The sequence below is a fragment of the Coturnix japonica genome, chromosome Z (genome assembly GCF_054131305.1).
Source record: "Coturnix japonica strain WE chromosome Z, WE-NBRP24, whole genome shotgun sequence".
Lineage (NCBI taxonomy): Eukaryota > Metazoa > Chordata > Aves > Galliformes > Phasianidae > Coturnix > Coturnix japonica.
The window spans coordinates 26468946-26686619 of record NC_140702.1 but is presented as its reverse complement, the minus strand read 5'-3'; the positions used below and the strand labels follow the sequence as shown (position 1 = coordinate 26686619).

Sequence of the window (217674 nt, the reverse complement as noted above, 5' to 3'; positions counted from 1 at the left end):
ATAGTATTTAGCCCATGTGTTAGAATGCATACAATTATTTGCTGTCACCTGAGTTAGCACTGCCCTGCATGTTCCCTGTGTCCTGGTTCCAGCCCAGGCAGTGGCAATTGCACACCTTGGTTTGGTTGTTGTGTGCAATGGGTGCATGCCCAGGATGGGGACAGGTGACTTTGTGGCAAAATTGCCACCTTGATGGTGAGCAGCAGTGGATGGCTGCATTAAAAGCTGGGCTGGACTGCATACCTGCTCTAGAGGAACAGTATCAGGCTACCATGGAAATCTTCAAGAGGTGTCACCTTTTATACTTAGAAGACAAAGGCGTCTGCCCTGTCCTGTCCTCCACCTCTCCACCTGCCCCTTCTTCCCTAGGGGTTTCCACCTGCTGTCCATGGGCAAGGTAGCCAAGGTGGGCTGCTGGGCTGCTGTGTAGGCAGATGTGCTATGAGATGGTTTAGTGGCTTGTGGTAGCAACAGTAATGGAAGGACGGTTGGACAAGGTGATCTTGTAGGTCATTTCCAACCTTGTGATTCTGTGACCTCCCTGCCCACATCTGGTGGCACAAGGCTGAGCAGGCCACAAAGGTGTGCTGTTTTTTAGCACTAATACGAGGTTGATTCTCTGAGAAAGAATTGTAGCTTTAAGTGTTAATTACCCACTGTGTTAAACTATTAAATATTAAATACATGGACAACTACAGAAGAAGAAATGGAATATTTAAGAGCATTCTCCCTTAGTCAGCAAGATATATTGTAAATTTCCTCTTTAAGGAATAAAAATGTGATTTCCATTCTGTGCCTGCCTGTTTTGTGTTCAAAGTGCTTTAACTTCTTCCTTCTTATCATTCAATTTAATTCACCATCTGTTCACCCAGAACACTGCATTTTCAGCTGAGATATCAAAAGGAAGACCACATTAATCAAACATTTGTACTTCTGAAGCAAGTAGGATCTAGAAGAAACAGACAAATAAATCATGAAGTTTAATTACATATCACATATTTCCTTAACTGTGCCTGTAGGAATGTTTGAGCTTCAGAGGTTGCTGTATTATCCTGAAGTTTGAGGACTCAGGCTGCAGAGATAGGTCCATTAGATTTTATTCATGACATTAAGAGGACTCAGGTGTAAGTCCTGCTTACAGCTAAGGAGCTGTAACCAGAAACTATGCTGTGCTGGCACATTTGCAGCAGATTAAAATGAGGTTAATAAATACACACAGAGAATGGCTGAATAAGGTAAGGTCAGAGATCATATAATTAAAAGTCAAGCTGTCAAACCACGAAATGGTTGCTTGCCAAAGCGTTTAGGCAACAGAGCCAGTTGTTGTCTAAAAACATATAAGAGAAAATCAATAGCCATGAATACGAAAAGATTTAGAAAAGTTAAACCACAGTTAAATGAGGGAGATGAATGACTCACCAGTGTCACTTAACCCAAGCATAATTTCTCCGATCTCTATTTTTCAGTAGTCACTAAGCAGTTCAAATATTTTCCTGCAAGTTATTAAAGGATAGAACTTTTAACATGTAGTTTTCTTCTGATTTATCCAACACATTCTCTATTTTATTTTATTTTATTTTATTTTATTTTATTTTATTTTATTTTATTTTATTTTATTTTATTTTTTTGAGTTTTCATTTAAATTTAATGTAATTTCTCTTGCTCTTATTTTACCATTTTTGAAGATATTTCTCCCTGTTCTGGGGCAGTTTCAGCCTTTCCTGCTGAGGTGTCTGCTCTTAATACTGCAACCAGTTTGATGCTTATCCTACAGAACCAGAATCACCTATCTGAAGGACTTTGTGAAGGATCACAGAGACAGCAAATAAAATCTCCTGCCCAACAGGCAGAGTTATGCTGCATACTTAAGTTCCTTTCTTAGCTGTTTTAGGAGCTCCATAATAGATTAGGATTGAGGCATAAAGAGAAGTTATGTTGTACTTAAGATATTGTGAAGAAAGAGACCGTAAAAAGAAGGTATCACCTGTGGTCTGGCCTTTCCCTGTGTATACTGGAACAGATTTGAATTTCTGAAAAGTTGCAGCATTACTTACCATTACACAGGTGTCAACATCTGCCTGACAGCCTTGAGAGAAGCTGCTTATGCTGTTCACCACATTCTGAGTGCCCTTCATGCCCTGCATCTGATTCTGCTAAGTTGTTCCTGAAGCATGTTCAGTGAAGGACAATGAAGATGGTGAGAGGCCTTATGAGGAGCAGCTGAGGGAACTGGGGCTGTTCAGTCTGGAGAACAGGAGGCTCCAAGAGATCTTATCACTCTCTACAATTTCCTGTAGTTGTGATGAGGTGGGAGTCAGCCTCTTTTCCCATGTAACTGGCCTCAAGTTGCACCAAGGGAGAATCAGGTCGGATGTTAGGAAATAATTCTTCTCAGAGAGAGAGGCACTAGAATGGGCTGCCCAGGGAGGTGGAGGGGCTCATGGCTCCCTCATGGCTCCCCAGATATTTGCCTTTTATTATCAGAAATTGTATACATATGTTTTTTTTTTTCTACTGACCTCATAGCTGCCAAACAAACTGTGCTTTTGATGACAATTTCAAGGGTATGTCATGTATACAAAATTCTGAGGATATCTCATGGCAATATTACTTTGTCAACACATTGAAAATTTTCACTGGTGAATGCAAACAGAAGTGTAAATGACATACAGTTGTTTTCTTGTATGAGAACCCCAATCTCCTGAACCAATGCTGAGCTGTATAGAAACATGTAGAAACCTCATGAAGAGGTTTGTTCAGACTGAAACTCTTTGCAGCATGACACAATGCAGTGTGACAGGTTCATTTTTAATGGGAAATGTTGGCTGCGAGGGAAGATGTGTAATAATTTTGTGCCTTCAAAAGCCAAGCAAAGGCCATTTGAAATGGAAGAGAAGGAAAAATAAAAGGCTTTTGTTTAGATGCAGTTGGGAACATTCCTACTCAGCCATTCGTGTAGCTCCAAATCTCACGGAGCAGTTATGCATTTGACACTCAAAAAGGGGTTAATTTATCATGAAAAAAAGACTCTAGCTTGTTGCTAGGTAACAGTGTAGTACCCTCCAGCTTGCGATCAGCAAATGGGTCTTTTTGATGAGATACTGCTGGTAACTGTTTATCTTGCTGCTAAAACCTTTGTAAAGGAGAACTTTTTCTGTGACTCCTCAACAATCAGTTTATCTGTAGTTGCCTACTTTACACATGCAATTTTATTTGACCTAAATGTAATTTGGATTATTAATGAAAAGCTTGCTTTCATAACTTACTCTGCATGCAAATACAGTTTTTCTACTACTGCATTTTAAAATAAACACCTGCAGTTTTAAATAATAATTGCTGCAACAGCAGAAGCTATAAATTTCTCCAACTCCTGTTTGTTAAATTTATATGGAAAGTCAGGTCAGTGTGCTCTGCAATTGGCTTTTAACTTACAGAAGTAAAGCAAATAAGGAAGAAGATTAAAAGGAAAATTGAGAATTAAGGACGGAGACCATAGCTGTAGTCCATATTTTACTTTATTTGTAGTAGACATTGCACATGAATGTGGGGCTTCATTTTAGAGCTCTTTTTTCTTAACTGGTGTGAAATAGTTTTTCACTGTGGTCTAAGGACCTCCACTGAATGTGCTTAAGCCCATCCTCAAGTATGTTTGAGTAAGGCAAGCTCTGTGGCCATCTGTAAAAGCAGAAAGCAAAATTCTTTATCACATTTTCTAATTGTATGGAACTTGGAATATTTCATCCAGTTGGTTTTTACAATATCCTTCTTTTATATCTTCTTATTCCCATAATTCATACTATTGGCCATTCTCTGAAGTAAAGTGAAATACTGGATTTTCAGCCCATCCATATATTTTCAGCTGCTGCCCTGACTATATTGAGACAAGCTTCCTGTCCCACAAGACTTGGTTGCATTGTCTAGTATTATGCAAATCTGTGAATTCCCACTGAGTCACTGAATATATTCTCCTATGAAAAAAGCACACACAAACCACTAGTCCAAAATAGTAAAAGCAGTTCAATTGAAAGCTAGTGATATGCAGAATCCTTACTATTGTGTGTATAGTTACCACAAACCAATGCTTCATGCGAGACAAGGTGCGCGAACTGCTTCTTTATGAATTATCACCTTGAACTGACGCCCCTAAGAAAAGCTGCCATCAATTAAAACTAAATATTTTTCCTTTGAACAGGTACTGTTTGAGAAACAGTGGGTTACCGTAGTACTGTTAAGGACAGGTTGGAGCCATTTTAGGAGTAGTTTGAGACTTTCAAGCAGTCAAGACTGTCTGCTAATGTAAGGTTATTCTGTTCAGTACAGAATGCTATGGCTCTTTGGCTCTGTACGTGTGCAGTTGGATTACAGTTACAGAATGGATGAAGGGGAAAAATGCACTTTGTTTTGACTCTGCACAGGAGACTCTCTTGAGATTAGAATTTCAGTTAAAGGATATTCTGCAAGGCTATCCTATAATGTGCTTCAACATGGATCATGACAGCAGTGGAGTAATTCATCTTATAAAGAATTTGTATCCAACAAAGGAGAGAAATGATTCTTACAAGAGAGGGGGTGTACCCAAATTTCTTTTATTAGTTTGAGTGAAGAAAGGAACATTTTTCTCAAAGAGAAGATGCCTGAATTTATTTTAACCCAGAAAGACATATGGAATAGAAGAAAAAAAAAACAAAAAAACTCCAAAAGCTATTCAACATTAATAGCATTAAAAAGGCTTTTAAATGAAACACTGTATTAGGTAGTTATTAGCTGTGCAAGATCGAGGTCATACTGCAATAATTATTCTACCAGCAAGAAGTTTTCCTGGTAACCTGATTTGAGATTAAACTGGCAATAAACCTCAGTAGATCAGTAGAATTCCTCAAAGGAGAATGCCGACCATCCACAAAGCCAAATAATTAACCCAATTCCTTAGATCTGTGGAAAATAAATGGCAAGAGACACTACATGATAAAGTATGAAGACCAGAGGTGACTGGAGGAACGACTCCTATGAGTATTTTATCTAATGAAAAATACTCCTTTGTTGTTAGGATTTAATGGCAGTCATGTCACTCCATGCTCTCAGATAAACAGGTTGTCAAAGGCCTTTTTAATGTAGAACTTTTCAGTGGAAACTGAAGACTTTTACTTAAAGGCTGTTTTCAAACTATAGCATTTGTTCTGTGGGAATTTCACCCTTTGAAAATTCAGTCTCATCTCAACTGATTGAAGTCCAGCCTTTTATGTTTTTTATGAAGAATTTTTATACAATCCTTTCAAAAGAAGCAAACACACAAATGTACAAACAAACCTGAACGAAAGAAACTGGAATGTTTTAAGACAAGCACAATATTTTGTTCTGTTCAATTTACTTTTGACTTTTTCCATTTTATGTTTCTGAGCTTAATTTGGGATGTTTGTAGATAAGTGTTTTTTGCAGAGAAATTACATTCACTGACTTCTGAAGTAACTGATTATCTAAATTTGAAGTAACTGATTATCTAATAAATGCTACTTTTACATTACCTGTGAAATACACTCTGACAGCTCTCTTTCTTTTTCCTGTCAGCTGTTGCTCTGGCTGATTCATCCCAAGTACAAAAGGCTGGGTCAGGAGGTAACAGCAAGGAATTGGCAGATGTTCAACAAATCACTTTTTCTTTATGAAATTCCTTGTGATTTTTCTTATCACAACAGATCACTTACGGCATTCTGTCATTCTAATGAAAAAGAAGAAAAAACAACTGTTACTAAAGACATTCACTTACATAATTTTTCTAGACTAGTTCATCTTTCTCTAATCACAGCCTTTTAATCTTCCATTTCATTTTCTAGTTCACGTTGCTTATAGGTAGGATTTTTTTGTGTGTTTAAAATGTTTAAAAATTAAAGTACGTTGTCTTCCTGATGAGCTGAATTTGACAGAAAGACAGAGTATGATGTGGTTCATGTGCTCTAGCACCTTAATATCACTTGTGTTGATATGGCAGATATTACTGCTGTGAGTACCTTAAGATATAGTACATTAATAAGAAGTATGGTGACCTTTTGCTACAGAGCTCTTTAATCTGATGTTGTCTGTCAGATCAACCTCAACATATATACCTGTTTCTTCCTAAAAGAGTCTTCTCCAGGGATATCTTATTTTACTTGCCTAAGAATTCTCCCTCAGTTTTTCCAGCTGTATTTTAATTTGAACCCTTTGACGCAGCTTCCTCTATTTGCTTATCTGACCAATGATATGTGATTCCTAGTGCTAAGAACAGCATGTTTGGATGCAAAGGTTTTCACTGCAGGAACACTGCTTGGAGTTTGTTCCTGGCTAGGTAAGAGCTACATGTCTGGTAACTGCATGTTGCCTTTGGGAAATTAATTGGACAATCTCAGTCACACAGTGGACTTCAGCTTCTGCTGTTTTACATTCTTAAAACTGGCACTGTTGTGAGGCTGGCAGTTTTAAGTCCAGAAGCTGTGGTCCAGAAAGCCCTAGTAATACAGGGAGAGAATATTTGCTACTCCCAGCAATATCCTCTTGCCTGAAATTGCCCATACTTTGCTGATACCATAGCTGGTTCTGTGTCAATTGCAGCTGAACCTATGCTAGATTATATTTCACAAAGATACAAAAGACATAGTAAAAACTGATTCAAAATAAAGACTATGCAGTGACTCAGATCATGACCGCTAGTGGTAATTTTGGAAATCATATGGCAATACTGAAAGTGCGGAGTACTGAAGTAAGGAGTATCTGGCAGTTGGTGAATGAGGAATTTCCTGAACTGGTCACAGAATCACAGAATCACAGAATTGTAGGGGTTGGAAGGAACCTCTAGAGATCATCGAGTCCAACCCCCCTGCCAAAGCAGGCTCCCTACACCACATCACACAGGTAGGCGTCCAGGCGGGTCTTAAATATCTCCAGAGAAGGAGACTCCACCACCTCCCTGGGCAGCCTGTTTCAGTGCTCCGTCACCCGCACTCTAAAGAAGTTCTTCCGCACATTCGTGCGGAACTTCCCATGCTGTACTTTCATCCCATTACCCCTAGTCCTATCCCCACGCACTACAGAAAAGAGACCAGCCTCACCACTATGGCTCCCACACCTCAGGTCTTTATAAACCTGGATCAAGTCCCCTCTCAGCCTTCTTTTCTCAAGGCTAAACAGACCCAGTTCACGTAGTCTCTCCTCACAGGGGAGATGCTCCAGGCCCTTCACCATCTTAGTGGCCCTCCGCTGGACTCTTTCCAAGAGATCCCTGTCTTTTTTTGTACTGGGGAGCCCAGAACTGGACACAATATTCCAGATGAGGCCTCACCAGGGCAGAGTAGATGGGGAGGATCACCTCCTTCGACCTGCTGGACATGCTCTTTTTAATACACCCCAGTATGCCATTGGCTTTTTTGGCTACAAGGGCACACTGCTGGCTCATGGTCAATCTGTTGTCCACCAGGACGCCCAGGTCCCTCTCAGCAGAGCTCCTCTCGAACTGGTGTCTGAATCCTATTCATTGTGTTTAACTGCCACCCTTGAATGTTTCTTCTGTGACTATTTTTGATCCCATTCCTGTTCCAACTACTTTTTGTCTGAGGATCATTATTTCCCTGATTTAACTAGATTATGTTTTTTTTTACTTACTTTAAGGTCAGTGGCTGATAAACTCATGGCATGCCCCATGTTCCCGAACATAGAATGTTATCCAATTTGTCCTCCATTCCTCTCCTACCACTCCCTAGCTTCTTATCCTATAACATTCTGTGTGCTTTGTAATCACAACTAAATGCTGTGTGGTCATTTTCTGAAAACAGTGACTCCAGTTTCTCTTCCACCGTTATGTTGGTCACTGGAGCCTGTCACTAGGTGTTTTTAGTCAGATTTTCTTTTCCCAGGACATTTGGTTGCCATTCATTAGTTATAAATTTAACTTAACATTGTATCACTGTGTTGCTCAGTAGTATTGTCCTGAATAGATTAGTATTGTCAGCAAATTTTCTTTTGGTGTTCTCTCATGTATAAAAAGGCATGTTCTTATGACTGCAATATAATTAAACAAAACTGTACCTTTTTTTTTTTTTAAGTTTTTTTTTAATGAATTCTTGAAGAGCTTTAACTGAGAAATCTCAAGACAAAATAAAGTTGATACAGTTGACTTCACATTGCTTCAAGGACTGAAAAAGCAATCTCTCAAATTAATACATTAAATTAAAGAAGGTAGTCTAATATAGCGAGCTGAACTCTCTTTATAACTTTATTCTCCTAAGATGAGGCTTTTGATGATGATGTCTTTTAGCATGCTCTCATCTTTAGAAGTGCTGAGATGTTGTAACTCTCTGTAAGTCAGTGGTGGGTAACAAAGGCTTTTTTGCCTAATTTGCCCTCATAAGCAGCCAGTACAACACAACCACTCATGTATGCTGCTTAAGAGAAATTTGTTTATAGTATTTTCAGAAAAGACACTGAGTTGAGTTTTCCAGCTGGTCCAGATAAGGCCAGGGCTTTTCTTGTTCAACAAGCATTGTGAAGAAATGTCAGGTAATAGGATCAGCTGTTCTTTGCTGTAACACCACTGAATTGCTGTGCAGAAGAACTGCCAAGTACCAACAAGGCTTTAAGTCTGTAGGATGTTTTTCATGGAGAACATATCCCAGTGCCGTAATTAATTGGGAACAGATACTGTAAGTCCAAGAAATTTGAGGTAAATCTTAATGCTGATCTCCTTGTCCTGTTCTTTACATCTCAGAATTTGTTTTTTTTTAAATTTATATATATATCTCAAAACATAACTGCATGGACTTTTTAATAAAGAGTTCTAAACTTAATCTCACTTGAGTCAAACTTAGAGACCTACACTCTTAAAATTAAGACATCTATGTTATACAATTCGAGTAGTTATGAAAATTTCACCAGTGTTCTTTTTAAATACTCTTTTTTTGTGTTGTTGTTGTTCATCTGACAGTAGTTCACACATAGAATCCAACTTGAGAATCTGTCCACTGGGAATGCCACAGACACACATACACACACACATAAAGACAACATTTTCTATACGTTTGATAAACTAAATAAGGGTAGTAACAGAATAGACTCTAATCTAACCGAAGACAGTCATTAGGACATTGAGTGAGATCCCTTGGAAAGCTGTCTTAGGGACCAAGTAACAGAGCAGAGCTGGCACTTTAGGATTGCATTTCTGAGAGCATGAGAGCTTTCCATCCCCCAGCATAAGAAATCAGGCAGGGAAAGCCAGATATGTGTACATATGAGGAACAGCCTGCTGTCCAAACCAAGGGAAAAGAAGGCAATTAAAGCAGGAAAGATTGCCCTAGGAAGGATACAAGGATGCTGTCCAGGTATGCAGGGATGGGATCAAGAAAGCCAAGGCGCAGACAAAACTGAACTTGGTAAGGGCTGTGAAAAGTAACAGGAAGGGGTTCTTTAGGTACATTGGTTAGAAGAGAAAGGCCAAGGAGAATGTACTGTCTCTGGTAAATATGAAAGGAGAAATGCCAACAGTGAGAAGGCCAAGATACTCAACAAGTTATTTGCTTCTGTCTTTACTGACAGTTGGTCTTCCCAGGTCTTCAGTGTCCCTGAACCTCTGGGCAGAGGGAGAGCAAAATCTCTCCTGGCAAAAGAGAAAGTTTGAAACCACCTGATGAGACTAAATTTGTGTAAGTCATAGGGATGAAACACATGCAGCCTGAGGTCCTGAAGGAACTGGCTGATATGATTGCCACATCTTCATCATATTTGAAAAATCATGGCTGTCAGGTGTAGTCCCTGGTGACTGGAAAAAGGAAAACATCACTCTTGCAGCTTCGTCAAGGGCAGATTGTGCCTTACAAATCTCTTGGCCTCCTAGGACAGAGTGACCGCATCAGTGGACCATAGGAAGAGTAACAGATACTGTTTACATGGAATTCTGCAAAGTCTTAGACAAGCTATTACATTATATTCTTATCTCTAGTTTGGAGAGAGAGATTTGAAGACCTGACTATTCAGTGGGTAAGGAATTGGTTGGGCAGTTGCATCCAGAGGTTTGTTGTCAACAGCTCTACATCCAGGCAGAGGCTAGTGATCAGTGGTGTCCACTAAGGGTCCATCATGGGACTGGAGCTTACAGATAGTAAGAGAATCTTTGATACATCTGCAAATCAAATAAGCTATGGAAGCTGGTACTTCACAAGAAATCTGAGGAGACTACTACAGATTTTTGAACAGCAGGTGACTAAGAAATTCTGGTAAGATGATAACCATCTGATATGACTAACAACATACAGCCATTTGGATTCAAAGTGTATTGTAAATTTTGATTTATAATAAAAAAGAGGTTGGGCAAAATTTAGTGTTGTGTTGCTCAAAGACTGTCTTTCTCAGTCTCAGTTGCTAGCAGAAGCAAAATAAAAAGGCCCAAACAAACAGCTGACAAATTTGGTCTTTAACACAGTTTAGCAGTGTATCTAAAGTTAAAAGAAGCCCCAATGAGCTACGTAATAGGAATATAAGATGGTTTAATTTGCAGTGACATGAAGATGGAAAAAACGGTGAGTATATTGGAGGGTGCACTTAAAAGTAATTTTGGTGAATAGAAAAAATTAGGGTAGCATTTGGAAGAAACATGGGAAAGGTAGGTAGATATACGTTATCACTGATCAGAACTGGAGAAAGATGATAAGGCAGCACTCCTTCAAATAGGAAATTGGAGAAGGAATGCTTTTGCTAGAAAGATATTTAAAGATATATACATGGAAAGACTTTGCAGATATATGCATGAGAATTGAAACAGGTGATAAATACATTCATTTGATCGGCCAGCAACTGAGATGGAGTCTCTCCTCTAGCACCCAAATATTATGGATACAGACTCAAATGTGCAGACTCAGCTGTGGGCCACAGAGCCCAATGTCCTGGTTGTCTGGAGAGGGCATACATTAGAGATCCATCTCAGTTAGATTAATAACTCTTTAATGCGTTCACGTTTTTTTTGCTGTTACTTTGTAATTTTCCAGTTTCTAATTTGTGTTTGTTATTGCCTGTACTTGCCTCAGCTGTTTCTTCATCCCAAGTCAGCTGATATATTCCTTTCCATATCATGCCAAGGACACTTTCTACAACCTCCCTTATCTGAGTTCTGCTTATGTTGCAGATTCTGCTCTCATTAATGGGAACTCTGTCACCAGATACAACTGCTAGCTGTTGCCTGTGGCAACTATGGATTTTTTGGCCTATAATAGTGCATTCATCTGTCTAGTCAGCTTAGCTTTAGTCAATCTGAAGTCTGTTCCGGGTTTTGTTATTGGTCTTAAGAAAGATGTAAGTAATTGGAGACAGTCTAGAGAAGGTAGTGAAAATGATCCAAGATGACTAGTAAAGAAAGACCAGAGGATTTTGTTTTCTTTCTCATAATGAAGAGTGATGGGGCACAAGATAATAATCTTCAAATGAATAAAAGACTACCAGAAGATCAAATACTCTGCTACCTTTACAAAGTAGGAATTATAAAAAATATTGAACTTGAATCACAGCAAGAAAAATGTAACTAGGTTTTAGAAAGATTTTGGCTACATATTGGGGTAGTGAAGTAATGGAGGGGAGAAAGCAGAGAGATACTGGAGGTCATTCGGAGTAGTGTGTAAAGGGAATTATTGCAGGAATGACAAAGGATGAGATGATCTTTCAAGGTCCCTTCCAATTGTTTGTTTTGTTTTGTTTTTATTCTGTAACTACTACTTTTATTTCTCTCCTTATTTTACTTTAGTATATTTACCTGTATTTTAGTGTTTTGGGAGATTTCTTTTAACCATGCATATATATTTGTCAGGATAAACAGGAAAGGTATTTTCCTATGGTCAGTCTTTGGTGACACCTTTAAATGAAGGAGACACCTGCTCTCACTGCACATTCCTTGCTGAAAAGTAGGCTGTGTGATACCACAGAGGGTGGCTGAAAGAAGGCTAAGTGCTAGGGATGAACACAGGGCTTGTACATGAGGCTAATCTGCTGCCTTTAGTGGCAAATGTGAACTGGAAAGGAGAAAAGAAGTAACTGGGAATGTAGCTGATACTTTCTAGGCAAGACTGTTGCGAGATATTTAAACTGGCAAGAAGCATCTGGAGAAGTACGACAAGGAAAGGCAGACAGAAAGAAGATTGGGATCAGAAGTCAGGGTAGTGAAGATGAGTACTAAGATGGAGACAAAACAGGAGCAGTACAAGGAGTTCAAGGAGCAAACTGGTTTAGGAATATGACTGAACATAATATTAGACACAAAGCAGGAGAACTTAAGCCTGAGGGACTGCAAACAGAAGAACCTGTGTTGATGGCCCCTGTATGGCTTGGACTGTATAGTTCCATCTGGGACTTGTGATCTTTTTCTGACTGACAGTATAATAGGACATGCACCTCTGGTAACAATGCTAGCTTGGGTTCCAGATGAACAGCAGCCACCTTCATGCAGTGATGCTCCTGGGCTGATAAATCCTGTGTTACTGCAGTTGCTCGTGCAACTTGTCTGTCTCTGTATTGTGTTGGACAGCATGTAACCTCCCTGAATTTCCTTATTCTTTTACAACCAGCTATGGCACGTGAAAGTCAAAGGCAAAACATATCTTTCATTCTTTCCTCGATGATGCATTTCATTAGTTTCTGCAGAAAGGATGGCATCCTAGTATTGAATCAGTTATTACTGCATCAGCTCCAGTAGCAGAGCTTTGTATAATGGACAGTTCCAGAATTGCTTCTGAGCTCTGGGGTTTATCACCAGGATGCCACCCATATTTGAGTGCCTTTATCAGATTATTAGTATTTGTGAAGTGGTTGGATAATGTTGGGAGGAGTGTTGTCCAAAGCCCATAATGATTCACTTGAAGGACAGGCTTCTACTGTTTGTAGAAAAACACCCTAAGGTCCTAACCTGAGCTGATGACTGAGGTGAATACCTGGTAATTTATTGAATGCTGCCTAATTTGTTCAGTGAGTCAGGCATAGGTTCCACAGAAGAAATGAGCTGAGCAGATTAAATTAAAGGCTGTGTCAGACTGCATATACATAACAACATTAATTCCAGCATCTTCTGACATTCAAAAATTTGCTGCCTCAATAATATACAGGGAAGGCTTAATAAAAGAGTCATCAAGCAAAACAGATAGCCAGGAGAAACAAAATTGCCTTGCCTTTCCTGTCTGTGCCACGGATCAGGAAAACGAAGCAGCCTATTATGTTGCTGCTGCTGAGGAAGACGTAGCGTGCAGCAGCACCTCCCCCAGCTCAAAGCCGGCTGCAGCAGCAACCACCATCTTGGCCCATTTCCTAGCTGGCAGGGGAGCAGCAGGTCTGGTTGCATGGTTCCTGCCTCCCTCCTGCTTACCATGTCAGGCACAGGAGAGGTCTACACACCCTCTCGGTTTTGCCTACAGAAGTGGGCAAACTGAGGGATGCAGCAAGTCAGCCATCATATCCAGCACCATCTAATCTTTCCCACTACTTAGAAATAGCCAAAGCCCAGACATGCTTAAGTATCTGAACATGGTCATGCTTGAAATGCAGAGGCTGAAGAAAACAAACTCTTTTTCTGCCTCCCAGCTGCAGAAGCACAGTGCAACCACCTGCAACTGCTACCATGGCTCAGGGGTTATCAGTGCAGCTGCTTGCTCGGCCTCCCCCTTTCCCCCCTGACACAATTAATCAGAAGATTTGCATGTTCAGGCTTATTTGACTCCCAGTGAAAATCTTGCATAAGAGCCAGGCCATGTGGAATGTGGGAGGACAAAAGGAGAGACTAAAGAGCAAAGGGAACTCACATAGCAAGGAAATAAGCCTAAGTGAAGAGAGGTTAAGCTTGTAAGAAAGCAAGAGGATAGAGGGTTTCTATCCATTGCTAGACCAAAAGAATACAGTAAAGAATAATCTCAGAAATAGACATATTAAGTGGCCTTTTCTGAGTCAGGTAACATGTAAATTGAGTCCTGTAGGCCTGTAAGAACAGCTCTGGATTTCCTTATACCATACAACTTGAACAGTAACTTCTCAGCAACTTGTGCACACAGTGGCCCTCAGAACCTCTTCTGTGAATTATACCTGAAACACCTGGGAATACACAGAGCAAGATGCAGTGAGGGTGATGTGTTTTCAAGCTATAATTTTCTGCCATGCAGCAGGTATGAAGGCTGTACCTGCACCCTCAGCCTTGAATTGCTCTTGTAGAATGATCTCATAATTTAAACAAATCTTGATTAAGCAATTGTAAGCTTTTTTTATTCACTTCAATATTCAATCTGTGGTAAGATTCCGCATGACTCAGTAGCAATAAGATAGCAGGTCCCATGAGATCTATTACAGGTAGTTAATCTAGTCTAGCACTTAAAATACACTTATAAGGAAATAGTAAAGGTTTTCAATTTAGATTAAAGAAGAAGAAAAAGAAGAACTAAGATTGGGTTTCTGTGCATTGTATGATGCTCTTCTCAAAGTATTTCAGTGAGTTTTTGTTTGCTACTTGAGTTCCATTCCAGCTAACCCATTTGAAGTGAAAAGACATCATAATTTACTGCCCACGTTCCTTTCATAGAAAGGAAATGTAAACTAAGTGTAGCACTCAAATATTGTTGTATGTGGCTCTGTAGCTAATGAAGAAAAGTGAGAAAAATGGTGCGTTAGAAAAGCCACTGTGTTGCATTCTCTTATACTGAATTTTTTGTTTATACTTTTTCAATTTTTTCAGTATTTCAAAAGGTTCACTTGGAAAAGTATCTGCAAATGAAATTTCATAGTGTTATGGATATTTTGTCCATCCTTTATTGTATTGTAATGAACTTCTCACAGTCTTTCAAATATATAATACAATAAAAACTGTGTGTATTGATTTCTGTGGCGGAGGCATGACAGTGAAGTCAGACATAACATGGGAAGCCTTGAGCCACTGTAATTGAAAAGTTTGCTAGCGACTTCTGTCTTTCATGTGGCAGAAGATTCTAAGCAAGAAGACAGATTCCTGCTTCTTTTCTGACTGAAACTTTGTCTATATTTGATTTTCCTACAAATCCAGGGAGTGATGTGTTCCTAGCAATACACAACTCCATTCTTTTCAGCTCCTAACAATCTTTACCTCTTTGCCATCAGTTAAGACTGCTTTGAACAATGTAAAAACATAAAGACCACCATCATATCTCCATTATTCTTCAGAAACACGTGCTTATCACAGAACAAGTGAATGTTCCAAGTTGGAAGGGACCCACAAGGATTGTTGAGTCCAGCTCCTGGTGCCACACAGTACCACTCAAAATTCAAACCCAGTGTCTGAGTGCTTTGTCCAAATGCTCCAGAACTCCCAGTACTTGGGGGCTGTGCCCGCTGCCCTGGGCAGCCTGTTCCATGCATACTGCCCTATGGAACCTTCCCCTAATATCCTCCCTGCCCCTCTCCAGGCACAGCTCCATGCTGTTCCCTCAGGCCCTGTTGCTGTCACACAGAGCAGAGCTCATCTCCCTTTGAAGAGCTGTAGCCACCATGAGGCCTCTCATCAACTCCTCTGCCAGCCAGAGCGCCCAGATCCCTTTCTGTGGGGCTGCTCTCCTACTTCTCATCCCAGAGTCTGTATATATAGTTGGGATTGCCCCATCCCAGGTGCAGAATGCAATTCTTCCTTTATGAAAATTAATGTGTTTGCTGATTTCTCCTGATTTGTGAAATGCTCTGTAAGGTCTCTCTGCCTTCTGGGGAATCAGTAGCTCCTCACAATGTAGTGTTGTCTGCAAACTTAGGTAGTAATCTTCAAGTTAAAACTTTAAATAGAACTGGTCCTAAAATTGAGCCCTGCAGAGCCCCAGAAGTGACTGAATGCCAGCCTGATGTAACCCCGTTTAATATCACCCTTTGAATCCAACTCATCCACCAGTTGCTCACCCATCACATTATGTTTCTTTCCAGTTGTATGATGAAGATTTTCTCCAGGACACTGTGGGGAACAATATCAAAGGTTCGCTGAAATTTTAAAAAAACCCTACATCTTCTGACCTTCTTGTTCAATAGGTGGGTAACCTTTTCATAAAAGGAGATTAATTTTGTTCAGTAGTACTCCCCCATTGTGACTGTGTGTTGGCTTAGTCCAATGCCTGCATTATCTTTCAAATGTTTTTCAATAACTCTCAAAAATAATTTCCATAACTTTTCCAGATGCCAACGTGAGACTGGCAGGCCCGTAATTACCTGTATCTGCTTCTGCTTCCTTGCCCTTCTTGAAAACTGGGACATTTGCCAGCTTCCAGTCAACTGATACCTCTCCAGATTCACAAGGCAGTTAAGAAACAGTTGAGAGGGGTCTTAGAGTGTAGTCATTTAACCTTTTGAGTACCCTGGGATAAATCTCACTGGGTCCCATTGACTTATATAAATCTGGCTGCATTACTACAGTCATAGTGCTTCAACTCAGGGCACTAGGGGTCCCAGAACCTATAATTGCTGATAAGCACAGTTGGAGAGAAGGCATTGTGTCTGCCTTGTCTGCATTTGTATTTCTGGTGGCCATCCCCATTTAGTAATGGACTGATGTTATGTGTGGTCCCCCTTTAGTTGTTAACAAATTTTTAAGATCTTCTTCTTGTTGTTCCCCATAGTACTGGACAGCATCAACTCCAACTGAGCTTTGGTGCATGAGTCTTTCCCTGCAGTGATGAACAGCATCTTTGTAGTCCTTCCACATCACCCATCCTCACCTTCTGTAGTCATACACTCTTGCTTTAGAAGAAGATTACTATTCTGCCTCATCTACATGAATTCCAGCATTTTGAAACTGCCTATTCCTGAGCTCTTAAGAGGCAATACTTAAAAGGTAACCAGCGCTGCTGGACCCCAAGGCCTTCAAAAGGTCCCATAGGACTTTACTAGCTAACTCCTTGAGCAACCTGAAGCCTGCTCATCCTATATCTAGGGCTGAAATATTGCTGGCAGTTTTTTTGATATTCTAAACTCAAGTACTTCATGGCAACTACTGCCAAGATGGCACTCATGAGACCCTCTCTGTTTGAGCTACAGTTTTGGGAGGGCGTTTCTCCCAATTGGCTCCCTCAAAACCAATACCAAGAAGTTAATATGGAGGTGTTTTAGGAGTCTTCTGGACCTGTTTGTATCATCTGAACCAACATCTGTCAAGTAGAAGTCACTCATAAAGACAAGAGCAGCTTATCTAGAAGTACCTCTCAATTTCTTTAACAATACTGTTTCTTGTGCTCTATTTTGTTTGGGCTTTGGGGATAATGACATTTTATTCATGTTCTCTGATTACTCTATTGGGTACTGCTATAATTATGTGACTTCTGTTTCCATATGTTATTGTCTCTGTTGGCCTGTCTGATTCTCCAGATGTCTTCGAGCATTCTCTGACTGCCAGTTTTTTGGTTTTTGTTTTTTATCATGATTACTTATTTGCTTTGCTCTCCTCAAGAGCTTGTAGTACAAGTGTTTCATTACTTGCTCCCTGCAAAACATAATAAAGCATAGTTTACAGTCAGCTTTTCATTGCATCACTATTTTTTCTTCTAAAAATATCTCCTAATATTTGTTGATTGACAAAAATTTCATTATCTACTGAAGATCCCTGGTGGTCCTGGAAAAGTGTTGAGTTTCTATTTTGTTTACAGTTGTTTCCAATATATTATTGGCTTGTTGTTCCATTATTCTAACACTACTACAGTGTAAGGGTTGTACTGTAATCAGTGACATACAAAATCTTAATTGATCTCACAGGTTCTGAGTTAGAAGTAAGATCCTCTTGCTCATCCACATTTTCTTTGCTAAAGCTGAATTCAAGACACTATTGGTCTTGAATAAGTGGTAACAAAGGGAGGAGTGCCCTTCTGTTTTCACTAGGACACTACTAGATCTTTTAAAGAAATGCACAAAGGGAGCATCGAGCTTCCTTTGAACTATCTCTGACCAACACTTTCAGGCATGTTGTCATAAACTGAAAATATTAGTAAGCATATGTGTCTGTATTTATATGTATGTGAACCTGAAGAAGAGAAACAGAATTTTAAAAGCCATGCTCTCCTCTCCTTCACAATTCCTCTTTTCTACTGTACTGTGGTCATTCTTCAGCTATGTAACTTCAGTGCTTCTCTGTTTCATGATCCCCCTTAGACGCCAGTTTCATTATTTAAGCATTTATCGAATAAAAACACAACGATCTTCTAGGCACATCATATCTTCTTTTAATTTATTGCTAACGACTTTCATGACATTCGGACAGTACCGTGTTGGCATTTACGGGTTGCGCTTTGACTGCCATCTAGTGGTATGACGATTTATATAGCTTCGGCAGTTCTAATGGGGAAGTCGGCATTTCTCACGCGGTCCGTTGCGGTGAAAAACAAATAACCACGTTGTGATTAACCTCTAGTGTTGATAGAAGGAGGACAATTGGCGCTGAGAAGAATAGGAATTAAACTTGGTGCCATTGTTTCTTATGGAGATCTTACATGTATTCCAGAGACTTCTCGGAAAGGGTAGTCAGGCACCGGAATGCACTGCCCAGGGAGATGGTGGAGTCACCAACCATGGGAGTGTTCAAGAAACGTTTGGATGTTGTGTTGGTGAATATGATTTAGCTGGGAAGTATTGGTAATGGTTGGACTAGATGATCTTCTAGGTCTTTTCCAACCTTGATAATTTTCTGTGTGATTCTGTGTGACTGCAGGAATATGAGAGATCATTGCATTTTGTTACGATCATTTGTGGAAATTCCATGAGCATTTCTCTCTTCTACCTTTACAGAGCACAGACCTTATCCACTTCTCTTTCATACATCTGCAAAATATAATAGTTCACAAAAAATAAAATTCAAAAATAAAATGGAGCAAATCATGAGTACTTGCATAGTTTTATTTACCACCAGCAAAACAGTACAAGTGATTTGCTTAGCTGCAAGTAACAGCTTGCTCTCTACTTCATCTCCTTCATCTTTTGCTCTGGTTTTTCACTTTGGGCTAGCAAGACAAACCAGAGCGTGGCAGGACAGAGTCTTCAAGATAAAAATTAAAAAAAATGATAATTGTGCATTGTTCTTCTAATGTAACTTATTTCCTAAAATTAAACACCCTTTCCTGTTTGTGATGCATTTACTAGCTGCATGGGAGCAGAGCCAAACCCCCCTCTTTGTGACAACCTCCATCCCGATGGTTGTAGAGAGTGATGCTATGAAACTCATCAGCGTGCTTTATCAAGTGAGTTTAGGATTACACACTGAAACAGAACAAATGACAGGAAAACTCAAACCAGAAAATACCATATTTTCAGTGACACAGTGTGGTGTTAACATGACAAGCAAAGGAAAATTCACTTTCCAGATCAGATTTTTATCTTGCTAATGTCCCTTTAGCTGGGAGGGCTGTGGGAAAGACAGGCTCCCTGGCTTTTGGCAAGAAACTCAGCTGAGACAAATCATCTTGACTTCACCCTGAAATTTGGCTGCAATGACCAATATTCATCAACTTCAGAATAATGCCTCTTTGTCTATCACTAAACAAATAGCACCAGTAGTTGGAGCTATCGCTTGTCTGAGTAGCTTTGCACATAATGATTTTCAACAAGCAATGAATGCAATTGAGATGAGAGTGCATGGAAAACTTAAAGAATTTGGTCTCATACTTCAATAGGTGACCCACTCTCACCATCCATCCAAAAAGCGTAGGCATTAAATATCAATTTATGTATTCATTTGAAGCCATATTCTAGTTTTCATGGAAAAAGAGGACAGAACGTAAGTCCTAGGGTTCTTCCTTTTCTTTCTTTCTTTCTTTCTTTCCTTTCTTTCTTTCTTTCTTTCTTTCTTTCTTTCTTTCTTTCTTTCTTTCTTTCTTTCTTTCTTTCTTTCTTTCTTTCTTTCTTTCTTTCTTTCTTTCTTTCTTTCTTTCTTTCTTTCTTTCTTTCTTTCTTTCTCTTTCTTTCTTTCTCTCTCTCTTTCTCTCTCTCTTTCTCTCTCTCTTTCTCTCTCTCTTTCTCTCTCTCTCTTTCTCTCTCTCTCTCTTTCTCTCTCTCTCTCTTTCTCTCTCTCTCTCTTTCTCTCTCTCTTTCTCTCTCTCTTTCTTTCTCTCTCTCTTTCTTTCTCTCTCTCTTTCTTTCTCTCTCTCTTTCTTTCTCTCTCTTTCTCTCTCTCTTTCTTTCTCTCTCTCTTTCTTTCTCTCTCTCTTTCTTTCTCTCTCTCTTTCTTTCTCTCTCTCTTTCTTTCTCTCTCTCTTTCTTTCTCTCTCTCTTTCTTCCTTCCTTTCTTTCTTTCTTCCTTTCTTTCTTCCTTTCTTTCTTCCTTTCTTTCTTCCTTTCTTTCTTCCTCTTCTTCCTTCCTTCCTTCCTTCCTTCCTTCCTTCCTTCCTTCCTTCCTTCCTTCCTTCCTTCCTTCCTTCCTTCCTTCCTTCCTTCCTTCCTTCCTTCCTTCCTTCCTTCCTTCCTTCCTTCCTTCCTTCCTTCCTTCCTTCCTTCCTTCCTTCCTTCCTTCCTTCCTTCCTTCCTTCCTTCCTTCCTTCCTTCCTTCCTTCCTTCCTTCCTTCCTTCCTTCCTTCCTTCCTTCCTTCCTTCCTTCCTTCCTTCCTTCCTTCCTTCCTTCCTTCCTTCCTTCCTTCCTTCCTTCCTTCCTTCCTTCCTTCCTTCCTTCCTTCCTTCCTTCCTTCCTTCCTTCCTTCCTTCCTTCCTTCCTTCCTTCCTTCCTTCCTTCCTTCCTTCCTCCCTCCCTCCCTCCCTCCCTCCCTCCCTCCCTCCCTTCCTCCCTTCCTCCCTTCCATCCATCCATGTGCAACAGCATAAAGTGTGGTGGCAAGATTTTATTTTTATTACAGTGATATAGTTATTTTATTTTTATTACAGTGATATAGTTCAGTGGAAAAAACAAAATTGTGAAGTGTAGGAAAGTAGGAAATTTAAAAACTGCTTTTTTAGAAGCAGCTTAAGGTAACTATCCTGTACTTCTGGAGTTGTCAGCATGACAATTCTACTCCTCAAAAATTATGAGTTGCCCTGTTTACCGGCATTTTAATCACAGAGATTTTTGATGAAGAAGACGAGGAGAAACAGTCTGTCAATGGACAACAAGTAATTTACTTACACAAAAGATATAAGGATTTGGGACGTAATCCCACTTTTCCATGACTTAGCATAATTCCCTGGTGAAATTACTTAGCTTATCTGTACTTCAGTTTACTTGGTGGTAGAAAATGCTTAGCGACCCCTGCCCATCTCATCTGCTCTTCCTTGTGATGATCAATCTATTTTGGTGCTTTCACAGTGCTCTAAAATACTGAAGCTCATGTTTTTCCCCTAAGGATTGATTTTTTTTTTTTTTTAAATATTTGTTATTGTTACAAGTACACAGTAGAGTTTTCCATCATAGGGGATCAGATTTTGATCTTTTTTTTTTTTTTTTTTTTCCCCCCCAGTTAATATTAAATTGGAAATAGTGGATATTCAAGGAAAAAACGCTTGAAAACAAATGAGTGCTCAGCTGATGCTGTATGTAGCAGTTACAGAAGAAAATGGTCCTGTGGGAAGCTCAGTCTGTGAGGAAGACAACTCTTTTATGGGTCATGGCTCAAGTACTTTGCAGGGCAAATCAATCGGTTAATCACTATTTTAACTAGTCACACAAGTTATTGGAGAGTGAAGAATAGGAACCTTGCTGCTCTTATGGTCCTTTCTGTCAGCTGATTAATGACTCAGAAGAAAACTGAGTCTCTTTTCCAAACAGCATTTGAAGAACCAAACCTCGTGATTCTCCTTCTAGGCTGCTGCTGAATAAACAGCCTCAGGAGACTGCTGAGAAAGAATTTGGAAATCATGTTTGTTTGGAACTAATTTTTACTTCCAGTTAAACCAAAGCAAAATACAGGAAGATGACCTGAAGGACTAAATCTACCCTGGGGAGAAGAGTTAGCCGCACTCAACACCCTTACATGTTTTACTAGGAGGAAGAAGTGTAGGAATAGAAATGATCATTCCTATTTTGCTGTTCAATTACTGACATTGTATCTTATCATACTCCCTGTTAAGTAATAAACTGTTGTCTTAACTAATGTTAGGTTTGAGCTCACAGTGCCCTTTAGAAAACCAAGTAATGAAATATCAGGAAGTATAAAACAAGAGTCCATGCAAAATTAGCTCCAGGCACCAAAGATGACTTTAGATGTTGCTAACCAGAAATGTCATTTTGCAGCTAAAGGATCATCTGCTTCTCTGGTTGTGAGATTAAATCCTGAACTCATTATACTTGGATTTGATGAGTGGCTAAGAGCTCTTAACAAAGAGCAAAACCAAAATGACTCTTCTTTAAAGCAAGCTGTTCTGACAAAGCTGATACTTTGTTTGGAGTGTTTGGAGACATCATGGGAAAAGAAAAGAAAACAAAACACAAATGTTCAGGGAGAAATTTTTCTAATTGTTGTTCCCATTAAGTTAGGGAGCCTGACTAACAAGAACTCAAATTTTAACAAGACTAGTAATTTAATTATAGCTGAATAATGTGTAAGGATTATTTTACCAGGTATGTCTCTGTATATGAAGAAATATATAGGATAATACCACAAATGCTGTGCATTGTGGCTAGCTCTGTGGGTGTCTGAAAAATCTCAAAACACAGCAGTGGCTTAGTTGCTCAGATTTCCTCCATGAACTGGAAGCTCAGGCTTCCTTAGAAGGTAAAATGGAAGCTGAAACTGTTAATAAATTATCCTTGTGATTATGGTTAAATTATTAATCTTATATGAGGTTTGTCTAAAAGGCATCAGTCGTACTTCTGCCTCTGGAAGAGGACAGAGTATCCTGGCATGTTCAAACACTCAGGCAAAATGACATGTTGCTTGATTTGGTGTCTCTCTCGAGTATGTTTGTACAGATGCAAACAGTGTTCTGCCTGATGGCTGTCATTTACTTGTGTGGGAGTACAAAGCTGTGTAGTTGCTGCTCTTGGAGGTTTTCAAAACCAGACTGAACAAAGGCCTGAGGCAGCCTTGTCTGGCCTCACAGCTGATCCTGCTGTAAGCAGGAGCTTGAATTAAACACTGCCTGAGACAGCTTTCAAGCTGAGTAACCTTGTGATACCATGATTCTGGGACTTCAACATTTGATGAAATATCATCAGTTTGATGCTAGGTCAACTTTCACTAACTATCAGACCACCATGCAGATGTCCTCTTCCACACTGAATCATAAAGAGGAGCTGGGGAATTGGAGTTACAGTGCTACATGCTGTACCCTTCTCACAGCTTTTCTCTGCTGCAGTGCATACCCCTCCCACAGACTTGAGTCCCTCATCAGTTCATTCAGTTGAATCCTTCAGAAACAGGCTGGTCCAGAATGATTCTCTGCTTCCAATCAGAAAACCTGCACCTGCATAGGCTGCTCTCCACAGGCTGTATGTAGTTCCTGTTACGGATCTGCTACAGATCTGCTACACACTGGGCTTCTCCATGGCTTTGTGGGGAAATCTGCCCTGAGCCTGGAGAGAGACATCCTAATCCTCATTAGGCCTCTCCTGAGCTGCAGAGAGCTTCTGCTCCTTCCCTGAAGCACCTCCTGCCCTTCTCCTGCACTGATCTTGGTGCCTGCAAGGCAGCGTCCCTCCCATTTTCTCAAAACTGCTGCACTACATTTTTTTACCCTTTCTTAAACATACAATCATAGGGTCATAGAATGTTTTGTGTTGGAAGGGACCCTTAAGATCATCTAGTTCCTACCACCCTGCGATAGGCAAGGACATCTCTCATTGGACCGCATCACTCAACGCTCCATCGAGCCTGGCTCTGAATGTTTCCAGGGAGTGGGCATCCACAGCCTCTCTGGGAAACCTGTTCCAGTGTCTCACCACCCTCACAGTAAATAATTGCTTCCTAATATCTAGTCTAAATCTACCCTCTTCCAGTTTAAAGCCATTATCCCTTGCCCCAGTGTTACATGTTTTAAAAAGTCCCTCCCCAGCTTTTCTGTGGGTAAATACCTTCCTTCAGGTAATGGAGGGCCTCTACAAGGTCCCTTTGGAGCCTTCTCTTTTCCAGGCTGAAAAGCCCTATCTCTCTCAGCCTGTCCTCATAGGGCAGGTGCTCCATCTCTGATCATCTTGGTGGTCCTCCTCTGGACCTGCTCCAAAAGATCAAAGAAGTCCTTCTTGTGTTGTGGGCTCCAGAACTGGACGTGGTACTCCAGGCAATGTCTCACAAGGGAGAGCAGGATCCTCTCCCTTGAACAGCATGGGGCAGCCCTAGCCTTGCCTTGTAGAGAAGGCTGATAACCCCTGACCAGCACCAGGTCACCCACATTCAGTACAACTTCTGCTCAGTGGTCTACTACGCCTGGCTGCTCAGAGTCCAGAAGGATTATATGGGAAAGAACTAAAACTAAGTCAACTTTGTACGTTTGTTCCTGAGTCTGGAAGCTTCAGCCTGATACCAAGAGGAGTAATGTCATTCTTTCTGTCAAACCTTGCAAGTTCCAGATGAAATTATCAGTTTCAAAGACTTAAATAATTGGAAAATGTAAAAATTAACTAGCCTAGCACAGTGCCACTCCTCACGCATATAAAAGACTTTTACTGAGTTTTTAAAGATTTATTAATAGATTTTTGATAGTACAGACAGAAGCAGACAGCTGTACAACTTAATTAGCCCTAAATTTTAATTGATAAACTAGGCAACATTAGAGTTTGTGCAAGCACGTCTCATAAAATATGCAAGGAATTAGGTAGAGCTGGGTTATAAGCATTGGTTGGCTTAACAGTCTTAAAGGTAAGAATAAAAAAACAATCCAAAATGGTATTTCAGGTATGCTGTTCTGGCAAAGAAATAAGATGCCAGGAATATAGTATCCATAACAGCAGCATAAAATGATTTAAAATGCATGTGCAAGCAAATCAGGAGTTCATTCTGATCTCATGCTAGCATCATTGGATGTGTTATGAATGAACTTGATATTAATATTAAAAATATTAAAAATTTCAGGTAGTAAAGAATAAGTTTTTTTGCAAAAGTATTAGTAGGGAAGGAAGATTTTAACCTCATGAACTCTCTCTTTGTCAGTGCTGTGCCAAATCTTCTTACAACTTTAGGGGATTTTTGTATCAGTTCTTGGCAATCTACACCATTCTACAATGTGATGAATTTAAAAATATTCATATATTAGTATAACAATATAATTTACAAGTTGTGTTAACTGAGAAACAATTGTATTTGTGTCCTAGAAGATATAAAAATGACCCTGATGTAACCAACATGTATATGTATATGTATATACATTGTCCTATACCTGGAGGTGAACACTTTAACACTGAGACAGTCAGGATCTCCTATCAGTGTCCAGTATAGGATGCCTTTTTCTCCAATATTGTGATGGAAGCAATTTTTGCTTTCAAGGAATAGAAACATGTTTTATCAGCAGTCACAAGAGTGACATAGTGCAGCGCTATAGGCTTGGAGCAGAGTGGCTGGATGACTGTGAGGAGGAAAGAGACCTGGGGGTGTTGGTCAATGCTTGGATGACCATGAGCTGACAGTGTGCCCAGGTGGCCAAGAGGGCCAATAGCATCCTGGCCTGTATAAGAAATAGTGTGTCCAGCAGAAGCAGAGAAGTAATCATCCCACTGTACTCAGCTCTGGTAAGGCTGCATCTTGAGTATTGTGTTCAGTTTTGGGCTCCTGACTACAATAAAGACATTGAGGCCCTGGAACATGTCCAGAGAAGGGCAACGAAACTGGTGAGGGGTCTGGAGCACAAATCTGATTAGGAGCGGCTCAGGGAGCTGGATTGTTTAGCCTGGAGAAGAGGGGGCTCAGGGGAGACCTCACTGCACTCTACAACTTCCTGAAGGGAGGTTGTGATGAGGAGAGGTTTGGCCTCTTCTCCCAGGCAACAAACAGGACCCAAGGAAATGGCAGCAATTTGTACCAGAAGAGGTTTAGATTAGACACTTATGTCTAAGGAACTTTTTCTCTCAGAGAGTGGTCAGGCACTGGAATGGCTGCCCAGGGAGGTGGTGGAGTCACCATTCCTGGCAGAGTTCAAGAGGTGTCTGGATGAGGAGCTATGAGAGATGGTCTAGTAGTTTGTTGTAACTATGGTAATGGGAGGACGGTTGGACTAGACGATCTTGTAGGTCCTTTCCAACTTTGTGATTCTATGATCCTATGAAATATCAGAAGCCTATATTTAAAAACTCTATGAAGTAAAATGCTGTAAGAGAAAGGCAGTTTGGTCCTGTGAGAAGCAGAGGGGAGCTGTGGAATCAGATACTGCAGAGGAACAGTCAAGGTGCTAGACCACACTCCAGTTGCCTTCAAGGCAAGATGCTTCATTTTAGAGAAGCTGCTGTGCTGGGAGTATTTGCATTCCATCAGAGCTGTTTACATTTACATGACCTAGCCTGATCCTGTCTTTCTATTTCTGGTTACCAGACCCAGCTCCTTCGAAAACATCTCCTGCTTAAAGTCTTTTTAGAAGACTGCCATCCTTGTACTGTTTTACAGTTTATATGATTTTTTCCCTCCACTTCATTTTTTTCTCTCTTCTCTGATGTGCCTTTTGCTGCTTATTTTGTTTTCCTTGTTTACACATTTCTCCCACATGCTTACATTGCAGTTCTTGTCATCCCAACAACAAATAGATGTTTCTTATTCCTCCTCACTTTCTCTTACCCTCTACTTTTATTTTCCTTTCTCCTCTCCCATGATGGAAAGTTAGATAGTTTCTTTCCAGTCTTGAGAAGGTTGGTTTGAGCAAGTACCTTGAGAGCAAAAGTGGAATGGTAGAAAGTAGACTGTTAGCTATACGGAATAATGCGGATCAGTAAGCAAAAGCAAAAGCAAAGCCAAGTCCTGAAGTGTGGTGAAATTTACACCATGACAATATGAAATGTTTCAGTATCAGAACTTGAAAAATGATTTATTTTTTTAACATTATTCAGTATCTTAAAGTAGGGCTAAAAAAATGTTTTTGAAGGCAGGATAAGTTGTTTAACTTATTTGGTTTATTAAGGGACTTTATTCCTGTCCCATGCAGTTCTCATTTACTTTTTTGTTGTTGTTGTAAAGAAGGAATCAAAGACTAACAAATGGTGTGCACACAAACATGTCAGTCAGGTGTAACCACTCTTACAAATAAACTCCCAGAAAAGAGGTAAACTGTCCAGATCTTCTTGTTGTTCAGCTTGACTTCTTTTTTCCAGAAGTTTCTGAATTCCTGGGCTCTGCAGCAAGAAATGATGCCATGTGCTGGGGAAGCTGGTAAATGGGAAATCAGTTTGATGGCACAGTGGCTCAGCTCTTTGAACTGCAGAAATCTCTGAAATGAGATGCAGTGACTGATTTAGGAGATTAAGCCCATCCTCTGTCTACAGAAAGGAAACCCGAAGTCACAGCAGGCTGCGTGGCATGCTCCAACCAAGCGTCCGAATCCACAAGATGAACTGCTTATTTCCTTGATCTGTTGAAGGGAGCTGCTGATATCCCATTGCTTATGAATCACCATGGGTATGTGTAGTCAATGAATAAAAGATACTTTCTGATTACCTACAGCATCCTATCACCGTAGCTCACCACAGGGGACATTCTCCAGACAAATACTACATCTGTGTCAGTTTAACTGTCTCCTTACTTGTTGCCTTCCTGATCAGGGTTACAGTTCTTTCTGCAAGAATCTGCTCAGCCTGTGTTTGGCTTGCTTAAGTAATTGCTTAGGTTTATTGTGCGCCAAACTTCATTTGCAGCATATGTATATGTCTAATGTAATCATATAACCCTCTGGGAAACAGAACTGAGGATTCCTTGGCAAAAATGCCCCAAAACTCTTGCACTCACTGTGTTTGGGAGAGGAAAAGAAGAGATGATTGTTACAGACAAACAGTTCAAACAACACCAGACTGACTGATGACCTGAGTCCCCTGTAATCTGACAACCCGCACGGACAGCCTACGGTTGCATATAAGATGCTTCAGAATAATTTATAAGCCTTTTAGACAAACACTGAAGATCATCTACTACTTTGGTACACATACCTGTAGCTCCCTGAGCATTAAGTTCATCACCCCTCACTGACTTACTACTGATATATTTCTGGAGCTCCTCTAATGTGGTAGGACAGACTCCACAGGCTGAAGTCAGTAATAATTTCTGTTCTTCTGCATGGATCTGCTCAGTCCTGTCTGACTGAGAAAGGTGGCAGTTTATCCTTTGGACAGTATGGTTTGGAAAACTATTTTCTCCACCTTCTATGTGTAAACAGATCTCTGTAGCTTCTACTTTTTTACTGACTGATGCTACAACATAACAATTGAAAGCATCAGAACATCAATTTGGGTCTGGGGGAGAATATATATATATTCTTTCTTTTGGTAAGTTAGATGATTATATTTTGCCTCTCAACTATTGTTACTATTAAAATACATTCAGGTTTGGCCAAGGAAGTTCAGCATAAGCAAAACAAAACAGGATCATCTGGTTCTTCTTTGCATAAGGGTAGCTTGTCAGAATCTTAACAGAGACTCTGTAAAATCACATCACAGCAAAATTAGGTTGAATAAACAGTAGCTAATTCCTTTTCTTTCTTATGGTAGGATTTTTTTTTTAATTAGGTTTTTTTTTTTTTTTTTTTTCTCTGTGATGGAAACATACAAATTCTGCAGTTTCTAATTTTAGCTCTACCATTTGAAATAAAAATTCTAAAAACTTCATAATTTTCATTGGAGAAATTACTTTTAACAGTACGTTCTTTTTGTTAAAAAAAAAAATCAGAAAATGAGATATTTGTATGATTTGCTTAATCATTCAGCATGTGTTTGCAGTGCTGCAATCCCCTGGGGTTTTGCTAAGCAAACAATTAAAGAGAAAAAAATAGATTTTAACTCGGTGGTATATCAATTCAGAGCTCCCCAAGGTGTTCATTGCTGTAGAAATCCTGTAAATATAATCAGCTGTTCAAGAGTAATTTGAGACATTTGAAGTTTTGGTTTTTTTTTCCACTCCTGATTATTGCTGCTTTATAGATCTAGATATTCTTAATTCAGCATCTATCATATTTATTTATCATAAATGATATGTCTTACTGTAAGGGCTCCATAAGTGTACTAAGTAAAGAAATGCTCTCTGTGTTAAATAATGTCAAATCCCAATTCACTATGGGCTGATACTACCCAGTGGATGCATACTTATCACATGTAGTAATGCATAGTTTGATGTGAGAAATGTGCATTCATGTGCATTTGGGGGGAAGGGCCAGAAAAAAAAATACAGTAGCATGTCAAACATCTGAAGAACCTCTTTTAAAAGGACTGAAAATGATTGGGGCAGTTATAAGGCAATGATGTGTGGGCAGGTGGACACATATAGAGCCAGAGTGGTGCAGTGCAGCTGAAAGACTTGTGTTTTATGGCTCCTGTGACAAACCTAGTCCCTGCCAGAAAATGCCTGTTGAACAGTACTCCTGTTAGGAATTTCTTCTTTAATGGAAGAAGCATTTGGGGTTGTATATTTAGAGCTTATGCTGTTTTCTGTTTCCATCTTGCACTTGTTTCGTTAGACCTCAATGCTTTGCTCTGTTCTGTGTGTGAGCAGGGAGCTGAATCCAGGAAGCTTGGTCTTCATGAGAGAAAGAAGGTGGAGATGTTACTCTGTAGTTGGTGTTAACTTTCCACCAGTCTTCCAGATGCCACATGGATGAGATACAGGAATTCCTTTGCTACAGGCTGACAAATAAGAATGACTGTGTCAGTGGCTGAGAAAAGCTCAGCATGTCTCTTGCTACGTGCTCATTAGTGAGAAAGCAGGCATTCTGAACCCTCCTTCAGGCTGTTAGTGTTACTGCTGATATGCTAGAATATGGATGTAGGTCACTTCATGTATAGAAGTCAATGCGGCTCTCAAGTGTCTCGTTCATATGACCACATTAAAAATACTTAGTTAAAGCAAAACTGATAATGATTCTTAAGACATACTGGATAATAGCAACTGCAGTGAATTGCACTGGGTTCCTCAGAAAGATGATGGACAAAAAAATGCCCTTATGACCTGGTCCTGTACTCACATGCCTGAGTTAAACGTGTGCATAAGTGTTTGTGCGATGAGATTTTATGTCAGCAAGTTTTCCTTTGGTGTGCTTGCCCTGTGTTTCTTCTTGCTGAGAGAAGAAAAACTAGCTCAGTTTACTGATGGATTTGGAAAACAGACGACTGTCTCATGTTTCTCACAATTTGTGAACCGGCCTGATACTTGAAATAAATAGGCAGTGCTGGTGTTAATGTAGTGTAAAGCTCTGAGCAAGCCTTGGGTCCTGCATTTTTGCCCCTCCTAATCAGTTGTTTTGCTTTCACGATCTCCTTGAGTCACACTGATCCTTCACAGAGATTCCATCCTCTCTTCTTATGCTGTCCTAGAGATTTTCCCACTTCTTTAGTCCAGGACTCCTTTCAAGGTCCTTACCCCAGATGGTAGGTTCTGATAGTGCTGGCAAACCAGCTGCCAGCTATGCTCTGGGGCAGTAGTTGTGTAGGAGGCAATTTTACATTAATAGCTCTGTGCTACAAACACTGGCATCAGCTGAATGTGAGTGCGTATTTGATATAGTCCCAGTGGAGCAATCATCTGATGTGTAGTAGCTTGAAAAGAATCTTCAAAACAGAGGACACTGAGTCATTCACTTGGACTGCCTATAACCTTGATTTAAACTGCTCAGGTGCAGGACTGAGCAATGTGATCTGTTTTTAAGTTGCAGTTAAAGGTTTTAAAACAGATTCTGAGTTCACTGAGCCCTCCCCCTCACTTGATTATCAGTGATTTATACATACATAATGACTTTAACTGACTGAGGGGGTAATTTATGTCATGACATGCATGATATATAGATCTAAATAGACTAAATAGGGAGGAAAATGAACCATCTGCTCCCTAGGAAACTGTCTGTTGTCAGAAGGATTCAAGAACTGTTTGAAAAATATGGCAGGAAAAGCAGGAATAAATTTATCTGAAGTTCTTATAATGTCTAGACGACATGTTCACTGGGCATACACAATCCAACAAACACGATTAGGACCTTGAGTTTTTAAGCTTTTGCAATACTTTGCATTCTGTTTTTATGAACATATATAATGCCAATTATACAAGTCTGACATATTTGCCTTTTGCCCTGATGGTCACAATGCCCATGGAAAACACTGACTGGCTGGTTTGTACGTCTACAGTGTGGATAAAGAGATCCCAAGACCTTGCTGTTCAGGTTTGCACACAGCCTGCACTGAAAAAGAGAAAGGGAAAACAGGCTTCTATTTAGGGCAGCATTTAAATGCAGAAGTGTTGTTCTCTATACCACACACCTACACGGCTGCGAGGCTCTGCCAGGGGGAAAATCTCCTTATGCCCTTGTCTTGCACAATGTGAGCAAACCAAGTGTAAGAAGAACACTTAACATGTACTCTTACACGTAGACATGTAAATGTGTCTAATCTCCAGCTGGACAGCTTGTGCAAGCAGAGAGCAGGCTTAACTTCTGATCGAAGGGGAAAAAAAAAAGCATACAGTATTGGTAGCATTTGGTAGCAATAATACACAGGTGGACAACTGAGTGGTCCAGAAATTATACAGAGACAACTGCAACTTCTTTTACATCCTATTTTCTTTTCACAGGACCGATAGTTTTTAAATGCATTTGCATCAAGTTCACCATTTAGACGAGCAGGCACTTTAAAGGAGGCTTTAAAGCCATCCTTTCCCGGACCCTCCCGCCCTTCTCTCCAACACTCCCCCACCTCGCGCCGAGAAAACCCATCAATCGTCCCCGACCCTCCGCCCGCAGGAGCCCGTCCCTCGCGGGGCCCAGCAGGGGTCACTGCTGCCGCGGCGCGGGGCGCGGCCGGGCGGGGCGGCGGCGGGCAGGGCAGCTCCGTGTCTGGCTGCAGCCGGGGCGGTCGCTCCGCCGGGCAGCGCTGGGTGCACAGGTGCCGTCTGCGGCCTCCGTGCCGGACCCGCGGCTCCGCTATAGCAGGGTCGGCGGGCGTGAGCCGCGGCGTTGCCTCGGCGGCCGCTCCATCGCACAAAGAGGCAGCGAGGGAACGTGCGCGCACGGGGGGGTGGGCGGCTCGGCACCTCCCCGGGGCGGCGGAGCGCCGTGACAGCGAGGGCCGTGCCCGGCTCCTTCCTCCGTAGCTCCGTGCCGGTCTCTCCGCGGGGAGCTGCCCGCAGCCCCGTCCGAGCGCTCCCGCGGGATGGCCGCGGTGGAGGGTGGTCCCACGGGGCCGGGCGCTGAACTATAGCGGCCCCGGCCTGCAGCCGACACGGCCCTGCCCGGCTGCGGCTCAGCCCTAATCGGCTCCTGGCGCCCGGCAGGCATGGGCTGCTTCTGCGCCGTCCCGGAGGAATTCTACTGCGAAGTTTTGTTCCTGGACGAGTCCAAGCTGACCCTCACCACGCAGCAGCAGGGCATCAAGGTGAGGGCGGGCGGCGGCGCTGCCTCGTGTCTCGTCGTGTGGCCGGGAGGGGTCCCAGGGATCCCGCGGGGGGGGGGCGGAAAAATGAATGGGGTGTCTTTGGTTGTGGTCTGGTGAGGGACAGATGGCCCGGGAAGATGCGTGCCTTGGAGAGCTGTAGGATTTCAGTCAGCAGGTGCCGGGCAGCGCGGAACACTCCGGATACTCCACGCAAGTGTTTTCCTCTACGTGCTGCAGAAAAGAAGAAATAGAAGAGTGCGCTGTACGATCCCCCTGAGCTGCCGCTCCCGGCGGTGCCTCCCCAAGCCCCGGGTAGCAGCGGCCCTCTTTGGCGGTGGGTAGGGGATCCTCAGCCCGGCCGTGGGCTGCGGTTGTCTGCCTCGCGCTGCTGAGCCCCGGCAGTGAGTGCGAGCCGAGGTTTTGCTGGAGGCCTTTGACTTGGTCGGGTTCGGGTAAGTTAGGAAAGAGCAAATGGTGCGTCTCGGACACTTGAAGCTCAGCACGAGGTCTTGCAATTGTTAGCAAAATGATAATGTGCTTGAATCAGGAAATCAATCAAACAACAATAAAAATAACTGAACTGTAAGTTTTTATGACTTGATTCTGGAAAACGGATGAAACATTTAAAGGATATGCTGGGATAGCTTGCATGTGTCACCTCCAGTAACTGGAGCAACCAGGGAGAAGAAAGGAAAGGGAGAACAGAGAGCCTGCAATTAATAATATCAATATAACCATAATCTTTGGCACTACCAACTCTGCGTGTACTGAGAATTTTCAAGCTCTGCAGAACCAACAACCTGCAGATAGCTCAAAATGAAGCTTAGTGCAGATGGGTGAGCAAATTGCTGTGTTACTGGAATTCATTACCTACGTACCTAAGGTCTTTCAGGTGTGAGCTTTGACACATCTGAAAAACTTGTCTTTGTAGTCACAGAAGAACATTTGAAGAATAGTCTGCAGAAATAGTCCTGTAGTGAGCTTCACAAATCCAAGACCTGAAAGGTGGTGGCTGTGTGCAGTGTTTGACAGAGTCGTCCCATGTGAAGGAAAGGGTCTAATAGAGGTACAACTCCACTTTAAGAATCTGAGACCTGAAGTGCTGGGAATGGTCTTGTTTCAGATCAGGGTGTGGTTTCCTGCCATTGTTGCTGAGACCTGACTGTGGTGTGATGCTGAAGATTTGATCCCTTCCACCTGCTCCTTCCCAGTGTTGAATTCCCATTCTCTGAACTGCTGAATTCCCTTTCCCATTGAGCAGTTGTGGAGTGAGTTGTAACAGTTTGTGGATCTGACAGAAAAGTAATAGTTGGCTAATATTGTGCAGTCAGCACTGGGATTACACCCTAGGGAACTTTGGGGAAAGGAGAATCTCTATATTTCTGTTTATTTATTTTGGTAGCAGCCTTTTTGTTAGTTTCAATTTTGTTTTAATTTGTATCATGTGAAACCACGCCCCAGTGCTGCAGCTTCCAGGAGCAGAACAGAGCTGTGCAGCTCCCTGACCTCGCCAGTGGTTTCCACCTTTGTGTTCTTTCTCCCTTGTGTTTGCACAGCTGTGTGTGAAGAGCAGTGCGCGTCTAGCTGAAGAGGAGCCACCACTTCTCCTCTTTCTGGGTTAGTCCTCAGTTGGATCCTGGTCCTCCTTAGAGCAGAGGACAGAAGCAAGTCCTGTTTTATGACACTTTAAATCACTTTTTTTTTTTTTTTTTTCTGTGGTTTTCCACTGAATCTACATGATTATTTAATCATTATTTATATTAAAAAAAAAACCTTAGAATTTGTCATATCCTGGCAAATTCGATGTTTTAACCATGAGATAAAACAGTTGTATAACTTTGTTGCATGTTTTGTTTGTTTTACCTCTAAAAATGTATTCTTAATGAATTTGTTTCCATAGTATTTCAGCTTTGGCACAAGGTACAGACTATTTACTGTCAAGTATGTGTGTGATTGCAGTGGATTTAGTGGAGATGTTTGCTGTGAAGGGTGAGAGGCTGAGCTCTGTCTCCAGAAGCGCTCAGTAACTTTGTTGTTTTGGTCAATCTGAAATAAAGGGGCAAAGCCCTGGGAGTCTGAAAAATGCTTTGCTTAGTTTGCATGACACTTACTTCTGTCTTGATGTATTTGACAACATCTATATGTAGTAAAACACTACATTTTTTGAGTTATGATCTCTGTTAATACACTCTTGATAAAGAAGAGTAATGTGTGCACTTTATTAAATCACTGCATAGTGCTGGTGGAGGAGGAAGGCTCTCAGAGCCACCCCTCCTCTGTGGATTTCTGTGGGCTCCTCATGGAAAGGAGAAGTCTGCTTTTCCTGCATGCAGACAGATAAGGTGCAAGGAGATCCAGCAACTCTCCAGGGTCTTGCAGCAGGTGGGTCAGTATCTAGCCCTGCACAAGGCCACTGGAACCTGCAGGACACAGTTACCTGCCTGCCTGGGCCTCACTGCTGGCAGTGCTCAGGCAGCCTCTTCTGTGGCTCTGAATGGCTTTTGCTCCTCATGGTTTTCCATGTTTTTTTCACTGCTGGCCATGCTGTCTTGCTGTTCTCCCTTTTTATCTTTGCAGCATAAGGTAAGGGTGCTTTTGTGTGGAAAGGTGCAAACTGGTTCTCCAGCTGTCAGGTTTACGGTAGGCTGATAACAGCTAGAAAATCAGGAAATCAGATATCACACAGCAATTTTTATGTTTCCCTGTATCCCATTGGCTGAGGGAGGTATTTTGGAGAGCAAGTGTTTTGAGACAAAAAAGGCAATGGCAGCTCTTAGTCCAGACAGTTTTGGATTTGAGAGAGTGTATTTGCTGTGTTCTGGTACTGCGTGCCTGATGGAGGCATATGGTACAAAGTGTGGCATCTGTTCAGGCTCGTGGATGGAGCTCTGACAGTGGTGTTCATGACACCAGTTAAGAGATTTTAATGAAACTTATTGCTAATAAAAATTAGCTGATAATAGGAACACATTTTTTGCTTTTATTTTAAGGCGTCATCATACAGATCGAACAGTAAGTTAGGCAGCTTTATGCAAAGGTGTTACCTTTGGGTAGGCACTTTTTATTCAGTGGAGTTGCAGGGCATGTCAGAAGTATTCTGATATGATGTCTGACTGTGAATGGGTTATGTGAGTCACATACATTAGTTCTATTAGGAATTAGAGTAATTGTCACTGAAAGAGATTGGTGTGCCTTATTGCACCATTTGTATTTTTGTGTGTTGAGGAAACTCTGTATGGACTTGGAAGATTCTGCTTTGACTTGTGATAAGCTTTATCAGAAGGATTAACTGGAGTTTTTCACTCCCTTTTGGAAATTTCTTTTTCTTTTTACATCTGAGCAGCTTAAAATGTTCCAGAGTTCATGCTTGCAAAATAAAACACAAAAAAATGCGGATGCATCTTTAGCATAAGCTAATTTAGGTCTAGTGGACTCCAGTAAATATGAGAATGGTAGGCACCTCTATTTCTCCTGATATAAACACTTACTGAATACACATGCCAGCAGAACATAGATCCCTATGACTGAAAACATCTCATTGTTTGCTAATGATTCAAGTTGAGAGTCAGCATTGAAAATCAAATTGGCAGTCATTTGCTATGTGAATATGGGATGTGTTCCTTGTGATAGTAATTTCTGTTGTATTGTTTCTGCATCTTTCAAAAAGCATGTTTCTGTCATAAATTTTCTCCCTTATGCAGGCACACTATTTCAGAAAGCCCAAAAATCTCTTTAATGGTAGAATGCAGCTGCTTTGGACCTGTAGAAATTTTGGTCTGTGCTACTAAACTGCAGGATAAAAACTCAAGTGCGTTACATCTGGGTATTCTTTCCTTTGCTATGGTTCAGATGGATTAAGAGATACTTTCAGTGTGGATTCTTCTAGATGTTCAGCATGTTGTGAAAGAATGTTCAGCATTCCTGTGAAAATAATAGTTAATAAAAGTTAAACCTTCACTATCACAGTATTTAAAGAATGGAATTTTGAAATCTTGTTATTTTTAAGCTGAAATGGCATTTAGAAAAAAAATTTCCAAGTCTTGCTTCAAACCATGTGGTTTCTTGTCTATAAAAGCTGCAGGATTCTGTCAGTTGTGCATATTCTGCTTGGCAGTGGGGGAGCTAAACAAATAGGCTAATCAGACTCTAAGTGTGTGTAAGTACACGTTCTTCTTCAGTGATGCGGTATCACTAAAGATTGTTTCTAATAAAAGCTACAAAAATATTTTAAGAAAACTGTGATTTATATCCAGTAGGAGGGATAAATAATTAAACTTCCACATTAGAAGAATTCTGAATTTTTATCTTTTTATTATGGATATAAAAAAGGATGAGGAGATCTGATTGTGCACTGTATGCAAGGTGGCACGTGTGGAATTGTGCAGTGTGTTGGTACTTTAATTGGAGAGAAGTGAAAGGAACAAAAGGATTCGCATACCTTGCTATCTAGTGCTTCTAAAAATCACTGTCACATGTTTGAAATAGATTACTAATTTTACTGAAGTCTTTGCAGATGAGACCAGGAAGATACTCTGGGGAGTAACCAGAAAATAAATGAACACTGAGATACTGTTTTCCCTAGGTGCACTTAACTAAATTAATGAAACTAGCATGACAGCAAGAAGGAAAGCCATTGACTTTTAAATGAAGTTACCTCTTAGTCACCTTGAGATTTGAGCATTAATGTTGTCAGAGGATTCTGTTTGCTGGCTTCAATGAGCAATGATTTCTTAATATAATCAGAACATATCTAACATTGTGGGGTGGTCTTTATATTAAACTGCCTTTTGGATTTTGGTAAATGGGAATCAGCATTTCTTGTATTGGGCTATTTAGTGTAGTAAAATACCATCTGTTGATATGTTATGTTTTACTTTGTTCGGTTCTAAAACCAAATTTACTTGTAGAATTGCTACCCTTCCTCTTCGACTCTGGAAAGAAAATCCTTGGGAGCTGGAACCACTTCATATCAAAGATACCACTTTTGGAGAGACTAAATAATTGGGATGGCGCTTCAGAAAGATAATTTAATAAGTTGCAGGTTTTGTTGTTGTTATTTCACATTGTATATATATGTTAACAAGGTGCTATTGAAAATGTGTGAAAAGTGAGAATTAACATATTGATTGTGCTGCACCGTTAATACCAGTATTTTTGATATACAGATGGCAGAATAAGTGATTTTTTTTTCCCCTTTCTTGTTTCTTGAGCTCTTTTTTTTTTTTTTTTAATAGTGTTTTCCACAAGATAATTTTTATAGTTCTTTTTTTTTTTTTGGTAGTGATATTACAGGTTTATTTGCTGTATTTTCATGACAAGTGAAGTCTTTACAGTCAAGTGACATTACAAAACCTGAGTAGAATGTGGTAGACTGCATTTCAGTACATTTCAGGTTCTTGTGCTTGCTGTGTATCCATTCAATTTCCTAACTTGAAATCAAGATTGTAATTTCTGTATTGATTATGCTTTTGTTCCTGCTTCTTCCTGTCCATTCTCTCTTAGCGGTAGTTGAACCCTGCAGGCACTGAGGTCAAAGGGGCATGCCTGGGGTTGCCACATGCTATTACTTAGAAGTGGAAAGACAGCAGAGGCATTGCAGAATGAGAGCTGGGCTCTTTTGGTCTTGCACTGCCCTTCTAATCTCTGCTGGAAGGTTGTATTCCTTGGTTTGTGTCCATAAGTACTGTGAGGTTGTTAATTTTTTAAAAAGCTAAAATTTAAATTGTGGTATTTAGAGATTTATGTCACTGTAGGACAGGCACACCTTGTCTTGTTTGCTGTGCCATTGGCTACGAGTTGGCCATCCTCAGTGAACCCTGGGGAGGTAGGTGCTCACCTGCAAGAAGAAGGTCTTGAGAGGACCAGTCTGAAGAACTGCATGGTTTATTTGACAGAAAGAAAGGACAAGTCCAGTAATGGAGAGGTCAGAATTAGGAGTTAAGTGTGGTTGGGAGTATCAGTAAGAGAGGAAAAGAAATGTGGTGATAAGGGAAGAAACTTTTCGATGAAAGGTAATTCCAGTAGATCCTTTCCAAAGCAGGAAATGAGAAGCCTCAGTGATGTCTCTGAATTGGCAGTATAAGCTGCTGTTACTGAAAAGAACAAGGAAAATGTAAAATATACAAGTAGTGGTTTTTGTATCATTCTATGCAGAAATCTTTAGGGACTGGAAGTCATTGTCAACATACAGAAAAAGGGTCCTGTTTTGAAGTTTGTTTTTTAAAATTCTCATAGAGTTTTGAAAGGGTTGATCTTAAACAGTTCCTTCTTTCTCTTTGCCTCTGGTGATATTTTGGTTGTTCTGTCATGGTGCAATGTGAGGGAGGAGCATTGGACCATCCCAGCAGTCAGGTATTGATATTGTGTTTAATAAGGGTAACCGTTACATTCTATGAAAACTAACTACATTCAAAATATGTAGTAAATATATTGTTTCATAGCCATGGATAATTACTAATGTTGAGGGGGAAGTGGGCTATATTTTTGTACTTTGTGGGGTTTTGTTTTGCTTTTGTTTATTTGTTTGTTTGGTCCACATTTAGTCCTTATACTTGTCAGGGCTACAGACAGTTCTTTGTAACGCAAACAAGAAAATGCTCTTTATTTGTCCAGTTCTAGTTAATGAATTTTCAGATAGGTGGGTGACTGTATGTGGCTGAGCGTGAGTTTGATAATAAGTGGCTCTGTGGTTTGGTATCTTTACTGTGTTCTCAGGAAAATGTGAGGTAAGCCAAAGAATTAATCCTTCAGTACCATGTGAGACAAAGCACCTTTTAGCAAGGGAAAAGGAGCATCTTTTATCTCTAAGTTGCATGAAAAGTGTTCTGAATACAGAAAATGGCAGTTTTCCCATGTAATTAGTGGTAAAATTTGGCATGATTACTGATGTGTGTAAGCACACATTTTAGTGCTTTGCAGAACAAAAGGCAATTGGCTGTCTTGCAGGGTTAAGCCAGGTAATTATCACTGGACCTGGCTCTTGTTTTCCACATAACTGTGTTTTTCAGGGTAACTTTTCATTTATAACAGAGCCATCTTTATGAGGGGTATCCTGAGAACTGCAAGGGTGAGTCAGTTTTAGTTTAAGGTGTGTGAATTGGTGAAGCTGACTACTCAGAATTCCAAAAGGAGGAAAAACACTTATGTGACAACAACCACTTTTTCAGATTTAATATGTGTTAAGAAACTTTTATATTTTCAAGTTTTCTGAGTCCATGCTTTTACTATCTGTGAAGACAGAGTTATGGAGTACAAGGAGCCCCGGGCATCGTGGACTCAGTGTTATGAGATGGGCGTATCTGATATGTGTTTTACATAGACCAGACATTCCCATTGGATTTTTATTTGAAGTTTGCTTGATGCTGGGAGACAACCTATCTTTTGCATAAATGATTTATTCTGACATATAAAATGAATAAAAGAAGGAGCTGAGTTTCTGGCTGTCATAGTTCTGGTTTTCAGTGTGAGTGGGGAATAAGTGGTATGTACCAGGTGCTTTGAAGGTAGGTAATGTGGAAGACTGCCTGGTACAGCTGAAACTATTCTCTTTATATTGAGGACCATACAGCAAATAGTCCTGACAACTGTGCATGGACCTTCCTTCACAGTGAGTTAGGATGCTTCAGCATGGATCATGGGAGAAAAAAGGTAGCTTTAGTTCAGTACTGGTGGTCAGGAGACAAAGGCCTCGGGCAAATGAGGGGGAGATGCAAATTGAATGTGTGGTTATACTGGCAAAACACTCTTTCCAGGTTGATGTTTCCTCTGAGAAAGGAGAGAAAGCTACAAAACCTTGTAATGGAACCGTTTGAAGAACTGCTTGAATGTCCTGACTTGCCCTCAGCTTTTTAGGTTTCATTTGCATCAACTGCTTTGGGTAGGGTTGACTTGAAGGTGTTTTTAATATATTTTTTGAAGGATTGAATATTTATCCTGATGCTCAAAAGATCAAATCTTTTGCTTCTTTTTTAAGTGATTCTTCAGTCATATTCTTCCTCCCATTTTTTTTTTTTTTCTATATAAAAATGTCTCAGCATGGCCTTTTCGTTTTGTGTGCAACATTTGAGTTGCATGAATGCTTCAGTTTACTTCTCAGTGTGTACTTTCAATGTATAGGATCACATTTAGAAACGAAAGCTTCTGATATCCTTCAAAGACACAGCATTTATTTTGGGTTACTACAAATAGTCTTTGTTTTTCTGTATTAAGACCTGACAGCTCTACACTCCCCACAATCACTTCTGCAAACCATTTTCTCCTTAAAAGTGGGGTTTGTTTTTCCCCTCTCCCAGTGCTGTGAATAGACATGGACAAGTTTTATTACAAAGAAAATGTTCTTGGCCTTCTGATTCCTTCAGTAATTCATTGTCCGTGGGGTATTCTGGCAAAAGGTAGTACTCTTCCTTGGGCAGTAATTTGGTAGTAACATTTCTTTATCTTGTCAAAGCAGTAGTGAGTTACTAGAGCTTTTCTCTGATTTGAGAACAAACTGAGAATCTGCTTTCAATACTAGTGACAGCAAAAGATGTTTTAGCATACTTCAGTACTGACTTCAAGCAGAGCCAAATTGGACCCTATTTTTTTTACAAGCAGACTCAATAAATGATGACTCTTGAAAATAAAACATGTTAGATCGTGTTCAAAGATGTTACATTATTATTCACATAAAAGAGACACACACACTTCTAATGAAAAGTTAAACTTTTTCTTAGCCATCCTTGGCCTTTCTTTGGCATTCAGGTCTTAGGTCTGACAGTTTAGAGCATGAAAGCTGTGCTTACTGCTCTCAGGATTCGCCTTTATTCCATGATCCTGGAGCTGCTTTTTCTCTTTTCCTGCTTTCCTGAATGAATTCTGCAAGAGAAGCAATTTTTTGTGAGCTGATTCCTAAAGACTTTTCTTAAGGATGATCTTAAGTGAAAATCATGTTTGTTTACAAACTCTGCTTTGTTGAACAAATGCAAGTGAACAAAAGTCAGCCTGGTGTGTCAGAAAAAAACATCTTTTTGACATTGTGTGTATATCTGTGTAAAAGTTAGAGCGGTTCTTTGTGGAAGGGTGATGTTTAGGAGCTGGAATCTATAATGTCAAAAGAAGAGAAGAATCTCAAATTTTCTTTTGTTGTCTTTCTTTGCATTAATTTGAATTGTCAGTGTTTTTGTAACAACCTCATATATGTGTGTGTGTGTGTGTATATATATATATATATATATATATATATATATTCTTATTTTTTTCCCTGTAGTCTGCAGAAGCTCTGTAAGAAGGCAAAAGTACCAAGTACGAAGTTCTTAAACCAGATGGGTCCACTGAATATGAACAAAAACTAGCTTTTTATTCTAGATGTCGGTTTTTTTTTTTTTTTTTGCCCTTCTATGTATTCTGTACCTTTATTTATTACTCAAGAGAATTACATAGGTCAGGGTTGAGGCTTTGCAGTAGGGCAGCCTGAGTAAACCTCCCTACAAAATAATTAATCCAGAACTTTTCACGAGCAAATAATGCGCTTAGAGAAACTCCTAAATCAAAAGGGTAAGTGGAATTTCCTTCAGTTTTATTTTATCCTAATAAGTGCCTTCTCTTGATGATTCAAAACACTTCTTTTTTTTTTCTTTTTTCATTTTTTTTTTTTTAAATATGCCTGCTCTACTGTTTAAGCATGTTTAAGCATGCACTTGAGAAGTCACAAAAGTACAAGCCAGTGTTCATTGCTGTACTCAACTGTCTTCTGAAGTTTTATGAATGTGTGCAGTGCCCACCTCCTTGCTGTAACAGAGATTATTCTTCGTTTGTGTAAAATCCACCAGATGGCTGATCTCATTCTGTGGAACATGGTGCGAGTTTCTTCTGCCTTTGCTAACAGTGAATTTAGTTATTCGTTTTTTCTACGCTTGACATAAATTTCAGCACAGGGAGCAGATAGACACAGTGTCCTTACTGAAAAGAAAGGTACTTAACAGGTTGCTACTTTTTACATAGTTTCTCATGCTTGTTCTGATTTTTGTGTTGTGCATACTGAAGAAATATAGGATAAGAAAATTAACTCGAACTGTAGCAATTGAATTTTAAACGTTGATTTCTGAGGGAACAAAAAACCAAGTAAGGCAATGTGCTTGACCTTCCTCTCATTAAAGCATGCCAAACTGGAAGCATGTTCTTCTGTACAGGAGCTAGCAAGGAGTATGTTGCTTGTAAGAAGCAGGTGTTTGCTGTGGGTTCACCATGCATGCAGATGTGCTTGCAGTTTGAAATCAGTTTAGACAATTACTGGGCAGAGTTATGGGGAGAAGGAAACCTGATCTGGCTGATAGGCGCTTTCAAAACAGCACAGCCTTGCAAAGAGGAAAAAAGGTCACGATGCAGGGAAAAGCACGATTCTTCTTAGCTCTTCCAAGTCTGAAGCTGGAGCAGGGAACCAGGCAAACTGTTTAAAAGAAGTTGCAGTAGCAATTGTTTAAAGCATACACAAAGGAAGTCTTGTGTTCTGTCAAGAGCTAGCCATTTTCTATCTGGAAGAAGGGACCAAACATTTAATTAAACAATGCATTGACTATTAGTTTATTATGCTTTAGCATAATATGATAAATGAAAGCTGTTGCTCATGTATATATCTGTTTCCTCCCGTACATGTTAGCGCTTGAGTTTTTGTAGAATGATGATTGTTTTAGTTGTGACTGCATGTGAGCAGACTGAAAAAACAACAAAGTCCACTGCAAACCGTGAGCACAAAGGCAGGCCCTGCCCCAAAGATCCATAGTCTAGGGCTGAAGCAATATGCAGCGAGTGAACTGACAGGTGTGTAAGAGGATCTGATTAGAATGGAGGAGAAAAGAGGGCATGTTGTCAGTTGATGGACTATTATCTCTTTGCTGTAGGATGGCTGATTAATTTTGGGCTGTTCTTTTAACAGTATAAATTTTGTGGGTAAATAGCACTAGGCATTCATTCCAAATAATAAACATGTAGGATGGATGGATTGCTAAGAACTGACCTGTATCCACTTGCTGAAGGTATGCCATAGTTTCAGGTAAGGATGTTTTGTTTTTACTACAGAACGTTCATGAAGATAAAAAGCTGTGAAAAGAATCTGTACTGAAGCAAGTAATTTTGTCCTTTCCTTAAGTGGGAAAGGTAATAGGTTAGCATTACCAGATTGACAGACTTTCCCTGGAGTGGGCTGGCAGGGAGGTATGCTGTGACTCCAGGAGCAGCCTGAATGTTTGCAGGTGAGCCTGAATATTTTAAGCATCTTCTGCACAAAGCTGCAAAGATAGCTCGTCTGCTCAAGGTCTAGGGGGTGATTCCACAGCACATGCTAACCTTACCAAAACATAAAACCCACAGTCTGTCAAACTCTTGGATCAATTCTGTCAGCTCATCATACCCTAAAGTCTCCAACAGTTAGGCCTGCATGCAGAAATGGTTTTTCTGACTAACTGGATGTGCAGAGCTGCAGCCTCTGATAGACTGTTTTGTTAAAGATTATGAGAGCATTCATGATAGTGTAGGCTACTTACTGGGCAAGGAGTGTAGCTTGAAGCACCTTGAAACATCTCTGTCTAGAAGGAGACATGTCTGTCTCTCTCTATCTCTATTCTATAGGGTAAGGATTAAGCAGAAAAGTATTTTGGTGGAATTACTGGCTTGCTTGAACCTGAATGGAACAGATGACTTTTGTTTCAATTTAATTCATTTAGCTAGAAGTCTGGATTTACATGTCCATTTTTTATTTTGCACAGAAGTTTGTTCTCTCTGGGGTTCTTTCTTCAACTGAGCATTGTAATCTCAAGGGATTAAACAGGGAATCCAGACTGATTAAGACTGAATGAATAAAGTCAGTGGTTTGGTTTTGGTCAGCTTACACATGTTTAGATGTAGGAGAAAGAAATAATGTTGTCCTTTGTCAAATTCAAATGATCTCAAACAACATCCAAACAATAGTGAATAATAATAAAAAAAAAGGTGACAAAACAACAAAAATGATACATATAAAAAGAAGAAATTGCATGGATCTGGTCTTAGCAAGGATGATCCTGCTGATGTCTGTTGTATCAAGTAATCATAGGCAGGACAGGCATGATATTTATTTTCAAAAGCATTTTGACACTGTATAAGTCTTTCCAGAGCTCATATTTCTAAAAGTTGTGTCTGGCACTAAGATAGTTCTGGAAATCTGTCTTAAGACCTGAATTAACAGTTAAAAAGTAACTATCAATATAGTATCTCTTACATAAAGTTTTCCTTACTGTGCCTGGTCTTATGAGTATTAGACCCATGAGCTAAAAGTGGAAAGCAGTGTCTGAGCATTATGAATTGGCATTTTCTAATTCAGTGCTAGAAGCAGAAGTTACAAGGTTTTATGCTGTTAAATTAGTATCATAAAAAGCAAACCTTCAGCCCCTCTTCCCCTCAAAAAAAGAACAACCAAAAGAACAAGCCAAAACCACACCACCACCACCAGAAAAAAGAACAAAACCAAATTCCACATAATTAAATGTGGATTTAACAGTTTTAAGGAACTGACACAAAGAAATGCTTGCCTCTAAGCAATACTGTAATTTTTCACATGTGAACATATTAAAACGGTTTCATAAGGAAGGTTTGGCTAGTGCAGGGTCATTTATGTAGTGATATGCAGTTGAAAATTGTCTGATTCAGGTGTTACTCTGTCTGTATTTAAGTGCTTCAGTAAGAATATAGCATCTAAACCTCTCGTGTAGTACTTCTGAGTTCTGCTCATTCTAGAAGTTTCTACCTGAAGGTCTGGCTGTATGATCAAAATAACCAGTGTCAGCTGTGATAGCAATTATTGCAAATGTTTTCTAAGTAAATTTAGTTTCATTACTTCTCATTTGTCTGTGCAGTTTGTAATAGATGTAGTTTTCTTCTTTTTAAAGGTGTTTGAGTTGTTTGGAAACCTTCAGATCTGCAGTGTTGCAGTTGGATTCCTATACTAAATTTCCCCTTGTTTGGTGTTTTCTTCAGTACCAAGTCTTGGAATGTCTTTCCTACTCTCATTTGAAATAATTAAAACTTTCTGTTGTCATGGTTGCAGTGAGGCACTTAATAGCGCAAACCCTGCTGACTCTTAAAACCAGTAAGCCTGCATATTTGTATGAGGAAGCATGAAAGTGAAACAAGTATTATGATTGCAAGATTTATTTTTTTCCCCTTGAAGCTGAAATAATTATTTCTCAGTGGCTGGGATTGCTTCTGTTGAGCAGTAAGAGTAGAAGGGAATTGGATGAGAAGGATGTTTGATCAATTTATTATAAATTGCATTAGATGAAGACATCACAGATATGTGGTTTGTTCTTTACAGTATTTTTTTCTTGTCTGATGTATTCTTGAAAATCTCTACTAAAGAGGTTCTGCAGCCTCCCAAGAGCTCGGCTGCAGTCCTTTGTTATCCTTCCAGTTAGAAAGCATTCCCTAACATCTAGCCAGGGTCACTTTTGTTTTCAGTTAAGCTACTTTCATTTTTTTCTAACTCTAGCAAGCCTGTGCATAGAGTACATTCAGTCCTTAACCTTTTATTATGTGCTATTTTACAGTATGTTGGGAGACCTGATTCAAGGAAATGCTGGACAGGTTTGATCCTGGGTTGGGACTGGCGCTCCTGACAATGGCCCACCACCCAAGATGATGGAGGATGTGTTTATGGGGATTATAAAGCTGTGTTTAGATCTTCTTCACTGCCATTGTCGTACTAATATAATGCAAAATATGCACATTCCTGTATGGGTACTCTAATTTGAGAGGTAGAGTAGCAGTGTTGTTAAGCTGCTGCAACTGTGGGTTATTGTGCTGCCCTGTTTTTCTGAGAGACCCCAGGCAGAGAAGACTTAATCTGGTGGCTCTATAAAAGCTTTGGCAACTTCTCCCTCTAAACCACAGCACTCTTTTCAGATGTGTAATGTTGTCATTGTGCCTTATGTTGGAAATCCCTGGAGCTATTTGCAAACATCCTGCGTTCCAAGGCAGTTTTAGAGTGAACAGGGCTGGGATCCAGAAGAAGTCTAAAATATGTGATGTGAAATAGCATCCTGGGTCAGATAATGGGGAGACTAAAGACTTGGTCTACTGGCTGAAGCTTGAGATGGCTATAGTGACTGAGGTGTCTGCCTCCTGTCAGTCTAGTCCTATTGCATATGTCCATATTTATGTCCTGGCACTGCAGAAACAATTTCCTTTTTTTTTTTTTTTTTCCCCATTATTTTGGCAGTTATGTTTGAGAAGTTAAGGACTATTAGATGTATTGTTTACAGTCTTTGTGGAAGTCTCCTTGGTCTGCTTCCCTGTAAGTAAGGATAATGATAGAAGAGCAAACGAGGCAGGTGAAGGCTAATAAGTAGTGTGGTGTGAAAAAATTACTTTATATTTTAATTAAAAATGACCTTATCAGTTGTCACAAAGTTATCTAGATTGATCTGTGTCCATGGCAGGGGCAGCAGGCCTGCAGGCTCACTGGCCCAAAAGGGGAAAGGGAAAAGAGGTGAGAAAAAGAGGGAACTGGGCCCAAATACAGAACAGCAGCAACGATCTGAGGAGGGAAGTTACTTTTACTAAATGTGATATCAGAATGCAAGATAACACCATATAATACAGTATAATTGGAATTGAGGCTAATAAATCAAGTATGAGAGACTGTGTCCGAAACTGAAGGCCTTACTTTGAACTGAAGGCAAAACAGCTGGGGAGTGCACACACACACTGCCAGGCAGTGAGAGTCCCATGACTTGCCAGCTTTATCTTCCCCTCTGAATGAAAAGTCCTCTGGGCATGTAGTTCTTCTCTTGAGAGAGCCATGTATTTGGGAAATTGTCAGTCTGTGGAAGTGGGGCATTAACTCTGTAACTCCCAGTGCTTTACATGATGTTGTAATGTGGAATACAGATAACAGTAAATCATGAAACTGTGACACCAGGTGTAAATCCTCCTACTGTACAGTTCTTTTTTAGAAGTTTTCAGGGGACCTTGAAGACTCTACATATTTTTAAGCAAAGATCTGAGGTTTTATTTAACCTCAAAGATGAGGGGCTGACTTGAAAAGAAAACAAGCTCACAGACCAGAAGCATAGTGAAAAATGGGTGAATCAGCCTCATCACTACCTCTGTTACCTTCCTGACCCCTCTTCCTTTGAAAAAATGAAATGAATGCCTTCAGCCGTAGGCAGATCAGTTTCTATCTGCAGGCTTAGTTTTTAAGTTTGTAGCGTTGATTTTTGCCTGCTGCTTTTCTAACATCTCCCTGATATAGCTGCATCAAGTGCCCATTCCGATTCTCAAGTTACTATGAATGCACTTCCGAAAGAATTTTAGAAAGATTATAGAAAACGCATGGTTGCTCGAAGAGCTATGTTCAGGAATTTTGCTTCTGTGAACTTGTGTCATCTACAGGCAAAGCTGCATGCAGTTTGGGCTCAGGCTATGAAGAGCCTCCATTTGTAACAGATTCTCATTAGGTGGTTCTCTTTTTTCACGTTTAAAGTGTTCTCTGGTGTTGTGGTGTCATGTTGTTTCCTTTCTTATTAACTGCTATCTGAAATTACAGAAAGCAGAAAAGGGTTTTGGACCAATATTTTTCAGTGTTGTTCCAGTTTGGATGCAATTAAACTGAAATTCCATAGAAATGAAAAATAAATGTTGGTCTTTGTCTCCAAACAGATGCTTGGCTTGCTGAAACACTTGTATTTAGGGATAGCTTGCTTCATGTTACCTGTCCAATGAGTTCCCCATGGAAAGTGTATGTTTCTTAGCACTGGCATTGCAATTGGGCTCTTCTGATCTGTCTCCCCTTTGGATCCAAAAATCCCAAGTGCAGTAGAAATACAAATGACATGTTAGAGATTATATTCCCTTCTATTCATGCCTCGTCTTGCCTAAGCTTGTTGGTATTTGTGTCTGTAGCTGGATAGATGGAAAGGAGAGGAGGGATACAACAAAGACCTTTTTAAAACTATTGATATTTGACTGAATTAAGAGGGAAAATGTTTTTGATTAAGAGTGAATGTGTTTTTTGATCTCTTTCCTAATTATAGCTGCGTGTTTCTCCACTTCTGACTTGGCCCAGCCCTATCTAGGGTAGCCTGAGGACTGCTTTAATGTACTCCAGTTGGCTGTGATTCACGGGGAGCTGTGTGCCACCTGCTTGTGGTTGGAACAGGGCTTATCCAAGCCGCTCCCTCTCCCCACCCTCAAAAGGATCTGTGGGAAGTAATGTGTGGGAGCTGGATGTCTTGAGGAGCAGCTTGCTGGAGTCCACCAAGATGGGGAGTCCCCAGCAGGAGACCTGCTGAAAGCTTCCACTTCAAGCTAATTAAGCTGCAGAGAAAGACAGAACTTCTGCAGTCTTCCTTTAAATACTTTCATGTCCCCCTGATGAAAGGTCTGAGTGCTACTATCAAAAGCCCTACAATTTTAAGGATGGCCATTATGATTTCACGCAGGAGTTTGTGTGTTTTCTCAAGCACCTAGTCTACTTAAAATAATCTTTTAAAACACTTCAGTTTGTAAGTCAACAGTGCAAATATTTTGTGACTGGAACCTTTTCAAAAATGTTAGTTACATAAGCGAAAGAATGGTATTGCAAAGAGATGTTAGTTGCCTTGGTTAACTTACAAGGGGTGAGTTTACTGTTCCTGTTGCTGAAGAGATTTTTTTTTGGTCATGCTGTTTCACTTAAATGAGTGATTATTAATTACAGTAAGTAATTACAGAATATATTATATGATAATTTTTTCAGGTCATACTTCGTTCAACTCATTAAGTGATGTGGTTTTGTTATTTTTTTCTGCTCTGCGTCAGAAGTGCTTTAATAAATATTGTTGAGTCTACTTTTCTTCCTACATGCCCTTTAAAATGACTGTGTTATGGGGGTCTGTAGTACAAATGCTTGTGATGTTATGCTTTGTTGATGGTACAACTAATGCAGTCATGCTTAGATTATAATAGGAATTGAGTTGCCATTGTTAGAGTGTAGAAAATAAACTTATTCCAATGCATTGTACTTGCGCTAACGTAGGTATTAGTACATGGGGAATTGCCTTCTGAGTAAACTCATCTTTCTAGAAGATTCATTTTAAAATATGTGATACTCTTTTGCCAAATGCTAATTCACATGCAGAACAAAGTATGTTTTATTCTTTATCCCATCTTAACCTTTTCTTTTAATCCAGTTTCATGTTGCAGAAGGCTGTTGCCAGCAATGGAAAAAAATCACTTTGCAGTTCAGAAGATTAATTAGTGGTGAAAAAATCATCAGCTGTCTGGTTCATAGAATTTGGGCTGGTTTAAGATTATATTGAACTATGATTTTTTTTAAGGCGTGTAACAGAAAATCTGAAACAGTGTAAGTATTGATTGTAAAAAAGCAGTTTTCAGGATTTTTGAGGATCTGAATGAGATCTGTGCAGATTACCTAATGAGTTTTGTGACTGGTTTGGTTTTTCTGGGTAGTTATTGAAAGTACCACCCTGAAATTGAGCAGAAGACACTGTTAAAATTCCTTGTATAAGCTTTTCCTTAATTTTTACTGGTGGGGGATGCGGTGATGATGTAACAACAACAACAATAACAAAAGCATGAAAATGTCAACTAGTCATCAGCGAAACCTGCTGCATGACATTTTTTACTGCATTTCTGTTTGATTCAGCTTGCTTACAAAGTTGTTTTATGTTCTTTCCGCAAAACTTTACTTTTCAGTTCTAAGTTTGGTATAGGTTAGTAGTATAATGCTAGAATGGAGAAACTATACCAATGTGTTTTTTTTGGCATGGTAAAATAATTTTGTTAAGAGGTAATATATTGAATCTGTACGCTCAGCTGTGTTTTATTTGAGGAACAAAATCTAAAATGAATATTTCTTTTGTTTGTGAAGTTTCTGAGCTTTCGAACAAAACAGGTATTTTATAGTCATGCATAAAATTACTGAATTGTGAGTGTCTGTTTTTTTAATGTTGCTTCCTTTGCTCAGACAAGTTCAGAAGCTTGTGTGGTGGGCAATTTAAAACTGTTTATCTTACAGTTTACACTGTAACAATGGTAACACACTGGCCTTCTGTAGTTAAGGTTAAGCTTAATGGTGTCAGTTTAGTTATATTAGATATTTTTTTCCCCCCTCATTTTACACCCAGAGGAATGAATTAGTGTCCCACATGTCTGGTTCTAGTTATGGATAACAATACTCCCAAGGCAGAAGTATTAATATGGATGGGTAAACAGTGGAGCACAAATAAATACATGTGCGTGCATTCGTGTGTGTGCATATGCTGTGCATAAATGTGCATATGTGGGTGTATATTTGTAAGTAATTTAAAAGTCAGAGCTGTTTATTGGAGGATGAGTGGCTGAGGTATGTGGTGTGGTGAAGATCTGTTGAACTACTGTAGGTCAATCAATGTCATTGATTGTTCTTACGAAGATTTTGTAAATGTGAAGCACCGGAATCGCAGGATCATGGGGATTGGAAGACACCACTGCAGATGATCTAGTCCCACTCCTTGCTAAAGCAGGTTCCCTTTGGCAGTTTACACAGGAAAGTGTCCAGGTCAGTATTGAATGTCTCAAAAGAAGGAGACTGCACAACCACTCTAGGCAACCTGTGCCAGTGCTGTCACACTCACAGTGAAGTTTTTTTGTATGGAACTTCCTGTGCTCCAGTTCATGCTGGTTGATCCTTGTCCTGTTGCTGGGCAGTGCCCAAAAGAGCATGGCTCCATTCTCTTGAATAGTATTTCTATATGTACTTTAGTTAAATGTGGCACTTGGCACTGTGACAATAAAGGGAATTACTTGCATTACTTCTGGCTTTATTTCCTATTTCTCTGTTGTGTGTGTGAGAGCTCTCAGCCCATTTTCCCCTTGTATATTCAGCGATCTAGGTAGATGCACAGCCTTTGTCAATGAAAATTTTCCCACTTACTTCAAAAGACCAAGGTTCATCCCATTTCCACTTCCTCCTTTGTTGAGGAAGACCTTTGATAACCTCCACAAAGGTGTGGAAGAAAAGGGGCATAGCGTTGGGGTTAATTTTCTTGAAAGAAATTTTAAAACCTCTGTTCACATAATTTAAGTGTTGTGCCAGATGGATTAGAATAGGTTGAAAAAGCTTCAAAATATTCTCTGGGACCTTTTGATTTTAGCCACAATTGTGTACGGCCACATACCATACAGATTACTTAATGTAGTAATTATCTTTGTAAACAGACTAGTACCAACAGTATTTGAATTGAAAAGCAAATTTTAATACAATATTGTGTAACTGCATGAAGTCACGTTTTCAGACACTGGAATCTTTAATACATTGTCAGAAAATATAATGAAAGGATTTTCAGGAATGCTTTTCCATTGTTAATGATACAGTTGTATAGTGCAACCTATGGAATTTATAAATGGTCCAGAGCAGAGCTTTTGTATGATTCATGTTGTTTGTATTTTCTATATGGTTTACGTACCTTTTTTTCTTCACTGGTTTTTCTCCAGCGATTACTCCTTGGATTCCATCTTTTCTACTGACTGTTTTAAAATGTGATCGCTCAGGCTCTTTTCTGGCATTGGATATTACAGATAATTCCAGCTTTGTAATATTGGACTTAAGATTAATTTCCATGTACTTCTGCCGACAATAAGGTAAAAAAGTTATCAGGGAAATCAGGTCAGTGGAGATAAAGCTGCTTACCTCAGTGGCAAAATCCTCACAATTGTAGGGAGTATGAAATCTCCCTGAAAGAAAAAAGCTTGGTGTTTTTTTTTTTTTGTTTTATGAACAGTGTTTACAGTGGACTGTTTCAGTAGCCCAGGTGTGTCTTTATGCATGATTTCTGTGTGGGAGCATGCTGTGAGTAAAACTGAGCTCAGAGTGGGAAGTTTCTGACAGAATCTGAATATTCCCAAGATTTACATTATTATAGCATTCATCAGTGGGTGTATAGATATTATCTGGATTTCACATAGTTTTGGAGCTTGTGAAGAAAATATTGCTGTTACAGTTCCTGGCTTGTGATAGGTTTTGTGGAGCATCACTATGGAAGTAATCTGTCTTGACATGACTGCAGGGAGCCAGTCTTAGCTTGGTAAAGTTAGGTATGCTTCTGTTGGTGTCACAAATGATCGTGTCCTTGGCCAGTGTTAAAAATGCATTAACAACCGTTCTCAACAGTCTGAGTCTGTTTCATAGGGCTTTGTTATGCTGCTGGTTACCAACATGTTAGTAACCCCATAGGAGGGAATTTTTTTGTTTTATTTCTGACATCTTAGGTAAACAGGAGAGGCCAGGAAAGCCTCTGATTCTGGTCACTTAAAAACTACTTTGTCCCATATTCTTTGTGTGAAATGTTGAACCAGCTAAACCTTCTACCTGTGTAAAAGCAACAAACATTGGAGAAGACAGATTCTGGAGATGGCAAAGGATTCTTGCCTTGCAGACTGTGAATTAGTGCGGTGGGAATATAAAGCCAATTCAGGCTGTGTGTACTTCACATGAATGGGAGTGTTCTGTAATTAGACTTACGTGCTGTACCTAAGGGGAAGTGAAAACTAAGCTTTTAAAACCAGCTATGGATAAATGGCACAATAAATGGGTGCCTGACAGGCTCTTTTCTATGCTATTTCTTGTGCATTGCATGTTAGTTGCTGTTTTGTTCCTGTTTAACTCCCACTGTCTTCTTACCTTCTGCATTTTTCTTCTATTTTTATTTGCCATTGTGACCGTATTAGTCAAATGGCTTTGCTGAGAATAAATCCTGAACATTGCTAAAGGGATGTAGTATATTGGTAATACTCTTCATTCTGTGTTTTCAAAGTAGGAGAGACGGGCTGAAGTGGCCTACTGTATTTACTGAGTAGTCACCCATCATCTCGGTGTGAAATTATGTAGTATAGCTCTGACATAAAACACAATGTTTAGAATATGTTTACTGTAAAATTTAGCGTACCCACAGAAATTTCTGCAGGTGGTTCTGCTTTTTAATGCAGTGAGAACATAAATGCATCACAAGATTTGCTGAGGAACCATATTGGGAAGTGCTTAGATCCAGAGGAAGTAGAGTTTTTGTAGTTGGTAACACTTTTAACTCCTCCACTAAATAAGTCTGTGGCTTTACTGTTGCATCCTTCCCTCCTCTCCTGATAAATAATTTGTTCCCTCACTTTCATTGTTAATGTCCCTCTGGGTGCTTGGTGTTGCTATTCAGAACCATGGAGAGTCTGAGCCTCACCAGAGCTACCTTCTAGGAAGCGGGGAAATAGAAGTTAGTAGTGATATAGGATGTCAGTGATCACGTGTGTGAAATGGAGCTTAATCCAGAAGAAACAGAATAGCTGAGTTCTGTTTTGGCTAATGATTTGTTTAGGAGAGCATGTTGTGTGTATTTTTCCCCTTCCCTCTGCCAGTTTTACTTGACTTTTTCCTGGCATGGCCTTGTGCTTCCATGAGCACATACAACATGAAGTGAATGTTTAAAATTTGAGCACAGCTCAGAAGAAGTGGGCATGGATTGGTGAGTGGCACTGAGTGGGAGAATGGCATATGAGTGGGTTCTGCTGTGCTGTGGACACTGAAGAAAGAGTGTGCAGAAAAAGTAGAGGAGCGCAGGAATGTGAGTGATGTGAAGGAGGAGGACCTTAATATGCAGGGGAAGTGGTGAGTGGTGGAAGTCATCTGTCTTGGTATGAGAAGAGCATAAAATCCATGGGTGGATGGCGTACTCTGGGAAATGCTCTCACAGAAGTAAGCTGTGCAGCTTGGTGTGGTTTTGGTGTCTGTGAGCAGGGCAGGAATTCAAGAGATTTCTTGTTACTGCTGCTGGCAACTGGTTAGGCAGAGAAATGCAGGTGGCAGTGGTCTACAGAAACTGGAAATGTGTTAAATATCCAGTCTTGGGAATGTATATACTTGTAATGTATTCAGAGCTAGCCATTTATCCTCTGCTGGAAGTGCAGGAGAGGCTTCATTTTAGGATGACATGCTGTTGGCAGTGTTGTCTTCATTACTCAGGGATAACTGAAATAAAAGTGGTACTGCTTGTCCTATGGTTTCTGCTCAGTTTTTTAAGAAGTCACTGATGAAAATTTAAGACTTCAAATTAAGGATCATCACATCACCAACAATTTTTTTTTTTTATATCTTCACTGTGAATTATTGTTTAATGTAAATTTGTATAGGTCTCTTTTGCTTATTTGACCTTGCGCTGTCATTTGTTGTTGAACAGTCATCTTTCAGATGCATTCCTTGTGTTGAGACTTGGAGGTGTTAACTAAATAACTGCTTTAGACACTTTTCAACACAGTGAATACAGTGAATATTTCACTTTTTTTTTTTTTTGTTGCTTCCAAATGACAAGACTTCCATTTTTCACCACATCTTGAATTATGATTGCAAGAGCTAGATGTGCTTCTTCAGCTCAACCTCCTGATTTTGAGTGTGTGGGGGAAAAAACAGACCAATTCTAATGCCCATTTATTTTATACAAAGTAAGTAATGGATCGATTATTTATTTATTTATTTTCCCTGACTATGGTTAATTATAATGGGAAAGGAAATGGTATATATGAAATTTCTGGAACTAGAGCTGAATGTTATGAAATCTCTAAGCACAGCTGTTCTCCCACAGTCACATCATTGTTTTACTGTATTGTTATGCTCCCAATGCCATATTCTGTTCTTTGTTTGTAAAACTGTACTTTGTTTACACGGCAAGGTGCTGTCAGCCAGGGACTGCCATGGTGGGCTCTGTGGGAAGAGGCCAGGGGCTACCCTATGTCATTTGCTGCAAGGGTCTCAGCACTGGCCATGGCTGGGTGCTCATGTAGATGGGTTTAGGGAAGGGCGGAAATACTGCCTGGCAATTATAAGGCAGAGTAGTAGTGGGGGCAGGGAAGAGAGATGCAGCCATGCATGCACCAGGGTCAGGGCAGGAGGAGGGCAGGCGGTGCCCCAGACACAGAGCAGAAACTCCCTGCAGCCCAGGAGATGCCCAGGGTGGACCGGGATAGAGCAACAGTAAGTTGTACCCCCCATTCCCTCTTACCTGCACTGCCTGTAAGGAGGTGGAGGAGTGATGGAAGTGTGAAATTGAGCCTGGGGTGAAAGCTTGGAGGTCTGAGGGAACAAGTTTTAGGTTTGTTTTTATTTCCCAGCATACTACTCTATTTTTAGTTGGCAGTAAGTTTTACCCATGACAGCAGTCGGTGAGTGATCTCCCTATCCTTACCTGACCCATGAGCTTTTCATCTTCTTTCTTCCTCCTGTCCTGTTGAGAAGGAGGAGTGAGAGAGCGGGTGGGTGGGCACCTGGCTGGCAGCCAGATGAGCTCAACCCACCAAAAGGTAAAGTTTTTCATAAAGAAACATGTCTTGTTACCTTGATCTGGAAAGGTAATATTTTAAATTGCTCATATCCATAAATAGCAATAAATGGAAATTAAAATTCTCCTACTGTTTGTAATTCTAAAATGCTTTGAAATGTTTTAAAAATGATCTTTTTTTGGTTGTTGTTTCTAATGCATTTTCAAATACAAATCACCTTATTCTAGCTGCAGAAGAAATAGCTTTTTGACACTGTTTTGATCATACAATTTTTTTTAGGAATCTGTATGTCACTATAAGCAGTGTAAAATGACTACTCTTTTATGCTTCCAGGTATTGATGAGGTATAACAGTGTTCCTAATAGATGAGAGGAGGAAAAAAAGTGCCAATATTTATTATTCAGAAAAGATATTTATCATTGTTTCCTACTGCAAACTTCAGTCAGTGGATTTCAGAAAGAGTATGAGAAATTAATGGTGATAGTGAATTACTGATAGTCATATTTCAAAATAAACTTACAAGAAAGCTTTTTTTTTTAAAGGCTTTTGATACTGTCCCCCATGATATCCTTATAACAAAGCTGAGGAAGTATGGGATAGATGAGTGGACAGTGAAGTGGGTCGAGAATTGGCTGAATGGCAGAGTGCAGAGGGTTGTCGTTGGCGGTGCGGTGTCTGGCTGGAGGCCTGTAACAAGCGGCGTCCCCCAGGGGTCTGTACTGGCTCCGGTCTTGTTCAACATCTTCATCAACGACCTTGATGAGGGGATAGTGACCACCCTCAGCAAGTTTGCCGATGACACGAAGTTGGGAGGATTGGCTGACACGCCTGAAGGCTGTGCTGCCATTCAGCGAGACCTGGACAGGCTGGAGAGCTGGGCAGTAAGAAACTGGATGAGGTTTCACAAAAGCAAGTGTAGAGTCTTGCACCTGGGTAGAAATAATTGCATGCACCAGTACAGGCTGTGGGAAGACCTGCTGGAGAGGAGCTCTGCTGAGAGGGACCTGGGCGTCCTGGTGGACGACGGATTGACCATGAGCCAGCAGTGTGCCCTTGTAGCCAAAAAAGCCAATGGCATACTGGGGTGCATTAAAAAGAGCATGTCCAGTAGGTCAAGGGAGGTGATCCTCCCCCTCTACTTTGCCCTGGTGAGGCCTCATCTGGAATACTGTGTCCAGTTCTGGGCTCCCCAGTACAAAAAAGACAGGGATCTCTTGGAAAGAGTCCAGCGGAGGGCCACTAAGATGGTGAAGGGCCTGGAGCATCTCCCCTGTGAGGAGAGACTTAGGGAACTGGGTCTGTTTAGCCTTGAGAAAAGAAGGCTGAGCGGGGACTTGATCCAGGTTTATAAATACCTGAGGTGTGGGAGCCATAGTGGTGAGGCTGGTCTCTTTTCAGTAGTGCGTGGGGATAGGACTAGGGGTAATGGGATGAAAGTACAGCATAGGAAGTTCCGCACGAATGTGCGGAAGAACTTCTTTAGAGTGAGGGTGACAGAGCACTGGAACAGGCTGCCCAGGGAGGTGGTGGATTCTCCTTCTCTGGAGATATTCAAAACCCGCCTGGATGCTTACCTGTGCGACCTGGTATAGGGAGCCTGCTTTGGCAGGTGGGTTGGACTCGATGATCTCTAGAGGTCCCTTCCAACCCCTACAATTCTGTGAAAAAGTTTTAAAATTTTAGAGCGTGGGATCATTAATTAGTGAATGGAGACTTTTTCAGTTCCTTGTAAATATGCATTATACTTGTTTCTAAGTATTGATTTATCTGCCCTACTACATTCTGAATTTTTACTTTATTCTCCATTTTCATGAAGTTGATAGACTTCGTTCTTCATTATAATGGTATTTACCATATTAAAGTAAGAGACACTATCTCGGAGTGGAGGTTGCATTTTGAAATGAATTCCAGGGATTAGCTGAATAAGGGTTGACACATGTTTGGCTCCTTACTCAGTGAAGATTTTGTTTCTGCTTAAAGCTTTTAAAGACGGCCTAGAATTTGTTTTCTTAAACCTTCTGGATGGATGGTGCAAGCACTGCTTTAAGTCAAACTTATAAATGTTGGACGTTAATTCTGAGATTTGCTGCTTCCCTGCTTGCAATGGAATCTTCCACTGGGCTGTTGGCATCCCCACTTGTTACCAGCTTCAGTTTCCCGGGCCAGGGGCAACTGGCTCCTCATGCACATGCCAGGTTTTGTGTGTATTCCTCAGCCTCAGGGCAGTTCTAAGACCTGGTAGTATCACTGAGTCTGAGTGGAAGATGTAGAGGATTCATGCTTCTTGAGGTGTTGCTGGCAAGGCGCTTGTCTCATAGACCTCCTTAGCTGGGTTTCTAGGTCTTTGGGAGGTCTGAATGAGACAATGGCATTGGAATAGTTAAGGTAGTTACTGCATGGCTGAGTGAGCCAACAGTGCTAATGGTCACTGTTAATGGTAGTTTTCTGTATTCTTAAACTGGGTCATTTGAAACATTGGGAAACAAGTTCTCACATTTAAAACGTGTTCCTTTTGTGGAACCCGTCTGTGGAAAATGGTATGATTTCATCTAACACATAGTCTTTGCATCCACACTGTAATTTGTCAATTGAGACCTGAATCAGTTCTCTGGTTTTATAAAGAGATTGGACCAGAGCCTAATGCAACAGCTTTAAATCAAGATTTGCTGGTGTATATGTGTGGGGTCCCAATTATCTCTGTTCCTTTCCAAAGCAGTGCCTGGGGCTGTGCTACCACAGATTCAGGCTGAAATTTTGGCTTATTTTTCTCTGAACAACTTTATATATAGAAACAAGTGAATGAAGGACCAATAAAATATTTTTTTTCATACCTTATTAACATAAATGTCTTAAATGCTAATTGATTGCACCTGTTTAAAGCAGTATACAGGTGTAACTGAAGACATCAGCATAGGTTATAAAAGCAATATTATTTCATGCTTAGAGATTAGCATCATACTTGGGTGTTGAAGTTATGAAAGCTTGGAAGAATTTTCGTACATTTTTTCTGCATAAAATGTTGTAATAAAAAGTATTGGAAATGTTTCCTGAAAATCCGGAAATATAAAGCTGTAAGGGTCACTCTGTCTTAAAAGAAACATTGCTTTTAAATGCTAAATTTAAACAATTGTTACCTAGCACATATCCACGTAGCCAGGTCTCTAAAATTGCCTTGTTTGTTAGAACTCAGTGAAAAACCCTTCCCTTGGACCAACCAGGTTTAAAGAAAAAAAAAAAAGTTATTGGGAGAATAAAATAAAATGATTAAATTACTTCTAATAGTTGTTTTGCAGATGTGATCATAGAATCATAGAATGACTTGGGTTGGAAGGGAACTCAAGCATCATGAAGCTCCAACCCCCTTGCACAGACAGGGCCACCAACCTCCGTATCCAGTACTAGACCAGGCTGCCCAGGGCCCCATGCCACCTGGTCTTGAACACCTCCAGGGATGAGGCTTCCACAACTGGGCAGCCTGTTGCAGCACCTCACCACTCTCATAGTAGAGAACTTCCCCTGGACATCCAACCTAAATCTTCCCTTATTCAACTTAAAACCATTTTCCCTTGTCCTGCTATTATCTACCCTTTCAAAGAGTTGATCCCCCCCCTCCCCCCTTTAGGTGCTGAATGGCTGCAATGAGGTCACCCTGCAGCCTTCTCTTGTTCAGGCTGAACAAGCCCAGCTTATTCAGCCTTTCTTCATAGGGGAGGTGCTCTAGCCTCTGTGGCTTTCTCTGGACCCTCTCCAGCAGCTCCCTGTCTTTCATGTATTGGGAACCCTGGGCCTGGAGACAGTACTCCAGATGGGGCCTCACAAGGGCAGACCAGAGAGGGACAGTCACCTCCCTGTCCCTGCTGGCCACCGTTCTCTTGTTAGAATCCAGGATACCATTTGCTTTCCAAGCTGCTAGAGCACACTGCTGGTGCGTGATGCATCACACTGTGATGATGCTATATTTATTATCTGCCTTAGTATTGCTATTCAACTTAGTGTTTTTCAAATACTCCCTTTCTTATTTCCATATATAAGTGAGATATGAAGAAGAATCTTAGCTTCAAGGGAAGTTGATGTATCCTCAGATTTGGCAGTGAAATGTGTGAGCTACAAAGCTGTGATAAGAAGTCTGTCTTTCAACAAAAGGTGTAACTGAGGGAGGTCTGTTTCATCATCCATACTATGATGATCCACAGGTTCCAAAACAGCAAATTTGGATCTACCATAGGGGCCATAAATTACACGATTAGCAGCAGCTGATCAGTACTAAATCCTAACATATTTCCTGTATATAATAACAAAGTTGTTTTTTATTATTTATTTATTTATTTATTTATTTATTTTAATTGCTATTATTTTGCCAATCCTTAAGCAATGATTGCCGAGAGTGAAAGAGTGATTTCTGTTTTCTGTTGGGACCGGTTTGCTTTCCTCAGCAAGTTACTAAATTTAAGCAAATTCAGCATGGCATTGCCTTTCCCAAAGGAAAGTCAAAGCTTTGTTCTTTCACAATAGGGGTGGTTACAGCTAGGCCTATTTAAGCTGTCCAAACAGTTTTCTGTTTTGAATAGTAATAGTTCATGGTTGTATGTATAGCTAAATTGGTTTGAATAAAAACACGAAATGCAGAAGTAAATGTAAGAATTATAGAGTCAGTCATCTGTGTTATAATTAATGCCAAGCTATCAGATTGTATTGTCCTTAAAAAGGCTTCTGTGCGGGTCATTGTGATTCTGGTGACATTGTTTCAAAGCAGATCTGTTGAAGGCATAGTAATTTATTGAAAGGGGGCTGCTTGAACTAAGCAACTTCTGTTAATAATTATTTAAAGGGATGCATGACAAGGATTACTAGCCCAGACCTTTCTGACTGTTCTCTTCAACAACTCCTCAGAGGTAACATTTCTGGAAATGGTGCTAAAGGTGAACAGAGATTAATGCTGTAACCAACTTTATGTATAACCTATCTTTTGAGGTGTTTGCTCTTCAACAGTCTTGCTGGTTAACAATAGAAAATGTTACTGAAGTTTAGATATAACTTAATTTGCTTTGATTAACTTTCTTGAACTCCTGCTTTCCTTTTTTTTTTTTTTTTGGTTTGAGTTTTACACCTCCATTGTAACTAGTACTGTGTGAAAATGGTCTACTAAAGTATTGATCAGACTCTCATAGCCTAACATTCTCATTTGAGAAGGCTGCAATTTATCATTTCTTCAGCACAAGGAGTATGGGGAAGTTGTGCCACCTGTTTGAGATGTAGCTAGATTTGTTAAAACTGCCGTATTCAGTAAGACTTACATTTGAGCACATTCATTTTGTGGGCATTTCATATTGTGTGATTGTTTTCTGGGGCTGAGGCACAGTAGTACACACTGATGGCTTGGAAACAGAACCCATCAGGAATGGTGCTGGGATAAATCCTTACTGTGGTGTAAGTGGATATTGAGCTGGTGTGGATTGCTGCATCCTGCTGAAGAGCAGGTTCTTTGCTGCTTTTTGTTTTTTCTTTTTTTTTTCTTGGCCTTTGTATTTCAGTATGAATAGGATCAAGTAAAAGTCACACAGTAAGCTGTATTTAACGTAAACAGAAGTAAGGCTGTCAGAAGTCATGTATTCAGCATGTATGTGAATAACCTTGTTGGCTCCAAAAAAGAAAGAGAACCTCGTACAATTCAAGCAAACTGAAACCAAAAGCAGTGATTTTCTTTCTGAAATGTAACAGTCTTGTCCGCAGAACATAGTGTAATTTGCTTGCAGTGAAAGAATTACACTGGGCATTTCCAGTACTTTTGAGTCGCTTACTGTAAAGCACAATCATTTGAGGTTTGCCTAATGCTCACTGGCAGAATGCAACTGCAGCAGCACTAGAGATATGCTGATGTACAGTCCTGACTGTACACTAGTGGCCTACCTGCAAGCTTATGGATTAAACTGAAAAGGTTTTTCCATCAGTCTTTGGTTTCATAATTTATTTTGCTTTAATTAAACTCCAGTTGTGTTACATTCCTAAATGTTTGGAAGGAAGATGGAAGTTTTTTTGTTCAAACAGAGGTGATTGAGCTCATGAGTCAGTCAGCTCCATTGTTAGCAGTTAATGGCCTTCGGCAGATTTGAGGCCGAAGCTTGACTTCTTTTGTCCTAAGCACTGTAGTGTAAGTAGTAGAAATCGTATTCATAACATTAAAGTTATCTTCCCTGAAATCAGTGATAAAATTCCTAGTGATTTAAACAGGATAAGGTTTTTGTGCTAATTCTTAAAAATTCCTACAAGTGAAAAAGCTCACAAAGTTATTTTTGCATGATTGGTAAATTCTAAACACATTTTTTTTATTTTTTCTTCTGGTTTAATAAGTAGTTTTTTTCCTAATTTAAAATTTATTTGTAGTTTAATTACTGTATGTATTCAAATAGCTGGTTTTAAAACCTTTCTGAAGTGAGATGTATGAGCACTCATGGTGTTCTACAAATAATCATGCCCATTAGCAAAGGATAGCATGCCTGAGGCATTTTATTAGTTAACCTCTTGGGTCTGATAATGAAGGTGCTGGATGGATGCATTTTTCCTTAGTCACAAAACGTAGGCTGTAGGCATTGGAGGATTAACTGCTTACATCTCTATGAACATTTTGCTAATGAATAGGCATATTCTCTAGTGTTACACTAGGTGTAAAGAAAGGTTTGTTTCTGTAAATTTGGCAAATTATTATTCTCTGCATTATTAATATACTTGTGTTATTGATAGTGTGTCAAAAGGAAAGAAATGTATCTGCTATTGCAGATATATATGTATGTATGTATGTATGATGTTTGTACTCTCTTCCATGGGGATGTATTGCATTAGCTCTGATTAAGCGTGGGTTTGTTTTTCCTTTTTTTCTTCAATATGTGGAATATTTATGCTAATTCAAGTAGGCAGCTACCATAGATATCTAAGATATTCAATTTCTACATTCCAAATCAAAACAAAAAACATTACTTAGAAATAGATTTCAAAGCCAAGTTAAAACAGATCTAATGATAACGATACAGAGATATTTCAGAAGGCAATCTGTGGTGTTGTATGCTGTAAACTTCCAACATGGATTTTGTATTAATAGCCAAACTACCTTGACTGGTTGAACACTGACCTACAATTGCTTGTACATTAGCATTCAGATTTGTGTTCTTATGTATATACAACGTTCTGGGAGCATATAAAGATGCTTCAAAATATATCAAGTTTTAAGGAACAGATGAAGACTAGGCATTGAGAAGGTAGTTTCCATATCTGCATAACTGGAATTATGATCATGTTACCATTTGAAAAGTTTAATTCCTAAAAGGGAAAAGGAATGGATGACACAGGGGAACAAGGCTGCCTAAAATGTGCTGTAGCTTCCCTTCATAGTGGGTAGAATATATTATTCTGCTGTTTTTTAGTGGTAAAATACTGCATATGAAAGCTGGGTTGTCACTAGTGCTCCACACTCAAAAACTCATCCAGTACAATCCTGAGGAAATACCTGTTAAGTTCAGTCTGAGAATCTTGGGGGATCTTTCTGAATGAAAGTTATTAGTGAGAAGTTTGCAAGCAATTATTTCTGACATTGCTTGATCTACTTGTTGGTAAACATGCCACCAAGTTTTGAATTCTGTTGTTTTACAAAGCTTCATTCAAAACCGTTTCCAAGAGAGAGGCAATGAAAAAATCATTTGGCTGTCAAAGCAACTTGCTTCTGCTACTGGTCCCACAGAACAGCACTATGGAAAAATATCCTGACCTGATCCTTGTGGGGGCATCTTAATATGCAGAGCTGAAATCTGCAGTGAATCAGGAATTGAATGACATCTGAGTGAGGCGCCCTTGCTGTGAGGGGCAAGGAGTCTCCTCTGGCAGTAAAGAGCATCGAGCGGCTGTGCCACCAGGTGTGGCATTTACATTCTGCTGCATTCGCAGGACTGTCGGAGTCTTTCCTTTCCCATGGAGCGGTTTTGTTTTGTTTTGCTTTGTTTCAGTCAAGGTTGTTAAAGTTGAATGCAGCCCAGTACCGCTGAAATGGTAATATGACCTTGTGCAGCATGTGTCCGTGGATAGTAACTGTTCGGCACAACTGGCAATTCGAGAAGGGGCAACAGAGAATGAATGAGTGTAGAGTTACTCCATTAGCAGCCATTACATTCTGCTAATGAATAAATTATTCTTATCCTGATGCAAACACGGTTGTTATTTATTTCTCTATTTTGTTGTCTGAATTTGCTTCTAAACATAGATAGAAATCCACTTCCAGAGGAAGAAGTCTTCCACTGTATTCAGAAGAATAGTGATTTTAGAAAAAGTTATCTTAAATTTCATTCTTCATTTTTCAAACAAATTTCCATTTTGTGACAGATTTCAAGAAGAGTTAACTCTAATTAGAGCCGGATCAATCTGACAGGAAGCATTTTAGCAGTTGAATTACAAAAGCTTTATAGAAAAGTCATGTACTCTTTTAGGATAATAAATGTAACCATCAACCTTCTATTAATATTGCAGTAGCAAGTAAATTACTAGTATTCTTTGAAATGAGAAGTTCAGCAGCATTTGACAGATTTATTTCAAATTTCAAACATGGTTTCTCATTAATTGTCTTGAGGTGATATCTACAAAATGTTTTTCCATTCATTGAAACTTTTCCTGTAAGCGTAGTGTTTTGGTTTTTGTGCAATTTGTTGCTTACTTTGTCTTGCATTGCAGTGAATGTATTTTGAAGCACTTTCATTTTCGATTTGATCCTTTTCCTTTTATCCTTGTTTGGATTGTTTCTTTTACTTTTTCTGTTTTACCTGAACTTAGGCTGACTGTATTGGTATACACAGAAAATAAAAATTGGGGATTTAATGCAAATATTGTAGTTAAATTTGCTGTTCTTGGTATGTGTGGTTCTGTTCCACATCTGAAAATGTTTGTGATTTTTTTGCGCTGGGGCCCAGGGAGAGCACCTCAGGTACCAAAGCCTCACTTTTAACATTGCTCACTTTTTCACATGGACATCACTGTAAAAGGTTCTGTTAAATCAGGTGTTGTACAGAGAACATTAAGCTTGTTATACATTGCAGTTTTAAAGTACCAGAATGAACAGTTTAAACATGTCACTTACTTTGATTAACTGCTTGAAGTGTAAGACTGTCAAGAGGGAATGCTGGTAAATACTGAAAAGCTTTCTGGAAAAAAAAAAAAAAAAAAAAAAGGTGTTAAAAACTAGAGAGGAGGTGCTCATTCTCCCAGAGTTCCACCTCTTTAGTTTCTAAACAGAGCAGTCCTGCATTTGCTTTCAAGTTATAAGCAAGTTGGCTAAGACTGTTTGAATTGCTTTGTTGCTGCTGTTCTGTCATCTTTTTCTTAGAAGCCAGAAGAATGGGGGAAAAGATCAGCATACATCTTGTTAATCTTCTGTTTTGGCAATTCTTTCATTTAGTATGAATAGCTGTACTGTCAGAGCATAGCATACCTTTGGGAGCTTGTTTGTACAAAGCACAAGACTGACCAAAAAGCAAGGCACCCTCTCACTCTTTCTTACCCTAAGCAAAGTCCGAACTTGGTATTCTCGCCTTCATCAGCCCTGCTGCCTGTGTTGATCTCTTAACTGTTTTCATGCAGTGACTTGTAAGTGTAAATTACCTCTTTCTCGGTCCCTTGGAATAATTATTTCTGCTACTCTCTGGCTTGCACTTCTGTTAATCCACACTGATTTTTGTGTGTTTCCCTGCATTGTGCACTCTCTTTGTCTAAGTCTTTTCTATGCTCAGATCACAAGATCAGGAACTGAATGATGGCAATTACCAAATAAATTATAGGATTATAGAATTCTCAGAGATGGAAGGAACCTCTGTGGTCCATCTGGTCCAGCACCCTTCCAGTGAACAGGGACACCTCAGCGAGATCAGGTTGCCCAGGGCCTTATCCTGCCTCACCTTGAAAGTATTCAGTGATAGGGCATCAACCACATCACTAGGCAGTCTGTTCTTGAGCCTTACCACTGTGCTTGTAAAAGACTTTTTCCTTATATTTAACCTAAATCTACTGTCTTTGAGACTGAAACCATTTCACCTTGTTCTCTTGCCACAGACCTGCTAAAGAGTCTGTCTTCTTTTCTGTAGCTTCCCCTCAGATGCTGTAAGACTGCTATCAGATCACCTTAGAACCTTCTCTTCACCACACCAAAGAGCCTAAGCTCTCTCAACCTGTCCTTGTAGGAGAGGTGTTCTGTCCCTTGGATTATTTTTGTGGTCCTGCTCTGGTCCTGGAGTACCAGGTCTATGTCTCTCCTATGCTTGCCTGTCTCCTGAAAGAAAGTCAACTGATCTGAAGTAGTTTCCTATTACCCAATAGTTTGGTAAATATTTATTTAAACCTTTTGTGGGTATTTTTTCATAATGAACTAAGTCAGTTTATACTTATCTGTAACCAGGCATCTGAGTGCATTGTAGGCAATAGTTAAGGGGGAAAGACTTAACCATTTTGAGATTCTACCACTTGGAACTTTCACTTCTGTTAAGGGATAGATACTAAAACAGATTTTGTGAGGTATCTGTAAATTTGGGATATGAAAAACTGTCACAGAAAGGGCAAGGAAGATGTAGCTTTGGACATTTTTCTAGAAAGGCCTGTCATAAGTGGAGTCAATTAGATCACTATTAGTAAAAACAACACCATGCCGGCATCTTATAAATCAGTGCCTCAGATAACATTTCAGAACTGGTGCAGGCGCTGTATCAGGTTCCTAGGAGCACAGATGGGGAAATCTATCCATGCATCTATAAACTTCTGAGGTATTCTCAGGAAATACAAGCTGAATACAGGTTGATTTGTCTGCTGTCAGTAAAAGAGGAGGTGGAAATAGATTTTTCTAATTCAGGTGGTACATTTGTATGATGTGTACTTAGGACAGACGGTGTTATTGCACTTGCGTGTGTTAGATCCTCAGCTTCTGCAGTGTTTACTTATGTGATATTTTTGGGAGAGAATGCACATAGATAATAACACTAATTTAAAATTTTCTTCGTTTGAACATGCATACTGCAAATTGAGGTCAAGCTGTTTCATCCACTTGAATATTTGTAAATATTAAAAATTGTTAATTTAAATGCCTTCTCTGCTCGAACATGCATTGTACAAACTGAGGCCCGGTGGTTTATTGCTCTGGGGAGGTGGGGTCCTTATTCAATGCTGGTGACCACCAGGAACTTGGATTCTAGAGCCCTATGCCTTGCCTTCTATAGATGGAAGGTGATGGCAGACTGGTGTTGTTTGGTCTTTTTTTAACTTGAGGTACAGGGGAAAATATACCTGAATGAGCAAGAACAGTGCTCTCCAAGTTATGCTTGTTTCCTTGACATGTGTACTTTGAGCAGTAGGGGCCTTACTCTTCCTAAGGTGCATGATCATAGGCTGCTTTTATACAACATTTGAATTTCTTCTTAGAAACCTTCAATTTGTGCGAACTACTACATTTTGTTCTGTGTGTCCCAGTGTTGCCCTGTGCTTTACTTGTCTCCATGCTTGCAAGCACAGGGTGTACAGCATGGGCAGCAGCTGCTCCCCAGTCCATGGTGTAGCTCACATGCACTTCCTGCGCAGAAGTCTCATTGACTGTGTGACCTGTGTGGCCATGCCAGTAGGGAAGCCTGGGGATGGTTCATTGGTGTTTTTGAATCTCCCAATGCAATTGAGGATCGTGCTTCATAGCTACCTCCCTGCACTCATAACCTTCCTCGTTCCTCATGAGAAACCTTCTCCTCTATTCTTATCCTGCGCCAGTATATAAGCAGAGTAATTAATTTGGCATCAGCTGTGGCTTTCCAACAGACTTAATAGTGGTGGGGAAAGGTAGACACATCAGAGAACAACAGCTGTGTAAAACTGAAATTTTAAGCTTTCTTGTAAGGACTTGAGCTCATCTGCATCTTTCCTAGCATTTATGAGGATAAGAGTTAGACTCCATGGGTTGAATTACTTTTAGGAGAAAGGTTTAAGTGGGTGCTCGAACTAATAAAGATGATGTTACAATGTTGTGCTTTATTTTGTTTTTAGTAAATGAAGGCTTCAGGGCCTACATTGCTTTCCTCTGGGACAGACACTGATGTGCATCTTGCTTTCTCTTTAAATTCATCTAATGTTGAGTATGGATCTGATTTGGCTTGCAGTGCTACAACACAAGTGAGTACAAAGAGTACAATACAGAGGAAAAAATTACAAACAAACACACAAAAACCCCAAATATAAAGCAGAAAAAATTATGGGGGATTTAAAACAAGGAACAGTATGGAAAAGAATAATTCCTGCTGACTACATACATATAATGTGAATAAGTTTAAATATAGCACTACACCATTTTTAAAGAAGCTGTTTCTTTTTGATGGAAATAATACAACTAAATTAGACCTCTCCTTTATGTTGTGCCTGTCATCTTCTTTAGCCAGTAGAAACCTGCCTTTCTGGTTTAATGAAGCCACAGTGCTAGCATGTAGAGCAAGATGTTATGACTCATTTGAACAATTCTTTGTTCTCTCTTGCAAGCATTGCTGATGAAATTTTCAAACATACTTGGGTTTACCCCTCAGAATGCAAGCCTGTTGCAAGTCTGAGCTTAATACAAGTTGGATTATGTAGTTTTTGCAGTGCCATATGCTGTGAATGAAATGCTCAGTGCTGGGAAAATATGAGATTAAGTCAGGTGAGGATAGGATGAGGGCCAAGGGATGGCCCTTCCCTCTGCAGTCGTCTGGCTCACATGACAGGATATGAAAGGCATTGCAGGGGAGGGCTGTGGAAGTGGTGGCACCCAGCATGGTTGGCTGAGGACAGCCAACATCTTGCCATAGATGTAGGGAATTGCCTGCTGCACCAGATGTGATGGTTCTGCGCAGCATTTTGCCTCAGCTGGATTGCCTGTCTCTGCAGAAGTACAGCCATGGGGATGATAACTGAGCTGTGTGGAGAGAATAAATGAAGCATTTATATTCTTCCTCAGCCAAGAAGTTGAAGTAAAATGCACGAAAAAAAAGATTTTTACACATTCATCTCTGAACAGAAAGAAGGGAGTCTTGAATTTCATCAGAATCAGGTGTGAAACTTGTGGTTTTTTTTTTCAGGGACAGAAGCTAGCAATTAGCCACCAGAGGAGCAAAACTTTCCAAAGGCTTTAGCAGAGTCCATGTCATTCCTAAGCTGGCTGAAAAACTGCCAGCCAAGAAGGCTAGCTGAATCCCGAATAGGGTAATAGTGGAGAATTGAATAGCTTTGACTACTATGACAACAGAATCACAAGGTATCAGGGATTGGAAGGGACCTTGAAAGAGCACCTAGTAAAATCCCCCAAGTTTTGTGTTATTTTAGTGTCTGATTGCTTCCAGAAGCATTTGTTGTTATTTTAACTTGTTTGACTGGAAAACTGACTGTTCCATTTTTGCCACTGGATTATTGTCTTTTAGATCTGCTAATAAAATGATTTGTTGAAGTCATTTGATTCCTGATGAAGGATGATTCTTGCCTTATGTTGTTCTTAGAACCAAATTCAGTTTGTTGTTAAAGAATCTGTTAATAAAACCATTATTTTGCTATGCTTTCTTCAACATCCTAAAAGTGTTTAGAGAATATCTGTTTACCTTTGTTATGTCTTTCTCTAATTTATGTTCTGTTTGGGGGACAATTAAGTCTCACACTACATGCTGGAGCTGTATCTGATTCTAGTTGCTTGGAAGGATACATTGCAACAGAAGTTTGCCTTGTCATTGCTGTCTTAAATTGTAATTGGTCATCTGACACTTTGTACTGAGCTTGCCCTTGTGGCTGGGCACAGATACTCACCAAGTGCACCTGCTGGAAAGGGATTGTTGTGTTTTCCTTGTCATTTTGTGATTGAAAGTTCACTAGCAAAGCTTGCCAGTGTGGGCATTTTTTTGTCCTTATAGTTAATATTTGCCATTTTATTTTTGAAATTATTTGTTCATAGCCTAAAAAGTAAAATGATACAAACAGTATCTCACAGTCTCCACTTCCTGCTTTACCTGTCTCATGTTTTTATTACAATATAGAGGATTAATGAGGATGCAAATTAGTTTATGAAATTTACTGCAAATTGGCTACTGGCATTGTGTCTTTCAACTGTCTTTGACAGGCAGTTAACCAATACCTAATTATGAGTTATTTCCATATTTTCATGAGGAATTTAGGACTGTAGTAGTGAAAGGCTCAAACTGATTCTGAGGAGTGGTCAGTCTGTGTAATTATTCTCATCTTCCTGGCCTGTTAGTTGTGTTGGCTGCCATGCAAAAAACAAGTATGAGGCTTTCAGGTGGAGGTGAACACACTATATTATGTTATTAACAGTAGAACACTGTATGTAGAATTGTCCCCAGCATTGTTTGCTAATTCTGGAATATATCTTCAGGTTAATTACTATTCAAGAAAACAGTGGCGTTATTTCAATTCAGGATATAGGACTGCTCCTACTTCTATCAAAAACAAAATAAATGAAAACACATGCCGTGTAATCTGCTTAACAAACAGCAGTAACAGAGTAGCTAATTATGCATGGCTGTAAGTCTTAAAAACAATTCAGCTTCCTGATCTACACTGTCGAATTATGTGTGACTGGCCCATATTTAAAGGAAGTATATGATTTTAGAACTGACATATGTCACGAGGTTTAGTATTTTGATCAGAGAACAGGAATTTGCAGGAAAAAAGAACATAATATGATGCTTGAGTGGTTTTTTATTGTTGTTGTTGTTTATTATACATTTTCTATCTGTTCACCTGCCAGCTACCTGAAGATATTTACAGAATGCTTGCTTAAACGTGTACCAGAACAAAACAGTTCTGCATAGCTGAAATTTTGATAAGAGGCACAGCGAACTGCCTCTTGTTTTCAGACAAAGCTGACAATGCATGAATGCCACTGCACATAGCTGACATCAGTAGAGAATCTTTGTGAAAAGGCTCTGTAAATTCTTTCCCACAGAAGTCAACGAAAGGGTCGGTTGTCCTGGGCTACGTATTTCGTCACTTAAACCTAGTGGAGATAGATTACTTCGGACTGCGCTACTGTGACCGAAATCATCAAACGGTGAGTAAAAGACAAACCAAATGGGGTTTTACAATTGTAAAATTTACCCTGTTTGTGATGTGTGCCTACAGACCATTAGATTGTATTTTCACCGACTTTCACTTGGTTTAGTTTTCCAGTAGTAGTTTCTTTTCATTTGTTTTTACTGGAATGGCCATTAGTAGGAACAGAATCATCTGCTAAATTCTGCATGGGGGAGAAAGCATAAGTAGTATAAACTGTGATATGAGAGTAGGATTTTTTGTTTCTTTGTTTTAATGCTTTGCCTGAAGGCAGTGCTCAGTGGGTGATGATTCCCTGGTTGTGAGTTCTCTGTGAGATAGATCATCAGCATCTTGCTCTTGCTTTGCCTGTGGCTGTTGTGCCTAGGTAGGAGGATCCCCAAGTATGTCATGGATTGATTCACTTGGGCTTATTGCTGAGCAGCTGTTTTGGAGTGTAGTCCTTGGCCATTGATGTATTATATCCTAACATGTCCTTTGTGTTTGCTGGTGGAGAAGTCAAGAAAGAGATCGTGACCTCAGGACTCTCCTTGAAATTGGCTGTATCCTTGAGCCCATACTCTGAAGAAGGAGTTCCTCTTGAGAAGGACCCACCAGAAAGAGAAGGCTTATTTCAGCAGGAGATTATAGCTCTTAGTAGGCAAGAAAATTGAAACTCATCTGGGGTGCATTGGCCAAAGCAGGCTGTGAGATGGGGCAGTGCCACTGCAAAGCATTTCAGCAGAGTTGTTGAACTGACTAAATATTTGCCATCTTCTTCACTTTAGCTGAAGTGGAAATGTAGATACCGACGCCAGTACAGTATTAGGAAAAGAATGCTGAATGCTGTTGATATATATGGCAGCTGTGCTTGATAAATCTTTATTTCTATGCCACAGCCTAGATGTTTGTAAATTCAGTTCATTGATAAACTTCTAGCTACATTTCATTCAGTGTGGAAAAAGTCAGACTGAACTGTGAACCTTGATGGTGTTTTTGATTTCATAAGGAAACAAAGGTATGGTTATAGAGCTGATACCCTTCTTTTAAAAAGGTTTTTTTCTGGCTCTCTGAAGTGCTTTTTTTTTTTTTTTTTTTTTTTTTTTCCCTGCAGAGACAAATAAAATAGAAATGGCCATTATTAGGATCATTTCCAGAGGCAGGCATACAGTATATTTAATGTTGTTCAGAGTATTATGAAAATCAGAGAAGATTACATCTCTTCTGTGAAAGATTTAATGCACAAATGCACATTTTTGGATGCATCTAGGTAATAAAACAGCTAATTTGATTGTGTGATATCAGTGCACTTTGTATTATGATAGTGTGCATGAGCTGGAGGGCATAGCCCCTTAATATAGCTTCTTCAAATAGAATTAGAGCCTTTTTTGCCATTTTCTACATGATGCTCTAACAGTGTAAACCTAACAGTAGCTTTGTCCTGATTTTCTGGCTGGCTACCCATCACGAAGCTGCCATGCTTCTTGTTTTCTCCAGGGATTATAGAATCCTAGAATGATGTAGGTTAGAAAAACCATTAACCTGACCTACTAAGTGCCATCATTCTTCAGTAACACATTAATACATTTCTTGTATGCCTCCAGCAATGAGTATTCACCACGTCCCTGGGGAGCCCATTTCAGTGCTTTCAATGCCATACTTTTGATTAAAAAGTTTCTTAATATCCAATCTAGCCCACCTGTGGTGCAACTTGAGTCCGTTTCTTCTTGTCCTATCATTTGTCACCTGAGGAGAGAAACTTGCACCCTCTGCACTGCAGGATCTTTTCAGGTAGTTCAAGTAGACAGTGATGAGGTCTCCCTTCAGTCTCCTATTTTCCAGGAGAGAGAACAAGTAGAAAAAAGGAGAAACAACCCCAGCTCCACCTTAACTCCTTAGATGTCTTTGATTTTCCTAGTCTTGTCACCAGCTTCATTGCTATTCTCTGAGCACGCTTAGCAACTCAGTGTCCTCTTAGCAAGGGGCGCAAAACAGAACCAACGTTTGAGAGCTGTATGCTCCCCTACCCACAGATTTTCACTGCAGGGGAGTCCTAGATGTAAGGGAGAGTGGTGCCCACATCAGCTTTGTTCTGACACAAAGCTAGGAAGGCTGCCAGGAGGCAGAATTGGAGATGACAGCTGCAGTCCTTGGCAGGGAATGCATCTGCCTACCATGTAGGTGCTGCCTAAGTGACTAGCTGAGGTTGTGCTGCGGGCTTTGCAACTGGGCTGTGTTATGGCAAATGCTATGAGAGTGCCTACCTGCTCTTGTTTGTCTGTTTATAGGTAATTAAAACTTGGAGGTTTTTGTCTGGGAAGTACATAAATGAGTAAATATATTCAGTTTTACATGTCCTATGGCAGTTGTAGCATCTTAAGAATGACCAGTGAAAAGGAAAGGTTCCATGAAATAAATTCTACCTTGCACTTCAGCCATAAACATGTATTCAGTTGTACACTGGGTATTGCTAAAACATTCCACTCTGCTGGAATTAGCCCTGTACTGACTGGCAAGAAACCCATTGTGAATTTTGGAGTGGGTATGTTCTGTTTTGGCCAGAGCAGATTTCCTGGGGGAGAGGAGAAAAAGATCAGCTTGTTAATTAGTTTTAAAACTACACCTCTGAGTTAGTCTCAGACTGAAAAAGTGGTTTGGCCACCTATTAATACATTGCTCATTGTGGGAATATTTTATTATTTACTCTCTCCATTTTTTTGGTGATATTAAATGTTTAGCTCAATGATGGATGAATTAGAGTGAACAAAGCTATGAATTTTAAAGAACATAACACAGCTACAAAATGTATTTATGTGTTTTATTAAAGGTTTGAAATAACTTATTTGGCCATTTTCCCTGTTGTTTTTGCATGCTTCTGCACTCCCAGGTGGTCTTTTTAGTGCTGTATTTGTGAGCTACTTCTTAGGTGGGTGGTATCATAATTATTTTAGTAGTACCAGGGGCTCTAACGAGGGAACAGGGTTTCACTATGTTGTGTAGTGTAAGAATGCATGACACAAAAATGACCTATCCCTGAACAGTTAATAAACTAATTAGCAAGTGAGAAAACAGGTGCTGGCAAAAAAAAAAAAAAAAGCTGATTGATGGAACCGGATGACTCTAGAAGGGTCATGAGCAGTGGATAAAGCATAAGTTGGATGACACTGTTGCTAGGGTATTGTTAGACACATTTCTCTTTATTCACATTCTAGGCTCCCCTAAACTTTCCATGTTAAGAGAACAGTATATAATTTGCAAATTAAATGCATGAATGTTTGGAATTGCCAGAATACTTCATCCAAGAAATGCTCAAGGTGTCTACTTGTGCTCTGAGTAAGAAAGAAATATCTTGTACCAATTAGTTAATATGTAGTATTCAGTAATTTATTCTAAAACATATAAAAGTGTGTCAGTACCAACAGAGGGGTTCAGCTAATGCTGCAGGTTGTCTGTAGTGTTTCCTAAGCACTTCTGCTCCTGCCTTTGTGGCATTCCCAATGTGCCTCAGGGCAGGTAGTTGGGCTAATTGCTGCTGTGGCAGGAGGCCAATATTTTCTTGAGACACTTCCTTAGAAGAGAATGGAAATGGCAATTTTTACACATATCTCAGGAAAAGCTGAGCAGTTTTTGATGAGGTAAAGGGTACTTTCGAATCCCCAAGCTATTTCCTTGTCTAATCACAAAAGGATGTGGAAAAGTCATCCTTCTAGAGTTTCTTTCACAGAAAAAAAGATTTTGTGCTTACCTTATTGCAGAAATAATCTGAGCTGTTACATTCATAGTGTACAGGGCACTAGCATTCTCTTAAGGCTTCACACAGAGAAATACAAATACAGTATCACTGTGTTAATTCGACATCATATACAAGCTGATTTCCCCTGCCCCAGTTAGTTGAGTGCAGTGTTATGCTAACCTGCATGTCCTGCTCAAACAAACATGAGATAGCAGTGCTGTATGTGCCATTGTTATAGATGTCTATTGTAGATTATTTTATTTGTAACTCTGAAACAGATCTTTCTGCTGTGAGCTGCGTGTTGCAGTCAGACCAGCTGAGGCAAAGCTGAGCACAGCAAACAGCAAACTCATCCCTGCTGTGCCACCTCACAGCTGAAGGATTTCCAGATCCATCTTGCATGATTAATAAAGTAATTATAAATAAAATAAGGTCATTGCAGTATGCTGTGGTTGCCAAGCTGCTATTCCTGATTGGAAAGGATAACAGTGCATAGGCTATATCTAACTCAACTATAGGAAAAAAGCACACAATGTTAATAAAATGCTTGTTTACAGTTGAAAATGCCTGTTCTGTTGGATGTTACTGTCACATCATGTACTTTATGTTTTGATCTCAAGAACTTAGAAAAACATGTACTGTGACTAGCTCATTGTGTTTTTGTGTGGGTTTGATGTGTGCCCATAAAGTTGGTGCGTTAAATGATACAGAAAGGAAGAGGGCTTTGTAAATATGGGCTGCATAGTAGTTAAAAGAAAATGGAAACTGATAATATTGATCAGGAACTAACAATTGCAGAAGATACGTAGTGGACTGAAACAATTTAGATGAAGCTGGTAGTTAGCTGAGATAAAGGCAGTTGCACTTAAGGAGTGAGCTTTGATCAATGCAGAACTCGCGCTGGTATTGATCTAATACTAAGCATAGTCATTATAATTCCAGTTTCTGATAAAACAAACAAGCATTCCACTCTTTGTATTTTGTATGTAGGAAAGGATTAATGATTTAGATATTTTGTATTATATAAGGAGCACTTTCAGTTTTCAGACTTCCTAGTGAGGTTACCCAGATGTCTTCAGTTTACCAGCTTGTGGTTACATGCACAGAACACTTGCAGAAAAAACTGCTGAAATAATTCTGGTTGTTAGTGTTGCCTTAAATTGTGGAACAATCTTGATAATTTCAGATTATAATGAAAAAGATCTGTTTTTGTTTTTTGTTTAAAATGTGAGCAAAAGTGACTGTCATGTGTGACGTAAGTACAGCTTGGTAAGAATCTAATTAAGACAGTGCAGGATGCAGTCTGAAGTAGATAAATATCTCCACCAGACATTTCATTGATTGATACCACAGCAAACATTTCAGCCTAGTTAATATTTTGTTTCAAGCCTGTTGGTGGAATTTGACCCTGCTTTAACCCTCTGCAGTTTCAAGAATTAATTACTGTAGTAGATTCATGAAAAAATGCTTGCATCCATTTAAAAAGGGCTATTATGAAATACTGCATTGTGCATGGATACGATAATCTTCAGATGTTTTCCCAGTTTGGGAGTGAAAAGCACAAATGGTGTTGCTGACCATGCATTCTTAGATATACTGTGCTTTTATAAATACATTTTTTATTTTATTTTATTTTTTTACATTTCTACCTAAAAATGTGAAATACTTTTCTCTTTGATATCATTGTATATTTATCATCAATCTTAGTAAATAAAAATTTCTTACATTATGCTGATATTAGGTGTTTTTTTGTAAATAACAATTAGTAAATTAGTACCCATCAATTTAATAAATGGGTAGTTTCATGGTTTGAAATTTAATATCTAAGAATATTACTTTTTTTTTGCTTTTTTTTTTTTTTTTTTTTTTTTCCCCCTGTGAATATTGATTTCTTCTTTCAGGCTCACAGAATGTAATGCCTGCAACTGGATGGGTGAATGCTGGACCCTCTAGCTATTTGCAGTAGTTAGGGGCCTGCTTGTAAGTCAGATAACCTGCCTGTGCAGGAGAGATACAGGTGGTAAATTGCTGTGAATGGTAAAAAAGATAAAAAACACAGGGCTTCATATTGAAGCCAGTTTAGCATTCACAAACAAGGAGTTTGTTGTCAGCTCCTCCTGTGCAAGTGTGTTGCGTTTCTTTAATCCATTTCTCTATTCACTTTAAACACTGAGCTCTAAACTGTGCCCAGCACTATTTCTGTGTATATGCAAACCTTTAATGTGTATCAGATACACATTATTATGTATGCACACATGCATATCTGTATGTAGAGTACTCTGTTGTAGGGGTTTTTGTTTTTTTCAGTGTTCTCATCCTTATTGTCTAATATGGGCTTCAAAAACGCCTTTCCATTACCCCCTGAAATTCCCTTCATCTTTGGCTTACAAATGAATAATTAGAAATCTGCATCCTTCCACCACCATTCTGGAAAATGTTGGCAGCCTTTAAAATAAAGAGTATCTATGCAGCAATTCTAAGTATGGCTTTCTGGCATTACCAGAGATATGACAAGATAGATTAGATTCTTGCCTCTTCCCCACTGCTTTCTGTTCTAGCAGTAAACTCATCTGAGTTGAGCTGCTTAACCTCACCTATGCAGCACATGGATCTAGAGGGCCACAGCTTCCTCACAAGACCTTTTTTCCTTATGACAGCTGATTCTGTGCTTCCATAGCATGGGTAGCAGCAGCCTGTCTCACCATGATGAGGGCTCAAGATGCAGTCCTCATGCTGAGTTAGTCTGGAAAAAGGAAAGGAAGTGATTGCCAATATGAGCTACCAGATTTGTTTCCTCTCTGCTCTTCAGATTCCTTCTGCATCTGAATTCTGAGATTTTCCTCTGAATTCCATTACAAAGAATATACTTCATGTTCCAGATCAAGTGCAGCATGTTGAAAATCAAGATATCTAATTAGGATGCAACTTTAAATTGTCTGTATTTCCTGCATGTGTCCATACAGTCCATACAGAAGTTAGTTGTGTGGCTGAATCCCGTCTTATCACAGCCAGTGTGCCAGATGGGTACAAGAGACAATGGAGTTCAGATTATGGGGACAACCAGAAATGTATAGCTGTTCTGTGCTTTACTTGGAGTCTTGAGTGATGATCCATACATAAAATTTTTTCCCCCCACAAATTACCTATCTATGCAAGTAAAGATAAAATGCAAAGATGTCTGTAAGACAGTGCATCTTGAGGCTAATTTTGGTTCACTTATGGAATACTTTTAATGAAGGAGTTACTCTGTCATATTTTTATCTGATTTTGAAACAGGATAGTTCTAGTCTCGCAATGTAGTGTAAGGTTGTCAGTGATAAGCAGCCTGGCTTTACAATGTGTTTTTCATACTGCGAAGACAGTTCTGGGAAGAGGGATGTTCTGTGGTCAGAATGTGCACTACAAACGTCTTTTTTATTTTTTTTCTATCTCTTGACTTTGAAATCTCTTTATCAGGCGACTCTGCTAGCTCAGATAATTTCTGAGAAGTATTTTTAATATGATATTTGAACAAGTGTGACAAGTTTTTCTTTCCATCCCACATTCTTTTGAGATTAAGAAGGTTTCTGCTGGAATAGTTAGTGGATGTAGTCAACATGTGTATTGAATATTTTTCCCTTCACAATTTTGAACATTTGAAGTGTTTGCTTCTCAAACCATATATCTTTGTGAAGCTGTCACTCCTGACTGCTGAGCAAATGTGTAGGGATAAGAACTGAAAGTAAGATCTCCTTCATTTGTGAAGTACCACCCTAATTATTTTATTTTCAGATTCGTCTTGACAAATGAGTGGATGATGGTTTTTACAATTTTAGTTTATGGTGGTTCTTTAGAAACACTTTTGGATTTGTAATGGCAATATTTTTTTTTCCATTAGACCAAGAACAAAGCATACAGCTGTTCAAATCCTTCAGAGCATTATTCCTTGTCCTCCCTATGTTGCTGCTTCTGACAGATAAATTCTGTAGCCCAAAGAGTTCTGTATATAGAAAAAGAAGGGTTTTTAAATTAATCATTTAATTCATATTCTCTGGTTAGGTTGGGGGCAGGCATGGAGTTTCTTATAAACAACTAAATAAAATGTGCTGTAATGTGCTTTTCTAACGGCTGTGTTCTGCAGCCTTTCTTTTTCTAGTATTTGAGAAGGTATGCCAGTTCTTGCTGGTCCAAAAGGTTTGTGTGAGGGAAAAAAGTGATGACAAGAATGGTCTTGTCTTCTACACTTTCTTCCGGTAACTGAATCATAGAAGTGCTAAGCTAAATAATAAATAGGTAACTGGAATTATTACAAGAGCAGAATGTTCATCATGCTGGTGCCATGTAAAGCTACAAGAAGTCTGCAGGTGCTCTGCTGTTCTGTGACTGCAAAGATTTTAGTAAGGGTTTAATAAAGTTGAGTCAGAGTAATCGCTGAGAAATTACACTTCTGTTTCTCAAATGTGGTGTGGGAACCCTTGTAGCAGTCCATCCCTCTGTGGTATGCGTAACATACCTTGATCATCTTAAATGCAACTATTGTAAGCCTTCAGGTGGATGGGCCTCTGTAACTTTCCTCATGGGTGCCAATTTCCAGCGATCACCTTTGCCTGCTACTGGAAGCAGTACTGAACGTGGAAACTAGTTTTTCTTTGCTTCTAGTCAAGCATGTATCTTTGCATTCTGTGGACTTGAAGAAAAATTAATTACTACATTGTTGCAGTAATTTCTTAGTCATTGTAGGAGTGCTGTAACGCCTGTCATTCTCCCTACAATCCTTAGTTTTTCAGAAATCAAACATAGCACTTTCTTTCTTTCCTTGTAGGTTTTATCTTACATGCATTGCTGATGCTGTTATTTCAGAATTATTCTGTTTAGGTTTATCCCCTACAAAGAAAATGGCAAGGTTGTGAGTAGGTATACTAGCTGCAATAGATAAGGTAGGCAGCAAAATTACATTGTGTGATATTTCCATAGAGCCGGCTTGGTCAGGAGCCTGAGATGTGGTGCCGATTACCAAAAGATTTTCTTTCAGGAAAACTGCTGCCCCTAAAGAATATGCAGAGCATTGCACTTGTACACACAAATGTGTTTCTTTTATCAGAAATGGCTCTGCTGGTGCAGATTTGTCATTAAGAGACTGAAGTGCGTCAGGCAGGCATTCTGTAAACCTTCACAATCTTGTAATCTGGGCTGAGTTTCTATAGTCCCATGAGAAAATAAATAAATTTGTACTGATTCTCTAGGGAAAATTATCAATATATGAATAAGTGTAGAACTGCAATAATTCTGTATTAATTTTCTGTGCTAAGTGACTAATTTTCATAATTATCTGTCTTACAGTACTGGTTGGATCCTGCAAAGACCCTTGCTGAGCATAAAGAATTGATAAACAGTATGTATTTGATCTGAATTTAAAGAAGTTATCGGATGTTGAAGTAACAGAAGCAGTATTCCAGGCAGTATTTAGCCGTACAACATTTGTTTTCTAGACTCAACAAATTGGTAGTTCTTAAGATATTGTATTACTAGAGTTTGTAATTACATCAAAATTCCACACAAAGATTGAACGTGCTGTCATTTAACAGTAGTTTGTATAACTAAGATTTCTTTGTGATTAAATTTTACTTTATAATAAATTATACCATTTGTCATTTGCATAGTTAATTTTTCCCTTCCCTTCCCGGGACATGTGTATAGTTGTCTGAAGGTGGTTAACTGTTTTTTTTGGTGGCTTTTAAGTTTTGTGAAATACAAAGATAGACTGATGGCCATTTTGTCATCAACTGCTAACAATTCTCAATAACTGTAAGTTCATAACAATCAATTTTTACACCCATTTCTTTTTCTTGCAGCTGGACCACCATACACTCTGTATTTTGGCATTAAATTCTATGCAGAGGACCCATGTAAACTTAAAGAAGAGATAACAAGGTGGAGTATTCAGATGAAAATATGGTTTTGCTGTTCTTTAGGGTAGTGGTATGTTCAGATGCACATTGTAGTCTGACAGGGTTCCTTTTTGCTTAAACATCAGGACATCTTTCCTTGAATGTGTATCGAGAGTTATGACTAGCCTCACAGAGTGTCGTTTGAAAGATCAGGACGAGAAGATGCTCTCTGGTACATCAGAAAACAGAGGGGCCTAGTTTGCTTTGTCAGTGCATGTACTGAGATTAGAGTTTAGTTGGGTATCTGAATGTAAATACAAGGAATATTTGTCTTTATTCTTACAATTTAAATTCCAGAACTACTTTTCAAGACGATCTCTCTCAGTCTTTGTAAAAATATGTGAAGGAAACTGAAGAGCTGCATACTTTTGATTCTTTTAGCTAAGCTCAGCCTCTACAAAATATGATGCAGTAATGGATACATGCAGACACGTATTTGCCTGAGTTCTCACGCAGGATTTTCTGTTTGCCTTTTATTGTGAAAGATCTTAGAAAATTAGTCTCAGGTTTGAAAGTTATTTAGGTAGGCAGACAAAATTAGTGTGCTGACTTGGATTAATATTTCTTTTAATGTACTAGGTGTATGACGCAGGAGAACTCATTAGAATACGTGGGTTTTACTTTTTCTTAATCAGAGGTGGCAGTCAGTGCAGCGTGGGCTGAATCATTTTCTTGTATCAGGATGAGAAATACTTTCTTTTTTTTCCAGAATGCCACTGTTGGAACAGAGTTCTCCTATATAACAGGTCTGATACTAGCTTGGTAAAAACAGATAGTGAGACTTCAGTGCTCAAAAAGGAAGAGATGGCTGCAGTGTTAAATCTCCTCTACCATGAAAGTTCAGTGTCATGTTTCTGTGCTTTTTCAGAAACTCTTTCAACCCTTCCTGCAGGGGAAGAAAGATCACCCTGGAGTCAAAGAATCTGTTGCAATTGGTACTCAAAGTGCGTCTGGATTTCTGACTGTAAACTGAAAGGATAACTTTTCAAAAACTCTTCTTGTTTTCCTTGTCATAATCTTAGTCATTGATTTGCAATGCTAATTGGATGTGCAAATCTAGTCAAGAAATTATTTGGTGTAACTGACAGGCTTCCATTCGTGTCTGCGCAGTGTTTGGTTATGAAAATTTGCTCCAGAGAAGGCATAGAGGGAAGATATAAGAAAGTACTACATTTGTGTTTGTACTCCAAGAAAACGAACTGAAAAACAGCCAAATGCCATCATAATTTCAAGCATTTATCTCCATAGACTTTTGAATATTGGAAAGAAGACATACCATTTCAGGAAAAAAAATACAGTAAAAAATACAGTAAAAGCACACCATTTACTTAGGAGGGATTAAAGGCTTTCTTTCTTTCTCTCCCTTTTTATTTTTTTTTTTTTTTTTGGTGCGTGTGTGAAAGCAATTTTCTGCCTAAGCATGTAAATTCCAGTGATGTGCTAACCATGTTTCTTTGGAGTGCATGTTTTGTTATTTAAATGGATATGAGAGTGGAGTCTGTAGTTATTAGATGTTAATGATCTGTGGCATTACATGATTACTATTTGCAAATAATAAAAAACTGTCAAATTTGTAATTACTTCCCAGCAAAATCTAATTCTGGCTTGTAGGCAAAAGCTAATGCAGAGGTTATTCCTATTAACATTTACTGGATGAGTCTGCTGGAAAGAACTAGTGCTTAGGCACAATTATGCATATGTAACAAACTTGAGTCAAGTTTAGCAACAAGTTTGGACAAAAGGCCTGGTTCTGTGAGGAGCTTCACTAGGAAGTGAGTGGGAATTCACTTCGTCTAAACCAGACAAGCAAGAACAGTTCTTGACTTGGATTGCTTTTTCTTTTTTCTTTCTTCTTTTTCTGTAATTCTTACTCAATTTTACTTTAACACAACGTGGTGAAAACACAGGACTATAGATATAAAAGACATTGATAGCATCATCTGTTCTGTACTGTACAGCTGCAGGAGTGCTAACAGATAGAAGGGTGTAGATGCGAACTACATTTAATGTTAAAAGGAGAACGTTTCGTGCTCCCAGTCATCATCATCCCCATAGCCACCACTGTCAAGCATAGAGTGATGATTTGTCTAGATGAGACTGCCAAGCATTAGCTGTAGGAAGTGCTGAGGTATTCCATAGACAGACGAATCACTGAATGTATGTACTTTTTGTTGCCTACTGATATTTTAAAAAAATTTGTGCAGAACTCTGGCCCTTAAAGATGGTAAATATTCACTGTTCTTGTCGATAATGATCATTGCTTCTGTAACGTGTGGCACAGCACAAGTTGTGGGGGATCATTAGCCAGAAAGAAACTAATGGAAATTCAGCTTGGCTGATAAAGTCCAGTCATTTTGATTGGATCTTAAATGATTTGTGAATCAGCTATCACATAATCTCCAGATTTCAGACTTCCTTGAGATCAGGATAGCTGCTCTTTGAACTTAGGGAGGATTCCTAAAGTCTAATACAAAGTAAATTTATTACACTTTAGCTAGATGTAGATAAAGCTGAATTAGTGAACAGTGTGAAAGCCAGATGCATGTAGGGATAAGTGTTATTTACTTAAGAAGTTAGCTTTTCACTGTTACTTTTGTATGAATTTGCTGCAAGATACTCATTTAAGATGATGTCACACTCTCTGTAAAGCTACTGAGGTAAGAACAGACTAAACATAAATGGGGTTTAAAAGAATATCCTGTATTGAATATAGGGAGTTCTAAAACAAAGCAGATCCTTTGTATGTTAGCATGTTTTCTTCTTCAGTGCTTTTCCTTCTGTTTTGTTCGTATGGTTTCCCTGTAAATTCAGCACTGAAAAACAGGAGAATGTAAAACAGCATTTGTATTTGTCAAATACAGATACTTGTGTTCAAAATGACTTAAGACTGTCTGGGGAAAAGGGGGCTGAGGGGAGACCTTACTGCTCTCTTCCAATATCTGAGAGGTGCTTACAGGGAAACTGGGGCTGGTCTCTTCTCACCAGTGACAGGACTAGGGGAGTTGGCTTCAAGTTGTGCCAGGGTAAGTTTAGGTTGGATATGAACTTCTTTACAGAAAGGGTAGTTAAGCACTGGATCACTGGATTAAGCAATGAGATCTGCTTCCTGCTTTAGACTTGATACTCTGATATTTGGAGGTGAAACCATTGAGTCAGCATTTCTTCCTCATGGTGATCTGCTAATCAGGTCTGGTATATTTTTTCTGGTTCTTAGCCATCTTCCCCACTTCCTAGCTTCTTTAATAAAGTTAGGAAGACTTCTTCTCTACCCAGGTTTTTTCAATAGATTAATCTTAGTTGTGGTTTAAAAGTCAAAAGAAGAAAAGTTATTCAAACAAATATTTGTAGTTATGCTATGTGTTGTGTTGTCAGTAATGGGAATATCATGAAGCACTACTTGGTGCATCATACCCAATACTGAAGTAATAGTTTTATGTTCTTTCTTTGTTTTAGGTATCAATTTTTCTTGCAAGTCAAACAGGACATCTTACAGGGCCGCTTACCTTGTCCAGTCAACACTGCTGCACAGCTGGGAGCGTATGTAATTCAGTGTAAGTTCTGCTGGGTGACTGCAAGCTGATATATGTCATATCCTGTCCTTTGCACATAGATAATTTTCCTTCTTCCATAGTCAAAGACTGCATTACTGTTAAAATGTAGAAATTGGCACCTATGGCAGAACTTGCAGGATATACAAGATACAGTTTTTATTCAGTTTTTTTTTTTTTTTTTTTCCTATTTATGATGCTGAAGCATTTGCTCTTGTAATAAGCCTGTTCTGCATTGCTTTAAGGAGATATTTTGAGAAACACTCAACATTTCTACTGAGCATATAATTTTCTTGACCTATGAACTATTAAAATATTGGAAGAAATATAAGTTACTTGATGTCTTTTTCTTTGGAGCTCTTCTAGCCACCTTTTTGACCTCAGTGGTGATTGGATAGAGACCAGTTGGAATGGTTTCTTAGATTAGCCCAATTCATGTTGCTTTTATGAAACAGTAACTTTAACAGAGTTTCACAGAGAATAGTTAAGGTTATTGCATAATTAATGACTTCATGTTCAAAAAGTACATTGATATTTTACTGAAGACTGAAGTCTGGTGTTTTCTCACAAGAAATTGTGTTATAATCCTTAGAAGAGCCTGCTTTCAGACACCTCCATACCCATTCCCACACTGACATCTCTGTTTCTGAGTCCCAGAAGTTGTATAGGTCTCTTCTGCTTGTAATGTTGCAGCATACCCAGAGGGGGTAGATACTTAAAAAACGTATCTGTCTATTATAAATACTAGTATAGTGGTCTAGTATGGACAGTTCTATATGTAAACTGAATATTACCATCTTTCCTTCTAAAAAATATAGGCTTTGGAATTTTTAACTGATAGCGTAGTCAATTTTCAGTCACTTGGAAAGAGGTGTATTGGCACAAATAGTTGAATTATGTAATGGTATTTTTTTTTTTGTTTGTTAACATAAAACACTGAATTTGTCTAACTTTTTTTTCTCATCTTCTTTACTGCAGCTGAGCTGGGGGACTATGACCCATATAAGCACACGGCAGGTTACGTCTCAGAGTACCGCTTTGTTCCTGACCAGAAAGAAGAGCTGGAAGATGCCATAGAACGGATACACAAAACACTAATGTAAGAATTCAATACTTTTGAGAGCTTTGTGGATAGAACTGAATTCAGAAATGCTTGGCAGGTAGAATAGGAAGCACCCTGTAGTGCAGAGTGGAGGTATGCAGCTCTAGAAAAGATCACAGGGTGGTAAGCCTCAGGGATAGAATAAGTCCTATGTAGATGGAGTTTTCTTTGAGAAACCAAAAGAAAAACTGATTGGAAATCAGTCCAGCCTTGGTGATGGTTTTTCTAAGCGAGAACTTGCAATAGTACTCCAATTTCCTCTTTGTAGTTCAAAGAATGAAATAAAAATCTTCTGGCATCTGAGTTTAGTTCTCTGTTCAGTGCAGTTTTCCTGTGCAATTTGGGGAAGTTGTTTTCTATGCACATGCCTCAGTTTGCTGTCTGTAAAGTGGGTATAATAACATTTCTTTTCTTAGTACTGCCCTGTATATTCAAATAATGAACTGTTAGGAAAAAACAACATCTAATGTGGCAAGGTAAAGTACTTAGTACAGTGAAGCCTCTATTTTCTTGCCAGATCCTTAGCTAGGGTAATGAAGGAGCGCTTGTAGCAACCTGCATGAATCTTTGCGGTAGCAGCTCACATGGGAGGAGGTACTAGTGAGGCAGCCTGTATGCCCACAGTTTAAGAGATGAACTCAACTGCAACATTTGCATGAACTAAAAAGTTTGGTTTTTTTTTTGTTTTAACAAGTGTGCAGTCATTTCATTTTATCATTAACTAAGATATCTTATGTAAAAAGTACTGGCAGTTGTCATTGTAATGAATTCCACAATAAGATAGTTAGGATTCAAAAGAAAAAAAAAACAAACAGCACCTAGAAATAGCCACCGGGTAGCAGTGCATTACTTTATTTAGGTCATTTGAAATACTGTTTTCGTGACAAAAAGCAAACAAGCTAAAAACTTCACAGTAAATCTCAATGCACTGGAAGAAGAGGTTAGACTTAACCTCATAGACTTAACCACTCACTATAGAAGATTGCAGTCATCAAAAATGTACCTGAAACATTTCTTTCATATAAAAAAGAGCTGAGTAGGCAGAAATATGCTCGAGTTTTGATATTTGGCAAGAGCAATTATTGAAGAGATTGCAGGAGTAGAATATTATGAGTAATGTACAGGACAAAGGAGAACTGAAGAAATCTGAAATAGGAATATCAGCAGACTCAAGAGATTAATGCAAACCCAAGTTATGCTCGGAAAATACTGGAGAGATTCATTGAAATAAAGAGACTGCAAAGCTTAATTTCTCTGTCATCCAGGTACTAGAATGATAATCACATTGATCACAAAAAAATTTAAGAACAGTATGCTGTGTGAATATGGCTTAAATAGTCAATGCTGTTGTGGCCAGTGTTCCTAAGGAAAAAGTCTAACTTTACACTATTACTAAAGGCACAAAAAAGATTAAAAAAAAAAGTTAAAACTCCAGTAAAACAGAATTCAGAGACACTTTCTGTCCCACTTATTCATTTTCAGAAACAGCCTTTTATCTATGAAAGGCTTTCAGTGAGTTTAGTTTTAGGCTCAAGTATTCTTGGTGTAGAGTGACAGAGCCAGAGCCAGCAGTCATTATGTGAAAGCACTGTAAGTCAGTGCTTTGGCTTCCCAACCTGCCTGTATAAGACCACAGTGCCATCAAAGTTCAAAATGTAAGACTGGTTTTGAAAATTAAATATAGGAAAGAAGTTCAACTGTACATGAAGCCAAAGCAAACATTTACTTGCTTATCTCCAAATTCATGTTCCTGGTAATTCTAAAGAAGCTTGTTCTAACAAGTCCTAGTAAGGTGCAATTGTGATATAACCATTTATTAGCATGAGAACAGTAAGAAACCTTTTATGATCATACCCTTTGACAAAGTCATGTAAAGATAATCAGAACTACCCATCTTGTATGTAGATCTAGATTTCTTCATTTTCTTACTACAATAACGCCACTGTCTGGATAAAAGTTAATTTATTTCTTGCCTTTAATTTTGTATGTTAGTGTTATTTGTGTATTGTTTGATGATAGTAGCTATTAACACAGAGACACAGCTGTTCGCTTTGAAAGATCCTCATGTAATTGGAGTCTGTACCAATTGCCACATTGACCTGAGTTTTCCCTTTAAAACAAGAAAGCCTCATGTTCACTAATTATTTCTGTATGGTTGCCTATCTGCTTTTTAGTAATTGATGCATTACAGAGAACCTTAATACAGATCTTCTTATGAAGTAGAAAAGTAGTGGGTTTTTTTGTTTGTTTTTGTTTTTTGTTTTTTTCTGGAGGGAAACTGAGGCACAGAGAGTTTGGTTGAAGATCACAAAGGCTGTATTTGAGAACTGAAAGTTGAGATGAATTCCTAGGTACATACCAGATCACTTCATTCATAGAATCGTAGAATGGCTTGGATTGGAAGGGATCTCAAGGATCATCAAGCTCCAACCCCCCTGCTGCAATTCATTATTTGCTCTTAAGTTTCTCTGTTCCTTAGCATAGGAACAGTGCTGCCAGTGCTGACTTTTGTGTGATGATGAGAGCTCTTTGGTTGTGAATTTTGAAGATTGAATAGGCTGAGAGCAATCCCCAATTGTCTTGCCTATCGGAGACATCATAGGGATGGGTTGATGAGGATTGTTAGATTGCCTTCTCCAACATTAATTGCAAATAGTGTTTTACATTTGAGGTTTATTGGCAAGATGTGTGGTGCTGAGGAGTGCAAATGTTTTCCTATGTGGCAAAAATTATACAATTTCCCTCTGCTGTGATGGGAATTATTTCAGTTGCAGACCATTCTGTCTACCCTTAACATTCTGTCTTTTCAGTCTCCATTTGGGAGGATATATCCATTCTTTTCTTTAGAAACTTCAGCTCATTTCTTCACTTCCTTTAATATTTTTTTTGCAAACGCACATTCTAATAATTTATATATAATTTTGAAAATATTTATATATGTGCACAGAGTTACTTAACAGCTGAGCCTTTTGGTACATTCAGAGACAGATGAAAATAGTGTGAAAAGTGAGGACACACTAGCAGAGATATTTAAATTACTGTTGGATTCTAGCACTAATTCATCGATAGGTGAGTTCACATCACTCAGTGCTGATGACCTTCCAGGGAACTCAGTAGGACAATAGTTATTCAGTGAGCATTTTGCTTCCATTTTTGAGAGCAACCAAAAAGATTTTAAAAATCAGTAGTGTTTTTACAGAAGAAGTGGGTAAAAAGCATGCCAGGTTTGACTGTACTTGAGTAGACTGTGTGGTCAGAATTTCAGCAATGAGACATAGCTCCACTGAGATGTCCAGCTCTGGAAGAAAGAGATTTCTGCTACAATCCTCAGGTTGTTGTAGTTTAACCAGTGGTGCAGCTATGCACCACACAGCCTCTTGCTTGCTGTCCCTTCCACCCCCAGCTGGAAATGAAGAGCAAAAGTTAGAAAACCTGTGGGTTGAGATAAAGACAGTTTAATAAGAAAGAACCAAAACAAGCAAACAAATAAACAAACAAATAAACAACAAAAAAGTGAAACAACTCCACAAATCAAGTGATGCACAACACAATTACTCACCACCTGCTGACTTATGCAGTGGCTGCCCCCTGGCCAGTTGCTCCCAGTGTTATGCCTGTGCATTATGTTATACGCTATACAGTATGGGATGTACCTTTGTCCACGTTAGGTCAGCTTTCTGGTTCTGTCCCCTCCCTCCCAGCTCCAGATCCCTCTGCTGGCAGGGCAGCATGACAAGCTGAAATGTCCTTGGCTCAGTGCAGCACTACTCAGCAACGGCTAAAACATTCACATGATACCAACATAGTTTCATGAAAAGTCCAAAACCTATCATGTTCCTATTACATTTAAGTTAGCACTGCCATTTCAGTATTTCGCATTGATGCTTTGTTTTGTTTTTACATTCTGAGGCATAAAGTTAAAGAAGCCTTAAAAATATCTGCTAGGCGAAGAGAACTACAGAAGAGTTATGAACAAGTATATGGCAGGATTTTTCCAGGTCTTGTATCAAAATTTTGGGATCTGCTTCTCACCCTGAATTTGAAATATTGCAAAGGTAGTGGAATAGTTCCTCGAGTGAGCAATCAGGGTATGAAGGAGGCGGTTCATCTTTTAGAGTTGATGTATTTTCAGTATAAGTTACATGACTGCTTTTGAGGCCTAAAATGTATTTAGTCTTGTACTTCTGAAAAAGAAATCCTCTCTAGTTTGTATCTCATATGTACCTGGTAGTAGTTCGGACTTCCTGAAGTTTTCCCCTCCTGTTTCTTAACAGCATTCAGCTGACGATAGTTTTTCAATGATGAATTGATATTTGCAAATAGGAAGGTGAGCTGGATCTCTGAAACTGCTGATCTCTTGAGGTAGTCTCCAAAAATGTATTGCCAGTTGGTGTGACTTCCTGTAGACAAGTTATTTTATGAAGAGAATGATATTTTACCTGAAGTTAGGAACTTTGTAGCTTCAGTGCTGCTGAAGGGAATTAGTCCTTTAATTAGTCATCCATTCCTCCTCTATTACAATCCAGGCAGTTACTCAAAAATAAGTTATTTTGCATATTCAAAACTAAGAATTGAATGTTTAAAGAAGTTGTGACAGCAGGGAAAGATCAGACACTGCAGTCAGTGTATGTTTTATATGTCATAGTATATATGTGTGGTAGACTATTAACAGCAGATAATTTAGTACAAGTTTGTGCCTGTTGTCCAGTCCTACTTGAAGACAGTAGAGGTAAGGTGCTACAAGGAGAGAAACAGTGCATACAAATAGTAGAAAGAGCTGTGTGTCTGTCCAGCAAGTTGTGTCTTTTAATGTGATTTATTTCAATACGGTGACTGGAAATGCAATGCTGTTACACAGAATTTTATTTACAGGGGTCAAGTTCCTGCTGAGGCAGAAGCAAACTACTTAGAGGTGGCTAAATCCCTGGAAATGTATGGAGTGGATCTCCATCCTGTTTATGTAAGTATTGTTTAACCATTTTAATCTTGCTGGCAGTGCAAGAAAATCTATTCTAGTATTGTGGGGGAGTGCGTTTATACTGCTTAGTCACCACAGAACAATGAAAAAGATAGTAGTGTACTAAAGGAACGCAAAGGAAGCCTTATTTACAAACTGAATGAATAGATTAAGTCATTAATACGTACAGATGCCGAATGGTTTTCAGATGAAATGTTGTCATTGTATTGTGTGTATGTGATTACACCTATAAAAGACAATCTCTTCCCTGGAAAAAAAGAATTCACAGAAGTAACATGTGTTCAGGTTGAGCATCAGAAGAGGTAAGTGAGTGTTACAGCTTTTGTCTTTGACACAAGAATTTGCACATTATGAGTGTGTAAGTAATTAAATACAGATAACTTTTCAATACTATTGCAAGAACTAGCATGAGGCATCAGTAGCATGTCTGTCCTGTTCTGTTACCTGGTCTTGCTAAAGACATGGAACATGTTTCCAGTGTTTCCTCCACTGTACCATGCAGCACTGCACATTGCCTTTTCCACCTTAGCAAGTACCTCTGCTTCATTTGTAAAACATGTTTGTTAAGACTGGATCCAAGTCATCACCTGGAGGCTATGTGCTGCTGGTGGAAACGCCATCCTGTTTTGTTTGAATAATAGTGCAGGTGGCAGGCTTTCTTGAATAAAAGAAAATCAGAGCTTCGGATGGGAAGCTGCAAAGCAGATAGTTCACTGAGTCAGATGTAAGAATGCTGTAAAATTACCTGAAAGAAAATAAAAAGATCAAGATAATACCAGAAGATTATGTGTGTATTTCCTGCTGAACATTGTTTAGCCCACAATATTAAGTATTTTTAATGCTCCCCATGGCTTAATCATATTCATATCCAGCACTCCCACCCACAGAAAGCTGGGGGAGTTACTGAAAGAAGCCTTGACATGATCCAACAAAACCTTGTTAAATTAGTGGTGTTGGGGTTATTATTTTTTTCTCCTTATTTTGCTTATGCTGTGCAAAGAGATTCCTGCCTGGGGAGTGATGGGTGCATTGTACATGCCCAGGATGTACATGAATATCGTTGTAACCCATGAATATCGTTCTTTGTGTTAGAGTAGCAATGAAAGCCCTTCTTCAAATCTGAGGCTGTGATGAAAACAGCCATCTTCTCCTTGGCAAACATGTCCTTAATATATAGTTCTCTTAGTATCAGAAACTAGGCTCTTGGAGTTGTGTGTGAGAAACCTAATGCACAGAGAGGACACTTTATACAGTTTCTCAGTTTCATGTTTTTTTTTTTTTTTTTTGAGTTGGCTTTCTGCTAAGCTCATGCACTCAGGTTTTCCCAACAGCCAAAATTATTTCCACAGGAAAAAAAAAAAAAAAAAAAAAAAGTTTTTGCTTTTCATCGTTGCTTTCCATTGCTACAGTTCTTTCTTGCCTCTTTGTATCTGCACGTAGAAGTTTTCATACTGGAGTTTCCATCAGTAGATGAAGTGCTATGTTCCCATCTGTAGCATGCACAAGTCAGCCAGTCAGGCTGGCTTCCTCCTCCTAGACCTCACTGCTATAGTGATGTCAAGTGCAAATGTAAATAACTGATTGGTGTATGTTTTTATTTTATAGGGTGAAAACAAATCTGAATATTTTTTAGGATTAACACCCATAGGAGTTGTAGTCTACAAGAATAAAAAGCAAGTAGGAAAATATTTCTGGTAGGTGTATTTTAACTGCAATCTGTGTCAAAACCAGTGATATACTACAGAAATGCATGGCTTTGAGGCATAAGTTTGGAAGGTTAACTGTATTATTATTTTTTGAAAAGTATTGTGTACCTTGCTTGTATTACACAGGTTTTTCATTCTTTAATAATCCAAATATTGAAAAGGATGTTTCACATTAACATAGTTACTTTTAAAAACTGGTGTTTTTCTTTTAATATCTGGTTCAGATCTGAAAAAAATAATACAACGATGAATCTGTTCTAATCTCTATATGATTATACATATATATATAAATAGATACAGCTTTATATTATATTACTTGTAAAATTAAAGTCTCATTAAATTCTGTCTTTTTTCCCCCGATATTATAGGCCTAGAATTACAAAAGTTCACTTCAAGGAAACACAGTTTGAACTTAGAGTCCTGGGAAAAGATGTAAGTTTTTATTTAAATCAATAAGGAGAAAAAACAAAAATAATCAAGAGCAAACTTGTGCCCATGTAATTCATAGTTATTTTTGTTTCCATCACAGTTTATATAATTTTATTTAAATTTTCTTCAAGAAGCTGTATATTTAGTTAATTTTATTGATATTCACTGTCGGAAAACTATCCTTAAGTGTAGTATGTTCAAGATGGTGCTTGCAGTTTTATTAAAGAAAGTATAAAAGATTTTCTGCCCACTTAGTGTTGCACACTAGGGGAGTGAACTTCAGAAAAACAGGAATTGTTAACAAACCTGTACGATTTTTTACTGTGCTCTGGATGTTAGACTGCTTCTGTAGTGATAGTGATAGTGATTCGTTGATATGTACTGCTTTTAAATAAGGTGAAATCAACAGGGAGAGGTAGTATCAACTGGAAGCTGAAGCAAGGAAAACAGAGGAAGCTTTTAGACAAAATGAATTTTGTAGCGCCGAAAGAGAAGCAGCCATATAATACAGCTTGAAATACATTTGTCAGAATTTAACATGATTGATCCAATAGACTATTTGAGATAAAAAAAAATAAATTGCTGGTTCCAGTGGAGTTAGGATGACAAGGTGATAGAAAGAGATTTTTAGATTGACTCAGTGGAAAAAGGAGAATAATATTTATCATCTGTGCAGCATGAGGAGTGGGGAAGTAAGCAGGAGGGAATGCTAGTGATGTAGGGATGAGTTTGTGGGTTTTTTTTTTTTGTTGTTTGTTTTTTAATACTTTGTAGGCTTCCTTGGAATATCAGGGCTGAAAATTTATAGACAGAATAGTTGTTTCGTAATAAATATTTGCCTGTTGGCAGTATTCCACTTTACTTATTACCTACATTCGTTAACTTATCTGTCTAGTGGCTGTTAGACTCATCTGTGATGTTTTCTGTGAGTCCATTTGAAGCCTTCAGTACAAGCTGGGAAATGTGAGCATGCTGCTGACTGGTTGTGCTGGCTCTGTTACAGATAGCATTTCTTGTGCTTGTGCAAATGCACAGGCAAGTTTTGTGCTTCAGAAGTGGCTTGTTTGTATTTGGTGTGGTGAACCATGGGTAGTCTATTTCTGCTGATCCATTTATTGAAATCGGAGTTGTTTAAAGACTGGAGGAAGGTTGGGAAAAGTTTTCTCAATGTTTCTCTTGAAGGATGAATACCTATTCATGTACAAACAGGCATTGGCTTTGGGTGGATTGCAATGAAATGAAGCTGCAGTTTCTGTTCATTGGTACAGATGTATAAGGCTCTTTGTTTGTTTGTTTTAATTTTTGTTTCAAAATATGCAGAGTTGCAAAGGTTTAACATGATGAACAAAAAAAAACCCCAAAAACTTGGGAGATTTGGGAAATGTGCTTAAGTTTAGATCATGGATGTTGATGGCTGGCAAGCACTTGCTATTGTGATTTTAAGAGAAGCTCTTTGACAGCATTTGGTAATTTCAAGTCTCAACAGGTACTTCTAGGAAATTGTTTGAGAGAACAGTAAGTACAAGGGTGTGTCCCATCGTTGCATCTAATGCTCATTTGAAGTGTTTCTTCAGTTCTTCATACCTTAGCTAGTAAGGAAATGCCAGAATGTTGCAGAAGAACCTTACTTTCTCTTTCTGTAAACATTCTCATGGTGGTACTTTGAAAAAATTATTAATTAGGATTGGTAGCCTTGGTCTCTAGATTAAAGTCACTGATACGATATTATAGGAGACTAAACATGCCATTTTTGCTCCATCCTGTGTCCTGGGATATCACTTCACAGCACAGGGAATTAATACTTTCCTTGTAGCGGATGCAGTGTACCAAGTCTGGAATGTGCAATTCATTTCCAGGCAGTTCAGTTACTTGTATGTACATAACTCTTCGGGTACATAAAGTCTTTCAGGTGCAGTCTGAAAATGGATACAAGTCTAAGCAAATTTGAAGGGAGGAATGTTCAGAGTGTTGTTATTTGCTAGTATGTGACAGTACAATTACAAGAAAAAGAAACATGCCCCTAACATCAGTGAAAAATTGCAAAGGCAGTGGCAGTTATGAGGAACACTCTCCATAGGAAACAGGTGGAAGCACACCATCTGCTAAAACTTGTTGGAAAGCACACTAGAGATTAAATGATAGAGAATTTCCTGTGTCTTAGCTGGAGCTTTGTGGTATTTAGGAAAGGAGTTAATGTCGCATAATAAGAACGAATTATTTCTGAGTTTGAGTGCTGTCTTGAATCATATTTTCCATGCTGTAGTGACAACTCTGTGCAGGCTGGATTACCTTTTGTGTTTCCACACACTGGCTACTTCTGCTTACACCTTTGTATATGTATTCATCACATGGAAGCATTCTATGGTTTTAGTGCCTGTGAAGTGTTTCTCTTCCTCTGAATGGTGTTAATTACAGGAGCTTCTTTGATATCTTTCTTCAAATAATTCTGTATGAGATTTTTTCAGACCTGTCAGAAGACATGGAATGTGTACTTTCTGATAAATGGGTGGAAGTGGACACCTAATCTCCTTGACAGGTTTAGAGATGTCAGTCAAAATGTACAGCTCTGTGTCTGTAGGCTACCTCAGACAAGCTCTGTAGGGTGCCTGTGTTGGGATAAATTGTTTATAGCTGCAGCTGCCAAGTTTATTGCTTACATTGTATAACTTTTCATAAACTTGTTTCTTTAAGAAGCTCAATATATTTGTACTGTAGTAAAATAAAGATACTTCTCTCCTGTTTTGCAGCATAAGCTCTTGCAGTTATTCTCTCTTCCACAAGGACATTTCCTATGTTTTTAACTTGTTTATTCGGTGTATTTTTTCCTGCGTACCTATTGTGTAAAAGCATGTCTTTTGGGACTTTGGTTTTATCTTTCATTGCTTCATTGCTTTGCTTATATTACATTTTTTTCTCCCTACGGGTATTGTTATTATCCCTCTGTAAACAAAATACTGCTCTTGGTATTTGCCCGTCAGTGGCTTGTTCTGACATGCGAAATGTGAGACCTAGGCCAAGAAACAGAAGCCATTTTTCAGTAGTATTAATCATTGTATCATAATTGTGTTATCCCCTGACTGGACCTCTGATGTGAATTCTGAGATGTGGGCTTTTTGTGAAGCTCTGAACTATCAGAATGAAACTGGGAGCGTTGTCTCCTCTGTGTAGGTTGCACAGGAGGGTTCCGTAAACAGTCTAACAACAGTTTAAAATGCTGGTTTAGAGATATTTTGAAATTTGGTTTATTACAAGTCAAAACAGTCCCCTAAACAGTGTAATTAAAATTATTCACACATCCGTAGGACATATCCTCTTCTGCAGTCCTTCTTAGTTAGGTGAAGAGTCTTAGCAGGATACATAAGGTGCAGTAGGTAAAAACAGTTTTCAGGAGCATTACCAACCACTGATGCATGCTTGATGAACTTCAGAGTAGTTCCAAAGCATATAATGTTCCACAGTCTGGTGGCTGAAACTTGTCTAAATATTAGATGTGTTTTTTTAGTTGCTGTGGAAGACTTTATATAAAAATATAAATATAAACATAAATATAAATATATATATGTATGTATGTAAATGTACATATTTAATATCCTTTTATGTTTGTTAAAGTCTGAAAAATAGTCATAAGGTGGTCCTTACCTGTCACATACTATATTCTATCTTGAGTTACAAGCTCTAGGGAGGAGTGTTTCATTTGATTTATTCCTCTTTCTGTTTCTTGAGAAGATTTATCAGGGGCTGAAGAGATGTTCTTCCTGTTTGTGTGTCCAGCTTAGGTAATATTTCTGCTGAAGACCAAAACTGAACTTTGGTCTTTATTGTGTTTTAAGAATTACACGTGGCTATTTTATTTACGTTTGTACTCAAGCCACAGTTGTTATGGAGAACAGAGGTGAATAAGCAGTTAGGTCAATATAGAGCTGCTATTTTTTGGTTGGTTGATTGTTGCTTTAGGTTTTTTTTTCCTATATTTTTGTTGATTTTTTTTTTTTTTTAATTTCCCTAATTTTTAATTATTGAGCCATCACAAAAATTGTGAGAAGGGCTCATCTTAGTATTGAAATCTTCAGTAATGTACATTTTTGAAGGAGAAGTATCATTAAAATTCCTGAATAAGCTTAAATTTGCCACTAAGGTGTTAGTGTAAGTGCTGTTTTGATAAGCTCCTTTTTAACATTTTTTAAAATTATATATATATTTCTATATTCTACATATTTATATTCTGTATTTCTTTATATTTAGTATAAAAGAACTGTGCTATGCTACTTAGCTTATTACACAGATCCATTATGAGGCAGCGTTTAATATTTTTTAAAATTATATATATATTTCTATATTCTATATATATTTATATTCTGTATTTCTTTATATTTAGTATAAAAGAACTGTGCTATGCTGTTTAGCTTATTTCACAGATCCATTATGAGGCAGCATTTAATTTTCAGATGTGTGTTTTTCCTTCAGACTCAAACCTCACTGTGTTATCAGAAAGCTTGTTGGTCCCCTCCTTAATGTTGTTGCCAGTTTTCCCAAATCTGAATTCCATAACTTAACTTGTTGACAGTTTGTAGGGCTAGGCTTCCTTTGATTCTTCAGCCCTTGGCTATTGCATGCTGAGTAATAGCTGTTTCAGCATGTAGTTCGTCATGCAGATTTTTACCTTATTGGCATAAGAGATGAGTTCTCTTCTTGTAAAATAAGACCTTTAAAGAATAGAATCATTAATGTTTTCTGATCAGACCTTATGGTATGGCATCGTAGCTATACCATCTTATTTATTCTGCATATGGGAAAATCCTAAAACTGTAACTTAGAAGAAAAAATAGGGAAATAGAACATTTTCCACGATAGAAATATTTCCCTCAGTCTCCGTGGCATTCAGGCTAATAGTGAAGCATTACATAAATACTATATTTTTAAAACTCACTTCAAAAAGCAAAAGAACTCTGACTTCTCTTTACCTCAGTCTTTCCAAAACCCATAAACTCTCTCCTTTGAGACTGTATAATTAAATAAATTAAAGTGTAGCAGAGGATTCTTTGCCTAAAGTGAAAATTAGGAGTGAATGAGAAAAGAACAAGATGCTGCATATTTAAGGTGAGTAATTGAGTTATTCCCTAACAGAAGTTAAATGAATCGTTATATTGCATAAGACTTGTAATACCAGAGGCTTGATCTGATATTGTTGTTTGTAAGTATACTGTCTGCTACAGTTGTGTGGGTTTATATGAAATCATGCCAGGTGATAGTTTGATCCAGAAAGTATAATCTAAATTAAATAATACTGTAATTCTGCTTTATGTCAAATACCTGGATGAAAAGTATCCTTTGACATGCCTTCACTAAATTCTTCATTCTAATGTCGCAGAATATAAAAAAGAGGTATGATCTTTCAGTGAGTAAACTAGAATTTCTGGTTGCCAAAGAGGCATGAGCAGTAGTTATTCTTGGAAATTATAGCATAAATAGGATTTTCTCTCCATCAGTCTTCTTCAGGAAGTGTTTTTTGTTTTTTGTTTAGTTAATTGATTAATTAACTATTTAATGAATTTAGAAACTTAGAAATTTAGGTTTTTAGTTTTACTTTTTATATATTATAAACCTATTTTTCTCCAACTTAAAGCCCTTGTGAGTCCTTCAGAGAAGTTAAGATTCCTGTCAAGCATGAAATTGTTTTTTAAGCAACTGTGTGAATACATTTATGGAAATAATTGAATACTTAATCATTTTATCCTATGTGAGGCAATATCAGATAAATCCTAGTTTTCAGTATTCTCAGTGGCAACATGTTTGGCTGTGATGCGCCAGAGAGGAAAATGTGTTTTTGATGGAAGATTAGAATGTGATTTTCATTCCTTGGATATTTCATGGAACTGTCCCAGGCAGCCATTAAACTTTTACAGTGGAGTAATAAAATTAAAATTATCCTTGGGGGGGGTGGGGGGAAAATAAGCTTATATATATGTCTCCAATTTCTACTTTACTCAGGGAATAAAATTTCAATCATTCTAACAGCAGGTGCAGAGATCTGTCATTTTTACTGTTACTTGTTTCAGGGTGGGGGAAAGGCTGCCTGAGCAACTCGTCTGTGATTTTGTGTTTTTAACAGACATGTTAACTTAATTTTGTTAGAGATGTTGAAGTCTAGAGAACATGCTGAGTTAGTTCACAGACTACAAGTTCCTCGCAGGTCACAATACCTGATTATGTATGTGAGAAACCTGCTTTACCTGCGTATGCATGGCACTGCAGAAGCATAACTGGCACTAAGGCAGCTGTTTCCTAAAACTATCTGCCCAGTGTGGTGTGACTCGTAGCCTGTTTGTAAGGGAAAGGCTTTAGGACTTGGCTGTGTTACCAGATCGTGCTGAGGATTCATACTGACATATACAGTCAGTGCACTCATCATTTTGCAAATAACAGGGAAAAAAAAAAAAAAGGAACACTGAATTTTACTGAGCAACAGATACATGGAAATGTATATTATGTGAATGTTGTTGAATGTTTAACTTGTTGAAAATGAGCTCTGTGATATGTCTGCTGCTGCTTCATGTCTACTGGAACCGTTTTATAGTTTGTATGTGTCTGCCTTCTCTTTCATCTCTCCCTGTGGTTTATGGTTTCCTCATGTCTATGCACTGAATGCCAAATAACCAGGGAATAGATTTTAAGCTTTGAAAATCCTTGTTTATTGTCTTTCTTCACTGTTGCCTCTGCAGGTCAATTTGAAGATTTTAACCTTTGAACTTTTTCCAATTATTTTTAATTACTCTGAGGCTAGCTTTTGTGTTCTATTCATCTTTCCTTCTCCCCATCTTTTTGATATCCGGCTTTATGTAAGTTCTTCTCTACTTGCATGTCTTGTGCATTTTCTCCGTGTGTTGTTACTTGTTAGTATATATGACAAATATGAGTTCCTTTCTTTAGTTTCTTTCTGTCCTTTTTTATATTGCTAAACAGGTCCTTGTGAAGATTGTATTTGTCACTGACATGAGGTGAAGCTTCAGAAAGAATGAAAAACCTTTTTGCTTTTTAGGGTAGGAGAATAGCTGACGTCTGTGAACCAGAATCAAGGAACAGAAGTGCGATAATCATCTTGCTGTTCCATTTTTCCGTATCTAAGGAATGCATTTTTTAAGTAATTATTTTCAACTGATGAGAAACAAAAATGAATAATTTAATTTAAAAGAACAATCACAGAGAATTACGGGCTTTGCTTTTCTTCATATTCATGACTTTTCTTATATGCACTGATATGTGATAGTCAGTTCCTGTGTTCAGTAAATGAAGAACCCTTTCACTGGTAAAATCCCTCATAACAATAATGATTTCTTTTGTCTTGCTTTCAGTGCAATGAAACTTCCTTCTTTTTTGAGGCACGTGACAAGATCACATGCAAACATCTCTGGAAGTGCTGTGTAGAACATCATACATTTTTTAGGTAAGTGATACTGATGTTGCGTTTTTCTTGCCAAAAAAGAGAGAGACAGTATTGAATAATAAACTATAAGGTTTGCTTCTGAGCAAGACATTTTTGTTTTGATTGTAGAATGTTCTTAAAAGCTGATGCCTTCCCTTTCCTTACAGTGATATTTAAAAAAATGTTTACAAATCTTTGAGAAATTCAGTGGTTTATTTTGTCGAAGAATATTTTTTGAAGCAATATCTCAAGTTCTATTACATAAATTTTAACTAAAGTATCCACATATATATGGCAGGCTTTAAGCTGCTATACACGTTCACATATTTAACCATCAAATTCTCTGTAGCATCATTGACTTTGAGGCTTTCTGCTTTCATGCATTAATTTGCCTATGATTTCTATGTAGCTCCTTAGGGAGCACAGAATTTCTTTTCTTTATAAACAGACTAACTGCAGTTCTATAATGTTTAGCTCATTTACTGCAGTGTATGAATTTTTTCTTATATTGCAGGTCTTAAAACACTTTATGTACTATCGCAAAATACTGGCAGAAAAGTGCAAGGGCCTCTGGCTAAGAATCAAATGAGGAGTTGATTGGGGCTGGTTTTAGCAGTGCCATGACTGAGTAAGCTCAGAATTCCTGCTGCAGTCTCATTACCATGTTATGATGTTTTTGCTTGCTCCTGTGAAATGTTAAGCAAAAGGATGCTGGTGCCAGCAGTTTACAGTTGGCCTTGAAATAGAGTTAATCAAAAGAGGAGAGCATAAACATGTGACGATGTGGAGATCTCAGACCCACAAGAATCTGTCAGGAGGTGCGGATGAGGAACAACTGACATAAGATTACTTTTCTGGAATCTGAAATCTGTGTTTCCTTTTCTTGGGAAGGAGAGTTGAGGCCTATCTGTTCATTTCTCTCTGTTTTATTTTTTTAACTACATAGAATGCCAGAAAATGAATCAAGCTCTCTGTCAAGAAAATTCAGCAAGTTTGGATCCATAGGTTATAAACATCGATACAGGTGAATTTATTCTGTTGTTTAAATCTACGTTCATTTAATTCCATCTTCATTCCTTTTGTTCTTCTCTTTCAATGAAAGAAATGTGCTGCCCAGTCAAGAACTTGAGGCAGTCCTGTTCACAAAGCAAGAATCAGCACCACTTTACTACACTATTTTGACAGTCTAGGTGCAAATGTGAAAGTTTCTTCATATTACCCAGACTACTAGAGCTGGCTAGGCCCTGCTGGTGTCCATCAGATTTTTCAGGTGTGTTTTGCCCTTAGTAAAGCTATATTGGCTGTCACCTGTTGCCTCTGCTCCATGACTTTGCTGGGCACAGAAGTGAGACTGTTTGTCTTACAGTTCCATGGATCTTCCTTACTTCTTTTTTCAAAAAAACTGAAGAGATAATCAATTAGTGGAACTCAGAATGGCAGCAGTACTGTTTTTATCTGCTATCAGAATGTTCTATTTGCTTTGATAGTTTCCCTTCTTCGCTTTTAATATCTGTTTTAGCCCAAAAAGCACTAGCAGTGTTTTTATGCCTGCATGTGTTGTGGTTTTGTGATCTTTGTTGTCGGTGTTCCACATCATATCACGTAAAGTAATGGGTGTTAAAGTTAATGATCTGGTTCTGTGGGATGCCTTCTTTGGGCATTTTGGTTCTTGGAGAGGAGGGGAGGAGTGGCATTCCGGGAGGACTTCTTGCCCACGGGAGGAAAGGCTGATCTTCTGCCTGGATATGGGCTGCACTCCCTCTCTCTTGCTCAGTTTCCTGTGAAGAAAAGCACATGGTTCCTCTGTAATCTACCAAGTAAGGTCTCAGCTTTGGACACGCTTGTTTTGTTTGATTTTGTTTGATTTAGTAAACTGATGTTCCTCCTCAGGTCATTGCCGTTGCTAGGTTCTGACTTAGACCCATCTACTATCTCCTTACCATGCCCCCACCCCCGTTTTGTTTCTCTTCGGGCCTGTACCCCCTGTCACGGACACAGATCTAGGGATAACTCCGTGACAACATGCATCATTATCTCAAAGCAGAAGCCATAGTTCCATCACTGTGCAGTGTGTGCATGAGACCATGTTATTATTTTTAGTCCTGGCTTTCAAAAAAACACAACACAGCAGCTTCCTTAATATCAGATGTTTTGGTGAATATGTGAAGCTGTTAGTGTGAGTGCAAGATATTATCTGGGGACATTTTGTTAAAACCATTTTTAGAATTTGTGGGATTGGTGTGGTTCCAGATCTGGAAAGCTGAAAGGAAAGATAGCTAATCTGTGAAGATGAAATTGAAATTGAATATAAAAAAAAAAAAAGGCATTATTTTGATGTAATATTAGAAATTTTTCTTGTCCTTCTTAATCTTTTTACAAATGTGGAGAAAATCATAGTTCTCCAATGCTTACAACCCCTGTGAAACTCCGGGTGAAAATTCAGTGGATCCTGGTGGGGTGTGTTAATGTGGCTCAGAAAATCTGCAGTGAGCATCTATGTAATTGCTTGTTGCTTGCTACTGTGATACTTGATGACTTACAAATCACAGAACTGCAGGTGTTACGGGAGTTAATGGCTGTTACTTCCTTTGTATTTTAAGTTTCCAGAAGCAAACATGGAGTTCTGAGGAGGAATATGGAGTACGTTTCACATTTTTATTATGAACTCCTTATTCTTTGTCCTCACCTGGAAAGAAAGGCATCAGAATGAATGCTGAATAATGCGTTTACTTTTAAAATGGTGTGTTGTGGAAGAGCCTTGCTATTAAGAGGGAATCAAGTCTTGTACTTGGCTTGCAATCAGTCACCCTGTGCTAGTGAGAGCACTCAGTTATGCTTTCCTTTGCACTAGGCTCTCCTTGCTTATTTTCTTGTCTTTCCACTACAGCAGAGCCAGTAGCTTCTTACTGACTGAAACTGAACAAAGTTAACTGTGCATTCTTCAGAGATAAAAACTGAACGGGAGATCTCAGGATCTAGCCAAATTACTAATTATTTAATGATTTACTTTTCTCTGCAGGACTATAGGGCTGAGAATGAGAAAGGAATAGCTCCAAAAGTGTGCTATCTGAGCCTGAAGCATTTTTCTATTTAGAGATCCTTTGTTTCTTAGTTTCCCCAACTATTAGTCCAAATGATTTTGTTGTGTTTTCAAGTGGCAGGATGTCTTTTCAAATGACCAGAGACCCTTCTATTCAGCTCCCACGTCCTGACCAGTGCATTGAAAGAAGTCGTAGTAAGACATATCCGAAAAGGGCGCAACAGACAGGTAAGTTCTTCTATGCTTTACCTGTGGAAAAATTTCAACCCTGGTGTGTGGCGCATTTCTCTTTCAAGAGCTAACTCAGGATAGGTTCAGTGTCCTTGAGGGTTTCTCATGATGAATTCTGCTTTCTTTTAAGCCAGCATTTGTAGTGGAAGAGAAGTTAATGCTATCCACTATAAAGTTTTAACGTGATTTAGATTTGTGGTCTGGAAATTCCTAACTGTGTGTTGAAAGCACCAGAGGAGAAGGGAAATTTTTGCAGACACTAGGAGAAACATAGAAGAAGTGCTGATCACAGGAGTCACGCGTAAAACAATTAACGTGATGTGAAATGTAGGAATGGGCAAAACTCCTTTATATTTCCAGGTTCCAGTTCTGTGTGTGATTATGTGCACATACTTAGACTCGTCGAGTCTGTTTTTAACACAGGTTTCAGTGGAAGTTGTGCTTGGAGTTAAATACATAAGTGGTTATGTGTTAGACATTTAAGAACTTGCCAGAGCTTTAAAATACAAGTAAGCTTTATCATGGATTAGTACAGCATTGTAAACTTATGAGAGGGACAGATTTTAAAAAGTGCAGGCGTGTGTGTCTGGTGATGTCCTTTGTTTAATGTGGATGCCTTTGTTTGGCTCAGAAACAAAGCCAGTGTGTTCTGCCTTTTAGATGGACTGTGTCTTGAAGTGTTGCATAATTTGAGCTCTTGCTCTAGGAACATATGAACATATGAACATATAAATCTAGTATATGGTGGGGTGATAAAGGTTTGTTTCTTTGTTTGTTTGTTTTTAAGTGCAAAAATTCAAATGCTTTGCTTTCAGATCATAGATCTTCTTCTCAGTGTGTTTCTAGATATGTGTTTTATCTTTTAGGTAGTCCTGTGTGAAGCTGAGAGACAGACTTAATGGTCTCTTGTGGATCCCTTCCAACTCAGGATATTCTGTGATTTGCCTGTGTCTTGTCTTGCTGTTTACTCTTGAACCTATTGACTTAGACTTTGTTTCAGCTGGACTGTCCTGTTCCTTGGGCAGTGTTTAAGATGAATGGCATTTCCCATCTCATTAGTCCCCCTGTTCAGTTGTGCAGAAAATTGTGTGGTGATTCAGAGGTAAACTTGTCAGTTGTCTTAGTTACAACCAACGTTTGCCTCAGTGCAGGCAGTGAATGTCAGTCTGCATCACTGTAAGGATGAGCATGTTGTGATTGTTTCAGTTTCTTTGGCTAGAAATGTCAGGCAAATAGAAGTCTTCCTGTGGTCTGTTCTGCTTGTGTAAAATGGTACAGAATTCCCTGGGCAGTCAATGCCTGTTTGTTGTTTTGGAGGATTTAAATGCTTTGTATTACTTTAAAGATTATAATAGAAAGGTGTTGTGTGGTTTTTTTCTTTTCTTTTTTTCTCCTTCCTGTCTTATTTGTATGTATTTGTGTAATTTCTAACAATCATTCTGGTTGTTTTCCTTCTAATTTAGCTTAACTTATTATCCACGTGTTCTCAATATGCAGTCATTTTGCACTGATGTAGGTGTACTGCCTCAAAAGCTCTCAAATTTCATTGAATTTGATTAATTTCCAATCTAATATGTGGTCTAAGGAAAAATAAATTTGTCATTACAAAATGCATTCTTCTTAATAAATGAATATATTATTGGGTCTTTTTAAAAAAATTTTATATTTCAGTATTCAAACTGATGATCAAACTGCCAGTTCTTGTCCATGTAAGTGCATTTTTAGGCACTGATGGGAGATCAGTGTGACTTCTCCTCCATGTTGGCAATCTGATGCATATCACTGGGTTATATCCACTCTTCTTCCCCTGAACTGGTTGTTGGATACAGCAATATTCAGTCAGTTTCATTCAGTGCACTGAGTCCATTTGATACCTTTTAAGCAATGTTTGGTAAAAACAAAGCTAATTGATCTAACATGTACTTTACAGAATAATTTTTATCATGATAATGCAGTATAAACAATCTTAGAAACTAAAGTGCTTCTTAGATAATAATAGTGTTACTTTTTAAAGTAAATATTCCTTTTTCATAATTAGATCACAGCAGTGTTGCTATTGATGGCTGGTCCTTCTTCCATAACTTCATGTTTCTAGTGTGGTGTGATAAGATTAAATATGCCTTTTTCATCATTTTAAATGAGGTGATTTTAGTTCATGTCTGCCAGGTTACATCAGCTGTCCTCTGCCAAATGCTGCTTACATTGGCATCCAACTGAATGTAGCTTTTAATTTATCATTTTGTAATGAACATCAGAGTTTCATTTATTCTCCTCTCCCACAAACTTTAAACCTAGCAACTTGCTTCTTGTCTTCCCAGAGTTCAGCACCTTTCCTCACCTGTGTCTTTAGTTTTTTTTCCTTTTCTTAACACTGCAACATTAAGTGCATGAAACAAATGCTTCTCTGTCTATGGCCTGTTCAATTACCTGTTTTGTTTTGTTTTGTTTTAAACCTGTTGGTGCCAGGACTGAGCCCAGCCACAGCTATGTTTTGGACAATTAAGTGAACCAGTAGATACAAACGCATGGCTGTAGCATGTGCAGTCTGTGTTGCTACTGCTATAGAGGTTGCAGATATGTGTGTGAAGTGCTGAAGTCTCTAATTGACATCTCATTATAGTGTTCACTGCTGTTCCTCCTTTTTGTATACGTGTTTGGGGGTTACTAATAGTTGCATAGTATGCATTATTGTGGTTTTTTCTCCCCCATCACTTGAATGTACAGGTTAGCTGTTGTTTGCAGTGCTGAGTTGTCTGATTCCCTTGGTAGAAGAAGCTGAACAGGCGTTTGGGCAGCAGCATGGCAGATTATTTTCCTAGAATCCAGATCACAGTTGCTTAAAGTGCAGTAACCTCCATTTTATCATTTGCTTGGCGCACTGCAAATCTCAGAAGCACTAGAGGCTGGAAAAAGCAGAGTGGAAAACTTTACTGACTGCAATCAGTGCTTTTATATTAGTGCTTTTTTTGCTCTGTGTGTGTTTAGGTTTTCGTTCAAGTTTGTGTTGGGTTGCTTTGTTTTGTTTTGTTAAACCTTAAGCCTGGGGTATGCGTAGCTCATTTAGTTCTCTTATTCTTCCAGTTTCAGGTGAGAGAGAGTAACATTTTGTTCTGGCCACAAATCATAAACTCAAACAGTGGAACAGGATTGCTCATTGTTCTTCTTTACTCTTACGCAGGACTGATAATATTCAGCTTTTGCAATACCTGGTACAGGCTGCTCAATGAAAGTGTCCTTTATTCTTTTGACTAAGCACAGCACTTGAGAAGTTCACCAGGAACATTCTCTCTGGACAAACAGTGGTGTGAACTGTTGCCATGGGTCCTGGTTTATTTACTGGTGGTGCATGAATTGCTCAGGGCTTGTATGTTATTTGCTAGCTGAAGGCTTGACTAGCCACTGTCTTCCACACTCTGTAATTGTATAAACCAATGTAAAGTAAACCTTGGCATTCTGATTTAAAAGTCAGATGGAGAGTCACTTGAATAAGTATTAAAATTGCAGTTTTGCCTGAATTCTAATAATCTGTAAGCTGCAGTACCCAGTCCCTGTATTCTTTAATTCTCAAGGATCGCAGTTCTGTGCCCTGGCTGACCTACCTAACCTATCATTACCTCAGTCATAGTTGATAGGAATGTTGAACTGGGGCACTCGAAGTATTAAGTCTTTTTAGAGAAAACTGTGGGATTGAGTTTGAAAGCTAAATCTTAGAAAATGAATGTTGGGTCAATTGTATCTATTTATTTATTTTGGGTTTTAAATTTTAAAGGTTATTTAAATCACAGGCTTTGTCAGAGGATGAATGTAGCTACTGCTGTGTTTTATGCAGGTGGCAGTATCACCACAAGTGAGGTTTGTAAATTAGCTTGTAAAACATTGTCATGGAGCAAGCTGTATGAGTGTAGACTTTTGAAGTCCAGTCATTTTTATTAGTTCTTAGTAACATGCAGTGTGAAGCATGGGCTCTTAACTGCATGTTTTGCTTTTGATCACATTATCTCCAGCTCTCATTCATAGATTTAAGTACAAACACTGTTTCCAAATAATGTCAGTGAAATTGCTTCGGTTGATGAGAAACAGGCAAGACTTAATTAGTTTGCCAGGCTCCTGAGATTTTGGACTTCAGTGTATTTAAAGTCTATTTAAGACTGAATGTTGAAATGAGCATCAGCTCTGTTGTAACATGAATTGTAGTGTCCATTCACATTTCTGGGAAATTTCAGTTCTGTGAATGCTTACCTAGTAAAAGGAAAGCAAGCAAGGAAACCTACAAGTTGAAGATTTCTGGCTACCAAAGTTACTTCTGAGAAGTCTCAGAAGAATGAGTAAGAAACTAATACAGAGAAGGTACTGCAATAGGGGTAGCATTTGGACAATTTTAATGGAAGTTACTCTTTTGTATTAGGCAAACATACAGAGATGTATGTTGGTAGAGCAGTAGTACTGTGTGAAGTCACAGAAGATACATGAGGTGGAACATTTTTAAGGACAGTTATTTTTGTTTGTGGACAGAAAACTTCCCTCTCACTTAAGGTGGTTACTTATACAATATAATTGTACAGCAGAAACTGTGAGAGAGGGACAAACAATTGTCCGAGAGGGACATCCTCAAGTCTGAATGAGGAGTACTCCGAACTGAGCAAGATGCTTTTCAGTATGACAAATTCAGTCTCCAAAATGAAATAAATAGAATACAATCTCATCAAGTCATGCTTGAATCTGAACTAAATATCCTCATAATTGAACAAGACAGACTCCAAGCCAAGCTGGAGAGTGAGAGCATTGGAACTGACCAACCTGATCAACCACAGGAGGCACCAGTTTCAATGTCAGTTGCTCGTGTAAGAGAATGGAAAATGAAATGAATCGTGACTCTGAACAGAGGAAGGAGGAGGGGGGGAAAGTAGAGGAAGCTGTAAGAGAAGAGGAGGAAAGAGGTCTAGAGGAGCAGCTCCAAGATCCAGAGGAAGTGTCCCTGAGTCCAGGGGAGGGGCCCTCAATAAGATTGGGGTCACCGACACCCAGGAGGGTAGCAAGAAGTGCTGAAAGAGTGAGTAGGAGGTGAGCAAGACATCATTATCATTACTGATCGATCTCTGAAAATGAATGAAATTAGAGGTCTGAGAAAAGACTTTTCACACAACCCAAATGAGCCTATTGTCACCTTTGATGTTACTTTGATGTTGGGACAGTGGGGCCAACAGTGGGTCCTTTGGGATGGGAAGCTCAGCTCTGGGCTTGGGTGTGAAACGTTCTGCACCTTGATGGGTGCCATGTGAACAGAATGCTCACCTCCTTCCGCATACTGAGTCAGTACAGATTTGACAGGATATAAAGAACATCCACTATACTGCTGCTGGAGAGAAAGGTCCCACTTGGAGTTTGTGGCAAAGAGCCTCAAGAGAGACCCAAGGCCAATCCCTGGGATTTTGGAGTCGAGCGTACAGGGCATCTGAAGAGTGCTACGCTCCAACTGAGAAGGAGATTTTAGCTGCGTATGAGGGAGTTTGGGCTGCTTCTGAAGTAGTTGGTACTGAAAGCAGTACCAACTACTTCAGAAAGCAGCTCCTGGCACCTCAACTGCCTGTGCTTTACTGGATGTTTAGAGGAAAGGTTCCCTCCACCCATCGTGCTACCAGTGCCACTTGGAGTAAGTGGTTTTCATTGATTATGCAGTGATTATGGGGAACCTCAGCCGTCCAGGGATCCTAGAAGTGATCGTGGACTGGCCTGAAAGCAAAATGTAAACTGTTGATAGACTGAAAGCATCTTTAGAGGTCTCAAGAAGAATTTCTGCAGCAGTCTTTTATTCCCTCCATGTAACTTTGGGGACTTTTTTTCCTTGATTATTTTTCTCATGCAGCTAAACTGCACTGCTTAAGCAAAGGTGGCTAATGTTACTTGAGGCCCTCTGTACCATGAGAAGCAGCTGCAGGAGACCAACAGATTTGACATGTTAGAGACCCATACACTCCTGGTGAGACACCTGGTGGCCTGGCAAGATGCTTTAGTGTCCTGGATTCAGCTGTTCCATGGATGCTCAGAAACTAGGGAAAGTGTACCTTCATCGCACTTCTTCAGAGTGCTGGTGGGTTCTCTTGTGCCAGCAGTGTGGAAGAAGTGGGATAATTATGTGATTCTTTGGTTGTGTATTGTGCATTGGGTAGAAAACAAGAAGCTAGGCAGATTACCTTCCATTATTAGCCAGTTATTTCTTACTCATTCAAAGTGAGACTTAGCTGTCAGTATTGCTGCATTACGTATATATCAACTGTATAATATCTTGTATATAATGTAGTATTGTTATATTATTGCTATGTAAGAAGAAATTATTTTTCATTCTCTTTTCTATTTACAGTATTAGTTTTCAGAGGTGTTTGTTTGCAGTTTTTATGTTTGCACTCATGACTTAGGATATATCAGTGTTATGCAGTGATGCCACATCAATTTAAAAGGGTTCCTTGGAATGAACATGCTTATGCTGCTTTACTTTCTAATCTGCTGATTGTTTTAGAGTCCACAGTTGCTACACAGGAGACTGCCAGGTTCATAGTGCAGACCGTACGTAGTTTGCTTATATTCTTCTCACACCTCTCTACTCACTGGTGAGTAGAGCAGGAAATTCCCTCCTGGTTGCAATGGCATAGTGCCCCTGTGGGAGCAACAGCTGCTAATTCCTCTGCCTCACATGGAAGAGTAATGAATGTCCACCATGTTAAACGGCCACACTGATGTTCTATAATTAGAAATGAGAAGAAGAAACAGAAGTGTGTTTCTTATACTCCCTTAGAAGAATGTTTACCAGATGTCTTGTGCATTATTTTGTCTCACATACTCTGCTGGGTTAAGTAGGCAATTAGATTCAACAGATACGAACAGATATGCTGAGGAGGTGTTCAGTGTTTTTATTTTCTTTTTCAGGATCTGGTAGCATAAGCCAGATTACAACGAATGGGGATAATGAAGGAACTACGAAAATTATTGCACCTTCCCCAGTGAAAAGGTGGGTAGTTCCCTTACAGCTTTAAAGAGTTTGTGTATTACAATGGATAGAGCAACACATTCAGTAATCATCAGTCATAGCGTTTTCTGGCCTGAAGATTAGGACTCTCTGATTTTTGCTGACACAGGTAACAGAGTGTCGCCCAGTTACTTCAGAAGGCCCTGATCTTCTCCTGAGCCAGAGCAGAAGTTTGCAGTTCACTCTGGTGATGCAGAGTTTGGAAACTCGCGAATCAGGGCTTGTTAGCAGGTAGATAGTCTCTGTTCAAAACCTGATAAACCAGACTGTGACACAAGGGACACTGGTCAGGACAGGTGTGAAGACCTGCCTGTCTCTCTCCTGCTCCCTCCGTCCACAGGCAGAACAAGCTCTGCTTAGGGTGAGTGGACAGGGAGTTTCTGGGCATTGCCTTTTTTCCATTAGTTCTATTAATGCTGCTCTCCATCACCCATTACACTGGTAAATCCAAGAGCACAGATCTCATGTTTGTTTGCAGTGGTGAACTGCCAGTGCTGTTCTGGGCTTGTATGGTCTGCTGTGTCAGTGCTGAAGCGCACATCTGTTCATAAGGCTTACTTGAGAGAAAAGTGTGAGGTTTAGATTCAGAAGGAGATTTATGTCCTCACCCTTAATTTTAGGTGAAATGTGTGTGCACAAATCAAAAACAGATGATCTGGCAAAACAATGAGTCAAAATCTCAGTGCCTGAGTCTCATGCTTAGATGCCTAGTTATCTGTCTCTGCATGCCCAGTAACCCCGACAGCTTTTTTCGAGCTGAGGAACTCTGACCTTACCCTCTCTACTGAATCTGTGGGTCTTCACATGCTCAGTATCTGCACTGACCTCGGAAGGAATGTGCAGAAGATTTGCTGTAAATACTTGGTAGATAGGCTTTCATGTTGTCTGATATTTTAAACTGTTATCCCAACAGAGAAGAGATGAATTTAATTGCCTCTTTAGTTTAAGGGAATTGGAATCCAATATTCTTGCCGTTAGAAAACAATACTGATCACAAGTTAATGCTTACAGTTTTTCTTCTCCATCTGGCTGAAGCTAAGGCCACTGAGCAGAAAACAGTACAGGATTTGGTAGGAAAGTGACTGGAGGATGTAGTTTTGTCCTGTAATGCAGAGATGAAATTATTGGGTAGGAGGGGCCCTTAAGTACAGTTTATATTTCCAGTGCTGTATATACATTAAAAAGAAAAGAAAAAGAAAAAAGAGGCAAGTTGTAGAATGGGGAATTTCAGAATTTCAGTGTGGAGGCTTCAGAAGTTCTTCTGGGTTTAATTTCTTGGCAGTTCAAAAACAATTCTCAGGCAGATTCTACCTGACTCATGATTTTAAATAGTATTAGTCACTTCTAAACATCAAAACAAAAAGTTGAAGTTGGCTTTTCTTCCATGCATTATGTTTAGGAATAGGTCTGTTTTTCTGTGTGTCAGTGCCTACATGAGTATGGGCCTTCCAGGTCCATATAGCTCAGTGTACCTGGCAGGCAGCACACATCCTCTGTGAAACATTTACTGTTTGGTAGTTTATTCCATTCTCTGTAATTCTTGCATTGCTTCTCAGTCATGCTTACACAGCATTTTTCAGCAGCTTTTATGAGCTGAGTTCTCATAGTTTTTATTCATTGCTGAGTTAGTCATCTCTTCTGTATAAATGATGTAAATTCAAGGTAAGTCATAAAAATAAAAATAAAGAAAACAACCCAAAACAATAATCTCCCAGAGAAATCAGATCCTGGTGGTGTGGACTCAGTCCCTTTTTGTAGCTGAGTTCCTGGAGATAATACCAGTATCTCCCAAGATGCTGTGCTTTAGCTCTAGTTGTGAAGTGTGTATATCTGCTCTGAATGTGTAATGAGTTAGCAGTCTAATGCAGCGAGCTCACCTCTCAACATTATTCCTATTTCTCTCTCCTTTTAAGATTTGAAAGTGCAACTCAGATTTCTTTAAAACCCACATCAGTCTGAGAATTCTTCAGCAACTTAAGCTGTGCAAAAAAATATTGCTCTCTGTAATACAGCACAGAAACTTGTTTACCCAAATAACTAGCTTGCTCTGTTGCAAGCACTTGTTTTTCAGCATGTGCAAATAAGAATCAATGATTAATGAGTGCATTACTAAGAAAATGATTTACCTGATGAAGTGTAATACAGTTTCTTTCCTGCTGACTCGCTGTAGCTTTGCATTTTGTTCGCTATGTGAGAATTAAATGATTAACTCAGTGACCTGTAGTAACCAAAGGCTGAGGTTAAGAGTGGATTACTGAGTTAAGTAGCCATGATTCTTTCATACAGTGGTGTCTGTCACCACCTGCTCTGTGTAGAGAGCTCCGGCTTATGTTCCCCTGTTTTAAGCACCTGTGAAGCCTTTTTTGCTGATATAGTTGCACTTTGGAAAGATCTGTGGTGTTAATGCTTGTAGTGGGTTGCTGTCAGTAATACTTCTTGAAGAGCTTAGTGGAAACTAATATGGGTTAGTTTTGTATCAAGTGACCTGCTCGTTCAGGCTGAAATTGAACCTTAGGGATAATGATACAGGAAATTATGGGAGAGAAGATATGTGTAAGAGCATGCTCCACCTGTAAGCCACCATAGAATACTTGAAGTGGCAGTGACAAGGCTATCCATGGGCATTAAGGACCTGAGAGTTGTAAAACATCACCTGTGGGAAAGCAAGTAAGAAACGAAGAGCTAGAGCATGTTGCTCTTTCTCTCCTTAACACTCAAAGGTACTGGTTGCAGACACTGAAACCTGCCTTGTAAGCTGGGTCAGTGCCTTGATTGTGCTGCTGCTTCACCTTGTAGCAGTCTGTGAAAACAGCATTTCATTTTGTCAGTCCCCCGATTAGTGTCTAGCAAAAAAAGCAGCGTAGGCAGTTGCAGAGGGAAAGTATGTTACTCCCTAAACCCATAGTCTGACATGTTTTGAATAGTTACCAACCCAGACTTTGTTGCTCTGATCTTAAAGTACTGTAGACCTACAATAGTGATACAGAAGTATGATAAGGATAATCTGAACTGTGTGGTGACTTCTCGGCTGAGAGAGATGAAATAGACTATGATTCTTTCACTTGGAAACAAGATGAACCAGGTGTTGGATGTATGAAAAAAATAATGAGGTGGAGTTCGTGATTAAGGAATGATTATTCACATGACTCTTCCCCCTATACTCCTTTTGTTTTGTTTTCACCCCCCATAAACACAGAACAATGAAGAACACAGGGTAGACGTTTTGAAAAGGGTGGAAGATGTGAAATGAAGTCATTTATCTATCTATCTATCTATCTATCTATCTATCTATCTATCTATCTATCTATCTATCTATCTATCTATCTATCTGTGTACTGCTGCCAGGAACAGTTGGAGCTCAAAAGACAAAAATGGCCAGAAGGTGTTTAAGTGAATTCATGGAAGAAACTTCCATCAAGAGCTATATAAAACACAGAGCAGATAAAAATTCTGGTTCAATAATACGCTAACTGCAGATTGTGGAAGACGAGATACGTACTGTATCTCTGCCCTACTGCTTGACTTCTTGCCTAATCATCTTGTTTTGAGACAAGATTGACCTTTTTGTCTGTGCTACCATAATTTTGTGATTGTGGAGCTGTCTTTCAGGTCAGAATCTCTTTAGGAGAGATTCTGTAATGTATCAGCTGTTGGCCTTCTTTTACATGGCAGGCAAATAGCTGTGTGCCACAGTGGCTCTCTGAAGTGTCTGTATTCCTCAAAGTTTAATTTCTGAGAGATGGAAAAAAAATGTGACTTATGCACTGTGGATTTAAAAGAGATATCTTTGTTTTTGTTTAGCTTTAAAAAGATGAAAAATGAGAACAGTCCAGAAACCCAAAGAAGTAAAACAAGCGCACCATGGGAGGAAAATGGCCAGCAGAGGTAAGGCAAAGCATGATATCTTAAGTATTATGTATGCTAAATATTGTATCCTGGAAAAAGGGTGAGGGATTTTGATATAATGTATTAATGGACTAGCTGTAACTCTATATTGCAAATAAACAGGTTGATCATGGCACAGTCAAGTAGTAAGTTAGAACTCTGACAGTATATGAATAGGAGGTAGTTGTCAGTGGACAGATGTGCCCTGCACCTTCTCATTGAGTTCTGTTCATGGACCTCATGTGTTGAGCATGTCTGTTGAAGACCTGGAGATTGGGGATGAGAAACCTTGGTAATAGCACAGAGTTGTTCAGTGAGACTGGAAGTTGTATGAGAAGAATGGAAGGAAGATTCTAAGGGTCTGAGTTACAATCCATTAAATGATGTTGAGACAGAGATTACAAGGGAGTTAAGAATAGTTCCAGTTTTCCAACTAAAATGAGGTTCTGTGGACTTTTGGTAGATAACTTCATGAAAACATCATCTTAGTAGCAGTAGGAAAGATGATTAGCAATTATTAGGATAGGCATAGTGAAGAATGAAGGAGAACAGCATTCTGAGATTAGAAAAATTTGTGCATCATGTGCTTCTTGCATGAACTGTTGGTGAAGTTCTGAGGAGAAGTCTTGAAGGGGATAGAGGCTATACAAAGGTATAGATGGCTGTACAGGAAACTTGTAGTAGGAGCAACTGTGTAGACCAGGATTCTTCAGTCAGGGAATGTACCTCTGAATAATGAGTAGTGTAGGGGAAAGGGATAGAGACCAGGATTGTATTTCTCCAGTGTAATATCTTGGTATCTTCAAATGAAGCTGGCAGGAGAGTGTTTAAAAGTACTGAGGAAGGAGGAAAGGAGTGACCCTCTGTGCAGAGGAGACCTGTGGTGCTCCTTACCAAGGGATGCTAAGTGATTCCTGGGGGAAACTGGTTGTGCATGGAAGTGAAATCAGCTTAAGGTTTATGAAGACAGAGGTGTAACACCTGGCTCACTCAGTCACCCTGAGCAGGGAATAACAAGCACTAGGGAACTGTCATATGATTAAACTTATTACTTTTCTTAAGTGATTGTTCATGGCCATTTTTGTTAACAGTGAGCTAGATGGCATCTTAGTTTAATGCAGTGAAGTCCTGTTATTACATGATGATTCATATTTATACATGGTGGCATTTGAGGCATGTTTATGCTGTGATTCTGCATAGAGTTTTCAGTGTAAGGACAAGGCAGTGTGCAAATGTTCATTTGCCAGGATGGACATTTATGATATTTAAAAAAGAACCAATGTCAACTTGTCACAGTATAGCTTTATGGTTAAAGCTGTTCTCAGTATGGAAGGAGTTTTGATTCCCAGGAGCCCAATAGTAGTGGGATTGAGTTTTTGAAAGGATGTTTGTTGTAAAGAACTAAGCGGTTTTAGGTACAAAAAACAGACCATATGTTGCAAAAAGATTTTTAGCTATGCAGAGCATCACTGTAATCAGCAGTATGGAGAAGAAGGAGTTTAGGAAAGCAAGAAGAATTTGTTGAGAATATGATGTTTGGCAGATAGCTGTCATGAAACGGGCTGAGTATCACCAGACAGAAATATGTTCTGGAGTTTAAACTAGTTGATTTAGGAAGGTGTGAAGCTGTTACTGCATCAGTAGACCACCTTTAGAGTAGTGTGTTTTCCATTGCAGGCTCTGTTCCACTATTGGAAGTTGCATTTCTGTAGGAAGGCACAACTGTACCATTCATACAGGCCTTTGAGAACAGACTATGCAGTCTGCTTTTGATACTGTAGCAGCCTTAAGTCCTACCAAGGCTTAAGTACGTGAAGCTTGAGATACATCCATGCCATTTTCAGAGGATTCTGTAGATGAGCAGCAGACATCCAGAGCTAAAATTATTTAACAGTCCAGATTTTTGTCTGTGCTGAAGATTTATGTTGGGGTGTGGGCACTGTTTTTGTACTTAAATCCATGGAAAACCTAAAACAATACAGATGCATGTGAATACCCCATTGTGAGTTGTGTAAATCTTCCTAAATCACAGAAATTCTAGAACAAGGTGTATGTGCTTGGTTCTACATTTTGTAAGCTTAGAACTGTCATCTTTCCAGTGCCAGGTGGTCTCTGTTCTGCATTTTAAGTGTTCAGGGTAAAATATTTGCTCTTGGAAAGCAGTACTGTTGGTATTTACACTGCATGTATGAATGCACATGCTTGCCCACTCTTGTGTATGTATATAAAGGAACACATGAATGTTCGAATGTGTGAGCCTTCTCATTGTTCTTGTAGATCTAATCTAGGTTATCTGACTTAATTACTGTGAAAGCAGAGAAGTCAGTTGTTTGCTTTTCCTTTTTAACCCCAGTGGGCTGTATAATTCCCCCAGTGACCGCAATAAATCACCAAAGTTTCCTTATGCTCGGCGACGGAACCCATCAGGTGGCAGTGAGAATGAGTGTGGGCAGCCAGTCCGGAGGAGGTAAGAGCCCTGAGGCCTATTGCAGTTAGCTTCTTATGGCAGAAAGCTTGTGGTCCTGAATGCTCTGTGCTCAGTAAAGCCTCTTGAAGACACTGCTGAGTCCTGGGAGTGTCAGTTTGTGCAAAATGAAAGTGAACTTGGAACATGGGATTTGATTTTGCAAAGGAAACTTTGATCAGGGTTTTATCTTGTTTGTTTATCGTGTGTATGAGAAAAATAATATTGAAAATACAAAAACTTATATTATTTGCACTTGAAAGATCCTTTCAGTTGCTGCATCTGTTTTGCCTTTGTCCTTGTAAAGAAAAGGATTTATGGATCTTGCTTGGTTGACAATGAACTTCCTTTACAAAACAGTAACTTAGTTTTAATTAACTAACTTAGAAAACTGGAATTAAATGGATGGAGGTACTTTGCTTTGTGTCCTGGAGTATGTCCAATATGTGAATCAGTGACAGCTCACATTATGAAGTGATAGTTCTTACAGTCTGCATGTTACCTGGGGTTATTTGTCCTGCTGAAAGACTGTTTTCATCACCTACACTAGCTAAAGTACACTGGTGCTGAGGTCTGCTGTGAAATATAGATGCACATAGCTACTGTGCTGTATTCACAGTCTTTGAAGACTACTTTACGAGCCTGCACCTTGAAGCTTCTGACATCTCTGATGCAATTCTCTTTTGGGCTTTCAAAGCCAAAGTTTGCAAAGGGGTCTTTGTAGAGACAGCCTTATCTGTGAGGAAATCTTTCTCAACAGACAAGAAGGTTTTATATTTATCAGGTTTCTGAGCTGCTCTAAACTTCCTACATGCCCATTGCTGTCTAGAAAAGCAGTGAAGAAACTCAACCGTTGTGTATGTTTAGTGAGCTCATGCACAAGTTAAATGAAGTAAATCAGTGTAGTTCATCTTAAGTTGACAGAATTATGTTGTTTTTCTCTGTTGAATACGGCCCTTGTAAGTGTTGATAGCAGTGTGTTTACTGGCATTGAATTTCTTATTCATTCATGATTTGTTGTCAGAAAATATTATTGGGGTCTGCTAAAACAAAGGAATGTGAAAGCAGTGTAAAAGCATCTTGCAGCAAGAAAAGAATAATGCACTGTGTGGTAGGAGATCCTTTTGAGATGCAATGAGTTTGTCATCTGGGTTTTATGTTTGACTCATCTGCTAGCTAGACAGGTGGCCGTGCCAATAACAAGTTTTATCTTGGGCCACCACACCCCCAGAGTGTTTTTAGAAGGTCTTATCTCAAATGTAAGACTGTAAAGGCTGACAATAGTGGGTAGATTCTAACCTAATTGTGTCTTCCTGAGTCTTAGCTGAATTGACATGCTTTCCTTTTTCAACTGTTTAACAACAATAGCTATGCTGTGTATACAGACCTAACTGGAACTGAGAGGAAGACATCAGGATTTGCTATACTGAAAACATTAGGAAGCTGTAATGGCCAGCTTGCTGTGCTCAGCCTTGTAAGTCAGCATTTTGCAGTGAGAACTTGAATGTGATCAGGTTGCCTCTGCAACTTAGTGGAGTTGCCTTGAAAGTTTTTAAAGAAGCACATGCCTTTTTTTCTCCATCCTAAATACTGAAGATGGAAACCTTTGTGTATTTGTATTAAGTGACTCAATTATATTTCATTAACACTTCCTTAATATCACAGGAAAGCCCAGAACAGTGGTGAAGATTCAGATCTAAAGCACAGGAGAAGGTAAATATATACACCATAACAGTCATGAAGTGATAGTGAAGGTACTGACAATATTTTAGTTCCCTGTATCTCCTCCCTTCCTTCATTCTCCCCCCATTCTCATGAATTTTTAAAAGGTTTAGTGTGTTTCATCCATTTAAGTTTCTCTTTCCATTGCTCTGTAATATAACCTTATCACATCAATGACTCCTACAACCTGCCCTGCATGTTATTACTTCTAAACATATTATAAATGGTTTGTGGAAGTTTACTAAAGGCTTGTCTGCAGCTTGAAAATCAATTCCAGAAGTCTGAGCTTTTGGATTTTACATCTGCAGGTTGTGTTTTGACTAGTCCGTCTGTTTTGATATCATGTGTATTGTCATTTGAGATTATGTCCAGAATATAGATGCAGAAGCATATCTGTTCTGCTTAAACTTCTTTTTGTGGTTTTCTCAAGGTGTCTTAGACATTTTTACTTCCTTGTTAAGCTTTGCTTCTTTTTCTTGTGCAATCTTGTCTGGATGTCGCACTTTCAAATAAAATGCTGGTGTAAATTCAGGTGTGTGCTTCCGTGACTTCAACTTTCTACGCATCTTTTTACATATTTTTGCATCTGGAGTTCTTTGCTGTGACTCTGTGCTGTGCTCCTCCTTGTTCCTGTTCTGGCTGTTGGTAAAAGGACATAGCAGAGTGTATTTTGATGTCTGACTCTCTTGAAGCTTGTGAAGGAGAGAAGGCACTCCCAGGATCTGATTCAGTGCACCAGCATGGGAAAGGAGCTCTGGCAGAGAAACAAATATCTCAGGAACAATCACAGGAAGTCAGAGAAAGAGCTCATGTACTTTGTGCCTAAGATAACATTAATTTTTTGAAAGATGTTACCATTTCAATCTGCCAGTGATACACCCATGGTGAATGTCAAGAACAGAAAACAGATGATGTAGTTAGGCATTTCATGTAGGAAATGCAAGTGCTTAGACGAGATCTCTGCCTGAAGGCTGTACATTACCGATGTACAGATTTATTACTGAATGTAGCAGTGGACTTTCTCCACTTCTTCAGACTGGTGACTTAAATTTTAATCAAAAAAGGACTGCGTTAGGATATGAGCCTTCTCTGTCAGTTGTTTCTCTGAAATACCAAATTCTATCCCAAAGTTCCCGCAGGGCCGTGCATGTTCTGTCTCTTTTGCCTAACAGACTGTTTCTTGCTCCATGTGTCAGACCATGTTGGACGTGTTTCTTGCTTGAGCAAGAAAACATGGGGTAAATGATAAAGCTGCTCTGTAATTTCTAGAGGCTGGGGTTAGCTTTTGTGTTCCTGCACCTGTCTTAGGAAACCACCTTTATTTTTCTAACTTGCTTTTGATATATTATTCAGTTCAGTAAAAACTGATGTTTAATATGCAGTGAAAGATAACATCCTGACAGCTAGCATGAATAACCTGCCATTCATCTAGCATCTTGGCAGCCCTGCTGTCTTCCTGCAAGTGCTTTTCTGACAGTGAAAACAAGGTAATTTGATGTGAGTCCTCAAGATGTAGAGCAGATTTTAATTCCTGAAAAGCTAGAAAAAAGCTTATCTTGAATTGGACTAAATAGGCTTATCTTGAATTGGAGCAAATAGCATATTTTATTTTGCTGCCTTGGTACTTTATAGGATAAGTTGTTTAAATCAGAGCAAGGAAATACTTGAACTGTGAAAGAACAGTGTTGCTGTGATGACCGGGAAATTAAAAATAAATTAAAAAAAAAAAACAAAACCTAATGATGTTGAGAGTGTTAGTGGATATGAGGTATGGGAAAGGGGAAGAGAGAGTAGTGCATGCGTAAGATCTGCTGCAGTTGTGGGGCATGTTTTGCTCTTTGAACTTACTCAGCTTGCTTGAGCCAGTACCTTTTGGATGCTGTCTTTTAATCTTTTCTTTCTTAGGAACAACATTTTTCTGAAGAAACATGCATCTCTCTTGTTCTCACTTCTAGCTTCACCCAGTAATGTATTCTTTTTAACCTGGAAAGCTGTCTGTCTTGAACCTCTCAATGGATTTAAGTTATGAACCATAAAATTTGGAAGAATGAAGAGTGTTTGCTTCTCTGTTGGGGATGTTTCACTTACCTGAGACTATTCCCTGCAGACAAGCTGGGCTGAACTGATTTTCCTAGTCTTTGGTGTGCAATTATTCTGAAACGTTTCTGGAAGTTAATCAGTTACTTTAATAAAAGCTATTCTGGTTACTGCTTAGGAGAGAGGGGAGATCAGCCTCTTAAGTGATCTTTCAATTCCATAGACTCTGAGTCAATCAGTGATGCACCAGTCTGATGAAACCAGTCATAATTCAGCGGAATCATGGGCAGATTTTTGAGCCTTAGGTGTGGTGGAAGGACATCCACAGCAGGACCCTAGTTTCTTATTTAGAGTGTAGAGCAGCGTGTCACTGAGCAGTTAGAATTCCTAAGGGAGGTAAACGCTGTTGCTTTTCTACTCCTAGGAAGTATCTTTGATCTTATCCCATCCTGTTTGGCCTCTTCTCTCTAAACAGTTAGAACACAGGCTGAGCAGGTGCCTGACCATAGCTTTCAACCTTATCATGAAATGCCTTCTCTTACCTGTTACGCCAGATCAGCTGTCTTCACCTTTCATCTTGAGGGGCAATGTAACAAGTCTGCTCTTTTAACAATGCAGCTCAGAAAAGAATGAAGAAAAGCCAGGAGGAGCAAGAATATCAGCAGCATCAGCAGTCAACCTGCTTGTCTCTCGTATTTTATGCTCAGAGACTTAAGAAGAAAACTCTTGCTTTCCATTGCAGCAACAGTGTCACCAGTCTTAAATCCCGATGTCCAAAATTCTTCTGGACCATCCCATGTTAATTTTGTTAAACTTCTTCTGTTCGTCTATGGCACACAGAAGTGTGCCTATCCTTAGGGCTGAGACCATGGTCTTGCTGAACAGTAGTCCAAACCAGATTTTAATGCTGTATTTCAGGACTTAGCTCAGCAGTATGTTAACAGAGCCTTTATTTCTAGGACAAGAAAGCTCTGATAGTTGGTCTGTCTGCTGCAAAATTATGATCTGTGGCAACTGGGGTTTTAAAAGTTTCTGATAATAGAGGCCAAGTACTTCTTTGTACTGAGAAGGCAGTCAGATCCTCATTTTCTTCTTGAAGTTCGACTCTTGAGTATTACCTGTCTACTTTGTATCAGCCTTCTCCACTAGTTTTTACCAGTAATAAATAATCAGAGCCATAAATGTCACCGTACCATTTGAAGTTCCACAGTTGGAGATGGTAAAGAAGGTGCTGCTTCCTTTTTTTTCCTCACATGATGCACTGCCCAAATTGTAGCTGTGCCAGGGGTTACCTCAAAGCTGTGCTGATGAGCAAACCTGCCACTCTGTGTCTATGAAGATCAGCAGAAGCACGGTGCTAGTGGTGTTTCATCCTTACAGCCCAACACTCAAAAAATGACATGAGCTTAATAGAAGCTCACATTAAAAGTTACAGGTGAATAGAAGAAGATAAATCCAGTGAGTATTCTGATCTGCCTGCATAATCAGAATTGCCCTGTAAAGTTTCCATTGTGAGTCCAATGGTAAGGTGTAAGAAAGGAGAATGCACATAGTTTAAAGGTAGAACTTTTTACACCTCAAAGAAGTATTTCACTGAGGCATACCCGTAAGGAATGCTGAGAGCTAAAATAGTTGAACCCAAAAATGCAGTACAGTGATTCAGAAGGAAAATAGCAGTCACTTGACACTGCATTCTGGGTGCTTCCTTTGAAGCAGATATTTCCAGTTATTTAATAAGCAAAAGATAATATGACTCTCAGGTGTAGACAAGCCTTCTAGACTCTTGTAACTCTAATTTTCCTGTCTTTTAGGCATTGTTTATTCCTTGTTGAGAACATCAGCATTTTTCACAAGATATTTGTGATTAAAGTGATCCTGAGATACTGCTTTTCTCTTCTCCAGATCACGTTCTCGTTGTAACACCAGCAGTGGCAGTGAATCTGAAAATTCCAACAGGGAGCATCGGAAGAAGAGAAACAGGTGACCTTTTTATTGTTTAGACCATTTTACTTGTATGAAACACAGACAACTAGAGAATAGATTTTCTTGAGACAGCCCTAATAGGGACTGATGTTATATATGAACGCAGTCTTCCTGAAGCAGTGTCAAGTTGTTGCTTGAATAAAAAGAGAGAGAATTGCCATATTGCATGTATGCCTTTGGTATGTGCAGCAAATATGTACTTTCTCCTAATGCATGGAAAGATCTCACTAATGAACTGCAAAATCAAATCCTGGACATGTTAATAAAGGACTTGCAGCATTGATACAAATAAAGTGGATAATAATGGATATGGTATTCACAGCATATACTTTAAAACTTCCAAATTTTCAGGTGTCTGTTTTGAGCAAAAAATACGCCATTGTGGCAAGTAGAAAAAATAGTTTTGAATGGATCTGAAACTTGATGTTGTTTTCAAATGCTTGTATGTTAGTATGTTATGTTAGTATTCAAATGCTAGTTATGTTAGTATTTTTATTTTCCAAAATGTGAACTGTAGGCCTAAATCCAGAATGATTTAGCAGAGGGTTGTTAAGACTTTAGGGTAGTATGGTTAGGTGGTGGTTGGACTTGATCTTGAAGGTCTTTTCCAATCTGAGTGATTCTATGATTGTGTACAATGCCAGCTTTTAGTAGAACAATAGAACAATAGCATTTAATGTCAAATGATGCTAGTAAGGTTTGGATCTTATGTTCTGTTTTTCTTGATGATAAGAAGTTGGCATAACAACTAACTTGCTGTAGCATTTTTATATTGCACTTGTGGTAGCAGCATGAGAGCTATTTATATAACGTATTTCAGCAAAGCACATAGAGCTTCATATTGCATAAACAGAGCAAATGAGAACTGTCACTGAGCAAAAAAGGGATTGATTAGGTTTTTTTAAAGTAGTCTCCACAAGCTGTTGTGTTCCTTGTTTTGCCTACAGAATTATTAGTGATAAATTATTTTCAGGTATTTTGAAGCTTTTAAAGGTGGGGATTTGCTTGATATATTAGAACAGTGCTGAGAAATGTGTATGTTAAGCATAACTTTCAAGAGTTGAAGAGATTCTATAAAATTCTTAACATTGAAATGGTCTTGCATAAAGCATAGCTGAATCATGAGGTTTCTTTGGCAATTGTTTAAATCAGAGCAGAGCAGTCTTCTGAGATACTCAGCTAACAGCATAATACTGTGTATGGAAGTTTTGTTTTCTGGGTGAGCTCTGAGGTTTGAATGAAGTACTGGGTATATTTTCAGTGATATGTGGGTGCATTCTGTGTTTCATTCTCTCAGTACAATATTGCCTGCCTTTTTCTCCTGTGAAACCTCTTGTTCTCAGAGTTCCACAGGCAAGTCAATGAAATTAGACTGGCCACAAGAATGTTTTTAAAAGATTCCTGCAATATAAAGATTGAATTGTAAGAAGACATAAGTTATGCCTACCCTCTTCTGAAGAAATGAATGGGCCTTTACCAACTGTTCTTAGTTTGTGAAAAAGTGCTTACAATTAAAAAGAGTATAATCAATTTGTATGGAAGGACATTTTTTATGTTCTTCTGACATGCCCAGAAATGTAAGATATGCTAAAAATGTTGAAGTTACAGCATCTGTTGCTCCTAGATGGTCACTTGAAATCAGGCGAGATTATAAGTAATTGTAATTTTAAATACAATTAAATACAAATTGCAATTGTATAAGTAATAAGTGCTAAAGTAAACAGACATTAATTAAGGAAGGTCAGGTACTTTTTCCTTGTCAGCAAAACCAGGAAAAGCAGCAATCAATGATTTTTTTCCATTTTGTTAGCATACAAAACAAGAATCTCATAAGCTAAAAGGACACAGGCAGAGGTTTACTTTCCTCTCTTAGCAGAGGTGGTCCATCTACAGCAGGGTTAGTTGTGACAATACAGTGAGGCTTCCAAGTGCTTTTACTCATGTTTATTCATTGCATAGATTAATATTAATTTATTTCACAGTATAATAACTGAGTTCCTGAGTCAAGCACACTAACTTGTGCTGTTGTATTGAAACTACTGTCAACTTTTTGTTAGGTAGAAATAAAACATCATGGGAAAAAAAAAGCAAAAAAAAAGCAGGTGTGACCTACTAAAGGTAGAAAGGTAGAAGAATGGGAAGAAAATCTTTTATCTCAGTGGGAGAGGGAGGTGATCCTCCCCCTTTACTCAGCTCTTGTGAGGCCCCATCTGTAGTACTGTATTCAGGCTTGGGGACTCCGGTACAAGAAAGATGTGGAGCTCTTAGAGTGGGTGCAGAACAGGACTGCTAAGATGATCAGAGGGCTGGAGCACCTCTCCTGTGAAGAAAGGGTGAGGGAACTGGGCTTGTTTAGCTTGGAGAAGAGAAGGCTCTGGGGAGACCTCATTGTGGCCTTCCAGTACTTGAAAGGAGTGCATAAACAGGAGGGGGAATGGCTATTTATGAGTGTGGATAGTGATAGGACGAGAGGAAATGGTTTAAAACTGAGACAGAGCAGGTTTAGGTTAGATACTAGGAGGAAGTTTTTCATACAGAGGGTGCTTATGCACTGGAACAGGTTGCCCAAGGAGGTTGTGGATGCCCCATCCTTGCAGGCATTCAAGGCAAGGCTGGATGTGGCTCTGGGCAGCCTGATCGGGTGGCTGGTTACTCTGCACATAGCAGGGGTTTGAAACTAAATGATCATTGTGGTCCTTTTCAACACAGGCCATTCTATAATTCTGTGATTCTGAACATTTCCTCCAAAGCAAGTATTCATGGTAAGAGTAAGAACCTATGATGAATATTGGTCACTCTGAAAATAATGCCTCCTTTTTATTTCCATGGAAACTGTAGCAGGTACAAAGAACACAGCAACACCATCTGATAGAGAACATTCTTAGCTACAGAGCACTCTTTTTTAACATAGTCACCACTGTTAGCTATGTGTTTTTGCTGACAATAAGAAGATCCTGCATACTGCACTTGTGAAAACAGGTACCTATGGAGGTAAGCTGCAGTTGCTGCTGCAGAAACTCACCACCCACCCCTCACTATACTCACATAGAATTATGGAGTCATGGAATGGTTTGGATTAGAAGGGACCCCAGTGATCATCAAGTTTTAACCCACCCTGCTGCGGGCAGGGCTGCCAGCATCCAGATCTGGTACTAGATCAGGTTGCCCAGGGCCCCATCAGACCTGGTCTTGAACGCCCCTAGGGACAGAGCATCCACAGCCTCTCAGGGCAGACAGTTCCAACACCTCACCAGTCTCTCTATATAGGACTTCCCATCTGCTGTTTGGTCTTCAGAGGCGTTCAGCAGACGTCACTGAATGTAAATGAGTGCAGTTTCTTCTGTATTTCAGTTCCGCACCTTTGCTTCATATGCACTTTCATTCAGATGCCATTCTATTGGAATGCACCTCTGCTGCCATCTTTTGCACAGCATTAAAGTGTAATGGAGTATTACATAGAGAATGGATTGAAAGCAGCCCTGGGGAGAAGGTCCTGGGTGCTGGCTTATGAGAAAGCTGGCAGTGTGTGCTTGCAGCCCAGAATGCCAACCAAGAAAGTCTGAACTGCATTAAAAAAAAAAAATAAAATAAAATAAAAAATAAAATAAAATAAATAAATAAATAAGCATAGCTAGCTTAGGGAGCTGGCACAGGGAGGTGATTTGTCCCCCTCTGTTCAGCTCTCATGAGGTCTTCCTAGAGTACTGCCTCCAAGACTGGGGTCCTCTAGCTGAAGAAAGATGAGGAGATTTGGGGCACATCCAGAGGAGGACCACGAAGATGATCAGAGTGCTGGAGCACCTCTCCTATGAAGAGGGGGTGAGAGAGCTGGGCTTGTTTAGCTTGAAGAAGAGAAGGCTCTAGGGGCACTTGGCTTTGGCCTTACAATACTTAAAAGGGACCTGCAGGAAGGATGGAGGGAGCCTCTTCTTTGAGGAGTATATAAGACGAGAGGGAATGGTTTAAAATCAAAAGAGATTTAGGGTAGATGGCAAGCTGGCAGATTCAGCACCCAGTGTAGCAGTGCTGGTCTGACAGCCACATGTCTTCTTTTTGTTCAGGTTTAAGTGATGGGCCATATGTGTGAGGCAGTTCATACTGTTTATGCCATGTGGGATTATTGCTGTCTCCACAAACTGGATTATCCAGGATGAAAATCACAATTCATTACTTGTTACTGTGTGAGTTCTTTTACACAAGCATTAGATAGATGCTTATGTTAATCCCTACCACCAGATTACAGGTTTAAAAAAGCCTGATTAGAAACCAATACCTATATTGTCGTCTGTTCCAGATGCTTAGTGCCATTCGTTAGAGTTATGATTGTTTACAGTACTTGGGGATCTAGCTCAAAACTCATGCATGTGAGTGAAGATTTTATTAAAGCAAAATTACCAGCCTGCTTTGTCAGTTCAGCTCAATGCAATTAAAAACTTAGAATCACAGAATGGTGTAGGTAGGAAGGAACCTTAAACATCGTCGAGCTCCAACCCCCTGCTGTGAACACAGCAAATTTAACTAGAAAGGTACATATTTACTGAAGAGCAACAACAACAGCATGCCGTACATTTTTCAGGCAGTCATGTCTCCACCTAATAAAACACTTACCTCTGATGGTTTATTTGCTTGTTTCCAGTCTTCCCATTAATTTTTTTTGTTAAGCTTCCCTAGCTTATTCAGTATGCTGGTCATACTTTCATACTCTTTGAGTGATATTTTCCAGGGTTGTTTATATGTTTATACATAAATTACTGTTGAATTGACTGAAGCTAGACACATCCACTTGTCCCAGCTTAGCATTTTATCACAGCAGCGGTATCTGCAGTACTAAAACCCTGAAGCTTCTAGAGCTTTTAATGACCAACCGTTGTTGTGCCAGTTGTCCTGACCAGCTTTTCCATGATAGAATTATGTCAGCCCACTCTCAAATGTGTTCATTTTACTGCGTATTGACATCTGTTGTAATCTTTAATACATTGCAGTAATGGGATTCATGACTTGGGAAGAAAACAGAATCACATATGAAAATCACCTGGTACTACAATATCTTAGATCCAAAAGAATTTGTGTACTTCAGTGTATGAAATAATTCACAGAATTTAGGATTTCACATTCCTTTCTACCTTGTTAGTTCCACGACTGTTTGAGTAATGAGTTTGTCTGCACCTCTGAGCAGGACTCATTTATCTCATGCTTCACACCTATCCACACTTGAGCAGAGCTGGAGTTTAAAAACTTCCTCCTTTCTCAGTTTTTTTGCCTCCCTCTGTCAGATAAATAAAATTAGGAGATTGTTTCCTTTGTGATGGGATTTTCCCATTCTGTCTGGGCTTTGTGCCTGTTCCAGGGACCAGAGGTGCTCATTGGGAAGGGTTGCTAGGCCTTGGGTGACAAAGGAGATGATTAATTTGTAGTAGTACTGGAGTCTTGTGTCACAGTATTGGGCTTATGCTTGCTGTATATGAAGAGGACTTCAGCATCTAAGTGGGATAGCAAAAACATTCCAGATGGAAGACATTTCCACCTGGGAAAACAGGGTAAATTTGAGTTGTAGGTCTGTTTTGATGTCTTGGATTGATTCATTTCGGCTTGAGCTAAATAAAACAAATCAGTGAGTCTATGTTTTATACAGGTTTTTGCATTTAATGTATTTTGGGAACATGATTCAAAAGTTGGCAAGATAAAATGTAAAAATATTGCATTGCAGGAGATGGATTTCTGTGGAGATAAAAAACACCCTCTTTGCTGCCTCTGAGCATTCTGTGTTGTAAACCTTAGACTAAGTTCCGGTACTTTCTCTGCAGATTACGGCAAGAAAATGACATGGTTGACTCAGCTCCTCAGTGGGAAGCTGTGCTACGACGACAGAAAGAGAAGAACCAGGCAGATCCAAACTACCGTCGATCCAGGCACAGATCTCGATCGTATGTACCCCTTGACCACTATGACATGAGAATTAGTGCTGCTGTGGTGTGTTAAAATGTGGGAGGGACACCTCCAGTGTGGTTTTTGCTCTCAACTGCTGAAGAGAAGCAGTAGTCATGTTGCATGTCCTTCCTTAAGCAGATTTCTCTTTGTGGTCTGAATCAATCTAGGGGTTTGTATTTCAGACAGTGAATAACTTTACAAAAAGAGCTTTGTAACACACCTGGACTCTCTCCATTGCCTTCAGTGAGGTCTATAATTCTATGAGGACAGTGGTTCCCACTTCTGGACAGCATGTCTGTGAAAATATTCAGATTTTATGTGGTAGATACAGGAATTTGTGAAGTCCGTGTACACGTCTTTCATCAATACAACACCTGCAGCATTGTTACTGATGAGATTAGCTGCTCATGTCTTCATGTCCAGTTGTCATTGGTACATAGGAAAGCAGCTATGTAGCACTGGGAGAAAAACAATAGAGAGTAATCTTTGTAACTGTGTCCCCATCCTCACTGCCTGCTTAAATCAGGTGAACCGTTCCATTCCAGCACTGATGCACAATATGTAATCTCTGTGACACAGTTATGCAGAGAATTCCCTTTAATGTCTTTTCTTAAATTTACCTTTCATGTTGAGAACAGACCAGCAGAGCCTGTATAATGCCTTAATAAATAACTTCATTCTTACCTGCTGTAATTTAATCTACGCTTCTGCTTCTTGTATTAAAATTCCCTTGAGTTCTGTTCGCAGTTACACATGGTGCTGGAACTAATTTTTATCTACATTTTCATAGTTTACTTTTTTTTTTTTTAATGAGAAATAGTATTTAGTGTTACATTTTCAAGGGTCGGAATTCCTATTTGAACTAGATTTGAGCAGTCTTGTTCACTTTCAGCTGCACAGAAGTCAAACTTTATTGGGTGTAATTACACAATGATAAATCACTAAAGATAAAGAGGTATTAATGCTTACTTGTATGGATGCTACAAAATACAGTTGATCGGTTTTGATTACTTTTTTTAAAAAACATTTTATAAGAGCTAGTGCAAACTGGGTTAGATTAAATTTATAGCAAACTCACGTTTTTTCCATACACCAAGTGGATTTCATTGCTAGGACATTGAGGGCTCCCTCTTGTGGCCGACTGAGAGAAAGATAAGGGTTTTATTTCCAGCACAGCGAATTTCTGCTGTATATGCCCCTAATTCACTACTAGTAAAGAGTGATGTCATACAAAAGAAGGAAAGATTGCAGATGACACAAAGAAAGGAGAAATCTCGAAGGTTCTGGGTGACCCTTCATTTCTTCTCCGTATTCTGTTAGTGATGATTAATATTCCTCCCTTTGTCTCATTCTTCAGTTAAAACAGGGAAGGAAAAAAAACAAAACACCAGCTCAAACTGTGATGTGTGGGGTAGGTATGTAACGTATGGAAGCATGAATGGAAAAAGTAAATTGTGAATTCCTTTAGAAGCATATTTCAAAATGTTTAGTAAAATGCCTTTATATGAACGGGTTAGCCCAAGGTACATTAGGGTATAAGAACATTGATTTGATTTGGTTCAGCTCAGCTGTTTGTTTACAGGACTGAATGCAGGTCAGAGGCAAGGGAAATTATTTCCTAGAGTGTAAGGTATGGCTGCTTTTATTTTTAGATCTGGCCATATGGTCATCTCAATCTGCACATAGAAAACCATCATTTTAATAATACAGCTGAGGCCTTTCACATTAAGTCTGTTATTTCAGTCGGCTTAACTAAATGTCCATTCTGAATGTGCAAACGTTTTTATTGTGTCTGGCATGCTGTATTACATTTGTTTGATAATGAGTGGTATTAATCATTCTTGGTGGCAGGGTTCGGGGTCTCCTCAGTCTCAGGAATAAAAATATTTAACAAGAATTTGACCTTTCTTTCTTCTAATGGAATCAGAGATATAGAGAGCTCTGAATTCTAGTTCTGCCGGGTTTGTTTTCAAGAGTTTGTCTGAAACATGTGTGTAGCCAAAGGGCTTTTTTAATTAAGAAGAATGGCCATTGAAATTCCATGGCTATTTAAATTTACTGTTTGTGAATCACACTGAAGTATTAATAAGCATGCAGATGCAGACACAAAATATATCGCAGGCCATATTAAAATGTAGGGCTGTTTGAGCTAGTAAAAACCAAACAGAAAAACAAAGGATACTAGAGACTCAGTGCTCAGAGAATTCCCACTGGATTTCTTGCACATCATTGAATTTGATTAGTGAGCAAATTGTTTGTAAACTGTTGTCCATTCAAAACTGGATTCAGATACTGCAGTAAGACAATCTAAGCATAGATCATGTGTCCAAACAATGATTTGTATAACAATTCACAATAAAAAAGTTGCAAACAAAGGGAAAGAGGCATTGTGATCTGGCTGTGAGGATACAATGTCACAGGCTGTTCAGAGCTGTACAAACATAGCTTTTTAATGCAGGATTTACAGTACCTGCGTTACACTCCAACAAGACATCTCCTTCTACGGACTTTTCTTCATTTCAGAGTGCTAATGTTCCTACTGCCTTACAAGGAGGCATTTTTCATAGAAAAAATGCTTTTATTCAGAATATTCCTGAATATTATTTGTTGGGAGTTAAGCTGAACAAGTGCTGCGAGGTAATCCCAGTAATGTAACACTTCTTAAGCAGGTGGAAAATAAATGATGTTAAGATGAGAATTCCTAAAGGTATTTACATGAGAAATTATTGTTTCCAGCCCCTTTGTGATATTTTTTCCCCTCGTGGCTTGCCATGTTTGACTGTACAGGAATTGTGCAGCAGAGGCTTCCTTACTAGTGGAGTTGTGGGTTGAAAGGAAGAGGAGGAATGAGAGGCTGTGCTTCCTCAGGCACACTGGGGCTTGCAGGCATGACAAAGCCTCTCTGAAGAAGAGGGCATTTTTCACTGAGCCTTTGCATTCCCCACTGCCAGATTATTCCCTCTCCCTAGTCCCTGGGTAGATACAGCAGCTGCTGCTCTGTGACCAAGGGATTGCCGAGAAGGAGAAACCAGTTCAGGAGTCGGGGGTGCAAAGGGCTGTTAAAAGCCACTGGATAACAAGCTTCTATGTCAGAGAGTTAAAAAAAAAAAAACATGGGTTGGTGTAAGAAGAGGCAAAGTAAATGCAATAAGGGAGGTGAGATGGGAGAAGTGAAAACATAAGAAAATGAAATACATTACAATAAACACAAGTGCACAGAGAAACAAAAACCTCTGAGCACTAACAAAAGTAATGCTGCATGCTACTTGTGACTGTGGCTGTATAGTCCCATACATATGGGACATAGTATAGTCCCAATGAAAGGGTTATCTGATTACTCTATGCAAATGCTATCCCTGCCAATGCATAGAGTGCTTATTTAATCTCTTACATGATTTGAGATTCAGCATCAATGAGGATTTCACATTAACCCCTGCAGTGATGTAAAATAAGCAAAAGAAAAGAAAGGAGGATCGAGTTTGGATGCAACATTTTCGGTATTTCACTGGAAAAATATAAGGCTTGCTACTCAGTGATACCTTTCTACATCTCTATATGTGTGTTGCAGAAATCATGATTTTAGCTATGTAATTTCTCCATGAATTAATTACATGCTAACATACGGACCTGGTGTGGAGGATGTGTGGTTGGGTGGGAGAGAGTTACTGGCTTTTAGGTGGTGGTGGTTTGTTTTTAGTTTGTTTTTTCCCAGACATGACAGTGCTAAGTAAACTGAGGAAAAACTGTAATTGGAAATGACAAGAAAGCAAAGACTGTGCTGTGAGCACAGTAGAGCAGTGGGTCCTTTGCCAGTGAGTACTGGGGACAACTGCTGTGCCAGACTGGCATAGTCTGTCCCTTTCCCTGTTCACAGAGAGCTCCTTGGGTCACAGAGTTTCTCCTTTTTAAGAGGTTATTCTAGAACAGGCTGTCTTCATCTGGGTAACTGGGTAGTAGCGGCTGGATAATGCTATAGCTTGCAAAGAGGAGCCCTTCTGTCATTGATATATTAAGCACATTCTTCGCTAGTGGATCAGTACTTGTAGGTTAGAGGAAATATTTTTTTCAGTTAGATTAAAGCATTTAATGCTTTAATGTATTTTATGAGTTAACAAACTCTATTTGCAGAAGTCATGATTGGACTATGCTTGTAATGATTTCTGTACAAGATGTGTTCTTAACACTGATTATTGGACAACAAGGTGTTGGATTATGGTTTTCATGGTTTATGGTCTTTGTTGGTGTTTGTAGGAGAAGCCCAGATGTACAAGCTAAAGAAGAACTCTGGAAACATATTCAGTAAGTGTAGCATCTGAATGACTACTGCACTGTCTCTCAAATGGTTCATCACATCCCTTTCCCTATGGCTATGGGTCATTGCTTTTGGATTTGGTTAAATGCTGTGATAAATTATACAGGTATAAATGACTGGTAGAAGATTCCAGAATATAATAATAATAATAACAAAAAGGGTTTGAAGTTGGGAGCTACTATTAGACTTTTTACTTTACCTATTGCTTTCTAGGAAGGAACTTGTGGATCCATCAGGCTTGTCTGAGGAGCAATTGAAAGAAATACCATACACGAAAATAGAGTGAGTTTCTATCAGGATTTTTCTTAGTGAATATAAAAGCTTACTTTTTTTTAACATGAACTTTGTTATACTGAAGTATGATTGGATTTATACTTAAATTATCCTAAAATTGTACCTAGCCCTGATGTATGCCTAGCCTGGGTTGGGTAAAAACACTTCATATTTTTAAAACCTAGTATTTTCTTTCCCAAATATGAAAAAAAATCTTCTCTTTCTCTCTGTGTCACATACTTACGGACTTGCTGTATGTCTGTATGCTCTGTATCTACATCAGTCTGTACACAAGTCTACTCTATGTGCTATGCATTACAGAATCGAGGAGAATTGAATGCAAATAAACACGTTTCTTTCTTGAATTTATGCTTTCTTCTTACATTTTTATTGTGACCACTTAAAGCACTGTTTGACTTGTTCATCTCCGTTACTTATCATGGGCAGATGCCACTGCATAGCCCTTTCCTTAAGAACAGGCATCTATTTTGCTGTGATAATTGCCCATTTGGGATGCCATGTCTTAATGCAGGCAGCTGCCTGTGACAGAATTGGAATCACGCTTTGCATTATAATTTGCTTCCTCAGCACCACTGAACAGAAAAGGGTGACGTTAAAGCTGCATATATTAAGGCATTCTGTATTAAATACTTCCATTCTTTAAAACCAACATGTTAGTCTGTGATTGCTGCACTTATAAAGCATTGAATTCCAGGTACAGACTCAAAAGGGAGGGTCTCTCAGGTGGCAGCTGCATTTTGTTTTTATTCCAAAGGTCTGATTTATTAACCTGCTGTTGTGAATTTTGTGTCTCTCCTAGGACCCAAGGCGACCCAATACGCATTAGGCATTCACATTCACCTCGAAGTTACCGTCAGTATCGGCGGTCCCAGTGCTCTGACGGTGAAAGATCTGTTCTGTCTGAAGTGAAGTACGTGACTGGGATTATTAGCAAAGTACTGTTTTAATCTGGCTTAGAAATTGTTCAGAGCTCACTTGCAGTTAGATTAGAAGGGGCTTACATGTGATTGTTTGCTGCCATAGGATCAAGGATAAGTAAACCTGTAGCTCTTCAGACCTATGTGATTCAAAGAAGTACAAAAGCATGTCTGGTCTCTTTTGGCCACAGAGGCTTGCTTGGTCCACTCAGAAAAGTGAAAATATGGAGAATAAACCTTTGTTGTTCCTTTGTGGTAAGACTTGAAGTTCCTAAATGGAGAATTCACAAGCTGCTTTCCAAATACATAACGTCTTTAATTAGTATCAAAATGTCACTTGTAGTAAATTGCTTCACAGGAACTCCTGTGTACCCAGCAGTGGGTAAGTCAGTCTTTCCTAAAAGACTGCTTTGTAGAGAAAATGCTTATACCCTGCAGCAAGGGGCTTGAGGGGCTAGTTTCAGCTAGATGGGACCTTGGGAGACATCTGGCATGTGCATGATCACATGAAAATGAACTGTCCCTCCAGACCAGGAGGTAAGAGACCCAGGAATAAGGATGGGATGAAAGGTGCCAGGTTGATTCCTCCATTGACTGACTATTAATAGTCAGCATGATAGCTTTCGGATGGCTAAACTCAGGTGTTGGGATTCCAGAGTTTGCTTAGGTAACTCCCTTGGTTAGTTTAAGTATTACTTTTGTGTACATTTCATTGTTTACTTCATTATAGCAGTTAATTATGTAATATCCTAATTCCAGTGCTAAAAATGATCTGGTGCCTCCACTGCCTGTTACACGATCCTCAGATGTTAAAGGTCCTGGCATCCAGTTTACTCAGCAGGTTAGTAATTACCCATCTTTACAATTTTCCATTGTTTATCTGTTTATTTATTTATTTGATGCAGAAGGGGATCTAGTGCTTTATTTAAATAGGTTGTTTTTCAGTGATAATAAAAGCTTTTTTTTTTTTTTTCAACAACATCATAGCTGGAAATTTTATGTTTTGCATTATGTTTTCTTTATGTTTCTAAATATATGGAATTCTGTAGCACATGCCTGCAGTTGACACATGCTTCTGCTATTAAAGATATTTTCTCAGTGTAAGTTGGATGCATGCTTAAGAACATAACCAGTTCTCTACAAGAGGATAATCAACTCTCAACATTTATTAAATATTATTATTCACTGTCTTTTTTTTTTTTTTTCCTCCTTCTTTTGAAGCTCAGGCTTGAAGTATTTTTTTTTCCTTTTCTTCCAATGCTGAATAGTTTTTAACTGACTGAAATCTAAAAAGGAGAAAACTTACTGTAAGCACTAGCTTCTATCTGAAGCTATGGTAACATTACTTAGATTGGATAGCTATATTAAACTTAAAAAACGAGAAGGAAGAACTTGCAGTTCTGTTAAACCAGTAATCTAAAGGAAAACAAACATAAAAGGAAAAATTCCAGACATATTTCCATCTAATTTCCAGATCTTAGAAAGGTATGTACTGCTTCTCTAAGAGTTACTTGCTGTTGTACCTGGAGGAAGTTTTTCCTGCTAAGCTATGTAGTTACAAGAAACTTTTCTTACGTAAATACTATGTTTTATATACCTAGGTAAAATTGTATAGACAGACTGCAAAATCTTCCTTTCTCCTAGACTGATTTTTATTACTAATTAGTATTTGTTTGATTTTTTTTTTTTTTTCTTCCTATCAGTGCTGGAAATGAGATGTTAGATGTAAGAAATGGCATGTTCTATAAAAAATGAGTATGATTCTTAATTCATGGAATCATGGAATACCCCCAGTGGGGAGGGATCCACAAAGATCGAGTCTAGCTCCTGGCTCCAGACACACCACAGAATTTAACTGGCAAGACTTGCCATATTTTGTCATATAGACAGTTACAATCACTTTAAATTCAAACAACTTTAAAACAGCAATCAGATTTATTTTCACTTCAAGGCTAGCTAACAAACAGCCTGTTCTCTGCTAGCAGTGAACTTCCTTACAGCACTGGCCATCAGTTCCCACCGAATGGTGCTTGCTGTATTTGGCTAAATACCAAATAATTAGTTGTGGAATTTCCTGAGTAGGGAATATGAATCCAAATAGCACAGAGGAGAAGTAGCTAGGAGGAGGAGGAGGAGGCAAGAGGGATGAAAAGGTTCTGTTCGATCCAGTGTAGAGACTTTCATATCCCTGTTGTATGTATCTGTAAACTGCCATATCCTTCACCTGCAGCAGTCGTAGCTGCAGTTATCAAAACATGGTATTTAAATTCTTCTGTGCCCTATCAACAAGATATTTTAATTTTTTCCCTCCAGAGACGAAATGGATCTAAAGACAGCCTTTTAGAAGAAAAGTCTCAGCTATCTACTAACGTCGATATTAAAACTACCACCAAAACGATAAAAACTGTACAGGTGTCACGTTTTAAGGTAGAGACTTGACTGCTGCACTGGAAGACATTCTTTGGAAGGCAAGAATATGTGTGTGTGTTTGTTTGTGCGTGCAAGGGAAGGAACTGAAGTTGAAGCAGTGGCAGTTTCTACAGGACATTCAGAAACACAGCCTGCTTGCTGGGAGGGCCAAGCAGTGCCTTTGTCACTTGGACCATTCTAGGGGCATGACTGAGGAGAAGCTGATTAGTCAACCAGAAAATCCTCATAGAACAGAATGATCAGCAATTACATTTACAAAAGAAAAACAAAAATAGCTACAGAAAAATATGCTTTATGGTCTCCTCTGTAACTGAACAGCCTCTTTCTAAAAAATGACTGTTAACTAACATGATGGGGAGATGCTTCAAGAGAAGCAAAATAAGTCATATTTTTGGCCAGTTGTGCAATACAGTGTGATTTAGGAAGAATCATCTTCATGATTTCATCTGGTGATCAACTTGTGCCCTGATACATAAGGACTGCTAACTCTTACACAGTTTATATCGTAAAAAGATATGCTGGTGTTTTTAATACTGTTGTCAACAGAATCCTTTTTTTTTTTTTTTTTTTAACTCAGAAATTCAGCAAAGCCCTGTAGCAAAGAGTTCCACAAATTGTACACACTTACACTCTCTCAGCAATAGTGTTCTGGATGGTGAACGTCCTTATGTCCTTCTGTGCAGGGGGCCTATTTAACTGAACATTCCATACCATAAAAATATGACTGTCATTTTATGGTAAACCATACTGGAAAAAATAGGGGATATGTACTTATCTATTGTATTGTTTAGCGATGCACTTAAGTAATGATTAAATAAAACTGGTAGAATAGGATTTAAGAGAGCTAGGAAATAGCTCTTTTTATTATTTTTTTTTTAATGACTAGACTAGCAAAGCCTGCCTTAATCTCTTTTAATACAAAATAATCAATGCTGATACCTTCTGTTATTCCTCTCTGAGCCATTTCTATGATGATAAAATGACAAAGGCAGTATTTCAGGTATGATAGTTGCAACTTTTTTTCTTGTCAGGGTAGGTAGAATAATTAATTATGCTGCAGACTGAGCATGTTATCTCACACTATAGATCTGAAATGATGCCCAGCTCTTCTCATGTCCTGTCACTTCAAACAAAATTCCTCTGACACCCGTTTGTCCACAGTTCGGGCAGCCTGGATTTGCTAATTGCAAAGCTTAGCAAACCATTTTTTTATGCTTATCCTCCATAAAGTCAACCTGCTGTCTTTAGTGATTCACAGTCTTCTGTCTTCTGCCCCTAGCAAGACCATACCAGGGGACTACAGTCCTTTCAGAAAAGCAGTACTTTTTATGGGATGGGGTATACATATGGCACCAAAGTTACGCTTTACAAAACATGGCATTTTCCCTAACAAAAGTGAGAAGTAAAATCTTGCATAATGTGTTTTATTTTCTACAGTATTCCTAAATTCTTTAATGAACTGAGATGGTCAGATGGATGCTGCTAGCTAGGGTGGTAGACATAATATGTCGTAAATTCCCATTACAACACAGATTAGTCTGCAGGCTGAGACATACTGCATTGTTTCAGGCAAGGCAGATTCATCTGGTAATCTCTTTTCTTTCAAGTAGTTTTCAAGTGCTCTGGACAGTGCTGCTTCTTCAGTTAACAGTTCTAGGAGGAGGAAAGCACTTAGAACCCGGCGGTAGTGCAAATGCTGTTTTCATGGATGCTCTTCTGAATTTCATGGAGATTTCATTCTAGGACACTGCTGAGCTTTGTTTAAGTACTTGCTCAGATTGCTTTCTAAGACTGCTAAAAAGTGCCCCAGACTGTTGAGAGTGGCTTTTATCAATCATCATTCCAGTTTAAAGTAACCCCTTTATGACTTTTGATAAGCATTCTTACAAGCACTGTTATAAAAAGCAAAACAGCAAGAACAAAACACAAAAAGAAAACCTAACACTGTGCAAAGGTTCTGGTGAGGTCATCACAGTCTTTTAGAAGGCTGCAAGTCTACTGAAATACAACAAACCACACAAGAACTAGTTACAGTCTCATGTAATCAAAGCCACTCATTTGTTCAAGGAAATGTTCCATGCTGGAGAATTACACACTTGTAGTTTGTTGCTTTCTCAATCATTGCTGTCATTCTGGATTCCTTACTCAGGCACAGGCAAGTAGAACACATTTGCTCTTTTAGGAGTACTGGTGTTGTTATTGTGCATTATCTGTACATACTGCCTGTATCTTGCCAATCTTCAAATGTTATTGATCAGGAAGAAAACTGTTCTAAGGCTTATATCCAACCTGATGTTTTCTGTTTGTTGTCATCTGCCTGGGAGCTTTTGAGTATTGTTGGTGAATACCATCAGCCAGATTTGTGGCATATTATTTACCCCACCGCATAAGAAAATAGGCTTGTACCTAGTCTGCTGTTGGTAGATTTTAATTCTCAGTTCACAGCTGTTTTCTAGCCAAGCCAAATTGTTTGCATTTAAGTGAGAAACTTGTGGTGTCTTGGATTTGAGTTAGCTGTGTTCCCTATGAGATTATTTAGGAAGCAGGATTTTAGCATGTCTGATTACCAGTCTGGAGAATTACTATAGTTTTTTTCCTCAGCACAAGGGAGCCCAAACTTAGCACATGTTTTAAATGTTAGTATTGGTGGCAAACCAAACCAAAACATGGACATCACTGTCAGCTAATGAAACAGAAAAATCAAGTTATTCCATAAACGTGCACTTCCTATCCCTTCAAGCTTCTACTCTTCAGTCATTTCAGGAGAGGCACCTTTGCTTGTGAAGCTGTAAGTTCTGTGTGAGAAACCTTCAAGATATTGGTCATGAAAAGCACTTTTTTGGCACAGCTATGGTAGCCCTGCAACTTTGCAGTCTTAAAACAAGGACATATCTCTGTGCTTCCAGTCTGCTGAAGTGACCTCTGGCCAACAGCTTTAACATTGTGCCTCTGTACTTACCTGAGACTTCTGTAAATGCTATGAATGAGCAATCCACAGAACTCACTAGCTACGCCAACAGCGTAGATCTTTCTCTTTGTAAAACACATTTTATATGATGAAGAGGGTTTGCTATTTGTACCACAAAACTTGCAAAAATTTTGTCACAGTCTGGATTGGTCCCCCTGCTTGTTGGCTGATTTCTTTCGTTGGGAGCTAGCCTTGACCTGCTGTTTTCTACACTGCACTTCTCATCAGTGACCCTAAGATTACAACTCATATTCTAAAAAAAGCTCATTCTACTGAAAATGTTGGTTAAAAAAGTCATTACAAGTTGCCAAATCAGTCATCTTTGTACAGGTGAATAGTGGACTGGATATATAGCAAATTTTCTTTTGGGAAAGCCTGTTTAATTCAAAGCTCTCTAGAAAGATGTTTTAAAACAACATACAAAAACATATCAATGATGTGATTCATATGCTCTGTGTACATTAAGTATTCATGAAGCAACTGTGTGCTTTATTCTAAACTGAATTTGATAGATGGCTGTGTCAATAATTGTGTCCAGGTTATTTAAAAAAGTCAAGTAAAACTTGAATTTTTAGAGCATTCCACTGTTGCCTGTGTGTCTTATTTACATTACACAAAGGAGGAAATCCTTATAAACATGCATTCATTTGACAGGACCATCTGGTAAAAACAGGTGTAGTATGAAGTAAAATGCACTTGAGTATACAGCTCCTCCAGATGAACTGTTTTTCCTGGTAGCAAAAAGCTGTCAGCCTTGTATTTCATACTTCCAGTATATCTATCTGTGGTACAGATTCTTTCCTTATCTAAAAAATCACCAGAAAGCGTCAACAGACTACATTAGCCACCAAACCAAACATATACAGATTATCAGCATGGCGAATGCTATCTCCCCTTTACGTGCCTATTTTCTCTCCTACCTTCTCAGTAATAGTTAAGAAACCCTCTAATCTCCCCGCTGGTTAGTTTATGTGACACCTGCTTTACTAAAAAGTTAAATTTTCAAAAACTGTCCAGTTTTGTGCATTACTTCCTCAGTAAGGATATCAACATGTACTTGACTTTCTTCATATTCTTCTGTTAAATTTATTACCATTTCCTTCATTTTTTCCTTCAACAGAACCTGCCCTCATTAAGCTGGATGCAGCATACTAGGTTAAAGAACAGTTTGGAACAAGACACTTCTCTTTCTGTGCACACCTTTCAAGAATTCTGTTTCTTAGCTTTAATACTTTATTCCACAGAATAGGTAGCAGAATTGAGGATTGGTGCAATGCTGATCTAGCACAAATATCTCTGCTCTCTTACTCTCCTAGGTCACCTGGGAATCTTATCCTTTCAGCTCATTTTAATAAAATGATCTGCCTGTCAGACAGTGTTAGCGAAAAATAATAATGGAGAAAAACTTGAGATTCCTCACTTTTTTTCCAAAATTGAATTCAAGTTAGCTGCTCATAAAAAAAACAATGACCAAAAAAACCCAAAAACTAAGAAAGGGAGTCCTGAGGCATTTATATTTACTTACTTTTGCCATCATTCTGTTCATCATTACCATTTTTGTGATCAGTGCCCCTTGCATATTCCCGTCTCTACCTTCTTTCCTTTTTCATTCTTCATTCCACACCATGGGACAGTTAATACATTCTGATGCCTAGGATTACCCATTATTTTTCTTGTTGAAAGGAAGTGAACATTTTAGCCACCAAGAAAACGGTACTGGCTGCTGGCAGCTTTTGTTGTTTTTTTTCGTCTTAAGAACTAGCCTTGTCAGTCGTGCAATTCAGAAACACAGACCCAGGCACAGAACTCTTGAACAGATGGTAACTTCAGGAAATGTAGTCCCTAGCACAACCTCAAGCTTTCAAGGGCATCCAGTAATTACATTCTGAATCACTAAAAATTAATCACTTGTCTAAACTGCCTTCCATTGTGAGAAACGAGAAATTAACTCCCACTTGTGCTTAAATGTTGCATTAATCATCTGCTTACATTATTACACAGTTTAAGATACAGAAATTTAGCATTTGCTCTTTTAATTCAAATAATTAATGAACTTTTTTTCTGAAAACAAAACAAAATCAACCAAAAAATAATTTCCCATTCTTAAATTGCATTTCACTCTACTTCAAGTTTACTTGGAAAAAGCACCTCTCCTGTGATTATTAAACATAAGTTTGCTAAGTTTATGTTTCTGCTTTTCCTTACCACAGCATATAACTCAGCTAACACACTCTCAGTGCGACAGAAGGGTGTGGTTTCAGTGATTATGTTCTATACACTAATTAACTCCTGTATTTTAACCAGAAGTAGTGAATTGGTAACCCAAAAGTGATAAAAAGCAAGTCTTGGCAGTTGCTTCTGTTTGGCAGTTAATACAGCTTGGAAAAGACAAGAGTTCTAATAACAGAAATAAATATATTTATTTTTTTTATGTCTACATAAACACTGTTCTAACACGGTTAGAAAGACCTCGTGTTACCATAAGCATTTCAAGGCCTAACGTTCCCAAGTCCTTAACAGCTTTTTGTTTCTTATGGAGTAGTCTTGCATTGCCACTGGTTTCAGGCTGGTTCTAACAATTCTTCCTAGAAAAAAAAAGGCAAGCAGCGTGAGATAGGGCACATGCATCACACATCTGTGTTCAGTGACATCCTCTGAATTGCCAGATCCCTGAGCACAGTATGAAGGTACAACGATCAACTTCCCCTCAGCACTCTGGAAAAAAGTCAGAAGCTATTACCTGCAAATCTGAGTTTGAAAGTCATGCTTTTTGCATATCTAAACAAAATTTCACAGGTCACAACCAACTACAATTTTGCGGCAGCTCAGACAACTTCTATATGGCGGGGAGCTACAGAAAATTTTCCATTAGGAACCCAGGCACATTACATCTGTGCATTACATGATGACAGTCCCAAAGAATGGCAAGCTGATACAAGGGAAGATCATATTTAGATATTTAACGTTGAAAAACAAGGAATAGCCATGTTATTAGGTAGTTATTCATACTGGATTACCATTAATACGTACGTTTTTCTTCCCAGTGCCTGACAGGCTCGTATAAACAATTGCCTCTGCTTGCAAAACCTTGAAGTGACTACAGTGTTAGAAGTCTCGAGTGAATTTCACTAGTTCATTTTCTCACTGGAACTGGTAAAACATTGGATACTTCCACTGAAATTTTCTATTTTGTTACTATTTTCAACTCCAAAAAACAAACAACAATGTAGGAATCTTTCACTACTGAAGCCCGTACCTTTGTATGGACACACATATGTGCAAAATGAAAATACTGAATCTTGTGGTTATTAAAAAAAAACCACACAACATTGCACTTATCATCAAAATAATATAGATTTTATAAGCCAAGCTGGTATCTTCTGGGAAATGGCTGTAAGAATAACTGGCTTCGCCATGGACAACTACTGGATCACAAAGCTCCTTCAAAACTTACCTCAGTTCACTTGCTTTTGCTTCTTGGCAGTGAGTAACAGCGAAATAACTGGTCTCCCCTCCAAAGGCTACAATTATGTTTTGATAGTTACTACTACAAATGCCACCCCATAATAAAATCTGTTTCTCTTATGTTGTTCTGGAACAGTGGGGAAAAAAAACAACTGGCAACAAAATCATTAACCACTCGAAAGCCTGAATAACAACAATATAAAAATTATGAACTAATGACAAATACCATTCCGATTCCTCCAATCCAAACCATTTTATGATTCTACGTCTCCTGAAATGCAGGTGAATTCATAATGATTTGTTAGCAGTGAGTCATCCACCATCACACTTACAATATTGTCCCAAATGTTCCTGGCTTCAAAAATTTTGACCTGCCTTCCCACTTTGCTTTTGTTGTTGATGAGAACCTAGTCATCAGGCTGAGTTCAACCTCAGTGCTTCAGTTCAGATCACTGCTCTGGAGTTAAGTCTGCTGAACTTAAAATAGTAAGTCTGCTTCATTACAGGACAAAACTACAGGATGCAGCAGCAGAAGCATTTATTATCACTTACCTCATAAAACTGCAGGAGAGCTGGCGTGTCACTACTTTGTCACCTTCTAGCACACGCTCTTCTCATGTAGAGGCTTTCACCACATTCCTGTCCCTGTGAGCTTGTGAACTGCTAGGAAGATCACCCATGGCTACTGTACAATCATACTGTAAGAGAGTGAAGCACTTCAGTAAGAATAAACCCTGCTAATTACCAAGACACACGTCTGCTCTAGTATATTCTGCACTTTCAAAAGAGTATCAATGAGCACTGTTTTTTCTGCAGTACATCACAGTACATCAGTAGAAGATGTTGATGGCCAATACGGAGCAGTCCTGCGAAGGGATTTGCTTCATGCTGCTCTGATCCCACAGCCATTAATAACAAAAAGCCAATGCATAAAGGCAAAAATATTCTGTACCTATTTGTACTAAAAAAAACTAGCACAACTGTTCATGTTATTCTGGTAGACAGGACAGCTGACCAGTATTAAGAGTGGCCATCAACAACCTAGTCTTTCCCCCTTTTAAAATGTCAAATTATTCTTTTAAAAGGTCTGAGGCATAAAACCTACCATGCAATTGTTCAACCGTACAGTTTCTACAGGTTTTTATTCTGTCCTTGCAAAGACAGGGAGGAGAAAGGCAATCAGCCAACCCCTTACACAGCCTGAGCAAGAATTCCTGTCTGCCTTTTTTGACACCACATTCATTTTAGAAGGCAATGAATGGGCAACACAAAGGCAAAGACTGAAGTATACCGATCAACAAAGAAGCCCTCATTTAAAAGGGGTCTGTCGTTTAAAATGGCAGAAGCCTGCCCAAAAGAGTTCAGCACAAGATGATATCAGCAGGAAGTTACCGTCTTCCAACAGGTTCTCCTGGTCTGGACAGACTGTCGGGCGGCCATCAAGGCACATGGCCGAGGAGGAGAGAAAGCAAAAAGGCAGCCCTTCCAGCTCCCACAGTGCCATGGGAGGGCCAAACAACGCCCTCGTCATGGAGGGGAGGGAGGTGTGCCGGCCCTACCGCACTGCGGAGGAGCAGCGGCGGCCTTACACGAGCAGGGGACGGTAACCCCGCTGCTGCTTCCCCGTGCTGGAGGGCAGAGGCCCGGGCAGAACGGCTTGTAGCTCATAGAGCCCGGTGAGGAGAGGTCTGCACAGCGCGCTCCCCCTGCGGGATGGGGACGCCCGGAGGGAAGGGGCAGCGTTTACTGCACAGCCGCAGTGCTGCCCACATATTTCTGGTTCCTCATTCTTTTCAATAGCCATTGCTTACTTGGGACGCTAAAAGCAGTCAAAATCTGAATCTGTAATGTCTTGTTTTATTCCACTCTTTCTGGATGTGACCTTAGTTTTATTGAGTGAATTCCAGCACTAACCTGTAAGGATAACATTCCCTGTTGTATTTTCTTTAGCAGGAATACTAGTTCCTGTCCTCCCTGCCTTGCAGCCTCTTGTTCCTGTTCCCATCCTTAATCTGCTGCTCTGTAAGTTTTGCCAGTTCCAGTATTTGTGGCATCATGCCACAAAACATCTCGCTGAAAAGAACTTTTAAAACCAAGTGATTTGCCTTTGGAGACGATTAAAATGTGCAGTAAAATATAATAAAATGACTAAATATTATGTTTGTAGGTCCAAGAACAGTTGCAGTTTAGTTTATGTGCTTTGTTCTGCATTGTTTACTGTAGTAAAAGATTACAGAGTGGCCTATTCTTGCTTTTCCTCATGTAGGATATGGGACTGCTGTGCACAAAATATTTTAGTGATTGTTGCTACAGGAAATCCTAACGTGCTGATAAGGAGAGTATGTATCCCAAGGGAGCATTGTGAGCTGAAATATCAGTAAAATGCTTAGTGAGCAGTGAGTCATCAGTAAAATATTTTCCTACGCTGTTGTCTTGAGTGATCAGGAACACTTTCGGAAGCAGGCAGGCTTTCTGTGTACCTTCTCTGAGTTCTCGTCTAAGTTCGAGGGTGTGGTTTCCTTAGCTTTTGGGCCACTGTTTGCAATATCTCTTCCTTGCATCCACCAGAGGTCAGTATAGTGCCGAGAATGATGAGCAGTAGGGAAGGGAGGGAATTACCGAGATTCTACCGGCTGCTAGCAGCTAACATATCCTGTCCTTTGTCTGTAGCAAATGTATTAGGGGAAGGTTACGAAGCTGGCAGTAGGTCAGCGTGAAGCTACCCGGAATAGTAAGACTTACAGAGGTTGTTTAAACCCGGAGATATGGCTGGTACTGTATCTTTGGAAAGGTGTTATTGTCAATCATCAGCATTCCTGATATTTGTGAGAGCAGAAGAAACAGCCAAAGTTCGTGTCACAGTGGCTCCTTATACTACTATAAGTTACAGCTCCAAACCATTGTTTTTTATTTCTCCAGTGTATTTTACTTTTTCTCTAATGTTTCTGAATGCATTTGCCATGGTATTGTCCATTCAGCTAGCTTGCACAAGCTCTTCTGAAGTTCCACTCAGCTTCCAAATGTATCTGTTCAGCTTAAAAACAAAAGCAAAACAGTAAAATATCAGTGCTTTAAAAATTCTGCTGAATGTGTGGTCTTTTCCTTTCAAATATTTCCACTGCCACTCTTCTTCATCTAGAGGGCTGTGTATGGAGCTTGTTTCCCCAGGATGAGGGAACAAGCAGGATGATGGCTAACAAAAACACTGACCCACTCATCTTTGCCAGCATTGTTATGGCTTTGAACTGTTGTTGAAAAACTAAGGTGGGTAATGTGTAAATAGAGCAGCTCTTTGTTTTTCCACACTGGGTAGTAGTGGTAGTATCTTTCTAGGGTGTTTTCCAAAACTAATATTCTTGTCACAGAAGATCAGTTGCATTATGGCACTCTCTGAAGTGTTAAGAGTTCATAATATTCATGAGTAGGGTGTTCAGTCCATTTGGTACATTGCAAACTTGAAGTATGGCTTATAGGTTTTGTTTGACTCTGTTCTTCTGCTTTTTTGGAATAAGGATCTTCTTTTTACCCTGTAGAAATGGACAGGACAACTGTGAGAAAAACTGCAGTCCCTTCAGTTTTTATTCTGGATGTGTCTGTTAGCAGAACCCCTTGGACTGGTCCAGGTCTGTTTGTTTCTTCCCATCATCACTTTCCTTGCCAGTGACGAATAAGGAGTGGAAGACATCCCAGGTTCACCATGCAGCTTGTCTGTTCTTGTCCAGATAATGAGAAGAGCGCATCTGGGTACTAAAAAATACAGTATATTTTGTTGGTGAATTTGGTTCCATAATCACAGCTCCTTTGGCTTTGCCTGAAGGGAGCCTATGCAGAGCAATGTGTGTGTGCATCAGCAGTCTGCCTCCTGGTTCTGTTCACGTTTAAGACTTGACAATTCTTTTTACTGTTGCTGCACTGCTATCATTTGTTGCCCTGAAAAGTGTGCTGGCATTTTGTTTCCGTACGAACTGCTGTCTGTATCCAAATGATTTACCATGTATGGTGGTGTGCCTTTGGGTCATGGGGCCTCAGGGGACTGGAAGCGTGGGAGCAAGAGCACATCCTCAACTAAAATTAAAAATCATTGCTTCTATTCTGTCCTTCCCTTCTTCTAAAGGAAGGAAATGTTGTGACATTTTCTTGTCTGTCCTGATGTATCCCTGCTAGGAGGTCCTAGTACTGATGTGGTTAGGAGTTCCCTAATTTTGACAAATTATGGGAAAAATAAAAATAAAAATGTGCCTTTTCCAGTTCTGAAAGATTTGACTCATCCCTATGTTTACCTGAGAAGAGATGACCAATTTTTCTTGTCACTCTTTGGAGAGAGTTGTTTTTTCTAGTTATAAGAGTGAGGTCTACTTCCCATCTCCTGACCAGAAAAAGCAGTCATGTATGTAACACAGTTCTCTACCTATGCGGTAGATCAGGCAATTCCTGGAAATCTGGAATAAATCACTGGCAGTTCTGGGGGGATTCTTCAAAAGGAGGCAGTTAGTTAGATGCAGTGTGAGCTGCCTCTTTTTGAAGCATTTTGTGCATATTGTGACCTACTGCACTGAGCCCTCAGGAAAGAGGGCCACTAGAGGGAAACTATATTCCAGACAGCTTACCATGACATGCTGCAAAGAACTTACAGGACTGCGGATCAGTTTGACCTATGCATTTTTCTTCCTTCCTTCACTCTCTCCTTCCTCTGTATGCCCATCTAATACTCTGATGAACGTTGATCTTCTGCATGTTTCAGTCTGTTTTAATGTATTCTTTCTAATGGGGTGTAAAGTCCCAGAGGATTTTTCTTTTCAAATAGAAGCAGTGTGTGAATCAGAGAATGAAATATTCTGTTGTGAGACTGTGTGGTAATTGAGAAATAATATTGTCTGGTAGAGTCAGAACATACTGTTAACACCATTTTACACCAATTGTGTTCCTTAAACCTCACTATTGTAGTTTCACTGGAAAAATGGCTTGGCTTGACATGGTCTAAGATCTAAGGCTCTATAATCAGAGCCTTTCTTTCACCCTGTGATTGCACATCCTGTTCAATTAGAAAATTGGAGACTATAAGATACTTTCAGTTTGAAATAAGGAAATGTGAGTATTAATTTACAATATTCGTCCCATTGACTAAGAACTATTATGAGTTATGAATTATAAATAATAAATGATAAATTATACAACGTGGTGTTCATCTGTAGATTTACAGTTCTTATCCTGTGTATGTGGAAATATCCAGAGCATTATTCACCAGGAAAATGGGATAGAAATTTTCACTTGACCTCAAGATCTACTGGCTTTAGCTTAATCCAGAACAACCACAAATGCCTATTCTATTCCTGTTTGTGTTCAAGGACATACCCAGCTGCAATACAGGCATGTACATTGATTGCTGAGCTGAGCCAAACAATCACATCTCCTTGCAGTGATGTCTTCTCGCTGGGGTAAATACAATGCCAAACTTCCAGAGAAGGGAGTAGTAAGACTTCTGTTTTTGGTGAACAGAGTAGGTCATACTTGCTTAAAATGCTGGGCTTTATTTTTGGTGCCCATTCTAAAATATTTCTCTCCATTTGCACAGTACAGAGACATGCTTCAAATGTTTCATGGTATCACTGCAGTTACACTTTGCATAGTGGAACTTATGTTTCCCTCTGTATCTGTGCCCTGCTCAGCCAACTGACTCTCCACTGGGATGCACTAAGACCTATGTGTATTACCCATCAGGAGCATGAAGTTTGTGGAAAACCTTCAAGAGCGAACCACGTAGAAACAGTTTTGAAACATAGATGTCACTATTTCACTGTGTTTATTGTCCTCTTCATCACTAGTGCTGGCTTTCAATGCTCTCTACTGTGTTTACTTTTCAGCGGAGGACAATGCTGTTACCTGGCCAGGAATAAATTCCTCATCTAAATGTCTGAAATAAAAGAAGTAGCTTTTCAGATTTGACATATAATTACCTAACATTGTTGTATTAACCATCTCGACAGGTTAAAAGCTAGAATGTAAATGCAGCTAGTCTGAACACTTGACTCTAAATTGGCAACCAGATAATGGCATTTTGAAGTAGCATTTTGCTCAAAATTACATTTATTTCAAACCTAAGGACTTAGCTCTGTCCCACAAAGTAGGCTGTGCAAGAATATCTTTTGTGTCTCAGCAGGTCTGGTCCCCATTGTACTGAGTCCTAGCTCCTGCCTTACAGTTCAGGGAAGATAAACAAGCACCAAACAGTTTTTCCTCATGTTAATGCTAGAATCAGCTCCTCTAAAATACCTTTTCCTTTTTATTTATTTTTTATTTTATTTTATTTTATTTTTAATTTTCTCTCTGGACATTTTCTGTGGACATTTTTACTGAATGTCAACGTGCACATAAGTCCTTTGAAAACAATAAATTTCACTGTTCATGCACAAGGGCAAATATGATATACTGTTCTCTGTCTCCCCTCCCCTCTCTTTTTTCTTTGTTTCTCTCACTCTCTCTCTCTCTCTTCTTTCTTTCTTCCTCCCTCCCTCCCTTTCTTGTTAGGCAAGTGGGAGTATCCATTACAATCAACTACACTTAAGAGATGAATGCTTTTACCAGTTACAGGTACCAGTTATGTTTCCTTGTAGCGTGTTTGGACACCAGATGTTGTCTCAGTTCACTTCTCAGGTTTCCACTGGATGCAGTCTGTCATTCTGGCAGCTTCAAACTCATCTTCTTTTCTTACCACTGAAGTACAGCACAAATGTCACTAGGTGCTGTGTGAAAGAAACATATGGCATGACTGTGGCTGAGGAGGGATTCCTCATGGAAGTACAAGTGCTGGAAGTATTACATAAGTGGGAGGTTTTTTCTTCCTTTCTTTCTCTAATTGTTGGTTTTGTTTTATTGAAACTGACACGTCAGCCTGCAAGCAGGCGCCTTGCCACTCCAGCAGATGGGCAGGAACATAAGTAGCCAAGAGAATAATTCTGTGTACATCTCAAATGTGTGATGTGATGATCCAATTCCCAGGGAGGGCTGCCACTGTAGTCCTTCATAAGGAGCTTCCTTGGCATATGGATATAGGGGAAATAGAATATTAGCTCTTAATTACTTAAAAAAAAAAAAAAAAAAGAAAAGGAAAAAAAGGAAACAAAAATCAAAAACAAACCCAAACCACACAAAAGTAGCATAAAAGTAGTGAGCAGTAAGTTTGTAGGGATTTCAGCTCCAACAAATGAGAAGGAGAATGTCTAGAATTACCAAAGTGTCTTTATTTTTATGTATCTGTTTCATGGAAAGATGGCCCTTAAGTACTAAAGAAGTGATGCCTGAACTGAAGCTGATAACTTAAAAGAATGATAGATTTACCCTATTGGCACCATTTTTATTTTATTTTTTTTCACTTTTGCTCAATATTTAAACAAGTAATGCTTTCAAGAACCAACAAGGCTTGAAAGAGCTACGTAGTGGTAATATTTGGTAAAGTTTGATAGCTCCATACCCCATGGAGTGTTTACAGCCTAGAAGAAGGCATTAGACGGCTGGTGCTGAAGCAATTGGAAAGCTGGGACATAGGCATAAGTAAAACAGAAGCTGAATATTACAAACGTATGTAATGATATGTTTTATTTAGATGTAACATTAGAGATTTTCCCTTTTCCAGAAGTTCTGTAGGTCTCACAGGAATTTCACTCACTAAGAGGAGTATAAAAAAGCCAGTTGTGTACACCTGGTCTAAAGAGATCACTTCTCCAGAACTTCTGTCCAAGAAGGCTTAGCAGAAGGAAGGATATACTGTGAGTTCCTTTCACTGCAAATTAGATTATCTTTTCTTTAGGCTACTAAGACTTTGTGATCAGACTGCTTTACTACCAGGCATTCCCATAGTTATTCAGCCCTTTTGGACATTTTTAACTGACTAAAGGAAAGGAAAAAAAATTTTGGAATGAATAGATCTAATGAAAATTAGTGCCTTTGTAGAAGCAAAAGCCTTCACTGAGAAAAAAAAAAAAAAAAAAAAAAGACAGAATAATAGAATCACAAGGTTGGAAAGGACCTACAAGATTACCTAGTACAACCATCCTCCCTTTACCAAACCTACAGAAAAACACAAAACCATATCTCCTAGCTCTCTATGTAGACGCTTCTTGAGCACTGCCAGGGATGGCGACTCTACCACCTCCCTGGGCAGCCATTCCAGTGCCTGACCACTCTCTGAGAGAAAAAGTAGCTTCTTATGTTCAATCTAAACATCATCTGATACAACTTGTGGCCATTTCCTTGGGTCCTGTTTGTTGCCTGGGAGAAGAGCTGCAGGGTGACCTCATTGCAGCCTTTCAGTACCTGAAGGGTACCTATAATCAGGAGGCTTGCAAACTCTTTGAAAGGGCCGATAATTGTAAGACAAGGGGAAATGGTTTTAGGTTGAAAGAGGGAAGATTTAGGTTGGATGTTAGGGGGAAGTTCTTTACTAGGAGAGTAGTGAGGTCCTGGAACAGGCTGCCCAAAGGCGTTTTGGATGCCCCTTCCCTGGAGGTGTTCAAGGCCAGGTTGGATGGGGCCCTGGGCAACATGGAAGTTTGGTGGCTTTGCCAGGCAGGGGGTTGGAGCTTCTTGAGGTCCCTTCCAACCTGAGTCATTTTGTGATTCTGTGATTCTGTGAAGAGGCCAAGCCCCTCCTCATCACAACCTCCCTTCAGGAAGTTGTAGAGTGCAGTGAGGTCTCCCCTGAGCCTCCTCTTCTCCAGCCTAAACAATCCCAGCTCCCTGAGCCGCTCCTCATAAGATTTGTGCTCCAGACCCCTCACCAGTTTCATTGCCCTTCTCCGGACATGTTACAGGGCTTCAATGTCTTTCTTTGTAGTGAGGAGCCCAAAACTGAACTCAGTACTCAAGATGCGGCCTCACCAGAGCTGAGTACAGAGGGATGATCACCTCTCTGCTCCTGCTGTCCACACTGTTTCTTATACAGGCCAAGATGCTGTTGGCCTTCTTAGCCACCTGGGCACACGGTCACCTCATGTTCAGCTGAGCATCGATAGAACTCAGTTCTTAGATATTCTGTTTGGTAGCCCATTAGCCAGCCATCAATCATTCATACAGTTGCAAATTGCTCATATTTCTTTCTTTGTGGGGGTGTTGTTTCAGTGAGAAGGTGGAGAGAACTAAGGACATAAATCCATAGGAAACCCTCTTAGTACTGTTACCTACAGAACACCCTGTAATGCTTCTATTTTTAAATGATGACAAAATCAATATTTTCAAAACAGAAATTGATTCAGTGCAAAATATTAAGAAAGATCTTTCTTTGGGTGAGCTGAAGTATTAGGCTGACCAAACCACCATGGGAAACATCAGGAAACATTAAAACAGAATAATAATATTCAGTCAAAACAAACAGAAACATCCTTTGCCTTTAGAAGGGGATTGGAGGTTAGGTCTGTGCTTTGACTATTCTTTTCCTATGCGTGTAAGTGAATGTATGACCTTCACTTACACAAACAACTGTAATATACTTTGTAGCTGGGCCATTCTGGTGCTCACAGTAACATAGCACTGTGCAGCCCTGCAGAAGGAAGCTGCTCAAACATTTATTTGTGGAGACATTTTTACAAAACTTCACACTGCTGTGATTACAGTTACTAAGCTTACTTAGATCATATGCAGGAAAACCTTTGAATGCTGAGGAGATATACCATTGTCCCAATGTACATAACCTTGAAGATGAGTGTCTAATCATTTTCTTCTTCCTGAAACTAGGGAATCTGAAACAGAGGGCATGTGTGGGAGCCCAGTTATTGATGAGCCATGGTGGTGGAGCTTAAGCAAACATTTAGTCTAGCACTTCTTGATGCTCATTTTGGTTGTTCCTCCGAGTCCTAAGTTGCTTATGGACACTTTCCTGCTTCCAGAAGCTTTTCAATTTTGGGGGCTAATCTCCATTCTTCACAGATAAGCTAAGAAGCATATAGGGTTCAAATTGAAATTACTTGAGAAATCTATGCTGATTTTGCAGAAACCTGTCCATTATTTTTTTCAACAGTGTTCTAATAAATACCTCAAGTAAGAATGGAGCTCTGCTGTTTAGATCTAAACAAAATTCTTGAAAACATAGTTTCCAGTCTCAATAGCATTAACTGACGGAATGGTATAGTGAAGATCTAATGAAAAAGGTGTATTCAGATTACCTTCATGCTTGCAGAGTGAATGCCTCTGTTAGCTGTATGCTTAGGTTTAAATAAGTATCAGAATTGGGCCTAAAAAATGCCACATGCAAAGTGTGATACAATCGAAACTGAATCTTAAAGATTATCTAAAAACCTGTCCAAATCAATTTACAGTCTACACATTGCTGTTACATAGGTGTTCAAAAATTGAAAACAAAAGTAGGTACCAGTTAGGTTTAGGTGTGAGTGCCATTTAAATAAAAGGTAAGTTAGTGATGAAAAGAAAAATAAAATACTGATGTGTGGTTTTAGCAATACAGAGGTTAGTGTAATGATCTGAAAACACATCGGAGCAAAACATCAGTTTGTTGGTGCTTGGTTATCTTTCTCCTTGTAGGGCAGTGTATAAGTCATGTATCTGAGTTTGCAAGATAGGACTTAGAGATTTTTAGAAGTATAAATACCAGTAACTTAGGCCTAGATTCAAAAATGGCATCTGAAAAAGTACTTCTACTAGTCAAGGAAACTACTCAAAGGTTTTAGTCACTTTGCCCTTTGAATAGTTCTGCTGAGATCAGATGCAAAGCTGCAGATTTACACAAATGTTGGTGAACTCAGATACCAGGCATTTGTCTATTTATCTGATTTAGAAAGATAAACAGTTATGTTAAAAAGGGTCTGGAGCAGCATTGGAATGCAGAAGGCTCAATTTATTCAACTCAAAAAGCAAGAACTAGCCACTTAAAAAAGCCATGTGATTAAGATGAGTCATTCTTGGCAGACACATACTACATTAGAAAGGAAAATCATCTTGATTTCAGTGCAGTAATACTAAACAGAACTTCACGTATTTTAAAGAACATGTGAAGAGAACTTAGGTGTTTAAGTACAAGCAAATTGTAAATTTGGCTGTACCTGTATGTTTACTTTAAAACTGTCTGTAAGAGGTTAAGAACATTTTTTATGTTCCATTCTAAACTGAACTGTGTGGGGTTTTTTTTTGGTTTTGTGTGTGTGTGTGTTTTGTTTTGTTTTGTTTTTTCTCTTTTTCATGGCAAGGCCCTGTGTCCTTACATGTGCTCTTTTATGCACGTTCATTCCATCACAGTTTGTTATGATATGTGAAGCACTGCATAGTTCTACAAAGAGAAATTTGCTTTAAGAAGAAAAAGACACAACTTCATGACTATGGAGTGTTAAGTTACTTAGGGTATTTCACTGTTAATAAGTTATTAACAATAACTTTCTTGGTCCTATATATTACCAGATGATGATGATGTCAAAATACAGGAAACTATATACTAGTCTGAGATATGAAGTAATTTCTTCTGTAAGGGGTGGAATCTTTAGAAGTTACTATAATTATACCCTTCCTTTTTAAAAAATCTCTATGAAAAACACTTAAAGCTTGGAATAGATGTTCTGAAATAATTTTAATGTATCCTGTAAAGTACTTTTTTTTTGTTTGTTTGTTTGTTTGTTTGTTTAGTAAATTGGAACTCATTCTAATGTCTTAACATCTCTAGGGAAGGTGGCAGAAAATGTTTCAAAATACCTAAAAAAATGTTCCTAACAAATGAGTGGAATGCATTGGTCAAATGTGTGCCCCAGGCAAATACTATGAAAAACATGAACTCAGCAATTCCCTGCAACAGATTGAAGTTGTGGTTGGTAATAATTTCCTTTGCATAAATATTCATTAGCACAAGAAGACAGAAAGCACATGCCCAGATACAGAAAGCTAAGAAACAATGCCACTCAGAGGATTTAGTCATAGAAAAAAACATTACTGACAAATAGAGGGCATGCAAAGTTGTGCACATGATTTGTGTTTTCTGTAACTTAGGCAGAACAAGAAATCTCAGCACTGTCAGTGAAATAATAGGGATGGTGTTCTATGGTAGTGAATAGAGTGTAGCTGGGTGTAGCTAAGAATGTTTCTTACCTAGTTGATTCTCTAAAAGTGTTCGGGTAAATGAGCATTTTACTCTCAGTTCAACCTGTTGAGAATAGCCTTTGTTTTCGTAGATGCATTGCATGAACCTTCAGCTTGAAAATCGTTTCAGATGTGTTTGCTACAAGTGAAACAAAGTTAACACAGCTGGTGCCGGGACATGCACAATGTTTAACATCTCTAGAACTCACACCTGGTGTATCTCATACTGAACTTCGAAAAAACAAGACTGTCAGAACAAATAGCTAAAACTGAAAAGTTCATTCTGAGTGTGTTTTTATGCAAAAAGTTAACGTTTGTTCTGACCACACTTAAAACTGCCTGTAAGTGGGCCAGCTTTGGCTTGCTGATCATATAGCTTCATTAATATTGTTCTGAGTCTGTGTTAATATGCTGCGCTGTGCAAGCTTACTTGTCTCTGCAACTGTCTTCACAGCTACTTTAGGAGACAGAAAAAATGATATGTCTTCTGGGAAAGCTGAATATCTCTTTTATGAAGCATACAAATACTTCCTTTTGCATCTACCCTATTAGCTCCAGGAGATTTTCAAATGGATGATTTTAGGTAGAGAATAGAGCTGGTTTAAGAGGCTGAAAAATCCTGAAAAAGAATTCCTGTCCAGTTATTTGTATTGCAGAGCTACTTTGCTCAGGTTCTATCAAATATATCTCCTTTAACCCTGTCATCCTCAAAACCTTGTATCTTTTTGGATACAAAGGAACTGAAGGCTCCAAAACAATATGCTTACTTAAAGTAGTTTTCATTTGATGACTCTGCCATCAATAGGAGATACATTTTTATTTATTTATTTATTATTTTATTTTATTTATTTATTTTCTGTAAACATTTTGCTTTTCATGTAACACTCAGCTCACATAGTGAAGGAATAGCCTGTTGTAGTTTCTGCTGCTGGTCATTCAATTAGGGATGCTTTGTGGTTAACAGGAGTTCTAGATCCTTTATTGTTTTCAAGATTATACACCCTATGTATTTCAGTCCCAGACAAAACCTGTTCAGATTTGAAATCAGTTTGACTAGGTTCCTTTATAGCAATCAGATATTTTGCAGATGTAAGTTTGATTTGGAACAATGAACTTCGATTAACCCCAAGTTGTGTTTTTTCATTATTTATCATCATAGCCAGCAGTCAGGAGTTCAAATTGGAAGAACTAGTCACATCATTGTTATTCTGTCTTTTGTAATGCACACTCACATACTTCATAAAATGAACATCATGAGCACGTATTTCCCATTCTTCTTCCTAGGTTCCCTGTTTTATAAACTCAAATCAAATGTAGAATGCATCTGAATCACAGTTCTGTAGTTCTTCACAACCTGCTATTCATGAGCAGAAAGAAGTTGTCATGGAAACTTGAACTGGCAGATACAAGACAATAATTTGATTCAAATTCTTTATTCGATGAATATGCTCTATTTCTTTTAATTAATCACAAAAGATTAGAGGCTTCCTTGTATATGTCTATTATGTGAAATAAGTTGCTAAGCAATTTCGATTAATACAATGTTGAGTACCTCTATGTATCTATATATCACAGAAAGGGCCTATTAATTATGATTGGAAAGACAAGTCACATGGGGAGTTGCATTTCCTTGTGCATTAGGTATGTTTTCTTTTCTTAAGAAAATAGCTTTCTTAAACTCATGTTTTTTGTTTGTTTGTGGGTTTTTGTTGTTGTTGTTGTTGTTTTATGTTAATACTTTCAATTTTGGATATTTACTTAGCAGGACTTGTTCTGAGGAACATTACAATCAGTAAACTCATTTGTTATAATGTTTACTATCAGAAGACAAAGGAAAATAATTTGTTACTTAATTGTATTATAATAGCATCTCATGATGGATTTCCCCCCCTAGTTTATTAACAAAGAAACAGTTTATTTGACATTACATTACCCTGAGATTTCAAAGAGGATCCATCCAGTCAAACAGGTTTCTGTCATGAGCAGAATACTCTGAATTCTGGAAGAAGCAGTCTGTTAGAGTTTACTTTTTTCAGAATTTAGAAATAATAATTTTTGCAGTACATTCTGCTGATGAATATTTGTGAGATGGGTGCAAAATTGCTTTGGTGGATGAATAACCAATTGTTTAATGGCTATTTTTTATTAAATCATAGAATTATGCCAAAGCTGCTCATTCTATGGGCTGAAAAGAATGGTATCTGATCTGGACACAGGGCAAAATTCCTGTTGAAGTATCTTCTTTTCATCTTTAAGTCCATACCTACATCAGAAAATATGTCTGAGCAGATAGAGGAGAATGAAGCAGAGCTGTGATAGAGTAATAGCTGCCAGAAGCACTGAACTGAGCTCTCAAAAAAAGCCATGTAAACTATCAAAACATTGGAAAAGTTGAAGTAGATGCTGCCAAGGCATAACCTGTCAAGGAGTGCAGCATCTGGAGAACACAAACGATTTTTATTTATTTATTTATTTATTTTCCAAACTAGCATAGTCACAAAAGAATTTTGGGGCAATGTGAGTTGCCACAAAGCTAGAAATAAATGACTTTTTCTTTATCTTCACCTGTATGGTTCATGCATTTGGATTGATGTACAGCTGTATTGTAGGTTTTCTTGCACAGCTTTGGTAACAGTGAGTGAAAACTGGCATAAGCCACTCCTGTTTTGTTGACATATTTTTTAAGATGCTACCACTTTTGAGGAATTGGGTTTCAGTCTATGTAAAGTAAAAATCCCACAGCAAATCCACAATATATGATTACAGCAGTAAACCAGATAATACAATTCTCTGTGGTGGATCAAATAAAAAGAATATAGCAACCTGAGTTTTGTGCTTTTGTTAAGGTTTCTTTTTGGTCTTAGCTGAACTAGAGGCAGGGTTTTCCACCAATTTTTTTCTGTTACTCTTGTAAGTGATAGTGTTATACCCCAAATTCTGGCTCCCATACATGGAGAGAGAGGTCACGTTAATGGTCTGGCTGTGAACTACTAGGTGGACACATTGCCTTTCCTGCCACTACTGCTTGTGAGGTGATGGATGATTTGAGAGCTATCGCTTCTTCATCTGTGACATATGTCATCTAGCTTTCACAACAACCATGACTCAAGAATATGCAGCAGGTCACAGGCACAGCTTGTGCCTTGAAGTTTATCATGTCACTGTGAACAGAGAAAATTCTGGACCACCATCAGTAAACTTTCTAGACACGGTCTACACTTCCTGTATATCTTGCATATGCTTATTGTTTCTGGAGTTATATCTAATACATAAGGAAACTGGTATGTTTGGCTCCTCTCAGAGCACAGCATGTCATCACTTAGACCAGCAAATATCTTACACTTACAGACAATAAAGAAAGGTGGATAAAGAGCCTATGCACGTAAGTGTCCAGGTCTGCCAATGAAAGCAAAGTGCTTAGATGGCTCAGGCTTGACAGTTCATCTTCTGCAGACCTTTTGACAGTGACAAACGTGACATAGCTCTGTATGTTTGTCAGAGGTGCACTGTCACCAGCACCTCTGATGATGTTGTCATCATGATTGTAAAAACCTCACTGTAAAAGCTCTTTACCAGTGCCTAACAGTGGACAGACCCTGTCCTGAAGATTTCTCCAGTGTACACTGGGGTTACAATATGCTCCTTGTCAAACGTCATCAGCACAACAGAACTGAGGAGATTCACATGTGATTCTGTGTGTAAGAAAAGAAAACTTCAGCTAAGTCCCATCCAGTCTGCTGTGCTTCTCACCATTTTTATTTTTAATTTTTTGCCAGCTGCTTTAACTTCTTGTTTTATAGGTGTAGCTGATTTCTCAAGCAGGCTTGAGTTTTCATGCCTGAAATGCTTTGTAGTACGTTCATATTGAATATTATATCTACATTGTATATTGTATAGCTAACATTGTTATAAAAAAGGTTTTATGTATCTTACAGAAATGTGTGAAATAATTTACTTTATTGGCAGTGGTTTTTCCTACAATCTGCACTTGGAGCAAAGAGATAAGTCTTGGCTGAGTGCAGAAGTATTGCTCCTTGTAAATTCTTTCTCTCTTTCCAGGAATTAGGAGTTACCCTTTCCTGATTTCTTGTCTCTGTAGCCTTGATAACTTGTTGGAATGTGTAAAAATTTTTTTTACCTCTGTTTCTCTCAGTGAAAAATTGTTTCTATGGTAGCATGAAGTGAATTTTCTGAAGAAAAGTATTTTCATCTAGAACTTTACTTCTAGATTGAGAGGGAAAAAAAAAGAAAAATAAACAATTTTGTTGAAAACTCTGTACTAGAAGCCTAAATGTTAATGTATATTTACTGTCTAACTGTATATGCATTTATCTATTACATAATCTGAGACAAACAGGTCAAGTAACATATCATGGTTTGAAATGAAATTTTATCTTTCGCTATATACTACAAGTCTTTCACAACAAGTTATATATAAGCAGAAACCACATATGCATGTATAGAAAAATGTGGAGTTAACTCTTCCCCAGATATGTCATGGTAGGGGAAAGTGTCTCCTCTGGTCTCAGATGAGCCATGTTCAACAGTATTTAACACTGCAACATACATGGCACTGTAAATTTCCTTGTCACTACAGTCCTACCTGTTCAGTGTGAGAAAATGTTTTTCACAGAGCAAAAGTGGACCCACAGTCTGTTTCTTAAGTACAGATCTGCAGTGAATAAACTGATTTTCTGTTCGTGGCTCACACTGGTATTTCAGTGGAAGTACTCACAGCATTATCTGTAGTTCAGTGATAAAATCTCTAACACCATACCGATGAATGACTGCTGTTCAGGGCATCCTCAGATTGCACCAGAAATATCAAGGAATATTTTTATACTCACATGACAGATTCTGAAACTGAAGGAGGGTATGAATAACTCATCTAAAACCATATAGCAAGTTAGAAGCTAATCAGAAGTTTTATACACCATTTATACATCTTGTGTAATATACATAAAAAACTGATGGATTGTTTTTGACTTGCTGAGTGAGTCACAACTGTGTAAAACTCTCCTTCACTTTCTGAATATATAGAAAATAAACCCATCAATGTCTATGTGTTTTTATTTTTTTTCCTTCTGTTGTTTTTCTCATTCTGCTCTGTTCTTGTCTCTTCCTGGTTAGCAGCTGCCATCTTTTGTGGGTGCTTTCTTCAGCTCTGGCAATGAAGCTGTTGTGTGCACTCAGCAGTCTCCAAGAAGCATTTCCAGAAATGTCCTGTAAATTGTATCTGATGGTGCTATTAACTTGAGATTTGGTCTGTGAAAGGAGAAAAGCACTTAAATCAGAAGTTCAATCAATAGACAGTAGTCCCTGGCAGTTTTGTGCAGATAGTATTTTATTTTGTGGTATATACTATTTAACAATAAAGGCACTGAAATCAAACAACTAGCAAAATGATCATGCAATCATGTAAGAATTATTTCACAAGTGTAGGCAGTTCAAAGGCTATTCAATTATTTAGGTTTAGATTTCGAGTGGGGTATACACAAAGTGAAATATGGAGAAAAGAATAAATAGCTTGCTTGAAAACTAAGGCTGCTGGAGTCAGGCATTTCCATTTATTTATCATATAGACATATATTTACCTCATACTTTTTTATAGACCTCCTCCTCTCTAGTGATATATAAGCAGTTTTGTGGTCAGTGGGATCTGCTGGATGTCCTTTCCTAGCTGGGGCATTAGATATACATGGGGCTTGCAGTCCTGTGTGTAATATACCCCATCTGTTACAAGACTGAAATGAACATTTGGTACACACGCCTGCCAAATGAACTGCTGTGAGCTGCCAAAGTGTAACATGTTAAGGGGGAGAGAAGGTTGAATTTCCCAATTCTCTGACGTCTGAGAATGTGGCAACTGGAAAATATCTTATAGAGACGATTACAATGAAAGAGTACCAATACATTAGCAATTTATATCATCAGTCTCTCTGGTGTTTCTAGTCATTTTCCCACCTTACACCTGGGTCCACAGTTGTCTTTCACAGCAGTGAGCGGAGGTTTGCTGCCACCGGGCATTACTCAGTCCTTCCCTGGGGTGCACAATCAGGCATCCTGTTTTTCCCTTGGAATCTCCTTGCTTTCAGCTCCAAAAATATCACTTTTCTGCTAGAATTCAGGGCTTCCAGCAGAGGTATGTATTTTTTAGTCTAGGAACCAGACCAGTGACAAGATTTTGAGTATATGATGCTTCCGGCTTGTGTCTCATTAAAACTATGGAGACTTGAAATAGTTCTCATTGGACAACCAAACACCCCTGTTAAGATGGGAGAGAAGAATGCCTTTCCTCCATTTATTTCTCTTTGGGGTGAGAGCAGCTGTGAGGTTGCCAGGGGAACAAGGCACTGGGACAATTGTGGGCTGCTGGTATGTTACCAAGGTTTGTTTCTCCTGCTCACTGTGGAGCTCTGTTGTTGTTGCAGCTTGTATTTTCTGTATGGATGAGTGAGGCCTTGGAGAGTGGAGGAATGAGGGAGAACAGGAGGGTTTGGGGAGATAAACTGGCCTCAGCTTGCTCCTGTTGCAGAACAAAGAGGGTCACTTGTATAGTACATAAAAATGTCCCTCCTTTCTCCCTGCTCCCAACAATAGGGCTTAGAAGGCTCTGGAAATCTGTCAGCTTCTGAATTGTGCAGGCTGGCCACTGCTTGCATAAACACTGTGTGGGACTGACAACATAAGCTGAAAAAGACAGGCTAACCCAAATGCCTACACTCTCATAATTTGTAAAAGGGAGATCTGAAATGTATGTGAGAACCTGCATCCATCCTGTTGATGGAAATGCCCCTAATAAATGCTTGTTCAGTGGAAAATCTAAATATCTGATATTTGGAGTGTTTGTCTATTAATTCCTTGAGGACTATGTGTGTGGCCAGGGGACATATGGTGATAGATGTAGATGCAAAAGGACGAAACACACTGATGTCAGCAAAACAGAAACAAAAAATGAATGGGTTTACAATGAAATCTGCAACAACCAGATCATCTCTCTCTTTCCTACTCTCCCCTTGACTTCAATAAATAAAAGATAAGCCTGTCAAGGGTACTGTCTAGACTCTGTATTGAAGAAGATTCTGCAGGGACAATGGTTCCACTAAACAGATTGCACTGAGACTTAAAGGTTTTTAAACTCTTTTCTGTTTTGGGAATGTTTGCTTTTGGGACATTCTGCTTGAATAGGTAGTTCTAGATTGTACTGAAAGGGCTGAGGCTTCCCTTTGTCTGTGCAAACAATGCTGAAGGCTCTGATTTAGACAGAACTATTGTGTGCCTTAATTTAATTGAACAAACATAATCTGTTATAATGAAAATAAAGTATTTCTACACTGTACTACAGGCGGCTGTTGCACATCTCAGGGATCGATTGCAAGGTTGATGGGATCTACACTAGCACAGCTTGATACTGTCTTGCTCTTTACTGCTTCTCATGGGGATTCTTGTTGAAATAAATATATATGTTACAGATAAAGCAGTGATGCATAAAGTAAACTAACAGTGTCTAGATCAGAAGTCCCTCTAAATGGGAAGTGGGGTGACATCTTTTTAAGTGATGCAGTACAAATTAAATTTCAGGTGCCAGTTCTCTTCGTGATGACTCAATTTTTTGCTTGCACACTTCCCTGGGTCCCGTCTCCTGATTGCTTCAAAACGGAAGACGCACTGTGGGAAAAGAATATGGCTTTAGCATTCCAGCGATTCATTGCTGCTTGGAAAGCTGCACAGTGGCCATTGGAACTGGTCATAGTTTTTGGTCAATAGTAATGCTAGATCTAATAGATAATGTTGATCTAGCATTACTATTGACCAGCTATTACCAGTCTAGATTCTAGGAATTCACTAGGAATGAGAATGACTCCAAAGATATGTGGCACACTTTTAATTCAGGTCCTGTACAGAGCACAATTAAACCCAAGGATTCAGAGAGAAGAGTAGCCACTTGAGGATGAGGGTATTCATCTTCAGCATCTTACAATGAGTCCAGTTCTTTTGTCTTAGTCAAGAAATTAAAGCTATGACATCTCATATTATCATAGCTCGGTGCATAACAGAAAGATGATACATATAGTTGTCTCACACCCTCACATCCAACAGCAAGTATGTTGGCTAAGTCAGTGAAAGGATTTCACCAGGTACAATATAAATTCAGCTTAAAGCATTGTCAGTTTTGTAAAGACAAGAACTTGCCTAGTCCCAAAGTTACAGCAAAAATCACCAAGCACAAACCTGAAGGAACAGTGTGAGAATTTGTCTATCATCCTGTATATGTATTTTCAGCTCAAGAACAAGTGCCACCTCACTTATTCCATAGTCTCAACTCTCAGCAGGTTTACTGAGGACTCCCAGGAAGTCAGTGGGAACTTGTCATCAGGACTTAGAAGCCAAACTTTAGAGGTTGAAGTGACTGCAATTGCTTTAAAAAATCTGTCAGAATCCACTGCCTTGAGACAAGAAAGTAACAGTGCAATGTTCTGCAGAACATCATGAAAAAGGAGGGGAAATCTTTAAAGGGAGGTGTATTCACTTTAGACTGAAATACATTAGTTATGTTAGAGATTACCTACACGGTCAGTAGTGAATTTTTTGAACAAGATGGAGTAAGAAAGGAGAACACTTTTCAAATGGAAAAGGCTTCTTCAATTGTAACTCCCAGAAAAACTGAAGCACCTGACTGATATAAATAAGCAGATCTCTCTTTTGTCTCATGAGGGTGTATATGCTGAGGTGAAGAGTGGTACAGGTTTATTGAGATCAAAAGGCATTGTTAAGAATGACAGGAGAAAAGCTGAAGGGAATTAAGAATTAGATGTCCCAGAAGTACTTTAAGATACTCTGGCTGGTATGTGGTTGGTCATAGCCACAGCAAGATAGTAGTTTAAAGGATTATCTTTAAAGCACTGTGTAATTGCAGAAGAGTTAATTGTAGAAAAATAAAGAAGTGAGCGAAAGAAAGCTAGTGGCAGAGATGCAAACATTTTGATGAAGACCTCTACGTAGAAATCACAGCAGCAGGTCTTAACCCACTGGGAGTTACTGACTGACTGAGAAAACTCACCAAATCAGTGCTGATTGTTCAGTGCAGTCAGCTTCCTGACACTCACTCCCTTTCCCCCAGGATGAGCTCACAGCATTTACTCTTCCCGTTGGCTCTATGCCTCATGTTGAAGAGGAACTGTAATGTAATCTACATTAGCAACAAACTCATGTTATACAGAGGCAAATCTTAGTATACTTCTTTTGCTGTAGTTTTCCTAATATAATTATGATTTAACTGTAATACAATCATCCATGCTAACCTACAGCAGCACTGTCTCATCCTTTCCTACAGGCAGATTTTATACAGACTCTTGGTTAAGTGTCTCATCAACAGGGCATGGCAGGATTCATCTGGCGTTTGCAAAGTTTGCCTTCCTACCTGTGGCTGTGAAATTACATGTGGTTCTCAGAAGGTCACACTAGCCTTTTTGCCCTGTACTTTCTGAGATTCCACCTCCTTCCATTTCAAGCAACACTGATGCATACTTACCTCCCTTATAGCTAACCACTTACTTCAGTAAGCTCAAATTTACATTTCCTTCCCTGGAGGTGAGTAACTATTCACCATATGGTGTTGCAGATACTGCAGATAAAATGTAGACTAAAAGACCAAAGATGTAATTAAGAGGAAGAAAAATGAAAAGTGAGTTCACTTATTATTACTGCTAAGGAAAACTCTTTGTACTTTGTAAAAAGCTACAGGTGTGACACAAACACCCTCTGTTTCTGTACTTTGGCTGCAGCAAGAATTACAGAGGGTCTCAGGGGAGAAGAAGCTCTTAAGAGGCACATAAAAAAAAAAAAAAGAAAAAAGAAAGAAGGACAGTAATGTTTCCAAGTCTCACCAATTTTTATATGAACCATAATCAATGCTGGCTAGCTACATGTATAAGAAGTACAGTGACAGACCCTGTCTGTGACCAGTTGTACAGGTACACAAATAGGCCTGCAGATGTTTATTCACCACTTGTAAAGCTGTTGGCAAGGGTAGGACTGTTGAAATCAGTCTATGTCCTTTACACACATATTGTTGCTGACAGCTTTGTAGAGAACAAGCTGAGTGATGCTTAAAATGCTTTCTGATCAATATTACAATGGTAATGGAGAGGCATATTTGGTCACATCTTTAAATGTGTATGAAATAAACTTCTCTACATCCAGCGAGAACAAATGAGTAATGCAAATGTAGATCAGAGACTTTGAATACTGCCTTGTTGTAGCAAAAGCCTGTGACAGTCTAGGCTACATCAGCAAAACCACAAATGGCAAGGTAGAAGCCACTGATTTTATATTGGGTGCAGTGGTAAGTAGTAGGAGAGATCTTCCCATGTTCTCTCCACAACATTAATTGCCACTCCAGAGTGAATTTTGTCCTCTGATTACCTTAGTGCTAATCACCAAGAAAGGTCACCTTAGACAGCTATAGTTTTACCGTGTACAATATGATTAGAAAACAACCAGCATATGCCATAACATCACCTCCTGCTGTGGTCCCAGAACAAAGGTGAATTACAAATCAGAAAAAAAAATGAACAGTGGTAGGATGTGTATTATTACTGTAACAGGGTTAAGAATTTTGTGAGACCTCTTTCAATAAACCATAATCAATCATGGTGATTGCAAAGAAGTGTCCAAAAACTAAAGGAACACAGATGTTGCTCTTACCATCAAGAAGTGCAAGAAAGAGGACCCAGGGAACTACAGGCTGATTATCTACTATTTGATTCCCAGGAAAATGATGGAACAACTAATCCTGGAAACTATTTCCAGGCACAAAAACAGCAAGAGAATCTTTATAAATAGTTTACATGGATTCATCAAGGTGAAGTAATGCTTGACCAAGTTGATAAAATACTATGATAAAATGACTGGCCTAGTGGATGAGGGTAAAACAGTAGCTATTGTCCTCTTGGACTTCAGGAAGACCTCTAGCAGATTTCCCCTTAAGATCAGCAGAGAAAGGCAGTTGGTGTGTGGGCTGGATAAGGAGACACTGAGGTGAATTAAAAACTGTCTGAATGGGCCATTAAAACAAATTCTACTTGGAGATCAGTACTTAGCAGTGTACCCATGGATCAGTACTGGGTCAAGGCCTGTTTCATATTTTCATGAATAAGCTGAACAGTGGACCACAGTGTATCCTCATTCAGTTTGCAGATGAAACAAAACTAGGGGAGGAGGGAACAGCTGATACATCAGAGTGTTGTATTCCTATCCAGAGGGACCTCAAGATGCTGAAAAAATGGTATGACATGAACCTCATGTGGTTCAACAAGGTACCAAGTTCTGCACCTGGAGAGGAAGAACTAGGGCATGCGGGGGGCCTACCAGCTGGAAAGCAGCTTGGCAGAAAGGGATCTGGGGATCCTGGTGGGTACCAAGCTGAAAATGAGTCAGCAATTTTGCCCTTGCTAAGAATGCCAATGTTATCCTGGGCTGCATTAGGTTAGCTAACAGGTTGAGGGAGGTGATCCTTCTCTTACATTCAGGCTTCGGAGGTTATACTTAAGTTACTGTGTCCAGTTCTGGGCCATCCAGTACAAGAGAGACATGGACACACTGGAGAGAGTCCAACAAAGGGTACCATGAAGACAATGAAAAGCAGGAACAATTCTTCTGAGAGGATAGGAGGAGAGAGCTGGGGCTGTTCAATTGGAGAAGAGAAAGCTCAGGGAGATCTCATCAACGTGTACAAAGGTACCTGAAGGGGTGCTACAAAGAAGATGGAGTCAGGCTATTTCCAGCTGTTCCATGTGCCAGACCAAGGGACAGTGGATACAAACTGGAACACAGGTGGAACCCTTTGTGAACTAGGAAGTACTTCTGTGCTATGCAGGTGTTGGACCACTGGCATAGGCTGCCCTGAGAGGAATTTCCTCCATGGGGATCCCCAAAAGCTGCTTGGATGTGGTCCTTGGCCACCCTATTGCTGGAGCAGGGGCTGGGTTGATGGGCCCAGAGTTTCCTGCCAACCTCAGCCATTCTGTTGTTCTGTGAAGGAAGCAATATCTTTTAGCAAATCCTGCCAAAGCAAACTTCCAAGTACTTCACTGATTACTTTTTATATACATATAAAAAGTATATATATATCATATATTTAATATATGATTTCCCTTCTTACAAAATAAAAGTATTTGGTGAGAAGGTACTTTTTCTCCTAGATCAGTTAATATAGAATGGGAAAAAAATTAAGATATATTTTTTGATAATTCATGGAATCTAACCAGAAACATTCCCTAGGTTTCATTTCATCTTTTCAAGGCTTCATGAGAAGGGAAGGAAGTGCACTGATAGTAAGTGGACTTAATCTCACATGTTTTTTTTTCTAGTTAAACTAAAAAAGAAGCATCCAGTTGTCTAATTGCTACTGAGTGATGACTGTCTCACCAATCAAACATTGTCCTTTGGACAGTGAGGACAAATTTCCAGAAGCCAGTTAATATTCTAATCCCTCAGTTTTAAGTTGCTGTAAAGGGCCCAGGGCTTTGCTTCAAGTTTCAGGAACACCCAGGACACTTGTTAATTAATGCAATAAGCATAAATCTTTGATCATGGGAGATGTTGCCTGTGGCCACCAATTGACATTTCCTATTCTTTGTCTCTTCCTTTTCTGTTTTTCCTATCACACCCTCCTTTTGTTATTTATCTGATTTTCTTTTGGAAAAGGTATTTATAACACAAGAATGAGTAGTATTGGACTATCCACAGTTAACCTGATGTTTTAATTCCTAATTAAGCATTGGGTGAACTAGTAATATACTTGCAGATGGCAGTGTAACTCAATCTTACTAGCTGATTTATTCTTTGTCATTTGGAAGTACAGGTAAGACCCATGCAGTACTGAAAGCTAAGCATACAAGACAGTAAATAAAACAAGAGCATGTGAGGAACATCCTCCAGGATTTCACAATGAAATTAAATCTAATCACAATGTACCCAACTGGAGTTAGAAATAGTGGAGGGAATGGGGCAAAGTCCTAACAGAAGAAATGATTTAATAACTGTTTCAGAGATGCACAACACTAATAATTCTTGCTTAGAAAAGCCAGAATTAATGAAGAAATTATACACAGACCACTTTTAAGAGCATGAAGGGACAGGTGGAAGTGATATGAAGAGGAACAGAGAAATCTGATGCTCCAGCTGCTTTTTCATAGGAATATGAATGGACATAGAGAGGAGAGAAGGAAAAGCTGGCATAATATAACATAGTACTACTAATTGCAGGGCTCTAAGGCCTGCCAAGATACCTAGATGCTGTAGATGGCAACGATGATTTATGAAAATAGGTGAAACACTGCACGGAGCAGGAGAGAAATAATCATGAAAGTAAAAGTGAGGCTTGAATGGGAAAACATGGAGTAGCAGAGCTGACAATGAAGGTAGGGAACAGTGCTAAGGGTGGCAAGGAGGAAGCAGAAAAATCTTGCATTGAAGAGACGAGAGCTGGAGACTCTTGAGACACAACACTTTGAAAAAGAAAACAATGAAGTGGAAAAGACATAACAAGAGAAGGAAGAAAGGAAAATACAGAATAAAAAAGTGTAAGATTTTAGAAGTTAGAATGGAGGAGGTGAGGTGCCCCAAGTGTGGTGAGACTGTGCAGCAACGATGCCAAACAAGCACTGAATCACCTAGGAAATAATAGTGCAGAGGGTTAATTATTGAAAACAGGTGGTAAACTGTCTGTCTGGGCATGCAGCTTCTACATGAGTCACTTAGGTGCAGAGCACAAGGTTAGACAGCAATGCAGAGCAAAGAAACAGCCAGGCTGCCTGTACAGTTGTAAAGCGGAAAAGGTAGTGTACAGATATCTCTGGGAGTCTGTCTAAAAGGTAGTCATTAGCAAGACTTTCGTCAGTGCTTGCTTCTACGTACAGGACAGAGTTTGGCTCAGAGCATTGGGCAGAGCATGAAAATACTTTTGAGGATATGGCCTAAACTGATCTGATTTTGAAGGTGGGGGTGCATTATAAGTGGACCCAAACATGACCAGAATTCTGGCTTGTCTCTTATGTGGAAAAAATCAAGCAAGAAGGGAGAACCTTTAAGCTGTTTCTGATTCTCTGGTGTTGGTATCTCCTAATGGGTGAGAAGAATAGGTTGGCAGTAGGTGCTCCTCTCAGACAACTCTGCTGTTTTGTATCACCAAAAGACAGCAGTGTTAACTGTGCTCTCTTGCTCCTCTTTAACAAGCCTCTCTGTCAGAAACAAAGATTGAAAAGTGGGTACCAGAAACTGAAGTTCTCTAGGTTGTAACCATCTTAATCAGTTTTTCAAAGCAGTTTTCTTAGTGTTTTGCTTGGGTAGAGATCCCACATCTTTTCTCAAAGACTGCTTAGTTTCCAGTGGTAGTGCATAACGAGCTTATATTGAACTGCTGATTCCAATGAAAATTTGACTGATGCAGAGGTTGTTTAGACATAAGCCCAATTTTAATTTAGACTGCAGACTAGTTTTACTTACTGAGCAGCACAGAACGTCAGATTAGTGGTTCATTTAACTTAATCAGGATGTTTTTAGAAACTTGATTAGAAAAGGTGGCAGTAAAACACAAATATTAATTTTGAAATCTCATAACATGAACCTAATATGCTTCTGAATTATTCAATGGGACACTGCAGTGCTGATAGAGGATACTTAAATTATTAACACCACCGCCTTCTATTTCATAGGCAAGACAGTTTTTACAGGCGCCTTTCCATTTAATGTGACCAGACATTGCATTTATTAAAAGTTCCAATCAGTATGCTGTAGTTCAGCATGTACTGCTAATAACAACAAAAAGTAAAAAAAAAGTAAGTATTCCACAGTTTATCCTGCCACACCTGCCAGGTAATTTTCTCAAGAATCTTTAGTATCTGAGGCAATGTATACAATCAGAATGGGCTGCAAACTTCTTTCATCCCTTGTTTCATTTTCTTCTTACACAAGCATTATAGCTAAGCAACCTCTCTGGCTTTTTTATTTTCTGAATCAGAGCAGTGACTTTCAGTCACAAATATTAACAGATGATGATAGTAAAGAGTTCATTAGAAAATTCTGATTCATTGTAATTCGCTGTACCTTTAAGAAAATCAGACTTATTTTGCCTAGTAAGATGATGTTTAAATAAATAAACAATTCACAGCAGCTGTGAACTCAGTGCTTGCCAGTGCTGTATATAACTGTATGCAGTTCCCAGAGACCACAGGAAAGTTTTGCAGGAAAGACAGTTTTAAAATAACATTTTTAAAGTACAGTTTTTAAGCCAGCTAATAATTTGGAATGTAACTGCATCTGTGAATTTGTTTAAGTAGAATAACTATGGAATGAATGGAATACTGACATCAAGCAAGTATTTAAAATGACTTGATCAGAAATACACTCTTCCTCCACTCTAACCAGCTCATGAGTGCCACAGATTTGGGGAAGTGATTCAGACATCATCTTGCATCTTGAAACTTCATACAAATTTATTTCTAAATCATTCTTGACTTTCAACCTGAAGAGTGATGAGTCAAAGGATTGTGAACCTTGTAATAGAAAATGTGGGCTCCTGAGTACTGTGTGCCGGATACTCTGAACAAAGGGGAAACTATGCAGTACTAAGTAGCACTCAGTAGTGCACTCAATTCCCATCCAGTAACCAATTTAGGACCATATTATTTTATTTTTAAGCTGTGTTCATTGCTTAGCAGTTCCCAGTTGTGATGTTAATGGATGGACTTCCAAGAACTTTGTGTTTGATACATATGGCATTTTTTTTCTTAAAATCTGACCTCATGTAAAGAAACAGATGTTTTGAAAATCTGTTCTTTATTTAAATTCTTCAAACTGGCTCATAATTGAGCATGGAATTATAAGGGGGATATGGAACTCCTTAAAAGAAAGCAATATGTTGAAAAAGACTTTCTCTGTCCTCCCACTCTGGCCTCGTTCACATGGAAAAACATTCAGTGAAGCCATGAACTTTGACAGTGTTTGCTGATAGCTCATAACACACACTTCAGATATGGAATGACTTTTAAACACTGAAATAATTATGAGGAATACTGCCTTGTTCTCTTCCTGTGTAGTTGTAATGTATCCAAAATGCCTCTTTTGAACCACTGTTGAACAGATTTGAGCCTAGAAAAGACTCTTGGTGATCTGCTTTGCACTGCCACATCAAAAATATCCGTATCAGAATTTGTAGCTGTGGAAGTACTTACCCTCTCTCCTTCATTTGGATGACAGTAGCATGGAGGATTCCTTGTTGATTATTGGTTTTGAATCTTTTTGGCACTTGGAATTCTATGAGGCATACCACATCTGCTCAGAATTTTGTACAACTGGGAATGTAGTGTAGATCCAACATTTAACTTCAATCTATATTATATAATAATTCAAGTAGTCATTGCTGCCCACAGAATACTGTATGGAAAACTGTTTATCACAGCCTGAACCTCTGATTAACCATCTGAGGCAAGCGACCAGTCAGCTGTGGGAGCACAGGTAAAGGTAATTCAGCTGTGCTCCTGGAAGGGGTGGAGCTTGGCTCTGCTTCTCATAGATCTTATTTAGGGGCTGACCACCACTAAGGCAGGATCTCTTTCTGGAGATTGCTCCTGTGTAGAGTTTACAGTGAGCCTTTATCATTAATTCTATTTCATAACCTCTGTTTATCCATTGACTGTACAATTGTAACTGTACAAGTGCATATACTTTAAACTGTTAATGCGACAAAGTATGCTTCTGAAGCTAATGAAGAAAATCCTGTTGCAAAAAGACAAAACTTGTACTAGAAATTGGTGATTAAGTAGAGGATCTCAGGTTGGTGCATGAAGAAATAAGAGTTCCTCTAACAGTAACAGCTTTAATGATTTCATGGCTTTTGATCTTCTAGGCAGTATTCGGAATGAACTGAATAATAATATTAAAAAAAATTTAATTGATTCACTGGATAAAATTATATTATGAGTAATGATTATGCAATTCCTGATTTTAATTATCTAGTTCCTTAAATTAGATGATATGATGAAGAACAAAAGTGACCTGTAAGTTCTGGTTTAACATTCCTATTTTTAGTATGAATGAAGAACTGGTACCTGAATTCACATATTAGTCTTGAGGAAACTATAGATGTACTTTTCATTAGCACTGTAGAACACTAGTTAGGAATAGCAGCATTCTGTGAATTCTGTGCTCCTGAGAAAATGAACTAGGAAAAGTACCATAAGAGATTTGTTGCTTTTAAGCAAAGAGGGTCTTGTGGGTCAAATGGCAACAAGTGGTCATTTTGGCCACTTCTGACCACGAAGTAGTTCTTTAGTGACTGGAGGAATACTGCCACCTAAACTTCAACCCTGGATACGTGGAGAGCAGTGTTCAGGCTGCTCATACAGTAGGCAAGGTCCCCTGTAAAATTTCATTTGAAGGCACTGGGGTTCTCAATTGTTTTTCATTTTTTTGGCAGTCTGGCAAGGTCTCAGTTGATGGGAAGCTGGCAAGTGTTGTCCCGACTTTCAAGAAGGATGAGGAAGAAGACTTAGGTAATTGTAGGCTTGTCAGTCTCACTTCAATTCCAGGCAAAACTACAGAGAAGATCATTCTAGAAGTCACTGACAAACACCTGAAAGACAATGCAGTTGTTTGTCACAGCTAGCACGTGTTCATGGGGGGAAAAATTCTGTTTAAGAAATATAATTTTCTCTTATGACAAATTTACCCACCCAGCTGATACAATCTTTTTGGATTTTGGGAAGGCTTTTGATACTGTTTCTCACTGTATCATTCTGGATAAAATGTTCAGCATACAATTAGACAAAAACAATGTGATGGGTGAGGAACTGGCTGATGAGCCAGGCTCAAAGCACAGTATAGTTTATGTAGTGTAGTATATATAATATAGTGTATCTATAATAAATGGGATTATATCAGGCTGGAGACCAGTCACAAGTCTTTCTCTCTGTACATAGCCTATACTACATGTACACCATATATAGTATATACACTGTATATACATATATACAATACTATATACTATATATAGTGTATGCACATACTATTTTTATACACTCTAGTATATAGTATATGTGCTATATATATATATATACTACTGTATAATCTATTGCTACTGTAATATGAAAGCAAGTTTCTTGACTTAGAACTCCAATTAAATATTTGGAAAACTGAATTTGTGTTGGCTTTTTTTTTTTTTTTTTTTCCAGAATTTAAAATTGAAGGACAAAATTGCCTGGTCCTGAAAACGTCTGTACATACCTTTGCCTCCTCTAGCATCAGCTGAAATTATTTAGTATATTGCAAAGGAGTGCTGTGAATTACTGCTTTTAAGAGCTGCATGTCCCTTTCTGTGTAAATGGCAACAAAGACTGCCAATAGATACTTAGTCAGTGTACCAGGGTTAGACAAACACGCCATCACCTGCTTTCTCTTGGCTGACTGTAGTCTTGAGTACAGTCACAGACATTGCTTTTGTGTTTGATGTGGAGTCTTATAATGCTGTAACACTGAGTGCATTTCAGTGTGCTTGCTAAACCCAGAACCCTGAGACCAAAGTAGGGATCAACCACTTGCCAGGCACTGAGTATAGATAGCACTGATAGTTTTAAGCCGTGTCCACACAGACACTGAGCTAAACCAGAGGCATCCTGTAAACTTCTTGCCACAAATCCTAGTTTTCTCTATGGTTTACTTACAAATCATGATCCTTTTATGCTTTGACTGAAGTTCTGCTTAATATTTCATTTCAGAGATCTAAATATCTTTAAGAGTTTGAATCATAGACTTGGATTTGTAACACAAAGGCTGTCATGAGACTGCTGAGTCTTTTATAGGAATGAGTGACTGTGATGACAGATATCATCAGGGTCATGGCATTAGACTAGCAGGTATATTGTCAGCCTCTTACTGGGAAAGTAATATAACAGCTTTGCTCTAGGTTCTGTCAGAAACTATCCCATGGGCCAAAATGATGCACAGGTTAGGGGCTGATGTTTTTCTTTCAACATGAAGATTAATTTCACCAACTGGGAATGGAAATTAACAAGGGCAGAGCTATCAAGCATTTGCATTACTCATTTACTAATGTGAGTTAAAAACCAACATCTCTCCCATGTTAAACAAGGATAGATGCTGTCTATTTCTAGTGAATCTGAGGATGAAGCAAATGCCATGAGTAAAATAATCAAAGAAAAGGCAATAATTGTATGTACTTAAGACAAGGAATCAAGAGAAATTAGTCAGAGACTTCTGATTCATTCTGTATTCTGATGTTCTTTTATTTTGTTGTTGTTTAGGAGGTGGCATTTACTCACAAGTTTATACAAAAGGAAACATGGCATTCATGAGTCACTGATCTTAATGAGGTATCAGGAATAAGAACCTATGCTTTTTGACACCTTTTTACAGATAAGAAAACAGACTAGCCAAGCTAAATTATTTGTCTTGTCTTTGAACAAGTATTAATGGGAAAAATCATAACACAGAACTTAAGCAAATGTGTTGGAAGTTATACCTAAAGATCATAGAACATCTACTGTTTTGAATTGCTGGATTTGGTCATAGCCAGTGGACTGCAGATCAGGATAGAACACGTGCCCTGTTTTAGAAAAATCATGTGACAGAATAACACAGGAATGAAAGGAAAAAACCCAGTATCCAAATGTTTCAGAGCACGTGAAAGGCAGGAAATTCACAGGCTCTTTTAAGGTGGTTATAAAGAAAAGGATTCCTTGGTCCACTGTCTCATGTGTCTGTATCACATGTATATGCTGTCTGTTGCCATTCTTGTAAGTACTCGGTAATGACTTTTCTTCCTTTAGTGAGTATCACTTTGTATTCATTTGGAAGACCCACTCCTTTGGTTCATTGCTCAGAACTGGTTTTTATTTTGGTTAAAAGAGCCTTAAAGAGGAAGGAATATGTGAAGCTTTACATCTTACTCTAACATCTTACTCAGTTGAACTGCAATCACTTGTTTCTTGAAAGCCATACCTTATTCTACGTCGTTCTTTGTGAGTGATTTCAGAAAAGACTGTGACTAGAACCCACTAGGATTGACATCTCTTCCTCAACCACATGCTGCACAGGCTTTGTGCAGGCATTCCATAGGTAGTCTGTTTGTTGTATATTTAAAAGTGCCTGGGCATATGCTATGCTTCATCAAGAGAGCTCTGGCTTCACCTGGAGTAGTACTTTCTCTGTACATTAATTGTGTGTTTTGTCACGGACTTTGCCATGGGGCATGTTTTACTTTGTACATGTTGATGCAAGTGAAGTGCTTCTGCCAAAGGTAAGCAAAGGTTTGCTTTTTGCACAGCTGTATTTTATACAAATGTATAAAACTAGGTAGGATTTCACTGAGAGCTAGCATATTCTCTGTGAAGGATACTTTAAAAATCCTGTAGTTTTTTTTACTGTTTTTTTGAGTAATGTAGTTGAAAAGATTGGACCCTAGGATGAAAAGCCCATGCAGTCACAGTTGCTTGAGATGATCTATAGCATTTCTGTAGTTGCTAAGTAAGCTATTCCTATTTCCTTTCTGCCTTCTCCTTTTTCATTATAGCTTTCTTAACTGTCTCCATCTTGGCCCAGGATCAGTGTTTCTAATACATCCAGAATTAAATATTAGTGGAACTTAAGTACTAAAGATGTACAGTTTATAATTTAGATCCTCTTGTAGTCTTCACTTATGAACACAGGTAAATAAGAGAACATATGCCTGGCTGAAATACACAAGCCTTGTGACCAAGGCAATAGCTACTCAGCCTTCTCTATGATGCCAATCCAAAAACTTGATCAGTGTAAATCTTGTTCCAGCTAAACTTAATCTAAACTTAATCTTTTATGTAGAATGCTTGTGGTATTTCGGGGGGATGGGGGGGGGGGGGGGAAGGGGAAGATTCTTGCATCTTTAAAAACATGGTCAAATGCCCTGATGACGAATAAAGGGTGTAATTTGTCTTAGCTGAAGTGGCAGGCTTGTGTAGATAGGTTAGAATGCCTACCAGAGGAAGACAAGGCTGAGCCAGCAGTCAGACACTGCCAAGAGTGGGGCTATTTTTGTATGCAGATATATGGCAACTGCTAGATTCTTACAAGAAATGTAACTCAGTCCTGTTGACTTCATCGAGCTAATTCCAGATTTTTCCAGCAGGTTCCTGCCACGTGTCAGGACTACAGTATTTCATGTATGCAATGTGATTGGTTATTTGTTTGCTGTCAAACTGATTGCTACACAATTTCCTGCTAGCATTCACTAAGCCATTAGTAGTGATGTTACGTATGTGGCATGCTCTATACTGTGGATGGCACAGGGAAGGAGAAATCTAATAGGGAGTTGAAAACAAGCTCTTTGGCAAACCTTTGAAGTATGCTGGTAGAAGTGAGAGGCAGAGATTTCTGCAGAGCATGACATAATCAGAGCTCTGATGGATGGTTTATCCAAGACAAGACAGCTTTTAAAATCTTTTTGGTAAATGCTGGCTTTTCTTGACAATTTCTGAGTGCAGTTCAGAAACAGTCCAGGCATTGTTCCAAGCACACAGTATGTCTGAAACTGTTTTTTCAAAGGGGATGGTGAGAGCAAAGTTGCAGGAAGAACTCTGCAGCATCTTAGTAGTATAGACATAGTCAATACTAAATTAGGACAGAATGGAGAAAAGTGATTTTTCTTTTTTTGACTTAAGAGCTGTGATTGTTTTGTGTCCTGGGGAGTAATGATAGTACTTCATTTGAGGAAGCTTCTTATATTTGCTGTTGCTCATTGCTTTCAGACTTATGGCGCATATGATCAGCAAGGTTATGGCAGCAGAGTTGGGCAGAGTAGGTCTAAGTGGCACCTTGTTTGTTCAGCAAATGACAGCCTGAATAGATGTACTGGTGGCATAAGCCAGTAAGTTTGCTGAGCAGCTGCGACTGGTCCCTGGCAGAACAAGTTTTGGGCAAAAGCATGTAAGAGCCACTGCCAGTTTGACAGGGATGAGGGTGAGAAAATCTGCTCAGCAATTCTAGTTCTCCTGTCCTGAACTCTGAAAGGTCCCAAAAACAAGATGTATCCAGCTTGCCATGTGTAAGTAAGAAGTACCTAGATAGAATGCATGGTGTGTCCTAAACCTGACAAACCTGTTTACAGATTTGTGTTTTGCTTACTGTTTGGTAATTTTTTGGTAAGGATATATATTAAGATTAAATGACATAGAAAAGTGAACTTATAGCTGGTTAGAGTGTCTTTCTGTAGAAAATGCTCGTTTCATGGAAAAACTTAGTTTGGACAAGACCCCTTGTGACCATCAAGTACAGATTCCTACCCACAGTACATCAGATTGCCAGGACCTGGCCAAGCTGAGGACAGGAATTCTCCAAGGGTGATGGTTCCACATATTCTTAAGGAACATGTGCCAGAGCTTGCTGTTCACTGCTCCCACAGATTATATTTTCATCTTGCACCCAGTTTGAAATTCTTCTGCAGCATTTTGTGACAGTTGCTTCTCACCTCATCACTGCACTTCTGAGATGAGTCTGTCCTCATAATCCTATCTATTTTAGCGATGACAGCTCTACATACATGGCTACTTTGGTTTAACTTAATTCGTCCCAGGATACAAATTATCAACTATACAGATCCAGCTGCATATTTGCTTACCTCGGCTGTGGTTTTTCCTACAGATTTTGCAACTGTCTGGATCACAAAAGCACATTTCAAAGGAACACAGCTCATACTATCTCCATATAACACAGCCTGGTTTTTAAGTCACTGCAGTGACATTTATCTATTCAGTATTTCTCTAAGGCAAATTCAATTTCACTGTTCCATTAGTGAGACATTTGAAGCAACAGGAAAATTATCTTAAGCTGATAATGCACTGTAGAAAAGTCACTAGTTCAACATGCATTTAATGTGCTTTTATGCTCTTTGCATTTCCCCTCTCCATGTTGCTGCAGCTCTCAACAAAGTCTGGATATGAATGAGCACAAATCTAAAAATTATCTCCTTTGTTCCACAGTTTCCTTGCAAAATCTAGTGGGAAGCCAGTATAGTATGTTTGGAAATCTTCGTATTCCATAATATATTATATTTTCCATAGGGAAACCATACAAGGCTGGAAAGGAGAAATGGTCTGTTTCTTATCTCTAAAACTTAAAGAACCTGGAGTCTAGTTTCCTTGTGTAGTTTTGTATTCATCTTTCAGCATAAGACTCTTCTCTGTGTCATGGGGGCTTTATCTTCTTTATCCAGTATTTACTGTGGGTGGTTATGACAGTCTCATACTACTGTAAAGGTCAATTTAGACTGCTCAGAGAGAGAAAGGTAGAAGAGGAGGGAAGAAAAGGAGAGAAAAGAAAGCGACTGAATAATCCTTCTCCTACAAAGTGAAATTGACAGTCCGTTGGCAAAAGCACTGTCTTCCCAGTAGATTCTACTGAAAGCAAAGCAAAAGATGGCATAGTTTAATCACAAGGGATCTGTTAGCAATATAACAAGCCTGCAGAACCCTACAGCAATAATAGGAAAATAATGATGCTGAGAAGAAATATTGACTGTACATGACACAGTCCATTCTTTTGAGTTTTCAAGTTTCTCATACTCCTAGCAAACAACAGTGATCTCCACCTACTTATATTGGGGTGAGTTGAATATATCACGACATAGCAGACTTTTCTGATACTCTTGGATTTGTCAGTACTTCCTATGGGAAAGGATTTGCTTCAGATTCTGAGTGTGCCAAGGGAAGCTTCTATGTAATCACATTCTACTTTGTAAACAAAATATTTCAAAAAACATAAATAAATAGCAAAGTCAAGAAATGTTGCACAGAAAGGATGACATTTTACTGTACACAGAGGTCACAAACAACTGAAGAAAAACATACTGAAATAATTAATATTGTTAATTATATTGTGATTCTGATAATGTTTGAAAGTTGAAGTGAATATTTGGATTTGGATTACACTATGTGAGTTTTTCTCTGTAAATTCTTAATTCTTTACTCCAGGGAACTCAGTTTGTGTAAGAGCCTGACTGACACTTGCAAACTGCAAATAATATGACTTCAAAATAAGGTCTCCAAGGAGAAGTATGTTCTTGGATTAGTAAGATATTAAAACTAACTCTTTCCCAGTGGTTCTGTGCTTTGGCAAGTTGTCTCCTTAGATATTGGTAACAGTGACTGCAGATGGGCTGGAACAGCTGAAAAGGGAAAGTCTGAAGTGATTTTTTTTATTTTTTTTTTTAGCATGAAAATGTAAGTTACTGTTATGTTTTTAATTAGTAAGAGCTAAAACATCATGGTAACAGACATCCATCTCTGGGGCTAAACATTTTGGAACTGAAATCTTTGTGTTTCTCTCTATGCATGCATAATATAAACAATATTCAGACTTGTTATTCTGAGAAATGTCTTCACCTACAGTGAACTGCTGGCTTGTTTACGTGAAAGTTAATAAAATTAACAGCGTAAATAATCATCTTGTGCTTGAGTGGAGCAAATAATAAGGGCATATGAATATGTTTCATAGTCAGAAGAGTCATTATCTCTTTGTTTTGTTGCTCATACACACTACTTTTAAAAATTAATGGGACACAGAAGATCTAAAGCTTTTCCTTTTTATGTAAAAACCCAAGTTTTCTGAACTGTGGTCTACACTAACAGGAGCAGCGGCAGTGAATGCTGGAAGCTATATACATTAATATTATAACAGCTTCAGCTCCGGTTCTACTGCAGAAAACATCATAAAGAGCTTTCGAAAGTTCAAAATTTATTGATTATTAGATTATTTGGGAAGATGTCTTCTGTTTGAATGACCTACAATATGCTTTTATTATAAATGAGTTGTCTTTTTTCATCACCAGCAACAAAAACAATCATTTTCTCCCACTGCCATATGTAACGTATTTTGTGTAGGATCAGATACAAATGCATTGAGTTTCCCATCAAAGTTTTTCTGCCCCTCAGGTAGGACAAGTTCTGAGTGGATATTTTAATGCTGCTGCCTAGTACTGACATTTAGTAGTGATTAAAAATGGCAAATGATTAAATTTATCACAAGATGAAGTTTCTCACTTGCCAATTTAGAAATTAATCAGAAACATTAATCAGACCCATGATCTTAATTTTTTCAATTTATTTGGAAAATTGAGAACAGAGCTTGTGTTTTCTAAAGATAGAAACAGAACCTAGAAACGTAACATCAAATTACACATGGATTCTTATTTGTCCTTTATTTTCTTCCCCCTTCCACCCCTCCCCCCCCCCCTTTTTTAAAGTAAAATAAAAATTTAAATTATTATAGATTTATTATTTTGTACAACATAAAAATTTAACATACTTAAGCAAAACCATAGAACCTTAGAATGGTTTAAGTTGAAAGAAGCCTTAGAGACCATGCAGTTTCCTGACCCCTGCCATGGACAATGTTTCCAACCACTGGCAGGCTTCCCAGGACACCATCCAGCCTGGCCTTGAAAACCCCTGGGTGTTCACTTCCCTCTGAGCTGAAAATCACTACACCTTGTATCAGACCATGTAAAATGTGGGTTCCTTTCCTGTTTGTAAGGTCTCTTTAACCACGGGGAGGCTGAAATTGAGGTCTTCTTAGAGCTTTCTCTTCTCCAGGTTGAACAAGCCCAGCTACCTTCCTTCATGGGGGAGGTTCTCCAGCTCTCTGACCATCACTGTGGCCCTCCTCTGGGCCACTACCCCAACAACTCCACAACTTTCTTGCGCTGGGGGCTCCAGACCTAGACACAATAATACAGATGAGGTCTCATGAAGACAGAGCAGAGGGGGGGCAACCACCACCCTCACTGTACAGGCCACCTTATGTCTGATGCAGTCCTCCAGCCTGGACTTCCAGGCTGCAAAGAATGACTGTCTTGAAACTGTAGCTTGGATAACTAACTTCACAAAGCACCTTGAAAAACAGTCAGAGATCATTCTCTTTCTTATGTCAGCACTCATCAGTGCAACTGCTAAAATGGAGTAAGCTGTTCTTGAGGAGTCTCCCTAGATTGGGTCAGTTTGTTGTTACTGTATTAAGCCAAGCATTTCGATGATAGGTGGAATCATAAGGACTGCTAGCAGCAAAAGGTATACCTTTGGTAAACTACATACAGATACGGAAGCCAGAAAACTTGCATGAAATAGTGACTTTTGTTGTTGCTATTTTTTTTTCCCCCCCTCAGCATATATTTTATGCTGAAGGATTCCAACTAAGACAGAGTCCTACCATCTTTTATTCCACCCTTTCCAGCTGTGTATAGTTGTCTTTGAGTCATTACAGTGGGAGTCAGTCAGTGTCATGCACCTCAGAGCCTCCTCCTCCACTCTTAACTTGCCCGCATTTTTGGTCCTGGCAGACAACCCACTCTTCCATTCTCTGAAAGTACTCTGAGGACAAGCTTACCAGTTTTTCCTGAGGCTTCATGTAACCCTGCTTTTTTTTTCCCTTACTACTAATCACAGAATCATAGAATAGATTGGAAGGGACATCTAAGATCATCTAGTTCCAATCCCCCTGCTACAGGCTGGGACACCTCACTCTAGATGAGTTACTCACAGTCCCATCCAGCTTCAGGCCTACTCTCAGGCCATTTCCCACCCAGCCTGTATCTGTGTTTGGCCTTGTTGAATTTCATGAAGATGGCATGGGCCCTCCTCTCAATCCAGACCAGGTCCCTCTGTATGGCATCCCTTCCCCTTAGTGTATAAACCACACCACAGAGCTTAGTGTCATCAGCAAACTTCTCTTACTCATAATCTTTTGTATATCAGCCCTATACCACCTTCTGTTTCATCTCTTGCCTATTCTTTTTATTTTTCCTTCTCCTCTCTCTATTAGGACAAACTGTTCCACAGTTCTCATTTTCTGTTTCTACCCATTTCTCCTTAATTCAGCCAGCCTCCTCCTTCATGCTTCCATGCCTCTAATCCCTTTCTTCCTCTTTTTCTTTGGCTACATTCTTCCAGAGGTAGATTTTCTAAATCACTGTGACAAAACCACTTGAATTTCTACTTTAAATGCAAAATTAGACTCTAACCATGGAGACTCAAGCTATATAATTAGTTGGCAACTTTTGTGAAACTTAAAGCGAGTGTATGGGATTGTATACAAGTATCAGTTGCTTGTGTAACATTCAAGCTGATACAGTGGGGGCAGAAAGGAAAAGACTGGACTTAGGAGGAATCTTGGCTAGTAAGTATGATCAGTGTAACACATTACTAGAGAAACTTACCTCTGGTCAGGATATTTCCAGTAAAATTAGAAATATATGTTTGAGAAATAATAATTTTAGTCAGCAGTTAATCAGCAACACATGAATGCTGTCAAATTCCTTTACCACAGGGTGCTAAGGCACTAGCACAGTCTGTCCAAAGTGGCTGTGGATGCCCCACTCCTTGACACATTCAAGGGCACATGGAGGGAACTCTGGGCATCCTGATCCAGTGAATGGCAGACTTGCTCACAGCAGGGGAGTTGGAACTGGATGAGCTTTTATTGCCCTTCCAATCCAAACAATAGTATAATTTTATGAAATGCAATAAAATATAACCCCTACATCAACTAGTCTTAGATGAGTCTGAGATAGTCTATGATTTTCAAGAAGGCGAAGTTCTTGCCAGTTAAGCACCAAACAAAACTTAGATTTTTGAGAGAGATGTTTATGCTCAGTATCTAACAGCCAGCTGTAGCTTGTTGTCACAGGACACTTGTTATAACCTGCTGAGTTTGAATGACAGAGGCTGCATATCAGGCCAGACAGTAATGGAAGTTCTGGAAATGGAACTCTAGGATGAATGCTCTTGTTACAAGTTACAAACCTTCATTTGATTTAGTGACAATCAAAGTTTCAGATTTTCACAGTCAGTGTTATCTGAATGCAGTCTCAAAATGGTCACTGAAAGTCAGTCTCTGTAAAACTGGTTCTAAACCTTAAACAAAAGAATCTGAAAAAGGCCACTCCTACAACATAACTGAAATATCTCCTTTTTTTTCTGCTAAGTGTCAGAATTCTCCTGTATGATTCATTTGAACCTGCTAATTTTTAAAGCTCATAATAAAAACAATTTGTAACATTGCATTCTATCCTTCCATTAATACTATTTCTTTTATGAAATGTGAGGGGAATTCATTGCTGTGAACATTTCTCTTACTTCAAGTCTATTGCAGTAAGACACAAAGCCTGCTTTACAGGAAGTACATTGTTTTCCTTTCTATGACTGAACAGAAGTCTTATGATCCTCTGTTTTGAGTTATTTTTGCCTTTTTTTTTCTCCTCCTCTTTTTTAAGCTATCAATCTGCTTCCACTGCAGCAGGAAGCAATTTGTAGAAACTTTTAATCTGACCTTTCTTTCTTTCTCATGCCAATTAAGAGTGCTCCTGAGGTTTGCACTTTGTGTGACCATTTAAACTGCAAATTAGTTCTGCTTCTTGAATCATCATTAAATCAGCTTCCAAAGTTTCCTTGACTGATGGGGGAGGAGGGATGTAGGTTTGCTAGTGAGTAGGAAACATAAGTCCTCAAAGACAGTAGTGCTGTTATATGGAGAGAAGATGCTGTGTTGCAGGTTGAAGTGCTAAACTGTTTGAATACCCATGATTTTCAGATCATTCCAAAGGACAATGTGCCTGCTCCTTACTGTCCTTCTGCAGCATTCCTTTCTTCTAGAATTCACAACCTGTTTGTCAAGAAAAGAAATTAGGATGATTTCTATATAGCTATACATATTTTCACATTTATTTTCTTTTAATTCAAGAGCCTCTTCATTTAGAACACAGTTCTGAGGACAATTCAGAGGAGAAAGAGCTGCTGTGGAATAAGGTGGAAGCTGTCAAGAACACTCATGTCAGAAACAGATTGAGGACTTTGGTTTATTCAGACACAGTCTTAAATTCCATAGCACAGTAATACAGGCTTTCTCTTAGTCTCATGGATATTACAGATGGAAAAGTCACATGCAGTTATCTGGTTCATCATTCTGAGAGCACAGGGATATTATTTGGTAGGACATATGTTTCTATTTTTTTGTTTTTATAGGCTAAGTGATGAGTCATCAGGCTTACACCATCCCCAAAGGAGCAATATTCTACAGCTAATCAAATTTCAATTCTGAGAAGACTTTTTTTTTCTAGTTATAGATTTTCCATTTCTTTTATTTCATTACATTTGCTTGTATCTTCTGAGCATTTCTTCCTAGTTTTTACTTAAGTTCTTAATCTCCCCCCCCCCCATTGGGTCAAAATGTTTTAAACTGATCAAATAGTTGAAGCTTATCTTTGTTTTTGCCTGGCACATTCAGGCTTAAACATTTTGGGCAAACATTTAAAAAATAAAAGTGTTTCCCTCCACATAAATACAAGCAATACAGTCATTCACTTGAAGCTCTGCACGCCCAAACAAGGCCATAAAATTTGGCAGGAGGTATACATGCTCAAAACCAAAGTGTGTCTTGCGTCATCACTGCAAAAAGTAATTCAGAGAAATGAGAAATCTAAAAAAAGTCAGTTCTCATCAGAGCAGTGGAGGCTTGTCAGAGCTCAGCTGTTTGCTATTGAGTATGCAAGATGCTATGACCCAGCCATGGCCAAGTGAGGTGAGTGGAGCAAGGCTGCTGCAGCTGCCTGCCTAGACAATGTACCAAGGAACCCTTGGGCAGGTAGCCATGTTGCTGGAGGACACAGGGCAACTGGATGCCCCTGGCATACAGAAGGTACTAGGAAAGCAGGAAAGGAAACAAAGAAATGGATGTCAGGGGAAAAAGTAAAAGCCAGGGGAAGGTGATCAAGGGAAGGGAGAAAAAAAAATACACTGATGGAAAGAGCATCTGACAAGAAAGAAGTCTGAGCTGGGAATTAAAGGAGATAAGAACAGACAAGGAAAACAGCGTGGGATGGGCCCAGAAAGGAGCATTAACTCCATGCTATGCAGTCCCCTCAAGAAGCTGGCATTTGTTAGCCATTAGAAAGTAATGACATTTTGTATCATCTGGAGAAGGGCACCTGTAATTTTCCAATCCTTGTTCTACAAAGCTAGTTTCTAAACTTTTTCACTGTCCCTAATTACCTCAGTTCCTGTCTGTTATCTTATATCCCGTGTTTTCCCGAACGTTTTACTACTCAAAAGTAACTCCTACTGGTTGACCATCTGCATCTGAAACCTGGGAGTCTTGGTAGGCATCAAGTTGAACATGAGCCAATAATACACCCACGCTATTAAGAAGGCTATTCTTGGATGCATTAGGTAAACTATCACTAGCAGGTCAAGAGAGGAGACTGTTCCCTTCTACTGAGCACTACCGAGGCTGTGCTTGGAGTACTGGTTCCAGTTCTAGTCCCCCTAGAAAGTTCCCTTACAGCACCAGGAAGCACCTCTCTATTGTGCAGGTGTTGCAGCACTGGCACAGGCTGCCCAGAGAGGTTGTGGGATCTCCCAAAGCACCCTGCTCTGGTTGTCACTGCTGCAGCAGGGACTGGGCTGGATGGACTCAGAGGTCTCTGACAACTATTGTGAAACTGTAATCTGCATATCTATAGAACCCCTACCCCCAGCTTCTCTTCCTTTTCACAGCAAGAAATTGTTAATATCAAATTTAGGGCTGTCCTTTTCACCCTTATGTATTGTGAGTAGTAAGTTGGGTAACTTGGGTAACTCAGTGGAAGGCCCCAAAAGATGAATTCATATACAGCAATAGGAGTCAAAATGACAATTTTTTTTTTCAAGAACTATCAATGTAGAGGAAAGAATCTCTCAACAGAAATTACTGTATAATAATTCTTACTTTGATGGCCACGTCTGTATGACATTCTATATGACATAAATTCTGATAAAAAAATTAAAATTTTAACAAAAAGCAGTTAAAGTGCTCTTTACCTAGACTCTTTGCCTTTGAAGCAAAAATGAACAATGCTATTATTCTTTGAAAGAAGATATGATTGTGTGTAGTGGTGTTATATTTGTAAAATGTGTTCACAAGTCAGTATTATCCATGGATTGTCTTCAGTAGAGGCTGAAATGCTGCCACATACTAAGGGTAAAGTTGCGATGCACAGAATGAGATTTTCTTATGCTGTCTCAAAAACTGTAATGCCAGTCATAAAAACACATAAAATTCCATTTATTAGTCTCCTTACCATGAGGTATTAATGTCACTTCTAAAGTTTGTGACTTGAGAACTGAGACCGCTATGTCATATTATAAAGCTGAACCATACAGTAAAAATGACACGTAGGGAAATGTATTTATTGTTCTTGGATATTTTAATGGTTTTTCATCTAATTTTTAATTTTTATTCTACTGTGTTTGAATTCTGTTGAAATACTTGTATTCTTCAGTTCCTTTGAAAGCAAGAAATAAATATTGCTACAACATTGAACACCCCTCTTCCCCCAAACCTACCGATTACCCTGTCCCTAAATTCAAGACATCATATTTTCTTAGGTACAATTTATTTTTGCTTTGTGAATGTAATCCTGGGTTTGGAGCCTTGCAAGTAAATGAATACAAGATCTCTCCTCTGCAGGAAAAAGCTGTATTTAGTTGAGTTTTAGTATTCGATGTACCAGGGTTTATTGTGTTTTATTACTAACCTAGCTGGGCCTAACAAATACAAGAGTGTTATGCATTGTAGTTGAAATGTAAGGAATAACTTGAATCCTTTCAAATATCTGAGAACATTTCATTTGAGACATGTTAATTAGTAGGAAAATATTAAGCAAATTATCACTGAAATAATGATTCTTAATAATGAACTACTTTCAGCGTCTGCTTGAAAACATGGAATCTGTTAAGTTAAACTTTCCAAAACTGATTTGCCAAAACTTGGCTTGCCAGCCTAGTGAGTTTCATCTGCTATTCCATTGGATTATGAAGCTACCATTATATTCATGATAAAGAAATCTATTTTTAATTTAGAGATTAATTCACTGGTTTGTATAAATGAGAACTGGATAAACCCATTCTTTTCACTTCTATTCACCCTTGACTACCATAATGCTATAACAGGATGGAGAGTGCCAAGAAAACAGTGGAGCAGCAAAATCTTTAGCTACAGCAAATGAGAACAAGCCCAAATGCAGCAAATACAGAACTGAAGGAAAAGGACTGCTTACCTTTGGAAAAGCTCAAGTAAGCAGGGATCTCCAGCAAGAGCTGCCCTTGTTTCTGTTGCTAACCCTTAAATGAGGTCTGGGAAGGGGTGGATCTTGGCTGCATCCCTTCCAGTCACTCAGGTACATTGCCTGCACCTGTGTTCTCCCATGTTGGCCATGCCTTCCTAGCAGGTGCTCAATCACTGCTTCAGACCATGACTTAGAATTTCCACTACAGTTACATGAAAGTATTGCAGTTTATTGTCATCTATCACATGCACCATAAACATACATTGTACTCTTTCTTTTGCTGAAGTAATCAAATATTTGAGAGAGTGCACACACACATATGTGTGTATATATAGATATGTATATATACAAAAGAAGAATTCTTGGAGACAGAATTTAGACTGATCGTTCTTTCTTCCTCATGCATCCCAGAAATCTCTAGCATGGAAGACCTAGCCCTGTGTTCAGTCAGTTCTGTGAGGGGGATGCTAAATGCTATGCCCCCAGCATGAGTGAATTAATCATTCCTTTGGCACAAAATTTCCCATGAAAGACTTCATATTTTTTGAAGCAAACTTTTTTTGGTGTTCCTCCAGTGCACTTCTCCTTATATAGAGTAAGAACACGAAAGCCATCATCTAATACTAATTACGTAAGCTGAGTCATTGCAACTTCACAATCTTACTCATAGATTTCATGTCTTGCCTTTCAATTCTCCTAGCCTGTGACTTGCTTGGAGTACAAGGCAGGCATCTCTGTCCAAAGACAGCTTGCTGCTCTGTACCTGTTGCATTATGGCTCAGTCTTGATTTGTGTTGAAGCTAAAGATTAGTGAAGAAGTTTAACAAAAGAATATACTGGTGAAAATATCACTACAGTAGATTGCAGAATGTGCAATCCAGGATAGGACTTGCTCAAAATATTGCTGTGTAGGAAAATGTGATCTGACTGATAAACTCGTGCAGGATTAATACACAACTCTGATGATTTGCATACATCATTCTATATTGTGATGTAGATAATGTGTTGCTTTTTAATTTTAATTCTAATACACTGAGTTTCCAGAATATACTCCTTTTGTCATCCTTCTTAAACAGGAAGGAGAAACCATCAGGAAAAGTACTTCTTCCATCCAGTGCTTAAGAAGAGATAGTTTCAGGCCTTTTCAGCCTGAGTAATCTCCTATTTCCACTGAAGGGCAACAGAACTTCACCCTGGCTTGTGGTATAAATGATAATTTTCCAAGTCTGGATTTTAAGTGTGTAGTTTAAGATGACTCATTAAGATATCAAGAGGTATAGGAGAGTCAGTCTAGAAATGAAGAGCGGAGAAAGGGAAGAAGACGACCCCTGAAGGCTACTGACATTTGGCAAGGAAGGGAGAGAGCTCAGGCAAGATCTGATCTTTCAGAATGCTTGAAAGCTGTTAGGGTCTCAACACTTCATACCGGAAAAGCAACTCCATAAGTAATCTTCGTTAGATATATACACAGGACAATAACAAGACTATCTGGTTCATTTGTTAATCAAAACTTTACATTAATGGTTTCTTAGCCCAAATGTCCTGCAAAATATTAGGAGATTGTAGTGCCTCTAGGGAATGTAGTCACCCAAGTCCAAAAATGTAGTTCTATAAACTCCCCTCTGCTGGTCTCTAACTGCTGTAACTATTGCAGTCTGCTACTTTGAGCTAGTTTCCCTCTGTATATGTATATAAGAATACAGGATTTGTCAGGACAGATAAACCTGATGTCCAGCTGTTTAGGATTTTTGAATGACCCGATCCACCTAAGCCTTCAGGGATGTCTCATAGCATAGTGCCCATGCCTGATTGACTTAAATGGAGCCACTAACATCCATTACACATACAAAAGCTGTCCTGTTGTATTTCTTGTCTACAGCTGTTTGTAAATTCAGTCTGTATATAGTAAAAAATGGACACTTCTTAATAGAAATACTGCATTAACTGATAAAAAATTGCTTGGAGATTGCCTAAATTGGAGTGATTGCATGAGAAAGTCCATTTTGAAGCCATTTTCACTAACACCAAAATAGAAACATAGTTAGAAGGCAATTGTTCTTGTGAGTTTCATACCACTGGAGGCAGGGAGAACTGAATCCCAGTAGACTTTTACACATTTTGTTGTAAATGTTAAATTATTCGTGCAGTGCTTATCAGCTTCCTTTGGTGATCTGAGCAAACTTGGCATTTAACACCACAGTTAATGTCTAATCAGGATATGTATGAAACAAACCATTTAATAACTGACTAATATGCAAACAAGTAGTATTTCTGAAGCCTCAATTACTTCAGGTTTCCTGCTATATTCTCCAGCTGCTACTTTTTTTTTCTTTCATTCTTTCTTTTTTTTTTTTTTTTTCTTGCCTGTGCTATTACCAAATTGCATATTTTAAAAAGTAATCATGCAAAAGCTGGATGATTAAAAGCAAGTTACTCATTACAGCTTTCATGAGTATCTGTCTCATAACTGCCGGAAGAGTTATTTTGCCATAGTGGCATTTTCATTAAATCTTCTATTTTAGTCCCTGTTTTCAGGCCTCGTTTCTCCAAGGATTAGTTGTCTTACAAATGTATCCAGAATTCTTTTGATTTTGCCAAACAGTTTCCTTGAGGGAAGAGATCTGGCCTGCAAATTGTGCTCAAGGTAATCAACTCAGCCCTTTGAAACAGATATTTAATTTCTCAGTTCTTTCTGTATAGCATTGCAATCTTTGTGATCAATGAGAAGTCCCTTTTGTACCTGTTCCAGCTATTCCATTATTAATTTCTTAAGTAAGTTCTGACTCAATCTGTATCTTCCAATGTTTTCAGAGTGGGCTGCATCTCATGCTTCCTTTAGCAGGCTTGCTGCTGTTATTTCAGCTCATACATTACAGAACAGTTAAGATAGTCCCACAAATTCACACTGAACAGTTGTAATTTTCTTTGACTGTAGTGCTGAGCCACTGCCAGTGATGTAGAAGTTATGATAATTTAGGCTCTCAATTTTGTTTCCAGCTTCTCTTCCTAATTTCCATTGACAAATTCTCATGGGTTTCTTGCTTATTCATTAGGGGAAAGGAACCTTCATTTTAGCTGTGAGGGCTATCAAAAGTGTTCTAAACTCTCTCTTTTGATCGTTTGTTTGTTAGTTACTGTAAGACCATTTTAAATTAAAAAAAAATTGCTGAATGCTGAGTCCTCACTCATACAGTCTTCTTTACCATGGATATCACAGCCACTAAAGATTTGATAGAAGACCTGCCATGGAAAAGTAAGGAAATAGTATGGAAAATAGAAAATAGGAAATAATATGTGGCTCTAGCAAGGATAAAATACACTTCTCATTCAATTCATACAAAATTAAGGAATGTGGTATCTGGAACATCAGAATAACATTTTGAATATCTGGCACCAATAGCTTTCTGCTTTATTAGTCATAATACTTTCTGATTGCTTAATGAAAATAATTAAAAATGAAAACAAAACCCTACTTCTGCTCTCATAACGGCAGGCCTTACTCCTACGATTACAGGATGTATCATCTCCAAAGCACTGGTTATGGCTTCTCATTTGCCCTGGCTTGCATTCCAGACCATGATGAGTTGGAAGTATATTCCAGTGAACATAATGCATCAGATGCAAAACTGGTAAAAGGGAGAAGACAGTCATTGCACAAAGTAATGAAGTTTTGGATTTTGACACATTTCCAGCAAATACACTGGCCTGTTTCCTTGCAACACAAATATCAAATTAGTTTATGCTGGCATTGTATTTTCTGTTCACTGTTCACTATTCACTTTCTTTTGAAAGTAACAGCTCTGTAGGGTAGTATTTCCTGCTGCCAGGGACAACAGCTTGTTGTCAGGGGCACATCCATTTGGTTCCTTAGGGCTTGCCTTAGTTGTCAGGGGCATTTATATTTTGTTCATGAGGGGCAACAGCAATTCCATAGTACATATCCCCACCCCTTTGGGTAATTGGCAGTTGATCATGCAACTGTCATGAGGTGAGCTGCTAGGTATGTGCACTGACTGCATGGTGTCTCCTCTCAGACATCCCCCATAAGTCAGCTTGAATGCCCACAAGGAACAACAGCCAAAAACAGTTTCTCCTGGTTGCCCAGCCATGTATGTTTCTCTTACCACTGTGTTCATGGTAACCATTAACCCCAAAAGCTTGTTGAGCAGGTTATGTCTCGGATGGCTGCCACTGAACAAGTCTGAGCCAAGAATTGTTCCAGCTTCTTACAGTTGCCTTTTTTTTGCCTTCACTAAGACTCATCTGTTCAATTGCAGCATGCAACACATGTAACACTTTTAGCCAATAGAACTCCAGTGTGGAAATAAATAAATAAATAAATAAATAAAATGTATATTTCCTCCACTTGATCTTTCCAAAAGGGTCCCCAGATACAGGTAATCTACCTCTCAGAAAGAAATTATGCTCTGTGTTTTAGCTCAGTACAAAAACATTTCTCAAGTCTCTTGTTTCCCCATCAACTTTTTATAGAGATACTTTGGCTGTTATATCTGGGTGAATTCTGTCTGAGACTTGGAATTGGTTCTGGATATAAAACTATTTTGGCTGATCCAACAAGCTGTTGTGACTAAGGGTATGTTGTATTTACATTGGGAGTGTTGTTTCTGATACAGCTGTAGGCATATGCAAAAATGGAGAATATTCATGGGAAAACAGAAGGCCCACGGTCCTGTTACAGTGCCTGTGATAGTGCTCTGGCAGAGCTGTCTGTCAAAAGGTGACTTTGCAACAACTACCTGCATGGCTTCTGCAAGTCAAAGCAATGTGGCAGTATGTGGCACTCCAGCCGCATTCTCATTAAGGGAGAATCTTGGCCCTGTACAGAGCCCACTTACGAGTTCACTGTCCCACAGTGAGTTTGCAGAGTTCAGTTTTATCTACTTACTCTTACTGCACAGAAGTCTTAAGATGGCTTTGCCTTAATTTATCTGCAGTTCTGAAGCCCCCAGCACAAGAAGAGTGGATTCAGAGGAGGGCCAAGAAGATGATCAGAGGCCTGGAGCACCTCCCCTATGAGGACAGGCTGAGAGAGATGGAACTTTTCAGACTTGAAAGGAGAAGGCTCTCAGGAGACCTTATAGCATCCTTCCAGTACTTGAAGGAGCCTACAGGAAAGTTGGGGAGGGACTTTTTATGTGGGCATGTAGCAACAGAATGAGGGAAAATGGCTCTAAACTGGAAGATGGTAGATTTACAATAGCTGTTATGAAGAAATTATTTATTGTGAAGTTAGTGAGACACAAGGACAGGCTGACCAGAGAACCTGTGGATGCCCCCTCCCTGGAAGCATTCAAGGCCAGGCTGGATGGGACTGTGAACAACTCTGTCTAGGGTGAGGTGTCCCTGCCTGTAGCAGGGGGGTTGTAACAAGATAATCTTAAAGGTCCCTTCCAACACAAGGCATTTCATGAGTCTATGATTCTGTGGCTTTATTATTCTTTGATCACAAAATCAGCGTGTAGGAGTACAGGAGAAATGACATGTTTTTCCTTACCACAGTATTACCATATTAGAGACAAGAGGCTAAATTCATTCACTTACTGCTTTATGCAGTGCCTTACTTTAAAAAAATCTCTCATCAGTCAGTGATGTGCTGGTATGAGTTTCAAAAATCAAGTCTACATGTATTCACATATGATTCACTTCACTTGCATTTTCGTGTTATCAGGTACTTAAAAAATAGAAAGAATATTCTATTCTCTTATTGAACCAGGTGTTGCTATAGCTCTCTATGGTTTCATGAATAAGCAATCAGGCTTTCACTAAAAAGGATCTGATTATTTCATATGCACTTACATAACCTTCACTTGTAATTAAAGTCTATTTTTGTTCTAACTGTGGACCTGATCTCCTTTACTAGTGATATCAATGCAAATGCTATCTGATGTACTCATAGCTACATGTCATTAGGCCTATACATGCATATATAACTAAGCACCCATAACAGCAAATCAGCTGCAGTGTTCAGTGTGATATTTTTTTTTCTCATAACTTCAGAAAGATCTTGTGCACATCTCTCTGTGAATTTGTTTTCTGTATCTGATAGTACACTCGCCATTGCAGATTTCCAAATTCATCTGTATTAGGATACAATGCTGTATTAGAGTAACTTTGAGGTAAATTCTGCAAAAAGCAATTCACAACAGGAGAGAAAGCATACCTCGTATATTAAGCCATATTTTCTCTGCCCCTTCAAAGTGTGGAATCTAATTTTGAGAACAACACTTCAGAATATAAATTAACTGGTTAACCAGTCTTATCCAAATTTTAATCATTTCACTTAATCCACTGCTTGACAAGATTGCATTTAGAATCTAGCATATCAACACAGCATGTGTTAATTAGCCAGTGTGTTTGCATTTCCTTAGTGACAGTGCTGAATAAAAGAGGTGTAATGTTGTTATGTACTTTGATAGACTGGAACAAGTGACCCGGTGAGTGCTATTAAGTCTTGTGCTGTAGATCTAGGACAAAAGTTGCTCTGGAAGAAGATGCACTCATCAAAACTTCTTGCTACTCTGACGGCAAAACTTCCACAGCTCATTCTTAAACTTGCCCTATGGCCCATGCTATAATTTGGCATGTGTCTGCTCTTTTTACATTTGTAAAGATTACCTGTATAGAGGCAGCTGGTACACAAGAACTATTTTTCATAATTTTCTTGATTATTTTATAATTAGTTCTGTTACTTGTTTTGACTACATGTCAATTCAGGCATTATTCAGAAGGATGAAATAATCAGAAAGTAGCATATTTTTGAGACAGCCTTCCCAGGACAACGTACAGTAGAAAAAGAAACTGTCATCAGTTTTTTTTCTTAGTAGCTATAAAATATCACTATTTCTAGAGCTTTCTTCAATCTATTTTTGGGGTTCACTTTGGGGTGAACTTTCTGAATGTAATTTGGCATTTGTTGTTCATAGATGCAGATCTTCAGACATTATGATCTCCTTGTTCTGCTTCCAAAGAACTGGTTGCATGAGTTATGTTAATAAAAGGGGAGTCATTCTGAAGTGAGGATGTGGCTGTGCAGTGCACAAGGGAAACAGCCCTGTTAAGAACACCATGTGGCCAGCTTACTACACTGGCAGTCCCTGCGTCTGAGTGGGCAGCTGGTGGCCAAGCCATGTGTGGGAGTCCAGATGAGGCCCATTTGCAGTACAGACATATGTTCAGACAAAGCTGAAAGGTTGCCCTTTTGAAGAAAAGGTTGACTAATGTAAGCAGTGACTAATGCATCTGACTTTGAATTCCAAACTGAGATGACTTGGGTGACAGATATAAAACAGTAAGTCATTCATGTTTCCTGTGTTAAGGATTAGAAAAAAAAACCAGCCACCACATTTTCTTGGCTGACACTGATTTTTGGAGGCATTCTGAGGTCACTGATGACACTGAAATTTTTCATTTGCTCAGACTGCAGTAAAGCCCATAGGTTGTTAGTGTAAAATTGTGCTAAGCTGATACAGGCTCTTGTAAGGAGTGACTGGAGGTGCCAGTATTATGACTATTACGCTGGAAGCCAGGTGAGAGATAAATGCTGAAAGTTTTGCTACTTGTGGAAGTTGTGAGCGTCTGTTCCAAGCTGAAATGCTGAAACTTTTGCTTCTGTTGCAATACTCTGTGCTGGCCTGTGCTTCTTGTTCCCTGTTTACATCAGGATGTGTCCCATGACTCAGCTCTGGGGAGTCTATTTTTAGAGAAAAACTAAACGCAATTCATCAAATTCTTAACAAATGAGAAGTTTTCATTCCAGGTAGTCCAGTCCTGCAAAGTCAAGAAAAAGAAAACATCTAAAAGACACGTGACAGGAGCCCTTGACTTATCCATGCTTACAGAAGCTTCAGTTGAAAACAAAACAAGTGGGTGTTTAATTCTGTCTGTGGTTTATGGGCTGGTTCAGCCCAGATCCATGACTAATGGGGCAGAGGAACCCATGGACCCATGCCACAGGAAAGGGGAAAGGGAAAAAGGGGAGATGGGCCCCAAAACAAAACAGCGGTGACAATCTAAGGAGGAAAGCTAATTTACTACATAAAATATTGGAATTCAAGATGACACAATATAAATGGAATTGAGGCTAATAAATCAAATAAAATGAGAGAATGTTGAGAACTGAAGGCCTTACTCTAATGCTGAAGGCAAGATGGCCAAGGAGCACATATACTGCAGGGATGAACAGAAAGGAAAAAAGGGAACATTTTATGACCTATGAACAGTTTTATTTTTCCCTCTGAATGGAAAACAGAAACAAGAAGTCCTCAGGGGTATGTAGTTCTCCTTGTCTTCTGAGACAGGGATATCTAGAATTATCAACAATCCATGAAACTGTAGCTCCCAGTGCTCTACATGATGTGATAATGTAGAATACTGATAAAAAGAATCATAAAACCATAACAACTCATTAATAAAACAAGTACTTTCTAACAGCCCCCCACCTACTCCAGCACGTTGCCACAGATGTAGACTATGAAGACACCACTTCAAATGCAGTAGAAGTTTAGAACTGAACAGCAGAGTAATTATACACAGAACAAATTTTGGTCACTTTGGAACTCTCAAGAAACCAATGATCACTTTTTAATTTCATAACCATTTTGCTTTTTTAGAAGTATGTTTGTTTTGATACTCAGCTGGAGTGTGCTTTGCTTCCTAATAATTTTTTTGTTTTGTTTTGTTTGTTTGTTTGTTTGTTTTGTTTTGTTTTTTTAATTGGAAATACTACAATACTGATTGAAAATAGTACTATGAGTTTACAACATTACTTTTGGAACAAGAACTTCTGGGAAAATGAGGAAAAAACCCCAACAAATATAACAAAACCAAAACTAGGTATTAATTCACTAAAGTATCTTTGTCCTGAGGCTGCTCTGATTTCATAGCCAGATAGAGGGGACACTGCCCAGATACAGAAAATACAACCTGAGATTTTTGGAAACATGTGTAATTTTTCAGTTTCTCCTTCGAACTGTGATTTGCTTCTTAAGTAATCAAAGCATTTCAGAGGGAAAAATAAACAGAGTTGAGAATGGAGTGAAAATCTCAGTGGGAAAAATGGATCATTTTGTCACCCTTTCTTCAACAGTGCAGTTCTTTGTAATTAGAGCCAACATTCTGATTTTATTTTTAGATTGGACTTACAAAAGCTACAGAGTCTAAGGCAAATATAAATATGTATTAAATGAAATCCAGTCCCCTATTCCATTGGTGTGAGGAGGTAAGAACTCACTTGGGTTCACAGTCTTCTCTGTGAGTCTTTCCTCACATCCACATGTCTGGTGGTAGCAAACAGTGCTGTGCGAGGCATAGGATGTGTGCTACATTGAGCATTGTGGCACTTTTGATGTCTCTGTCTCTTGTTCTAGACTTGTATAATAACTACGATGTTTCTGCAACTTGCATCCCAGGACAGTAGCCAGGAGTAAGGAGGGTTGTTGCTAGTTCTACTTCAGGCAGGCTGTAGATAATAAAGAAGATCTCCTTGTTCTCATCTATCTTTCAAATTAATCTCAGCACCATCCCAAACTGCGTGAGCAGTCCACCACTGCAGATTCACTGAATCTTGATTCTAGAAAAACCAGTGATTTGGCTAAATAACTGGATACAGATGATGGCCTATGTGACAGAGTCTTCTTGGCAAGTAGCTCCATCCAAGTGGGTCAGAAAATCAAACAGCAGCTGTATTTGCAGAAAAAAAGTAGTCATGGCTGCCTTCTAAGATAGGGCCAGGCAGACAGTGAACCACTTTCTGTCCATTAGTGATTACTACTTCTTTTAGTTCTAAAACATGCTTTAAACATTGAATGACTCCTTGTTGAGACATTGAGCCATTGACTGTTTCTGTTTAATATATTTTTCTCCCTCCCTCCCTCCCTCCCTCCCTCCCTCCCTCCCTCCCTCCCTCCCTCCCTCCCTCCCTCCCTCCCTCCCTCCCTCCCTCCCTCCCTCCCTCCCTCCCTCCCTTCCCCCCTTCCCCCCTTCCCTCCCTCCCTCCCTCCCTCCCTTCCCCCCTTCCCCCCTTCCCCCCTTCCCCCCTTCCCCCCTTCCCCCCTCCCTCCCTCCCTCCCTCCCTCCCTCCCTCCCTCCCTCCCTCCCTCCCTCCCTCCCTCCCTTCCTCCCTTCCTCCCTTCCTCCCTTCCTCCCTTCCTCCCTTCCTCCCTTCCTCCCTTCCTCCCTTCCTCCCTTCCTCCCTTCCTCCCTTCCTCCCTTCCTCCCTTCCTCCCTTCCTCCCTTCCTCCCTTCCTTCCTTCCTTCCTTCCTTCCTTCCTTCCTTCCTTCCTTCCTTCCTTCCTTCCTTCCTTCCTTCCTTCCTTCCTTCCTTCCTTCCTTCCTTCCTTCCTTCCTTCCTTCCTTCCTTCCTTCCTTCCTTCCTTCCTTCCTTCCTTCTCTATATAAATCCTATGTATTGAGCTTTTATTACTGTATTTTCCTGGGAGGCTTAGGCTACTTCTGCTGTCAGAAACAAACCTGTTTACTTTCCATGTCTTCATACACTATGAACTTTCACAGCTGTAACTTCATCAAGTTCTGTCTTATCCTATTCTCAGGAATTTAGATCTTACTATGGGATGCTAACAGCAGACCAATACAATTAAACTGCAGATTACTGAAGGACAAATAGACCTTAAATGCACCTTTTTTAAATTTTGCGTTGAGCCACTAGAAACAAAGCTTAGAATAATAGAAGAAATAACTGATTATGACAGGGCAGATGCTTTGCATTACTTCTAGCTTGGGCACATTCATTCACATTAGAAATATCTCTAAGTGAGGATCGTATGCTCAGATAATACTCAAAGACCAAGATGTTTGCATAATATGAGGAGGCTGATATTTTTTCGTCTGTAGGAAGTGGTATACATTGTGGTATACCTGTGTTTCCTTTAGCTATCTTGTACATGCAAAGTAATTTATGCCCTATTATGTCTATCCCCCCAAAGCACCCCATGATCATTATGAAGCTGATTTGAATCCCTTCTTTCTGCTGTCTTGCAAGATTAAATTTTCTCAAAAATCAGCAGAAAAACACCAACTGTGCCTGTTTGGCTGCACTGCTTGCCATGTTGAGGAAACAGAGCCAAGGCTTTTCTCTGTCCTTAGACAACCACTCTCATGGGTCAAACAAGTGATATGAATACAGTGCACATATCTGTATGGATCCCCTAATCTGGACAGTACTTATTCAGGGCTTTAAATGTAATTGTTGTTTTTGTTGGCAAATAGTTCAGTTATATCTAATTACTTAATTACGTATATCAGCTGGCTAGTACTTAGGTGCGTATGATTAGTGAACCAATAACACTGCTAATGGATTGGACTGTGGCAAAAAATTAATTTGAATGAAAAGACCCGAAGTGAGAGTTTATCCATTTTAAAATGGATAAACATAGTACTGTTCACTCAGCTTGCTTAGGTTTGAATGTTCAACATTTCCAGTGCTGCACACTGTAGAACTTCAAAGTAAAGGCTTTATTTCAAACAGTAGTAGACTGGAATTTCCTTTACACATGTAAGACTTTATTTTTGGAGCTTAGTTTCACTGTTTCTACTGTCAACAGTATATTCATAAGCCTTGCTATGGACTAAATCAGTTTGAGTCTAAAATAATTGGTATCCATCATATTCTTTGAGAGAAGCTGGACTGGTGACTACTAGAGTGAGCAAGGAGAGTAATTTTCTTTTTTGAAACAACTCACTGACAACATGTTCCACACTGGCAGGGGAGGATCAACACTGAGAATGGCCAGGAAAATGAGTCATCGTTCTTTTTCAGAAATGGACTTTTCACAAGCTAAGATGATTTTTTTAATTTTTTTTTAAATTTTTTTTGTTTTCAAAGTATCTCTGCTGAAGTATTTGTGTTTTAAAATAATAATAATAATAATAATAATAATAATAATAATAATAATAATAATAATAATAATAATAAAAGAACCACACCAAAATAAACACAGCCAGATTTCAAAAGACAAAACTTGAGCAAAACAACTTCCCATGGTTTTGTTGGCATTAAAAACTCCAGAAACTGCTGACAGAATTAAGGTATTTGTACCAAGTATTCTCTCAGTCCTCTCCCACTCTCATTTGATGGATATTATTGACTAGCTCTGCTTTTAAGGATCTTTTGAGCAAAAAGAAAAGGAGAGGAAAAAGGAGAAATGACTATAAATATCCTTCCAGATAGAAGTAGAGATACATTGTAATTTTCTGAATTTTGTAATGAGAGCACTATCAAAGATAACGAACATTTAATAATTTCAGAAAATTGGCATGGGCGCCTCCTTGTTTAGAGATCACATTCTGGGAAGATCTACAATACATACTGTTCTACAGTCTGTTAAAGGTTGATTACCTCTCCCCGAATCATAAGAGTGTCTGTAAATATTAATCTTGTATTTAGATTTATAGGGTTTGCTCATAATCAAGAAAATAAATTCCCATTGAAGATGAGGAGAGCTTTCTGCTTCCCAGCCTATTACAGCACTGAGAAGTTTAGCCCTTGTTCATATGGTACCTTCATCAGGTAGAAAAAGCAATGCTGTGCCCTGTTCAGAGGAGCTGGTACATGAATTGACTAGTGGTTAAACAGTACTGGATGGATGCCAAATGTTTCAGTCAGTTGCACACCGATGAAGACAACTCTGAAATATGGTTCAGATGGGTGAAGACTGACTATCTAGGAAATGGCTGTTTGGTAAGGTGAAGAATGATGTAGAAAATACCCTCAGAGGCTCTTGCCTGAACAGATACCAGGGTTTCCTTGCTTCACAACTTGGAGAGACAAAATGAATTATGAACCTTTTATTTTGTTAGTAACAAGTAAAGCATAAAAGCTACTCAGGCTGAAGGACATCTCAGTATCAGGGTAGTAAACAGTAAATAAATGAACTTGCATAGAAACACTGCCTGAAATACATTACTTTCCATGTACAGTGTGGATAGTCATCTTAATGCCAGAATGTCATTCAAACATTCAAACATCATCATCCTGTCAAACTAAGGAAGCAGGTTAGTGGACAAAAATACAAGAATCACAGAATTACAGGGGCTGGAAGGGACCTCTAGAAATCATGTAGTCCAACCCATCTGCCAAAGCAGGCTTCCTAGATGAGGTTGCACAGGTAGGTAGCCTGTTCCAGTGCTTTGTCACCCTCACTGTGAAGAAGTTCTTACATATATTGGTGCATAACTTCCTATGCTCCAGTTTCTGACTATTTCCCCTTGCCCTACCACCAGTCACCACTGAAAAGAGTCTGACCTCATCTCTTTGCCTCCAAACCCTTAAATATTTATAGACATTGATCAGATCCCCTCTCAGTCTTCTTTTCAAAAGCCTGAACAGGCCCAGGTCACTCAGCCTTTCCTCACAGGGGAGATGCTCCAGGCCCTTTATCATCTTTGTGGCCCTCCACTGGACACTCTCCAGGACATCTCTGTCTTTTTGTACAGGGGAGCCCAGAACTGGACACAATAGCCCACAACATCCCCCAACCTGTACTGGTGCTTGCAGTTATTCCACCCTAGGTGCAAGAATCTATACTTGCTTTTGTTAAACCTCATCTGGTTCCTCTCTGCCCAACTCTCCAGCCTGCTCAGGTCTTGCTGGATGGCAGCACAGATTTTTGGTGTGTCAGCCATCCTCTCAGCTTTGTATTATCAGCAAACGTGCTGAGAGTGCACCTCTACCCTCATCAAAGTCATTGATGGAGATGTTGAACAAGACCAGATTAGCTTGATTGCTGAGAAACACTGCTAAATGCAAGCCTTCAGCTGGACTCTGCCCTACCAGTCACAGCCCTCGAGCTCAGCTAGTCAGCCAGTTCACAGCCCATCGCACTGTCAACTCATCTATTCCACACTTCCTCAGCTTTGTTATAAGGATATAGTGGAAGACAGTAAAACAAAACCTTGCTGAATCCAAAGTAGACTACATCTACTGATCTCCACCCATCCACCTAACCAGTGATAATGATAACATAATAGAAGGCTTTGAGGTTGGTTGAGCATGATCTCCCACCGGTGAATCCATGTTAACTACTCTTGATATCCTTCTTCTCCTCCAGTTGCCTGGAGATGGCAGCCAGAAGAAACTGTTCTATCACCTTTCCATGGTATTCCAATCTTTACTTCTCCTAATGAGCCCATTTGCATTTGTAAGAACAAGAGCAAAAGAGCAAGACAGAAGAGGTTCAATACTTCTCTGTTTAAAGAAGACTGATCTTCATGAAGGACGAAAACCTATGGGTATCTTCAGTAGTACTGCCTTGGTCCCCAGGCATGATCTGCGGGCTCTCTGCAGTACTGGAGCAAGTGACCTTAATTTTGTTTCCAAATCAGCTGTTTGTAAATGGGACACTGGGCAAGAGTACAAGAAACGTAAGATTAGGATAAGAAAATGCATCTTGAGAAGACCAAATAATTAGATCTTGGCCATGAGCTACACCAATTCAGCTGAAACTACTTTTCTTTACAGCAAAGGTCTTTTGATGTTTAAGCATCTTCCTGCGTATGTAGGAGTAAGACAACAGTTTAGAAGATACACTTTTTTTTTTAAAAAAAAAAAAAAAGAAACAACTTATAACACAGGGATTAGATGTTTGAGATTAGGTGCTTGATCCCTCGGTTAATTTATCTCACAGTATTTGCCTTGAGGTCAGGATTTGACTGGAAAGCACAGCCCATACATATCAGATGTTAGATAATGCAGTGCGCTGGGAGCCTACATTCAGGTTTAAAAAATGTCTTGATACTTTGGAATCTACATTTAGATTGAAAGACTTATGGAGATTTTATTCCATGTCTTCCAGGAGAACAGTTCGTTAATTTGATGGAAACATACTTATCTAGTTGAAATTAATCCATATTTAAACACTAGCTGCTTTTGTGTGTGTGTGTGTGTGGGAATTGCGTAGCACAGTTGACTTGGTACAAAATCAACTTTGGTTTGTGAATCACTAGGTTTTTCAGTACTGTGAGTCAGATTTAATTTCAGGAAATAAATTAAGGCAGTCAGTGTCAGATGTTTTGATAAGACATTCCATTGTGAAAGACTGCAGACAGTTAAAGACAATTGATTTATTTTGGTGGCTATCTATTGTTTAGCCTCACATAAATCTGAAGTGGTACTGGTTGGGGATTACTCTTTCATCCTGCTTGATTAGGCATGAACACAGTAAGAGCAAAGTGCATTTTCATAGCAATTCTAGATTCTAATTGGGACTGAACTGGCTGACAGTGATGAGCACCACTGAAGTAGTACAGTTCTACACGGTGCAGTGTAAGTATAATAACATTAAAGAAGATGCTGTTAGAATAAGATAAATACTTATTTCAAATATACTATATTGAGCCTTCTGTATATAAAAATACATCCACTTTACACTAAGAAGTACAGATGCTTCGGGAGTATACATTTGTCAATTTATTCCCCTTTTGTGCAGCTTCATCCCATAATAATTTTGTGAGGTGATGGAGTCAGACATTTTTCTAGATTTCTCTTTAAATTGTAGAAAACTTCTATTGAGAGTCATGTCCTTGGCTGCATGGCACTGCCTGATACACAAGCATCTTCCCCAGGCTACTACATTTTTGAAAGATGCTTTGACAGAAAACACAAACAAGATTTCCGACAAAGGTTCTGAGTGGAGCCTGTTATAAAATTCAGTTCTTCTAGAGGATATGCTACAAAAGAAAACAAAATTAAATTTTTCATGTTTATTAGCAAGCTCAGAAAGAGAATCTAGTGCAATCTCATCTAGATGATGGGTTTAAGACAGAAGTGCTCTCTACCTTGACTCTCCATACATTTGGTGAAGAGTCATATGCTCTTCGCCAGTATGATTTGCTTGTGTTTCTCCAGTGATTGTGTATCACTGGCTGATCTCAACTGCTGAAGACAGATATACTCCTGATTTAGAAAAGAAAGTTAGAGGTAAAACACACACTGTGCCAAAGGAACCATGGTAACAGTCATTCTAGAAACTCATGATAAAATGAAAGCTTTATGTTTTTCAATTCATAATCTGATTTCATTAAAAATGTGGATGTCAGTAATATTGCAAGAAAATGATAGCAAATGTGATCAGTTTGTCTGGAAAACATTGCTTGTTTTCTCAATAGCCTGTTTCAGGAAAGTGCTGTTTGTATGTTCAGTGTACTTCTTTGAATAATTGGAAAAAACTAGCAATCTTATTTCTTAATTTCAGCTTTCTTGTGAAGTCTTTTGTCAGTCTCTAGATGACTAACTGCTCCACAGCCAGGCTCTGCAACAGAGATAGCCTCCGCCCTTCACGTTGTTGCTGAATTGGTTCATGTTCAAAGAGCTGAAATTGGGTGACTCTAGAGTCAAATGAGGAGAGCTTGTAGTGATTCACAGAGCTCATAAAATTCAGATTTCTCCAGCTGGAGAGAGACTCATCTGGACTCAGATCTACTAGATGAGTCAAAGAGAGCAGAATCCAAAATGCTATTTGTTAACTGAATTTGTTGTTTATGAGATAAAAAAAAAGAAAAAGAGGGGGAAAAAAAAGCATCTTAAACTCTAGAGACTGCACAAGCAATGCAAACTGCATGAGATAACAGATTTCTCTCTTCTGTCTGCCTGTACTTTTCTCACTGGAATATCTAGACGGTGAATATAAACGTGAGAGTAATATTAAGTATGTTCATCCACTGTGGAATGACAATAGAAGACTTTCTTCTGACTTTTTCCATAGTTCTACCAGAATGTGCTCAAGAAAAACTGACTAAGCTGTTGCCAAGACTTTACTTGAAATGATGCTTTTGGTATATCAGGGTAAGTCTCTCTCCCATCTTGCAGATGAAAGTATTGCAGTCAAAGTCCTGGTGAACGGCTCCTGTACTTAAGCTTTCTGTTCTACATCTGTACAGCTCAAGGTACAGTGGGAATGCAGTAACCAAATAGGGCTGAGCATAAATCACAGCACCAGGGCTCTGGTCCAAGAGGAAATGACGCAGAATTTTTGGCTTAAAGAAGCAAGGAGGCACTTCTTCCACTGTTGCTATTGATGTGTTCATGTGCAGTAGTTAACCTATAAATGCACGTTCCCTATTGGCCTATAAACTAGATAAAGGGGAAGTTCATTTTCCTAGATAGTTCATGGACACTTTCAGTCTTCATGCCATCATCAGTTTTGGCCTTTTTAAGTAAAGCCCGAGGCATCTGCTTGATGTGTACGTGCAGTCAATACTGTACTGAGATGACTCTGAATGGATCTGCTGTAAAGAAACTGTTAGTATTACTGACATTATTCTAGTCTAATACTGAATTCTTGGTATGGAGCACCATGTTATGAAACGCTCAGTGGATGATGCTTTGATGTAACTTACTGGAGCAAAGTAGGTAATTCTGTTTGAGTAAATATGTATCAGAAAGAATCTATGTGGTTGTATTTGTTTGTTTGTTTGCTTGTTTGTTTTTTGGTACAGGAACAATTTCATTCTTTTTATCACTGCAAATGTGAAATTGCTGAATTTTTTGCTGAGTCCCCTTGAAATGGCTTGCAGATATGGAGAGTTCTAGGAAATGAGTAAAAAGGATGGGAGATAATAATGTGCTGTAATTTTACCCAAGAAAGCAGTCAGAAGAGTGGTTGTTGTGATGTCATGGATTTAAAGAATTTGATTCCCTGCATGTAAAATTGTGATATGCCACGTGTCATACCATGATGAGCTTTTGTATTGTAATTATTACCTGCTGTAAATATTTCAGTGCAAACATCCTAAACAGCATAGAAACTGCCAAATTTAGGCAGAAATAAGAGTTACTCTTATCTGTGTGAAAAGGACAGTACCAGTTTATTCCACTGTCCTAAACATTAGTTGTTGCTGTATTTCAAGAGTCACTACTAGCCAACTCAGGCCAGAGAAAGGAGTCTGTGATGAAAAGAGATAATGAATGCTACAGCTGCCCTCTGATTTGGTGTGCTTGCTTCTTTCTGAGTATGATTGCTGGATGATATGTTGCAAGGAAAAAAAAAAAGGAAAAAAATTTGAGTGACTTTGCTTTTTATCACTCTTCTATCAGAAACAAGCAGAAAGAGGAGTAATGCTTGAGAGCTCTAAGACACAGATGGGAAGGAAGTGCTGAGTAAACTACTTTTCTTTTGGCAAATCAAACCAGCAGAATCAATACAAATCATTTGTGGTGTTCCTTCTGGACCACCTAACTGCTCTTTCATTGGTTGACACTTTTCAGTGCCAGGACATGGTCGATAGTGACAATTTTTCTCTGCAGGAAAGAGCTTTCTGCTACCACAGAGTTCACAGAGTGTAGCCATAAGCAAACAAAAATACTGGCAGTTTAATTTTTGGGAAATTATTGCATATAAGTTTTCTGGCAAAAGTTAAAACAAAAAAGCAAGTTGATATTCAGAGCTGTCTGCCTGCTCCTTTGACCTTGTCCATCAGGATGCACATAGAGTACAGCACTGAATCTCTTGTGGAGTTACTTTCTGTCCTGAGCAGCTGCAGCCACACTCACCCTCCAGTCTGACTTTGTGGACAGCAGAAAGCTCCAAATGATTCCAAAATCACCCAGGATTGAAAAATTCTCTGAATATCTGAACATTTCATTAATTAATCGGAAGCTGCTGTCAAGGTGCATGAGACATGGCCCAGTCTTATCTCTTATCTCCATGTAAGGGAAAAACTTCCAATGGTTCTGATAGAAATCTAAGAAAATCAGTTTACCTAAACAAGAGACTCTGTTGTGACTGAGGAGCAAGAGAGAAGGGAAAGGATGTCCACTGGGAGATAGTCCCACATGAGTTGCTTATGGAAAAGCTTTTGAAGAATGAGCAACAACACTGGATTCATAGCAACTCTAACAAACCCTAAAAAGGGAAAACATAGGGAATAGGGAGTGGTTAGTTGCTGTGGTTTTCTACAACAGCTGTAATAGTATATATTCAAGCACAACATTTATTTTTTGATATGAAAGTTTGCCAAATCTGAGTCTTTCCTATCAAGCATTATATAGAGAAAATATTTATAGAACACTGATTTATAACATACATTCCCTAAACTGAGAGCTTTTTGTGTCATTACGTAAAAGGTTCCAATGCTTTTCATTTAAGTTGAGTGTGTCAGCAAAAGTACTGCATAGTATGTCTCACTGCTGTTTCCCAGAGATTGTTGATAGGAATAGAAGGACTATTTATCCACCACTGCTTCTTCATAAGTCCTTTTGTGAGATACCTGTAGTTCTATATTGTACTCGGAAATAACACAAGGAACAGCATTCACCTAAAGCCCTGAGGGAGATCCACATAGAACCTGGGAATGTTTGTGCAAGTCCAAATATAATCTCCACAAACCTAAACTATTCTTTAAAATGGGTCTTTGAAAGTAAGCAAGGTTAAAGCTTTGGAGACACAGTCTGGATCCATAGGATAAAGTGTTCAGGACACAGTATTTGTAGTTTCTGTGTCATTCAGGGCTCCTGTAACCCAAACCAGTGGTTTGTCATGGGGAATTTATTTTCACAGCAATTTCATTTTAGTCTGATTTTTGGCCTTATCACTGCATATGATATTGGCTGCAAAAGGGTGACTGTATCCCAGGAACTCTTCATCACTACTTACCTGGTAGAGGGTGAAACCTGTACTAGGGTAAATTACCCACTGCAATTTGATAATTTAAAGAGAACATTAAGGGGCTACCACACATTTTTGTTTGTATACACAAGGTAAAATTTCCCACTCCAAGCTCAATGATCTGAAAAAAGTATTCTTACCAGTTAAGTTTTTCAGAGATCCACAGCAAGAACCACTGACTTCTTTCCAAGTTTCCATTCCTTTCCGAACACCGGGATAGACCCCGAGGTGCAACAGTTTATCTGAGCAAGCTTAGCAGCAGAATGGCTGCATTAACTCCTGACAAAGCTCCACCATTTTCTGGAACGCTACACTGAAAGTCAGTTGCCTTTGTGTGTTAAAATGCAGGAAAAAGAAATCAAGCCCTTCTTCCTTGTTTGTAGGTGATGTTTAGTTTACGCTCACCTTTTTATTGTCTTCATTATTATCCCTGTCAATATAACAAAATTTATTTTGGCTGTTAAGCTGCAGACTCCAATCTAAATGGCTATTTGCATTTTACACTGCTTCAGAGCTCTACATCTTCATATTGCTACCCACATTTTAATTCTGTTAATCCATATGATACTACTGTGAAGGAGGAAGCCCCTTAAATTTAAAACAGTTTCATAATATTTTCAAAATCCAAATAAAGGAATAATGAAATAAATGTTACTTGCTTGGCCAAAAGGTTTTAACTGATGTGGTAAGACTTAACTATTAGCTAATTTATCTGTTGAACAATAACATCATTAAAAAGAAGGTTAAATGGAGCAGCTGACATGTCATGAACTGTTTAGAAAGGATGAAACTGTCTGTAATATTTTCCCAGCATCTGAGGATTATTGTTCTCCTCCCTCACCCAATATGACAGGTCTGTTACACATGTGTATGCTAAGTGCCTTAATGGATTTGGACAGCCTCTCCCTGATTTCTAAGATGCAGTCATTAGGTGGTTCTTGGAAGCAGTTGCTATTTATGGGTTGAGCTCTGTTTCTATGCTTCACCCCTGCTAGACTTTTCATCTCTGCTAATGATTAACAGTGATTGGGTTTGATTGACACCAGGGCAGAAGTCTGCTGGGAAGATTTGCTTCAAACATGTTTGTCTGTCCCATAGCATTCTGAAAACAAGGAACAGCTGTATGTTGATATAGGCATTAAGTCATCGTTTACTTTCAGCTTATTTTCCACTCCCCTCTAGTTTGTATTTTCTGCAGATTAATCTCCATAACACCTGCCTCTCTGTGTACTTTCATGCCGCTCCTATGTCTCACACTGATATGAAGGGGCTAGTAACAGGGCCTGTGGATGGAGAGGCCAAAAAGTGCCAATAGACACTTTCTCTTTCTTTGCAGGTCAATCTATGATATTTTCAATGGTCCAAAAGCAGACAACATAGAGTAATCCCAACATAGGATGTAATTGCTCCCATTACACATCATATACACTGGCATGTCTGGCTAAGGACTGGGATATGTCCAGCTGCATACTTGCCTTGCAGAATGATGGTTGGCTTTGCAAGGCACAGACTGATGTAGGGAGGAGCAAACCACAACAGTATCCACTTATACCCTATCCAACACCTTTCTGAACAGAGAGCTGGTGCAGAATAACTGCTTGCAGATCTCTAGGGCAAAGTGCTGATGTCATGGCACCGTATGTTGTACCACCACCCAGCAGATGTGATACCTCATAGCAGTTGTCCTGCACCTGATGTGCGTAAGCAGATGGCCTGGTTGTGTTGCTAGGTAGTGCTGCCAGCAATTGTCCTTTTAGGGCTGGTGGTCAGGGCTGGTGTCAGGACACAGTTTGATCCATTTCATTGGTTAATCAATCACTGAGTGCCATGGAAGGCCCCATTCTTCTGTGTCTGTTCAATTTCACTGCTTTCAAGTCTGTTTTATGTGTGTTGGTTTTTTATTTCTCAGAAATACTGAAATAAGTAATTCATTTTGCCCACATATTCATATTTACTAATATGTTTATAAAAAAAAAATCAGCCTCAGCACCAAAATTTACACTAATTAACCTTCTTTGATATTTAAAATAGATGCTATGACTCAGTTTTTTCATTTAACACTTCCGAAGTGAAAATAGGTATAAGGCAAAATAAGTATGTTTGCTGTTTTCCTACAGAAGTATTTTGCATGTTATGCAGCTATGAACTAAATTGCTAACACAACGATTAAGATATTGTGTTTACAAAATTGACACTCAGAATATACGTAAAACATGGGATATCATTAGTAGAGAAACATTAGAATTTAAACCTATATCGGCTATTTTCCTTAGATAATTTTTCAGTCAGTTATAGTTTGTTTTTCAGTTTTGTTAAGAGATAATGATGTGGCTGACCACCAAAGGCACATGGTCCTCTTGGGGGTACAGGGAAACCTTGAAGAATGTGGGGGTGACACATCCCATGTCACGTGTATTAACATGATGCATTAATGAGAGCATTAGGGAGAACTCACATGAATCAAGTTAGCAGGATGCCAGTAACATTTCAAATGAGCAGTAACATCATACAGAGATGCATGAGAGGGCATTTTATAAAGAAGAGTGTAGCAATTTGAGACTTGCAGCAAGACTCACACACAAAATATATGTACATTTAGAGCACTGTATCACACCACAGGAGAAAGATCATGTAGTTTTGACAATAAATCTTCTGATATAACACAGCTACTCCTGCTGCTGCTGTATTAGCAGGAGTACTTCTAACAGGACTCATGTGTCTAATGACAGCCAACATACCCTATTGTTTCTCCTCCCATCCACCATTAGGCCTGTGTATTTATACAAAGAACATTACTGTAATGGCAGTTAGGAAATGGAGAAGAGGTAGAGAAAAATGTACTTTTTCATTCTTGGCTTGTAGCCATTCTAATAGCGGCATTATTGATGAGAACAGGCTTTACAAGGAGAATATTAAAGAGAAAATAGAATTAAGATCTAAGGATGCAGGACATTCCAAATGAAGTATTTCAGTGTCTCCTTTTCCTCAGCCAAAGTTGCAAAGCAGTCTGGTTTTATTCTAAAGTGTCCTTGAAAACATGCGGGACTCAAGAGGGAGAGAGTTCCAAGGGAGAATATATTCAGATCTGTTGTGGATGAATTAGTTCTTTCTAAAACCCCCATAAAGAATGCGAAAAATGATATCTTCTGAAGGACTGTGAATACAAGAAAACGAGAGGCATACCACATATTAAAGTGAGGGTGAATTCTGCCATCTGTATACAAAAACTGGTGCTTTAGAAAAAGCACACTGTACAGCGGTCCTTTTATATGCATTATTCTGCAGCCTGTGTAATTCTTCTGTGGAGCAGCCAGTAATAACTTTGAAACAAAACACTTCTGTGTACAATGTTCTTTCTTGGCAAGGAGATGGTAAGTAAATTTTGCCTTCAGTTATCTCTGTGGGCCTATCCTTTAGATTAAAAAAATGGAGATCAAGACTGAATTCTCACTGCTCATTACCATATGTAGTGAGAAGTGCTGTTAAGGTCCAGCTGTGCCCTGTGCTATACAAAAGAATATCTCTAGTGTTTGTCAGGATCTGAATGTGATGGCCTGGAGACAGCTTGAACGGAAGAAATTCACTGCCAAAAAATTTGCTGAACTATCTGTTTAGGTAGGATAAGACAGTTCTAGGGTAAAAGAGCAAAATTATGGCTTTCTTACAGCCCCAGTTAAATTCTAGGCTTTGCTTGCATCTGCAAGCAAAACTACCAAAACATATATTAAACAAAGGAAAAGACAATGGGAGAGTGTCCTGAGAGAAACCTGAAAGTTCAGGCAAGAGGATCAAAATGTAAGCAAGTTAGAGAGTCACAAAGAGAAACAAGAGGGAAATGTCACAAAAGTCATGGAGAAATTAGATTTCTAGAAGAACATGGCAAACTTTCACAAATATTTGTGACAACCGAACAAGAATGGGAGTGAAATCAAGTAGGGAAACTTTGCAAGTGATATACTTCTTCCTTCATTTTAGATCACCTATGCTCTGTTTTAGTCAACAGAGAGTAAAAATTGATCTTATACCAAAGAACACCTCTGCATGAGGTCAGCCTGATTTCTTGCTGCCGTCTACCGACTGAGTTGAGTAGGGCTTTATTGACAGGCACCTACTGGTGAGGTAGGTGTGTGCCTGCATAGATGAAGTTTAAATTTAGGTACATAAATTCCACTCTATTGGTGGGACTTTAGCTGAGTGTTTAACAAAGTCATATAGTAAAACCAACTTCTAGGTGAATTTTTCAAACTCATTGCCAACAGAGGAAATAGGCAGTAAACGCAAGATCCATGGGAATGAGCAAAAAGGAGTTTTCTTGCAGTAGAATATATGCTTAGTTCTTTATTGCCCATGAAACTGAAACGTACTGGGTATCCAGGGATCCAGACTGCTATCTGCGTTACATGCGTTACACAATGATTCTTCTCTTACTGCCTTTCATTGAAGCTATACTGTCTCTTGGACTTTCTCTGACACAATTCTTTTCTGAGTGAAGACAGGGAAAAGATAATAACGATCATATGACTCAAACATGTTTGTCTAGATATTGTAAGCAAATCAGCAGCTTGATTTTCTAGTATGCTCAACAGAAACAGCTAAAAGAGAACTTCTAAATGTCGAATTAGTTTGAAAATCAAGCCTCTTATTTGGTTTGCTAAGAATAATTTTAGACCCTCTATTTTGAAATATTTGCACTTTAGTTAAAGTGTTGAGAGAAAATGGTGTGACTGTGTTTTAACTGACGTATAGTGGCATTTCTGCTGTTTTCAAGAGCACCAGATATATGCAGAAATTATCCTGACTTCTTCAAAGTGCACATGAAGACTAAGTTCCTAGATCCCACCCTCATAATTCAGACACATTGTTTCAGGTATCAGAGAGGTCACAGAGGATTTTACATTATACACATTGCAAAGATATTAGATCATCCACGTAGCTTTCGTTTGGTCATGTCTTAAGCAGTAATTGGACTTCATTCAATTATCTGAACTGGAATCTGACCAAGATGTGAGTGAAATACGAGGTGTGTTCTCTGAAATCATTAAGCCAAATTTTCTTCCTTCATCTCACTTAGATGTTCTTCCATTGTTTTCTACTTCTGTCTCTCTTGTGGACCTGTGAAACTGGAGTGTATTAGGTTAATCTCAGCCAATTTCTTTATTTTTGTCTGAGTTCTGCCCCTAGCAAATGGCAGCATTAGACATAACAATAACACACAGTGCTGTAACTCCGACAGAGGGTAAACACTATCTGTGTAGTTCATTTGTGAGTGGTAATCATGGGAATTGACAGTACCAGTAAAATCCAGGTCAGGACAGTTTCAAGGTCCTGTACTGCTCCTAGACAATACAGTTAATATTTGTATAGCGCACATAATGTTAGTAAGGAAGACTCATAATTTGAGGTGTGTTAATACTCTTATATATCTTGCAGTATTTAATGGCAAGAGTAGACTCAGAGGAAATCTCCCTGTCAGTGGTCAGGTAACTACATCAGAATCCTGCCTTTGGTTGTGGAATTTTAAAAATTGACTCACCCTGTTGCCTGCATTTGTCAACAGCATCAACACTTAAAAGCAAATAATTTAAGATAACAAGGGTTTTCAGCTTCCTGCTCCAGAAAGTCTTATGAGATGCCTCTAAGGGATCCATAAAAAGCAGTTCAAAGAGAGCAGAGTTATTGTCATTAGAGTTCTGCTGGTTTTAGGAAAAAACACTGTCTGTAAAAATGTTGACAGTTACCAAAAAGACATTTTTATTTGTATACTTACCTAGAAAACAAGTGATGGAAAATAACGATGCACAAATTGTAAGCATTCAGAGGGCAAGCACAAACTTTACCAGTGAATTGCCTTCACTATAATTCAGTGGCCAATAATTGCCAGGCAAAATAAATCCTCATGGGACAAACTGCAAAAATGAGAGTTTCAATCTTGTTGATTTCAAGGGAAATAGGTAATGCTCTTATGACAACTAATCCCTCAGTGCCAGGCTCCTGGGGTTAACTTCAGAAGACCTGAATGAGTTGTAGTTTGGGCATAATTCCATCTGCTCAGAAGTCTGGCTGAAGAGTTTTGAATTTGAGAAGCAATGTTCATGAGTTACAAAGGAAATCTAGCTGAAGTAGCAATCTCTGTAGCCCTTCCTAATGGAGTAATATGTTTTTCAAGCAACTGGATGATTTTCTATAATCCTTCCAACCACTTAATTTCAGATTTACAATCATGGTATCCAATAAAAGGTTTCTTTCAATTTAACACCTGTACCAGGTGTCTTAATGTGCCCTGCAGGAGAGCTCCCACAAGTTACAACAAGAGGAGGAACAACCGCTTGCTATAGGCACAGAACATCTGCTTATAAATGGTTCATGGTGAAAAACTGCTCCAAGAGCCTCTCCCCTTTCAGATGAAATAGTGAATGCTGAATGCAAGGCAATGATAGTTAGAACATTTTTTAATACTCAACCTGTGAAGTGCTGAAAATTTTCCTCTCTGTGGCTATTGGATATATCATGTCATACCAGCATGAAGATACCATTATTTTTTCAGTTAAGTACCTTCTTCTCTTTGTTGTGTATACTGGCGTAATGAATCAAAAACTGGTGATAATGGCTTTTCCAAGTGGAAGCATATATCAGCACAATAGAAAAGAATGCTTTATGTTGACTTCTCTGCTGCCTTATTCCAACAAGTTATTATGGTACAAATACCACCTTTCTTTGTTTGGAGTAAGTTAAAATCCAGTGTAAAGCTTACTACTGCCTATGTTGGGACAGAAAAATTGATGCACCTAAGTATAATTTCCAACATCTGTTTGGTATGGAACTTGTTGTTTCTGTCTGGCTTGACAAAGGGACAGTTGTGAGCTTATACAACTTCCTTAACTGTGGCAGCCAACTAATAAAAAGTACTATCTCTCCTGGAAAGCCTGGCTTTTTATAAAAGATATGCTTAATGGAAGAGTTAGGATTGCATGTAAACTTATTGTGATGTGTCTTTTATTTTATGGACAATAGCATGAAGCACCACTGCAACAAAAGCTTTACTGCAATCACAGTTTTGTTTCATTTAATGCTGTATTGGAGAGAACAATATAAATTTTGAAAAGCTAAAAAGGAAGCAGAACTTAACTGAGAGTTGTTTCAATCGTATTCCTCTGTTGTGGATATTAACATAGTTATGACCTGAGTAAGATCCATAGGAAGACAGAAGGCCCAAGATGCTAGTTCGTTCTCTTATGGGATCCCTTATTTCCTGGAGATGTCTCCCAGGAAAACACATAATTTCCAGAGATGCAGTTAGTTTTCCATGCAGTAAGATAGTTTTAAGACTCTTCCTTCACTGTCTTCTCTTGTGAAAAAGAGGGGAGCAAGATTAAGTGTTGTTACTGTTCGTTCCACAGGTAATAGTTCTGTGAGAAACTGAGTGGAGCTGAACATTTTTAGGACTGCTACTCCTTGCTATTCCAGAGCATTAACATTATGGTGAAAAGTTACAGAAATTCTAGAACCAGGTGCTATTCTGTTAGCTCCCTTTGCTGTAATTTTCTTGCATACAGTTATCTAGATCTCCCAGGAGGAACTGGAGGGGCTTTTTTTCTGCTGTGTATGACTCCTGTACTGACAGAATTATTTCTAAAGCTATACCCTAACAGTTCTTGCTTTCTGTTTAAAGGGTCCTTGAGAAACGCATATCTTTGATCCTACTGGAACCATTAAGTTTTTGCTAAGATTTTATCTTTATCTGACACTTCCTATCTTTTAAGCAAGTGTGGGGAGTCAGTAAGATAGAGCACAGTGATCATATCATATATTAATTTGAGAATGGGGATATTATCTCAGAGATGAAAGCAGAAAAGCATAGCATACAACTGCTTTACTCCCAGTAAGCAGCTGCAATGGTTCACATGATAGTACAGTCATGCGTAACAGCCTTTGAATTGCTGGACCTTCAGAATGTGCTTTTTTTCCACATTCTTCACTTTCTGTGCATGTTTCTCAACTTTGATCCTGAGCTCTGCATAACAAATCTCAGAGGAAAAAATCACATGGGTGTCTCTGGAAATGACCATGATTCATAATTTGCAGCTGTTGTATTCTTGGACATCTGTGTCTGGGCAGGACTCAACAGAAGACTTTCTAGCAGCATCTGAGTTCCCTGAATTCAGACATTCTCCCCTTAGGGCTGAAAGAAAATTTTTCCCTAAGGTTGTTTCCTGTCACACCCAGGATCCCCCTAGGAACATGGTCCCTTTGGACCATTCAATCTCGTTGATACTAAACAAAGATTTGGTAGTAGCTGAGCCTTTTTGACAATAACATGAGTAATGTAATGAAAACCAAACACCTGGTTGTGCTAAATCAGAGTTGAAGTGTGTTGATATGGAAGCTGCTGTGGTTCTGTCTGGGGAATGAGAGGTACACAGCTCCTTCTGTGGGGACAGCCAAAGGCTGTGGCTCTAATCTACACTGCTGATCTGGTCTGGAAGAGAGAACATAGATTTTTGTTTAGTAAGACTGTTGGTAAGCATTCCTACCCTCCCTGCTTCTCACTAGACTTGTGCTCCTGAGAGATACATTATCTCTTTAAGATCCAAAGGGAAAAAAACAGCCCTTGTGCAATCACAAGCTGATGTTAAATAGAACCATTCTACAGAATTTCAGATATTGATTCTTCCTTGGAATTTAATTTAAAGTAGACAAAGAAAAGAAGAAATTTCAGAATCTTAAACATGAATGTAGATGTTGGTAATTGAATGCCACCATGAGATGGAAGACAGGCCAAAATACAGTCCAGATGGGCTCTTCTTCCCTTGACAATTTCAACTATATATCTGGTAATAACAAAACGATCCACTGCTTTGTGAAATATCTCTTGGCCAGTTTATTTTATATAGCATTATAAAATTAGCTTCAAGAATAGAATGTGAGGGACTTTTCTGTGGATGCGTGTCATTGCTCATATACTTTTTACTGACACCCGTTTTCAAAGAAGCACAACATACAAAGGGATGAATGATTGACTCTCACTGAGGGTGTATAAGAGCTGACAGTTCTGCAGTGCTTCAAAATCTAGAGACTGATGGGGCTTTCTCCAACAAGAATCCATGATAGCGATGCTGGATTCAAGGCTCCATTGCCTAAGCTGGCATTCTGCTCTGGCAACAATCCCACTGCAACCTAAAACTCTTTGCAGAGAAATTGTTTTCCACTGAGCACTGGATCAGGTAGTACCAGGTTCACACTGCAGATAAGAGCACAAACTGGTGTTAGATTTTACAGACCACCGCTCCCTTTCTCCTGAGATATTTGCATGAACTGTGAGAAAAATCCAACCAATGTCACTGGAATTCTTAAGCAAATAATTGATGTTGCACTCCTTGGAATCACTTCATGGTGCCATGTACAATAAGCTTCATGAGTAGGTATTTGACTATTCTTTTCAGCAGGTCTTCAGAAGTTAGGTCTCTTGCCATCTGTTTTTTTTTTTTTTAGAGGAGTCACATATGGTAATGAAACAAGGGGAAGTGCTGAAGCAACTCTACGGACTTCCTAATGTACTTGGTTGGGTAAAACACTGGAAAATTAATCCCCAGCGCAACTGCAGTGTGCACAATAGTAAATGGAATGTTTATATTTGCAGTAAGGCAAATTCAGTGGCAAAGGTTTTATATTTGACTCTCTTTCAAAGAAACAAGCTCTGCACAACAGCAGATTTGAACAGACTGGTGTAGCTTAGGTCTTGCATTAAGGTTTAGCCAATGTCCAACAGCATTAAAAACATTTTCCTCTGTGTCATTTTAAAAGCTTTTTTATCACCATCTATCATTAGAATGTAATTTTGTAGTTAAAACCCACTGCCCCAAATTTGCAGTTGGTTTCACTGTTTTGGATGTCAGCAAAGTGACCCAGAAACTGCCTAGATGTCTTTCAATTAGATGGAAGTTTTATTTGTGTTTTCTCAGACATTCCACAGTTTAAGTAAAGTTGGGGGGCTGACTAGCTGGATAGATTTCTGTATTAGATAGAGGACTAACAGGTCCAGATGTTACAGATTCACTATGATTTTTCTCCCTTGAACCACAAGTGCACAGAACAGACAGACAAAATGAGATTTATTTCATAACGCAGCAGCCGGCAGATGTTTCCTGTGGTCTAACCCACATTTGGGTCTCAGATGAGGAGGGGATTGAAGGTGCAGTTATTAACTCCATGTCAGCCACCCCACTCTGCCAAAAGCCACTGGGAGACAGACGCCTTAACAATCTGATCCTGTCTACTAGACTTTAGAGGGCAGTCTTCCAGCAAGTGAATTAACACAGGGCTAAAGTTTCATGTGAGCAAAACTGTTCCAATAGCAGATTTGGCCACAGGAAGCACTGCAAATACTCTTCAGAAAAAGACATGCAGGACTGCAGGATCTCATCTCTCCAGGCAGAGCTCCCTCAGGCTGTGCAAATTTGTCCATGAAGTTTCAGGACTAGCATTTCTTGTTAGGAGGTGACAGACACTGCTTCTTCCAGGCAGCTGCAGCGTCCTCCGTCACAGTTGCCAGTACCACTTCTTGCTTACAGGAACTTTACTGTCTGACCTTTGTGTAATATAAGTTGTGAGCCTGGTTGTTTCTTTTGCATGAACATGACTCCCATTTCCAAGCTTTCCTGTTCTCCCCCAGTCTGTATGCATACATGTTCAGTTCTCCCCTTCCCCCTTCACCCCTGTTCCTGTCTGTTTAAAGATAACTTTCGCATCAGTGGCTTTCATTGCTAGAGAAAAAAAATGCAGTCAGACCTGAATGTTGATGGAGCAGTGTTATTAAGGGTGCAGGGTGGTGGTGTGTTATGGAGCAGCGTTTCTCTTAGCAATGGGACAAAAGCACATGAGTGAAGATAATGGGTAAACTGCATTTGCAGTGTCCTCTGGGAAACTTAGTAATAAAGAGTGTGTTTTAATTGTTAGAACTATCTCTGCATCACCCTTGGGTAAGTTGCTTACTTTGCACTTCTTTTTTTCATGCAAATCTGATACTGGTTTCATTCTTTTGGTGTTAATTATTTTGAGAACACTGGGATCCTGCTGACTCAGTTTCTGGTAAGTGTAGTGTAGTGAAGAAAGCGAGTGTCTATTATCTCAATTCCTTCCTATAGGCATGTTTTAGGTGTTCTTGAAGTGATAAATCTGTCTGAATTTTGATATATGATGTTCTATGGTCACTGGTTAAGGAGGCTCAGTTCTAATTCAACAGAGGCATTCCTTCCCTAGCCAAAAAGGCTAAAGAGTAATATATATCTATGCCAAAAATAAATCCAATTTTGAATTAATTAGTTGATGGTCTGCAGTAACTCCATGATATCCATGAGAAATGAGCGCAATGATTGATGACCTCAGTCTTTACTTTTCTTACGAGCTGCCTTCAGTTTCTTGGTGAATACAGAAACTAAAATTCTGCCCATAACAGGGCTGAGAGAGGAGAAACTAGGTGTACAGTTCCCTTCCAGA

At 39.0% G+C, this 217674-nt stretch overlaps 1 protein-coding gene, 2 long non-coding RNA genes and 1 other non-coding gene across 6 annotated transcripts; 1 reads left to right on the top strand and 3 right to left on the bottom strand.

Moving 5' to 3' along the window:
• The first annotated feature begins 31842 nt into the window (after positions 1–31842).
• EPB41L4A (erythrocyte membrane protein band 4.1 like 4A) lies at positions 31843–139446 on the top strand. Of its 3 annotated transcripts, none has more exons than XM_015849456.3 (23): positions 31843–32425; positions 70707–70811; positions 79845–79896; positions 80357–80435; positions 83906–84003; positions 84979–85099; positions 89975–90062; positions 91686–91774; positions 92155–92218; positions 99565–99656; positions 100582–100659; positions 102791–102903; positions 109828–109909; positions 113729–113812; positions 116166–116279; positions 117942–117989; positions 121938–122015; positions 127823–127942; positions 132198–132245; positions 132472–132540; positions 133352–133462; positions 134229–134310; positions 135783–139446. In XM_015849456.3, the coding sequence occupies exons 1-23, from the start codon at positions 32327–32329 to the stop codon at positions 135906–135908; spliced, it is 2040 nt and encodes a 679-aa protein (XP_015704942.1). In that variant the 5' UTR covers positions 31843–32326; the 3' UTR covers positions 135909–139446. The 3 variants fall into 3 exon arrangements, with proteins under 3 accessions (XP_015704942.1, XP_085385991.1, XP_085385990.1); XM_085529864.1 differs by lacking the exon at positions 31843–32425 and adding an exon at positions 32548–32877; XM_085529865.1 differs by lacking the exons at positions 79845–79896; positions 80357–80435 and having other exon boundaries at positions 31977–32425.
• A 1816-nt stretch (positions 139447–141262) lies between these two features.
• LOC107306355 (uncharacterized) lies at positions 141263–143831 on the bottom strand. Its single transcript, XR_001552086.3, has 3 exons — positions 143725–143831; positions 142885–143030; positions 141263–141452 (listed from the first exon to the last, which is right to left on the bottom strand). It is a non-coding gene; the product is annotated as an uncharacterized LOC107306355 (long non-coding RNA).
• Positions 143477–143608, bottom strand: LOC116652574 (small nucleolar RNA SNORA13). Its single transcript, XR_004305734.1, has one exon. It is a non-coding gene; the product is annotated as a small nucleolar RNA SNORA13 (small nucleolar RNA).
• Positions 143832–159455: 15624 nt separating the features above from the next.
• Positions 159456–160097, bottom strand: LOC146753829 (uncharacterized). Its single transcript, XR_014939410.1, has 2 exons — positions 159996–160097; positions 159456–159666 (listed from the first exon to the last, which is right to left on the bottom strand). It is a non-coding gene; the product is annotated as an uncharacterized LOC146753829 (long non-coding RNA).
• Positions 160098–217674: the final 57577 nt, after the last annotated feature.

Excerpts from the sequence above, each read along its gene's own strand:
- EPB41L4A (XM_015849456.3), top strand. The coding sequence starts at position 32,327 with ATGGGCTGCTTCTGCGCCGTCCCGGAGGAATTCTACTGCGAAGTTTTG. Across the intron at positions 79,897-80,356 it reads GCATAAAGAATTGATAAACA|CTGGACCACCATACACTCTG; the intron begins GTATGTATTTGA and ends TTTTTCTTGCAG. Across the intron at positions 92,219-99,564 it reads TTAGAGTCCTGGGAAAAGAT|TGCAATGAAACTTCCTTCTT; the intron begins GTAAGTTTTTAT and ends TCTTGCTTTCAG.